Raw genomic sequence first — 286778 nt, forward strand, 5'->3', positions numbered from 1 at the left:
CTCTGCTCCCCTGGAGCCCACCTCTAAGCTGATGGGTGGGGACTGTTAGGGTCCAGAGTGGCAGGGAGCCGGGAGAGGGGGCAACCTATCTTTGGCTGGGAGAGTCTTTTTACCCACCCACTACCCACTCGGGGATCCAAGAATAATTGTTATCGTGGTGACCATTTACGGAGAACTTGCTCTGTGCTGACCCCTAGATGCATCTCGGCTGCGTGAATCCTGCAGCAGTCCGGGAGGAGGGTGGCGTTGTCAACATCTCCCCCTGAACACCAAGGGGGTCCTGGTGGAATCGGGTTAGAGCGAATGCCCAGAGCAGCCTCGAAAGGGAAAGACCTGGGAGGACACCTGACCCGAGGAGCTTTCGGAGGACTGTCACTCTGCAGAGTCCCAGGGCCCCCCGTGGCCGTGAGTCTCTGATCTTTGAGCACCAGCTGTTGAAGCCCCCGGGGGTCACTGCCCAGCAGAGCAAAGTGGGGTCCCCAAAGCCAGAATCCACTCCCCAAAACGCCCGACACTGCCCTGCTGCCCCGAAAGGCAGCTCTGACATCACCGCTCTCCTTCTGTCTCCACGAGCGGCCGAGCGGAGGCAGGAAGAGCCCACTTTGGGGTCAGTAGGACCCGAGTTCTAATAGCTGCTTCCCCACCAATTAACTGGGTGACCTGGAGCAAGCCACTTTGCCTTTCAGAGCCTCTGCTTTCCCCTCTGTAAGACGGGAAGAAGAAAAGGAATCATCTCTTACGATTTTGATGATGATTCAATGAGACATACGGCACCTATAAAATGCTTGGCTAAATGATAAGTGCTCAGTACAAGAGAGCCGTTATTCTTTCTACTGCTACAGCCTACAATCCTATTGTTACTAGTCCCTTAACCCCACGGAAACAACCAGAGGATGGAAAGGAGAGTCTCCCTCTGTCTCTGCCTCTCTTTCTCTCTTCTCCCTCTCTCCCTCTCTCTCTGCCGATCTCTCTCTCTCTCTGCTGATCTCTCTCTGTCTCTCATCTTTCCTTCTTTCTCTCTCTCTGCCTCTCTCTCCCTCTCTCTTTCTCTGCCTTTCGCTGCTTCTTTCTTTCTTCCCCTCTCTCTCTCCCCTCCTCCTTCCCTCCCTCTTTCCCTCTCTCTCTCTGTCTCTCTCATACAGACACCCACACACACGCAGGACCCCTCGTAGTGACAGGCTCCTACTCTGCGCTCAGGGGCCCTGTCTTCTCACACCTCTGTCTCCAGAGCATTCCCGTGCTTTGCCTTCAATTGCACCAGGACACCTGGTGGCGAAGACAGAAGTGGAGGAGTGGGGTTTCTCTCCCCCTCTCTGCAAACCCAGGCCAACTCTGCCTTCGGCAGGCACAGCCCAGCCTTGGCCCCGACCCCACCATCTCGTGGCCCACTCCCTACCAACCACCTTCTCCCCTGATCAGAACAGCGAGGGCTCCAGGAGAGGAGGGGCCCCACCGTGGGCCTCTTCTGGCCCCGACCTGCACAGGTGCATCTCTGCTTGGAGCAGGTGAATCGCCAGCCCAGTGGAGAAGCAGCTTCCCTTCCCCTGGTTTCCTGATTTTTCCCCAGTTGCCATGGTAATTGAGGGGAGCAGTGTTCTGAGTCTGACACCACTGAAGCCCAGCGCTCAACTTTGAAATGGTTCAGGCAGGGAAGCAGGGCCCAGGACAGAAGGACTCAGCTGCAGCCCCAACTCCCTGGGATGCCTCATCCAGCCTTTACGTCACTGTTCTTATCCTCATCATCCTTTTCACTATTTTTGGCTACTGTTTACTGAGCATTTACTATATGCCAGACACTATGCCAAGAGCTTCGCCAGCACCGTCTCATTGTATGCATCTTCACATCCGCTTCAGGCCCATTGCACTGCTGGGGAAACCGAGGCTCTGAAACTTACCCCATGTGGCACAGTCAGGAAGCGGCAGAGCCCTGGGGCCGAGAGGGAATTTCTCATGTCTTCCTTCCAGCCTGTTGAAGACAACACAGACCTCCACACACCCCCGCCAGCTTATTCTTTATTCCTTCCTCTCCTCATCCCCCATACCCCTCTTCCTGCCCCCGGAGTCACACCCCCTTCTCCCGTGCTTGATGTGCAAGACGGTCTGAAAAGCATTTATTAGTGACAAAGGGGGTGGTGGTTTTCCTCTTCGCCTCTTCTCTGCACAACTCCGAGCCTGAGTGGCTGGGAGGAGGGAAGATCAAGCCACCCAGAGCCAGGTGCTGAGTGTGTGTGTGTGTGTGTGTGTGTGTCTGAATTCTCTCTTTCCTTGATTTTCCCCGTTTCCCCCAAGAGTATGTGAGCAGCACTAACAGTGAAATGCAAAATCCTTTGCAATCTGCCCAGGAAAAGACAGCTTTGGAGACGGGTTTATATGGTTACCCATATGTTAGGGCCCCTAAGAAAGGAAGGACAGCTTGGTTCTCTGCGTCCTCCCCTCCCCGCCACCCAGCCCTTGGCCTCTCCCCACCTGCAGGTTTACCAGGCCACAGGTGAGCCTGTCGCCTGGGCCCTTCCTTCCTCCTCCCCAGCTGCCAGGCCTAAGCGCTACTCCGGGGAAGACCAGAACAAGGCAACATTTCTAGAACTGGCTGCCTCTCTCCCTGTCTGCCCACTCAAGAGCCAAGGCCAGAATTCAGTCTGCAACCTCCTGAGGGCTCCTGGGGGCTTCCAGCCCTGCTCACGCCTTAGGCTGTATGGCCCACTGTCCCGTTAAGGAATGTTGTCCCCACACTGATGTAGAGACAGAAATAACCATCCCTGCCTCCCATGGGGCCCTCTCTGCCCTAAGAGAGCTGCTCTGTGGCTACTCCATTCAGCCCCCTCCAGGCTCCCAGAAATTGTCATGGTGTGTGTGTGTGTTTCCTGATAGAAAAAAAATGGAAATTAGGTTATATAAAAGATGTATGCTTTGGAGCCCAGAGCGGCTCTTTTAATGAGGGTTGCGACGTCTCCCTCCCCACACCCATAAACCAGCCCGGGTTGGACGTCACCGCTAATTCGTTTCAGCGATGATAGGATAAAGGAGGGACATTAAGAAATAAATTCCCCCTCACGACCCTCGCTGAGCTCACTGCTCAGTCCCTACATATTTATGCGGCGTTTCCAGCCGCTGGGCGAGGAGGTACTTAGCGCCGCGGCTCCTCCGAGGGGCGGCCAGGCGGCGAGCGGCGGCCGGGCGGACCGGGTGAGCCAGGGGTGCGCGCGGGGCGCCTGGCACTGCGCGAGGGAAGCCCGCAGCCTCCGTCCCGAACTTGGGTTCGCTGGGGCGGAGGGAGGGGAGGGGACAAGGGAGGGGTGGGGGCTCGGCGAGAGGGGGCGGGGAGGATCAGAGAGGCACAAAGCAGAGGGGAAGGGGGAGGGACGCGCGCGGCTCCTACCGGGAGGTGAGTGGGTGCCACTGGCGCCCTCCAGCCGCACGCGCGGGGCGGCGGACCCGGAGGATTCGGAGCCGAGAGCGCGGCGGCCGCGGGCGCCCGGGAGGAGGAGCAGGAGGAGAAGGAGGAGTAGGAGGCGGGCAGGCGAGCGGACCAGCGGGCGGGCGGGTGCGCAGCGCGAAGAGGCAGCCTCGGCGCTGCCCGGCTCGGCGGCAGGTGAGTTGGCCCAGGCGTCCCGCGGCCCCTCTCTGTCCTCTAGGGCTACCCGCTCCCGTGCGAGCCCCCAGTGCGCGCAGGCGGCTCAGGGTTTGCCGCGCGTCCCAACTTGGTTCGGGCGGCCCCGTTCTCCTCCCAGCGGGCGGCCCCAGGCCCGGGGCTCCGGTCCCGGGGGTCGACGCGTGCGCCCGGCTCCAACTTTGCAGGGACCCTGTCCCTCTTGAGCCGCGCGCTCGGCTGCGAGCTGCGCGCCTGCGGTAATGGCGGACCCTTTGGCACCGCTCGCAACCCCCAACGGGCAGCCTGAGGCTGGGGGACGCCAGTCGCTGGGGATCGTTGCACCTGTCCAACCTCAACTTTAGGCTCCCCTCCGTGCCCGGCTCTCCCGAGGGATGGCAGCTGCGAGCCCGCGGTAATGGCGGACTCTTTGGCATTGCTAGCCGCCCTCGGCGGGGGGCCCGAGGCTGGGAGGGCTCTGCTCCTGGGGAATGTTGCTCCTGCCTGGCTTCCAACTTTGCGAGGATCTTCATTGCGCTCCTGCGGTAGTGGCGGGGCCGCCTGCACCTCTTACTTTTTCAGTCCGGGCGGGATTGGGGTGCAAGAGCGCCGGCTCCCAGAATCTAGGAAAGTTATGCCTTCCGCTCGAAAGATGCTCTAGGGCTCCCGGCGTGTCCCCTGGACGGGCAAGGGGCGCGCTCCACTGGGATTCGGAGCCCGCAGGGCACCGCGCGCAATAGGTTTGTTTCCAGGGCCACGCGAGGGCCCTGGGGTCCGAGGATCCGGACGGGGCTCTCCGGACTGCGCCCTAGAGACCACGGGACTCTCGCCCTCACCCCTGGGGCATTGTGGCCGGAGCGCCTGCTGCTCTCCGCGGGCTCGGGACCGTGCTGTCTGGGGCAGGCACCTGGAGAGGCAGGCGCGCCGAGAAGGCAGTAGAGCGAGGGCAGAAAGCTTTCGAGTGACACCCCTGGTTCTAATACTAGATTTACCCTTTACTTGCTGTGTGGCCTTAGGTAAGTCCCTTCACCTCTCGAAGCTTAAGTTCTCTTGTCTGTAAAATGGGGAAAACAATACCTTTTTCGTGGGGCTGTCGTAAAGCCTGGGGCAAGCGCTCAATACGCGGGAAATATTGCTAGTATTTTATTATCATAACGCCCCGGGAGACTGGACCCAGGAGACTCCAGGGTCGGGGGTTTCCTGCCAATACGAACTGGAGGTCCGCCCCTCAGTGTCCCCAGGCTACGGTAGGTTGGCGCGCCTCCAGTGGAACCCAAGTAGCCCGTGGGAAGACGCGTAGGGTTCTCTGCAGATGAGATCCCCGCTAATCCCACAGGCCAGCTCACACCCGCGCTCAGGCCTCAGAAGAGCACGAAGCGGCCACGCAGGGAGCGCCCCCAGGGGCGGCTCTGGGCGGAGGCGCAGTGCTTCGGCCTCCGGCCTCCGGTGGCCTGGGACCCTGGAAGAGAGGAGGAAGGAGCTGACCCCTCAGGCCAGTCCCCCAGAGGAATAAGGGGAAAACTTCACCCTTTCTTCCGCTGTTTCTTTAATTGGGGGTGAGGTAAATACTGCGGGTTCACAAAGACACAGGGGAGCGTTGATTTTCGCCATTGTTATTTGGAACTTCAGATAAAACAGGGAAGGAGCCTTTGGTGCCCCAGCCCTCAGAGGTGGAGTCCATTCTCCTCTGCCCTCCCGCGTCTCAGCAGACAGATTTGAGAAGCCTTGGCAGGTCTCTGGAGGGAGGCATTCTGCCCCACTGCTTCCACCACCACCACCACCCCGGTCTTTTCCACCAGCCCGGTTTCCAGAAGCCCTCAAAAAGGCGCACAGCATTGTGCTGTCTCCAAGGCACTCTCACACACAGGGTATTCCTAGAATATCCTTGGGAATACTCCCCAAACTCCCCAGGTCTCCTGCACAATGATCTGAATCCCATTTTGCAGATCTGGAAACTGAGGCAGGGCAAGCCAAGCGACCTGCCTATAGTTACCTAGCTGGTAAGTGGCATAATCAGAGACTTCATTCCTGATTTTTGGCTTCTTAATTTGGGTCTTTTTGCACATGTCTGGGCACATGAGCAGTCTGACATGTGCTCCTGCCTAGCACCCACAGCCTCATTTCCTGATACATCTGCTCACCCGGAGGCTACCCCAGCAGTCAGGGGCATGACTACGTCTCCAAAAATTGTGACTTCCCCAAAGTCCCAGACCATGTAGGGAAAGAGCCAACAGCATAGTAGAGAGACATGGCGAGGACCTCTGCTTGAGGCCAAGCTTAGCTCATGCCATGGCTGTGTGACCTCTGGCTGGTCACTTAACCTCTCTGAGTTGCAGTTCCATTATCTGCACAATGAGAACAATAGCTCCCATAAGGGATTGTTTTGAAGATTTTGTCATAGTGCATGTGAAACGTGTTCTGGGAACAATAGTTATGCCAAGATTGGTGATTGTGGAAGAAAGGAAACCCCATAGGGAAGTCTCCTGCAGCACCATTTGGGGCCAATAGTGGGTATGTGGTTTCCAGACCAGCCTGCCCCTTGTTTTGTTTTCCTGCCTCTTCTTTATTTTCCACAAGTGGCCAAAGCCAACCGCCCGGGAGGCTGTCTTTCACAGGGAAAGGTGAAAGGCTGGGAGTGGTATTGTAGGGTAGGCTGCTCCCAGAGGGTCTCTGCAGCTGAGCCACGGGGAGCTGTCCAAGGTACCACTCAGACAGTTGTCCAAAAGCTTCCTCACTGGTGGAGGTGCCAATTTCCCAGGATGCCGGATGACTTGGGGGTCAGTTCACCCGGATATTGTAAGTACACACAGGTTTAGCTGTGCTGCCTTCTTGGGTGTATGTTTTGGGGTGTCTTATGACAAGACTCGGTATGTTGCCTGTCACTCAGATTCTGTGGGTCTCTGCACGGCTTGGAAGCCTTGGAATGTGGTTGAGAGCCACAGGCAGCAGTCTGTGCCCGCCAGAACTGGGGCTTTTTCCTCTTAGATGGCAGAATGCACAGAAGTTGAATTTGGCCTTCCAGGACCAATTTTCATCAGGCCTGTTTGAGCACAAGGGCATGCTTCCCACCATGGGTCAGGGTAGGAACACATGTGTGGTTAACAACACAACAACGGTAGACGTGATCATTCTCATCCTTCTGATGTACGGTAACATTGAGACATCATCTAATCCAGCAATGCCAAACGTCAGTCTGGTGGACCATCAGCATCAGAATCCACCAAAAAGCAGAGACGCCAGCTCCCATCCCAGATCTAACAAATTGGTGTCACCAGGGGAGACTTGAAGTTTCCGTATTTTTAACAAGACTTCGGGAGATTCCAGTGCCCTCAGCTCTTGTCTGTCATCTTCATTTGACAGATGGAGAAACCGAGGCCCAGAAAAGGTATGTGCAAGTTGCACAACACAATGCTGGGCTAGAACCTCAGTGTCTTGACTCTTTGCCCACAGCTCATTTATGAGAACTACATGTTTACTTCAGTACTGAGAAGCCTCAGATTCTGAACCGAACGGAAATTTAATTCTCTCTCTCTCGGTTGTTGTCATAGATTGGACCAACCGTTCAGGGGAGACTGAGCATGATTCCTCCCACCTTGACCTTGGTGCACGTCAGCCCTGGCTCCCCATCTAACGTCGGGCATTAGCCCCGTTTGTTGATCCATCTGTCTTTTCAGAAAGGAGATTCATTTTAAAAGGGACCCTATTAGGTTTAACTTTAGGAACCAAGTCATCACAGGAGCTGTAAACCCAGTCTAACTACCATTGATTTCACCAAAGCTATTGGTTTGAGCTCATTTTGCAGCCGTCAGCCCCCCATCCAACCTTTGCAAGTCCCATGTATGTTTATGTCACTCGCATGCCTGTTCCTATGGAAGGAGAGTTATGAGCAGCACCCTGAAATGCTGGAAAATTGAGTTTACTTGAATCTATTAGATGAAAATGATCTATCAACAGAAAATGCCCCAAAGTCCCCAATAAAAGTGTAGCTAACAGGGTGCAGCAGGCGTGGATCTTGGCATCGTCGTGTTTAGTGATGATTTTGTGGTATCGTGTTTAGTGCTCGAAGACGAGCAGCGGTTATATGTGGTTCTGCAGCAGGTGGCAGCACATTTGTCAAACATGTAGTGATGAGTGTTCGATGGCAGGCCCAGTGCCAGGCCCCAAGGGCAGGTGCCCAGATTAAGGTGGTGTGAGCCCTGCTCTGGCGAAGCGTGCAGTCTGGTTGGGCAATGGGCACCAAACAAGCCTTGTACCAGGTATGAAGATTCTGCAAGAGAAATAGAGGCGAAATGTTGCTGCAGCACCCAGGATGGGTGACTGGGGGTATCAGGGAAGACTTGCTCAGAAGAGGGGGCATCAAAGCTGATAGCCTTCTGATTTGTAGTACCCTCTCAGTGACAGGGTCTCCGGCGCTGAACCAGGTCAAGTGCAGCCAGGTTGAAAGGCAGAGGGCCACACTGAGAATCAAAAGAAGACATCATCTGGGGAAGCATCTGATGCCAGGCTCGGGCACTTGTGGAGTCTGTGACTCGGGGTGAGTGAATTAACCTCTCTGAACCTCAGGCATGTCATCCGTGAAATGGGGATTATAGCTACTGCATGGGTTGTTAGGAGGATTCAGTGAGATAGCGTATGTGTAACTCTGGAAAGGGGGCAGCATCAGGCCCATCTCATTGGTCAGAACGCAGGAAAGAAATGCAACAAAGAGAGACCTTTTCAGTTAGCCGGCTGATGTGGGCCATGCCCCTTCCCCTCACTCAGCCCCAATTCTCTCTCCTCTGTGAGATGAAGGAGCTGGAACTCAAGGGCAGTTCCATTCAGAAGCCTGCAGTTACGTTCTATTTGGCTGGTCCAGGGTTTGTGTTTTGGTTTGATTTGGTTTGGTTGTTTTTCTTGCCTTTAGGCCACAAACCCCATCATTAAAGATTGTTTATGTCACTTGCCTGGTTCTTCAAGACTTTTCAGTTTACAACCCCCGGACTGACTCTCTCGAAGACCTTTTCCACCATAACATTCCCTGCCTCTCCCAAGATAAACATTTGCCTAGTTCTCGTCCATGGGTCGCAATGGTGTTTTCTGCTGACAATTCCTAAAAGAAAGGCTGTTCTGTTAGGATGGAAAACACAGAGGCCCTTTGCAGGGGCGAAATTCCCATTTCCAGCCTGGGCAATGTTTTCCTTTTCCCTGCCTCTGATTTGCATATTCTGTCCCCTACCATCATAAGATCACCTCTTCTCAATTGATATTCCCCAGAAAACATGGGCTTCCTTTCTGGCCATCCAAGATGCTTCAGGAGTCTTGGACTAAAGGCACCTGAAAGAGATTCCACAGATTTCCAGGGGTCTCCTGAAAAGCGCCTCAGCTTCTGGTGGGAACCTCTGCCCACTAACATTCTATAATACCCAGGAATCTCTTCTTTATGCAAAACCTGACAGCTCTCAAGCGCTACCCTGGGGACTAAAAAGGTGGGACTTTCTGGTAGAAATGAAGAAGGGAGCTTGTGAACTCAAGAAGCTTGCCCAACTACGGATGGTATCGATGAGCAGCTAGCGTTTCTCAGCTAAAGGATTTCTTGTCATGAACAAGAGTTAGGACAGACCCTTCTTCATCTAACAAGCAAACCCTGACTCCCAGCTCTGTGCCAGACACCATAAGGGAGGCTGGGCCATAAAGAAGAGGAAGACCCTTTCCTTACCCTCAAGTCGCTCCCAGTGTCCAAGAAAGGGATCAACTTGCCAAGGACTAGAATGCAGTAGGGCAAATGATGTGAGCAGTCCATCCTCTCTGATCGTGAAAATAGCCGTGTGGATCACGTTGTGCTGTATTTCATTCCAGGAATTTTAAACATAAAAATGGAACCTACAGGGATAAATCAGAATAGTACTCGAGAGCAACTGACATATTTTGGGCATGTTTTTCTCTTTGATTTTTGAAGCAGTTTCTTAGCTCTGAAAGATTCAGTCAGGAAAATGAAAACCAATTATGTTCGTGTACCAGAATTCAGGTAATGAAAAGAGTCAATAACATCTATGTGCTAGTTCATTAAGATAAGTCTTAGCTGGAAAGACCTTCACTTGTCCCCTGATAGCATCGTAGTCACTGAAATGAAGTCCCTTTATTTCTTGCAAAACGTGATATAAAATAATGAGACCAGATGGATTTTTTGGCTTGATATTTTTATTGTTTTTGATTATTTTTTAACAAACACGCAAAACTCCTATGTGTAGATAAATGTTGTTTCCTTAACTGCTGCCTTCAATGCCTAGGATTTCTTGGGGGTACCTCCTTCAAGACTTGCCCTCAGGATTTATATTTCTTCTGGAATCTCCCTACTAGTGATATCTTGATGGGCTTTTAAGGGTTTCTGGATGCATTTGCATTTCAGAAACAGCAAGAAGTCATTGGGAGCCACATATTGCAGTAAAAACGGGTGATTACATTGGAGGAAATTGTGTGGCGATTTCGTTTTGAGGAGGGCTCTTTTTCGAAACAATATGGTATAATCAGATTAGGTTTCTTGTCTGGTTCCAAACAGGTGTCTAAGTCAAGCATCATGCCCTGTGCACCTCATCTTGAGACTCTCCTGACAGGAACCAGCCCCCATGAAGCCAAAAATCTTCCCACTCAAGAACCCCTTGACAGCCTATTTCTGTGCAGCAGACTGACTTCTCTCTCCTAAGCAGTGGGGATTAAACTTACTACTGCAGTTGCCATTGTTTAAAAAACAGCCTCTACTGAATATGTGGTGAAATTTTGCAAGTAGAGTTCATTTTCTTAGGTGTAATAATGGTGCTGTGGGTTTTGTGGGAGTCTTTATTCTCAGGTTATGTGTGCTTAAGAATTTAGGGCTGAAGCATCATGACGTCTGCAACTTATTTTCAAATGGTTCAGTGTAAAGAGACAGAGAGAGAAAGAGTCAGAGAGAGAGATGATAGGTAAGTAGGTAGGTAGATAGAGTCAGAGAGAGGTGACAGATGGATGGATGGATGGATGGATGGATGGATGGATGGTTGGATGGATGGATGGATAGATGGATGGATGGATGGATGGATGGATGGATGGATGGCTAGATAGATAGATAGATAGATAGATAGATAGATAGATAGATAGATAGATAATACATAGAGTTAGAGAGAGAGATGATAGGTAGGTAGGTAAAGTTAGAGAGAGATTGAGAGAGAGATTGATAGATGGATGGATAGATAGATGAGTCAGAGAGAGAGATGATGGATGGATGGTTGGATGGATGGATGGATGGATGGATGGATGGATGGATGGATAGATGGATGGAAAGAGAGAGCGAGACAAAGAGACAGACAGACAGACAGACACGGCAAATATGGCAAATGCTAATAATTGTTAAATCTAATTGGAAGTTTATAGGTATTATTGTACTATTCTTTTACATTTTCTGTGTTTAAATATTTCATAGTAGTAAAAAGTTGGGCGACAGGAATAGCTTTAGACAGACTTTCCTCTGTGTTAAAAATCCCACGTTTTTTAGTAGAATAATAGTCAGCCTCTCCATCTCTATCCTCCTCCCCCAGCACATATACACACATGCTCACACACACACTCATGAGCACCTCTTTCCCTGGAAGAAATAACCCTGCAGTTTAGCAGAGTGTCACTGTTTTCCATGGCAGCCTTTCTTTACATTTTCCCTCAGCATTTTAATTAGGGCTGTGAGTCACTGTGCTTTATGAAGGCTGGTGACAATGTCATTTACGGCTGTTTAGCATCTCAATTGAGCCCTCTTCTGCGGAGCTCATTACATCAGGGGCACTGAGCAGTGAGCAGGTGACAGTTCCCTCCGTCAGCAGCAGAACAGGCTCCAGGCCTCTTGAGGAACTGAGAAATGAGCTTGAAGTTCGTCCCTGGAATATCTTCCCAAGTTGCGTTTTCCACCGCTGGGTTTATAGCCTGGGTGTGGCTGGATGTGTTTGAGTTACGAAGGGTGATTCAAAACTGCGGCTTTGACATCTTTCTTGGTGTCAGCAAGCTTTTCTTCCAAGCACAGGGGTCTGATTTGCCATGACATCGGCTCTTGAATGCATTAGACCCCTCTGGATGTGAGGTGACGGGGAGGAGGCAACATTCTGGAGCCCATCCACGCTGGATTTGAATCCAGCCACTGCCACTTAGTCACCTTGGGCAAGTTTAACCTCTCTTTAAACCTCATTTTCCTCTTCTGTAAACAGGGGGATGATTCCACTTTGCTGGGCTATTGGGACCATTGAATGCTTGGCGCATATTGGGTGCTCCATCAGTTTCTTAGGAAGGATGAGGATATCCATTAGGATAATTCGACTTCGACATGCTATGCCCTTGACCATTAGCATTGCTTCCGATATTCCTCGTCCTTAGACCCAAGGTCAATGAGAATGAAGATTTGTCAGTCAGGGTCTAACTAGGAAACAGAAGGCACCTGCAGCTAGGATTTCTAAGATAATTTAATGAAAGTATTGTTTAAGGACACAATTTAAGGTACCAAAAAGGGAAGGTGAAGTATCCAGGGACTAGCAACAGGGGGAGTGATGACCACCCCAGGCCTGATGAAACAGGATGGGGGAACAGTGTTACTGAAGCCCTTTGGGCCATGGAATAGAGTCGGGGGAGCTCCCAGCAGAAGCGGTGCTCAGAGGGGAGTGCAGAAGTCTCCAGGCACAGCACTAAGACAGGAGGGAGCAGAGGCAAAGAGAGCAGCCTCCCGCCTCCCTCTCTCTCAACTCCTTTGTGCCTCCCATTGGCCAAACCCAATCAGAAGCCACAAGGCAAGGAGCCTATTGATATCCATAGAGGTCAGCCTCCTCCTGGGGCCCAGATAAGTTTGGAGAACAGTGGAGAATGGATCTGGGGGCAGGAGATGGGGAACAACCAGCACAGATGGGGGAAAAGAGGAAGAGCTTGCTGATAATCATCAATAAAACCAACCCCAATCCATCAGCTCTGAGCAGAAAGATGCTGCCCTGATCTGGGCGGTGCTGGAGTGTGTCCAGTCTTCTGTAGGATGCTCATGAAATCCTCAAGACCAGTCAGGCATTTGCTTTCATCTCAAACACCGAAATGCACCCCAAGGTACTTTGAGGAAATGGGAGTGGGCATTATAAAATCAAATGAATGGTGTCAGGGCATTGCAACCTAAGCAGCTAACTGTAGGGGAGAGTCCTGGGTAAATGAAGCATCTGGTCAATTGCAGAGGTAAGGCTTGTGGGAGAAGCTGCTGAAATAGGTTTGGTGTTCAGTCAACAAGTAACTGGTTTCGTGTCTGTTGAATGTCCATTCTGTGTCGTTCTGAGCACATCTAGAGGCGACGGCCAGTGTCGTACCAGCCAGGTGTGCACCTTGGGAAATGAGAAAAGTTCTTGGATGCCAAAGCAAGGAATTGTGGAGGTAGTTTGCTGGGGAGCCTGGGATTTTATTGCTGACCTTCGAGGGGAGTAGTAGGTTACAGTTGGAGGAACTTTCTTGGTGAAAGCAGCGTGACATTGTAAAAAGAACTCTGGGGTGGGAGCTAGGAGTCTTGTGTGGCTCCGGCAAGGGTGATAACACCGGCCAACGTTCTTCACGCACTTGCTAGGGGCCACCTACTGTGTTAAGTTCCAGGCTCGCATAAACACAGGTTTTCTAAAACGTGGTTCATACTCCACTGGTGGTACCCATTTTTTTTTATTGAGGTAAAATTCACATACATAAAATTCATCATTTTAAAGTGTACAATTTAGGGGCTGGCCCGGTGGCGCAAGTGGTTAAGTGCACGCACTCTACTGCGGCGGCCCGGGGTTCGCCGATTCAGATCCCAGGCGCACACTGACGCAGCACTTGTTAAGCCATGCTGTGGCGGTGTCCCATGTAAAGTAGAGGAAGATGGGCATGGATGTTAGCCCAGGGCCAGTCTTCCAATCTTCCTCAGCAAAAAACAGGAGGATTGGCAGATGTTAGCTCAGGGCCGATCTTCCTCACAAAAGTATAAATAAATAAAGTGTACAATTTAGTGGCACTTAGTACATCCGCAGTATTTTACAACCATCACCTCTATCTAGTTCCAAAACATTTTCATCACCCCAACAGGAAACCCCATACCCAGTAAGAATTGAAAACAAGTGTTCAAACAAAAACTTGTACAGGAATGTTCATAGCAGCACTACTCACAAGAGTCAAAGGTGGAAGCAACCCAAATGTCCATCAGCAGGTAAATGGATAAACAAAATGTGGTCCATCCATACAGTGGAATATTATTCAGCCATATAAAGGAATGAAGTACTGACACATGCTACAACATGGATGAACCTTGAAAACGTTGTGCTAAGTGGAAGAAGCCAGACAAAAAAGGTCACATATTGTAGGATTCCATTTATATGAAATGCCCAGAACAGGCAAATCCATAGAGACAAAAAAGATTAGTGGTTGCCAGGTGCTGAAATGAAGGGGCAAAAGAGAAACTGCTTAATTGGTACCCATTTTTTTAAGCTTTTTATTTTGAAGTAATTTTAGATTTACCGAAAAGTTGCAAAATAATGCAGTGAGTTTCCTTACACCCCTATCCAGCATCCCCTAATATTAACATCATACATAGCCATAGTACAATTGTCAAGAACAGGAAATTGACAATGGCATAATATTAACTAAACTACAGGCCTTATTTGAATTTAGTCACTTTTTCCACTAGTGACATTTTTCTGTTCCAGGATCTTACCTAGGATCCCACACCACTTTTAGTGCTTATTTCTCCTTAGTCTCTGCTGATCTGTGACAGTCTGTGAGTCTCTTCTTGCCTCTCACGCAAGACACTTTTGAAGATTACTCGACCATTACTTGGTAGAATGACCCTCAATTTGAGTTCGTCTAATGTTTTCTCATGATTGAAGTGAGATGGTAGCCATTTTTTAAAAATTTACTCATTAAATATTTGTTTTGATAGATGATAGAAAAATGTGGCTGGTACCTTCATACCTTGATTTCATGGATATTATTATTTGAGATGAGGTTATAGTAAGCACATAAGATAAAAAGTGAGTCAGCTTTAAGGAAAAATAGTAAATAAATAATTGCAGAGGTGAGACACAGGTGTGGCACAAAGTTGTGAAGGTGGTAAAACAGTTTGGGAAACGTGACATTATTTCACGTAATCCTCACAAGAGCCCTGCAAAGTAGATACCATTATTATTTGCCACTTTGCAGATAAGGAAACAGAGGCACAGAGATGCTAAATGTCTTGCCCAAAGCCACACAGTCAGTAAATAGCCGAGTCAGGATTTGAACCCAGGACCTAAATCTTAACCATGACATCCCCTGCAAGCCTTCCTTCCCACCTCTGTGACATCAGTTTAGATGCTGCTCACGGTGACATCTTTCTCCTTTTTCTGTGATTTTATTTCAGGGGGAAATTTGCAGAACTCTCTACGGTAAGGCTGAATCGGGTGGGAATGTGTCACTCAGTGCTGAGGAAGGGGTGTCTTCTAGGGGCTTGCCAGGTGCACTGGTACAGCAGGAGATAAAGACCCAGCCAGCTCAGGTAACCCCAGGTGAAGTCACTAAGGAAAACATATGGGACCTGGGACTGTGTGTTTGTACAAAGGGAGAAAAGAGGCTGGACTCCATTCAGCTCTTGTTGGGATGAGGGCAGGTGAGCATTAGCCACTGGGCACAAGCTGGGACAGATGCAGAGAGCTCTCAGGAAGGTGGGGACCTGGATCAACTGGGGGCACCTATGACAGGACCCAAATCACTGAGCACATCCGTCCCTTCATTGAGCAGCTTCTAAAGGTGACCTTCCTTGTTTCCCTGTACGCAGCAGGGGTCCCACAGTCAGTTAAATACCTACAGGATCCGGCAAGAAACAAATGAGTGAAGGGGGCTACCTGGGGGCCAGGGGGCACTGGAGAGTTCATGTTCTCTCTGAAAGGGGCACCACCACCCACCCCAGCTATTTGCTGACATTTAGGGTGAACGCACCTTCCAATGTTCCAAGAAAGCCAGAAATTTGTATTTCATTTGAAAGTTCCACTGTTTAAATGGTGGTAACCAATTTGAAAAAAAAAATTTTTCTTTAACTGTGTTAACCAAATGAAATTCATCTGTGTGCCTATGGGCTGTTGTTTGTGGAATCTGACCAGAGCCTTTTCGAACCAAGCACTATCCTGGGTGTGAAGCACTTTTGTGCAGAACAGCTTATAGTTTGGGTTGAAAGTGAAATTTCACTTGAAATTGCCATTTTTGTAGGTCACAAAATAGTTGAATGTCTGCAATTTTAGACAGTTCAACGTAATATTATCACACTCCCTAGACTTAAGTGTTCTGCTTGAAGCGTTGTGGGACTCCAAAAAAGTAACACAGGCTTTTAGAAGCAAGCTGGATCAGCGTTTCTCAAGCTATAATGTGCACACCAATCACTTGGGGGTCTTCTTAAAATGCAGAGGTCTGGGGTGGGGCCTGAGACTCTGCATTTCTAATCAGCTCTCAGGTGATGCAGATGCTGCTGGTCCGTGGACCGTATTTTGTGTAGCAAGCTATTAGACCATGTCCATCATTGGCGATTTTACAAACTCCGTTGAGACCCCACCTTTGGTTCTTTTCCTGAATCCAAGTATGCGAAGTCTCATTTATTTGTTCTTTCATTTGTCATGGGCCACGTTATCACTTCCCTGCAGCTGCTTGGCAGGAGGTGAACTGATACCAGCCCTGCCTTCCTGTATGGCAACCACCAGCTGGAACGGCCCTCTGGACATAGCATGGGCTCTCCAGCTCTCTGCAGTCTCCACCGCTCCCTCTCACCTCCCACCTGGGCTACTTCATTCAATAGCTGTAGACTTGGAGATGGAGACCCTGATTTATTGAGTACCTACGATGTGCCAAGCACCTTGCTGTGCACTGAGGGTGCAACAGCACACCAGGGAACCATGATCTCTGTCTCCAAGGAGTGTATGATCTCTTAGTTCATTAGGATGATCCATTTTTGGAACACAGTAGTTACTTGATAAAAGCCAAGTAAATGAAGGAGTTGTAGCAGGGGTCTCTGAGACTATGGTCCTTATTTTAATTTTATTTTTTATTTTAAAAACTATATTATCATGTATAGCTCCCTTAACCAACTCTAAATAAGTATAATTAGCCTTTTATCCTAATTATGAAATTGATCTTCTAAATATTTACCTGGACAAGCAACTAGTATGGGGGTCTGTGGACCGCTACAGGGCTCCAGGATACGTGCAAATCCTGGAATTGTGTGCACAACTTTGTGACAGTTTGACCCTTACCCCCACCTGTCATGGTATCCTCAGACCCCCTGTTATCAATCCTGGAGAGGCAAATAATAGTTGGAGGTGGCTCACCAGGAGGGAGGGGGCGGAGGAGATGCTTGGCTGTTTGGGCTGCTTTTGCATAGCCAAGAACAGTGTAACTAGATAGAAAGGGCATCTACCAAGAAGGCTGCAGCTCACATCTGTGATGAGCATTACTGTTGAATATGGGACTGTGAGTAAATTTCTCAATTTCATGGGGGAGGCAAGGAAAATGAGCATGTAACCTGAGTTTGAGAAGAAATCATGCAAGAAATGTGAATCCTGGTTCTGACTCTGTCTCTAAGAACCTTAGGCAAGTCCTTCCCCATCTATGAGCCTCAAACTCCTCATCTGTAAAATGCAGGTTTAATTCAGAGACTTCCATTCTTATTGCTTATTGGGTGATAGAATGCTTAGAAAGTCATATTAATGCTATGGACCCTCTCCCCATATAAATATACATATGCATGTAGTCACAAAAGTTGTGCACATAATTCCAGGATTTTCGAGGTTCCCTGAGCCCTGTATGGGGCCCATATACTCCATGTTATGAACCATTGGAATAGAAAATCTCTAGAGTCTCTTTCAACTTCCAATTACTAATCATAGGTGGTGATCAGGTCAACTGAAATAAAAATACACAGTAGTTTTTGGAAGGTGATAAAAACAAAGACTTTGAAGTGTCATTATTTGTAGGTGGCATGATTATCTGCTTAGAAAATCTGAAACTGAAAATTATTGGAGCTAATGAAACAGTTTAGTAAGTAAAAATATTAATATATAAAAAGAACAAAGACTTTGAGTTCAGACAAACTTGGTTTGACACCCCATCATTGACACTAGCTGGATAGACTTCTGTGACTTAATTAACACCTTTGAGCCTCAGTTTCAGCATCTATAAAATGGGAATAATAGTATCATGTCTTTCATATGGTTGTTGCAAGAGTGAAATTAGGTAATTCAATAAAGTGCTTCCATATAAAAATGTTCAAAATATTAGGTTGAACTATATGACACTGGTGAATTTGATCATTTGCAAAACTGCTAATTTCATATATTTCAATCTAATTAATAAAATTTCAATAAAAGATATTTCTGTGGATAGCTGATCATCCATTCAGTAAATATTTATTTTGTGCTTACTATGTGCTAACATATTCTAAGAAGAGAGTCAATTATATCTTTCGAATCAAGGCAGACCTATGCTGCCTTAGAGTCAAGTGACCAGCAAATGTACGCCAGACACATACCTGCCCTGGTGAGCTATTTTCCCTCCTGTCCTTGGTCCTTGTCCCCACATCCGTGCTAATATAGGGCAACTGCAAATGCATTTAGCAATCTGAGAGTCTTGATCTTTTACTGGAGTTTAACCCATTTACATTTATTGTTATTGCTGACGTATCTGACATATGTGGAGCTATTCCTGCCATTGTAGTTTTTTAATGTGTTCTCCTTTTGCTGAAATTCATTTGTAACTGATTCAGGCCTAGGTGGATGCTGTGATCTATTTATACGGAACTTTCAAGTTAAGGGAGCAGATATTATCACTGCTCCCTTATAATAATCATTCTTACTTCTTTTTCCTTCCATGAGCTGGGTCCTCTTGACACAGCTTCCCTGTACCAGGGGCACCCAAGGATGCCAGGCATCAAGGGAGAAACCTGATTGAGTCTCAGGTTAACACTGAGCTGCAATTTAGAGGATACTGTTCTTGATGTCCTCCTAAAAATAATGACTCAACATTGCCCTTTACAGTTTACAAAGTGCTCTCTACAGCGTCCGTCTTATGTAGTCTTCACAAAAACCTTGAGAAGTAGTTGTTATTACCTTTTCAATTTCACAAAAAGACATTCAGATTCAAAATGTTAAATGACTTGTCCAAGATCAAATGACCAGTAAATGGCACAGCTGGGGAATGAGCCAAATCAAGTCTATTTTCTGTAATCCCCCTGAGTTCTCAGATTGTGGAAATAATGACAGCAGGAAAGGTTGACTCTTTCAATAGACTAGACCGCAGTTAAATTATTTATTACTACTCAGGAAGGGCAATTCTATCAAATGGGTTTTATTCATTCTTGTCCTTTCTTTCACCCATTTTTTACCCCACCCCCGCAATGTTCCCTCTCCCAAGAAATGGCATCACGTTCCATCTGCTTGTGGAATCCAGAAGCTGGGAAGTCACCATGGACCCCTCCCTGTTACCCCCTCCATCCAATCAGTCATGAAATCTTGTTGTAATCAGTCTCCTGAATGTCTCTTAAATCTCCCCACTTCCCTCCTTCCTCCCTTTCACTACCCTAATCCTAACCACCATCATCTCTCATCTCTGGCCTGCATCTCTCATCTCCTACCTGGGCTCCGCATAGCCAGCCTTGCTTCTCCCACCCATTTTCCACCCAGCAACGAGAGTGATCCTTATAAAATCTCAATCTAACCACGGAACTTCTCTTCTCAAAACCCTCCAGTGCTTGTTATTGCTCTAAGAATAAAGTCCAAAATCTTTAACTTGGCTCTCAAGAGACCTGCATGATTCAGCTCCTGAAGGCTTCTCTGGCTTTATAAGATATTGGCTTTCCTCTTCTGCCACAGTGAACTTTGTCCGGTGTACCTCAGTGCCTTCTCATGTGCTTCTAGTGCCTTCTCTCCTCCACCCCTCAGTCCACTCCTTCATATGGCCAACTCTGTATCCTGACTCTTCCTCCAGGAAGCCTTCCCTGACCACCATCACCCAGACTATGTTGGGTGTCCTGTCATGCTCCTGTTAGCACCCTGTATTTCTACTTTGTTCTACTCACTATACTTCCCGCTAGTATCTCTCTCCCCCACAACCCCTCCACCACCGAGTTGTGAGCTCTGAGGACAGGGATGCTGTCTGTCTCCTCCATCCCTGCATTCCCCGTGCTCAGCTCCTTGGTGACCATGGCGGGAACTATGTAAGAGTTAATGAATGAATGGATGACGTGAATGAATGAAAAGGAAGGAAGAGAGGAAGGGAAGAAGAGAAAAGAAGGAGAAGAGAAAAAGAAAGTAAAGGAGGAGATGATTTATTGGCAGTAAAAAGTATGTGCCATCTTTTTTTAATGATTCTTAAGAAACATTGCAGAGACCACGGATAATATGTTTCTTTTTTATAGTAATGAGGCCATCCTCTTGTCCATGATTTTGTTTATATATCTGGTCTGAAATAGTTTATTTTCCTGGAGGTGTAATCTAAGAGAGACTCTAAAAATAATAGTTAACAGTGCCACACACTTTACATGGATTATCACATTAAATGTTTGCCCACTGAATTATCCCATATAATTAACTTCATGTTAGACACCATCATTGTTCCCATTTTACAGACGAGAAATCTGAGGCTAATAGGTAGTAGAGATGGGTCACAAACCCTTGTCCTTCTGGCTCCAAGGCCCATGCCTTTGACCACTACATGACACTTCCAGGGATGGAGCATGTGTGGCAAGCATGGGGGGAGAGGTACATTTGTGAGGCTTTTTGTGCCACTGAAGGATCCATGGAGGGAAGGAATTTAAGAACCTTAGCCCCAAACTGTGGAATTTTCTGTCTACATGATGGATATAGTACTCTACACCCGGCTGAACTAGCTCATAAAAACAAGGTTTACAAAATGAACATGAAATGAAGGCTCCGTAATTCCCCAGACCTATTCCAACATGGGGACGACAGCCCTGTAGCTCTCTCCTGAGGATGGACTGGACCAATGACACCCCCACCCTGCCCCAGTGATGTTGACTCACCACCAGGTTCCAGAGCCTGAGTTCTGGCTGCCTCTCTTGAGTTCCACGTCCCAATACACCAAATCTTGCTCTTTTGGTGTTCCGAGGAGGAGCCGGTGACAGCGCCCACTCCACTGGAAAGCAGGACCAATCTGTGTGTCCACAGCATTTACCTGGTCCTTCAGCCCAAAGCATTTAAGCGACACTTGTCCATTTGGCACCACAGACCCCCACTAGAGGGATGGATGCTTGCATGATGATTATTAGCAATAGTAGTGGGAAAAGGATCCATTTATGGGGCACTGACCATAGTATATGGCACAGTGTAAGAACTCAGAAGTTATTAACTATTATCTAATTCCATCCTCACAGACACCCTCAATAGATGCTATTATCATCCCCATTTTATAGATGCAGAAACTGTGACTCAGAGAAGTTAAGTAGCTTGCCCACCATCACAAAGCCAAGTAAAGGAGCTAGGGTTCAAATCCAAGATACTCTGACTTCAAAGAACTTGCTCTTTTTTTTTAAAGATGATACAAAAACATAGTAAAAATAAATAAATAATACAAAAGAATATACAATAAAAAGTAAGCTTTCCTCCCACCCTACCCCTAGCCTCCCAGTCTTCTTTCCCAGAAGCAACCACTGGTAGCAATATCTTGGGTGTTTTTCCAGAGGTATTCAGTGCATCTCCAAGCTTATATGGAAGTATGGATGAATACATAGGATGGATATATAAATAGATTTATATACAGTGTTCTCCCTCTTGCTTCTTAAGTTTAAGATCGTTCCCCATCAGTCCTTTTAGATCCAATCCCACTTATTTAATGCCCGTACAGGATTCTATCGAATGGATGTGCCATAGGTTATGTAATAATCCCCTACTGATGGATACCAGAATTTCCCAATCTCTTGATATTCTGAACAACCCTGCAAGGAAGAGTGTGTGTGTGTGTGTGTGTGTGTGTGTGTGTGTGTTTAAGGATGCTCCTTCCAGTTTATCTGCAGGAGAAAGTCCCAAAAATTGAATCGCCAGGCCAAAGATCTGTATATTTTAAATTTGGGTGTAGATATTGTCAAACTGCCATTCAAAGAGGTTGTAGGAAGCAAGGATGTAAGAGAGCGTGGGTTTCCCAAGGCCTCAGGCCAGGATATACTATTAAACTTCAGACAATCCTTAATCCTCGTGCTCCTGACTCTAAACGATGCTCATTCCTGCCCTGAGGTGTGGGCATTGGATCTGGGAAGATCCAAGTCCTCACCGGCTAGCTGTAGCCATGAAACTGGGGGAATTAGGTGGCTGGGGAGACCCCATGGGACCAAGGTGCCCGTGCCTCTGGGATCCCCAAGACACACCACGCCAACTCACCCTTCTGATTTGCAGAGGTTGGCGGGTTTGTAGCTGTGACTTGCCAGCGTGGGAGAAAGCACGTCAGCTTGATTCCTGGGTGGTGTTCTCTCTGGGGAAAGACTGCAAATTAGCAGTTCAGGAGATGAAGGAAGTTGGTTGTTTTGCTGGTTTTTTTGAAGAGCACAGTTGGGTTGTGGTTTCGGTCTTTTGTTTATGTTGGGGGTGGCGGTATTTTGTTTTGTTTTTAAGACATGGAGGACTTGGAATTTGTTTTTAAATGAGATGGGAAGGAGATGGGAAACAGGGCTGTAACTCCATCAGAGATTTTTTGGGTGTGTGAACTGAAAACACCCAGGAGTTCACAGTCTTCTTTAATATTGTTCATTTAAAAGGTAATACACATGTGATTTAAAAAATTTAAATGACATTCAAATAGAAATAAAGGTATTCGAGTGCCAAGTATGTCTCCCTCCTACTTCTGACTTCCACTATTCCTCATAAGATGCAACCATTGATACCTGTTCCTTCCAGAATATTCTCTGCATTTATGTGTGCAGAATTTACGCATTTGCACCATTCTTTTTTACACCTAATGGTATATCTTGGAGCTCATTTCCTACTGTAAATAGAGATCTGCCTCGTTCTTTTTAATGAAACATTCTTTGTACAGATGGGTTAGATTTCAAATGACATTGGATGGCAGGATGTTGGATCCTGGACTAGTCCAGGTGACCCCTTTATAGTACCTCTCTCTTCACGTGGTTCTAGGTGGACGTTCTCTCTCCTCCCTCTTAACCCTCTCAGGTCTACTTCCAGTGGCCAACCTCAAAAGGTGGCGAGATGTTTGCTAAACTTCTGTGTCATTTTTCTAGCTTCTTTAGAAAGAAGAAGTGTCTTCTGTCTGGCTGAGTTATCAGTAGATTCTTGAGGGGGCCTGAGGACAGGGGGATACGAGGAGGAGCTCTGGTCCAGAAGGATCAGACTCTAGACCTGCACTGCCCAATGGCTATGTAATGTGAGCCCCATGTATGATTTTTAACTTCATAGCAGTCGCATTAAAAAGAGTGAAAAGCAACAGGTGAAATTAATTTTCCTGACAATGGTGCTTAACCCAATGTATCCAAAATATTATCATTTCAACATGTAATCAGTATTGGAAAATTATTGCGATATTTCACGTTCTTTTATTCATGCGAGTCTTTGAGACCCAAGGTGTGTTTTACTCTTATAGCACATCTCAGTGGAACCATCCCCAGTTCAGCAGTTCAGTGGCCACATGTCCTATGGGACAGCCCAGCTCTAGACTCCCCAGCTGTCGCTGTTTCATGGTGAATGAACCCCTCGCTTCTCCAGACCTCTGTTTTCCTCATTTTTGAGCAGGGGAGCTGGACTAGGTGTTCTCAATGGCTCCTCTTCATCCTAACTTTATCTTAACCCCTCCGACTTTCACTGCTAAAAGTAGAAAGCCATGGACAAGCCAGGACAAGAGGTCTCTCTATTGCAGCTTAATTTCCCCATCTGCAAAATAGGAACGGTCGAATGTGACCTTGGTCAGGGTGAGGATGAGAAATACGGCAGTAGATGAGGATGTGCTTTGGGGAGGACAAGGAGGGAGGTGTGGTGTTGTGGGATTGTTGTTAGGAGTAAGATTGACCCTGGCGATGCTCAGAGTCCACTCACTGAGACCCAGGGCAACCTCCTCGGTTTACTTCTCTGAACCGCAGTCACCTCGTCCGTCTGTCAGGTGGGGATAAAAACAGCACTGACCCTACACAGTCGCTGTCAGGATTAAATAAGACGTCCATGCAGAGGGCTTGGCGCCACCCTTAGCACACAGCAAACTCTCAATCATTCAAAAATTCTGCTGTTACCATTCCTCTAGCTGCAGAAACGCTGCCCAGGATGGGGAGTGGCTTGCCCAAGGTCACACAGTGAGATGGTAGTAGGAGACGCTGGCCTATTTTGCCTCCTTCCTTCTCACTGGCAGTCGTCCCCGAAAGTCAGCCACTGATTTCCTCACAGCCAGGTAAATGAAATAAATACACCCAAAACCACTGAACTACTTGAATGAGGCCCGGGTCCAAGTGTCGTTTCCATGGCATGTACTCCGGAGTGCGCACGTGATTTGTTTAAAATCGCAGCTCCAGAGGGCAGAGGCTGGGTTGGCAGGATATGCTACCCACACCGTCTCCCTGTATTCAATGCCCGATACTGTGACCACTCGAGATTCTTTGATGTGATTTCAAGCAAAGGGCCCCCTTCTGGGTGGCGCATGAAGTACCTTTGGCGAGACTGTGACGGAGTAGAAAGTGCACTGAATTAAAAGCCAGGAAGCCCGAATCATTAGATATTATATGACAATAACAGGAAGCCGTTTCTTCTGAACATTCACTCTGTGACATTGCTGAGTACTCTGCATCCACTGTTTGATTTACTCCTCCCGGTCCCCCAAGGAGGCAGTCATTCCTTAGCGACACCATTTATAGATAAGGAAACTGAGGTTCAGAGAAAATAAAGAACTCACCCAGAAATGCAAAGGTAGAGCCAGAAAGGGCTTTAAAAGTCTTCCTTGGGGCAGAAGAGTGGCCGGCGGCCTGGTTGGCCCAGGACTGAGGGAGCTCCTGGATGCTGGACATTCACAAGCTGGGACAAGTGCATCTCCAGCTTATATGGCAGCTTAATTGATTCATCTGTAAAATGGGGATCATTGAACCTGACCCTGGTCAGGATGAGGATAAAAATACAGCAGTAGATGAGGATGTGCTTTGGGAGGGAAAAGGAGGGAGGCTTGGTGTTGTGGGGTTGTTATTAGGTTTATGATTGACCCTGGCGATGCTCAGAGTCCACTTACTTCAACACAGAACTGTTTTCTCTCTCTCTCTCCCCCCCTCCCTCCCCGCCTCTCTCCCTCCCTCCCTCTCGGCAGACACTGAATATCCCAGCGTCTCCCAAGCCCAGCCTCTTTCCAATTCCTTCCAAAGATCAAGTTGCCTTTCTAAGGCCAAAGTCTGAGAAACAGAACCCCAATTCCCCAAGCACCAGCCAACAGCCATCTCTGATTTAGAAAGCAGCTGAGAAGGAGAGAGGAACAGCTGAGAGTGGCTGAGGAGGTTTCTGGATTGCTTTATTTCTTTTTTCCTTTTTTCTTAAGCCAAGTCTAGCCTCTGTCCTTGGATGAGGCCTGGCCCAAGCCAGCGTTTGGAAGAAGTGAGCTGGCGGGCCTCGCCCTCCAAGAGCTCACCCTCAGGTCTCGTCTTTAATTAAAGAATGGAGCCCAGTGCCAGACTTGGACCCTCGAGAGCGAACTGGAGGTCCCAGCTGTCTCTGCCTCCAACTTAACAATGAGCATCCTGGGTTTGGTACCCGGAAGACACAGGGTTCGAGGACAGTTAAGGAGGCAAGATAGGGAGGTGGACCAATTTCCCCAGTGAGGAAGGACACAGTGGTTCTGGATGGTTTTCTCTGCAAACCAGGACCACAGCAACAAGGTGCTGAATGACACTTAGCCGGTCGACACACGGGCCGCACACACTCACACACGCAGCAGAGAAATGACACAGCACGAGGGCGATGCATGAATACACAGAGAGAAACACACACACACAGCGACGCCAGATGGAGAACACAGCCTGGGCTGGGCCCGGGTATTCATTATTCCCTCACCCACACAGAGGGGCTGGCGGAGTTACGTAATGCAAGCCGCCAAAGGGGGAGGCTGAACTTGCTAACCACCCCGCCTTGAGGGGATCCAGCAGGTGGCACCTCCTTCTCAGGGGGAATGTCTGCACCCACCTCCTGCGCTCAGAGGCAGCAGGAACTTGTCAGCTGCCTCAGCCCTGGGGTGACCCCGGGAATTCACTAAAAGGGAAGCGAAGGAGTGAGTGTCACTTTGCTAGCAGTGACAGATGGGGGCTCCCTCCTTGCACTGAGTGTGGTGAGGATGCTGGTAGGAAAGGGTGCTGGGGCAGAGATGGAACTGGAACTTAGCTGGGGGTAGGGAAAGAGAGGGAGGGGTTCTCTGCTGTCCCACACCTGCCCCCACTCCACCCACAACCCGCAGATCACCTGCCCCAGCCCAGATACAGAAGGTGCACACACCTCACCTGGGCCACAGCATCTCCACTTGGGTCTCCTGTGGGCCATTGGTACCCCAGCCATACGCCATTTCCCAGAGCCTGGGGGAGCCAGTGGGAGCTGTGACAATAACTAGAATATAAATTTTTAAAAACTAGAGTGTAAGTTTAAAAGCTCAGGCTCAAGGGGCCGGCCCAGTGGCATAGTGGTTAAGTTCACGTGCTCTGTTTTGGCAGCCCGGGTTCGTGGGTTCGGATCCTGGGCATGGACCTACACATCGCTCATCAAGCCATGCTGAGGCGGCATCCCACATACAAAATAGAGGAAGATGGGCACAGATGTTAGCTCAGGGACAACCTTCCTCAAGCAGAAAGAGGAAGACTGGCAACAGATGTTAGCTCGGGGCCTGTCTTCCTCACACACACACAAAAAAACGCTGAGGCTCAAGAGCGGGGCCAACCTGAGTTCAAATCCTCCATCTACCATCATTCTCTATGTGACCTTGGGTAAGTCACTGAACTTTCCCAAGGGTCAGTCTTCTTGTCTATTACTGTGTGGATCAAAGGAGAAAAAAATATACATGAAGAGCGTTACGTGCTCAGTAAGTGTCTGCTATGTTTAGTCTTTGGGGATTTTTCTTCTTCATTCGATAAATACTCATTGAGCTCCTGCTATGCGCTTACGCTGGGGGCACATAGTCCGCTCTTCCTCATGTTTCTCCATTAGGGTTTCAGACGATCTGTAGAGTACAAATGTTCTCCAACATTTTGTGTGGACCCATGTCTTTAGTAATTATTATAACAAATTTGGTTTATGATGGTTTGTAATGTGGCCAGGTCTGTCCTTTTGAACCTAGAACAAGTCAAATCACAAAAATGGTCATAAAGGCCATTGACATCACCCATCAGTGGTTCCGTGGAAAGTGACATCATTTCCTTTCCAGTGGGTTTGTTGTGAGGGCTTTGGGAGTGGCCAAAATAGAAAGCCAAAGATCTGTGGCAGCTGAGCTCCTGATCTGTGAATGGAAAATGTTTGTGAAACACAGAGAGCCAAAGGTCACATGACAAGTTGGAGTGGGGACTTCTTGCAGTGGAAAAGAGATGAGACAGGTCTTAGGGTTCTTGCCATCTGATTTCTGGGGCTGTCAGTGGTTTCCCCAGAGAGACCCTTGGTCTTGGAGGGCTTTGATTATGGAGATGAAACCAGGCAATTTGCAGCTAACTGGGAAGGTGTCCCCATTGAGGAAGAAGGATTTTGTTTCTAGGTTGGCTTCAAAACTCCAGAGCATCTTATGGCTACACTTCTCAGTTGGCTACGTTTTCCATCTTAGTTTTGAAGGTGGTGTTGGGCACTCCACACAATGTCTCTTTTTTAATTCTCTTCATCCCCTCCCTGTTCCTTCTCTTCAGCTCAGGAAGCCTCGCATCAGATCTGAGTCTAACGGGCTGGCAATGCCCAGAGAAGAGTCCACACTAGCATGTGTCACCCCTAGACACATCTAGACACATCCACCAGACACTTCTCCTCCCCAGTCTGCCTGGCCTGTTGCTTAGGGACACGTCCCACTGCTTCTCCTGACATCTGCCTGATCAACCATCGCTTCCTTAGAGAACAGGGAGGGAGGCAGACGCATGAAATCATGCCACCGACGACCGAACAGCAATGAGTGGATGACGCCAAGTTGACGTCAAAGACAGAGAAGACCAAAGCCCAAGAGCAGCTCGCTCTCGAGACTTTCTGCAGCCCCTGCAGCGCCAGCCCCCCAGCTCCTTCTCTCCGCACAGCCTGAAGCCTGGCTCCTTCTGGTGAAATCATCTTGGCTTGACATATTTTGAGGTCTTCAGACCTTTGGACACTAGGCACCATGGAGAATCATATGTTCAGTGTTCAGCAAATCCAACCCAACGTCATTTCTGTCCGCCTCTTCAAGCGCAAAGTGGGGGGCCTGGGATTCCTGGTGAAGGAGCGGGTGAGCAAGCCCCCCGTGATCATCTCCGACCTGATTCGGGGCGGTGCCGCGGAGCAGAGCGGCCTCATCCAGGCTGGAGACATCATCCTTGCTGTCAATGGCCAGCCCTTGGTGGACCTGAGCTATGACAACGCCCTGGAGGTCCTCAGGGGCATTGCCTCCGAGACCCACGTGGTCCTCATTTTGAGGGGCCCCGAGGGCTTCACCACGCACCTGGAGACCACCTTCACTGGGGATGGGACCCCCAAGACCATCCGGGTGACACGGCCCCTGGGTCCCCCCACTGCAGCTGTTGATCTGTCCCACCAGCCGTCGGCCAGCAAAGAGCAGCCACTGGCAGTCGACAGAGCCCAAGGTCCTGGCAATGGGCCGCAGCATGCCCAAGACAATAGGCAGGAAGCTGGCCCGCTCTCCCACACCAACGGCCTGGCTCCCAGGCCCTCGAGCCAGGACCCTGCCAAGAAAAGTGTCGGGGTCGCCCTCCAGGGCAGCGGGAAGAACAACGAACTGCTCAAAGAGATAGAGCCTGTGCTGAGCCTTCTCACCGGTGCGGGAAAAGGGATCAATGGCGGGGGACCTGCCAAGGTGGAGACTAAAGATGCAGAAGTCCAAGTGGACAGGTAAGCTCCACAGGTATGTGTGTGTCTGTGCGTGTGTATGTGTGTGTGTTGCGCATAACCATATACTGCGACTCAGTCTCACAGCCCAGAAGCCACCCTGAGCTGTCCCAGACGCGTGCACAGGCACGGCCGCTGAACCACCTTGCCTCTTTCCCTTAAAATTGCAATTGCAAGAGTGGAGTGGGCATAGCTTCTAGAATGTACCTCTTGCCGTGCATCCCAGAGCTAATCATCATGGCAGCTGACGTCATGTCTTCCGATCTTTTTCCCATCTAATCCCCCAGCAACCCCTCAGGTGGACATTTTTGCAATCCACATTTCACAGATGACAACACTGAGGTTCGGGGAGGAAGGGCCTTTCCTGAGGTCACCCGGTGAGCGAGAGGCGTGTGTGCATGGCAGACTCGGGGGTGGGGTGGACGCTAAGGCTCTGGGAAGGGAGAAAGGAAGAGCTGAGCGCTGGGCAACGCGCAGCCTAAACCAGCTCTCTCCCTGTGACAGCTGGTCAAGGGCAAGGCAGATTCTAAAGGAGGGGGATGGACTCAGAGTAGAGGATTGGCCCCAGCTCCCCAAAAGAGTGATCTTGATTAGATTATGTGGGATCTGAGATTAGAACTTGAAGAACTGGGTACCAGTCCCTCTGTGTTTGCCGGATTGGCATTTTCTGATTCTATGGGGGAGGAGAACTGGCAGAATAGTGGGTGATTCTAGCTCCTTCTCTTGGGAGGACTCAGCAGCTGGGCCAGGGGGTCGGAGACGTAGTGGATCAGGAGATAGAGAGAGAGAAGATTCTCTCTGTCCCCTGCCACTGTCATCTTAGGTCTAGTACTGACCCTACGGCCCCCTGTGCTGCCAGGGAGGGTCTAGGCAGACCCTTCTTATCCACCTCTGACTACAGAGGGAGGCCCAGGTCTGGGGCCACCCAGAAATCCAGGCCAAGATTTCCCAACCTCTCCCCAAGGACCCCTGAGCATTTAGAGCATGAGTGATGTGTGCTGAGGAGATACCCAGAGCGGGGATCGGGTAGGCAATGTTAGGCAGGGTGGAATTTTAGATAGGGAGGCTGGGCGGGTCTCACTAGGAAGGCGACGTTGGAAGACCCTAGGGGAAGGGAGAGAGGGAGCCTTGCAGCTTTGTGGAAGAGGAGCGTTCCAGGCAGAGGGAATGGCAGGTGCCAAGGTCCTGGAGTGCAAGAGCACCTGGCATGTTTGGGGAACCGCATGGGATCCGGTCCTCCTTCCTGATGGGGCAGCCCCCAAACTGCCCTTTGGTGGGCCCCTCAGTCCGTGGCAGCCCACCTCGGCCACCATTGCATCCTAGGCTTTCCCAATTTCCCACACCCGGGCAAAAACGAAGCCAATTCCAGCAAGACCCAAGAGCCCCCCAGGCAGGAAGATGAGGCTCCATTGGAAGCCCCTGAGCAGAGGGGAAGCAAGGGCCACTTGGGCCTTTGGTCCCATCTCCACGAGTCGGCAGACAGAGAGTCTTGGCCCCAGTGCACAGGACATGGTGGGACCCTCTTGGTGGGGCAGATGGGCAGGGTCCCTGTTGCCCTGATATCCGTTTCCAGAGCTGGGGGCCAGGATCAGGCCTCGGGGTTCTTCCAGCTGGCAGAGGTCTGGCACCTAGTTCACCCACAACCAGCACGGGAGGCCCCCCAGGCTAGACCCCAGCCCTTAGGAGAACTGCCACCTCCCAGGGTCCCTACAGCAGCACAGGGGCATGTTTAGTCTCAGCGTAGCTGCTGGGCAGCCAGCGGCCCCTCGGGTCTCATTCCGTGGATTTAAATTCTAGAGCTGCTGTAGAATCCAGCACCCATCATTGGTCTTGTTTTCCAGGGGGCATTGGGAGTGCCCTCCTCAAAGGCTCCTGGACACTCCCAGTCCTATACGTGCCTCCCTCATCCTAACACCGCCTCTCCCAAGAGGAGCAGTGAGGCCCTGAACGGGGCTCTGTCACCTTGTGTGGGCAGTCTCCTCCCTGCGGGCAGCTGAACCCCGACTGTATCCAATGTACCACACACTTGGTTCTGATTCTCAGCTGGGCATGGGGTGGGCGAGGGCTGGTTAGCGTCAGAATTCCCAGGGGCTCTACAGTCACACCCCACCTGCCCAGGAGTCTGAATCTCCGTGTGTGATATGGAGAAGTCCCTCCCATCACTGGGAGCTGGGCCCTCCCCTCCGAGGAGCCAATAACACCCTCTCTCCCCGCCGAGAGTCTGGGACACAGAGGCCAGGTTCAGGACACCAGGCTTGGATGGGATCGTCCAGCGTGAAGGGCTTTAATGGGAGCCCTCTTGGCAGCCAGACCCCGAGGGGCCTCTCCAAACACCATCTGAGGTCAGCAGCCTCTGTTTCCCCGAGAATGAAGGAGAGACAGGCCAGTCCGACGTGGGGTCCTGCTCCGGCAGACCTGTTTTCCCAACTTGAGAGGCTGCATCTGAGCTCTCAGCCTGCCTTCATCCATCACGACCCTCCCTCCAGTGACCCCATGTCAGCCTTGCACGCAGGGCGGTTGTCTGACCACAAGGAGCAGAAAATACTGCTTCGGAGGGGGTCAGGTTTGGGAGAAAGTGACCCAGGGCGAGTACAGGGCTCCATGAAACCCACTAAGGTGAGTGGTTCTAAGGACGAGTAATATTTAGTAATAGCACATGTTCCTCTAGCTCAGTGGCTCACACCGTGCTGGGCTCAAAACCCCCCATTTCTAACAAATATTTTAAAAATATTTTACCCTTTACTAACTAGAAGCTAATTCATGGATCATATAACCTACCCACACTGTACATTTTTTAATCAATATACTGCCCTAACTGTGAAATAAAGGAGACGGAGCATAAACGTAATTTATACTAACAGAACCTATAATTTAATGTATCAGTGCTCAGGCCTGACTCCGCTGAAATGGTCGGATGTTTGCACCTAAGCGTAGAATTGCTGCAGACACGACAGCATCGAATGCAGATTGACACAGGTGTGTTGTTTTGGCAACTCAGATGCCACCAGCAGCGTCGCCTTGGTGATATGACTTTCTGAAATGGTGAACGACTCTTGATAAAACGATGTCCTGTGTGTCTTTGATTTACCCAATAGTTGCATGCATGGAAAAGTCAGTCTGTTTTAAAGCCATGTCTGTACGTAAGCCAGCGTTGGGACCTTGGCTCAGGAATTTGAGTCTGTTTTTTATCTACGTGGATATTCAGAGGCTGTGTGGCAGTCAGGACCCTTCTTCCTTGTGTGGGTTTGTCGCTGGCGTAGCAGGATCTCCACCACCCCTGAGGCCGCCTCCCTCCCAGCGTCATGCCAGGAGCACTCTCGCCATCATCGTAACAACCAAACGTGCCCCCACAAATTGCCACACTGCCTCCTAGCGGCTGCAATAAGCGCCTCGTTAAGAATCAGTGTCCCAAGTCAGGACATGGAAACCCGGAGACAGAATGTTCTTCAGCGTCATTCTTGACACTGGCAGGTCCGGGAGGGTGCAAGCCCCTTGAAGCGCGCGGCTGCCTGGAAATTACTCATCCTCCCAGGGGCTCTCCATCCAGGCTGCATTTTGGGGTGGGGGTCAGAACTGGGGTCCTGGATGCTGGATGGATGGGTGACCAGGAGACCAGCTGCCCCCCAGGCCGGGAGCCCCACATCCAGGTCACCCCCACCTTCTGGGGCCCAAGCAGAGGCTGGGGCCATCACTGGTCCTGACTCTCCTGTTCTCTTGGCCTCATTTGCTTCCTTCCGTCCCCCTTTGCTGTTGGACGCAGACTTACTCTCCTGCTCCATCTCGCCCCTTTCCCTCGTGAGGCATCCCTAGTCCTGTTGTTCAGGATGCTGGCCCTTATGTGAGGGGAAGTGATGTTTTCTCTGGACATGGCCTCACCCTTCATCCCAAGCAGAGGTGGCCCTGGCAGCTGGTGGCAGCGTGTGAGGGAGCGTAAGGAAGAGAAATCTGGGAGCTTCCAGGACCTTCTGCATTTGGGAGCGGTGCCTTTAAAAGGCTGCGTCTCAGAGGATATCCAGGTTGTTCAGCTTGCTGCCCTGAAGGAGGGTTTTAAAGAGGCCAAGGTCCCCAGTCCAAGCATCCATCTGGACCAGCCGGTCCGCCTCGCCCTGCGCTCTGATAACTGCTCCTGCATGCGCAGGGCACTCGGTTTCTTAGATTACCTTCACAACAGTCCCCTCCTCAGAGCTTGCATGAATTCGGCTCCCTAAGTAGGATGTGTGGTTTTAGCCTCCTTTTATGGACGAGGGAACCAAAGCTCGGAGAGGTAAAGCAACTTGCCCAGGGTCACACAGCACTGGTCACAGGGTGCTGTCCTGGTTCTACCTAGAAATGTCACTCCGAGTGTGTAAAATTAAAGAGAAACCAGACCAGAGAACGTGGCTGGTGGAACAGAAGTCAATTTGGACCCTAGAGAGTCAGCTTAGTTGCGGGGAGGAGGCCTCCTTCTGTGACAAGCCGGAGTTTTAAAATCATTATGCTAGTCAACCTCTGCTGAGCACTCCAGGTGGGCCTGGCCCCACGCTGAGGGCTTTACATCAAGGACTTCATTTGCTCCTCATAGCACCCCATTTTCCTGATAAGGAAACTAAGGCTCAGAGAGGTCCAGTCACTTGTTCCAGCTCACACGGCTGGCAAGTGACGAAGCCAGAACTTGACCCCAAGCCCATGCTCTTGACCTCTGCTGACTTTGTAGATTGCACTGTTGGCCACAGTGCCCTTGACCACTAGCCGTCAGGTTTCTGAAGACATCGGAATGTTTTCTCGGTCTGAAAGGGAAACTGAGGCCCTGAGGTGCCGTCTACGAAAGACAGCATCCATGGAGAACTGACCTCAGAGCGACCAGTGACAGCATTGCTTCCGGGACTGTCTGCGTTGGACCGTCTCCTCCCCATCTGCACTTGACGTTCCTCATAGCTCTGAGTCACTCTGGTGGCACTTCTCCACTAAGGCATTGAGTCCATGAACGTTCCTCACGCTGAATCTCAGCGTAGCTCTTCATTCTCTCCTCGACCGTTTGGACGTGAGTGGCACCCCGATCCATCCTTCCCTGGGGAGGGCAGAGAGGTCCTGTTTGTAGTTGTGACTCTTGTGTTGCACCTCTTTCCATCTGTGTCCCTGCCCATCTTGTCAGGTGGGCACCCAGCCCCCATTCTAGGAAGAGCTATGGACTAAACCCACCCACCCCAAATTGTGTGTAACCAGGGGTCTTCTCACCATCTTTCCTTCAACAAATCTTTATTGAGCTTCTCTTCTGCCCCAGATACTCTCCTCAGAACTGGGGATCCATTGATGAACTTTTGCCATTTGAAATCAGATCATAGATTAGAAATGAACAACAAACAAATAGACACATGCAATCATTTTGGATAGTGTTGCACTCTGGGAAGGAAATAAAACAGTGATTTGAAGGAACATGGCTTGCAGTTGGGTAGAACATTAGATTAGATCAGAGAAGGCCTCCCTGAAGAGGCAACTTTTACACGGAGGCCAGAAGGTACAAACCATGTGCAATCTAGGGAAGGCATTCCTGATGGAGGATACAGCAGGAGCAAAGGCCCTGAGGCAGGAATGAGGTTAGGATGTTCAAAGAACTGGAAGGAGGCCTGTGGGGCTTGAGTGTAGTGAGTAGGGGAGACTGGTAGCGGGTGAGGTCAGACACGTGGGCAAGAGTCATCAACCCTCCCACCACCATGCCATCACTGTCCCCTGCCACCATCCACTCACCGTATCAGTTTCCCATGGCTGCTGTAACAAATGACCACAAACTTGGTGGCTTAAAACGACACACATCTATTCCCTTACGGTTCTGGAGGATGGAATCAGAAATTGCCTTCTCAAAGGAAGGTGTGATTCTTTCTGAAGGCCCAAAATGGGAATCTGTGCCAAAACTTGTTTAGGTATTATGTGATCCTTACTAGCTGGAAGGAAGGGAGATGGGGCATGAAGTTATTTCCAGGAATGGGTGCTATACATGGTTTGGGTCAGCTCCACTCTGGATTGCCAGTCCTATACAAACGTGTTGCCAGACCTGCCCTGAGAAGCCGGGATCAGAACACTGCCTTCTGAAAGGCATGTGAGATTCCTTCTCAAAGGCCATAAATGGCATCATGTTCTAAACCTGGTTTAGGTGTGTGATCCTTACGAGATGGAAGGGAGAGAGATCATGCAGAAAGTTATTTCCAGGAATGGGTGTCATACCCAGTTTAGCTCGGCTCTAGGTATGATTCCCAGTCCTATAGAAACTTCTTTCTCGACACCGACTTGGAACTTGGAATCAGAAAGTGCATTATCAAAGGAACATGAGATTCCTTGTGAACGTCCAAAACGGGAATCTGTGCCAAATATTGTTTAGGTATTATGAGATCATAACTAGCTGGAAGGAAGGGAGATGGGGCATAAAGTTATTTCCAGGAATGGGTGCTATACATGGTTTGGCTCAGCTCCACTCTGGATTGCCAGTCCTATACAAACCTAGTCCCAGACATGCACTGACAAGCCGGCATCAGAACACTGCCTTCTGAATGGCATGAGATCTTAAATCTGGAGTGGATCTCACTGGGCTAAAATCCAATCAAGGTGTCAGCAGGGCTGCGTTCCTTCTGGAGACTCTAGAGGGGAATCCGTTTCCTTGCCTTTTCGGTCTTCTAGAGCTGAGTTCCTTGCCTTTCTTGGCTTGTGTCCCCTCCTCCATCTTAAAGCCAGCTGTGCATATCTTGCATCAATCATCAGTGGCCTTCCTCTTCTGTAGTCACATCTCCCTCTGCTTTCTTCTTATGAGGACACTTGTGATTGTACTTAGGGCCCCTCCAGAGAATCCAGAATAATCTCCCCATTTTCAAGATCCTTAACTTAATCATCCTGCAAAGACCCTTTTTTCATGGGACCGTATATGGGTTCCAGAGATTAGGACCTGATATCGTTGGGGCCATCATTCAGCCTACCACACTCATCCAGCAAGCCCCACTGAGCAATACCATGGCCAGGCCCTCCACTGACCAATAGCTGTTCCCGTCACCATCACCATCACCATGAGGTCTCAGTGGCCTGGAGTCAGTGACCTGGCTCCCAGTCTTCCCCTTTGCCGCTCACTTTCCTACATATTTTAGAAAAGCCCCTTGACCTCTCTGAGCCTTAGTCTCCCCATCTGTAAAAATGGCATGTGGACCAAATGAGCCCCAAGATTCCTTCCAGAACAACCATTCAGGTTCCTCCTGAAGGTCAGTGGTGGGCGTGCTCATTGCGGGCAGGCAACTGACCAGTTCACCTCCTGTTGAGCCACACCCAGGTTTACCGCTCCCTTGGAGCTCTCCAGAACATCACTCCAGGAGGAGGAGCTCCAACATCCCTTAAGGTCAGAGGTCACACACTGGAGCTTGAAGGTCACATCCAGTTCTCCCATGAGTTTTATGTATTTATTCAGAGTTTTCTGAAAAAGTGAACGTGTGGCAATCAAGCGATTTCCATGTTAAAACTGGAGGAGAAGTCTAGGAGAAAAGCTCTGTAGAGACCCCAGACCAGGTTTCCACAGCCCCCAAGTCTTCCTGCTTGAAGTCAGCTCCCAGCATCCACGACCAGGTGGAGGCAGACACCAAAGGCTGTTGGTGCGCGGAGGGCGAGAAGGGGAGTCAGAGTGTGGTGTCGGCTGAGAGAGCGGCCAGGGCTTCCTGCCAGGAGCAGCTGCTCCTCAGTGGCCCCCCCGCCTGGTTGAGCAGGCGGCCCCCACCCACAGGCTGTGCCCTGCACACAGGCCTGGCCCACCTGCTCCCCATCCTGGGTCCTCGGGGCTGGCTAGTGGTCAGCGCGGGGCCCACCCTCACTGTGCAAACTTCCTGTGGAGTCAGGCCCAGGACCCCCGTCCCCGCTTTGTGAGAGATCAGGGGTCCCTGGCTCCCACGAAGCCTCAGTTGGAAGGATCCAGCAAAGGTTCTCAGAAGATTTGAGATGCTAGACAGACTCTTGGCTTGAGTAGGATCGTCCAGCTAGTGAAGTGGAAGAAAACGGGCTTTCGCTGAGTCCTTGCTGGAAAGCATAGAAAATGCTCGCCAGGTGGGAGGTGGAGCTCCAGACCTGGTCTGAGGGGGAAAGCAGAGGGGCAGCAGGAGAGCTGGGGGGACGGTGACATTCCTAACCAGGAGAGAGCCTTGCTGTTCACTGCTAGAGTCGGGCCCAGAGCTCTCCCAGGGAGATGGGTCTTCAAGGGTATCCATGCCCCGTGTGGGGTGCCTTTGACAATGCAGATTGCAGGGTTCCCACCTGCACCCACTACTTCAGACTCCCCAGAGGGTGGGCTCAGGCATTTTTAACAAGCCCCTCAGTTGACTCTGATGCACCCTGAAGCTTGAGAACCACCAAACGTGACCACATAATGGCTCCGGGGACACTGGTCCCCCTAGAATGCCAAGGCCACGGGAAGATAGCCTTTCCAGAGGGGTAAGGATACCAGAGTGGAGGTGGGAACCACTTAGTGAAGGCAGGTTCCTTAATCCCATCTGGGAGCAAGGGACTAGTAAATAAACCCCGGTAGAGTCTTGGGTGGGCACAGAGCAAGGATGGGAGGTGCTGGGAGCATGAGATTGGGGTCCTCAGCCACGTCTAAGCCAGTACTTCCCAACAGGGTGGAGTCCATGTTGTTTCCTCCCCAAAGGGACATTGGGCAGTGTCTGGAGACATTTTTGGTTGTCACAGCTGGGGCACTGGGGCAGGGTGGAGGGGTGTTACTGGCATCTAATGGGTAGAGAGCAGGGATGCTGCTAAACATCCTATAGCCCCCCCCCCACAACAAAGAATAATCTGGCCTAAAATATCAATAGTTCCAGATTGAGAAACCCTGGTCTAAACTGAGACCACTCCAGGCAGCTGGGCGGGACCAAGACCTAGGAGTGCTGGGAAAGGAGAGTCACCATCCACCTTCTCAGAAGTCAAAACAGACCCATCCGTCTCCATCTGTGGGCTCCGGGATATTTATTTAAATGAAGAAATATACATCAGAGTTAACAAAATTGCATTTAACAGATAAATACATTCAACATCTCTACCTCGCTTGGAGGGACTCTCCGATATCTAAATGTGAGGTTCTTTGTAAGTATGAGGTCCCACCAAATAGCTCCCCCGCCCCCAAAAGCCCTATTCTCAGTGATTCTCAGCTAGTAGAACAGCGAGAAGGAGACACCTGACTTTCAAGCTTTCCTCACTGCTCGCTGGCGGTGTGACCTTTGACAAGTTACCTAACCTCTCTGAGCTTCAGTTTCCTTCGCCGTCAGTGAAGATAAACATAGCTCTTGTTTAGTTAGTGCCAACTGTGTATTAGGCATTTTACTTGCATGGCCTTATTTAACCCCTGGGAGAGGTGGGCTGGGAAGTGGGCCTTGAAGGATGAGTGGGAGTTGGCTCCCAGCAGAGGGAAGATGAAAGGGCCTCCTGGGAGGGCAAGTATAAATGTCGGAGTGGACACAGTGTGCTCTTCAGGAAGACGGGAGAGTGGAGGTCAAGGCTGAGAATGATGGGAGGTAGGAATCTAGAAGGGAAGCAGAGAATTCCCAAATTCCTGGGTTCTGTGAATAAGACATGACAGATCAGAAAGGGTCTGAGTACAGACATCCATACCTGTGCCCCCCTAACCCCCAGGGAAGACGCCCCTTTCTCAACTAGAAGCCATGTATCCCTCCATTTCCCAGTCTTGAGAGACATTAAGGCTTCGAACAGCACTGCCCAATACTGTAGCCACCAGCCACATATGGCTATTTAAATTTAATTACAGTCAAATACAATTAAACATTCAGTTCCTCAGTGACAATAGCTAATTTCAAGTACTCAATTGCCACGTGTGCCTAGCAGCTATAATACTGGACAGCGCAGATGTAGAATGTTTCCATCGTTGCAGAAAGTTCTACTAGACCATGCTGGCTTAGAGGAATCTTGACTGTTTTCTAGCATTTTCCATTCTGTTTCTGTCTGATCAGCCCATAAGCAAATGAGTAGTAAGGGCTATAGCTACACAGGAGCCACACAGCTAAGGGCTGTGAGTTCTGCCTCGTTAACCACTGCAGCAACTCCGTGAACTGGGTATTATTTTTAACCCTATTTTAGAGATGAATAAACTGAGAATTAGAAAACTTAAGTATTCAAAATTTCCAAAGTTGCACAGCTTGTAACCAGCAAAGCAGAGAATTGAACCCGGTTCCACCGAATCCACAGCCCGATGCACACAGCCCGTGTGAACCCGTGCAGCAGCTGGATTCCAGGGTGGTCAAATTCGTGGCAATAAGGCAGACATTTCCCTCAGCCCTGGTTATCGCTGCCGGACTGGGGGCTGGGAATCTGCCTAAATCTCCCGATATCGCTCCTGGATAAAGAGAAGCAAAATAGCTCAACCTGGATGTTCCACGTGGCCCCATATTAAAAATATTCTTCCCCTGCTCATCACACAGGACTCTTAAATAAGTTCGTGTTGACAAAACACTTCAAACGCGTTATTTAACCGAAGGTGTTAAAGGCTTTAAAAAAAAAAAAAAAGGATGACAGTAAAAGGAACTCTCTCTGCTTGCAGATTCACAGGAGATGAGCCACGAGCCCTGTCAGAGTTGCCTAGATAATTGTACCCTGGAAATTTTGTAAACTGGCCTCATTCAGTAAAAGATGTTGGATAAAGTACTCTTTAGCCTCTGGCTTGGCGTGACTAGGTTTTCCTGTCTCTATTTAAATAAGCGAAGGATCTGGGCCGAGCATCCATCAGACCTAGTTTCAAATCCCAGCTCTGCTGTGTGCTTACTGCAGGGTTTTGGGAAACTTACATAACCTCTCGGGGCTCAGTTTTTGCATCTGTAAAATAGGGCTTTTCCTGTCTGTTGTGATTAAATGAAATAACTTCTGTGCGAGTGCCTGGTACATTACAGATGCTCAAACAATACTCACCTCCTCCCTTCTCTGCTGAATCCCCGTTTGTGGTCATGCGATATCATAGAATCAGGAGTTTCAGAGCCAAGAGGGAACTGAGTGACATTTAGAGTAGCCCTCTCAACTGACAATTCATCTGTTTATCACCAGGTAGGTAAACCACTGACTTGGAAAATATTTGTAATCAAGAACTACTCCCGGTGTGTTTTGGTGACATTTTAAAGAGGGTAAAACAGAATGTTCTCTGTGACAATTGTAGACCTCTCCAAGCAGAAAAGGGGAAGTAGCTTTGACACGGGCCACCAGGACTTGGTGAAACACAGCAAGGGGAGGGGTCTGGCTGGTCCCAAGAGAGCAGCTGGGCTGGCCACTCGGGGCCATGCACTCATTTGGGCTCTGGCTTCTGATTTATCCCAAACGACTGTCAGCACCAGATTGGGGGTTGGGGCAGACTATGGATCCAGGACCAGGAGTCCCCAAAGCTGAGAACATAGAAAAGAGGGCAAGACCAGGGCCAGCCTTGATGCCTGGGACCGAAACCAAGATGGGCCACAGAGCAAGCCACATTGCCCAAAGTTGGGGAACGGACAGATGCCATAGAGTAAAACTGGATGGGAGGGTTAAAAAGAGGCAGATTGTCGGGAAGCAGGAGGGTAGCTCTCAGAAGGTGGGGGAACAGAGGTGAGGCGGGGCTGGTCGGGAGATCTGGATTTTGACGCGATCAGTCCCATCTCAGCCACGACTTCTCTCCATCGCAGAGGATGGCCTGTGTGTGAGACCTGGCTGAGAGAACCTCCTCCTGAACCTGTTAGAGTTCAAGAGCAGGGAGCCAGATAGGCTTTGTGGTTAAGAAGTCAGCCTCTAGAGTCAGGAACAAGCCTGGGTTTGAATCCCAACTCCACCATCACTAGCTGTGTGACTTAGGCCAGTGATTTCACCTCTCTGAGCCTCAGTTTCCTCATCTGATGATGATTGTGAGGATGACGATGGTGGTAATGGAGGAGGAGGATGATGATAATAAAGACTGATGTGATGAAGGTGATGATGATGAGGAGGGTGATTATGGCGATGGTGAGGATGAGGATGAGGATAACACTGGTGATGATGGTTATAGTGATGATGGTTATGCTGATGAGAAGGAGACGTTGGACGATGATGATTATGATGGTGATGGTGATGATCATAAGAATGGTGGTGATGTGGTGGTGGTGGTGATGATGATGAATGGTGATAACAGTGAGAGCCTCCACTTCGCAATGGGTGTGAAGAGTATGCTGGAATACTGTGACCCTGAGCCACTTAGCTTCTGTCTCATGCCATCTGTAAAATGGTGATTAATGTTCATACCCACCTCACAGGGTTGTCACAGGATTAAATTAACTAAAACATAGGTAAAATGTTTGACATATAGTAAGTGCTTAATAAACACTAGCTATCATTATTAATTGTATTATTTTTGTTGCTCTGTTCCTCTTATTTTTTTTGTGTGTGAGGAAGATTAGCCCTGAGCTAACATCAGATGCCAATCCTCCTCTTTGTGCCGAGGAAGCTTGGCCCTTGGCTAACATCCGTGCCCATCTTCCTCTACTTTATATGGGACGCCGCCACAGGAGCGTCAGTGTGTGCCCGGGATCTGAACCTGCGAATCCCCGGCCACTGAAGCAAAATGCGCGCACTTACCCACTACACCACTGGGCTGGCCCCTCTGTTCCCCTTATTTTCAGAATCATTCCTGTTTATCCTGGGCTGGTATCATTAGTCTTAGTATCAATGCCTCAGTCAGCAATGGAATGACTTACCACCCTGGCCCACAGGACTGGTTTCCTTCCCTACCTCTTCTGCCTCCCGCATTTTCCACCATTAAGTCTCATAGGCGTTAAGTTGTCCAGGGTTCGGCATGGGGTTCTGGTAGGAGATGGGCCCCCTGTGTTTCTAGATCTGTGAAATGGGGGAGGAGGGAGCAAAATCCACATCACGGCCATTCTAAATGATGTCCACAAAGATGGGTGTGTGTCAGCCATCGGTGCCAACTTGGATGAGCTCACGTTCATGCCTAACAGCAGGGCTGCCTTCCCACCTGTCGCTGGTGATGCTACGAAGCAGCAGGCTGGGCACCCAAAGCACGCTGGCTCCCTGTAGGGTGATGTGGGTGAATGGTGGAGGTTCTGTGCTGACTCAGGACGTCCAGACGGGGGCAACTGGCCAGTCGCTCTTGACATCACACCTTCCTCACCTCCCCCACCTTGCCTTGCAGAGACCTGGACGGCAAGTCACACAAACCACGGCCCCTCGGCGTGGAGAATGACCGAGTCTTCAATGACCTGTGGGGGAAGGGCAACGTGCCCGTTGTCCTCAACAACCCATATTCAGAGAAGGAGCAGGTAAGCGGGCGGTGCCAGCCTGGCACCCACAGTCCACAGCTCCCCGAAGCCTCTCGGATGTGAAGATGAGGGTTGAACCGTGTTGGGGTGGAAATCAGCCACCAGGGCTGGAGATCTCAGGGCTGAGGCCAGGAGTGCTTCTCCTGGGCTGTGGATTTGGGCTTTGGTTTTGTTTGTTTTCTTTGTGAGCTTGCCATTTTGCAAATTTCAATCGTTTCTACCAGGAGAGGCATTCCCATGGTTCCATAATTAAAAGATATAAAAGATGCATGGTGAAAAGTTTTTTTCTCCTCTAATCCCAGATACACAGTTTCCCTCCACAGAGGCGAGCAATATTCATCATTTTTGTGGTCCTTTTACCAATATTTTATGCACAGATACACAAACATTATTTTCATCTATTTCTTACAGAAATGAGAGCACATTATACATATAGTTTTGTACCTTGCTTTTATACTTATCAACATATCTTGGTGATTAGTCCCAATTAGTAGATAAAAAGAGTCCTGGGTCTTTTTCACGGCTGCATAATATTCCATTGAATGGCTCTGCCATAATTTATTGAGCCAGACATAAAGGACACTTAGGTCTTTGCCAATATTTTGCTATGACATTGCTGTAATGAGTGGCATTGTATAAATACCTTGTTTGGCACATGGGCAGGCTTCTCAATAGAATAAATTCCTACAAGTGGAATTGTTGGGTCAGAGATCATGTACCTTTGTGACTGGGGCAGAAATTGCCAAATTGCTCACCATAGAGGTTGTACCAATCCTACTGGCTAAGTAGGAGAGTGACTGTTTCCCCATAGCCTCCCCAGCTCGGTGTTATCAAACTTTTCAGTCTTGGCCAATTTGCTGAGATGATTTTGACAGCTGAGTCAATATTGTTTCCCGAGAGTGGCGATTTGGCTGGAGATCAGCTATCAGACCAAGCCAGAGCATCCTTAGGGAAGCATGTGGACTTCCCACCCCTCCTCTGCATTGCAGCCAGTCTGGGTAGACTGACCAGCAGGAGGTCAGGATGGGGGGATGGCTCAGATCACTCAGCAGGTCATCTTATTCCTTCCTGCCCCCAGCCCTGGAGGCACAGGCCAGGTTGCCAAGCTCTTTCTTCTGATGCGTGATCTACTGGCACCTTTCATCACCACCCCATCTAAGCAATGACTCAGAGCCTCTCACATAGCTTCACGTAGGAGGATGGGACATTCCAGAGCCTCAGTGGGGATTGCTTTCTTAGCTGCTGGTGGCTGGCCAGGAAGATAAGGAGGTGAGAGATTCTGCAGTGCTCAGATTCATGCTCTGCTGGCCAATTACTCTCCCCCTCGCAGTGACCTCTGGGAGTGTTTGGAAGATGAGCACAATTGTAGGTTCCTATTATGCTGTCCTCAAAAATCATGGCCAGCTGTGAGCGTGAGAGGACTATTATCCATTAATGATTAAATGAACAAATAATGTTAAAATTTTTCTTTATATTTTATTTCTTAACTGAAAATAAAAGGATGTTGCCATAATTCCAACCCTCCCAAGACAAAGGACAGAAAGAGGCAGCCTCAGGCCAGATCCAGGCTGTAGACATGATTTGTTAGGGCTTCCCTGTATCGTCCTAAGAGACAATTTATATTTAGACTTCGAATTTATTGCGAATGTTTCAAAATTTTATATAAATATCATATTTACAGCTTCTCTTAAAAATGGGATGATCTGACCGCATTGAGCTTATCTTCTTGTGGGGCAATAATCTGCCTGGACTGAGTAGCAGCTGCTCCTCTAGACAGAAGATGAGCTCTCCAGTTTGCCACAATCCCCACCACTCCCTATTGTCTCCCCCTCATTAGGGCCAGTGTCTATTATCATTTGTTATAACATTAGTGCTATTGATTTTCTTATAGTAGTTAGGATGAAAGTTCAATCTTTTTGTATTCATATCTTTATTATAAGTGGCAAGTAGAGACAGACCAAGAGGTTCGTATGTTTTGGGAAGATGAGACAGATTTCATGTTTTATGAAAATGAAGAATATTCTTATGGGTTTAATATGCAACCAAGTGTTCTGTCTTGAAATGACCTCCCTCTCACACGCACACTTTACTGATTTACCTTACCTACCTGTCCCCTCTAGGTATCAGAGATTGTCACTGCTGGTCTCCAGTAACCCCTGAGATCTGGGTTATAGAGGAGAAGCAGAGGAGGCCCTGACCCCACTAGAAAGACCCTTAAAGTCATTGCTGAAGTCTGAGCAATGGCAGGACTACGGCCATTTCCTCTCATGCTGTCCACCCCGGTTAGACAGTGATGGCCTGAAAAACATAACCTTGAACTTCAAGCCTGAGGAGTGGGGCTCAGTGTTGGGAACAGGGCAGGCATGATTAATAGGACCACTGGCCTTCTTTGCGGGGCATCATGATGCAATGATCAGGCCTCAGTCACGCGGGCTGCTGTAATAGAACATCACAGACAGGGTGGCTTATAAACAGCAGAAATTTACTTCTCACAGTTCTGGAGGCCAGAAGTCCAAGATCAAGGCACCGGCAGGTTTGGTGTCTGATGAGAGCCCACTTCCTGGTTCATAGAAGGCATCTTTTCTCTTTGTCCTCACATGGCAAAAGGAGCAAGGGATCTCTCTGGGGCCTTTTTTATGAGGGCACTAATCCTATTCATGAGGGCTCCACCCTCATGACCTAATCACCTCCCCAAGGCCCCACCTCCTAACACCATCACACTGGGGGTTAGGTTTCAACATATGAATTTTGGGGGACACACATTCAGTCTCTAGCAATCAGGGAGAGGTATTGAGAACTTGCCTTAGGGCCCCCTAAAATGGCAGTTCCATTTCCTTGGAATTCCATGCCCTTGGGAAGACTGAGTCTTCCTGAGGTTAACTGCCAAATGTCTCTATACTGGGAGCTCCCAGAAGCACGACATAAAGACCGGCAGTGCAGGATTACATCACTCCTTTATCATCATCAAATCCTCCATCACCCAAAGAAAGATTCAAAACCACCGGCCTGCGAGATCATCCTGGCTCTGCTGTCTGAGACTCAGTTTTCCAAATGCCTCTCAGAAATAGACCTGAAAGGAGGCAGAGACCCAGCGCTCGGTTATCTTTGAGTCCCAGGGCTGAGGAAACAGGCCTGTTACCTCCTGCAAGACATCTCCAGAGCCACAGGGCTCAGATATGTTTCCCAGGCTGTGCAAATGAGTAGAAAACGCAATGTTCTTTCCGACCTGAAAAACCGGCCCCTGTGCTTGGCTTCTTCTCTTCCTGCTCAAAGCCGCTTCACCTGGAGCTCCTGGAATCACCTGCCTTCCTCCCAGTTGTCACCCACATTGGCTGCTGCTTTAGGAATCTATGGGGGGTTAGCATTGTTAATAACACAAAGAGAGACCCAGCCACTGCCTGCTTCCTTGACTCAGGAAGACAGCTGGTCTGCATTCTTCCTCTGTCGGAAAAGGCAACAGAGCCCAAGTGAATCAGGGCAGATGCAGGCTAGACATGAGAAAGAACTTCCTGACTCAGAAAACTATTAGCTCCCTGAAGGAAGAGTGAGGTCTGGCCCATCTTCCTTGATGCTTTCATTTGTCCAAACTCCAGGAAAATCAGCCATAGAGGCACCTTCTCCTAAATCAGTCTCAGAGGCTGAGACATTAATCTTTATCTAGCAGTCATCTCTCTTGCCAATAGTCTGGGTCAGCCGTGGGTGGGGCCAGTGAGACTCAAGTCCCTGGTCCTTAGAACACAGCTTGTGATGCTCGTCTTTAACATCCCCTTGCAAATTGTTTCTGGCCTGGGCTGGTAGACAGAAGGAATCAGTTTACCCATTACCCAGCATTCACCCAATATATGCCATGTGCATAGCTCTGGGGTGGAAGCAAACATATGCAAACATCATCCTCCCTGCCCTTTGAGACCCCCACACGTGAATGTGGGGAGACAGACGCGTATACAGCACAGTGAATCCTAAAATAGAGAGGGACACAAAATGCTGTGGAAACATAAATACCTTAGCAGGTATCAGGAAGGGTTTACCAGAAGAGGTGACATTTGACTTGGGTTTTGAAGATCATGTAGGAGTTTGCCTAGAAGAAAGTGGGAAAAGGTTTTACACTAAAAGGAACAGCTGTGGCTGATAGATTGCCTTTTTTTTCTTGCTGAAGATCATTGTCTTTAGTGCTAATACGGCCTGAGACAGGTATTGAGTTTTGACACCATTCCAAAGGCCCTTTTCATAATAATCCCTTTAGGTGAAAATGCTACCCTAGGTAAACGACGTGAGAAACTGCTGGTTGTCCATTCTCCCTGCGAAACCTTAGGATTTGAATCAAGCGCTTCTCACCTTCCCTCCTTATTAAGCATCTATTTCCCTTACCTGCCTAATTTGCTTTCCTAAGGAGTAATAGGTGGAACCATGCTCGGCTTGAGGGCAGAATGTCTATTTCCAGATATTAACTAAGCATCAGTCCCATCCTTAGCAGGTGCAAGAGGGGGGTCTTGGGCCCGGGGAAGTAGGATTTCCATTTGAGGTTCTCCCCTCTTAGCCCACTGCCCCTCCAGCCTCCTGCTGACAAAGGGGATCAGGTAATCAGACGACTGTTATATTGAAATCCCCCTTCCCACCCAAACCTCTCCATCAGGAGCCTGGCCGTTCCTCACCCCTGGGGACTCAGGGCTTGCTGGCTGCTTTCAAAATGTCAAAATCTGTTGAGAAGCCTTTTTCTGCTTCCGGGTGAGTGTCAGCATCAGCCCAGCCTCTCTGGGGAGCTCTAAATTATGAGGCGAGAGGGGAGTGCTTGTGGGTCCCCAATCTTCAGAGGATCAAAGGTCTCCGGGGCCCCTCTCCGTTTGAGCACACACCCCAACTGGCCAGCTGCTGCTGGCTTTGCTGGAAAGGAAGCCACTCAGCTGGGCTGCGTCTGAATGAAGGGAACCCAGCAAAACGCTCTCTGCCTCGCAGCGACAAGCGTGTGCCTCGGGGAACCCTTCTCAGCCAGCCCCGACTCACTTCCCACGAATGATGTGAGGAGAAAAATAACAATAACCCTGATAACAATACCTCCTGGTGGGGGTGTGGCCATTCTCACCCTTGGCCTCACTCCCTCTGGGGTCAGCCCACGTTCAGCCTCCTCCTACCGGTGACCTTGGTCAGACAACTAATTAGCATCTGCCCTCAGCCTCCATTGCTCAGCAGGGGCTAATGGGCTCTGGAGTTGTGGGGAGATGAAATGAGATAGTGTGTGAAATGACAGCATCAGCTGTAACAAGAACAGTGAATCTTTGTTGAGCAGTGTCGGGCACTGTGCTGAGCATTTTAGGTCCACAGTCTCAATTAATCCCCAGTCCAACCCAATGAGTACTATTATTGTCCCCATTTTACAGATGAGTAAACTGAGGCGCAGAGGGTTTAGTAGCTTGATGAAGGTCACATGACTAGTAAGTGGGGGAGATGGGACTTGAACCCAGGCCACAGAGCCCCAGAGCCCACTCTTAACTCTCTAGAGCCAGGCACAGAATAAAGGCTCCAAAAATGTATTATTATTATTATTATTATTATTATTATTTGGCTAATTATTTTATTGCTAAATAGGTATACATATGTTGCTAATTTTTTTTTTTTACTGAGGAAGATTTGCCCTGAGCTAACATCTGTTGCCAATCATCCTCTTTTTGCTTGAGGAAGATTAGCCCTGAGCAAACATCTGTGCCAGTCTTCCTCTATTTTCTATGTGGGCCGCCACCACAGCATGGCCTCCGACAAGTGGTGTAGGTCCGTGCCCAGGAACTGAACCCAGGCCACCGAAGTGGAGCATGCCAAACTTAACCACTAGGCCACACGGCTGGCCCCACCTTGCTAATTATTATATTGCTAATATGAGGCAGACAGGGCAAGAAGCACTATCCCCATTTTACAGATGACACCCACTGAGCCTTGGCGACCAAGCTGTGCCTCTTTTCCTGTGTGGCTACATCATCATCCTTGTCGATCATTCACATCAATGGAGTGTATGTGGTTTATGCCTCCTGGGGGCCAGGCTCTAGGAATACACAGAGGGAGAGCAGGCAGGAACTGAGAGAGCCTGGGTTCCAAGCTCAGCTCTGCTGCCTACTATTTGTTCATTGGGGGATGGTCACCTCGCTTCTCAGAGCCTCTGTTTCCTCATCTGAAAAATGGGTTCCCATAAGGATTCAGTGAACCAGCGGATGTGCAATGGCCTAGCCCAGGTCAGGTACAAAATAGGCATTACCTAAATGTTACTGAAAATGAAAGGAGATCGAACGTGATCACTGCCCTGGAAGAGTTCACAGCCAAGGCATCATCTTTTCATCATCTGATATCTGCCTCAACCTCTAGAAACTTCCACTTCCCAGACCAGCTACATAGACCTGCACCCAGCACTTACCACACCGTGATATTCAGGGTTTCGTAGAATCGTGCACCCATGTTCCCGCAGAGCCCACCTGGCTGGCTTTAGCACATTCCACTGGCTCCATTCAGGTTGACATCTTGGGGCGCCTGTTGAATTACTCCCTTCCCCGAGCCTCTCTCTAAGCATTTGAGAAACTTCCTGTGTTTTGAGATTAATTTCTCTCTGTGGGAGGGTATCCCCAATCCCTAGTATAAGCTGCTATTAGACTCATTTTTGCCCCCAACTCCATCAAGCCATCTATCGTCTGCCTTGGTCTGGCTCACGACCAGAGTTAGACACCACATTGGATTTTCCCAAAAGCATCTTCAGTGCCCCCACTTCTGGGTTACCCAGCGTTCCCTAGGTGCCCTCAAACAGCGGACAAAGGCCCCTCAACAATGATGCTTCCCAGGAATACATATTGAACAGAGTCTCCCTCAGTCTCCACTGGCAGCAGAATCCGAATCTTGTTGACATTTCACACCCCTCTGCCCCACCATCACCTGCTCAGTGACCGCCAGGGTCTCTATAGGTCACTTAGCTGAGAGACCAGCCTTCCATGTCTGGCTCCCCTAAGTGGTCAGAGCCAGCATGGAGCCAGGAAGCGGGGCCCAGATTGACGCTGTTGGGTTTAACCCTGCTGGAATTTCCACATATTTTGCTGGCTGTTTGTTTTAACAGTGGATATATTCAATGCAAGCTGTCCCAACTGTGGTCTGAGCGGGACAACGACATTCTGGTTCTGAAATCAGTGACACCACTCTTCATGCCCATTCATCGCATCAAACCGTATCCAAATTCCTTTCCCAATTAGGCCAAGTTGGGTCAAAGTCACTTTTTCCTCCTCTCTTTGCAAATTGATATCAGTTGCCAAAACCCCTCCAAATAGAGAGTCTCAGAGGTTGATAGAGCCCCACCCGCTTCTGTTTTCTGAGAGTCCCAGGATATTTTAAAAGGTAGAAAGGCCAAAACATAGTCATAAAGTTTCTTGTGCATTTTAAATATTCACATCTAGCAAGTTAATGCTTTCAATAAACACACACACACAGTACAATGCAATGTAATGGGGGTAGGCCACAAGATAATTACAGGATTTCTTTTAAAATTAATTCATAGTGCACATAGACATTCTGGTCTGGTAATGGAACCAAGTTTAAGGTTGTCTAATCACATCTGGTTATCTTGTGAGGTCATTGCAACTATAAGCATAAACTCATTTGGAGAAAGCATCAATGATGTATCTTCAAGACCCCTCATCTCCAGAGGCCCTCGTCTGTGGACCCAGGAGATGGGTCTGACTCCAAGCACCCCCTTCCTTCATCATCCTCCACAGACTAGAGAACATGGACTTTTGTATCAGAGGGAGAAAGAGAGAGGGAGAATAAGTGATTTCAAGCTTCTGTGGAGTTATTATAAAGAATGAATCACTCTAGAGATAATGCTTTGAATACATTATGAGGAAATTGTACTCTGAGGTACTAAACACAGTTGGTTACGTTTTATAAGTAGCAATTTTTTAATTGCATAGATGGGTGTGTACCTGCAGGTTTGTGGTCCTGGACCCTGAGCTGCCACAGCTCATAACCGGGTTATGCTTGCTGCCCTGAAAAGGTGGTACCCACGGGTTGGAGCGATGCTGCCTGGGGCTGCAGAAGGGCATGGTGTGTGGCATATGGCCCCTGGTATGGGTGGCCTGCTCCCCAGTAAGCTACATTCATTTTAGGACAAGCCAAGCGGGGCAGGTTGCTGCAGGCCTATGATGGAGGAGGTGTCGCTGGCACCAACTGCGAAAGAAGAAGAAGCCGCTCACTTTGTACAGGTTTGGGCCTTGGCTCCTGGATGAGTTTCCTAGGGCTGTCGTAACAAAGCCCCACAAACTGGGCAGCTGAAACAGCAGAAATTGACTCTCTCACGGTGCTGGAGGCCAGAAGCCTGAAATCAAGGTGTCAGCGAGGGTGGTTCCTGCTGAGGGCTGTGAGGGAGAATCTGCCCCAGGCCTCTCTCCTGGGCCTGTAGAAGGCTGTCTTCATGTTCACATGGCCTTCTCCCTGTGTGCGTGTCTGTCTCCAAATTTCCCCTTTTTATAAGGACACCAGTCATATTGGATTAGGGCCACCCTAATGACCTCATTTTAACTTAATTACCACGTTAAAGACTCCAAATTAGGTCATATTCTGAGCTACTGGGGGTTAGGACACCAAGATATGAATCTGGGAGGGACACAATCCAGCCCATAACAGTTCCTGAGATGATCTGTGTCTAACAGGTACCTCCCTCCGTGCTGTCAGGCTCTCGTCCCCGTTTCACTGTGAGGCTCCTCATGGTCATAGCCCAGGATGGGGAGGGGCAGGGTGCTTGGCCTCTGTGTCTAGATCTTCCAGATTCTGATGTCTAGTGTCCATCTTCCTGCCTTAAAATCCGCCCTCCCTCCCTCCACCTTCCTGTCGCTCCTGCTCCTCACTTCCCAACTTCTGCTCACAGGCTCACCATCCTCCACTTACTCAGACCGGAAGCCTCTGAGTGTGTTGACTCTGCCCTTTTCCCTCTCATCCTCACACACCCTGAGGCTCTCATCCTGCTTCCAGCACCCCAATCTCCATCTCCTCCTACAGCTGCATTTTCCACCCTCACGGCCTCTTGCCTCCATTGGTGCAGCAGCCCCCTCAGGGGTCTCTCAGCCTTCGCCCTCTCCCCCCTGCACCCCTTGAAGCCACATTTCCTAAAACTCAGCTTTGATAAGGTCACCCCTTCAGTCGGGCAGTTTCAGGGGTTTTCCATTCTCTACTAAATCAAGACCAAAGTCTTTGGCTTAGCATTTAAGAGACTCCACAGTTTTTAAATGCATTTAGACCTTTTATTCGTCAGCTCAGGCTGCCATGATAAAATCCCAGACTGGGCGGCTTAAACAACAGAAAGTTATTTATCCCAGTTCTGGAGACTGGAAGTCTGAGATCAAGGTGCCAGCCTGGTCGGGTTCTGGTGAGGCCTCTCTTCCTGGCTTGCACACAGCCACCTTCTTGCTGTGTCCTTAAATGTCCTTTCTTTTGTGCCTGTGCAGGGAGATAGAGAGAAAGAGATGTCTCTTCCTCTTCTTATAAGGGCACCAATCCTATCAGATTAGGGGCCCACCCCTATGAGCTCATTTAACCTTAATTATCTCTTAAAGGCCGTATCTCCAAACACAGTCGCATTGTGGGTTAGGGCTTCAACATATGAATTCAGGACAGACACAATTCAGTTCACAGCCGACCTCAAATGTTTGTTGAACACATGCTAAGTGCTGGTCTAGCGGCTGGAGATAGAGCAAAATGAACAGTGGGTAGGCAGACAACTATATGTCTAAATATCCATAGCGATATATAAATCTATATCTACAAGATACAGAGATATAGATATATGCATTCACATGCAAATGCGTATACACTCCCAACAATTGTAGGTGGTGATAAGTGAGATGATGAGAAATAAAGCATAGTAGGTGTGGTAAGGGAGCAGAGAGTAACGAGTGGGGCGCTGTTTTAAAGAATAATCAGGAAAGATCTCTAACGCAGCGATGTTTAAGCAGAGGGAGACGTAAGTAAAATAACTTAGAGTTCAGTCACTAGAATTCAATCCTTTAGGTCAGGAGCCCACATACTTTTCTGTAAAGGGCAAGATTGGAAATATTTTTGGCTTCGCGGGCCATATCATCTCAGTCTCCAGCACAACCACCCACTCAGCCATTGTATCACAAAAGCAGCCATAGACGATATAGAAACAAATGGGTGTGGTTGTGTGCCAATAAAACTTTATTTATGGACACTGAAATTTGAACTTCATATAACTTGCGTGTGTCATGAAACAGTATTCTTCTTTTGATTTTTTTATTCAACAAGCTAAAAATGGAAAGACCGTTCTTAGTTTGTGGGCTGTACCAAAATGGGCAGTGGACCAGATTGGCCCGCGGGCCACAGTTTGCAGACCCCTGCTTTAGAGCATGCAGCTGCAAGATGCTTCTCCCAGTAGTGGGATGAGAGTGGGGACCACTGTAGGGCCTGGAACACAAGTCCCTGGCACACAGTAGGTACTCAATATGTATTTGTTGAAGGAGAGAAAGAAGGGAAAGAAGGAGAGGCGGGAAGGAATCAGGGAGTCAGGGATCCTGCAAAACTGAATTCCTGACTCAGGGCCCCAGGCTGACACGACCTCACCTCGCCATCTCCTCTTGGGCTGCAAGACCATTTCCTTCCATTTCCTCAGGGCCTCTGCAGGCTTCCGAAGCAAGAGGTGTTGACACAGCCTTTGAAATGCCCACCAGCTCAGAGCCTCCTTTCCAAATTTAGGAGCAGGCATCCCAGACAGCCCTCCCAGGGAACCCACTGAGATGGAGTCAGTGTCCCTGCCACCTGAGAAGCTTCCATTGTCCACCCCGGACACAAATCCAGAAAAGGACACGTGTAGCCACAGCCCTGTCCCCAGCATAATAACCACAAGTACCACTAATCTGCATTTCTAGCGGGAGCACTTCAGTCCTCACTCGGAAAAGTCATTTGCACCCCCCATGCAGGGCCCCTGACTGCTATATTAATCTCCCCGTTTGTCCCCTCCTGAGTCACCTAATATTACTGCTGGCTAATTAAAACATCAAAGGCCCAAGTACAACAGCCCTGCCAGAGGCCGCCTAATGCCTGGTTTCAAGTGTGCAGTTCAACGCAGCCCAGGGTGGAGAGTGGCACAGCCCGTGCTCAGGCCCCCAATTACTTGGCTCGTAATGACCATCCCTCGCACATCTGGAACCTCAACAGATGGCCTCTTTTATTAGGCCTGTTGTCTCGCTCCCTCTGCTGCCTGCCAACAAGGCTGCCGGCTGCCCACCCACCGGCCACACCCCACACCTCTTCCTCCTGCCCCACCGCGCTCCCCACCCGGCTGCCCTCCCACCCTGTCCACAGCTCCTGGGTCCAACCCCAACGCCAACACCGTGTCTGTTACCAACCCCTGGGATTCTAGCTGCCCCTCAGCCTCCAGGGCGTTAATGTGCACGGTTGAGAGAGTTGCTAAACTGGCTGAGCGACGCCCAGTATTTGGGGAGGCTGGCTGGGGTGCCTCCCACATGGGCAAGGTAAGATTTTTTTTTCTCAAGGGTGCGCATTGTCAGCACGATCAGAGGAACTGGTTATGACAAAGGCCTGCCCAGATGTGACTTCCATCGCCTGCACGTCTGCTGGAAGAGACAGGAGTGGAGACAGAATCCTCAGGAAGCGTTTAGGATGTCTGGCCAGACCTTGGAAGGAAGTGAGGCTGTCTGTATGTGGCTTCGCATGGGGACATAAGCAAAATGACTTAGAGCTTAGCGGGGTGGAAAGTGCAAATGAATGAAGGGAATGAAGGGAAGAATTCATCCTGATCCTCCTCCTCCGGCTCCCAGGATGGTACTGTAGTAATAATACTTGCAGCCCTACTAGTAGTGACAATAGGACTAGATGTTCTACTGTGGTAGCAGAATAATAACACTGGTAGTCATTAACTACTGGCTAACATTCAGGAGGCGATTGCAGTCATCCAAGTGAGAGATGGTGGTGGCTTGGACAGAGGGGTGGATGGATTCTAGAGCTATTTAGAAGGCTAATGTGGTGGGGGTCAGGGATGCATTAGGTGTGGGGGATAAAGAGGATGACATCCGGGACAGCTCCCACCTGTGGCTTGTACAGCTGGATGGATGGTGCCCAGCACTGACACAGGAACCACTGGGTACGACTGGGTCTGGCCAGGGCGGGGAGATGTGGAGGATCATGAGTCACAGCACCTTCCATTTGCTCCTGGCTATCGCTCCCTGCACTGTTCTGGAGCAATCTTTAACAGTGGCATGCTGTTCACCTGCCTCCTGTTCCGCAAACTCCAACATGGCGGCATGGACGCTTTAGCACAGAGCTCCTATCCACTGGCCAGAAGGGTGGCTATGATATGTCTCTCATCTCAGGACCTTTGCATAAGCTGTTCTCTCTGCCTGCAAGACCCTGCTCCCCCTTCTTTGCCTGATTAACACCCACTTGTCCTTCTGGTCTTGACTTAGAATTCAAATGCTCTGGGTTAGACATCTTTTCTGTGTGCTTCCAGAGTCCCCCACACACTGCCAGTGGCCGATGTTATGGCACCCACTGCACACGATTATAACGGCTCATTCAATTATCAGCACCCCCATTGGACTGTGACCTCCATGAGGGCAGAGATCACGTCTGTCTAGTTTGTCACTGTAGCTCGGGCCCTTGCTGCCTTGCCTGGCACTTGGGGGATACTCAATAAACATGTGTTGAATGAATGAATGAAATTTGCATAATGGCTAAGAGGCAGGATAGTCAAGCAGTTAAGGGCATGGTTTGAGAGCCACAGTGCCTGGATTTCACTCCTGGCTCCAGCTTACGAGCTCTGTGGTCTTGGACAACTTAGTTAACCTCTCTGTGCCTCAGTTTTCTCATCTGTAAAAGGGGGATGGTAAGGTTGTTGCTCGGCACGTAGTAAGTGTTCCCTGAATGCTGGTTTTCAGTATTAGTCCTTCATCATTCTCTGTCATTTCTGTCCTAGACTTAACCCATTTCTTCATAATTCACAGCTCCCTCACCGACCCGAGCTCCTCCAAGCTGATGAGATGTGGCCCCTGCCTCCTTCCTGACCTCATCTACTTGCACTTGTCCGCACTCAGACACTCCAGCCACACTTGCCTCTTTGCTGGTCCTTTGAACTTAGCCAGCCCCTCCCTACCTCAGGGCCTTTGCATTGCCTTTCTCCCCTCCACTTAGTCACCATCACCTCCCTCTCTTTTATATTCTCATCACCACCTGAATCTATATCGTTCCTGTTTTAGTTTGCTTATTATTTATCTCCACTTCTCCCACAACGATATTCCAGAAGGTCAAGGACCGTGTCTGTCTTGTCCACCACAGTGTCCTCAGTGCCTAACGGTGGCTAGTGCAGAGTAGGGGCTCAGTAAATACAAGTTGAGTGTGTGAATGCCCTGCCTCAAGGTCACGGCCCACTGCTCTGCTTTTTGGCGTGAGCATCACTCAACATCGGCTCGTCTTCTCCCCTCCCCTGCTCAGCTAGCACATCGGGGTGTGCCTGCTGCCTCTCCCTCACAGTTGCTGACTGCCCGACACTTGTCTGATCCACAAGTTCATCTCTGCCCAGGCAAGTAGACAATGACTCAGAAACACCCAAGACAGAATGTGATCTTTATGCGTGAGGTCTAAAACGGATGGCCCAGCATTGGTCAGCCCAGGACTTATCCCCCACCACCTACTGCCAATTTGTTTACAGAGGTGAAGACAAAGAGGGAAGGAAGGTGTTCAAGACAGAGGGAACAGTAAGTGCAAAGGCCCTGAGGCAGGGACGCGCTTGGCATTTTTGAGAGGCAGAGACCTGAAATTTGGGAAAATGTTCCATCTTCAAACCTTTTTAATTTAAACCTGCTGTTTTCCCAGTACTTGCCAGAAATGGTGAGTTTGGGCTGTAGCAGGAAGCCCCAGAAATCCAAGTAATTTGACCCAGCCTCAGGTTTGATTCCTCAGCCCCGAGGGCTGTTATCATTCAGAGAGCTCTATAGTGTCCTTTCAGTCGTTTATTCATTCAGCAAACTTCATTGAGTCTCTGTTATGTGCAGGACCCTGTGCTAGCACCAGAGGGACCACCTTTGGGTTCCTGACCCCTCTCTCCAGAACAGAAACCAAAAGGCTTCCACGGGGCTTCCTTCTGCATAGGTGGAGGGACCGGGTCCCTAGCCACCTTGCTCGAGTCAACCAGGGAGAGTCGGATCCTTCTCTCTGTGCAAAACAGTTGGTACTCAGAGCAGACTCCAGGAAGAATAACGCCTCTCCCCGTCCCAGTGAAGACGGCTTTCCAGTGCCCCTAAGACCTCCCTAACGTCCCATCTTCACTCTCTCCTCCAGCCCCCTGCCTCGGGAGAACAGTCCCCCACAAAGAACGGCAGCCCCTCCAAGTGCCCCCGCTTCCTCAAGGTCAAGAACTGGGAGACGGACGTGGTTCTCACCGACACCCTTCACCTCAAGAGCACGTTGGTGAGTGTCCCAGAGGGTGTGGACCAGGGCTTCTCACCCCCAGCACTGTCCATGTTTAGGGATGGATAAACCTTTGTTGTGGGGACCGTCCTGTGCATCGTAGGATATTTAGCATCACCCCTGGCCTGTACCCAGATGTCAGTCACCCCCTGACTTTGTGACAACCAAGAATGTCTCCAGATATTGCCAGATGTCCCCTGGGTGGGAGATTCGCCCTCGTTAGAGAACCACAGTTGGACACTCACTCATGTAAATACTTTTTATGTGTGTGCCTTGTACCCAAAATAATCTAAGAGGAGTGGCTGGTTCCTAATGCATTCTCTCTCTCTCTCACAGTCTGCCCACTGATGGAATATTGACCAAATCCTTCTTTGCTTTCACTATGTGCCCTCTGAATTTTTATATCATATTTTTAACAGCCAACAAATCAACACATTGCTTTCAATGTTTGTTGAAAATGGGCCTCTTGGAGGAAGGTTGTATCAGTTAGCTATTGCAGAATAACAAGCTTCCCCAAAACTTAGTGGCTTAAAACAATAACCACTTATTATTTTTCAAAAGTCTATGGATTGGCTGGGTGGTTCTGCTGATCTCAGCTGATCTCTTGCATCTGTGGTCATCTGAGCGGTCAGCTAGGGGCAGGCTGGTCTAGGACAGCCGTGGCTGGGATGACCCGACTCTGTTCCATGTGGTCTCTAGTCTTCCAGCAGGCTAGCTTGGCCTCGTTCACAGGGTGGTTGCGGGCTTCTGAGAAAATGAGCAGAAGCACGCAAGAGCTCTTGAGGCCTTCTTGATAAACTTGGGATCAAAAATATTTTGGGCTTCAGTACCAATGGTTCTGATTACTGGAAATGCCACTCACAAAGCTCCTCTTCCCCCGGTTGATGAGAGAACTTTCAGAACCTTAAAATGCTGCTTCTCATTCCTCACCTTGGCTGATGACCACATCCAATGAGAATTTGAAGCTGGTACTTGAGAAATCCCCTTTGGGAATTAAAGGCCAGGTAACCTCCACCAGGAATGTCAGAGCCAGGTCCGCCACGTGCCACACTTGGGAGAAACCAAGCCGTAACCCAGATCTCTCTTCCAGGAAACGGGATGCACCGAGCACATCTGTATGGGCTCCATCATGATCCCTGCTCATGAAATACGAAGGCCTGAAGACGTCCGCACAAAAGAACAGCTCTTCCCTCTTGCCAAAGAGTTTATTGATCAGTACTACTCATCAATTAAAAGGCAAGTTGATGTCGACTCTGGGCAACCCAGGATAAGTTAGCACATCCTGCGGACAAAGACTTCAGCTCCAACTTTGCAGACAGTTGAACCAAAGCCTGAGCACAGGGCCTCTGCTCACCATACACCGAGGTCAAAAACTAGTGAGCCAAGGGCCAAATCTGGCCCCAGACGTGTTTCTATTTGGCCTGCAAAGCATTGCTTAAATTTGAAACATTTCAAACAATTCCACGCCTGCATGTATACCCTAAAGAAACTCTCACGCTAGTTCACAAAAAGGCATGCAGAAAAGTGTTCACTGAAACATTGTTATAATAGGAGAGTCATTAAAATTAAAGAACCAACTGGAAACCATCTCAACTCCATCAACAGGAAAAAGTGTAAATAAGTTGTGGTATTTTCCAAGTGATGAAATACTATACAGCTGTAAAAAATGAATGGGTTAGAGCTCTGTGTGTTCATGGGAATGAAGCTCACAAATCACTTTGAGCAAAAGAAAGAAGAATATATTCAGGACAGCACCATTCATATAAACTTTTAAATATGCAGAATAATATTGTATGTGATTTAGGGGATGTATACACATGTGGCAAAAATGTAAACAAAAGCATAAGAATGGTAAATGCCACGTTCAAAATAGCGGTCACTTCTGGGAAGAAAGTGGGATATGATGGGGAAGTAGTCCCCAAGGAACTGTAATATTATTTCTTATTTATTTCTTATTTCCTAGGCTCAGATGTTCATAATATTATTCTCTATACCTTTTTGTACGCCTGAAATTTTTCATAAGAATTTTTGTAACTTTCTAAAATTGAATTCATTGCCAGCATTTAAAAATTAGAAGAGTTCTCTTTAAAAATAAGATTTCTAGTTTCTCTTGAAAAATCTGGCAGGCCTGGGCCCCCATTCCTATCAGGCAACAACTGGCCTGAGCAGAGTTGTGGCTCCCTCCTTTGGACCAGGCACGGGCTGGCCTGTTTGCCTCAGTCCCCACCCAGCCAGTTTGGTCACTACCGGGCCTTTGTGGCCATTTGAGTTTGCAGTCTCTGCTTTATGCTTAAACTATCGTGTCCAGATGTCAACTCAGACTTGCTGTGGCTTCTGGCTCGTGTAATAGCTCACTCTTTCCACTAACCTCTAGTTCAGGAGAGAAGGTGATGCTCCTGTGTCCCTTCCCTCCTCACTCAGATCTGGCTCGAAAGCCCACATGGAGCGGCTGGAAGAGGTGAACAAAGAGATTGAAACCAGCAGCACCTACCAGCTCAAAGACACAGAGCTCATCTACGGGGCAAAGCACGCCTGGAGGAACGCCTCCCGCTGTGTCGGCAGGATCCAGTGGTCCAAGCTGCAGGTAGGCGGCGAGGCTCCGATTCCTTGAAGATGCCTTTGGTGGATGGGGAGGGATGAGCCTAAAAAGGGTCGGCTCCTACCGAGGGCCCCTGGAGGCCATGGTGAACTATCAGATGACGGTCATGGGGTCCCAGGTTCTCAGATTACGATCAAATCTGGCTTATGGTTATGTCTTATTTAGCCAACACTGTGTTTTTTTTAAAATGATTTTGCATGTCTCTTGGTAGGGCTTGTACTCTCCAGTTTACTGCAGACCCCACCTTTTGTCTTCCACCTACTCTCTTTGCTTATTTATATTATCTGCCTACTCCCTGAAAGCATTAGATTCTGCATCCCCTGATATGATTTTTTTTTCTGGGGAATAGTTTGGAGTGGGAATTAGGTTATTGAGTCCAGGGGTTTTTTGTTTGATTTTTGTTTTGTTTTTAAATCTATAATCCCTAGGAATCTAATAGGAAATATAACCAGCCCATTAAAAGTCTCTCCTTTACTCACCATTCCTTTCCCACACTCACTTACACTCCATGCCTACTTTTAGGGGATTTTTCTTGGTTTGATTGACCATGGTTATTAGGATAGAAAAAGGAAAATACAAAACGCAGCCCGGGACTCGCTAGCGAGACACTCACTGTGCCAATGCGGCAGCAGCTGGGGGGGGCTCTGGGCTCTCCTCCAAAGGGAAGGCGGCCTGGGGGAACTGGGGAGGAAAGGACGAGGCACTCAGTCCCAGAATGCACCCCTTCCAGGTGTTCGATGCCCGCGACTGCACCACGGCTCATGGAATGTTCAACTACATCTGTAACCATATCAAGTATGCCACCAACAAAGGGAACCTCAGGTGAGCTGACCAGCTTAGGGGCGGGAAGGCCAATGTCCCCACAGTGCCGACCCTTGGGTCCGAAGTTGGCTCTCCAGCCGGGAAAATGCTCCCCCTCTCTTCTCGGGGAGAGGGGCCAAGCTGGGAGAGGGGGCCTGGCGTCCTTGTTCCACCCGCCATGCCCCTTCTCTTCTGGGCGAAACAAACACCCATGTGGCTTGCAAAGCTGCAGCAACCAAAATCACCTTCGACCCCCAGTTCACTATCACCCATGGAGGGGGCAGGAAGGAACGTTTCCCATGCCCGGGAATCAGAAAATCGCGTTGCCAGGGGTGACCTGCTCTAACCGGCTCCTGCGCTGTTGCCTGGAGCTCCCTCGGTTTCAAAGGCAGCTCCTCTTCCCGCTGCCGTGGGGACCACTCCTTTCCGATTCCCACCAAGCCAAGGCACGCCTTGGACTCCTCTTGCCCCATACAAAGAACAAAGCCCCAGGGAGCAGGCCAAGGCAGGAAGGCGCCGGTGTGGGCTGGTGGAGTCCACAAGCGGGGGAGAGGAGCAGCTGGAAGAGAACAGCTGGGCCCCGAAGACACGCGTTTACACTTGTTAATCCTGCTGACTCAGTCCTGCCCCAGCATCTGTTCCCAGCTGCCGAGGACCAGCCCCATCTTGGGGCCATGTGGGGCTATTCCCACAAGGCCCTGGGCTACACTGAGCTCATCCCCAAAGTGGCTTGTTGGAATTAAGCATGGGTTTTCTTGGATGTGTCTCTTCCTTGAGAAGGAAACAGTGTTTGCCAGCTGAGCCCACCACTAGGAAAAGGGCCTGTATTGTAAGCCCAGGGCCTGCTTGGGGCATTGGTATCTAGATCTTTTTCCCAAAGACCTCACCCCTCTGAGAACATCCAAGAACCCTCCTGCAGATCCTGAGCATTAAAGGAGGGCCCAGTCAAGGCCTTAGCCCTCAAGGAGTTTATGGGCCATTCTGGTAGCTTCCAAACGGTGCTGTGACAAGGCAATTTGGGGGAGTCGCCACAGGCCAGGCACTGCACCTCCATTTTTTTCAGTTATCTATTGGAGGTCTTCATGAGATCTTCCGTTGAAGAAAATATTCAGCTGATTCTTTCTTCACAAGTTTTAAACCTCACTTGTGGACACGATGAGAAGGCCATAAGAGAATGTATACCATGTTTAGAAATAATCTAAACATAAGAGAGGAAGGCAGGCAAGAGAGAAGAAGGGGTGGAGAGAGGTGTAATTTAAACAGTGCGGAGCATTCAACCTGCCATTCGGTGAGATGATGCTTAGGAGACATGGGAGATGGGAGGCGTGTGTTATGTTTCTTCTGTTGGTCTTGGTTCCTGCACATAGAATAAGCATTCCACGCTGCTGTGTGCCATTCTGGTGTTACTGCACGTGCTTTTTAAATATATATACTACACAGACACCCCTTATCTGGTGCTCAACCAAAGGAACAGCCGTGTGTTTTACTGCTGGAGGGGAAACTGATGGTTTGACTTATTCTGTGGTCATCTCCAAGATGGCGCCTTTGCTAAGAGATTTTTGAGAGCACCTCTGTTCTCTGTGACTTTCACCTTCAGCCCCCATTCCAGACTCACCTCCCAGTGTGACATACCACTCTGCAGTATTAAATGTGATGTTGTCTTGTGCAGACAGTAAGACCTAAATGTGCTCCGAAAGAAGGCCTTGGGGACTAGACAAGACAAGGGATGCTATGTGGAGAAAGCGACTTTGAGTTGGGCCTTGAATTTGGATGCATGACAGCAGAGAGGGATTCCAACCAAGGCGGGCACCAGGGCAAAGTTCCAGGGGCAGGATGTGTTTGGGGGAAGATCTGGGAGCAACGGGTTGGACCTACAGTGTCATCTCCATGTTGACACAAGCCAGGATGGTGTTTCCATAGCCTGGGATTTGGTCACTAATGGGACTGATAAGTCCAAGTGACAGGAGCTCCTGGCATGAGGTGACAGTGAACCACATCCTGAAAAGTTATTCTCCTTTCAGTTTTTTTGAATTCTTCTGATGACGCCAAGGAGAGTCTCCATTTGGTGCTAAGACGTCATTAACACCTCTCTAACACTGCTGATCTCCCTCTTAACAAGAAAGGAGCAGGGCTCCAGCTAGGCACCTTCAGCAGGCAACAACGTCTTTCCACAATTTAATAAAACAGTACACGGTCTCATAGTTGCCTGGTTAGTAGGCGAGGCCACTGGTGATCTATAGTTTTCTTTTAAAGTAAATAAATGTGAAAACAAATGGAAGTTGATTTCTCTTTGGTGGTAAGTCTATAGACTTTGGTATGGCATGGGGGGTGGGCAAATTGGGTGAGAATTAATGATGGTGGTAGGAGAAAGATTGGAACTGGGAATTGATGGTGCGTTCCTAAAGGGAAAGAGGGTCCAATATCTTTCCCTAGAGATGAACTCTCTGGAAAACTGGCCCCAGTCAAGATTGTGTGCAAGTCTCCAGTTAGAGAAGCATTCTCCCTCCTTGAGTGAGCTGGCGTGGGGCCTCCCATCCTCCACCCTTCCTCAGACCAGGGGTCCAGTGGAGGGACAGAGCAAGCTCCCTCCCTTCCAACAGCTGCTCCATGGGCCCTGGGGACCTTGGCATAAACGTAATCTATAATGAGCCTCAGGCAGTTGTTGACCTGGGCGACCTCTTTTCCAATATGTCCCCAAAACGCAAGCCCCGCCCTGACACCAGATGTCCCCCTCTCTCCCTGACAGGTCTGCCATCACCATATTTCCCCAGAGGACCGATGGCAAGCATGACTTCCGAGTCTGGAACTCCCAGCTCATCCGCTACGCCGGCTACAAGCAGCCCGACGGCTCCATCCTGGGGGATCCAGCCAATGTGGAGTTCACAGAGGTGCGTGGCCCCCACCCGAGCTCTCATCCCCCCAAACTGTCTTTATCCACAGACACTTCTTAGTTTCGTGTTAACACCGCAGGGAGAGCAGCCAGTGGGGTACAGTGTACTCTACTCCAGACCTCCTGCTCCATTTGGTTCTTTTACAGCTGGTCATTGGGTCATTTTCATGCACTTATCTCGCCCGACCCTCTTGGTGGGAACTATTGTCCCATTTCACAGATGAGTAGACTGAGTCTCACCATGGCCAAATGAGTTATCCAAGGCTACTGAATGAGCAGAGGGAAAGCTGGAACTATAGTCCAAATCTCCTGCCTCCCACTGAGAGGAGAGGAGAGGAGCTGACATATGGCAGCTGTGTCTAGCATCCAGCTTTTCCAAGTTGGGTAATATGCCAGACTCATATCATTCATTCATCTCATTTGTTTATGCGACAGTTCTATCTACCCAACCCCTCTTTGGGTGGGCTTGACTCTCCGTGTTACCAGTGCTGCCACAATTGCTGGCAGCCCAAGTCAATCCATAAGAGCCGCCAGGAAGACGAACACCACTGTCCCCCCATCCAGGGGTGGTTCAGGTGGTCACGCAGACAGGTAGCACAGGTAGGGCACAGTGGCTCACAGGAGCGCCACAGGCAGACAGAGCCTGGAATGGTCTGGGGCACACAGGCCTGGCGCCCCTTTGATTGATGACCCTCTCATCCCTAGCTGAACTTCATCTTTGTTCTTTCCTCAGACGGCCCCCCACACGCCACCCCAGCACCTCCCCCAGATGGAGCCGGCACGGCCCCCTACTCCTCATTGCTGCCACTCCATTTGCATGTGGCTTTTCTTGTTAAAATGTTATTGCTGTGAGGAGGGGGCCGTAACCAGGGCGACCAGGAGCCGCACCTGTGCCGGTTTAGGCTCAGCCAGACTCTCCGCTGCACTTGGCTGAGCGCTAACTGTATACTTGGCTGACCTTGTCCTCGTGGCCATCAGGACATAAGCGCCACGGCCTCTTCCTATCCCTCTGTCTCCCGAAACCTCGCAGACAGGGCGCGTTCTCCTACGCCCGTGATCTCGTGCCTCCTCTTTCTACCAACACAGCAGAAAGGGTCACCCCAAACGTGACCGCGTAATTGTATCTCCTGAAACCCTCTGTCCCTGCACTGTCCCGTATGCCAGCCATTGGCCACTGTGGCTACTGAGCACTTGACATGTGGTGGGTCCACACTGAAATGTGCCATAAACGTAAAGTACACACCAGATCTTGAAGACAGAGAACAAAAGAGATTGGAAAATATCTCATTAAGAATTTTCATCTTGATTACATATTGAACTAATAATATTGTGAATAATATTGGGCTAATCTATTCATTATATTTATTAATAAATTAATACATTTATTGGGTTAATAAACATATTTAATTATGTTAAATATCTTTAAGTGTATTAATATTAATAATTTATTTAATAATTTATCATTAGTAACTTAAATGATGATATTTAATACATTTAATTATGTTATATAGTATTTGATATATTTATTGGATTAATAAATATATTACATATTTAATGTTAATGTCAATTATATTATTAAAATATATTGATATTAATACTGTAATGTAGTATTAATAACTTAATATAAATATAATTGATGTATTATAGTGAGTAATTAATAATTAAAAAGTATTGAAATTAAAATATATTATTTAAAATTAATATATTATTTTGTTATATTAACTAATATAATTAATTAATCTGAATATCTTTTGCCTAGTTTTGTTTGGATTTACTTTGTTGCTTTTGCTTTTTTAAATGTGGCTACTAGAAAATTTTAAATTACTTCTGTGGCTTGCTTTATATGTCGATTGGACAGCTGCGCTAATGGATGCATTGTATGCACTGGTTCTAATAGATCTGCCCTCATCAAATTTGGTAGATTTTCTTCGTATCTCAGGGCACCCAGTGCAAACACTTCTGGAGCGAGCGCCTGTGATGCTCCAGGCCCTGTGCTCGAGGGTGCTGTAGGTGCAACAACCAGTTTCAGCCCTAGCCCCCCGGAGTCCCCAGTGGGCAGGGAAGACCTGGTAAACATAACAGAGTGTGGTGCAGGAGGACAGGTCTGCCCTCTGTCTGTGGGACCATGAGAAGTTATACCAGACACGTGTGATGGCAGGGAGGACTTCCTGGAGGAGGTGGCCTGGCCCAGAGCCTCCAGAGGAAGGGCTGCTGGCAGCTCATGCTGGGATCCCTGCCCTGCCCCCTACTGTGGTCGTATCTGGAGGGTCTAGGGCACCTTGGCATGACTTGGTGGGTCTGGTTGCAGATCTGCACACAACAGGGCTGGAAACCCCCGAGAGGCCGCTTCGATGTCCTGCCACTCCTGCTCCAGGCCAATGGCAATGACCCTGAGCTCTTCCAGATCCCTCCAGAGCTGGTGCTGGAAGTGCCCATCAGGCACCCCAAGTAAGAGGGACTGGCGTGGGGTGGGGGAAGGTGGGTGGACTGCCCAGTGCCCCTCTGCCCGTTCCTGTATCCCCTGGCTCTCTCTCCAGCCCAGACAGAGGCTGAAAGGGGGTCTTGATTCCTACCCTCACCGGGGGCCTGGGCAGACTGGGCTCCCTCGAGAATCAGTAATTCCTCCTTGACCAGCCCGGGGCCCGCCATGTTCTCTGAATCGTAATCTCCCTCCTCACCCCACTCCTAAGCAATCAACGCGGACCTGCCCTTTTTCCAGCCTGGGCTGGGAGAGCAGAAGCACCCACTGTCCTGTTGTGTGCACAAATTTTAAAGGGGGGGAGCCCTTTAAAACTCTGCGTGACCTGGCGTGGGCCGAGTCCAAGAGGAATTTGGAGCCAGGATGGCCAGCAGCACAGCAGAATTTGCACTTTGAGAGTGAAGGAAATCCACAGAGAGACACTGGCCCTGGGGGCAAAATTGACGGGGCACCAGAAAACTCAATAATCAAAATAAATAATATTTTAATGCAATTTTTTTAAACCAAAATTATTATTTTTTTTAATTCATGATGCACGGTATTTCAAAATTTAAAATAAAGACAGGATCCAGCTCAGGGTTGAGATGAAGGTGAATCATGCAAGCCCAAGGTGGGATCCTGTCTTTATTTACAGTTTTGATAATTTGTTCAGCATGGATTTTTTTTTGCATCAATTTTGATGTTTTTTGTTTTTTTTTTTTTTTATAATTTTATTTATTTATTTATTTCCCCAAAGCCCCAGTAGATAGTCATATGTCATAGTTGCACATCCTTCCAGCCGCTGCACGTGGGACGCAGCCCCAGCACGGCCAGAGAAGCGGTGCGTTGGTGCGCACCCGGGATCCGAACCCGGGCCGCCAGCAGCAGAGCGCACGCACTTAACCGCTAAGCCATGGGGCCGCCCCAATTTTGATGTTTTTTAAACGTTGAATTAATTTAGAATATTGGTAAGTAAATAAATAATAGTATTGATCTTGATGACTGGGTTCATTGGTGCCCCCTTAAATTTTGCATCCAAGGCTAGTGAGTGCCTTAGTCCTAGTCCTGGACACGGAGCCAGTGTCCCGAGGCTCCTTCTGCCTGATATCTGGGAACTCACCCAGTCTCCGTGATGACACTTGGCCTACATTCATTCATTCATTCATTTGCTCATTCAACACAGTTGATTATTCCCACTCTGGACCGGGCATTGTGCTAGCTTTAGGGGCTGATTTGGTCCCTGCCTCTATGGTGCTTTCCATCTCACAGAGGAGAAGATCTTACACATACAATTACCCAAATAACCACTTAATTCCAGTGAAGTCCTGCAAAAGAAATGTTATCGTGCTGCAGGCATGAGGTCACCTGACCCCACCCAGACTGGGCATCAGGGAAGGCTTCCCAGAGTAAGCAGCATTTTAGCTGAGAACTAAAGTGTGGCTAAGAGCTGGACAGGCACAGAAGGAAGGGAAAAGATCCCAAAAGGAAGGAACTGCCGTGCAAAGGCCCTGAGGCAGGAAGGAACTCAGTGAAACTCACTTTCTCCTGGACTACCTTTCAGACTGGATTTGGGAGATAAACAGCAGCCAAGGCAGTGATTCCCGGGCCTGGGTGTCCATCCAGATCACCTGGGAAATGTGTTAAAAATGCATATTCTCAGGCCCCAGCTGTGGAACCTGCCATTCCACAGGTTATAAGCGGAGCCCAGGAATCAGGTTCTGACATGATAAGTCACAGTCAGTCGCTGGCGTTACAGCGTCCCCGGATTAAGGAGATCCCGCCCACGGGCCTGCCTAGGAGGCTCCTGCCCCCTGGCGAGCTGGGCTGTGTTGCTCTCCACAGGTTTGAGTGGTTCAAGGACCTGGGACTGAAGTGGTACGGCCTACCCGCTGTGTCCAACATGCTCCTGGAGATTGGCGGCCTGGAGTTCACTGCCTGTCCCTTCAGTGGCTGGTACATGGGCACGGAGATTGGCGTCCGTGACTACTGTGACAACTCGAGATACAACATTCTAGAGGTGAGGTCCCTCCCTGGTCACATGATGGGAAAGCACAGGCAGAGGGGGTGGGCTCAGCGGTCCTTCCCCACAGCCGAGCTCTGGAGCTTGGAAACTGGAAGGGGTTAAAACGGAACCTGCCATCCTGGCGAAGCCCCTGGCAGTTCCAGAGGCATCTGTGGTGTTAATAGCGCATGTGCTGTGCTAGGCACTGTGCAAAGTACTTTGCATGTGTTATGTGCTCGTTCATCCTCACCACAACCTTCGGGTGTGATAACCCCCCTTCACAGATGAGGAAACAGGCCTCTTGGAAGGATAAAGTGATGAGTCCAGGGTCACACAGCTAGCCAGTGGCAGAGCTGGGATGCGAACCCAGTCTGGCTTTATGGTCCAAGTTCATAACCACTCTGCTACACTGCCTCTCAGCATCAAACCTTGTTAGAGGAGTTTGAGAATGACCCATGAACTTGGGACATTTTTGTCTCTTTTCTGGAAAAGAAGGGAGGAGGGTTGCCAGTGGTTCCCCACCATATACATTTCTTGGTGGAGGATCTGATTCCCTCCCTGGCTGAGTCATCCTCATGTCCTGAAGAGTGCTGGGGCAGAGTGCTCCCTGGAGCTCAGCTTTGGTGAAAGCATCAGGATTGCTGTGGTTTTGTCAGCAAATGTTGTTCCTACAACAGTAGGCTGTGATTCGCCTTATTTCAAAGAGGGTACCGAGGAACAGAGAAGTTAAGTGCTGTCACCCAGTAATAAGGCACAGAGCCAAAATTAGAACGAGAACCCAGCATTAGGTTTCAGTTGTTAAAATCCATGGATGTTCACATGGATGGACCTTGAGGGCATTATGCTAAATGAGATAAGTCAGACAGAGAAAGACAAATACTGTATGATCTCACTCATATGTGTAATCTAAAAAAAGCCAATCTCATAAAAACAGAGAGTGGAATGCTGGCTACCAGTGGCAGGAGTGGAGGAATTAGGGAGGAGATGTTTAAGGGTACAAACTTGCAACCAAAAGATAAATAAGTTCTGGAGATGTAATGCACGGCGTAAAGATTATAATCAACAATACTGTGTTATAAACTTCCAAGTTGCTAAGAGACTGGATCTTAATTGTTCTCACCACAAAAAAGAAATGATAAGTATGCGACATGATAGAGACGTTAACTAATATTATGGTGGTAATCGTATTGCAATACATAAACGTATCAAACAAACCCCTTAAACTTGTATGCCTTAAATTTACACAATGTTATATGTCAGTTACATCTCAATTAAAAAAACTTCCATGGGTGTTAGCCTGGAAAACAGAAGCCAGGGGTCCTCAGCCTTGCCACACGTTAGATGGAATTATCTAGGGTGCTTTATTATGCCTGGATTCCACTCCCCAGGATTCAGATATACTTGGTCTAGGGCAGGGCCTGGGCATCAGCATTTTTCAAAGCTCCCCAGAAGATTCTACAGGGCAGCCACTGATCTGTACAAACTTCTGGCAGGAAAGGAAAAGACATTTCAGGCAATTTCCATCGATCTGGCTCAAGTCACATTTGGGGATATTTTTAAGTCATGTAGTCTTTTTTCTCCTGCAACTAGTTTCTATTCTTTTAACCAAAATAATGCTGTAGAAGTAACAATAGCAGCATGTCTGACTATACACACTTTTCTCTCTCATAAAGTAAAACTCAGGTTTTATATATATTTATGTAAAACAGCAAATTTCTTATTTTCTGCATTATGTGTCACTGCTAACAGACCCCCAAGCAGAACCTAATGCTTCAGGCTCAAAGAGTGAATTAATAGGTCTGCTTTCATGATCTCTGCTTACATTTCGATTGCAAAGACTAGTCACTGGGTAACTTAAATGAGCCTCCCTCCCACCGCAGCCCTCCAATGCCAGCTGCCATCATGTGCAAATGTTGACAGTTGGGGCTGGGAAGCGATCTCCCCAAACCTGAGACATTGTCGCATTCTCGCCCCGTAATGAGACCTGGGTTTCCACAGTGACTAGAATTGACAGAGGAAGGGAAAAGCGAGGCTCTAATTAATGAATTTTCTACTGGGTCTTCCCCACTCCTGACAGCAGCTCCTGCTTCCACTCGAGCTGTAAGATAAACGTCAGGGGTTGTTTTTTCCAGGCAGTTTTGCGAAAGGAGTCGGCTGGCTGGGGAGCCGCTCCTGGGTCTTGGACATTATGCCTCTGCCTGGGCTCCAGCTCCAAGGGCAGCTGGCTCTGCGGACACTGAGCAAGTCCCTGCACCTCTCTGAGCCTCAGTTTCCTCTCCGCCAGATGGAGTCAAGCAGGTGTCCCCATGAGCTCAAACCACCCAGGATCTAGATTCCAAAGAGTGGCCACTCCAGGTGGAGCAGGATGGGTGGGGAGCTTTTCCTGCTAGAAAGCAGATGATGTCACTCCCAGACCCACACCTCTGCTTAAAACCCTCCAAAGACACCCCATCACATATGGAATAAAATCCTGACTCCTGGCACATCCTTCAAGATCCTGCATGATCCAGTCCTGCCCCTCTCTCTCCTGTCTCTTCCCCCTGGCTCGCTATCCTCCAGATACACTGGCCTTCCTTCTGTATCTCAGATGGCGCAAGCCTGATCCCACCTCAGGGTCTTTGCACGTGCTGTTCTTTCTGCCTAGAACCTTCCCTCCCATGATCTGCAGGTGTCTTACTTCTCATCATTTTGGCCTCACCTGGTATCTACCTCCGCAAGGGGCCTTCTTTGACTATCCTGGCCCAATTAATCCTGCCCCCATATCCCTCTTCATCCCATTTCCTTGACTTATTTTCTTCCTAGGAATTACACTCATCACAATATTAACCAGGGCCGGCCCCATGGCTTAGCGGTTAAGTGCGCGCCCTCCGCTGCTGGCGGCCTGGGTTCACATCCCGGGCGCGCACTGACGCACCGCTTCTCCGGCCGTGCTGAGGCCGCGTCCCACATACAGCAACTAGAAGGATGTGCAACTATGACATACAACTATCTGCTGGGGCTTTGGGGTAAAAATAAATAAATAAAATTATTAAAAAAAAAAAAAAAACAATATTAACCATCTCTCTCCCCCACTAGAAGGTTAAACTCAATAATAAAAGGGCCAACCACGTCTCTCTAGTTTCCTGCTACCAGTAGAATCTCAATAAAAAATCTTTTGAGTGAGTGAGTGAATCAGTCTGCCAATGGGTTGATTAATTGCTTAAGAAATTCATTAGTGACACGAGCTGGCGCCATCCCTCTTTAGTCTGAAATCCAGAGGCGCCCCAGCCTGTGAGTCTGTGTGTCCTTCCCCTTTCAGGAAGTGGCCAAGAAGATGAACTTGGACCTGAGGAAGACGTCCTCCCTGTGGAAGGACCAGGCGCTGGTGGAGATCAACATCGCTGTTCTCTACAGCTTCCAGGTAGCGCCAGGCCATGCATCCCGGCTGTCAGCCCTCAAAGGGGAACGAAAACCTTTCAGAGCCTTGGAGCAGAAGGTCAGGAGACCTAGCTACCAGGAGGGATCTGTCGCCCTGCGAGGTCTCCTTCCCATCATGCGTGCCTTCCTCTCCACTGTGGATCTTGGGTGGGGACCATTTGAGGAAGAGATGAATAGATAGGGGAGTTGGTGACTTGCTGCTTATGATTTTTTAGAATTGAGATGGCGGGCATCCTCTGTGTCTTGCCACCTCTTGGGGATTCAGACAATCGCATAACAGAGACAAATACTCATCATTGTTCTCAGAAGCACATAGGCTCCTCAGTGCATGTGGCTCCGTGGTAAATGGTATTATAGTAGGATGACTGGAAAATGTATCATCTAAACCATGACACCTTTGAGAGCAAAAAAGGGACACCACTAATTGTGCCAGGACAACGGTCATAAGCTGGGATTCTTCTGGGCAAACCAGGTGACTTATGGAATAGAGGTCCATAAGTCCAGCTCTGTGCTCTGGGGGCTGACAGTCTGGGGAGCTAGACCCTCTTAGACATACATGGAAGGCACATACAGACAGTAGAGTGACCATAGCAAGTCATGGGTAGAAGTGAATATAGACTATAGTTCCCACGTCAGGAGTAGGGAGAACAGGTACACTGAGGAATATCCCAGAGAAGAGACAAGTTGAGATGGGGCGAGGGGGAAGGAAGTGCCCTCCCTTCTCTCTCAACCACGAAGGAGCGAGGTTTCAGGAGTTGTTGAAATGTTGGAGCGTGGTTTGGTGGACTGGTAGACTGGTATGAAGACCGGCGAGCCAGGGACAGCAGAGATGAGAGGGAGATGAGTGACTGAAGAAGAAAAGGGCAGGAAGGAAGCAAGGTTTTGTGGGCAGAGAGGGACAGCACTGCTTGAATAAGGTATGAATCCAAACCAGCCAATCACAGGGGGCCCCAACGTCGGGTATGCAGACATTCAGTCCACCCGTCTCTGCTGGGTTTTACTCGTTTTCATTTTAATAAACTCATCCTTATGACTTAAAAATTTCTATTTTAAGAGGATGTTGTATCACCACCATAAGTGGAGAGCCAATACCAGTTGCCACAATAGGAAGAGAATTGTAAATGTAAATAAATATATAACACAAGAAAAACAAAACAAGGTTGTTAAATTCAAGCTAGATAAGAGAGGTTCCTCTCTCTTACTAAAAAAAAAGGAGGTAAGGAGGAGGAAAGAGGAAGATTGGCAAAAGAGGCGTTAAAGATGCGTTAGCACCAAACAGAGACTTTCTCCTGGGTATAATCAGGATTGAAAAAGCAATGTGGAGGATCACTCTGTACTGCCTGAAATCAGCGCCAGGACCACCCTGTGGGAAATGCTGCTCTATGGGGGAGGGATTCCCGAAATACCCCAGCTTCTCTTACCTCCTCACTCCTTGTCCCCTCTCCTCCTACAGAGTGACAAAGTGACCATCGTTGACCACCACTCTGCCACCGAGTCCTTCATTAAGCACATGGAGAATGAGTACCGCTGCCGGGGGGGCTGCCCCGCCGACTGGGTGTGGATTGTGCCCCCCATGTCTGGCAGCATCACCCCCGTCTTCCACCAGGAGATGCTCAACTACCGGCTCACCCCCTCCTTCGAATACCAGGTCCTGCCCCCTCCCTGCTCCCTTTTGGGCTAACTCTTCAAGATCCCATGTGTGTGTCATGCTTAGAGCACGTCTCAGTTCAGACCCGTGCTTTGGACCAAGTGCTCAAAAGCCAACGTGGCTAGTGGCTGCCATATTGGACAGCACAGCTCTAGCTGAAAGACTAGTGGAGATGAAATGAGTAGTCTGGGGTCACAGGAGAGTGTTTGAGAGGGACTGAGGGTGAGTGGGAAGGTCTAACAGGACAATGCAGGGAGGCTGGACCAGCCACTCTGTGCAAGGACCCTTGTGGTCACCACCAGCAGAATCACTCCCTTCAGGGGCTGAGGACTGGGCATGGCTGGGCAGCCACAAGCCCCCAGGAAGTCCTGAGCCTCTCCCAAGAGGAGCCACATTCGCCCACTGCTGACTGTAGTCCTCTCTTCCCAGCCTGACCCTTGGAACACCCACGTCTGGAAAGGCACCAATGGGACCCCCACAAAGCGGCGGGCCATCGGCTTCAAGAAGCTAGCAGAGTAAGTCTCCTGGAATAGGTCAGGGGAGGGGAATGGACGTGCCCCAAAACTCCGAGAGCCCCCAGAAAGGAGGCTGCGCACATGCTTGTGCCTCTGACCTCTTGTGTGATATGATTTCTGCATTTTCTCCGACCCCCTTGTGCCTTCTTTGCCTCAGAGTCTGGGATGTGAATGTTGCCACAACTCTTCTCCTTCCCAACCTCACTTTCCTTGCCCCATTTTCCTAAATTCTTGTCCTGGAGGCAGTGGTGTGTTAGTAAACCAGCTCTCCTGGTAATAATAATGGTCATAGTAATAATAATAATAATAATAATAGATTTGTAATGTTTGCCAATTTCCGTGGTGTAGATACTCCCACTCTGGCCAATTTCAAGATACCAACAAGAAGTCACTGAACCCAGAGTAGGGAGGAGCTGGGATGAGCCGGCTCCCGCACACCACTGCCTAGAGAGGGCTCCCGTCCAGGGCTGACCTCTGATTTCACTCACTCACTCATTCATTGATTCATTCAGCCAACAAATGAATACTGAGTGCGTACTCTGTGCCAGGCACTGTGCTAGGCTCCAGGGATGCCACGATGAGCCAGATAAATGTGGTCCCTGCCCTCATGAAGCTGACAGCCATTCATTTGTCGAAGAATCACACAAATGCAGTAAATGTTGCGAGTGCCATTGGGGAATGATTCCTGGTGCCATAAAATAGGCTTAACCAAGTTTGAGAGGGCAGAGAGGGCTTCCTTCGGGAGATGACAACTGAGCTGAAGAATGAGATGAATAAGGCTTAACTGAGCAAAGAAAGGAGGGAAGGGGGTCATGGACCAAGGCCACTGAAGAGTAACTGACCTGAAGAACACATGGGCAGCCAAGGGACCAGCTGACAAGTGGGATGAGACCAACTGAGATGATCCAATGGGGATGCCAGCCTTCTCCTAAAGAAAGAGAACTCCGCTGATCCATTCAGCACAGACCCCCTGGTTGGGGCTTTCTGGCAGAGGAGCTAGGTATGCACCAAACTCCTTATTCTCTTTCCTCAGCCCTCTTGCATCCAGAACTCTCTACGTGTGGTACCTAGTTGTGCAAAAGGTGCCCTCCATGCCATGGATCCCTGAAACAAGACACTGGTGGGTCTTGCAGGGACTCAAACCTAGGTCCTGGCTCCGTTAATATGGCCCATGCACCTCTCTCCCTCTCTCCCCATCCTCTCTCTCCTGCCACCTAACCTCATCTTCCAGCCAAGTAAGAACACATCAGCAGCCATTCTTTCCCTAACGAGAGAATCACAAATATTCTCAGGGAGGGCAGCCTTTGGCTTCAGTTCAGTTCAACTGTCTCCGGGGGAAGAAGGGAGGGAGAAATCTAAAACGTTAATTGCACTATTAAGTTTGGGGTAGAAACAATGGGAGTTAATTATAGATGCCTTTTTCTGCTCTGATCATTCAAAGGGAACCCTCCAGGCACCTTTTATTCTTTTATGTTTCTCCTCTTAGCTAGAGTGCTCCTGCAGCGTGGGTGGTTTCCCTAATTCTAAAAAATGATGAATTTACCACCAATAATCCCCAGGTGGAGGTAATTAGCAATTCTTCTACACCGAGGTTCCTGGTTAGAACAGGCATGCTTGCACGGAAGGTGAGCCCGGGCATTCCTGAGCCTCTGGCCTGTCTGCCGCCCCCACGCCCTTATAGACGGGGAGGACAGAACACTGGTTCTGAATTCTCCAGTCAACTAGAAAGAGCCTAGACTTGACATTTAAACTCCCCAAGGCTTCGGTGCAGCAACATCTTTAAAATTCATTCTTTCCTTTGATAGATAAGTATTTAGGGCCTATTGGGTGTCAAGTTCTGTGCAAGATCCTGGATATGTGTGGCTGCCTAAACCAGCCCTGGTCCTTCCTTTGTGGATCCGTAAACCTCTAAAATTCCTTTTAACTCAATGCCTGGTGATTTATTAGTGGTTCGCTCTCTCTCCCTCTCTCTCTCTCTCTCTCTCTGTCTCTGTCTCACACACACACACACACATGAATGTAAGCCCCATGGCAGCTGCTTATCCATAGCTATGTTATCTATGTTCTTCAGCTCCTATAACAATGCCTGGCACAGAGTTAAACACTCAACAAACATTTGATGAATGAGTGAATGAGTGAATGAATGAATGATCATCTTGGGGGCAATGCTTGGCAAACCAAGGTCTCAACACTGGACTCAATCAATCAAGTAACAAACTAACAAAACTAAGCAGCCATTTTAGCTCATGACTAATTGCTCCGGAGGGATTTAATAATGGGGTCAACATGGTGCCTAAACTCAGGCTTCGAGTGTCTCTGCAGCTGTCAAAGATCCGGAGGGTAAGTTCTCTCCTATTATATGCCATGGATCGTGGCTCTTCCCCAAAGTCCCAGCCTGGCATTTCCCACTTTCCTCTCCATCCTCTCCCCCCAGAGCCGTCAAGTTCTCGGCCAAGCTGATGGGGCAGGCAATGGCCAAGAGGGTCAAGGCGACCATCCTTTATGCCACAGAGACGGGCAAATCACAAGCCTACGCCAAAACCTTGTGTGAGATCTTCAAACACGCCTTTGATGCCAAGGTGGGTGGGGACAGCGCCAGCTCTCTGGCCCCTCCTGGTAAATAAAGTCAGGAAGGGGAGAGAGGGAAGTCAACAGAGAGGAACCCTTTGAAAATGGATGAAAGCACATTCAGAGATGCCGGTCAGCATGCACCCACACATTTGCATAAATTTGAGGGGACTGTGTTGCCCCTCTCCCTATGAGCCTTCCAGGAGTCCAGGAGTCACAAAATGAAACCCCCATCTCTAGAGCAAAATGTTAGAAAGTTTATGAAAAACAATTCTGGAGTCAGTTTGGGAAGCTCTACATTAAATACAATTTAATGGGTTTTTTTGCTGCAGGTCTTCTCAGAGCCTTTCATCTGCAAGTATGTGTTATAATCTCCAAAAGATGAGGGGAGAGAATGTAAATGTTTCTCAAACATGTTTCACGGCTCACTTATTTTCAAGGAGCATCTCAGGAGACTGGGCTTCCTAAGAATCTACTTTGAGAAATGTTGCTCAAATGATGCTAAGGTATAGGCCAACAATTCTTCCCTAAAGCAGGTGTCTCAGACTTGTTTGGCCCAGGTCCTCCACACTGCTGGAGGGAGGATTAGAAAGGAGGCTGAGCAGATAGGTCATTCCCAGCCTAAATGTGGTCAAGAAGATTCCAGGATCAGTTGATTATAAGAAGCTCAAGGGTCTCCATCAAGATCTGTCTCTACTGGCAGCCGACCCCTTGCACCATTGCCCCGGATTCTCTATGGTCCTTCAAGCCACAGTGACCCTAGAAAGGTCCCACACTAACAAAAAGCTTTTAGTTCTACCCAGTTGAACCCACTGAAGTAGTGACGCCCAGAACTTTGGTTCGCCTTCTGAAGGGCATGGCTCAAGATGACTCATCTTTTTCTTCTCTCTCTCCTTCTCCTTCCCCCATCCCTTTTTGTTCTTTCTCCTCACCTCCCTCCTTCCTCTCCCTCCACCATTCCTTCGCCCTCTCCCACCTAGGTGATGTCCATGGAAGAATATGACATTGTGCACCTGGAACACGAAGCTCTGGTCCTGGTGGTTACCAGCACCTTTGGCAATGGAGACCCCCCTGAGAACGGAGAGGTGAGATGAGCTTCACCTGTTCTGGCGTGTGTTTCCATCAGCGGGGAGGAGGGGCAGCAGTTATACCTGCAATTCAGTAGCAAATCCTCCCAGAGCCTCAAAGCCAGTGACTTCAATTTGGATCCAGGTTCTACAAAGACTGGATAATTCCAAGTCCTCAGTCCTTTGGTGTCCACCAACTAGCCAGTCCCTAGTGAAAATATTGTCACCCACGTGAGCTACTTCTTTGGAATGGATGCTCCAATCAAGAGCTTGATGTCCCTTGCTCCAGATGAGAGAAGTGGGGACGATATTTTTACAGAGAGAAAGCCACAGGGGATTTGTGTGCTGAGGGTGGGGGAGTCCACACCTGTAGTCCTTTAAACAGCTGGCCCTTCCACATGTGTCTGCAACTCAAGCATTGCTGCCCAGCCGAGCCCCTGGCCATCTCTGGCATCCTGGCCCACAGGCATCAGGCTCCTCTTTTACCGGCTAGGACCCCAGGTCCTCAGTGCCCGACCCTAATCCAGATTTAATAATACTTGCTTCACATTCCACTCATCTCTTTTGCCTCCAGAAATTCGGCTGTGCTTTGATGGAAATGAGGCACCCCAACTCGGTGCATGAGGAAAGGAAGTAAGTGAATGACCCTCCAGTGTCACAGGGCATCCCAGAGGGGTAACTGAAAATTGTCTCTTAGCACCTGGTGTTCACATTTGAGGTCTGGGTGGTGGTTGTGATCTAAGGTCCATCTGTGACTGATTTTAGCTGGTGGGTGTCTGTGGCCCACTGGAGCTGATATTTGATGACTAGGAGGTCTTGGTTTGGTCACCTCACAGCCATGTGCCTCAGTTTCTTTTTCCATCAAATAGGGCTTATTCGACCTGCCTGAACTTTCTAGTTTCTAAGAATCAAATTAGAAAATAGATGTAAGCGTCCTGTGAAAAGCGAAGAGCGCTGTGTCATATCAGTTCATATTATCTTCCCACCTTTGGAAACCTACATTCAAAATCAGTGAAATGAGCTTCTTTGCCTAGAACTTTTCCATCTGATGCTTACAGTGGAGTTGCAGCTAATGTGGAGTTGAGTCCAAAAGACCTCATAAGGCCAAAAACGCCTGTAGTCCAAAGATGGTCGAGGTGAAATTACATCTAACATGGGGTTGGGTTCTAAAGATATTTTGCAAGATGACAAACACCTGTAATCAAAATTACCCTTGAAAAGCCCTTAAATCTCCCGTAAAGGAGGGAACATATGGCGTGTGCACACTGAGCTGCCTTTCACGGAGGCCAGCGCAGCGTCTCCTCCAGCATGGAGCAGATCCCCGTGTTGTAAGTTGAGCATCCAGTGCCAGAGCTGGCTGGTGTTTAGAGCTGTGTTGTGCAGACAGTCTCTCTTGGTTTTCTTTTAGCCAAGCACATGTTGCCAAACTCACTTGCATTCCATATCCAGGGGATGGGCCATAGCCGAGTCCCTTGTGGGCAGCCCTCGTTCTGTGGCCAGCGCCAGCATCTTAGACCTCACTCTCCCTGCCCCTCTCCTTCCCACCTCGTCCTGGTGGCCTCCAGCTGGTTCCCCTCACCCCTCCTTCAGGGAGAGATAGGGCACCATCCATTCTCCCCTCTAGGTACCCAGGACCCTTGCGTTTCTTTCCCCGTAAAGGGCTTCCCCTCCCCCGAGGTGACACAGAACTCCGTGGTCTGGCTGCAGCCCGTGACAGCCAGCACAGGTAGAGCGTGTGTGTGCATGCGTGTGTATTCGCTGTGTTTGCGTGTGTGTGCATATGTGTGCATGCATGCCCAATGCCCAAGCATCCAAAGCCACATCTGGGTCTCAAAGAGACCTGAGTTCTAATCCAGGCGTGCTGCTAACTCACAAAGCAACCTTGAGCAAGTCAATTGACCTCTCTGGGCCTCAGTGTTTCTCATCTGCCAAAGGGGGAGAAACTATCTCCACCCTGACCACCTCTGGGAGCTGCTATGAGGATCAAAGGATAACAACGAAGCATTTGGGAAAACCTCAAACCTCATACAAATACATGTGCTGGTATTTTTATCCCACAACCAGCAACCATCCCCCCCACACTAACAACACAGCCACCCCCTGATATGTTGCATGACTTGTTTGGAGAAGTGACTCAATGTGAGACTATTTCAGGGCAGAAAATACACTTACGTATATTTAGAACTTTCCTGATGCTGGAGCGAAAACTTTGAAGAACATCCAGCTTAGAAACCCTGCTGCCAGAATGCGCAATTTCTTTTTTTGTCTTTTGCACTCAGATTTGTGTGTTGAGTTTTTGTGTTTTGTTTGGGAGTGAGGGGTGGGTGTCTTTTTGGTTTGGGGTTTTTGGGGGTTTTTTTGGTCTTGTGGATTTTGGTTTTGTTTTGTTTTCCCTTGTCTGAGAACAAAACTTACCACTTTTAGAGGAAAACTGGTAAACTGGGTTTTTTTTTTAATCTCAAGCCTCCTGAGCCTCTGATGCTGAGGTCTGAGCCCCAATGACATCTTCCTTCCCCTTCAAAACAACTTAATAAGAAATCCAATCTCTTTTCATGCCACGTGTCAGCGCTGAACGTTTTTTATGTTTACTTGAAATGTGAAATGTCGCAGACCCTTGAAACATCTAAGGACCATAACTTTATGGAAAGAGAGAGGTGAATGGGGTTGTCTGACACCATCCAATAAGACCTTCTATGGTCATGTAAACGTTCTGTATCTGTGCCATCCGATACGACAGCCACTAGCCACACATGACTATTGAGCACTTGACATATGGGCAGTGCAAGTGAGGAAGAGAATTTTTAATTGTATTTAATTTGAATTAATTTAGCTTTAAATTTAAATAGCCACATGTAGCCAATGGCTACCATACTAGACAGCACAAGTCTAGTTCCTGGCTACTCAAAGTGGGGTCTGGGGACCAGCAACATTGGCATCTCCTGGGAGTTTGTTAGAAATGCAGAATCTCACGCCCTGCCCCGGACCTGCTAAACGAGAATCTGCATTTTAATGAGATCAGGGGCTGATTCTTGTGCACATTAACATTTGAGAAGCAAGGAAGCATGGTCTGGTAGTTAGGGGTGCTCTGTTCTATTCCTGACTTCTTGCTGATTAAATCATTTTGACTGGTTCTCAAGTTTCCTGAGTCGAGTGTGGTCAGAACCCTTTTAAATACAGGCAGGGCCAAGTGCAGGTGGCTAGCTATCACTGTGGTGGGTAAGGTAAGTTGATACATGCTAGAAGAGGCCATAGGATTTCACTCAACACACAAGAGAAGGTGCTAGACTGGAAATTTGAAGATCTGTCGGGGTGTTGACCTCAGGAGGGGGCTCCAAGCCAGAGCTCACAGACTCTCTTTCATTTTGGCAGGAGCTACAAGGTCCGATTCAATAGTGTCTCCTCATATTCCGACTCCCGCAAATCATCGGGTGATGGGCCGGACCTCAGAGACAACTTTGAGAGTGCGGGGCCCCTGGCAAATGTGAGGTAAGCAAGGCACCCAGGGCATCAGGGAAGATGAAGGATCTTGGGGAACTGGACGTAGCTGCAAAGTGGGCTCTTTGTTGGGGGTCTCCCATCCATTCCCATTCATCCCTCGAACAACCAGCTGCACCCTGGCTGTACCTGGCTCCTCTTCCTACACACACTTTCTCAGAGCCCCCAGCACCCAAGTTTCACCCCATCATCGGCACATCATTTGTGCTGAAGAATGTTAATCCCTAGAAATTACTCAATGAGCTTCCCTTCCCAAGTGATATGTTTTACACTTAATAGAAGCTTCTGGAAACACCTTGCCATGACCTAGTAGTTCTCAACCCTGGATGCTCATCAAAATCGCCTGGAGATATTTGCAATATACTAATAACCAAGCCCCATCTCCAGAGATTCTGCTGCAATTGCCCAAGCATTGGTTTTTTTCTTACTCTCCCCAATTGATTCCAATGTGCAGTCAAATTTGAGAAACACTGGCCTAACCCCATGTTTCCCAAAGTGTAGTCACATACCAAGAGATTTTAGGTAGTACATGGACAGATATTTTGTATTTCAACCGTTGTGTGTTCAGTTTAATGGGTATTCGGAGAGAAATAAGACTAGATGTCAAACGCTTGGTTTCACGGACATTGGTCAAGACGAATCTGATGTAGGCAGAGTGTCCAGGCCTGGGCACAAATCTCTCAGACTTTCACCAACTGAACCTTCTCCACACCTGCTCAGGGCAATGCTTAATAGATGATACAGATCACGGGGTTCCTATATATTGAAGTATTATGTCCATCAGTATACTTTCTAATAGACATTTTTTTAAAGCAGTTTTAGGTTCACAGCAAAATTGAGGAGAAAGTACAGAGATTTCCCATATACCCCCCACCCTCCCCACACACACACAAACAGCCCCCTCCACTATCAACATCCCCCACCAGAGGGGTACATTTGTGCAGTTGATGAACCTACACTGACATGTCATTGTCACCCAGAGTCCATAGTTTACATTAGGATTCATCCTTCATGTCCTTGGTCCATTCTATGGGTTTTAACATTAGTTCTTTTGGCTCAACATTGAAACATCAGTTCTGTGGTTTGACAGTGTTGGGGAAGAGAGAGAATCCCCCTCCACCCTTTCCCTTAAGGTTCTTATGGCTGGCCAAATAATTAAAAGACAGGTTAGCAGGAGAAAATAATACCAAGTTTAATAACATGTATACATGGGAGAGACCAGGGAAACTGAGTTTCTCAACAAAATGGCAGAGATTTTCACTTTAAATACTATCTTCAGCTAAAGACAAAGGAGGATGTTGGGGGTGGGGGGAGTCAGTTATGGGGGATCACCAGAAAGCACAGCGATCAAGGGTGTGTAGATTTAAGTCCTCTCCTTCCGTCCTGATAAGAGTTTCCAGAGATAAGGTCATCCTCCCCTCTTCCCAGTACGTGGAGGGAGATACCTTTACAAATGTAAATGTTTGGTAAACAGAACTTTGATAAGAATGGGCTTAGTGAGGACCCTGCCAGTCTGTCCATACCCAGAGTTAAATTCCTTCAGCCAGTTAGTGGGGAGGGGTCAAATGTCCTCAGAGGAAATAATCACGGTAAAGAGACGTATTTCAGGGTGGCCAATTTTGATCTCCCACAACAGTAGACCCATTTTTCCCTTACTAAATCTATCATGGCTTAGAACAGGGGCTGGCAAACCACAGCCATGGGCCAAATCCAGCCTGACCACTGTATACTTTTGTACAACCCGTGAGCTAAGAATGGTTTCTACAGATGAACATTTGCAATTCATTTGATGATAGAAAACATAACCTTTGAACCCCAATTAAGCAAAATGTTATCCTCCCCAAAAAAGAATTCCATTCTTCTCATTAGTAGACATATATTACTAAAAAATTGTACTCAATAATTATGATATTTTAATTTTGTCAATAAATAAAGTGCAGAAATATGTTTTCTTTCTTGTTATGTAGATATCTATGTAGCAGCTTTGATTTTGCTTCTTGGCCTACAAGCCAAAAAATATTTAAGCCCCGTAAATAATAAGTTTGCCAACTCCTGGTTTGGAGGGTTAAATTAGGAATTTTGAAATTGTGAGGTGAAGATTGTGATGGAAACATGCGTCTAGGAGGCGACTGTGATGCGGGCCTTCCGGTGCATTGGGAAGCATATTAATGAGTTAACCACCTGAACCATCTGTTAGTGAACACAAATGGGTTCTATGCACCAGTGAGTACAAATTAATAGCAAGTTAAACAGCACTAATAAGTAACTAACAGTATTGGTGGGATTCAAGTATGGCGGACATCGTGAACATAAATATTGGAGGTTTGGGGAACGAGGCCTTAACCACAAGGCCTGACTAGTGCTGGGAGCTGCCAAATCGGTGTTCGGCTAAGGCTGAGGGGGATGGCTTGGGGCAGAAGTGCTCCTTCCTACCACCAGCTCTCTCTACCTGTCAGGCCACCACCTGCAAGGAAAGGTGAGGTATCCAGCTCCAGGAAGATCATGGGTGAAGGAGTGATGGGAAAATGCTGCCGAATCCCACATCCTTTCCTTGGAAAGGCTCTGGAACCCCAGGGAAAGGAGGGCAGGAAAGGAGGAGAGTGAGCTGAGAAAGCATGAATGTGGATTTGAAAGGAGTGCATATTGACCCATGTTAACCTTCATTTGATCTGTGAGACACCTGGACCCGTCTCAAATTCATTCTCCAGTGATGGAGAGTCCCTTTCCAACTTCCCCCATCTCCTCCCCTCATCCGCCATCTCAATCTTTCACCATCTTGGCCCCATCATCCTAAAAAAGAGATTCAGGGGCAGAGCCAGACCCTGTGTGGAACAGATTAAGCAGCTCCACGCCTTGGCTTGTCTGAGATGACAGTCCACAGAAGAACATTCCAACCTGGCAAAGAAGTGGGGTGGGGTGTTCTTGTCGCCCTTATGAACCCATCATTCCAGTTCCAGTGAAGTCAAAGCCTACAGCCGGGACCAAGCCTTAGAAGTGTGACATCATAAAACATCTGTAGTACCGTGAACTAGCAAGAGGTCCATCTGGGACACAGCCCTCCATTTCCCATACTTCAGTCAACGCAGCCCCACCTCAACACAGAGAAAAATCTTATAAACTTGACCCCCCACCACCCGCCAACATTTTCTTGGTGGTATCTATGCAAAGAGGGTTTGTGAAGCAAATTAATTTCACAGACTTTGTAAGGGGTGGAGCCAGTGTCTTTATAAATCTTGCATTCCCTTTTAGAAGAGCCTGTTTACATACCAACATTTGATGTGTTAATGACAAGTCCTCCCCATCTCCTCATTAATACAGGTCCCTGAGGACCTCTATGTTACCATTTTCATTATCTTTGTACTTAAAACTAATCTAGTTTTGTAGAATTACAAAACTTGTAGAATACAAGGCTTTTGATAATGTAGACTAATCTCCCCAATGAGTTCAGCTTAGGAAGGGACACACAAGGAACAGCCAATGGTTCTAGGTCATCGCCCTCCCTAACTTGTCCTCCTTAGGACCAATGGGGAGTTGTCTCCTGAGGACAGTAAAACCTAGCAGAGACCAGAAGGAAAGGAGAGGAGGCCTCGGGGGCTCCCAGGTTTAAAGACGGCTTCCCCTGATGGCTTGGAGTTGACTGACTGACCATCGTGGGCTAACCTCAGACCCTCTGGAGCTACCAGATGTATTAGTCTGCTCAGGCGGCCATAACAAAATACCACAGACTGAGTGGCTTCAACAACAGAAATTTATTTCTCACAGTTCTAGAGGCTGGAAGTCCAAGATCAAGGTGCCAGAAGGATTGGTTTCTGGTGAGACCTCTCTTCCTGGCTTGCAGACGACTGCCTTCTCATGTGTCCTCACCTGGCCTTTCCTCTGTGCGCTTGCAGAGAGGGAAAGAGAGAGAGTCCCTGGTGTCTGTCACTCTTCTTATAAGGACATCAGTCCTACGGTATCAGGGCCCCACCCTTATGACCTCCTTCAACTTCAATTGCCACCTTAAAGGCTCCATCTCTAAATACAGCCACACTGGGGATTGGGGCTTCAACATAAGAATTTTGGGGGGACATAGTTCCATGCATAACACCAGACACCCCCACACCCTCACAGGCCCCTAGCATGAACTTCTGTTGTCTCCTTGGCAGGTTCTCAGTGTTTGGCCTTGGCTCGAGGGCATACCCTCACTTCTGCGCCTTTGGACACGCCGTGGACACCCTCCTGGAAGAGCTGGGAGGAGAGAGGATCCTGAAGATGAGGGAGGGGGACGAGCTCTGTGGGCAGGAAGAGGCTTTCAGGACCTGGGCCAAGAAGGTCTTCAAGGTAACCGTCTGCCCAGATCTCAGAGACTCAGGAGGAGAAGTCATGCCCCCCATGACCCCCAAAGACAGAGTACCTAAACCATCAGACATAGAAGAAACTTGAGAGAATTCCTGGTACTTCCCCCATGCATCCAGCCAGGATACAGCTTTAAACAACTCAGATGAGTTTAGGTGGTCTTAAAACATGCATTTTTCACCCAGAATCCAACCTCCTGCATTATGGGTAAGGAGTTGATCTATAAAGAATTATAAGGTCTTGGAATTTCAGGGCTGGAAGGAACCCATCCTTCACTCACATTTGGCAGACAAGCAGACAAAAAACATAGAGTTGGTTAACCAAACCAGGGGGCCATGCCTCAACCTGGAACCTAGATCTCACCAATTTGTCTACTTCAACAAGCTTATTCCTCTTGTGCTAGATCTTCGCTGACCGATACAGTAGCCACTAACCCCATGTGGCTATTTAAATTTAAATTTAAACTAATTAACATTAAATATCATTAATGGGTCAATAAATGTAGTGTGTCCATACAATGGAATATTATTCAGCCGTTAAAAAGGAATGAAGTACCAATACATACTACAACATGGATGAACCTTGAAGACATGATGCTAAGTGAAAGAAGCCAGACTCAAAAGACCGCATAGTGTATGATTCCATTTATATGAAATGTCCAGAATAGGCAAATACATAGAGACAGACAGCAGATTAGTGGTTGCCAGGGACTCAGGGGAGTGGAAAATGGGAGTGACTGCTAGTGGGTACAGAGTTTCTTTGGGGCGATGAAAATGTTCTGAAACTGGATAGTGGTGATGGTTGCACGACCTTGTCAATATACTAAAAACCACTGAATTGTACGTTTTTAAATGGTGTATTTTATGTTATATAAATTCTCTCTCTCTCTCTCTCTCTCTATATATATATATATAAGACAATATATATAAAACAATATATAGGGAGAAAGGTAATATAAATATGTTAATTTATATATTATGTATTAATTTAATATATTATTTATTAATTTTTATATATAAATTAACTAGAATGAAAAATTCCATTCCTTGTCTGTACTAGCCACATTTCATATGCTCAGTAGCCACAAGTAGCTAGTAGTTACTATAAATTAGACAGCACAGAGCATTTCCGTCGTGATAGAATATCCTCTCCAACAGCACTATTCTAAATATGAGGTCACAGGAGAATAAATGAATAATGGCCTTCTGTATGCACGTGGGGCATGATTTAATTGGCGATCCTGGGAAAAACAAAAAAAGCAATGAATGTGGACCTACCACCTTTACCTGTTCCTTCCTCGGCCCTGGAATGTATTCTCATCAGCAGCCCCAGGAGAAAGGAGACTATGCAACCTCCTGTCACTCAATTGACACTTTTCACCCTGCCAGAAAATGCAGGTAAAGAGCAAAAGGGGAAACTGAGGCCCCTGACTATGAGGATATCTGTGCGGGGAGGTTGTGTCAATAAGCCTGTTCCTACAATTCTTCTAGACAAGGAGAGTCAAGGTAACTTGGCTTTTTTCACACCTCAAGATAATTGTATGGTTCTTCACTTCAGTAAGCCAACTTTGACCACCCCAGAAACAGAGCCTGTTACAAGCCACTGTACCCTTTAGCTATCACCCCCCATCCTCTCACCCCACCCTCAGTCCTGGCAAACACTAATCTACTTTCTGTCTCTACCGATTTGCCTATTCTGGACATTTCATATGAATGGGATCATATAATATGTGGTCTTCTGAACTGGCTTTTTTCACTTTAGCATAATGTTTTCAAGGTTCACCCACATTGTAGTATATATCAGTACTTCGTTACTTTTTATGGCCAAATAATATTCAATTGTATGTATATACTATATTTCGTTTATCCATTCATCAGTTGATGGACATTTGGATTGTCTGAAAATCAACACGAGGCCAAAAAATGGTAAAAGCTACCCTTGAAAACCTTTTGAATTATCTATCCATGGCTTTTATCTCAAAAAACCTGAATTCCAAACAGTAATTCTTAGGGTCAATAAAGTTGGAGAACTTATGAACTTGTCAAAAAAAGAAAAGAAAAGAAAATTTATATATGCAGCTATCCAAACATTCAATATATTCTGCTTTTAGTATAATTTTTTAAATCTTTAGAGGAAGATGGATAGGAAATGCTAAGATGTTTACTTTCTTGTTTAATGTTTGGCCTCTACACACATTGGCTTTAGGAATAAATGATAAAAGTTACATATTAAATAGAGGTTAGGTCCTAAAGTCAATAGTAAATGTGCTATGTCCAGCACATCAAAGACACTCTATATATAGCATGGATTTGTGGATGGATTGATGGATGAACAGGTGGTAGGGAGGTAGGTGGATGGGTGGATGGATGGATGGATGGAAGGATGGAAGGAAGGATGGAAGGAAGGGTGGATGGATGAGTAGGTAGGGGGAGGGATGGAAGGAAGGAAGGAAGGAAGGAAGGAAGGAAGGAAGGAAGGAAGGAAGGAAGGGTAGGTAGAGGGATGGAGGGATGGATGGAAGGATGGTTGGATGGGTGGATGGATGGATGGGTGGGTGGATAGATGGATGGATGGTTGGATGGGTGGATGGATGGGTGGATGGATGGATGGATGGGTGGATGGGTGGATGGATGGATGGATGGGTGGATGGATGGATGGATGGATGGGTGGATGGATGGATGGGTGGGTGGATAGATGGATGGATGGTTGGATGGATGGATGGGTGGGTGGCTGAATGGAGAGATACATGCCATGACTTGGAGTAGTTTAGGAAGAGTCCCTCTTGGCTGAAGGAGGTCACTGAAAGCCGTGTGTGTGCCACAGGCAGCCTGTGATGTGTTCTGCGTGGGAGATGACGTCAACATCGAGAAGGCAAACAACTCCCTCATCAGCAATGACCGCAGCTGGAAGAGGAACAAGTTCCGCCTCACCTATGTGGCCGAAGCTCCGGAACTTACTCAAGGTACCTCTCACCACCCTCCTGGGGGTGCATTCGTGATCATGGGGGAAAAGGCAGGCGCTCTCGCCTCTGACGGGCACTCTGAGAAGGTGGGTTTCATTGCTTTGGTCCCCCTTTAGTGCCGTCCTCGCCAAATGAATACGCTGCGACTGCCCCCCACTCAGTAAAACGTGTGCTTAAAGTCTCTCTCTCCACCAGTGTGGCGTGTTACCCTGAACCGTCCTCTTCTCAACGCCGTTCAGATTTGCTTTCTGTGCTGCGTTATCCACAATCACCCCACCCTCCCCATCCAATGCCTGCCCGACCTCTTTTCTTTCATTGCTTCACTTCACTTCAGAGGACAGTGGGAGTGTGCGTAGATGGTCAGTGGAAGCTGGAGACGTCTTATTAACAACTGTTTAGCCCATCTCAGGAAGACTGTCATTTTCTCCCCGTAGGTCTATCCAATGTCCACAAAAAGCGGGTCTCAGCCGCTCGACTCCTCAGCCGCCAAAACCTTCAGAGCCCTAAATCCAGGTAGGAACACCTTGGTTCACTTGGGGTTGCCCACCTCTGCTCGAGCTGCCCCCCACAATGAGGGAGGAGCCCTTGTTGACTCTGAGGACTGGCTTCCTAATTCCTACCCATTCCAAGAGCCATCTAGACCCCCTTGCTGCTTTGTAGCATCTGGGTTGCCTGCTTTCTCTTTGCCGAGCTTCGACCCGGAGAGATGGGAAAAGGAGATGGTGATGGTCATTGTGGAAAGAGGAAGGAGAAAGGTTTTGCGAAGAATTTTTAATGTAGACCACACCCTTGTTGAGCTGCTAATGTTCATTGTACCGTAGCATCTTAGTCAGAAATCACTTAGTCCAGGCGTTTCCTCGTTGTGGATAGTTCTTCTATGGGGTGCTGCAAAATGGCTAGCCAGACTCTGCTTAAGTTCCTTTGTTTGACAAGAGGCTCATTACCTCACAAACAGCCCACTCTGTGTTTTGAAGTCTTAATTGTTAGAAATTATCTTACTGTTGCTTATGAGCAAAGCATCTCTTCCTAGCACCGCATTTTGATCCCAGTTACGCTCTCGAGTGACACCCAGAAGAAATGCAGTTCCTCCAAATGGGAGACCTGCAAATAGCCAAGGACCTTGACTTTCTTCCTGAGACCAGGTTTCCCAAGCCTTTTGCTTTAGTAAAAGGACATGCTCTGTCCTGCTGGAGCCGTCCTTCTCAGACCTGGTCACAGCGCAGTGGAGGTCCTGTGATCACTGCCGAGCGCTCTGAGGCTATTATTACCATCCACGATCTGAACAGCACATGCTGATGCTGCCCGATTGCAGGCATTGTTCTAACAGGCAGGCTGCTCTCCCATTAAGCTCTGCTGCTCCTATACATCGAGTCTTTTCAGAATGATCGAGCCAGGTCTGTCCATCCCCCTACTTGGATAGTAAATATTTTAGCATTAATGAAGCTTTTTGCATTGATCCCTGTTGAAAGGAATCTTTTCACTCTGCCGTTACACGTCATGAAGATCTTTTGAAATCTTGATTCTTTACATGGCTTGGTACAAAGAGTGGGCTCACGAGCTGGACAGCCCTGGGTTCTGATGCCAGCTCTGCCACACACCAGCTGTGTGACCTTGGGCAAGCCACTCAGGTCCTCTGAGCCCCTGTCTCCTTATCTAAAATGAGAATAGTGGCTATAAAGGTTGTTGACATTTATCTAGTACTTTCCGTATTCCAAGCACTGTTTTGAGTCCTCTCTGTGCAGGATCTCCCATAATTCTGACCAGTCCAGGAAGTAGGTACCATTATCATCCACTTTTTAAATGTGAGAAATGACCATTAGAAAATGCAAGTGACTTTTTCAAGGTCACACTGACCTGACTCTGACTCCAAAGTTAATATGCTGAATGGCTATACAGGTGGCTTCAATAGCACTGCAAGGCTGCTGTAAGTATCAAAGATGACGTACGCAAAGCAACTAGCATGTCATAGTCCCCATCATTATTCCTTATCCATCCCAGCTTCATACACCTGCAGAATTGGTATGCATGCTTTCCACGTGGACTTCAAACCTTTGATAAACTGATCAACAGCATGGAGCCCCAGAGCTCTCGTGTTCTCTCCTAAATCCTCAAACGTTAAAGAAATGGACTGGGAAATTAATCCCTTTGAATAATTACATGCAATATTCAGAGCATAACAATCTCTGATACAGAGAGGGACAGTGTATTTGAAATACGCATCTTACTTCCCATTTCTGTCCTGTGGAAAGATACAACTTAAGTAGCATTGGAAGAGGAAGGACTAAGAATCCACTGGAAATTTCTTTCAGCAACAAACTGTGAAAGACCAGATCACAAAAATTACTCCTTAAACCGTAGTGCGTAAGAAGCAAGGTAATTTGCAAATGTTTTAATGCTAGGTGGGACCAAAGTCCCAGAATAACCCCCCACTCACTTCTGGAAAGGAAAGCTGGCTTTATGCTGAGTGACTTACAAGAGAACATTTCAGCAAGGTTAGGATCTGGAAGATAGTATTAAAATCAGTTATGATTAATGCAAAAGGGTCAAATTGTGTCTGAGTGTTGATCTCTTTAAAAGCATGCCCCGTAGCACTACCTATTTTCAGGCTTACTACCATTTCCAGCTTTATAAGGTTTATTTAAAAACAAACAAGAATTGGGTGAAAAACACTTGACTCCCTCTCCCGTTTTCCCCTGCCCAAGGCCAAAATCAGGCAAGAAGGCCATAAGCCAGGTATCACAAATCGACGCTCCCAAGTGCCCCAGAGACCCTTAATTGCACGCAAAGTGCTCAGGAGGAAGTAAACAGCCTTTTGAGGGTGATCCTGGCAAATCTAAAGAGAAAAGTGACCGCAGTTACTGCCTGGCCAGGAAATATATTTTCTCTGTACACCAATTAGCCAACAACACAGAGGAGAGTATAATGGAGCCTCATGGGTGGAGCGTGGATGGTGAGTCCTAGAAGTCCGAAGGAGGAGGGAAATGCAGGGTAGGCTTTAGGTAGGCAGTGAGACAGAGCAGGACTTCCAGGAAGAGAGACTGGCAGGAGCGAAGATGCAGAAGGCGGCTGCAGCACTAGGGTGTCTTGGAGAGTGGCAGGACCTTACAAGGGAGTGAGGTCTCCCCTCGGATAAAATCGCTTCTCTCCAGCCTTCGCCATCTCAACAGAGGACATCGACATTCGGCTTAACCCAGAAACTCAAGCGTCCTCCTCGCCTCCTCTGTCTCCCTCTCACTGGTCATCCAGCTCTCAGCTGGCTCAGTCTTTGTCTTTCAGCCACATCTCAGATCTACAACTGCCGCCTTGAGCAAAGCCAGGAGCATCTCGGGTCTGCATGGCTGCAGTAGATGCCTAGCTTCTCTCCCTGTTTCTTGGCTTTTCTCTCAAAGATCCATTTTCCAAACAGCAGCCAGTGTAATCTTTTACAAACGTAAATTGAAGCCTATCACTCTGCAGCTTGACACCATCCAATGGCTTCCCCGGACTTAGGGAAATCTCCAAATCCTTGCCATGGCGGGTCATGACAAGCAAGGCCCTCATGATCTGGCCCCTGTGCAGCTCTCTGACCTCCTCTTCCCACCACCCACCCCTGCGCTGACCACTCTCCAGACACTCCAGGCTTCTTTCCCTTCCTCGAACCTACCACGCTTTTTCTCACCTCAGGGCCTTTGCACATGCTGCCCCCCTTTTGGGAACACTCTTCCCCCAGATCTTTGCATGTCCACTCCTTCTCATTGTTCAGGTCTGCTCAAATGTCAAATCAGCAGAGAGGCCTCCCTGACCATCCTATCTAATGGTCACTGAGCCCACTGCCCCCAGCCCATCACCACCCACCCATCTGCTTCACCAACCCCATCTGAGATCTTTTAAGTTACTTCTCAATGAGAATAGAGCACTTCGTTGTCTTTATCCATCACTCTCTCCCAGTGCCTAGAGCAGTGCCTGACACTCAATAGAAATTTGTTGAATGTGTGAACCTTATTGACTCAAAGCACTCACAGGGGACAATGTTTACTCTTTTCATTGACAAATGAACATTAGCTATTTTTTTTTCCGTTTAATGCTGGACACCAGCAGACTTTTCTTTAGTCTGTGAACCTGTCGTTGAACCACTGCCAAGTGCGTGTGCACACACGTCTGTGTGTGAAACATACTCCTGTATGTGGATATAAACACATCACATGCAGGGGATACTCTGGGGGGGTGTGGGGAGAGGGCCCAGTTGGCTGCTCCTTCCTGATTCTGCCCTTTCTCCCTCCCTGATTCTTCTCAATGGCCTATATGTGTCCCAAGTTTAAAAAAAAAGTAGAAAATCCTATAATTAGAAACCCCCAGCAGAACTGAAATTTAAGATGATTGGTCTCCAGCTGGCACTGCTCACCAGGGATCAGCCTCCTGCGAAGCTTCAACGAGCAGCCCATCAAGGTGTTGTGGGTCCACGTGGCCATTCAGTGCCAGGTTCTCAGCAGGCCATGCCTGGTCAGTGGCTTGCAAAGTCTCCTTGGTTAAATTCCCAGCACAGGCAGAGCCTGGGCCCACCTTCCAGCTACCTGCCAGCTCATCCGTGCCTGCCCCTTATCTGCCTGAGCACCTTCCTCCAGGTTCAAGAGAACCTGGAGGAAGTGGCTGCGAGCGTGAGCCGGCTCAGCAAGTTTGGGTCCTCCGCGTTTCTGTTTTGTACCCGCCAAAAGGAGGGAGGCAAATATACTTCCGAAAGAAATCGTGATGATCCGGGAGAAAGTGGGAATTGATTGGCGGGGCCTATCAAGCCTTCCTGTGGTTGGCTCCGCAGGCCCAAATTAGCAACCCCACAGCGCCCCCTGCTGGCTCTCGGCCTCTGCTGTCCCTGACTCTCCAGGAACCAAAAGATGGGTGTGAGCTCAGAGCAGAATCAGTCGTGCAAGTCCATATGGTTGACAAGATCGGTGCCCCAGAGAGGGCAAAATCTGCCCAGAGAAGGAGAGTGGGACCCCAGACCCTAACACCACCATTCACAATTTCAGTCTCCGAGTTCCCCACCATACTCAGGACAGGGGTGGCTTGCTTCAAGAAAATACTTGACACCCAAAAAAGTAAATGTGCCAGCACAACTCCTGTTAATAATGGTGGCTATTTGCAGCACAAAAGGGCTCTTAGTCGTGCCAAAAACTCCTTTAAATAGCGAGTCCCATTGGTCTATTCAAGTGTTGCTTTACATACCACGGAGAATGTGGAAACTTCATGTTGAATAGCAAGTGTCTAAATGAACGGAAAACCACTTGGCAATGAAGGAAAGGCAGATCTGAAGTGCAAACATAACTCAAAAAGTACAAAGGATTTGATTTACCAAAGTGTAATCCATCCCCGAGTTTGCGGGTATTGTGTAAAATGCAGTGTATCTATACAAAAACTTTTAAAAGCACCAGAATAATCAGAGTCTGGGAAGTCATTCTTTTTTTTTTTTTTTTTTTTTTTTTGGTGAGGAAGATCAGCCCTGAGCTAACATCCATGCTAATCCTCCTCTTTTTGCTGAGGAAGACCTGCTCTGAGCTAACATCTATTGCCAATCCTCCTCCTTTTTTTTTCCCCAAAGCCCCAGTAGATAGTTGTATGTCATAGTTGCACATCCTTCTGGTTGCTGTATGTGGGACACGGCCTCAGCATGGCCAGAGAAGTGGTGCGTCGGGATCCGAACCCGGACCGCCAGTAGCGGAGCGCGTGCACTTAACCGCTAAGCCATGGGGCCGGCCCTGGGAAGTCATTCTTGAGGCCATTCCTTAGCATAGGTCTCCTGCACCTGAAATACAAAAATCAGTGTGGAAGGGCATGGCCCGGCAGGCATAAACCACTTTCTCTCTGGGTTTTCTCCCTAGATCTCTCAATTTTATAATATCAGTGGATTTGTGTTTAACGAGAGCCTGCGCTTAAGCCCCAGTCCGTTGCCCTTTTCCGTGAGAATATAAGGACCTCCGGTTGCAAAGGGGGTGTAGCTTGGGATTCCTAGAAGAGATGGAATTTCACAGACTGGGGACACCACTGCCTGTGGCTCCAGTGGGGTCGTGGTTCCTGAGAGCCCCCCAGTTGGTACTGGGAACAGAGCCTGTTCTGGCAGCTGGTTAATCCCGGGAGTCTGAGATTCTTTCAGTCAACAAATATTTCTTGAGCACCTTCTAGGTGCCATGCACCGTCCTGGGTCCAGGAAGAGACAGTGGACAAAACAGATAAATTCCCTGCCCTCTAGAGTTTATGTTGTCCTGGGGGCTAAGGGGCGGGTGGGGGGGACAGACCCCAAACCAGACAATGAAGTAAACTCTACAGGAGGTCAGATGATGGTAAGTGCTATGGAGAAAGGAAAAGCAGGAGCAGGAAGATGGAAAAGCAAAGAGTTCTGAGGACTAGAACCCTGGGGTGCTCCAGTATCCAGAGTTAAGGGAGCTGAGAAGGAACTAGCAAAGGAGACTGAGCAGGAACAGCCAGAGAGAGGACCAGGGGAGCCTGGGAGGCTAGAATCCAAGAGAAGGGAGTTGAGAAGGAGGCAGTGAGCAGCCATGTCCAGTGCTGCTTCGATGACCAAGAAGAGCTCTGGGAACTGGCCGTTGGATCAGCCATGAGGCGCTCATGGGTGACCTTGCTGAAAGCCGTGGGGTGGAATGATGGGGGCAGAAGTCTGGTTGGCATGGGCCCCAACGAGAATGGAAGGAGGGAAATTGCAGCCACAGGGACAGACAAAGGAGTGACGGAAGGGGGGAAGGGGAAGGTGGCTGGTGGCCCTTATCTGATTGTTGCCCCGCCCTTCCCTCCAGCCGATCGACCATCTTCGTGCGTCTCCACACCAATGGGAATCAGGAGCTGCAGTACCAGCCTGGGGACCACCTGGGCGTCTTCCCCGGCAACCACGAGGACCTCGTGAACGCCCTGATCGAGCGGCTGGAGGACGCGCCACCCGTCAACCAGCTGGTGACAGTGGAGCTCCTGGAGGAGCGGAACACGGCTCTGGGTAACTATGGCTGGGCCGGGCACCCCCCAGGGCCGCTCCCAAGGGCCCTTCCCGTCTCCAGGGAGTCCAGGGGCAGTGGGAGTCTGGGGAAGAGGAGACCTGTTCTTCCTCCCTGTCACCAACCCAGGTAGGAGAGTGGGTCTCTGTCGCCTCCAGCTTGTGAGACTGAAGACTCCCCCTTTCTCATGATTGAACAGCGTTGGTCCAACTGGCTGAGCAAATGTTGGACTAGTTTGCTCACTTGATTTTGGATATGCTCCGTGTACCCGGGGTGTGTCACATGGTCCCCAGGACCCTGGGTGTAGATGTGGGACATGGAAGGGGGACAGCCGAAGGGTTACTTGGCTCATCCGGCCCCATCCTCTGCCCCAGAAGCAGAGCTGGCCTCCCCGACTTGGACCCAAGCCTCAGAGCTCAGACTCTCCTTCCCCCACCACCTCTCACCCCCGTTGTGCCTCCACAGGAGTGATCAGTAACTGGAGGGATGAGCATCGCCTCCCGCCCTGCACCATCTTCCAGGCCTTCAAGTACTACCTGGACATCACCACGCCGCCGACGCCGCTGCAGCTGCAGCAGTTTGCCTCCCTGGCCACCAGCGAGAAAGAGAAGCAGCGTCTGCTGGTCCTCAGCAAGGTGGGTCCCTGGTCTCATACAACCCAGGGGGCACGTTTCATGTCCTGGTGGTTGGAGCGAGTTGCATATTTATTACCACAGATTTCCAGCAGAGGGCAGTCTTGAGCAAGGGCGGCCATATTCTGGTTTGCAGAAGGTCGCCATATTGGCTAGTCCATCTTGGCTGGTCCTGACCATCTCCCCTCATTCCAGCTAAGGTCTAACAGAACGAGAGTGACCCCACTGGATCTCAAAGTTCTCTGGCACAATAGAAATTGCTGTTCTAACTCTTTTTCATCCTTCCTTTGGAACCCTTGAGTTTCCATTAGTTCCATCCAAGCCCATGGTTAGAAGAAAAAGAAACTGGGAGAATCCCACAGTGCCCTGTTTTCAAAATAAGCCTTTTTCAGTGCTGAGGAGCTGTAGGTAGGACTTCAAGATATAGGAGGTGTAGGATCCCAAAAAGGGAACCCCAACTCCAGCCTCGGGAAGGCGCGGACCCACAGACACAGAAGACCGAGCTTGATGCAAACGCAAGAGGTAAGAGGTTTATTAAGCGGAGCTCCGGGCCGACACGTATCTCTCGCAGGAGACAGAGGAGTCGACCCCGAACCTTAAAGGGCAAATTCTTATATAGGGTTTGGAAGCACAAAGCGGGAAAAGGTTGGCGCGGTCTTACATGATTGGCTAATTTAAAACATTTAAACAGTTACATTTTATGGCGCGAATTGCTATGGCGCGAAGCAATTATCAGGTTACACACACGCGTCCCCATCTGGACCCCCTCCACCCTGACCCTCCCAAACTTATCCCTCTGGAGCACTCTCTTGTTCTCAATTTTCCCCGAACAGTTTAGGGCGAGTCTTCCATGAATAGAGTCAGTCAGGATCGATAAACGTTCCCTCCTATACCAGGAATCCTTAGGGCGTGGAGGTGCCTGTCTCTAAGGTAGTAACTTTTAAATTTTTAATACAATTTACTTCCTTCATTCCCCACTTCTTCTTTTGTCCCTAGTTCTAATCTTAGAACTTAGTTTTCGGTGTCTACTATCAGTGGCTCATTGCGTGGGAGAGCTTGGTAATGGCGTTGGAGCATCATAGCATGCACTGCATTGACCCTTTTTCTTATGAAAGCAGTAATTTTATTGAAAACACACGGTCCAAAGACCAAAAGTAGACAAAGAATCAGCAAGGGTCCTGCTAGGGAGGACAGTAAGGTCGTCATCCAGGGGACTTAGTGAACCAGGATTCAAACCAGCTCTGTTGCGCCTCCCTACTTTGCTGCCTCATGTCTAATCTTTTTTTTTAATCTTTGCATTGAATCTCGGATTACCCCTGTGTGATCTGCATAGAAACAGCAGTCTTTTTTAAGGGCCGCACAAAGTTTTTTCTCTCTCCTGTGACTAAGGCCGTAGTGCCAGTCCCTACGCCCGCGGCAACTCCCAGTCCCAGGAGTACAGCCAGGGTGAGGGATACTGGTTTTCTTTTCCATAATCTGGATCTCTGATCAAATTTATCCTAGAAACTATTGGCAGTATGATAATAAATTCTAGGCACCAACTGCACAAGCACGCGAAAATCTTGTGACGAATTGAATGCGCCAGTTGAGATGCAGGGGGTCAGGCTTGTGGAGCAAGCCCACCACCTATTGGGCCCTGGTATCAAAAAATAACCAGGAGTGGTCGGAAGGCTGACTTCAGTCTTATTACATAGAGCCTGGTAGCCCGGGGGAATTTTTCCTAAGCATAGTCCTGAACCGGTCCCCGACACATCCGTTAGGGTTAGCCGCCCTTCTCTGCCCCAAAGACAAGTCGTGTGGTCCGTGGTGTTATTATAGACCCCCATGGTGGCAATTTTTTTATAATGGGGGGGTGCTGACCGCTAGGCATAGCCAGCATGCTTCAGTCATTTCAGGGTTGGAGCCATTTAAGGTGTAGTAAGCTCCCCGTACTAAGTTAAACAGTCTGTGCCATCTTTGCCCAATAGGTACTGCGGGAGGTCAAATGTCCTTCAGAGAAAACAATCAAGGTAAAGAGATATATTTCAGGGTGGCCAAATCTTGATCTCTCACAGTCCCGCTTTTGAAACTAAAAGTTTCACAGTCCTCTTGAAACTTAAAGAAGTTTCATAGTCCAGAAGCTGAGTTGGTAGATTGTTTCATCTCACTGATCACATTTCATAGTCCTGATGATAGATCAGTTCAATTGAGTTCCTTTTGGAAGGTGGTGATGCAGGTGGGCTCTCAAGGTTACGCCTATATTATGGTATCAAGTCCATCAGCTTCAGTTTGTAAGGCTTCAGGAAAAAGGGCAGGTTCAGTTCTCAGTGATTCCAAATGAAAATGATGGAAAAATCAAAACGTTAGTTTGGAGATCTGTAGCCAGATATTTCAGGAGACTGGAAGAAATCAGGATCCAGTCTAGTCAACAGATATAAAATAAAAACCTCAAAAGACAATTAACAAAACTAGGATCTAATATCTGCAAATGTATACTATAGTTTTTACTGAAATATAATTTTTTTCTCTAAAATCACCCTCATTTTTATTAAGATAGCAAAATTAAAACTAACTAGTTTGCAAAATAAGTCTAGTTCCAATAGAGTTGGCCCAATTATTAACATAAGTACAGCAAGAATAGCAATTGATCACATAGGCTCTTTTAAATCTGCTTTGCTGGAACTTTTTATAAGGAATCTCACATTGAACTTTAAAGGCCTCTCGAGGCCAGGAAAGCCAAGCCAAGGATTTTGTCACCAGACTTTGCCTGCAATACCTATAAATTTGGGTGAATTCCTCTATTCCGAGGTTTCCCCAAAATATTTCAAGGTTCCTTGTACCTGCCAGATAAGTGACATTCTTTACTTATCCTGGTAAGTGCTGCTTGGAACACAAGGTACCAGGCCAATATTTCCACGTGGCTTTATTCCATAAAGTCCAATCTTCATTCCTCAAAAGCTGTATGGTTATATCGCAAATATGATGTTCCAGTCATAACCTTGGTAATATAACCAGTGTTTCCAATTGTGTCCTGTTACAAGGAGAACAGATTCTTATTGAACTTATGCAAATAACTATATTGCCATGAAAACAACAATACTCATTAAGAGTTTCCAAATTCGAGGGATCAGATAGAGAGAAAAAGATAAATATTTCAATTTTACTTACAAAAGTATTATTTACCAAATTGCTATAAGTCATAGCTAGCTCAGGAGAAAAGAGAAAAAGTTTTCCTTAAAACAAAACATTAAAAATTCAGCAATACTTCAAATGAAAAATCACAAAAATTATAATCAGTTCATTCAGTCCTGTGTAATCCATTCTTGATCCCAATCTTTTTGTTAGCAGCTTCATGAAGTTATCAGTCTCTCCAACAGATTTCTGTAATTTCTTATCAAGTTCAGTTTTATGATCAGAAAGTTTATCAGAAGCCTGTACTTCAGTGTAAATGTCAGAGTCCTTTCTATGAATTTTTCTGAAGTTGAAACATTTTGCAAAAGCATTAGAGCAAAGAAATAAGTCTGTAAAGAACAAGACCTCAAAATGGCAATTGACAGAGAAATTTGGCTAATTTTGTGACATACAACACTTTAAAATAATAATAACCAGAATTATGACTGATAATCAGGACAGATCAGCATTTCAGTAATGTTGTACAATTTTAAAACACCTATGTCAATAACATTTACCCACATAATAGCATCTAAGCAGACTTATCATCACTTGTCTGACAATCTTTTCCATGTAATTTAACATACTGAATCAGCCTAATAAGTTTAGTATCTTTCCCCTTATAGGAAGAGAGCAAATTTCTTTGAGAAGTTCCAGGGCCCTTTGAAAATTCTCAAAGAAAAAAGTAAAAAAAGACTTTAAGATATGAATTTTGGGGGAGCTTATCAAAAATATAAACAGTCAAAGCAAACATAGCATTAACAGTCTAAAAAGCCTTAATAGAGACCTCAGTCTTTTGAACACAGGAAATTATTTTAACAAAACATAGATTTTTTTGTCCTTTAGGTAGACTTACTCAAAGGTAAAGAAAAATCTTTTGTAACCTCTTTATCAAGTTTAAGAAAATTATCCTTTTAAGAGAAATAAGACCAAATTATAATTTTGTACCAGCTTACTTTTGATATTAAAACTCATTTATTTAATTAAATTTATTTTAATCTTAGCCAACTTGACCATGTAAAAACTCTTTTTTTAGAATTCTTCTTTTACAAACTTATAACTTTTTTTTTACATTCAGAATTTGTCCCATGTCTTTCTTTTCCCTTCTAGTACTTGAGGACAAATTTATTTTTCTTAATCGACCAAACAAAACATTTCCATTTTTTTGTTCTTTCTTTATATATCTTACTTTTCTTGTACACAGACATATTTTTCTTAATTTTTTAGTAGCTTCAATCACATATAGTACAATCTTTTAATAAAACACATGTTTACCAATAGACCTAAAACACCTTTTAGTTTTCCTGTAATGAAAAGCCAAAAGTAGACAAATGTACATTTAGCAATCAATGTCTAATATCTTATCTTATTTGGAAATGATGATACTCAGAGAATTTCCATCATAAAATTTAGCAAAACTCTAAAGTTTTAAGTTACCAGAAAGAGTTTGGAAGCTGTAACCACCATAACACATAATTATTGTGTAAAGTTCATCCAACGTTCATCTTTTTCATAACTATTTACTTATTCCCAATAATTATTTAGATTGCCTACAAGACTTCATAAGACTTCAGATAAAATTAGCCATCATTTAAATTACTATTTTTGTTAACCAGTTCTGTAATAGAAATAACATCAGTTTTTTCCTATAAAATTTCATGCAGTTTTTATCACTTCTTATACCTTTAAACATAGTTATCACTAAGATTTTTATCAATAGGTCTTGGTCTTATAATCTTGGACCAGGGGAGCATTCCCAGTCAGATACTTTAAAACATACTCAGGCAAGGCTGATGCAACCTCTCTATACAAATTCAGCTCAAACATTCCAACTTTATAATCTTATCAACACTTATACTTTTACATGTTCTCAATTCAATTGTAACCTGAGTCAAGGTCTTAAGACTAGTCAAATCTTTCCCTTCCTTTTTCTAGCCTTAATTCTTAGGTACCAATTAAGCAATTATGTGAGAGCTCTCAAAACATTTTTTTTTTCCCCAATTTAGAAGTTTTTCCAATTCAAAGGATCCGTCGTCTGGCCATTGACGAGTAGGATCTTCACTTGTATATTTATTCTAATAGTGACTCGAACCAATAAGCCTTTTTAAGGAAAGACCCGGAGGTAACTTTTCACGCTTAGAATAAATCTTTCCCATGGACGCAAGAGGCGTCCCTGGTGAGGGCGCAGATGATGTAGCCCCCATGATCCACAGAATTCACTCCCAAAGATATTCAGACTCCCCTGAGAGCTTGGCCCAGCCGGACAGAGACAGTTCGGAACCCCAGTGTACTCGACTGGCCACCAAGGTGCACCCCGGTAAATGCACCTTCCGTATGGTGGAGACCAAGGAGAATATTCTCACTGGTCACAAAGCCAAGTTTTCTCAGGACACAGAACAAGACAGAAGGAAAAACCTCATCTGGTTTTTTTTTTTTTTTCTTATGTGCACAATGACAGCTTTAGCCATGCCACGCCTTAGGTCTCTTGGAGCCAGAATAATACCTAGCGGGGGAGGTGCCGCAGGGTTGGGGACTGTGTGCTTTTACAGAGTACCTCGTTGTTGCACGGACATTTTCTTGCAGTTGGCGGGGGACCTGTGTCATCTACCCCGTTCCGTGACCCAACTTATCCTGTCACGGGAGTCTTCTGAAAGTGGCGAGCGCCCTAATGGCTCTTAACTGCTCGACCCGCGCCCACTTAAATTTGCGGCCTTTTTGGCTTCCAAGATGCCCTCGGCAATGACCTTCACTTCATGTGTATAATAACACACAGCAAAGTTTGTAGACGCCAGTCTGGTGAGACCCGCAAACTCACCAGTCTGTGGGGCCAGCCCGGACAGCAGGCTAATAGGGCCTATGCCTGCGTCCTACCCTATGGTATTTTCTTTTTTTATGACAAAAGACACAGACAAAAGAGAAAAACAGAGACTACCTTTGGGAGGAAAAGGGATCAAGATCAAAAACCAAGAGTACTCTACCAAATTTAAACCAAGAGTCACTAAAAGCCCAAGAAACTAGTTTCCCAAATATTCTCTCCTGCCAATCTAAATTTAGAAAGAGAAAAAATTCTCACCATTTCCTTCCGCTGGACTCCGCAGATAGAGATTCCGGGAGGCTGACGTGGTAAGAAATCTTACCTTTTTGCTGGCTTTTGTCAGGCGTTCCCGTATCTCATCATCTGCAGTAGTCCAGGGAGAAGGCAGGTCTTCCAGCTGTAGGATCCCATCCCGTCAAATGAGGTCCACGTGACGAACAAAAACAGAACAACGAACATCAAAGACACACCAAAACATTCCTGACTCCCCTTGTCCCTTGGGGCGTCCCCCAGGGTTGCAGCCTGCAGCTCCCAGCACGTCTGCCACTGCAGCCGCTCGGTCTTTACGGCCGAAGCGGCGGCTGCCCAGATACCGAATCAAAACAATGCTTCGCGGCACCGCACACACTCACACACCCAGTCACTCAGGCTTACCTCCAAGGGGTCTTCGGAGTCTGGGGTGACCGCACAGATCCCGGACGAGCCCCCAAATGTAGGATCCCAAAAAGGGAACCCCAACTCCAGCCTCGGGAAGGCGCGGACCCACAGACACAGAAGACCGAGCTTGATGCAAACGCAAGAGGTAAGAGGTTTATTAAGCGGAGCTCCGGGCCGACATGTATCTCTCGCAGGAGACAGAGGAGTCGACCCCGAACCTTAAAGGGCAAGCTCTTTTATAGGATTCGGAAGCATAAAGCGGGAAAGGTTGGCGCGGTCTTACATGATTGGCTAATTTAAAACATTTAAACAGTTACATTTTATGGCGCGAATTGCTATGGCGCGAAGCGATTATCAGGTTACACACACGCGTCCCCATCTGGACCCCCTCCACCCCGACCCTCCCAAACTTATCCCTCTGGAGCACTCTCTTGTTCTCAATTCTTCCCCGAACAGTTTAGGGTGGGTCTTTCATGAATAGAGTCAGTCAGGATCGATAAACGTTCCCTCCTATACCAGGAATCCTTAGGGCGTGGAGGTGCCTGTCTCTAAGGTAGTAACTTTTAAATTTTTAATACAATTTACTTCCTTCAGAGGCCTCTGATGGTAAGGTGAACCAAAAAAACAGCTTCCACCACCCTTGCTTAGAGACCGAGGACTCGCCTGCCCCAAGCTGCTACAAAGCCTTGCTCAGTCAGAATCCTACCTGGGAAGACCACCCAGGCTTCTCCCAGGGGGCCCCTCCCCAGTAAGCAAGCCACTAGCGAAAGATAGATTCACTTTCTTCTGCTGTGCAAGAGAGGGGACTGAATGATGGGCAGTGAAGAAGAGGCTAATTCAGGGAGTGCATATTCTTTAGAAATATGAAAATAAACACCAGAAGAAACACTCAAAGAGTGGTTACCTCTGGGGAGTTGGAAACAGATTGGAGAGATGGAACAAGAGAGCATTATTTTTCATCATAAGCTTTGCAGAATTATTTAACTTTTAAAGTATGTACATGTATAACTTTGATTCAAAATTTTAAATTAATGATGGGGACGCTAATATGAAGAGGGACCAGAGATCGCACTGCTTGCATGGGATTATTTAAAGGAGAATTTGATATAACTGTATGTATTAGTCTTCCGAAAAGTGCAACTCCAAGATGGGATTAAACGAGTGAGGATTTTTATTGGGGGAAACACTTGTGTGAGAGAAGATGGGAGTCAGATAAGGCTGGGAGAACCATCAGACCTCAAACAAGTCTGACCCCCCAAGTGAAGGAGAGGGAAGGGGGTTTGAATGGAAGCGGCCGGGACTGCAGATGCGTCTGAGAAGGACCAACACAGGTGATCAGTGTCAGTTTCAGGTGGATGTCAGCTTCAGAGAGCAGCTGCTGGGGCTCTTTTCAATTGCGCCCCTGCAGGTGGAGGTCAATGAGGCTGGAGGGCTGGGAGGCGCGTTCTCAAGGATGCCACAACCTATCAATAAAGCAAGGATGGTCTTCAGGAACATGGGAAAAAGCTTTGTTATACAATGCACTTAAAATAGGCTTTACCCCTCCTCAGAATCTGAGCCTCCTATAAGCAATAAGGGACTGCCCAGGGCAGCTTCTGAGATGTAGGGAAATAACTCCAGAGCCCCAGAGGGTTCCTCTGTTCCCCGGTAACAGCTGGGCTTTGCTGTAAACACGCCCCTGAATGTGGTCCTCAGGGCTGTCATTTACCATCTTGAACATGAACCTTGCTCCCCTAGGATGCATCTCCAGCCGTGCAAACCACAAACCACAAGTCTGCATTCTATACCTGCAATTCATGATTCCCTCCACAGTGCGTCTCTCTTGACCCTCACATACGGCGGGAAGTGTAACAGTCAGGAGCATAGATTCTGGAGCCAGACTGCCTAGGGCAGGGGTCAGCACTTTCTCCACAAAGGGCCAGTAGTAAATATTTTAGGCTCGTGGTCCACTTGGTCTCTGTCTCAACCATTGAACTCTGCCATTGTAGCACAACAGCATATTTAAATGAGTGGGCGTGACTAGCTTCCAGTCAAACGTTATTTACGGACACAGACGTGTGAATTTCACATCATATTCTTGTGTCATGAAATAGTATTCTTCTTTTGATTCCCCCCCAAACCATTTAAACATGTAAAAACAACTCTTAGCTTGCAAGCCATACAAAGCAGGTGGTGAGCCAGATTTGCGGGCTCAAGTTGGCCGCCCCTTGACCTAGATTCAAAACCCAGTATCACCACCTCATAGCCGTGGGACCCCTAGATCCCTCAGTTTCCTCATCTATAAAATAGGGATAACAATCATACTTATTTCATAAGGTCCTTGTGAGAATTAAACCCTGGCACAGAATAATTACTGTGTGTTAACTGTTCTTATTTTCATTTGCCGTCTTCACCGGACCTCCTGAAGTGCTCGCTGGAAGTGTGTACCAGGAGCTGGTGCCAGCTCTCCTCTCTCCCTCTCCTTGGCACAGGGTTTGCAGGAGTACGAGGAATGGAAATGGGGCAAGAACCCCACCATCGTGGAGGTGCTGGAGGAGTTCCCGTCCATCCAGATGCCCGCCACCCTGCTTCTGACACAGCTGTCCCTCCTGCAGCCTCGTTACTACTCCATCAGCTCCTCCCCGGACATGTACCCCGATGAGGTGCACCTCACCGTGGCCATTGTCTCCTACCGCACCGGAGGTGGGCAGAGGCTCCAGGAGCCTCCACGTCTGCTTTTTTCCCCCAGGGGCCTCCACAGGTCTGCCAAACTACTGCCAGATCCCAAATCCTTGGCAGAGACCTGCCCCCAAGACCAAGAGACTGAGGGACGAAGCAGAGGGGGCAAAATGCCCCCTTAGGCAAAGCCAACCCCGTGCAGAACCAGGAAGAAAGGGAGATGTGTATGTGGGAGCATCCTCTACTCCCAAAGCCTGAACCCCCTTTTACTCCCTTCATCCCCTCGTCCCCCCAAGGCAGCAGCTAGGACAAGCGCCCACCACCCATTCCCTCCGAGGGGGAGCTCTCTGCTGCATGATGTCCAGCTGGTTGTAGGTCAGTCAGATAACCAGACTCTGCTCCCATATTTTTATTTTCCCTCTTTGATGAAGCAATTAAAATGCAGGGTGCCTGAGAGAACGCTGAGACCAGGATCCCAGCAGGCCCCTGAGAGCACATTGACCACGCCCTCTCAGCGGGCAGGATTTGAATCCGACTCCACCCCATCCAACAGAATCCTGGGTAGTGTCACAGCCACAAGCTCACCCCAGCTATGCCATTTCCTCTTCCACTTCAGAGTAAGGGATCCAGACAAGGAACTCTGAGGCAGAACCTTGGCAATGGGGCTGTGAGCCTTCTGCGCTGGAGGGAGCCGGGAGGCCAGTGATGGGGAAGCTTGGGACGGTAGGTGAGTGACACCACATTGGTTATTCCGCTAGATGGAGAAGGACCAATTCACCACGGCGTGTGCTCCTCCTGGCTCAACCGGATACAGGCTGACGAAGTGGTCCCCTGTTTCGTGAGAGGGTGAGTTGCAAATGGAGAGAAATGAGCGGCCATCCCAAACCTCCATACTGATGTCCTGAGTTGGGGTGGGTGGGCCAGCCTGAAGGGTTCTGGAGAGATGGCTGAGTCAGACCGAGTCGAGATCAACATTACTACATCACTTCAATTGTGAAGGAAACAGGATCATGGAACAGAGCAATATGGCAGAAGCTAAGAGCTAAGCAAGTCCTCTGGTCAAAGTCAGGTCAATGCGAGAAATATTTATCAAGGGCATGTGTTGGGCTAAGCTGGGGCTACCATAGAGAACTGGGAAAATGCAGTCTCAGCCTGCGTGGAATTGGCAGACTGTGGAAATTCTGTCCAAATTCTACTGGACACACTATTTCTCCCCAGTTTCTTAGAGATGGGGCAGATCCAACACCCCCCCCATCAATCAAAGCTTTTCCTCCCAAACTTACTGTTAAAGGATATTCCTGCCTATGGTTAATGACACTGTATTGTGCACTTAAAAATTTATTAAAAGGGTAGATTTCATGTTGTGTTCTTATCGCAATCAATCAAATATAAAATATAACTTTAAAAAAATAAAAATAAAGAAACAAAGGCTATGCCTGAGCTTAGGCCCACTGGAGGTACCTGCTTTGTCAACCGATAACTTCTCTGCCTGAACAGTGGCCACCATCCTTCTCAACCACTGAGGGTAGAATGTTCATGGTATGGTCCACAGACCATCAGCATCAGAATCCCCTGGGTCCTTCAAAAATACAGAGTCCTGAGCCCAGACGAACTGCATTGCCCAGGAATCTGCACCCCTTTTGACACCCCTGGGTGATTCTTTTGCACACTGAGGTCTGCGACTCCCTGATTTTAGGAGATCTCGTGAGTGTTTACATCAGTGGTTCTCAACCAGGGCTGATGTTGCCCCCAGGGGCATTTGGCAATGTCTGGAGACAGTTTTGGTTTTCACAGCTGGAGGGTGCTGTAGGTAGAGGCCAGGGGTGCTGCTCGGTGTCCTACTATGCACAAAGCACCCCCACAACAGAGAAGTTCGCACCCCCAAATGTCAATAGTGCCAAGGCAGGGAAACCCTGAGTTAAGTCACTCCACTGCCCTTTGTGGCTTAGCTCAGCAATGGGGAGAATTGGGACGTGGAGTGATAGCCAGACCCTGAGTACCTCCTGTTTTTGGAATTCCCCAAATCTGTGGGCCCTTCCACCCTGATAAGGGGCACTTGCAAGTTCTTCTGTATTTCCACCCAAGATGGCCACCGGGTCTACCTAAGACCCAACTGTTCTTGATCGGATTTGCCTCAGCGAGCCTTCTAACTCTCCCTTCCTCATCCAGAGCGCCTAGCTTCCACCTGCCCCGAAATCCCCTAGTGCCCTGCATCCTGGTGGGCCCAGGCACCGGCATTGCCCCCTTCCGAAGCTTCTGGCAGCAGCGGCAATTTGACATCCAGCACAAAGGTGGGTCATGGTCCAGCAGCCACGTGATTTCCACCCCCTGGACCTGGGGAGGCCCCCTGTGTCTCAGCAGCCTGGAGGGGGCGTGATGGAGCTCTCTCTCCATCGCATCCCTGCCTGCAGAGGGGCAGGGGAACATGTCCTGACATGGCCCATAGGCGAAGTTCGTGGTGTAATTCGAAGGACCTGTCCAAACGCATCTTCCACACAGCTTATCCCGGGGCCTGAAATTCCATCCCCGGAAGACATTTCTTTGACTGTTAAGATAGAGCCCCATCTTAAAATCCAAGCAGCCCCAGAAGGGGCAAGTGTTACGCCTTATCAAATGGCTGCAGTGATGCAATTGTCCCAAAGGCTGTTATTCAAGAGCAGGCTTTGCTGTGTGAGAGACACAAAGGATCAGCTTTGGGAGGAGAGAGAGAAAGAAACCCACAGCTGCACCATGCATCACACAGGGATTTATTGAGCATCAGATAAGTGCCACACACAATTGCAGACACTGGAGGCAGAGCAATGAACGAGACAGAGAAACGACTTTAAAAACCTGCTCCTACGGACCTATCCTTCTGGGGGACTAGCTACGTTTATAGAGTATTCACTGTGTACCAGGCACGGTTGTAATGTTTTGCATTTATTTCTCACAATAACCCTATGAGGTAGATGCTCTCATTATTTCCATTTTGTACATGGGGAAACAGAGTCACAGAAAGTTAAGTAAGTGGCTCGTCCTCACACAGAGCTGGGATTCAAACCCAGGACATCAGGCTCCAGAGCCTGGGGTGTTAGCGCCACCCAGTGGTGGGGGCTGCTTAAGTAGTGGGGGGCGGAAGGGAAAGGTTGAGACCCAGAGAAGAGGGGTCTGCCGGAGTCTGAACATACTTTACCTGCTTCCCTCAGTGTGTGCATGTGTGTGTACATGTGTGTGAGTGGGTACACCTGGGTCCATGTGCCTATATCTGCGTGGTACACGCTAAGGTGCCAGCACCCCACCCCTGGCACCACCAGCCACCCCCGCAATCAGGCGGCAGAGCTGTCGGTGACACGAGATCTTCCTGGTCCCCAGGAATGAGTCCCTGCCCCATGGTCCTGGTCTTTGGGTGCCGGCAGTCCAAGATAGACCACATCTACAGGGAGGAGGCCCTCCAGGCCAAGAAGACGGGGGTCTTCAGAGAACTGTACACGGCCTACTCCCGGGAGCCAGACAAACCAAAGGTAACCCCCAGCCCGTTCACGGTCTCCCACCAGCCCAACACACATGTGCTCGTAGACACATGCACATCCCACTCCCAGAAAGCCCCTCACCCTTTCTGAATTCTCTTCCGTGAAATTGCTCTGTACTTTGGGAAGTATGGAGGGTGAAAATATCTATTTAAAATATTTAACAGTCCATATTATATGCTGCCACTTACATGATATATCCAGAACAGCCCAACCCATAGAGACAGAAGACAGATTAGTGGGTGCCAGCAGCTTGGGGGAGGGGGGAATGGGGAGTGACTCCCGATGGGCACAGGTTTCTGTTTGGGGTGATGAAAAAGTTCTGGAACCAGGGGGCCGGCCCTGTGGCCCAGTGGTTAACTTCAGCATGCTCTGCTTTGGCAGCCCGGCTTTGGTTCCCGGGTGTGGACCTACACCACTCGTCGGCAGCCATGCTGTGGTGGCGTCCCACATACAAAATAGAGGAAGATTGGCACAGATGTTAGCTTAGGGTGAATCTTCCTCAACAAAACAAAAGTTCCAAAACTAGATAGTGGTGATGGCTGCAAAACATTGTAAGTGTACCTAATGCCACTGAATTATACATTTTAAAATGGTTAGATGGTACATTTTATGTGGTGTATATTTTATCACAATAAAAATGTTTAAAAATATGAATTAAAAAATATATTTAACAGCCCATAAGAGGCACTACCAATCAGAACAGACACAGGACTAGAGCACACTCCTACTGGATCTTGGAGGGGGTTCGGGGGGTTCCCAGGAAAGGGGCCAGGACAGCTGGAGGTGGGGGACATTCAGGGCGTCTGGGCAGTGGCTACGTGACAGCTGGTGCAGAAGAACCTCAATGTTTTAACAACGGGACAGCCAGGCCGGGACGTACCGGCTGAACGTCAGCCTCGCCTGGGGGCAGCTTCCTGGCCAAGGTAGAGACATCCTGAGCAAACAGGACAATTCCCTGGAGGCTGTGTTGGACACCCCTGTGCCGCCCCGTTCTCTTAGCCCACCTTTTACTGTAGCTGTTGCTGTGGCAGCTGGCTTTGCCCAGGCAGCCTCACAGCCCCTCCCCTCGCCGGCCCTCGCTGTCCGCCCTGGGCTTCTCTGGCGCCCCAGTGTAGGAGGCCCGCAGTAACCAGCCCCGCACCTAGACGTGCACGGCTGTTAACACCCCATGGGTGACCGACCACTGGCCATTGGAGAGAGGAGCAGGTAGATAACGCCCCCCTCTTGTGCCCCTCCAGGGGGTGGTTCTGGGTGTGTTCTACATGGCTCCCTGGAGGGTCCTCAGCACAGCTGAGCTCCAGAGTGGGGAGCAGCTCATTCACACACCCTCGGTTGGCAGTCCCTGCTCCCCCTCCCCTATTTCACTCTTCCCAGCCCCCTGGGATCCCCTCACAGAATACACCACCTGCCCACAAGCCCCTGTGCAGAGTCTCCTCCCTGGGGGGAAGTGAGCTATGCGAGAGCATCTCGCGGCCCGGCTCCTTCTCACGGGTCCCCCTGCTCCCCGCAGAAGTACGTGCAGGACATCCTGCAGGAGCAGCTGGCGGAGGCCGTGTACCGAGCCCTGAAGGAGCAAGGAGGCCACATTTACGTCTGTGGAGACGTCACCATGGCCGCCGATGTCCTCAAAGCCATCCAGCGCATCATGACCCAGCAGGGGAAGCTGTCGGTGGAGGACGCCGGCGTGTTCATCAGCAGGCTGAGGGTGAGCGACGGGCTGGCTTCTTGGGTCCCTTTGCCAGCATCCGGTTCCCTGTCTCCTCTTTCTCACCCCACCACCTCTTTCTCATCCCACCTTTAGGGGAGCCGTGATGGTATCTCTGCTCCCATTTTTCCATTTATGACTGAGGGTAGAGGATACAGGTAGTCCAAACCATAGTTGAGAGAGAAGGAAGGATGGCTAGCTAGCCGTGCAGGTGCATGTATTAAATATGGTTGGGGGCTGTGGTGTGTGCAGATAATAAGTGGGTGGGCCACTGGGTAGCTAGACAGAAGCCATGCTACCCTAACTTTTCCTGCCCCCAGAACCAAGCAGTAGCACTGCCCTGTGCAGTTGTGCAGGTTGAGCACTGCACAAAAAGTTCTGTCCAAGGGGGGCCAGTTAGGACTGAAAGCCACACCATGCTTGGCTCTCCAAGCTGTGCACCTGGGTGTGGGGCTGTGCCCACCCCAGAAGGAGGGATGCCATTTCCTGATTTGCACAAAGGCTAGCAGCAGCTCAGCAAGCAAAGAGAAAAAAACTGAGTCCAGGCCTCCACAAAGCTCCAGGGGTGATCCCATCTTTCCCCCTGCTTCCCTAAAAGAGCAGGAATCACACATTTTTGCAGGAGAAGTCTTGCTCTAAACCTGGTGCTAAACCCCAGTGGGTTAAAAAAAAAAAGAAACAAACTTCCTGGTAGAAATGTCAGAGATCCAAGGAGAGCCGCAGAGCCCCCATCACTCAGTCTCTTTGGTATGAGCCTCAGGAGACACTCACAGATTCCGCGGAACTCTGCAGAATAAGGTTGAAAATCCACCTCAACTAAAAATGAACCTATTCTACCAATGGGCAACTTTCTTCAAAACCTTCAGGACCAAAGGATGCCGGAACTTAACTCCGTGCATCGATGTGCTTTGCCATGCTTGCCAATCGCGTGTGCCCCAACCAGTGCCCCTCCTCAGCAGAGAGGTGCATTCCCCCGCCTCATCCTCGAAGACCCGCCTCTGAGGGTGCTCTTGATCCCTGCCCCTCAGTTCTGCCGGAGGAGCCGTCACAGCTCCCGGAAGTCTTAGACACCGCAAGTTCATCATCACTTGTGCTGTTTCTTGCGTCCCCAGAGGAGCTTCTTCTTTTTGGTTGGTTGTTTCTCAGCCAAGATGCTCATCTTGTGATAAACTCATGTGTGGCCCAGAAGTCTCCACTGGGGGCAGCTTTGGGGGTGTTCCCTGAGTGCAAAGCAGGCACTGTTTCTTTTCTCCCATCTCTGCTGGTCTCCATGGGCTATGATGCTTCATGCAAAACCCAGCTGTGCCCAGATGGGAACTTGTAGGAACAAGGAGGATGGAGGGAAGGGGAGAATGGCGAGGTCTACGTTTGACCTCCTCACCTCTTCTGTCCTCGGAATTGACAAAGTAGCAGCACCGTTTCTGGAGGGGAGCATAAGTGTTCTTTGCCAACTGGGCTAGAGCGGCCCCAGGCCCTGGAGGGCAGAGGGTCTCGCTGAAACAGAGTCTTGGAGACATAAGCTACTCCAGGATGCACGGGGTTACGCCTCGTGTCTTGAGGAACCATCTTTTCTACAGATATTCCATTCCAGAGTTTCAGTGTGTCTGCCTCTCTCCGTGCCTTTGGCTGGCATTTGAAGGCTGTTTCCTGGCATTTTCTGTCCCCTAGGATGACAACCGGTACCATGAGGATATTTTCGGGGTCACCCTGCGAACGTACGAAGTGACCAACCGCCTTAGATCTGAATCCATTGCCTTCATTGAGGAGAGCAAAAGAGACACGGATGAGTAAGCTGGCTCCATCCCAGGGGTGCAGGGTGGGCAGAGCCCTCTCCTCCGGGGCCTGATGGGCGGGGACGTCTGACTTCATTTGCCATGGCTTCCCACAGTGGGCTCCCCAGAGCAGCAGCATCAGCACCACCTGTTAGAAATGCAGATTCCCAGGCTGGCCCGGACCCGCTGAATCTGAAACTCTGGGGTTAGGGTGCAGCAGTGGGTGTGTGTTAACGAGCCCTCCAGGGGATTCTGAGGCCCCATCAAGTGTGCGAACCCCAGCTTTGGATGCCAGCTTCCACCTGGGGTCACCCCTAGAGGAATGATGACTCTCGCCTCTGAGAAGTTGTATTCCTAGCATTTATATCACCTCCCTAACCCCCCAAATTGCTGGGAGCTTTCTCACTGATGCAGATTCCAAGTGGTATTATTTGGACAATTTCACTTGTTGTCTAGAAATTGCTAGAGACAGTCTGAGGCACCGCGGGAGTATTTAAACCTTACTATAACGCCATGACACATCAACCTTGCTTGTCATCTCACTGCCACGTTTCCTGCCACAGAACCACCACCGTGTGCCCTTTACATTAAATTAGTAGGAATTCAGCTGTCCCGTTCTCAGCAGCACAAGGCACACTCGCCATTTCTTAAGCATCCTCATTTTTTTCCCCTTATGACAACACCACAGTCTCAAAACTATACTTTTGTGTCCAGTAGGCTCATGTTTTTGGCCTTTACGGTCACAATTCCTTTGGTGTCACAAAGTCTCTTTAAATGTCCCTCTTCCTGGCCAGGTGTGTTGGTGAGCAAGCATTCATTCATTCAAGCATTCATTCCTTTATTCAAGCATTCATTCCTTTGTTCATTCGTTCAAGCATTCATTCATCATTTGTTCAAGCATTCATTCATTTATTCATTCAAGCAGTCATTCATTTGTGCAAGCATTCATTCTCTCATTCAAGCATTCATTCTTTGTGTATTCATTCATTCATTCATTCAAGATGAGCCCCAACTAGGTGCCGGGTCCTGTCCCAGACACTGGGGCTACAGAGGAAATGAAAGAGACAAAGCCCTGCGCCCAGAGCCTAGTGGTTTTCTCTGGGTCTCTAAGGACGCCCCATCTCTCTCACCCCTGGGGCGCTGACTCCTCCCCCTTCTCCCCCCACAGGGTTTTCAGCTCCTAACTGGATCCTCTCGCCCAGAGGATGGCAGGGGCCGGCCCATGCACTGGGCGGGGCGGCTGCGGGTTTTGCCTGCGTGGACGCCGCTGAACCTTTCCTCCGGGCCGTGTGGCCCTGCTCTGCCTCTCGTCCTGTCCCGTGTCCTTTCTCCTCTTCTGGGCCTGCGGCCTTTCTCCTTGCGTTTCCCCGCTGCAGTGCAAGGCCTTTATAATCCGCAGTGGCTCTTACACGCCCTTTCCCCCTCTCTCGTCCTGACACGGGCAACTCACCGGTGCATGAAACCACTGTCACACGGCCATCGCTTGTGTCAGGGCTTGTTTCCTGGGGCCCCCTGGACAGGCTGCAGGGACCGGACAGAAGAGTTTTGTGAGCCAGTCCCTCGGCCGCTGAAGTCCCCCCGTATCCTTTTTTATGGTGACATTTTGGTCATGTGTGTGTGCGTGTGACGGGCCCAGGTCTCCGTCTGTCCTCCTGCCTGTGTGAGGGTGTGGCCTGCAGACCCTCGGTGCCAAGAAACGTGCCCCAGCCATCACATGTGCATAATTAAGGGTCCGTGCTAGTGTCCCTGACACACTGGGAAGCACCCTCATTGTCCCAGTTATAAAGGGCTGGGGCATGGAGAGGGGGGTGTGATGATTAACGGAGAAATCTCCAACCAAAGGGGGAATCACAGAATGAGGTGCATTTGGATTCTGGCACCTGTTCGCAGAGCCCTTGGTGGGAAGTCAACCCATCTAATGGACCGGACAAACCCCCTCCCCAGCCCCACCCACCCGGGCCAGGACCACCTGACTACACCCTCCCCCGGCTATCCCACTCATGAGACCGGAAGTGATGTCCAAGCGAGTGTGCTGGAAATAAGAATCTCCCCATCTTCACCACCGGGTGACTCTGGACCGGTCACTTGTCCCCAGTTTCCCCCAGTCTCGATGCTATGAAGCTAAAAAGTGTGAATGGAGCAAACTTGAAAGTTGTGGAGCCTGGAAACAGTACCAAGGCAGAATCATTGCTATGTTTTTATTCCTCCATATGGGGCTTCCTGTTTCACCCTTGAGGATAGAATAATGGAAGCCAGTTAAAGCAGATCAGGCAGGGCGGGGAAGCCGTAATGAGGCACTGCACGGCTACTTCTACAGGACACACCCCAGGACGGGAAGAACCCGGCCCTCATGCTTTTGGCCTTCTGAAAGTGGTCCTCCCAATGTTTAACGTGATAAGGTAATTTTGACAAATAAATTATCCTTGACTCAGATCACAAATGGGCAGCAGAGTCTTTAGCAGGAATCAGGGCCTGGCAGGCAACCTGCTGAGTTTACCCTCTTGGAGTAAATGAGGTGGGAGGGTGCCTTTCTGCACTTAGTGGCAGACTGTGCCCAGAAAGAGCCGAGAAATTCCATGACCCCCAGGGACTGCCTCGAGGGGTCTGCCCTGGGCCCCGGGGTTGGAAGGGAAGCATTCGGGCGGTTCTATTCTCTGTTTTGTTGTATTATGTAGAAAGACAGCATTTCCTTTATATACTGCACTATGGGCGTTTCTTTCTTGATGCTCAGTTTTTGGGGGTCTGCCAAAGAGAAGGTGCCCTGGCCCTCTTTGGAAGGGCCTTAGAATGGGGGTGCCAAAGAGGTGTCCCCAGGAGGGGACAACTTCTTCAAGTCAAAGGGCAAACCGTATCTCGCCGTTCCCCACCCTCCCTGGCGGCCCCCACTGCTGTCTCATCCCTGGCACGGGGACTTCGTCTTCACGCCAGTTGTGACCTCCCTGCCTTCCTCTAATCCTGTTTCCTCCTGCTCGGGCTCCCATGGCTTAGAGACCAAACCCTGGGCGTGCTCCACCACCCCACTCTAACCTGGAGGGAAGCCCCTTGTAAACCCTCTCTTTCCTGCAAACACAATTCCGGCTCCTAGTAACCTTCCTCCAGGGGCTTTCTCTCCAACTCTTTGAGCCTTTTGGAGATGCCTCCTAAGATGTCACTAACTCCCCAGGGACTGAACTGCTGTGTCCAACCTCCGTCAAAGAGGAATTGATCAGTGCTTCCCCCTCCAAATCAAGCTGTACACATGAATGCTTTTCCATCGCCAAATAAATACCTGTGAGCCCTTACTGTGTGCCAGGCCCCTTCTTCGTATATCCCTGCCCTTCTAGTAGCAGGCAGACAGATGGAAACATCGTCTCGTTTTATCAGGGAGGCCAAAGAAATGATCATATAACCAGGATTCATCTTTCTTTCCAGGAAAGATTTTTATCTAAGTAAACACCTTTCAACCCCCAACACAAGCTGCTTCATAACTCCCGTCTAGAAGACAGCAGACTGGTCGCATGTGTTTCTCTCATTTGCCAGAATTCCTGATACCGAAAGCCGGCTCCACTGAGCCCATCAAGAGGCAGAGAGCAGAGTCCTGATTTCGCGTTTAGCTCTGATGCAGAGTGGGTAAATGCTGCCCTCTCGTGGTGGTTTTTAGTTCAGTCCCAATGGCCAAAAAACAGGTGCAAAATTTGGTTTAACAATAGATGAGCAAAAATAGGGTTGACTGGGCATTTGGAGATTACCCAGGTTACAGGCGTTTTATTTCCCTCTCCCCCTTGAATTGGCCTGCAGAGTTCCAACCCCATTTAGCAAAAGTGTGTTTCGCCAGGAGGAATGAGACAACAGGAGAGCTGGAATCTAGTGCTTTCCTGTTGCCACTATGAATCCAATTCTCGAACCTTGTGTTGCGAAAGAAGCGGAACTAGTTAATTAGACTCCCTGAGAGGAGAAAGGTTTTCCCTTAATTTCTACAAGGTGAGACAGCCAGGTATCTTTCTTTGGGGGGAATGCTTCAGACCCACCAAAATGGAGTTTGGGAAGCAGACCTGGGTCCATGTGCTAATTATGCCCCTGTTTCCGCAATCAAGTCACCATTCTGAGTCTACGTAGCCACAAAGGAGATAATGCCCCTACGATGCCCAGTGACATTTTATTTTTTCACTTAATTTATAACATTTCCTGCTTCTCTAGTACGCAGAAGGCACCGTGGAACAGTCAGAGGAAAATACGGTTCCTCTCTTATAGAAGGTTAGAATCTGGTATGTAGAGACACAATTCTTAGAATTGACATAAATGTCTGGGTTTTGAGAAATGAGTGGGCTTCCACCAGTGGGTTTGGGGAGAGAAGATTGCCAGGAAGTGGGAAGAGCGAGAGGAAAGGCATGGACGGGGAGCACGTAGGGTAAATCAGGGCTGGCTTCAGATGTAGCCCAGCTTTGGAAAGCTGTGGATGGTGGGGGTGGGGAGAGAGACGCTGGGAAGACGGGCAGGCACCAGATGGTGGGGAGAGGTGGAGGACACATCAGGGAATTTTGACTTTATTTGGTAGGCAACAGGGAGTCCTTAAGAGTGTTCTTTAAAGGGGGAAAATAAGGTGATTGGAGTTATGCTTGGAAAAGAATGTTCTGGCTGCAGCACAGAGCGAGGATGGATGGCCTACTGAACTATGGGTAGGTTATTGCAGTAACCAAGGCTTGAACGAGGGAAGAGGCAGAGGTAGTGATAAAGAGATTCTAGGGGTTGAGTCAAGAAGACCTGGAGACCCATCTGTTGTGGAGGATGAGAACCAACGAGAAAATCAAGAGTCTTGCCTCTAAGCTGAGAAACAGGTCTTGTGAGAAAAAACAGGCTCAAGGGAAAGATGAGTTTGCAGTGCTGACATGATAGTCAGCTTCTCCCCGAGTCAACAGGGTGAGTCCTTCCAAGGTCCAGCCATGCCTAGATGCACAGAAAGAGAACTGACTCCAGGCCAATTGACATTGGCCTGAGAACACAGGATTTTCTTGCCAAACACGCTCTCAGCAGCCACCTGCGTTGGGCTCCCAAAAGAAGGTCAGATTTTGCCCTAAGTCCAAAACAAGTGAGATTCTCTGACCTAGATCACAGGGTAGATGGTTCCTGCCAGGATGGGCAAGCTGGATGCCTGGGCCCCTTCACCCCTGCAGCATCGGCCCCCAGTACCGCCTTTTAATTCATGCCCTTAGGGAAACCATGGACTTAAGACTTTAAGCCAGCCATGTTTACTTGTATATTTCCATCTCCACTGCCCCCGATCTCCAGCATGTCACTCTGCCCACCTTATCCTCAAAGCCTTCTGTCTGAATCGGCAAGTTAATTTGAGACTGCCTGCAGGTGACAAAGAGCAAGAACTATTCATCTGGGCTGCCTACGTGACCTGTCCATATTCCCTGTCTTCTCCCAACCCTCATAAAGTCTCCTGCATCCAAATGTGCTGTTTGACTCAAGAATTAAAGGCTAGGAGCCAGGATGGAGGAAAACAGATTTGAGAGGCTGAGGGAGGGGCCCTGCCCCCAGGGACTCAGCACAAATGGTCCCCACCAACCTGACTTGGCCTGTGGGAGCTGACACCAGCATCCCCTCTTTCTCTCACGCCTACCCTGTCCTCGGTCTACTGCCAGCCCCTGCCTCTGCCCAACAATGACATGTGTCAGATGTGAGGACCTAGGCAAACGTTCACCCTGGAAAGCAGGTCTGTTTGGGGTCTGTTCTCTATTGGGTCTGTCGTGGAATATCTGAACAGTTCTAAATGAGCAGAGCATGTCTGCCTGGTCCAGGACAGAGCCCATTCTTTATGGGGTGGTCCTGGCAGACAGGAACTAATATGCCTTAAGATGCTGCTTTCCATAGTCTTCTAGAAAATGACTCCAGGACATCCAAGTGCCCAGCCTTGGCTCCTAAGCTCTAGGAGACTCTGGTCCAGGGATCTCTCAGTCTCAGCACTATTGGCATTTGGGACTGGATCATTCTTTGTGGTGGGGGCTGTCTTGTGCATTGTAGGATATTGAGCAACATCCCTGGCCTCCACACACTAGATGCCAGTAGCAGCCTCCCACCAATTGTGACAACGAAATATATCTTTGGACATTGCCAGATGTCCTCTGAGGGCAACAGAATCTCTACTGGCTGCCCCAGGCCTTCTCATCACGGACCTTCTGGAGTAAGCAGAGCATTCCTCAGCCCCATGGTTTTGTTTCCGTTATCTGTTGCCCAACTGAGACCCGAAGGCTTTTGAGGGAGAATAAAAAAGCGTGGTTTCACAAACTCCCCCTCAAGACAGAAGGATGACAGTTCCATGTCTGTAAGATGCTGTGCCCTTGGTTCTGATGAAGACCCGTGGGGGCCCACTGCTCTCCGTGCCCCTCGCCCTGCCTCCACCCTGTTTCCTTGTTGTGTGTTGTCACTGTGATTGTAAGACCCTCTCCGGGCTCAGCAGTGGTTTTCCGGAAGGCGCGGTCGGTCGCTCCTCGTTGCTGTCCCCGTGGGTTTCCGTGCCGGGGTTGGGGAATTGGTGGGCAGAGCGGGTGTCGCCTCTCACCACACACACACGCTGTCAGAAACGCGGACTTCCCCTACCTCTGAGCTCTCGATGCTGCTAACCTCCGCCAAGTGTCCCGTGTGCTCCGGCACCGCCCTCTGAGGACTGACGCCCGCCCCACGCTCGCTGCGAGGTTGTCCAGGCTGTGTTCACCGCATGCTCTTCTTCTGTATAGTTCTCATCTTCTAATTTGATGGAATTCAACAAAAGTCTACTTATGCCTGTTTGCATTATGGTTAAAACATTAAAAAGTGGACTCAACTCGACTGACTGCTGTCTTTTTTTGATTTGCTTGGAATTTCTCATGCCTTGTCCACTGTCACAGGCCGGGTGACCCCAGGAAGCCCACTCTGAGACAGAGGTGGCAGAGGCGGATGGGGGAGTGCTTTGGGGAAAGGGAGGGGAGGGGAAGTGAGGAAAGCAGTCCGACTGGTCAGAGGGGAAGCCTGAGCTGCAAATTGTCCCAACAGAAAGTTCAGGCAACCCTGCAGGGAATTCTGAAGATGATCTTCCAGAGCTGTCCCGATTTGGGACAGGAAAGCAGGTTTCATACCCCTCCATCAGTCAGTCTCGGACCAGGCAGATCTCTGCAGTGGAATTCACGCCCCCAGGGACTGACCCGCAGAGGGCACTCCCAGCAGGTGGAGGGAGATTTCTTGACTCCTGACACGGACCTGGGTGGCGCATCTCAGCATCCTCCCCACCCTCCTCCCCATCACAGCTGCATCCATAGAAAGGGCCCCAAAGAAACTGTACCACCTTCCCCCTCAGCCCTTGCCCCCTGTATATACAACCCTGAGGACCCTAATACCTGAGTCCTAGCTGGCTTCAGACCCAGTGTCAAAAGGAAGAGATCTCGAAGCCCGAGAAGGACAGATAAAGAGGAGCTGACCCCAAATGCCCTGACAAGGTGGTTACTATAAGAGGAGAAACGGAGGGTGGGGGCCCTAAGGCTTCGTCATGCCCTTCCGGACATGGCCATTTGGATGCTGAGGCTGTTTTGACCTTCATACCTATTTCCTGGTCATAAAGCACAAGACACTAGATATTCAGCCTTTTAAATGACAAAGTAATTTGCCCAACATCAAATATTCCCCACACACCATTCCTGACTCCTCCGTCCCACCCCTGATCCTCAGGCCCAAGTTCAAGTGTGAGATGCAGGTCAGAGAAGGAACAAGAGTCAGGGAACTCCTCAGCACCCAGCTCCACACTACCCTACAGAAATTTGTTACTTAATGAAAATAATGACTAACGGTTATTAAGTGCCAGTCTTCACAAAAATACTTTGACATGTTATCACTGCTCTCTCCAGTTTAATACTTGGGAAATGGAGGCACAAGGAGATCAGACAGCTTGTGCAAGGTCAACATAGCCAGCAAATAAATGTTAGAGGTGGAGTTTGAACCCAGACCATCAGGTTCTAGAATCCGCGTTCTTAACCACCACCTAGGGCTGCTGCTAAGAGACTCAGACTGTCGCTCACAGTTCAAATCCCGGCTCCTTCACTTCCTAGCTGTGCAACTTAGGATAAGTTACCTGACCTCTCTGTACCATTTGTTCACTGTAAAATAGGCGGTGGTTGTTTCAACTGCATTGCATTCTCAGCCCTCCGCAGACCACCTGCCATCCTAGGCAACGCTCATTTTAAAAGCCAACTCCTGGCCTCTCCCCCCACCTGCCCATTAGCACTCATGGGGGATAAGGTCTGATGCAGAATTTTTAACCAGCTCCCCCCAGGTGATTCATACACGCACTGGAGTTCTGTCGAAGTTCTGTCGGGCCCAGTCTCAGAGATGGCTGGGGAAACTTAACATTTCTATGCATCCCGACTGCGGCGGCTTCTGTTGCCTGGCAACCAGGTGACAACTCCAAGTTTACCCCAAAACAGGACCTTCCCACCCACAAATGGAAAGGAGCAGGGGGAAGGAAAAAAGTGGAGGGGGCGGGGGGAAGGATTTTTGAGTCACTGCAGATCAATATAGAATATGGCCTTCACAGTCAGTTAAATAGTAAAAATGTACTTATTTTTTCATCATACCCTTGGCTGAATCACCAAGAGAGCAAAAACAGGGAAAGTATTTACAATCGGGGGGACCAATCTAGAGCTTAACCTACATCATTGAAAGGAAATCGCATTAGCCGTGGGCTCTGGAGGAAAATAAGATTAAGTTAATCAAATAGCAGAAGATTAAAACCCAAGTAATTAGTAAAGTGATTTTTTAAAAAACTCAAATCTTTTGTATTATTAGACTTGGGGGTGGAGGGGACAGTGCTGTGGGGTCTCCTGGCTTCTCTGTGTCTGTTTTCTCCGCTGGAGCTCAGAGCTGAGGTTGGAAGTTGATATGGGAAAACTTAATCTCTCAGTTCTTCCCTAATTTACTGTTTCCAAGAATTTTAGATCTTCAAGGGTGACGAGGTCCACTTTCCTCTCTGCTCCCATTTCTGGTCTCGTAGGTAAAGAAACCGAGTGCAAGAAAGCTTCTGAGACATACTGTACACTCAAGGTGTAGTATCCACGGCATTAATTCAACCCTATGCAGTGACTAATTGAATCAGTTTGTTTTGAAGCCTTTGAAAAGAGTCACTAATGGAAGTGCAGTTATTAGCAGAAAAGCTGCCGGCAAAATCTGTGGGGAGACAGACATCTAGTCCTTTTTCTTCCAAGCTGGTGGCATCGTCTTCCTTGAAAAGCACACACTGCCCCCAGATTGCCCTTCCAGATACGTCTCCTTCATCCCGTCATGCCTGTGCTCAAAGGCATTTGGTGCCACCAGGGACCAGAGGAGGACCAACCCCTCCGGCCAACATTCAGCGCTTGCGCTGGCCACAAGCAGCCTTCTCAGCGTCTGCTTCCTCCACTGCTCCACACCAAGCTGCTCGTCTGTGGATTTGCTGCAGTGGTTCTAAACACAGCTCTTCTTTTCCCTCCTCCCGACCTTTGTTTCTGCTGCTCCCTCCATCCTCCAACCATACTTCCTGTCTGTACCAATCACTTGGCACATTGAAGGTATTGCTTTGCAATTGTTGTGTATGTGTTTTATCTGCCTCTGTGTATTCGTTACCTATTGCCACAAGGATGCTGAGTAACAACCACGAAACCTCCCTGGCATACTGCCTTATTGCTGCAGAGGTTGGAGTCACGCAGCTATGAGCCAAGGAATGCGGGTGGCCTCTGCAAGCTGGAAAAGGCCCAGAACTGTTCACTTAGAGCCTCCAGAAGGAACACTGCTCTGCTGACACCTTTATTTCAGCTTCCTAAGACCCATTGGAGACTTCTGACATCCAGAGCAGTAAGATAATAAATACGTGTTGTTTTAAGCCACTAAGTTGTGGTAATTTGTTAGGGCAACAGTAGAAAACTAAAATCTATATTAAATCTGTATTCGTTTCTTATTGCTAATGCTCAAGGGAAGAATCCATTTTCACGTGTTTTCCAGCTTCTAGAAGCTGCCCACATTTCTTGGCTTGTGGCCCAGCATCACTCGAACCTCTGCTTCCATCGTCACATCTCCTGTCTCTGACTCTGTCCCTCCTGTCCCCTGCTTATAAAGACTCTGGTGATTACATTGGGCTTACCCAGATTATCCAGGATATCTCTCCATCTCAAGATTCCTAACTAAATTACATCTGCAAAGTCCCTTTTGCCATGTAAGGAGACTGTGATATTGTGATTTATAATAAGAAGTACATATTTGGTCTTCCTCCTTGTTTCTGTCATAGAGCTCCTAAAACCCTTGGAATTTCCTAACTGATGAGAGCAATAAAGATGTCTTGTTTGGGGCCGGCCCCGTGGCTTAGCTGTTAAGCGCGCACTCCGCTACTGGCGGCCCGGGTTCGGATCCTGGGCGTGCACCGACGCACCGCTTCTCTGGCCATGCTGAGGCCACGTCCCACATACAGCAACCAGAAGGCTGTGCAACTATGACATACAACTATCTACTGCGGCTTTAGGGGGAAAAAAAATGGAGGAGGATTGGCAATAGATATTAGCTCAGAGCCGGTCTTCCTCAGCAAAAAAGATGTCTTGTTATTCTTAACAAACTCCTTTCAACCACACCTGAGTTTATGTTAATGCGCTGACTTTTGGAAAGCATCTGAGGATGGGGGCTGGTTGCCAGGGGAACCAACCACGTGATTAGAGGGGTGATACTTTCAGTCCTACCCCCTCACCTCCAGAGAGGGGAAAGGAGCTGGAGGTTGAATAAGTCACCAATGGTCAATGATTTAATGAATCACGCCTATGTAAGGAAGCCTCCATAAAAACGGAGAGGTCGGGGTTCGGAGAGCTTCCAGGTTGCTGAACACGTGAAGATTCGGGGAGAATGGCGTGCTCAGAAAAGTGTGGAAGCTCTGCGTCCTTTCCACATGCCTTGCCCTGTGCCTCTCTTCCATCTGGCTGTTCTAAATTATATCCTTTCATAATAAACTGGTAATCCAGTAAGTCAAATGTTTCTCTGAGTTCTGGGAGCTGCTCTAGCAAACTAATCAAACACAAGGAGGGGGTCGTGGGAACCCTGACCTGTAGCCCGTTGGTCTGAAGCACAGGTGGCAACACGGACTTGCAAAGGGCAGTTTTGTAGGACCGAAACCTTAACCTGTGGGATCTGTCCCCAGGTCGATAGTAGATAGTGCCTCTCAGGTAGGTAGTGTCAGAATTGAGTTGAATTGTAGGCCACTCAGCTGATGTTGGAGAACTGCTTGGTGGTGTGGGGAAAAAAATCCCACACATCATAGTAATATATTCACAGGTTCTAGAGATTAGAATGTGAATGTGTTTGGAGGCCATTATTCAGCCTATCGTAGTCTGCCCTCTGGTCCCCCAAGATTCATGTCCACCCACATGCAAAATACATTCAACTCAATTGAGTTGCATTTATAGGATTAATTCACTCATTCAATAGAAATATAATGAGGACCTATTATGTGTCAGGTCCTTTTGTAGGGCCTGGAGATCAAGTGTAGAGCTCACATTCTATCAGAAAGAGAGAGACAGCAAGTGAGTGCGTTTTTTTAAGAAATGGGGAGTAGTAGATGGTGATAAGTAAGTAATTTTGGAGAAAAACAAAGCAGGCAGAGTGACGGAGAGTTTACATAGGGTGGTCCATTAATAAGGTGACTGACGAGACTTCAGGAAGGTGAGGGCACAAGCCACACACGTACAGCGACGGTGGGAGTTAGTTGGTCTGAAGAAGTATCTCTGTAGGAGAGTGTGAGATCCTTTCACATACCCCAGCAGTACATTCAATAAGTATTTGAGCAAAACTGGACAGAGGCCCTGCTTTCATGGAGGTTACCATTCTATAGGAAGAGACGTGTTTACTATGGAGCTAATGAAGCTTAACTTCGGGACCCCTCACTTGGAAAGACCCCACCCAAGGCCCCTTCATTTCTCATTCTACATACATGCTCTCCTGTTTACTTATGAATTCATCCCTGTGTATTCCTTTTCTAAAATAAGGCCTCTGGACACTGGCCCAGTGGCGTAGTGGTTAAGTTTGCGTGCTCTGCTTTTGTGGCCCGGTGTCCAAGGGTTTAGATCCCGGGCATGGACCTACACACCGCTCATCAAGCCATGCTGTGGCGGCATCCCACATACGTAATAGAGGAATATTGGCACAGATGTTAGCTCAGAGCCAATCTTCCTCACAAAAAAATAAAAATAAAAATAAATTAAGGCCTCTAAACAGTATAAGCTTCAGGCCCCACGAAACCTGGATCTGCCTGTGCTGGTGGGTGAATCCAATAATCATGCCAAGGTGTGCGTTATGACAGTCTGGGAGTGTGCACCGAATGAAAGGGAGGGGATTCTGTGGGGGCACAAGACAAAAGAAGCTCACCTAGTCTGTGGTCAGCAGATGTGTGTTTCTGCAGACAAGTGCTTAAGTTGAAATCTAATGGATGAGTTAGGAGCTGGAAGCCAGCACTCCAGGAAAATGAAACTGTATTAACAAAGGCTCTCTGGTGGGAGGGAGAGTCTGGGGAGATGGACCAGAAGAGAAAGGATGTGTATATTTATTTTGAGAACAAGGAAAGCCATTGAAGATGCTGAAGGGGGTTGAACTGGTCTCTCTCAAAGACTGTGAATATCTCATGGGAGAGCGATGTTGAAGTCCTCTAGCCAAAGATAAACAGAAATACACCTTTAGTCCACAAAGAGGTTTATTGGCTTGCAGCAGGGATAGGGCACCCCGGAGGAACTCAGGGGGGCCAGGCAGGATGGGCTGGGAGGGGGTTACTCTAGGATTTGGGCTTGTGCTGGGTGACTTGAAGCAGGAACTTAGGTAGTGGGGACCAGCTCTCAGCTGAATACAGGCGGCAGTCCAGCAAGAGGGTATTGTAGGGTAAGTTTAAAAACTCATTATTTTCCCTGTTGCCAAAAGGAAGAGAAACCCATTCCCTCCTTCCTTTCTTAAAGCATTTCTTTGAGAAATTGTGTGTGTGTAAAGCTTTCCTGTCTCTTTGAGATGTATGCAAATCTGTTTTGTGCGTGCTATTTTTTAAAATTATGGTAAAATATACATAACAGAAAATTTACCATGTAACTATGTTTATGTATACAATTCAATGACATTAAGGACATTCACAGTGTTGTGGAACCATCACCACTGTCTCTTTCCAGAACTTTTTCATCACCCTAAACAGAAACTCTGTACCCATTAGGCAATAACTCCCCACTCCCTCCTCCCTCCCAGCCCCTGGTAACCTCTCATCTCCATTCTGTCTCTATGAATTTGCCTATTCTAGATGTTTCACGTAAGTGGGATCATACAATATTCGTCCTTTCGTGTCTGGTTTCTTTCACTTAGTGTAATGTTCCCAAGGTTTGTCCATGTTGCAGCGTGTATCAGTGCTCCATTTTTTTTTTTATGGCTGAAGAACGTTCCGTTGTGCACGCATACTACATTTTACAAATCTTTTTAAAGGCTAAGTACGCCTCTTGCCACTATTACAACCCAGGAATGTTTTTCTTAGGGACCTGGGAACTATCTCTTTGAAATGTAAATATCAGGGAAGATAGTGTCCCTATCTCCCTGTGACCATGGGAGTTTAACATGAGCACCTTGTTCCCAGCTGTAAGCACCTGCTTGTCGTAAAGATGAGAAGTTTTATTATTCTTTGAGATGAGGGCAGTTAGCTAGCACAATAGGTACCCCAATTACCGGGTGAGCTTAGGATGAACTAGGAAAGAATGTATGAACTAGGACAGGTGTGGTCAGGTCCTCTTACCTGAGGACAAGTTAACACTAATCTCGAGAACACGTACGTGAGGCAGTGACTGGCGTATATAAAAAGGATGGGATTTCTTTCTGTCTTTGTAATCTCATCAGCGGATTACCTGTGATGTGCATCACAGTCTGGTTTAACGCTTGTTCAATAATAAAACTGTTCTCCATCTTTTCTAGAGTCACAGAGAGGATTTTCTGGATTGGCAAGCGATTCTAGTATCTTAGTCATCTTTGATCAGAAGACAGGAAGCAAGAAGGAGGGCCGGGATGTCACTGATAAGAAAGCAAGAGTTGTTCATAAGAACGACTTACCAATTGTCTGTGCAGTTGAGGGGGTCTACCTTCTGCCCTACTGGGTGGAAACTTGGTTTATCAAGGTCTGAGCATCATCAGGGCTGATTTTCACATTCTTATGGCCAGGATGGAAGCCAGGGGAACAGTTAGGAGCTACAGAGGGGGCATGGACTAGGGCAGTGGCTGAGGAGACTGAGAGAAAGACACAGATTTGAGAAATATTAGGAATGATCTTTTAGAAAAGAAAATGGCTTCCCTGTTCCAAGGAAAAAAAAAAAAAGTTTCCCTGAAGAAACTGAGACACAGAGAACTTAACCTCTGTTGGGCATTTGAATATGGAGACTGCTTCCGAGCGCACTTAAGACAAAATCTCAGCCCTTTCTGAGATCCTGTGGGGTCTGACAACAGTGAGGACATGCAGTGTTTGAAAGCACGGAATCTGGAGACGCCACCTGATTCCAGTTCGGAGCTGCCCAGCTGAGCCCTTCTCCATTTCCTGGCCCACAAAACCAAGAGGAGAAAAACAAGGTTGTTTTAAGCCACGAAGTTTTGGGTTTATTTGTTATGCTGCAAGAGTAACTGATATATGTGTATTGTTTCATTTAATAGGAAGATCTATCATTATCCCCATTTTATAGATGAGGAAACCGAGGCACAGAGAAGTCAAGATCTATTGCGCATTTGGATATGGATGGTGAGGGAGAGAGGTGCCAAGGATGGCGACAAGTTCCGGTTTTGCAGGAATGGATGGATGGGCAGCCTTTCCCAAGGCAGGAACCATCGGGAGAGGACAGGGTAAGTGGGGGTGGGGGTGTGAGTTCACTCTCGGATAAGTTGAGTTTCAGGGCCCCAAAGGGAATGTCAGGGGAGCAGCTGGCTGACTGAGTCTAGATCTCAGAGGAACAGGCTGGGCCAAAGAGGGAAACGTGGACATTTAAACTGGGTTTGGATCGTCATTCCGGCTGTAGACAGGGGTGAGAAAGTGAAAGAAGGGGGCCTGTGGCTGAGCCCCAAGGTACCCCAACATGCACCATCTGGGGGAGGTGGCAAAGGAGACTGAGAAGGACCTGCCCTAGGGGTAGGAGGAGAACCAGGAGAGGGTGGGGCCACAGAGGCCAAGGGGAACCAGCATTTCGAGGAGAAGCAAGTGGTAAACAGTGTCTGCAGGGGGAAGACAAGAACAAGGCCAGGAAAATTCCACTGAATTTAGAAGCGTGGCGGTGCAGACTCTCTCCTAGATCTGCCAGACTCCAGCGGCTGCTCTAAACCTCTCTGTTTTAATGACTAGGAGCAGCAGCGGTAGCTCTGTCCCCGCCCCCCCTTCATATGTTGAAACCCTATCCCCCAGGACCTCAGAATGTGACCAGATTTGGAGACAGGGTCTTTAAAGAGGCCATTAAAGTAAAATGAGGTCGAGTGAGCCCCCAATGCAATATGACTGGTGTCCTTATAAGAATAGATTAGGTCACAGACACACACACAGAAGGAAGACCACGTGAACACACACGAAGAAAGCCATCTACAAGCCAAGGAGAGAGCCTGCAGAAGAAACCAACCCTGCCAACACCTTGCTCTTGACTTATAGCCTCCAGAACTATGAAAAAATAAATTTCTGTTGTTTAAGCCACACAGTCTGTGGCATTTTGTTATGGCAGCCCTCGCAAACTAACATATGCAGTAACACACAAAAAAACTATTGAGGTGAAATTCACATAACATAAAATTAAACCATTTAAAGTGATTCAGAGGCATTTAGTACATTCACAATGTTGTGCAACCACCACCTCTATCTAGTTCCAGACATTTCCATCACGCCAAAATAAAACCTGTTCCCTTTAAGCAGTTTCTCCCCATTTCTCCATAACACTGTTTTATTGAGTACTTTCTCTGTGCCAGGTACAGTTCTGTACACTTTACACAAATGTACTAATTCTAACAACAGCCCAGGAGCCCAGCATTATTATTATTTTCTCCATTTTACTGATGAGAAACTGGACCTCAGAAAGGCCTGCAATCAACAGATAATCATTGAGAATCTGCTACGTGCCAGGCCTGGGCCAAGTAACTGGGCCTCTGGAGGTGAATCAAACGCAGCCCTGATCCTGAAGTTGCTTCTGATGTAGTGGGAAAGACACAGGTTGAACAAATAGTTATAAATTAAGCAAATAGTTACAAGATTGCAAAATGTTGGGAAGGAGCCATATCTGGTGCTGGGGCTGGGGTGAGGGAAGGGAGGGCATCTGGGGAGGTTAAGCTAAGGCCTGGAGGAAGAGGAGGAGCAGCTGGAAGGAGGGCATGTTGGCACAAAGCACATTCCAGGCAGTGGGAATAGTATACATGTGAGGGACAGAAGCACGAGGAAAGAGACCAGCCTGGCTGGGGCGTGGCTAGTGAGGGAGAAAATGGCCTCAAAGAGGCAAGGAGAGGCAGACAGGAGTCTTTCCCTTTGCAACAATGTTAGAGATTTCAGATTTATTTCTAAGGGCCATAGGGATCCATGGATGGCTTAACACCATCCATTGACAATAACTTTACTTGTTCAACTCTTTCAGGGCATTCTGATTTCCAAAGGAACACTTGATTGCACCTCCATGTACTGACAACAGATTGTTCTATAACTGTGTGTCCCCCTAATTGGACTTTGAGCTCCTGGGAGGCAAGGGCACCATCTCACTCACCTCTGTCTCCCCAGGGCAGACAGCACAGGGCTTGGCACTGAACTGGGCTTAAATATGTATATATAGAAGAGGCCCCACTCACACCTGAGTGGTAACTCCTGCTTTGAGGGTTCAGATCCAGGCTCTACCACTTGTTGTCTCTGTGACTTTGAACCAGTGACTTCCACCTTTATGAGCCTTGTTTTCCTTATCTGTAGAATGGTATAATTGTGGTACCTATCCTAGAGGACTCAAATCAGGAGTCCCTGAAGAACGTATGTAAAGTGCTTCGCACCGCACCCACTCAAGAATATTGTGTGTTGTTATTACAGTCAAGCAGAAGTCAAGCGGATCTGGATTAGAATCTAAGACAAGGGACTCTGAGCAAGTCTGTTCATCTTCCTGAGCCTCAGTTTCTCCATCTGTAACCTGGGGAGAGGAACAGTGCACCGGGTTCTTGGGAAGGTCCGAGGAGCTCATGCACAGGAAGCGCTCAGCCCACACGAGAAAGATGGATGCTACCCCGGCTCCCGGCCCACAGCGCAGTTCTTTTCCAAAACGCATTTCCTTCCCTTGGCGGCGGCGCAGTCCTGGAGCGCGGCCCGCGAGGAGGGGGGGCGTGGCCACGGACGTGGGCGGGGCGATGTCGCGCCCGCCCCTCGAGCCGGTGGGCGGGGCGAAGCGGGGCGCCCCGGCGTGTGCGTGCGCGCGCGGCGGCCCAGGTACGCGGACAAGATGGCGGCGGCAGGGGGCGAGAGCGCGATGGACGTGGTGCCGGCGCTGGCGGAGGAGGCCGCGCCGGAGGCGGCGGGCCTCAGCTGCCTCGTCAGCCTGCCGGGCGAGGTGCTGGAGTACATCCTGTGCAGCGGCTCGCTGACGGCCGCCGACATCGGCCGCGTCTCCAGCACCTGCCGGCGGCTGCGCGAGCTGTGCCAGAGTAGCGGGAAGGTGTGGAAGGAGCAGTTCCGGGTGAGGTGAGCCAGCGCCCCGCCGCCCGCGCCCCCGCTCTGCGCCCCCCGGGCCCGGGCCCGGCCGGCCGGCGCCGCTGCCCCTCCCCGCGCGCGGACCCCACCCCCGTCGCCCACCCCGGACCGCTTCCCGCGGACCGACAGACAAAGGCCTCCAGGCCGCCAGCCCCTCGGGTCCACGCCGCGCGGACCCTCCGGTGCCCAAATTGCGCATCGGGGGGCGCCCAGCCGCCGGGCCCTCCCTGAGGGATGACCACGGTAGTGCCACGGCTCACCCAGCCCGCGCGCTTCTTTTGTGCCCGACTCTGTGCTGAGATGTTTACATGGATCCGGTGATGCGCTGAGCCTCAGCCCTGGAGGCAGCGGGCGCAGCATCCCCGGGTTGTTGGCCGAGAGCACAGATTTCCGTGGGGGACCCGGCATAAAATCTGGCCCTGGCACACTCGCCGTATGACCTTGTGGGTAGCGGCTTCCCTTTTTTGAGCCTCGTTCGTCGACTTGGAACGGTGATCCTGAGACCCACCTTTGTGGTTATTAAACCAGAAGATGTGTAGGGAGCATTTGCACAGGGCCCGGCTCTTGGGAGGCGCGCAGTAAATGTTAACTGTCATTGTCATCGCTATTACTGTTGCTACGACTGTCCCCATTTTATAGATGGGGAGTGGAGACGCAGCATTCCTTTTGCGACGCCAAGGTCACACCGTGAGCGAGTGCGTGCGTGCCGGATGGAGAGCTGAACTAGGTCCACCGCCGGGGGCCCTCTGACCACTAAACCGTACCGCTTTCCCTGTTTTCCAAGGCTGCCTTTGATTCGTGTCTGTCTGCCCGCCTGCCTTTGAGTCTCTCTGAAGCTGAGGGGGTGTTTCTCTCCTTGTAGGTGGCCTTCCCTTATGAAACACTACAGCCCCACCGACTACGTCAATTGGTTGGAGGAGTATAAAGTTCGGCAAAAAGCTGGGTTAGAAGCCCGGAAGATTGTAGCCTCCTTCTCAAAGAGGTTCTTTTCAGAGCACGTAAGGATCTGTTGATGTAGCTCTACGGTTCTGCCTGGTAGTGGTGTCTGCGTCTTAGCTCATCCAGCGCTTTTTGGTATCTCCCTTTTCAGTGCTCTCACAATCCCTTACTCACTTAGACGGCTGCAAGAGTCATTGTGTCCTTTTCCTCCTCTCCGACAACATGAAGCCATTTGTCCCTGCCAGCTTGACTTTACTAAAGCCAGAGAGAGAAGGGGGGTGGAGAGGGAGGGAGGGACCTGTAACACAATGTGAAGGGAATTCAGATCAGCGTTATTTCTCTGCAAGTGGGTTAAACGTATTTTTTGCAATCTCCACGTGATTTGGGGGATCATCAGTGATTGAACACTACAGATTTCACCCCATTGTTTTCCCAGAACGTTTGACAAAATTAATATGGTTCTTCTCTCTGGCTTTGCAAGTTTTAACCAGTAGTAAACTGCGTTGTTTGTTAAGGTAACAGGATTAAAAGCTATCTGTAAATCAGAAGTATTACTCCCTCAATTAAATTGTTTTGCATTCATTATCCTAAGTTTGTTTTTTTAATATTGCTGAAATGCATGGGGGTTTTTTTGGTTTTTTTCCTTCCACAGAGTCTCTCACAGAAGTTTCTGTATCAGATCCTGATTCTCAACTTTTTGTAACTCTGGAAAATAGAAAAAATGTTTTAAATTTGTTTCGCATTAGGGATCTAGAAATAGAGCCAATCTGATGTATTTTACTATCCTGGTTTACTGAAGATAAATCTCTGTTTTCTAATTTTAATTACTATTACTTAATGGAATTCATACATTTGAAGTATTTTCCAGGCTTTTCAAGTTTTGAAAGGGAAAATTTGAACTTGGGACAAATTTGACCTTATTCCCCTATGGAGAATAAAACTAGATATTTCCTAGAGTGGTTCATTTCTATAAATAAATGTTTGTTAATGTTAGAAGGGACAAAATTACGTTCAACTTTGGATAAGCTGGCTAAAGCATTCATAATCACAGATTTTAAATACTGGTTAAATGTGTTTGTACCCACATATATTTGGGTGCTAAATATGTTTGATGCCCTTGGTCATGGGCTACTGGTTTGCAGCCTCTACTTCTAGTCCAGCTGGTTTTATGTGCATTTTTAACAGCCTGTGCCTTTGTCTAATAATGATGAATTGTTGTGTTTTTTCCTTAGCTCCCTCTTTCCCTGTACCACTGCCTAATTAGAAGTATGTCAAGGACTTTGAACGTAGCAGGAGTATACTTAAGATTGATCTGTGGGCGGGTGATTACTTTGCCTCAGGACCCTTGTATTCCTGTGTTCTCTGCGTGCACATAGGTTGATGTGAAATTTCCTGGCTACTTTCAAAAAGAAAAGTGGGAGAAGTAATAGAATTTTAAACCAAGGGGACCTAAAAGCCAATTGGTACCACCACCTCAATTTACAGAGGAGAAAACATGTCCAGTGGGTTGAGTTGCCAAAAGCACTAGACTTCTCTCTCTGCCCTCCTCTCCTAGTGGAGTGCAGTGTAGACTGCACAAGATAGTTATTGTGAATTAGGAGATTTTGTATTTCTAGTTATTTTTTCAGAGCTATTTTTCTTCACATTAGAACTCTTGAGTTACCAGTTTCAGAAATTCCAGTCTATGAAAATATAACTCATTAGCAACTAGCAAGATCTGAACAAATTGTTACTTTGCATGTTACTTTCTACCCATCCTGGGTGGTGCAAGATAGTGCACTTATTTCATTCCATGAAAATAAGCATCTTTGTTTGCAACTCAGTTTTGTGTAAGAGAGTGGCAATGACATTATTACTTTTTATTGAGGCCTGTTTGTATATGTCTTCTTCATAGGTCCCTTGTAACGGTTTTAGTGACATTGAGAATCTTGAGGGACCAGAGATATTTTTTGAAGATGAACTGGTGTGTATCCTAAATATGGAAGGAAGGTAAGCCATAGTTTTAGCAGAGATTTTGTTTGTTTGTTTGTTTTAGTAATAACCCCAGAATGAATTGCTATAATTTGTATGTGGCTGAACCATAGGACTTGCGTTTCCAAATGTTTCATGTGTTATTGTAGTTATATTTTTGAAAAAGTCTGTGTAAATTAGATAAGTACACTGAGACAGTGGATATTTAAAGAAACTGTGCAGAAATTCTTTTGGAAAGAACAGAGAATTAGTATTTAGTCCTACTGTGGGTTAAATACCCTGCTCCGGGCACATGTGTCTATTACATTGTTTGGGTAATATAAACCATCCCTCCACCTACCACCACCAAATTTGCCTGTCGTGAATTGAATCTTTTTTTTTTTTTAAAATAATTTTATAGGCATGTCTTAATTTGATGGATGATTTTTTACTATTTCTGAATTTTGGTAAGAAGTAATCTTACTTTGGCCGAGAACAGTATGGATACTTGGTTGAGCCTTTCTTTTATCTTTCCTAATCAAGAAGAATCTATTATCTCTTGGTTGTTGCTTAAAATTTTTTATTCTTTATATTTTCTGCTGTGAAGGTTAATTTCCAGTTTAACTGAAAAATGACTTGGCTTCCAGACTAACTTACCTAGGGAAAAGATTTTCTGATCTAAAAGTTCTGGAAACGTTTACTAGTGATGGAAGATAAGAATGCTAGTTTAGCATCTTCCTTAAGAGAGATCATTGTGAAATATCTCACAAACAAGGTGTAAGATATTTTGCTTGTTGTTTTTAAGGGGGTTTAGGAGAGAAATATCTATCAGTGGAACAACCGTAGGGGAGAGGTAAGATGTGTCACTATTCTAGGCCTTGGATAAGTTCAGTACACAGGTCATTTTTCCGTTTCTATTTTGGTTTATCTATAAATGATTTGAAGTATGATCTAATAGTCAGTATTGTGCAGCCTTAAAAATAAAAGCTGACCTGTCTTTTTTGCATATATACACATATACTTTTAAGTACATAAATGTAATATCATACATACAGAGTTTATTGGTTGTTTTAGTTTTGATTTGATGTTTAGTGCAGACTGTTTTTTTCTTGTTTATGCTATTTTTGCCTTCCTCTCTACTCCATTTGTATTGGCTTTCCCTGCCCCCACCCCTGTAATTCATGGTGACAACCTAGGTTGTAGTCTTGCATACTAATATACACTGATATATGTGAGGATGGTGGGGATCATTATTTCACGAAATTGTGATCATAAAATAGGTACTTTTCTATGTCTTTTTTTCTCATTCAAATTTACCTTATGAAAATCTATCCTAATCAAGGGGTAAAAAATCCAGTTCACTTTTTTTGATGGCTGCGTACTGTTTTGTAGTATATCCCATAATTTATTTAATCATCCCTCTATTGGTGGGTAACCACTTTCTTCTCCATTTTGTGTTACTGTGGAAGGTGATGTTTCTAGTGGTTTCATTTCTAAATGGATTCCTGGGAATAGGTTTCCTAGGTCAGAGTGTAGAACGTTATTGAAAAACCTAAAATAAGATAGAGCATGTTCTTGTATGGGAAGACTTACCATCACAAAAATGTCAGTTCTTCTGAAATTAATACGTAGACCTAGTGCCATTCCAGTTAGGATCGAAAAAGAGTTATGGGACAAGAAAGCTTTTTGGTGTTTTATTGGATAATGTTGTCATAAAATATATACAGAAGAATAAATTCACAAGAAGAGCCAGAAAAAACAATTTGTTAATGATTGCAATGGGAAACTTACGTCACTAGATAATAGAACATATAAAGCTACCTGTAATGAAAACAATACAATGTTTAAATAAAAGTAGATAGCCACATCAGTGGCAAAGAGTAATTCAGAAATGTGTCCCAGCTATAAAAGATAATTGAATACATTTAAACTTGGAGGGGAAAAGGTGGTACATCAATTATTTAATGAGTGGTCCTGGGCATAACTGAATTTCCATCTAGGAGAAAGTAAAACTTACGTCATATCCAGCAATTAAGTTCCAAAAGAGTAAAGAACCTAAATTTAAAAATGATCACCATGAAAATCCCTCGAGGAAATAGGAGACTTCATGTACAGTCTAGGGAGACCTCCTTAACCAAGGCTGATAATACAAAAGCAATAAAAGAATATAGACAAGTGACTTTGCAATAGAAAAATAAACTTCTGTATGACCAAAGAAACCATAAACAAAGTCAGTAGGGTTCTTAAAATTTCTAAGAAGAAATCAAAAAATGTACAAAGAATAGGAGGATGACACTCAGAGAAGAGCAAATCCAAGTGTCTGGCAATCATGTAAAAAGACCTTTAAATCCACTCTCAAAGAAATGTTAAATAACAATGAAATATTGCTTTTGTACTTACCAGATTAGCGAAAAAGACTGATCATGTACAACCAGTAAAAATATATATTGTTATAGTCTTTTTAGAAGTAATGATCATAAATGTTACCCCTTGACCTGATGTGTGTATTTTGAGCCTAAAATAGGGTTGATTTTAAATGACAGGGAATACTCTCACATTTGTAAATATTTTGGAATACCAATTTCCATGAAGGACCCTATTCGTATTCATTCGTGGCAATGCTTGTTGTTTGGATGTGGAAAGCATAGGAAGGAAGAAGGGTAGTTTCTGCAAACACTAAAGCTCCAGCCCCTGGATATTTGAAAACAATTTGCGTTTATGTTGTTCTGTGCAGTCTTTATTAAAAAGACTACATTCCACAATAAAGATTTGAAACAACATAGTACAAGAGTATACACTGTACCTGAGAAAATTCGCCCAGAATGACCAACACTGACACATATTTCACTAAAACTGTTGGATTTTAGAAAAGTCCTTTGGGCATCCAAGCAAAAAAGATGAAGTCACTTATAAGGGAAAGAAAATCAGAATATCATCAGACTTTTCAACAGCAATGCTCTATGCCAGAGAGAAAAAGAGTAACATATATAAGATACTCAAGGATTGAAAATGTCAGCCAAGGATTTTTATATCCAGCCAAAGTGACTTCCAAGTAAAAAGGCTGCAGACAAACTTATCTTACAAGAACTCGGGGACTTTCAAGCCCTTCCCAAGAAATGAGCTAGAAAATGAGCTTCAAACAACCAAAATAATCAGAGAGACTGACGTAAGGACTAGTGTGAACATTAAATATGCATTTACTTATAGAGTTAAATCCAGATGCCAGTTCATAGGATAGAAGGTAGTGTATGTAATAGCCATAAGCCCTGACAATGTAGGTACACTACAACTGTTTAAAAAAAGGAGCAGAGAATGGAGGAGAACATAAGCAAAATATTTAGCTGTTTTCGAGTAATCATCAAGATGATAAGAATATTGGTCTTGTTATCCTGAGGCTGAGGGGGGTGGGGGGGTTGTGTGAGAGAGAGAGAATGAGATGTACAATAAAGCAAATGAGTAATTATGTTACTGGAGAAGCAGGATTCTTCTGGAAGAAAAAAGATGTAGATTTAAAATAGAATAAGGTAAAAATTATCGTTCTGAATTTGAATTAGAAGTGTCAGTATGAACTCATGAGATAGCTTATATTTAAATATATGTAGAGGTGTGTGTGTATGTGTGTGTGCACACATATATACACTAGACTTACTATCTCTGTCCACCGAAAAGTCTAGAAACAATAACAACTTAGTAGGAATGATCATCCCTAGTACCCAGATTGTGGTCTTGGTATACCATTACCTCTCAGAAGAAGCCAGGGTTTTTGGAGAAATGGCTGATTCTAGGTCCAATACAGGAGCTGTAAAAGATGAGCCTGGAGCGTCTTGGAAGCCTGGAACCAGATAGCAAGAACAGTAACAACACTTCATGTCAGAAGCATTCAGGGGCCAACATGAAGAGGCTTCCATTGACCAAATGTGACGATTGGAGCATCAGTGTGGATAATAAATAGAATGGATTGAAACACATCAAATATATTTAGCTCCGTGAGTTCATAATAATATTTAACAACAACTAATAGGTCACCTTTGGAGGATAATAAGAACCCAAATTATTATTTTGAAAAATAATAAAGGAGAGAAATGAGCATTTACCCTGCTTTTATAATATACTATGCCATTGGGGGACCAAATAGTAGATATGGGCAAATTATTCTTTATAGGAGTATTCCAGCTAATAAATGAAGAACAGATGGTTGAATTAGATTATCACTACTTTGTAACCTCTAATGAATTAACAGACCTGGGCATTGTGTAGCAGTGGCTGCTAACATCACAAAAAGAAACAATCAAGGTATGGTTGCCTCCTGATGGAAGAACTTGTTACCACCTGTGAAGTAGTCTTGTCAAATAAATGGAATCCAAATCTGATCAAGCCTCTACATCCAATTTACAGGAAACTCAGAAGACAGAAGAACATGTTAAACTACACCATATGGATGCAATCAACAAATTCCAGACTGTGGGAAACTACAGGTCAAACAACCAGGTTTCTTCAACAAAAAAAATGCAAGGGGAAAAAAGATGGCGGGCGATCCTGTAGGTTAAGAAACTTAAAAGACATTGAAACAGACTAGAGTGTTTAGGGATACACATTTGGCAAAAACTATAGAGAAAAGCAAGGTGATGACCATAGAGGCATGGATTTGATTATTGAGAGGGGAGGAGAGGGCCCATGGAGGGCTTCTGGGGTGTCTGCAAAGTTCTGTTTCTTGGCCTGAGTGGTGGATATAAGGGTGTTTGCCTTATAATAGTTCATTAAGCTACTCATTTGTTTCATGTGATTTTCTAGATTGATATATGTTTTACAGCTCAAAGGTTAAAAAGTGGTAAAACCTAGCTCTGATGATTTTCATTTACTATCTGGAGAGTGAGAGTCCTTTGTTTCTTTATGAAGTCAGACAGATAAGTTGATCACTCTCCTGCTTCCCTTGACCCCTGTGTGTATTTGGGAGATCTGGTGAAGAATTTCATTCACTCAACAAGTATCTGTTGAGCATCTACCATGTGCCCCACACTATTCTAGGCAGTGGGGATACAGCAGTGAACAAGACAGAAAGCTCTGCCTTCACGGAGCTTACACTCTAGTGGGGAAATAGACATTAAACAAAGTAAGATATTGATTACATTAGACAATGAGAAACGCTATAGAGAAATGTGTGTCAGGGAAGAGGGTGAGGGAGTGGTGGTGGTGGGGTACGGTTTTAAATAGGGTGGTGGGAGAAAGCCATACTCAAAGGAACATATGAATCAAAACCTGAAAGGAGATGAGGGCACAGATTGCAGATCTCCAGGGAAAGAACGTTCCGGGCAGAAGGAACTGTGAGTACTAAGGCCTAAGGGGAGCACTGGCCAGGCGATGAAGGAACAACAGGGGAGCCAGCATGGCTGGGGACTGGCCTGAGGAGGGAAATAGTAGGAATTGAGGTCAGAGAGGTAATGGGGTGAGAGTTTAAAGGCCTTTTCAGGTTGTCATTAGGACTTGGGCTTTTACTTCGAGCAAGGTGGAAAACCATCGGAGAATTTGGAGCGGAGAATTGTTGTGCTGTGATGTAACGTGTTAGCTAGAGCACTCTGGCTGCTCCACTGAGCATAGACTATGAGGGGCGAGTTTCAAAGCGGGAAGCTTAGTGAGGAGGATGCCGCTATGGTACAGACAAAAGACGGTGGTGGCTTAGATGAGTTAGTGAGAAGCGTTCGCATTTCTGATATATTTTGAAGATAAAACTGACAGCATTGGCAGATGGATTGAATGTGGCTCATGAGAGAAAGCAGGGAGTCAAGGATGCCTCCAGGGTTTCTGGCCTGACTGGAATGATGCGGTTGCCATTATCTGAGAGGGGATGACTCTGCGAGGGGAAGAATGTTGAGGTGCTCACCAGGTACCCAAGTGGGGAGGAGGAGTCGCAGTTGGATATGTAGGTCTGGAGTTTAGGCACGGCATCTGTTCTGGAAAATAGATTGGGAGTTGTCAGTATGGGTGCTGTTGGAAACCAGGAGACTGGATGAGGTCACATGGCAGTGAGGGGAGCAAGAAGCAGCCCATGCCGAGGGTTCCAGACGCCTCAGCCATGTCTCCGGAGACTCATCCAGGTCCCCTAACTTTTCAGGTTTCTTTTCTATTTCCTTTTAGTCAATCTGAAGCCAAACAGATAACTGTTTCTTGAATTTCAGCGCGACTAATTGAGTGTTAGATTACAAGTGCAAAGTCCTAAATTGTGCTGTCTGCTCCATGATAATAAGTTCTCTATGATCGTGAGCCAATCATATTTTTCTTGTGAAGTAGACTCTTTACATGGTATGATTAGTGTGAAGTGAAAAATAGATAACTGGAAGTTTTAGTATCTTAATTATTATTGACTTATTGTTTGTTTGTTTTTTCCAGAAAAGCTTTAACCTGGAAATACTACGCAAAAAAAATTCTTTACTACCTACGACAACAGAAAATTTTAAATAATCTTAAGGCTTTTCTTCAGCAGCCTGATGACTATGAATCATATCTTGAAGGTGAGACTTGAACAACATTTCAATATGCAGCTAAGCTGTCTTTCAGAGCCGTAGTGGAAACTGTCCCTGATGAGAAAGCAGTGGAAAAGTAAACTGTGCTGCCTGGGCTTCTGAAGGTTGGGCTAAAGGGTCTGATCAATTAGGTAGGCAAAACTATTAAATTTAGAGCTGAGATTTTGTCAGAATCTTTAGCCGTCAGCTGAAGAGACAGTGTTTTCTAAAGATGCACCATCAGTTCAAAGCATGGAGGCTGATATTTTAACTAATGAGGTTAGTTCCCTGTTTTTCTAAGCTTTACAGCATCATTTCAAATCAGAAATAGATTTGTCTAGTTTTGTCTTCCTATGACCCCAAGCAAATCCCTTGACCTCTGGTTGAAGTTTAATGAGGACGCAATGTTCTTACAGATCAGTGAGTGCTCGTCCATAGTGAGAAGTGAGTAGAAGGAAATCAAGTGGACGGGCAAGATGAAGGGAATAACTTTCTGTTCCGACTAAGTTGAACAAGAACAAAATGTGACTTTATTTTTTTTTTAACTATTTTAAATTCCTAGCATATTACACAGACACTCCCATAGTTTATGGTTGTGAAATACAGATAGGACCGTTCACTTTCATTCCCTGCTCTCAGTGATTTACGCAAGTCATTTTTTTTTTTTCCTTTCCAATGTTTCTCGTTGTCTTGTCTCCATTCTGTTACTGTTCTTGTGTGGGCTGTCACCACCTCTCCCAACAATAGCTTTCTAAGTAATACTTGCTTCCTGAGCATCACCCCCTCCTGCCCTCAAGTCAACCAACGTACCAGTGCCAGTCCAGTCTGAAACCCCACCTGTTTTCTGCACTCTATGTAAGCCTGCAAAGTGGCCAGCTGATTGCCTCTTTTGTTAAATCTCTGCCTGCTGCTCAATGCCCTCCATAATTCAGCCCTCTCCCTAAATCCAAGCCTTTCCTCGTTACTCTCCAAAATGTTCCACTTGCTCTAGCTGGGCTGTTGTCCTCACTGGCACCCTACAGATACCCTACTTCACATCCTCGTTCATGGTATCCCTTTTCCTTAGAATTCCTTCTTAAATCCTACTCACCCTCCGAGGTTCAGTTCAGGTTTCATTTCCGTTAAGTTTCTCTGACTATTGCAACACTTGCAGGTTTTACTCCCCTCAGAACTAAGACAGTAGCGCTGACTGTATTGCGTTGTTTCTGTTTCATGTGTGTACAAGTTGTTTCTCCAACTAGTCACTCAGTTTGCTGTGTTCCTCGTCCTTATGTTGCCATCATTCCACAATGCCTAGTGCAGATTCTTGTTGATTGTGTGAAAGTGTTATCCAAAAGAAAATGAAAAATCTGTTTCCGTTCACGAAAATAAAATATCCTCGCCACCCTGGAATCATCTCACATGCATACTGGAGTTGAAAGTCATCCTCCTGTTTGTTCCACAGTCGAGAATAATTTGACAAGCTTTATATTCTGTAGCTTTTTTATGAAAACAAGTACTTCTTTTTCATTTTGTAAATATGAAGTAATATTATAATTTTCAAATAACCCTTCCAAATCAGCACTGTAGGCGTTGGGAAGCCTTTGAGGTTTTTAAGTAGTTGAGTGAGTGGAATTTGGCTCTGGATTTTGGTACTTGGTGACTGAGTAGAATAATCTGATGCCGTTGATGAAGTCTAGGAATCATAGCAATAGGGTGGAACAGAATTCCTTCAGCTGCAGGTGGAGAAGCTGGGTTCCCAGGAGGCCCAGGAGCCAGTTGACCCCCATGTTGACCCCCATGCAGCTGCTTTCGGCTCCTTAGGGTATGGGTAGGGCATCAAGATCCTGAACTGGTTTGAGATTCTTGAATTTAAAATGACTCTATGGCTTCCCAAGTGAAAATGTCCTGTAACCACATAATGAGGTTAGCCCTTCCGTCTTTGGTTAAAGAATTCCCTAAGGCCGTGAAGAGTGGTGATCTTTAAGAGACAGTGTCTCCAGTGTGCTTTGTACAGGCTTTTAGCTGCAGGCTCCCTGAGGGTAACTGTTTCTCTAGTTTGAAAGTACAGTTACCTCCAAAGTCCACTGACTGGTTCTCCTTTGAGAGGTACATTCGTGGAAAGGCATATCTGTCAGTGAGGGCTTTCAACTGTTTTTTTTTTAAGTAAAGGAACTGTCTTATACCATTAAGTGTTTGGAGTTGTTGGATTTTGAACTACAAGAGAATTAGAGAGGGTGAGAGAAGTAGCTTGAGAAGATCTCCTTGAGAGCATTTATTTCTCTTTGCAGTAGACTATGGGAATATGCCATGTGTCATGCAGTTTGCAGTTTTTTGAGTCCATGATCTCTGAGAGAGGTTTGGTTTATTTAAAAAAAAAAAATAGTGAAATCTGTGCTCCTTTGTTGTAAGGATGTTTGTTGCTCCTTCTCAGTGTTTTGGCAGCAAGGCCTGGCATCCAGGATACAAAGCTTATCTGGTGGGATGGTGGAAAGAGCTATGGCCCAGGTGTCTGGGGTAAATGACAAACTGATAAGAAAAGGGTAAACATAGGGCTTTATTGAATAATTGGTGTTTGTTTTCAGGTGCCGTGTATATTGACCAGTACTGCAACCCACTCTCCGACATCAGCCTCAGAGACATCCAGGCCCAGATCGACAGCATCGTAGAGCTGGTTTGCAAAACCCTCCGTGGCATAAACAGCCGACACCCTAGCTTGGCCTTCAAGGCAGGTGTGGAATTGCTTTGGATCCAGCTGTATTTGTGCAGGAACCTAGAGTAATTGGTTAATTTGGGAAATCCTGCAGTGTGTTCCCATTATGTCACGAAGAAGTGACTAAGGACTCAATCATGTGTTCACCTGGATAATGTAAAAGACTTTGAATACATATTCTTTTCTCCACATGGATTGGCAACACCTGATGAATATTGTTAGGCCTTGCCAGTGTCTGCGTGTTATGAGTTATTCGGGACCCTGGTCACAACCTTATCTGTGCTTGTGTCCTCAGAGTAGATCTCTGTGTTTCAGGCGAATCCTCCATGATAATGGAAATAGAACTCCAGAGCCAGGTGCTGGATGCCATGAACTATGTCCTTTATGACCAGCTGAAGTTCAAGGGGAACCGAATGGATTACTATAATGCCCTAAACTTATATATGCACCAGGTAAATGTGGATATCTTAAAAAATAATAACGTGTGTTTAAGCTCATCTCTGATAAACCGTACATTTTTTGAAAGCAAATACTGTGTTCTTTTCATCTCTCAATGCCCGGTGAAACTCATTTTTGCCTCTACCATAAGGATATTGCTGTGGGTTTTATGTGTTTTATCACGAAGTATCCTCTGTATGAAAACCCTTGAGAGAAATTCCTGACTAGAAATAGGTCTTTGTCTGACTCTGTTTGGTCAGTTTGTATCTTATGAACACTAACTGTGAAACTGAACGGGTCTTTCTTTTTGCACTGACCTCCTGGAATGTTGGAGGCAATCGGGCCAGCCGTGTCATTGATCCTTAGTTTTTTGTTTGTTTGTTTGTTTTTGAGGAAGATTAGCCCTGAGCTAACGTCTGTTGCCAATCCTCCTCTTTTTTGCTGAGGAAGACTGGCCCTGGGCTAACATCCGTGCCCATCTTCCTCTACTTTATATGGGACACTGCAATAGCATGGCTTGATAAGCGGTGCATAGGTGTGCACCTGCGATCTGAACCCATGAACCCTGGGCCACCAAAGCAGAGCACACAGACTGTACTGCTATGCCACATCAGGCTGGCCCCGATCCTTAGTTTTCATTTTCTTCCCTCTTGGCCCATTTTCATATCTGTGTTTTTGCTCTATATGCTACTTGTATTTTCTTTTGTCATACGTTACATACTTTCCTTGAAATGGCCTTCAGTTCTTTCTGGAAGAAGGAGGGCCTAAAAATCACAGGTCTGCATACTTTTTCTATAAAAGGCCAGAGAGTAAATTATTTTGGCTTTGTAGGCCATATGCTCTCTGTCCTGACTGCTCAGTTCTGCTGCTGTAATGTGAAAAGAGGCACAGACAGTTCAAAACAAATGAATGTGGCTGTGTTCCAATAAAACTATATATATGGACGTGGAAATTTGAATTTAATATAATTTTCATGTGTCACAAAATAGTATTTTTTTTACTGTGTTTTTAAACATTAAAAAAATGTTGAAACTCTTTTTATGCATGCCATACAAAAACAAGTGGTGGCTCAGCTTTGGCCCGTGAACTGTGGTTTGCAGCCCCCAGATGTAAATGCAGACAAGCCTGGCATCATGCCTGGCACAGCAGGAGCCTCATAAGGCGTGCTGAGGGAGTGAGAAGGCACGGTCATCTCTGTGAAGCTGAAGCATTCTTCTCTTGTAGGTTTTGATCCGCAGAACAGGCATCCCGATCAGCATGTCTCTGCTCTACTTGACAGTTGCCCGGCAGCTGGGGGTCCCACTGGAGCCTGTCAACTTCCCAAGTCACTTCTTATTGAGGTGGTGCCAGGGTGCAGAAGGGTGAGCCATCTGTGACTCGTGCTGATTTCCACTGTGCTGAGAGGGGGGTAACGAAACTGAGGTCAAGAAGACTAGGGTGGTGATGGAACTGCGTGTTTCTCAACTGTATCAGTGTCAGTATTCTGGTTGTGGAACAAGGGCACTCTGGATCTTTCTGTATTATATCTCACAACTGCATGTGAATCTACAGTTATCTCAAAGTAAGAAGTTTAATTTTGAAGACTAGGACTAAGGAGTTCAAGGTCTTATGTGGATCTCAAAGTCTCTTTGTTCCAAAGCAGATCAGATCAAAGAGTTCTTAAAGAAACTCTTAGTTTCCAGTCTTCCATGAAATCTCCCTCTCCCTCCCTCCTCACACAAGAGGAGGGGAGAAAGGGGGAGAGAGAACAGGGCAACCAATTTCTTCATTCGTGTGCAAAGCAAATATTCGAGTTCTCACCATCAATGGCGCTTCTTATAGGCCACGTTGGTGACTGATGTGCATTTTGTAAAGCGGGTTGATGAGTTCTATTTTGTTCTCTTTTTTAAACCTGGTGTCCTAGTGGGCATAAAGCTCCTTTTCAGCTGTAGCCTAGCTTTTCTGAAAGAAATGGTTCATCAAATAGGTAGAAATATCTTCTCGTTGAATGTGCCATTTAGAGGAAAAAGAGACAAAATTATTTAATTATATCCTGTTCTTTGAAACCCATTCCTGATGGCTAACTGTGATACCCTTGGGTGATGTGATGAGCAGTCTAAAAAAAGTCCCTGAGCTTTGAAGTCAGACTGGCTTTAAACCTCGGGTTCCTCTGAGCCTCAGTTTTTTCCTCTGCAAAATGGGGCTGATGTTTTTCATAAAGTGGTTTGGAGGATTAAATGACATCAGTGCTTTACACACCTAGTAGAGTTTCTGATGCATAGGTAGAAAAAAAGTATGGCTGGTCTCTGTATTTCTACCTCCTGGTATAGGAAATAAAACATACGTAGAGTTGGAGCCTCCTGGGCATTCTTCCTTATCCTTTTTTTTTTTTTTTTTTTTTTTTTTTTTTTATTTTTTATATTTTATTTTTATTGCAGTAACATTGGTTTATAACAATCCAAAAATTTCAGGTGTACATCATTGTACTTCTATTTCTGCATGGACTACATCATGTTCACCACCAAAATACTAATTACAACCCATCACCACACACATGTAACGAATTATCCCTTTCACCCTCCACCCTCTCCCCTTCCCCTCTGGTAACCACCAATCCAATCTCTGTCCCTATGTGTTTGTTTATTGTTGTTATTATCTACTACTTAATGAAGGGAATCATACGGTATTTGGCCTTCTCCCTCTGACTTATTTCACTTTGCATTATACCCTCAATGTCCATCCATGTTGTCACAAACTTCCTTATCCTTTTATCTCTCCTCTCCTCTCCAGAGGTAACCACCAGTTAATTTGAAAGTATTTATTATTTCCATGCAAATTTTTACAGTTCATTACATATATGTGTTTCTTTAAATAATGTGTCCAGGCTTCCCTTGTTTTCCAAATATAATCTATTCCTAAAAATGTATTGGATGGTTTCTTTTTTGGATAGCAGGCACCGATTTTCCATTATTTTAAATGGGAAAAATGTTTTTTCAGCTCATTCCCTTTCCCTAAGTTTTTTATGTGCCATCAAGTCGGCTTCGACCCTGTGGATGAGCGATGTCCACAATGTTCTGTCCTCAGCAGCCTTACTCAACTTCTGTGGACTCGTGTCTCTGGCTTCCTTTGTGGAGTCAATCCATCTCATATTTGGTCTTCCTCTTTCCCCAAATATCTCTGAAATATTCTTAAATGCCCATATAATGATCCGCCAAGGATTTCTGCATGATATAAAGCATTTAAAACACCAATTACCATATTATTTACCACAGTAACCCCTTGTTGAGTACATTTCTGTGTGGTAACAGTGTCATTTTTCCTTTTTAGGCTACAATGAACATACAGTACAGGGCAAACAAACAATGAAATCATTTGTTAGCACCCCAGGCACTTGGCAGAAACAAACACTGAGACCTATAAAGGGCTCTGCCCTCAGGGACAGGCAGGGAAGATGTGGGCGAGTGCACACTCGTGACCCAGCAGCTGAGCTGCGGGCCTTCACGTCCTCGCTTGTATGTGCCCGCACCGGGATCGTGTTGTCTTCATTACTGTAGCTTTACCGTTTGTCCTCATGTCTGGTACGGTGAGACCCCCATGGGGTTCTTCAAAACGGCCTTGGCTGTTCTTGGCCTTTGGCTCTTCTGTAGATTGAGCATCGGTTTATCAGTTTCCTTCAAAACTCCGTATGGATATTGACGGGCACCAGAGCTTACTTTAGAATGGACTCATAGATTAATAGGAGGAATGTTGCCAGTGTTTCACTGCTGACTCTTTCTGTCTGTGAACATGATATCTCCCTACACATGTAAATCTTCTTTAATGTCCTTAAAAAGATTTTATCGTCTTCTTCATCGGGCTCTTTGACGTCGTTAGATTTATTCCTTAGGTACCTTAAATTTTTGTTTCTATTGTAAATAGTAATTTTTAAAATTATGTTTTCTAAGTACTGATAGTGTACAGGGACATGGGTAGATCTTTAGATATAGGTCTGATAATCTGATAATTGCTGAATAAATTATTAGTGCTAATAATTTGTCAACTCTTGCCTTTTCTATGTAGATAGTCATATTGCCTATGAATCGTGACAGTTGTGTTTCTTTATTTCTTTCTAGCCCTTAGATGTTTTTCTCTCTTTTACTTACGTTACTCTGCTGGCTAGGTCCTCCTGTACAAAGTTGGGTAGAAACAATGATAGCAGGCATCTTTGCCTTGGGTGTGACTTCAAATGGAAGGCTTTTAAGATTTCACCATCAAGCATGATGTTTGGGGGCAGTACCTTATATTGGGATTATCAAAGCTGCCTTCTAAATTCCTAGTTTGCTAAGAGTTTATTAAGAAATAGGCATTGGATTTTTTTTTTCCAAAATCTCTTTTCTGTGTCTACTAATAGGATCATATGGTTTTTCTCTTTTAGTCTGTATGTGCTGAAATAGATTTTTAAATGTCCAACTCTCCTTTCATTCTTGGGGTACATCTAACTTAATCATGTGGATTTTTTAAAATACATTGCTATATTTGATTTGCTTATGTTTTATTTAGGATTTTTGCCTGCAGATTTGTGTGTATATGTGTGGTTCTCCTAGACTCATAAAAAGAATTGAAGAGCATTCCTTGTTTCTGGAACATTTGTATATGTCTTGCTAAAGGTGGGCTATTAATATGACTAGAGGAAGTAATCTGACTGGGCTTTTTAGCACCTAAGAGAAAATCTCTTAGGTGATTTGCGGTGGGCATACGATCAAAGTGAAACAGTTGCTCAAGAAAAAAAAAAAACTACCACTGAAACAAAGACTCTCCTAAACCCCTCAGGAGTCCTCCTAGAGTGTACTGGGTAATGCCGTGAGAGCTTGTTTCATGTACTGCCTCCCACCGCTCTGCTTACTCGAGAGCATGGTTCACAGACAACAGTTCCGTGGGAGGAGTGACATGCTATAGTCCAGGGACACAGCTCTCTTTGGTCTGGGGCAGGGTCCCAGCCTGAGGCCATGGTGGGCTCAGCAGATCTGTGACCACCTGAATGTGTCTGCAGAACCCAGGGCAGAATACCTGTGGTTCAAGGTGCCATGACTTTCATCATAGCCTCAAGGGGCCCAGGATCCACAGACATTAACTACTGCTAATCTGTGGAATTAATCTGTGGAATGCCTCGGGCATTCCGTAAATATTTTCTCAACCAAACTTCTGATGGATGTCCCTGGCAATGAGTTTTAAGATTAATCTCCCAAAAAAACTGTATTAGATGGTACATTTCAGCGCTGTTCCTTAAATATCAGTGTATTGCAGTCTCAACACAGTAGAGCATGTACAAAGCGTCCGAGTTTAAACTTGAGACAAGACCTTGATATTTTAAGTAGAAATGCTACTGTGTTAACATTTAGTCTCTGATTTGAGCTACTTATCGGGGGTTTTAAAGATTGACTTGTTCGGCTCTAATCTGAGATTTGGCTGACTACACGTGCTCTTTGGCTAGGGCGACTCTGGACATCTTTGACTACATCTACATAGATGCCTTTGGGAAAGGCAAGCAGCTGACAGTGAAAGAATGTGAATACTTGATCGGCCAGCATGTGACCGCAGCGCTATATGGGGTGGTCAACGTAAAGAAGGTGTTACAGCGAATGGTGGGAAACCTTTTAAGCCTGGGAAAGCGGTAAGGTTTCCTTGGTTTTCCAGTACTTGTGCGAGGGCATGTCTTGGGAGGCTCAGATGGCCTTACAGAGCCTTGTATGTAATGAGCCTCCCTGGGATACAGCAGAGCACTGGATGCTATGTGGCACAGGTGGGGTGTCTACACTGTCTGCCCACCACGGAGGAAAATGGTTCCCATGACACAGTGCTATCCAGATTTAAGATGTGCTGAGTGACTTTTCTGTGATATCTTTGCAGTGGACGTGGACAAGTCCTGCTTATAAATACTGAAAGCATTCTTCTGTAACAAGAATATCTGAGTCTGGCACAGATTATTTTTCGGGGGCAGGCTAGTCTCATGTCCAAGTGCTTAGTCATCTTTTAATTTTTACCTTTCTATCACTTCGATAAGAAAACATGTAAAAGTATGAAACTCTTGCTTCTGAGTCCAAGGAAATTTGTCTTACAGGGAAAATAGAAAGTTGTACATTGTTAATAGTTTTCTGCCTAGTAGCAGAATTCTTTTTGTTTAATAGACTTTATTTTTTAGAATAGTTTTAGGTTCACAGCAAAACTGAGCAGAAAGTACAGAGTTGCCATTTACCCCTGCCCCCCAACACCTGCACAGCCTTCCCCATCATCACCATCCCCCACCAAAGGGTACATGTGTTACGGTTGGAGAACCTACATTCACATGTCATTGTCACTCAGAGTCCACGGTGCACGTTCGGGTTCACTCTTGGTGTTGTACATTCTTTGGGCTTTGACAAATATATAATGACATGTATCCACCATTACAGTAACACATAGAACAGCTTCCCTGCCCGAAAAGTCCTCTGTGCTCCACCTATTCAGAATTCATTTTTAATTATGTCCAGTGTTATTGAGGTGACTACATAATGAATACACTTAGGATTTTAATTTAGTGCCCATCACCAAAGTGGGGTACAAAATTTATATTTCCTGTGTATTTTTTTTTTTATTAAGAGCATTGTAGGGGTCTAGCCTGGTGGCATAGTGGTCAGATTCGCGCACTCTGCTCCGGTGGCCCAGGGTTCGTGGGTTCAGATCCCTGGCGTGGACCTACATACCACTCATCAAGCCACGCTCTGGCGGCATCCCACATACGAAAAATAGAGGAAGATTGGCATAGATGTTAGCTCAGGGACAATCTTCCTCACCAAAAAAAAGAGAGCGTTGTAACTATTAGCTGAACAGAGAGGAAGTATCAGAATCAGAAAACGTATGGGATTTGTCTCAGTTACTTTTAAAACCTGGGCCTTGAACAAGAGGGTCTTAGCTCAGAAACAGGCAGGGTAAGACACAGATTTCTCACCCCTCCTAGGGAAGGCATCGACCAGTCGTACCAGCTCCTGAGGGACTCGTTGGACCTGTACCTGGCAATGTACCCGGACCAGGTGCAGCTTCTCCTCCTTCAAGCCCGGCTCTACTTCCACCTGGGAATCTGGCCAGAGAAGGTAATTATTTTACTTTGATGCTTTGCACTTGCCTTAGAGAGGGAAATCCCAGCTTGAAAGGCGGCTCTTACAAGTTTATCCTTGTATTAACATGGGGGATAAACACAAATTTATTCGGAGTCTCCCTATCTCGACCCATCAATGATATTTTTTTGTCTCCTTTATTCTAATAAAAAATGGGTTATATTGCCGAAGAGTTCTCTTTGTGGTCAGCGCCTTAAACTCCCAGAACAAGAAGGCCTATGCCACCACTCACCCACTGGTGCCCCAAGGGTGTGCTTTCCCCACGTCACCCTGACTCAGCAGGGGGAAGCAGAACTTTAAATGGTCACCCTGCAGCTATGCTGTTAGTGACTCCGTTGACCATACCTAAATACCTCTGCTTGACATGGGAAAGTTAAGTCTTAGGGGTGTTCGGGTCCAGCTGCTGGACCAGTTAAGGACTGGTTACGTCTCTGAGAACTGTTGGATTTGGTGCTGTTCCACTTGCATTCCTCAGCGCCCCTGTGGCCTGCAGCAGGCACGTTCAGAAGGCTGCCGTGTTTGAGGTCAGAGCTGCTCCTCAGCGAGCCGTGGGTGCGGCAGGTGTGCAAGTCCAGTGCTGTGTCACGTGCAGGAGCAGTGGCGCGGTTCCGTCATGCACTTACTTTTCCATGGGAAGATGTTAATAACCATTTTGTGTGTTTAGAACAGCCTGGTGAGAGAATTGAATTCTGAGGTCTCACAGCGACATCACCGTGAAATCAACCGCCTGTATTGTGAGAGTGATAACATCTTCCCTGATAAAGTAAATAGTGTAAATGACATTGCTTAGATGTAAACAGTCTCATTGATTCACAACCTCAAAGATCCACAATAGTTCTGAGAAAGGACACATCAGCAAGAAAATCCCCAGGCTCCTATCTTAGGGTGTCACCTGTAGCCCAGGTAACAGATGTCCTCCCAGAACATCTGTGTGATCTGGTAGAAGAGTTGCTGGAAAACTAGACTCTCTGCTGAAGTTACCACTGCTTCCCAGGACCCTGTTGTCCAGAATTTAATAGTTTATTTTTATTCTTTCACTGTGTTTTTAATACTATGATATACATAACTAATTCTTGTCACTTTTTACTTTAGATTAGTTAAGGAATGTTGTGATAACTTGTAAAATGCAGAGATCCTTTCAAAGCACAGTACTTTATAAGTAAATTCTATACTTACATTACACGCCAGCCTTAGAAGGGGGGAGGCTAACATCCCCTTGGGGGGAAGGTCTGCAGGCGCTCTGGTGTCCTTGCCTTCGAGGACTTAACTTGGTCTAGTGCCCACACTTTAACCCTGCCTCCTGTGGAATTACCTTTGTATCCTCCTTAGATGGTCAAGTTTGCCTTTCTGCCCAGCAAATGTCACTGAAACAAGTTCCAGGATTGTTACATGCAGGACATTATTCCTCACGACAGCTATTCATTTGCTGCTGGGGTCGAGCACCTCGACCCACCCCTCACTCGGAGATCAGGAATGAAAAGTGGCTCACCCTCAGTGCTTCGGGCACTCCCCTCAACAAACATAGACTCCATCTAGGGAGACGACACCCAAGACGGTGAAGGAAAACTGGGGCCTCCCACTGGGGATGAATCCAGGGGGTGCTGCAGCAAGTGGAAAAGGTTCCTCTCCCAAGGAAGGATTCAAAGGGGACCTCGAAGGATGGGAAACACCTTGAGAGGGCAGAAAAGTAGGTCACTGCAGTTATAGCCTGCGCATGGCACAAGGGTGGCAGAGCTTGGTGTCTGCAGAGGAGGTCAGCCTAACAAGGGTTTCTATACATGTACACATGCATAGGTACAAGTGGGTGCGTGTATACACTTTTTTCGAGCGTGAGATCAGTGTGGAGGGCTTGGAATCTGTTTGACTTGATTAGGTAAAGGGAAGCATTCCCAAACTGGGAAGACCGGAAGGTTACCTTGTTTTCAATAGAATTAAATCAGGAAAAGCTGAGAAATACAAGTCCACTTGGTCACTGTTGCAGTAATCCAGGGTTGTTGTGGCTGTGACGGAAAGAGTGTAGGATAGGCAAATTTTAAAAAGTTGCTAACACTTACTGAACACCTCATTCCAGCCTTGTGGGGTGGATGCTGTTTTGTTGCCATTTTACAAACAGTGAAACTGAGGCAGCACCAAGAAGTTAAGTGATTTGCCGAGGTCACCCGCACAGGAGTTTGGTGTCCAAGCCCACTCACGTGCCTTACCCGCGTGGGACAGTGGGCTAAGGCAGGATTGCTTCAGAGAAAGCCAGCGGACGAGCACTTTCTCCTTCCTGCGGCCAGACCTCCGTCCTTTTGAGCATAGTTATCCCTTCCCTCTTTGTCTGCATTTCAGTGGAGAAGATGTCCCTCCAGTTTTCCAAGGCAGAAACCCCGCTGTGCTCGGATCCCACTCTCCTGCCTTTCCTTGGACCACTGCTTTCCTTTATTTCTCCTCCTCCATCTTCAGCTTCCTCTTGCTGCCTGCCGTCAGCATTCAACATTCTCAGCTCTCTCCTATCTTGGGGGAAAAAAAACAACAAGCACTCCCAGGACAGCCCTGCTGGCATTTTCCCGCGGCTGCCTCCTTATCTCTCCTCCCCTGCACGGCTAAGATCCTTGCTCGCTGGCCATGCGTGTGACCGCACTGTGTGACGGCCACCTGCCTCGCCTCCCACACACTCCTCAGAACACAGGGACCCGTTCCCTCCCCTCCTCCACGGAGCTGCTCTTGCCTAGGAAGCCAATGACCCCGTTTTGCTAAATCATCCTCCGTGTTCCAAATCCCGTAGATACTTGTCTTCCTTATCTTGATCGCTGGGGCCACTCCCCACCCAGTACACTCCGGTCCTTTGGCTCGGTGGCCCCTGGTTCCCAGGCTCTTGCTAGTTGCTGCCCTCTGTCTCTCCCTTAAAGGCTCCACACTGTGTAGTACTTTCTGGACTTCTTTTTACTCTGCACCTTCCCCCCGGGTGATCTCACGCAGTCTCCTTGCTTCAGTTACCATCTGTAGCTGACAACTCCTGAATCTTTGGTCTCCTGCCTGGACTCTGGGCTCCAGACCACCCTGTCCAGATGCAGTGCACGTCTGTGCATGGCTGACTCCTAGATGATTGCAGAGGCCTCTTGCGTGCTCTCCTTCCCTCTGCTCTTTGAACCCGTCTTACACACTGTAGCCAGAGTAATAGAAGGTCAATTGTGTCCCTTCACTGCTCAGAACCCTCTTGAGTGGCTCCCCCATTGCCTTGAAGATCAGCCTCATTCTCTCCAGTGTGAACACCAGGTTCTTGGTGGCCTGGCCCTGCCGGCCTGAGCCTCCTTGTACTCTGCGCCGCCGCGGCCACGTCCCCCTTCACCCCTGCTCTCTCGCGTCAGTCCTCTGCACGTGCTGCGTCTCTGCCTAGAACCCCTCTCCCTGTCCCTCGACTCCATCTGCCCGCTAACTTCTGCCGAGCCTCAGCTCCAACGTTGCCTCTGAAACCCTTTCTCTGGCCCCCGGCCTGAGGTCAGGCTCTCCCCTCGTGCCAGCCCTGTGCTCGCCCTTTCACAGAACTCAGTCTGAGTGTGCTGTAGCTGTGCGTTCCCTCGTCCTCTCCGCTGGACCGTGCTCTTTAAGGACAGGGCCACGTCTCTTTCATTCTTCACTGTGGCTGGTCCCCCTACTCTCAGCACAGTTCCTGCCACAGTAGCTGCTTAAAAGTTTTTTTGAATGAATGATTAAGAAACGACAGAACTTCATTAGATATGAGTGAAGGAGAAGGTTCAAAGAGGGTATCCAGATTTCCCAACAAAGGTGACTGTGTGGCCACTTACAGAGGGGGTATTTGAAGAACAGACCTGTCTTGGGGGTGGAGCAAGTGTTCGGTTTGGGGTGTGTTGACTTTGATAGGACCTGGAGCCGTCGAGTGCCGCTGTCCTGGAGCACCGGGCAGGGGCTGCCAGCACTAGCACCTGGTAGCCAAAGCCCCAAAAGTAGCAGAGCCCACAGACAAGCAGACCCTGAGGATGGAGCCACGAACTGAGAGAGATCCTCAGGGGAAACCTGCACTTAGTGGGCAGAGCAGGGCTAGCAAATGACGGCCCGTGGGCCCAAAGCTGCCTGGTTTTGTGCATAAGCTTTATGGGCACACAGCCGTGCTCATTTGTCTGCTTGTTCTCCCTGGCTGCTTCCAGCTGCAGCGGCAGAGGTGAGCAGTTGAGTCCCCAAAGCCTAAAATATTCACGCTGGCCCTTTACAGGAAACATTTGCCAGTTGTAAGTGATAGACCCCCTGTTCAAAGATCTTTACCCCAAGAGTTGTGGACTCTGGGATTCTAGGCCTAGACGTTGGTGGAGACATGGTGCCAGCTGTCGGCACTGCTCCAGGAACACACCAGACCCCATATCGCTGTATCTTATCCGTTTCTGCCCTCTCTCTTCACCTGTCACCCACACATCAAGGGAAGGAGGGGGTAATTATCCCTGAACCACATCTCCTCCTCTGCTACTCTGAGTTCAAGACTTCCTTTGAGCTTTGAAGATTCCAGGTTATGTCTGTTTCACTTCCCTGCTGGGGAGGGGCTGCTAGGAAAGGAGGGGAAGCTGTGTCTGTAGAATGTAGTGGAAGTGTGGTAAAAAGTAGCTAATTGGAGCTACAGAGGGGAACACAAGGAAAGCCATTACACAAGCATAGTAAGTGGAAGCTTACTGTTAAATCTGATGCTGTTACCTACAGAGAATAAATGCTGTTAGTGTCCCCCAAACTACAGTTACACTCCTGGAGGTGGGAAGTGGATGGGGCCTGGCTCTCAGCTGATATTGATTGAAGCTGGGTTTGGGGCACTTGGGGTTATACCATTCTGTCCATTTTTATGTGTTTGACATTTTTCATAACAGTTAATTAAAATACTCCTCCTCTTGGTTTGGTGTGACGGTGAGTGACACCTGGGGTTTAGAGTTGGCCCCAGGTCCACATCTTCTCTCCACATCTTCATAACCCTGTGACCTCAGGCAAGTGACTTACCTTCACCAAGCCGGCTTCCTTCTCTGGAGATTGGCAGTGACTGTACTGCTGGCCTTCAAGTTGGGAGGATTAAATGAAATTTAAAAATGTGACAGGCTTGCCACAGTGACCAGTGGAGAATAAGTGCTCAGTAAATATTGAGATCCTGCAGATCTCAGCCTGGAAGACAAGATTGGGTTTGGGAATAATAATATCTTACATTGCATAAAACTAGTTTTCACAACACTTTTACTGGGTCAAAATATATCAGGAAGTAGGGCAGTTATTAATCATCATTTGATAATTGAATAAACTAATCCGAAGGTAAAAACAGCTAGTTTGATAGATCTGGGACTAGAATCCAGGTTGCTCTGTCTTAGGAGTCAGTAAATAGGAGGCGATCCTGTTTCCAAAGGAGAAGCCTGTCAGAATGCTGCTAAACGCTGTAATGTAAGGGGTGCCAGAGAATGTTGTATGTGTGTTTTAACTTTATTTGAATTTGTATTTTCCCGCAGAGGCACCAGGTACAGTAGAAAGAATGTAACCCTGGAGTCGGGAGTCAGGCAGTTCTGCTGCTACCACCTGGTCATTTAAATTCCACAGAGGTGTGGTTTCTGCCTGCCCAGTGGATTACTGAATTCCACTGTGAGTTAAAATTGTTGAAACGACCAGTGGGATTTCAGAACCCTGATGCACACGTCTTGGTTCTTCAAGTATAACGTCGTACCTGAGCTAATTTGCATCGCTTCAGTGGCCTGTCTGTGACCCCTTCCATCTTAGGCAGCACTGAGGCAGCTTTCTCAGACATCCTCTTGGTGTTTTTTTTTTTTTTTAAGATTTTATTTATTTATTTTCCCCCCAAAGCCCCAGTAGATAGTTGTATGTCATAGTTGCACATCCTTCTAGTTGCCGGTGGGACGCGGCCTCAACATGGCCAGAGAAGCAGTGCGTCGGTGCGCGCCCGGGATCCGAACCCGGGCCGCCAGCAGCGGAGCGTGCACACTTAACCGCTAAGTCACGGGGCCGGTCCTATCCTCTTGGTCTTGATTGAAGCAGCTTAGCATTTATTTTTCCTCCAATTCATGAGTGGCAGGTTAAACTTCTTTCCTTTCTTTCTTTTTTTTTTTTTTTAATTGTGAAATTTTTGTTGTACATTATTGTTTATCAGTCACCATGTAAGTGTATCCCTCCACGCCTTGTGCCCACCCGCCACCCCCCTAGCCCCTGGTAACCACCAAACAGTTCTGTCTGTCCGTGTGTTGGTTTATCTTCCACATATGAGTGAAATCATGCACTGTTTGTCTTTCTCTTTCTGGCTTATTTCACTTAACATAATACCCTCCAGGTCCATCCATGTTGTTGCAAATGGGACTATTTTGTCTTTTTTATGGCTGAGTAGTATTCCATGGTATATATATACCACATCTTCTTTATCCATTCATCAGGCGAGGGACGCTTGGGTTACTTCCACTTCTTGGCTATAGTGAATAATGCTGCGATGAACATAGGGGAGCATAAGCCTCTTTGGATTGTTGATTTCAGGTTCATTGGGTAGATACCCAGTAGTGGGATAGCTGGATCATAAGGTATTTCTATTTTTAATTTTTTGAGGAATCTCCATACTGTTTTCCATAGAGGCTACACCAGTTTGCATTCCCAAAATTCTTTTCTTTCTCTGTATAAAAAATTGAACCCCCACACTGACCAAGAATGTTGGAACCTTTTAGAGTTCACCTAATCCAAACGTGCCCGCAGAAGGCAGACCCTTGCCTCCTGACCTCATGCTTCTTCCAGTCCACCGTGTTTCTGAGTAATGCCTCACGTTCACGCTGGCTGCATTTGGGTGTCTGGGGCCTGTTCCCAGTATTAGAAGTGAGTACGCCAACCAACTCTGGGCGTCATACGTAGCGCTGACTGGGTGAGAGAGCCAATCGGTCACAGGGACCTGGGCCATCAGCACGCCCCGCCTTGCCACCCTTTTCAGGTTATGTAGGTCTAAATCCCGCGCCGTGAAAAAGAAAAGGCCTAAATGAAAATATTATCTCCTAGTCTTTCTGTCTTGTCTTGAAGGTGCTTGACATCCTCCAGCACATCCAGACCCTCGACCCCGGGCAGCACGGGGCGGTGGGCTATCTGGTGCAGCATACGTTAGAGCACATTGAGCGCAAGAAGGAGGAGGTGGGCGTGGAGGTGAAGCTCCGGTCCCACGAGAAGCACAGAGACGTCTGCTACTCCATTGGGCTCATTATGAAGCATAAGAGGTGAGTGCCCACGGCGTCCGCCCCCCTGGGGCTGCAGAGGACACACGAGCACCTGTGAGACGCCTGGAAGGGGACCTGCCTGGAAGCAGCGGCTGGTGCCCCCGAAGGAAGGACCGGAAGCCGAACCGTATCTTTAACCTTCTTGTTTTCTGAGAAGGAACTCACTTTCCTAGCTGGGAGAGCTTCTGATGTTTTTAGTGACCTTTAGATGTCTGACCCTTCTCTTTGTGGGAAGATGGAAGCAACTGTAAGCAAAGAGTTTTTTCTCTCATTTCTTCTGTCAGCCTGCAAAAACAGAAACCAGTTTAAGAGGCAAAGCGTTTATTTGGGATCAAAGAATTGCAGTTCCGGGGAGCACAGATTCAGGTAGAAACCCAAATAGTGTCCCACTGGGGAGTAAAAGTCAGGCCTTTAAAGGCAAAGGAGTGAGGTTGTATGACAAAGAATGTTAATTGGAGGCAGAGAGCTAGTCTTGACCAAACATTGACCATTGATTCTATCTTCAGAAAGTCCATGTCCTCAGTCTTTGTGACCAGGACGTCCATTCTCCTGCTGACTTCACCAACAATTGCATGTAAAACAGTTGTTGTTGTGGCCCAGGCCAAAGGTTTGGCCCAGTCCAGGGTTCCAAACAGCAGGTGGTTTCTCTGGAAAAGCAGCTCTGACTCCATTTAAAACAGCTCCACTGTAGTCAGTTTGACACTTTGTTGTCCTCCCGTCTTTTAATCTCGCCCTCCTTGAGTGTGAGTTGTGGGTAGGGGTCTGCTGGGTCGTGGAATATGCTCATGGTCGGTTTACTAGGCGAAACTAAACTGTATCCAGGGCGACTGTACTGACTTACATCCCACCAGCAGGCTCGGAGCCGAGAGTTCCTACTCCTGCCAACTTGTGTTACTGGCAGACCTTTAAAAATGCACTTATGCAGTAAATGGCAAATGGGATTTTATTGTGGTTTTAATTTGCATGTCCCTGATTACTACGCAGATTGAGTTCACTGGCCATTCAAGTTTTCTTTTACTAAGCGCCTCTTCATGTGTTTTGCTTATTTTTCAGTTGAGTTATTAGTCTTTCTTATTGATTTGTAGTTGTTCTTTATTTTTTTTTTTTTTTTTAAAGATTTTATTTATTTTATTTTTTTCCCCCCAAAGCCCCAGTAGATAGTTGTATGTCATAGCTGCACATCCTTCTAGTTGCTGTATGTGGGACTCGGCCTCAGGATGGACGGAGAAGAGGTGCCTCGATGCGCACCCGGGATCCGAACCCGGGCCACCAGCATCGCAGCGCGCGCACTTAACCACCAAGCCACAGGGCCGGCCCTGTAGTTGTTCTTTATTCCATATACTAGTCTCTATGTGCAGATAAGTTGCAACTCTTTTCCCAGTTTTGGGCTAGTGTTCTTCATTCTTTTATTGCATGCTTTTTTTTTTTTTAACTGTATTATGGAAATTTCAAACATATATGAGAGCAGAGAGAACAAGTATAACGAGCAGGTGATGTTCCCGTGTCCAGCACCAGCAGTTATCCTAACAGGGTCTGTCCTCCTTGTGTCGTCTCCTCCCCCGCACCTCTTCCTCCTCCCCGGAATGCCATTTCATCGACAGCTATTTCTGTAGGTCTCGCTGAAAGGTACGGGCTCTCTCTTTTTTAAAAAATACATTTATCATCCTGTGGTCATATCTGAGATAAAATAAACAATTCCTTAACCTCATCAGATATCTGGTCGGAGTTTGCATTTCCCTAGTTGTCCTGTATTTTTAATAGTCTGTTTGAATCAGGGTCCTTTAATGCTGTCAGATTGATCAATCTCTTCCTTTATGGATTGTATTTTTAGTACCTTGTTTAAGAAATCTTTCCCTGTGCCGAGTCATGAAGATATTTGTAAAGTTCTGCATTTTACATCTAGGTCTTTGTTCTACTAAGAACTGACTTGGTGGATTATCAGGCCTGGGTCCTGATAGCTTTTTCCATTTGGTTAGCCATTGTTGTCCCATCACTCTTTGTTGAAAGTTTATACTTTTCCAAATGAAGTGCCATACTGATAATAAGAGGAGTTTATAAAGAGGGGCAGGAGTGTCCTGAAAAATGATTCAACATGGAGTAAAAGCAGGTAAATTTAAAGGAACGTAAGCTTAAGAGAAGCCAAGCTGTTGCCTATACCTTTCATAGTTGTCATGACTGGGTCCCGGGAATTGATTTGCCATTGTTCTTATGTTGATTAGGTATGGCTATAACTGTGTGATCTATGGTTGGGACCCCACCTGCATGATGGGACACGAATGGATTCGAAACATGAACGTCCACAGCCTGCCTCATGGCCATCATCAGCCTTTCTATAATGTCCTGGTGGAGGATGGTTCCTGTAGATATGCAGCCCAAGGTGAGTGGCTGGTTCTGTCTGTACTGGAATGACGCCCAGGCTTGTTTTAAGCACTCCATTGAGCACTCAGATACTGTGGGCACAAGTCATCAGTTTCTTCAGAGGGGGCGGTTGTCCCACAGCTCACCTCATCGGGGCCCATAGCCAGCTAAACATGGTGGGTGTGCACTGGTGTGGCCGTACCACAGGTTAAATAGTCACCGCCACAGCATCTCCACCTCGGTCACCACCACAGCCAGGACCCTATTCCAGTGCTGTTGCCGCCCTCTGTGCTCATTGGGCATTGCCTGTGCCAATCAAATTCCTGTAAGTTCTGCTTCCCAGGCACTGCCATTGGCTCCCTCCAGGCAAGGCGTGTCAGCTTGTGCCCTGTCCGTACTGCCTGCCTGGACTGGAGGGCACTGAATGGACACTGTTGGGGGAGCCACCCTAGCACCCTCTGGGCTCCTGAGCCTGGCAGCCAGCTGTGCTCCCCCAGAGACGCCCTCAAGTGGCGACTGTAGTCCACAGCACTGGCTCCAAGAGCACCTGGGAGAGTCAGCAGTGTTGGGTAGGCGTTTGGGCCCACTGCCAGCCTAGCAGGGGCTAGCCCAAGGTACTCCTGGGGTGGGGATGGATGGGGCCTGCGGGGCAGGTTAGACAGAGATGCCCTCGGGTGGCTCTCCCTTTTCTCTGTCCCTCCATCCAGTGGGATGCCTACCTGTCTGTCAGGGCTTTCACAACGTGTGTTGTATTAATAAAAACGATCACGAATGCTGAATGCTCGGCCACTGGCAGTGTTCTGATGTGTGTGAACTCCGTTTGGGAACTACAGTTACCATCGTCTCCGCATCCTCATTTCATACATGAGCGATCTGAAGCACGTGGGGTCGTTTCACTTCTAACGTACAGGGTATGAGTTTGAACCCAGGCAGCTTGGCAGAGAGCCATATCCTTAACCATCATGCTGCACCATTCTGTATCTCACTTGAGACCTCAGGTTTGACCTAACTCAGTGTTATATTCTAGGAAATGCAATCATAGAAATGTTGGATGTATAAAAATCTCAGAGGATCAAAAAGACTAGAAAAAGTTTCTTATTAACTATTGTTAGTTCATCAGAAGCTGAGAGAGGATCATGCACATCAAGAGACTACAGGTCACTTAATCTCTGTCTGTATGATGGGAAGTGACAGGAGGGGGTGGCCTGCGCCCCATGTCCGAGGAAGGTGCTGGCGATTTGATTTAACTTTTGAAGCCGTGTCAAACGAAAAATTGTACTAACAGTTTCTAAAAATCAACAAATGGTTAGGAAATTACGGAATGATTCATGGACTGTTTGCACCCCCACTAATCACTCGGTAAGCATCTCACAGTCTACGTGGTAGAGTGTATCACAAGGATAAAGGGGATTGTCACCAACACTGCGGGCCAGTATCTGTGGCTTCACATGTGCATTATTGCCCATTGTATATGGTTGATAGTAAGACTTTCTACATTTGATATTTGAGTTTCTAGAAACATTTATGTTAACTTAAAAATGGGCTTTTTAGAGTAGGTAAAGCTAGGCATTTGACTTTAGGTGTTGTGAACTTGTCCAGTGTCCATGGTGAAGATTCAGGCTTCATCTCTAGCTGTATCTTAAGTGAACATGCAGTGTAAGGTGTCGAGTCATAATATTGTAATGACTTCGTAAAAAAAATTTATTATTTGGTTGTCAGTTTTACACTCTTAAAGTTGAGATTGAACTAAACGATTATGGGTAATGTTAGCAAATTGCCTTTTTTAATTTTAAATTCTGAGACTTGTGGAAAATTCTTAGAACTGAGGAGCCTGCATTACCCTATGATAGTTGTCCACTTTTTCTGCTCCTGGGTATGTGGGCTTCGGTGTTTGCTGGGCATCTGTCGCCTGCCAGCCCGGTGCTCAGCTGTGCAGGTACAGAGATGAAGAGGAGCTGCATCGTGGGCTCCCCCGAGAAGGGCCTCACATGACGTGTAGGGCCCCCCCGGGGCCATCTCCTTTCTCTTGTGGCCTCGTTAAGTGTTTACATGCTGGTGACTCTCGAAGCCTTGTTTCAACCCCAGCTCTTCTTTGGGACCATGCCCACCTCTCCAGCAGCCCCCTGGGCGTCTGCACTTGGAGGCACTCAGCAGTGTTCTTAACTGAGCTCATTGTGCCGCTGCCTCGTCCCCACCCCAACCTGCTTCTGCTTTTCTCATCGAACGCTGCCACGTGGGCACCATCTCTCACTTCTCGGTCCCTCCCCCTGGTCGTACATCCAGTTAGTCAGCAGATCGCACCGATTCTGTCTTCTGAATGTCTCTCATGTTTCCATCTACTTATCTCCATCCCTGTCGCCCTCCTGCTCTCCGTGCCACAAATATTTCTTGCCTGTGTTGCACCACCCTCCTAACCGGCATCTGCGTCCAGGCTAACCCCCATAGGGCTTTTCCTCACAACAGCTAAAGGATCTTCCCAGCGTGCACCTCGAACCAGGCCACCTGCTATTTAAACTACTTGTCAGGTGTGTCTTCTTGGCAGACCAGACTCCTTTGCGTGGCCCAGAGGTAATATAGACCCTCTCTCACAACCTCCTCTCTGTTCCTACCCCGTCATACTCCAGCCGGATCAGACTTGGATGTTCCTTGAGATCGTCCTTCTCAGAGACAGGTCTTCCCACAGCTGTTGTCAACCCTTATAGACAGGCTCTTTCCTCCCCCCTCACATGCTTCAGGTCATGCTTCGTGTTTAATGTCACTCCCTTCAAGAAGCTGTTCACCCCTCCCCTTCCCCCACGGCCCTCACATTGGGTCCTCTGCCCCTGCTCTGCGCTCCCTGAGCACATTGCCACCCAGAGTCCTTGGACCTCCACGCCAGGTTTCCTGTTTGACGATCTGGCTCCTGTGCTCCATCCTAAGCTCCGTGAGTGTGGACCTGAGGCTACCCTGTTCACTGATGGGGCCCTAGCTCCGTGGGTCATTCCAGACAACACCTAAGTGCTCACATTCGGCTGGAGGGAGGGATGCCTGTCTGAGAGAGAGAGAGAAGCTTTAAACAGACGTTCAGAACAGTGAAGTGAGTGCATGCAGTGGGTGATTAATGTGAGGCTAACTTTTTTTTTACAGTTTTGGATTAAGAGCATTTTCAAACATGAAACAGTTAATACAGTGAATACCCCATACACCCGCCACTGGATTCAGCCTTGAGCAGTTACCATATCTGTTTCATCTGTGGATAGAGATTTTAGTTTTTTGGTGAACCATTTGAAACAATATTGCAGACATCATGACCTAAATGCTTAATCATGTGTCTTCTAAGAATAAGGACATGTTCTCTTCATTACCACGGTTGCATCATCACACCTAACAAATAAGAATTATTTCATAGTATCTAATAGTCACTATTCAGATTTCTCGGTTGTCACAAGAATAACTTTTTTAGCTGTTTGTTTGCTTTTGAATCATGATCCAGCCAGGATTCACATCCTGCATTTGGTTGTTATGGCTGTTTAATCTCTCTTATTAAAGAACAGTTGCTCATTCTTCATCTCATTTTTTCTCTTTTTCATATGACTGATTTTTGAAGAGTCTAGGCCAGTTGTCTTATAAATTGTCTGACATTCTGGATTTGTCTCACTGTTTCCTTATCTGTGTGTTGTGTGTTACCTGGAAGTTAAGCCTGCAGCTTGATTGGATCAGGCTAATATTTTTGACCAGAGCACTTACTGTCAGATGCTGTGTGCCTCGCCTTGCATCTTGTCCAGAGGCCCATGGTGTTGGATGTCTCCTGTTAGGCCAAGTTTGGTCACTTGGCTAAGATGGTGACTCACTCTAAGGGACACTTTTCTCTTTGCAATTAACAAGAGATCCATGGGGTCGTACTGTGCCATCCTGTTAATATCCTGTCCCCGGTAATCTTGAACCTTATGGTTTGTTTTACCACCTGTTGAATCTCCTTGCCTAAATTATTAGGTGAGAATTGGAAAATGGTGGTTTTCTACTCCTGTTATTCCCTCTACTTCTGCAAATAAGAGCATTCCTACCCCAACCCCCCACTCTCTTCTCCCTGTCTTGCTCTCTTCCCCTCTCTCTCTCTCTCCTTCCCCCCTTTCCATAGATTCTTGTATTTTTACTTAGTCAGTGTGTTATAATCATTTGGGACAATTTTATGCTCACATTAGCTCATATTTAGCCAGTGGGAGACCTTGAGAGGCTAAATTTTAAAAACACTTATTTAAATATATTTTTTAACATTTCTGGGTTAATTTATTTGCATTAAGTTATTTGTTTTTAAACTTTTTCTTGATCTAAACTTTTGACTTTTGGCTCCAGTGATCCTAGTAACGTGGGTAGAATCCATTAATGAATGGTTTTCTAATTATTAGCTCTCCACAGAGAGTTCAAGAGTAAATTATAAACCACATACATTCATGACATCTTCACATAATTTTACTCTGCATAATTAAGAGAATTTTCCCCTCAATATGTTAGATTTCACCTAAATCCTAATGGAGGGATATACAGTGTCTTGCATATTTATAATTTTTGTTCCCACTAGGGGGCATGCTTTAATACTTTGCTGACACGGGTAGGAGAACAGCAACTCCTGTCTCCCCTTCCGTACCTGCTTCTCAGATACTGCGGAAAATGAATTTCACAGATGCTCTGAATTCAAGTCAGCTGCTCATGTTGGAGGGCCGGGAATTCAGCTGCGATGTGAACATCTCCTTCTCACATGTGCTCTGTATGTAATGAGGAAGCATCTCGTAGCACGCTCGGTGCCTGGTCTGCCCTCACCAAATGTCAGTTTCCTCTTCCAGAATTTATCGTCCACTTCCAGACTGAAGTTCCACCACACTGCCACACGCACAGTCCATGGCAGTCTGCACATGCTGGCACAAGTGTGAGGAGGATTCCCTGCAGCAGGGGTGGAGTGTAAACCTTCAGCCAATTCAGAGGCCGGTTTGGCTCTGTCTTTTAAATTGTAGAATTCTCAAGTGTTCCTTCTCTGATGTGGTGGTTCCAAGCCTTGGTCCCTCCACCAGAGACGCACTCACCCAAAGCGCCTGTGGTCCCCTTGGTTATGGTAGCCACACCGTGTCCTTCATAAGGACTGGTAGATTGGGGTATATATCCCAACTGTGGAGTACTAAGCTGCAATGAAATAAACCAGTTGCAGGTAAATGCTTATGGTATGTTTTGTACAAATAAACATGCATAGAACAATGCCGACCTTTTAAGTGTATATAGTTGTGTTTAGCTACTTATGTGTACGTTCACAGAAGGACTGGAAGGGTCCACTCACGCTAGCAGTGGTTTCCTCTCGGAGGGGAGGCGGGGCGGGGACCAGGACAGGACAGATGCCCACGGAGGACTCTTGGTGGTGTTTCCATAGTTTACAGGAGTGTGGTCATATATTTGGGGTCACTGAAATTTTAAAATAAGCAGACACATCTCTCTGAAAATTTCAAGGGAATGGGAAAGATTCCTCAAGATTTTCCAGGACTTTTAAGTAGTCCTGTTTAATATTTTGCTCAATTTTGTATCACTTAGATTTTTCACTCTTCTGCAAGTAATTTTTTAGGCCTGGTTTAGCAGATTGGTATTTCTTTTCCCCTCCTAATACATGTATTGCCAACTTCGTTATCTTGTTTTCACCTCAAAAAAATTTTTTATTAGTACCTTCTTTCCTGTTTCACTAGGAGCCCAGGCAGGTCAATGCACTGATCCCAGTCCGTGTTGATCTTGAACAGCCAGGAGTGGGGCTGTGAGCACCTTCTGGACCATCGCTTATTACCCCTTACATGTTTCCCCAGTGCTCTGCACACCTGCATTCTGCACACCTTACTCTCCATGCCTCTTGTTTGGGGTCCACGTTCGGAATTCTGTGCAGCAGCTGCGAGTCACATTGTCCTTCCAGATCCGTGATGATAACCTGACTTCCACCTTTCTGCCCTCCTCCCAACACTCAGAAGCTAAGTATTAACCCACACCAGGCTTCTGTTTAATAATACATGGAGAGGAGGAGAGAGAAACAATGCTAAAACACATCTGAGTTTCTGTAGAGCAGGCGCTAGTGGCATTCTGGTCCAGACAGTTCTTTGTGGTGAGGGCTGTCCTGGGCGTTTGTGTAACAGCACCTCTGGCTTCTGCCCACTCCATGCCAGTAGCAGCCCCTGCTTGTGACAACCAGAAATGTCTTCAGACATTGCCGAAGGTCCCAACAGGGGCAAAATGGCCCCCAGGGGAGAACCACTGCTCTAGACAAACTGGCAGCAAAGCAGTTGTTCTCACTCGCCCCCTGGAATTTTACCTGAACTGTCTCTATCCTGCCTGCCGGGGGTAGAGCGGTCACAGCAAAGGGACTTTGATCTCCTGGTGGTACTCCCAGAGTCTGTACCCTCCCTCCACTGTTTCTGCATAGCTCTGCAGGAAAAGCCAAGCATGAGGCCCTCAGCAGTGACCTGGGTAAGGCGCAGGCCGTGGTTACGTCCCCCTCAGCCCCCCAAGGAAGATCACCTCTGACGCTTCACTCCACGGGGCACGGGGCGGCAGGGGCAGGTGGGCAGGAAGGGCATTTCCTCAGGCACTGGCATTTTGGAACATTCAAGTTTTATTTTACGTTCATTGATGTTTCTGATTACAGCATTAGAAAATGTAAAACATGAAGAAAGAAGTGAAGTCACCTACAGAGGTCTAGTGGTAACAGTAGAGAGACATCCAGGTTAGCAGACTGCCCAGTTTCCTTTTTGAAAAACTCGGCCCCTGTTTCTGCAGAGCACCTTGGGCCAGAGCCTGCCCTTTCGAGGCGGTGGTGGCGCTCCCCGGAGTCTGTCCCAGCCCTGCCCTCCCTGCTCTCTCCTGATATGGCAGCTCCTCGCCCTTGCGCGGTCTGTGTCTCTTCCGTCAATTCCCTCCGGCTCCGGCAGTGGCCCGTCTGGGATTAGTCCTGGACGGCTCCTTGGGCCAGGCCTTCACTCTGTCTGCAGTTGATTCGCTGCAGAGGGGGTCGTGACCAGAGCTCCTGTGGAGTGACGTGAGTGTCACCTGAGCTGGAGCCTGGACAGCCACCACGGTGCTCGGTGCATCGTCAGTGCCCAGTGTCAAAGCACCAGCAAGAGGGTGTGGCTGCACCGTGTGACGCAGCCACGGGATACGTGGCCTTCAGGCCTTTTGTGGGTAATGGATACTTGTTACCCCCACTGCCCCATAGGACCGGGAACGCAGGTTGCCGGCTTTTCTGGCCACCTGGTGTTTTGCTGAGTTAACGCCTCCATTTATTTACACGGTGACCTGCAGCTGGATGTTGAGACTGTTTCTACATTTTTGCTATTATAAGTGATGCTAAGGTAGTCTTTGAACATTCGTCTTCACACGTGATTTGTATGTGAGTTCCTCAGCAGTATTGATTCTCGAATTGATGTATCCCGTAACCGCAATCTGAAGAAACAGCCTAAAACAACAATTAGCACAAAATGTCTTTAAATCTTCCTGTCTTGTGGTAAAAAAAAAAGTTACAGATTAAATTATACAACTCTTTCTCTCTCTTGAAAGACAAATACCAGTTAAAAAGATAAGCTGTTCAGAAAGATGCTCACGTTTATCCTGTGTACTCTGGGGATGCAGGGCCTCTGGGTGGAGGGCACCGAATGTTCTGTATTTTAGGATGCTTAACCAAGCCGTTTAAGAGATACCCTCCTGCGCTGTTGGTGTTAGTTGGCCTGCTGGCCAGGCTTGCACGGGCTCACTTGAATTGATTGAAGTGGTAGGCTGTGCCAAGTATGGCTTCATGTGGACGGGAACCGAGCCTGCACTGGGACACAGTCAGAGTGGGGAGCGTGTGCCTGCCCTGCTCCTTTCTGGTGCCAGCTCACGGGTATAGCTTGGCTTCTGCTGGATCGAGGGCCCACACCCAGTCTAGGGCCTGGCCTCTGTGGCCAGTGAGGAAGGGCACACAAGACGTCATCCATTCGTTGGGCCCATGGAGGAGCCATTTTTCAAATAGTTTTTTGGAGAGAAGCCATCTGAAAGGATTTCAGCCTTTAAAATACCTCACATGTATTGTCATCTTTTTTTTATCATTCCACTTTAAAAGAATCTTCTATTTATTTCCCTAGTGGCAAAATAGAGGCAAGGAGAGGATGTAATGTGGTTTTCCTAAGAGTTGATACAAATGTCATAACCCATATCCATATAGAGTCTAGAGGTGCAAGCCACTTTTCCATTCCTCCCACTGGATCCCACGACTGCCCTGTGAACTGGCTGGCTCGCATTTGGAAGTACACAGCCATATTGAAAGGAACTCGGGTGGAGAAATGATCTGTGTGGGAGGGACTCACGTTAGTAGACAAGAAGGATGGCAGATATGAGACTCGTAACCAGATATGTGGAGGCTTCAGAAGCTTAACCACAGGTGACAAATGATACCCTAGTCCCATACATCTCTATGTGCTAGATCAAGTCACAGGAACACGGCGAGTCTCCAGTTTGCCAATCCCCAGGAGACTGCTGGTGTTTTGCTGGAACCAAAACTGCTTGCTCAGAGAATAGGAAAATACTTCTGTTCAGTGTGGAGCTGTTGGGGACCTCATGCCACCATCCCTCCATCCCCTGATTGCTGCTCGCTGCCTTTTTCCTGTTACCTCCTCCAAATTCCATAAACATCCTGTCTTTCCTTTTGCCCTACCTCACAAATGCCACTCAAAGGGGTAATTGGAAGTTCTCTGGATAATGCTGCAGAAATGTCGATTTTAACAAGAATGTCCATGTGCCTCTTTATCAACAGAAAACTTGGAATATAACGTGGAGCCTCAAGAAATCTCACACCCCGATGTTGGACGCTATTTCTCAGAGTTTACTGGCACTCACTACATCCCGAACGCAGAGCTAGAAATTCGATATCCAGAGGATCTGGAGTCTGTCTATGAAACAGTGCAGAACATTTACAGTGCAAAGAAGGAGAACGTGGAGTGAAGACTAGTAGGGGACATTGGACCTTTGCTGCTGCTGCTATCTTCCCAGAGAACAGGATTCCGGAAGAAGACGTCTCCACGGGTCCCTCTGGATTCACACCACCGGGAAAGCCACTGAACCAGTAGTGCTGTCTGCCTCCTTCCAAGCTGAAATGACGTGTGCTCCCCTTCAGCTGCAAAGACAGTGTTGCTCTCCGCCTACACTAGTGAATTCATTTGAAAGGCACTGTGTTCAGTGGCATGGCTTGTATGCTTGTCCTGTGGTGACAGTTCGTGACATTCTGTCTTCATGAGGTCTCACTGTCGACACTCTTAGAATCATTCTTTTTGTTCCCTTTCCATTATGTCTGTTTGCATTTGTCTCAGAACGTTTCATTTGCTGGACAGATGGGGTTATGTGTTTGCACTCATTTCTTCCTGATTTCTCTGTGGAACGTGTGCAGTCCTAAGTCAGGATTGTTTCTTTTTACCCCGAATTGAGTTGCTTATTCAACGGTAACGCTGTAAGTGATGTGGTAGCCTCTTGGGAATAGAGACATTAACAAACTAATGGTAATCAGAATCATGTGAATTTATTTTTTTTCTAATTTTTAAAGCAGATTTCAGGTGTTTTTTTTGGTTATTTGAATTGGGAGAATGACATGGTTTCCCTTCCATATTCCTCTCGGGATTTATGCTTATATCTCAATGAATCCTTAGTTTTCTATTTTATTATATAACATTATTTGAGAAAATGCATAATAATGATTTTTGTGAATGAATTTTTCCACATTCATCTACTATTCTTCCCTTTAAAATAAGTATTTTTTTAAATCCAGTATCATGTGTAGATCTTAAATTAGTGATGGGTTCTCTTTATAGTAGGAAGTACAATCTAATGTTAAAATGTTTGCCTTTAGAAACCATGCTCTATGGTCTCCAAAGACCTAAAAATGAGGTTTCAGGGAAAAAAAAGAAATAATGAACCTTAAAAATTAAAATGCCCCCATCATCCCTTAGAGTCACTTCAGAATTCTTGAATATGGCAGGTAGAAAGAAAGAAAGCATCTTGAATGTCAAGAGTGTTGGATCAGTGGGGAAGGAGACGTGAGTGTCATCTGCCCTCCGGTCACCATTGCCATGAAGGCGTCGGGATGCAGCGCTTCTCCAGTCCCGTGGGGGTCTCACCTCGTATTCTGATGCCACTGGCTTCTTTTCCGTGTTCTGAGTGACTGAGCATGAAGGTAACCGTTCTTTCCGCAGCTCTGGAGCTCCCGCCATTCTCGACCTGCCAGCTCTCCAGCGAGCTGATATTGTAGTTAGCCAGTAGGAGCTAACTTCTGGAGGTAGGACCTAGTCACTTTACTCTCTAAGATTCAAAGAATCCAGTTGCTCTAGTGAGTGAGGCTTCAGGGGGCTGTGGCCCAGGCACGCCTCGCCACCTGTCTTCATTTGCATGCAGTGTTTTCACACCACGTTTGATGACTGCCTCTTGTTTACCCTTCAGAAACCCTGGGATGTCCAAGGTTTGAGGAAGCCACTTGAGACCACTTAGTAGCAAGTGACAGTTATTAAGCAGTTACTAGAAAGAGATGGGGATTTGGCCAGCTGGCTCCTTCCAGCCTGAGTTAGCTGTCGTCCAGGGTGCATGTTGCTGGGTCAGTCAAATCCACAGGCAGGTGATCTGGACTTGCTTTTGGAATTGTGACCACTCCCAGTGCCCAGCCTGCCTGAGGTGGGTGACTTTACACTACTCTCACGTAAAGGGGAAAATTAGGTAATATGGAGTTAATACTAATGAGATGCATTATTCAGAAACTCGGGAGCATGCTGAGAGTTATAACTGTTGGTTTTCTGGTTTGATTTCCTTTTTTCTTAGAATAACATCACAGTCAAGAAAGATGGTTGACCTTTGCTGACCCCATGTAAATATGTATCTAGACTGTTTTTAAATGTGTTTCTTCATGAATGCTTCATTTGGCTCCAGGAAGCCTATGTCACCTGTGTAAGTTGGTATTTGGGCACTTTATATTTTTCTAAAAACGTGTTTTGGATCCTGTACTCTAATAAATCATGTTTCTTTTTAAAATTTTTCCAAAAATTTTCTCCATTTTAAAAGCCCTGTTATAAAAGTAGAACTTTCACAATGTTAAAATACTAAATATTTGGATATAGTAACTTCTTTTCTCTTCAAATGAATGCCAAGACTTTTTTGTACAATGATTAATAAATAGAACTTACCCAGAGAAACCGTACAAATGGCCTGCCCAATTTCCTTCCAGAACACAAAGCCCAGCCGTGACAACAGCAGAATGTCTCTCACTTCCCTTCTCCTCAAAATGTGCAAAAATTTGCTCTACTGAATTTTTCTTAACGTGGGTGAGTGAACGGGACGTTTATACTGTGATTTCCCCGCCAACTGTTAATTTTGGAAGCTCCCTGGTAATCTTGAGAGTATCTGGGTGTAACGCAAAGAGTGCAGTTCTTTAATTCTGTTCAAGTACATGCTGTGAAACAGGGACTGCAGATGCTGTGAGGGAAGCCCAGGGTCTCAGTGTGCTGTTAATGGTGACCTGATGGCCGCACGGCATGTGCCATGTCCTCGATCCTGCAGAGCGCCGTTTCTCCACGATGTTGCTGCAGACTTGATGGAAGGAAGTCCTGGGCTAAACAGTCACCAGTTTCCCACACTGCGGCGTTTCTCAAAACCTTTCATATGCGGTTGTGCGTTGTGACCTTCCAAGAGGAGAGTATAGTGTGCCGTGTCTTCCTAACTTATCAGGCCCTAGGACTTCCCTCCCCCTGCACGCACGCACGCACACACACACACACACACACACAGCATCCCTGCAGTCCAGTGTTTGCAGACAAACTCTGGGAAACACTGTCTCAGTGTGTCCAAAACTGGTCTACCTAACTTATCATCAGACCAGTTTGGCCACACGACTTCTTTGAGAACATATGCATCTAATCAGATTTTGAAAGGTCGGCTTTATGTTGTCTCTGCTTGAGCCTCATAATAGATCTCTGTTATAAGTGCATTTACACAGCAAAGTTTTTTTATTGCAAATACCAGCATTAATACTGTTGCTAAATCAATTTTGTGTTTTATAATATCTACTTAAAGTCTTGTTCTAATTTTAAGATGTCTCGGTCTCTCTTAACATATTAAACTGAGTCAAGCTTTCATGTTCTAGGCTCCTCTGCCACCATCAGGTCCCTTTACAGGAAAAATATTTCTTCTCCTCGGTCCACATTCCAAGTAAGGGAAATTGGACTACCAGCAACTTTCTAATTCAAAAGTATTGTGGCCATAATAACCAAGATGTTGCTCTTCATGTTTTTCTTTTGTTTTTTGGAGGGAAGGGGAGAATGTTCACCTAGACGAAATGCAGAATTTGGCTATGTGACAGTTTATTTTGGGGGACATTAATAGCTGTATTGCATGTATTACTTTGCATCGTGTGCTTACCTTGAGCCAGGCACTGGCCTCAACTGTCAATCCTCACAGCAACCCTATGAGGCAGGGCCAGGTAGTGAATATTTTTGCAGGCCGCATGTTTTTGTGGTCTCTGTCACATATTCTTTGTTTTTAAAAATGTACGAAACATCTTAGCTCGCGGGCTGTACACAAACAGGCCACAGGCTGGATTTGGCCCAGGGGCCCTAGTTTGCTGAGCCCTGCTGCGGGATCGGCCCGCCCAGCATTCCGCTGTGCAGATGGGGAGTCGAGAGCATGCTGCTTGGGGGCGGGAGGCCCGGCCCTGCACCAGGTGTCTGACCTCCGAGCCCCAGCTCTTGACAACCGACAACTCGAGCAACTACCTCGCCATGTTTTTCTCCTTTGCCTTGGCAGCAACTTTAACTTCTAATGTCTCAGTTCTGGAAATTTAGAATCTTAAGAGAAAAGGACATTCCTTCGGTGAATAAAATTATGTGCAATTACAGAATAAATGTATTATGGCCATTTAGCAATGATTGTATTAGGGTAATGCTAGTTCTGTAATAAATAGACCCAAAAATATATGATGGCTTGAACACAAAAGAACTCTTTTGCTCACGTAATACCGGGCAGGGGAATGGGGTGGCGGGGTGGCCCTCGTGCAGCGGGGTGACCCAGGCTCAACTGTTCTCGGCGTGTGGCTTCCAAGAGCACCCTGGGGCCATCTCCCTTCACCCAGCCTGGAGGGGAGTGAGCCTGGAGGGCCACGTCTGGGAGGGTTCCATGAGCCGAGACTGGGAGACACTCACCACTTCCACTCACATTCCTCGAGGGAGGCTGGGAATGAAGAGGGAACAAATGTGGCTGTCAGCTACGGTCCACTGTCTCAGTCTGCTCGGGGGTGCTCTTCTCGTGGCAGGACATGCCCCGCTTCCCAGGGAGACAGCCTGTATGTCAGTGGCTCAGTCCAGAAATGGACTGCTCACTCCTGCCACAGCATGACCACCAGGCAGTGGGGGTTACTCCTTACAGGTCACGCTGCTGTCTCACATCCATAGTCTCTGCAACAGATGCTATGGGAGGGGAGGAGAGGAGACCTCACAGGGCAAGCCACAATCTGTTACTTCTGCCTCAGTAGCTAGATCTCAAGTCACAGACTCACAGCCTAACTCCAAAGGAGGCTGGAAAATGGCCTCCTGGGTGCCCACGAAGAAGAAAGGTTTGGGGGCCCTGCCTTGTCTGTGCCCTGAGCGTCTCCTCCCCACTCTCCGCGTCGTGCCCAGACCTCAGTTCTCTGCAGGCCATGCTGTCCCCTCCCTCAATCCAATGTGGCTCCTCGGGGGCCGGCCCCCATGAACTAAAAGAAGTTGTCTGACCCCCCACCTTTATCACATCTCCCCAGTTCCCATTCACTGGTGAAGCAGGGACATCACAACCGCAATAAAAACTCCCACCTGGAAAAAGAAAGAATGAGACATGGAGAAGCCCCTGGGCTCTCACAGGGACGAGATACTGCTGGGTGGGCGTCATGAAGACCCCGTGCCCTGGGGTGGGGGTGATTCCCCTCTCTGGGAGGAACTCATCCATTGTTCCCCCATCCTGCCCTCTGGGTCGAATTCCCCCCTGGTCAGTCACAAGAGTGTGTTGGGGGCGCACCCTCCCTGGGAGCTGTGCGGCTTTCAAGTTCCCTTCCTGCCTGGTGCAGGCTGGGGGGCCCATCCAAGACTATTTTACAAGCCTGTGAGTCCTCTGCCCATGACTCCTCAAAAACTTAGCAGGCCACTAGCCTATCTGTGCCAGTAATCGTACCCAAAGTTCTTTTCCAGAACTTTACAGCCTGCTTTACCTCCTTGCTTCTCCGCCACGTGCCTGTCTCTTTCCCCCAACTGAGTGAGGGCTGCCGTAGTCTGATACTAGTCAATGCTGAGTCTCGCTGTTTAATGGGCTCAAAGTGATTTCCTACGCATCTTTTGCTGTGGGTGCACAGACCCGTTGCCCTTTCAACACAGAAAGCCTGGGATTCCTGACTCTTCCATTTTAGTTCTCAAACCAGCACATTTTTGCCTGAGCGTCTCTTCTTGTCATGCCTTGCTGTCAGCAGCAAAGAGCAACCCACACACACACTACCTTCTGTCTCTTTTCAACTCCTTCCCTATTCTAGCTACAGCTTCGGTGGCTCCACCCACAAATTATAAGTGACAATTTAACCAAGTGTAACCCCCAAACAAAGCCCTCCAACCTCACAGCCTGCCCTGGGGGTTTCCTTGCCACCTGACTGCTAAGCTGACACCATATAGTTTAGGTTTTCGTCACAGCCATTCTCCTTTCAAGGATTCTTTGTTTTATTTTTAAGTTGAACGTGGGCTCGTGTTTCCATAGGAAGTTCTGCTTCCTGTTTGGCTGTGCAAAAAAAACTGAGGACAAGGATGTCAAGTTTCTGGGGAGTGGAAAGAGCTAAAGCCAGTTGTTTAGTGAACTTAGGAAAAGAGGTTGTACAGAGAAAGAAAAATTGGAGGGAGAACCAGTTGGACAGTCTGCATTATAGAATTCTTGCATGTTAGAATTTCCGTCTACTTCTGGTGAAATAACAGAATTCTTAATGGAAATTTTCATATCAAGGTGTTGAATTAGGGGACAGTAGAGAAAACCTTGAATGAGAGTTCATTGTTTTTCCCATCTCCAAACGCTATCATGTCAAGGTTTTAGAATTCTTTCACAAACTGCCATTTGTGATATGGTGATGTTCTCAGTCATGGCTGTTACTGTGCAGAGTGCTTTTCCCTGTGTCTCTTACCATCCTCCACCTGAATCTTTCTCAACCTTTTTTCCAGTAACCTCCCCCTCCAGGAGCCTTTTTAGATTTTTTTTTTCTAATCGTCCTCCCCGCATGAAATTGTTTGGACCTTTTTTTTTTTAGTGAGGTGAAATTAATAGAACATAAAATTAACCATTTAAAAATGTACAGGAGCCAGCCCAGTGGCGCAAGTGGTTAGGTGCGCGCGCTCCGCTGCGGCGGCCCGGGGTTCGCTGGTTCTGATCCCGGGCGCGCACCAACGCACCACTTCGCAAGCCATGCTGTGGTGGCGTCCCATATAAAGTGGAGGAAGATGGGCACGGATGTTAGGCCAGGGCCGGTCTTCCTCAGCAAAAAGAGGATGATTGGCAGATGTTAGCAAGGGCTCACCTTCCTCACAAAAAGAAATAATAGAAAAATAAAATAAAATGTACAAATCAGTGGCATTCAGCACATTCACAATGTTGTGCAACCATCACCTCTGTCTAGAAAACATTTTCATCACCTGCAAAATGAAGCTCTGTACCCATTAAGCAGTCACTCCCCCTTTCTCCCTCTCAAAGCCCCAGTCTGCTTTCTGTCTCCATACGTTTGCCTGTTCTGGACACTTCATATAAATGGAGCCATGCAATGTGTGGCCTTTTGCGTCTGGCTTCTTTCACTTAGCGTCATGTTTTCAAGGTTCATCCATGTTGTAGCATGCATCAGTGCTTCATTCCTTTTCATGGCCAAATCATATTCTATGTGTGGATAGCCTCCATTTGTTTATCCATTCGGCTGTTGATGGATGTTTGGGCTGTTTCCACCTTTTAGCTATTGGGAATAGAGCTCCTGTGAACCCTCATGAAATTTTAATACGACAGATAACTGTATGTCTGCTTAGGTATTGTACGTATATCTGTGCTTTATACATTAAAAGAGGAATGGTTTTTTTCACTCCCTCCAAGAGCCTGTTTTGCCCTTTGGGGGCAATATCGCCCCACTGAGAATTCGAGCCCCACCCGGGAGGAGGCATTGGGAAGAGCAGCTGTCTGTCCGTTCTCACTGGTTGACCACTGCTGTCTTATCTTTGGGTGTCTTTTTTTTTTTTTTTTTGTGAGGAAGATCAGCCCTGAGCTAACATCCATGCCAATCCTCCTCTTTTTGCTGAGGAAGACCGGCTCTGAGCTAACATCTATTGCCAATCCTCCTCCTTTTTCTCCCCAAAGCCCCAGTAAGTAGTTGTATGTCATAGTTGCACATCCTTCTAGTTGCTGTATGTGGGACGCGGCCTCAGCGTGGCTGGAGAAGCGGTGCATCGATGCGCGCCCGGGATCCGAACCCGGGCCGCCAGTAGCCGAGCACGCGCGCTTAACCGCTAAGCCACGGGACGGCTTTGGGTGTCTTTTAATGTGCCCACCTTTGTGCCTGGAGCTATAGTGATCCAGGAGAAGTACATTTCTGTCACCTATAAATGCTAAAATATATATATTCTAACGGCCTATTTGGATATGGATTGCATAATCTTCTTTGCTTAGTATATTGACTTGACCCCAGGATCTTCTAGAATCTATTCCTTAAAAAAAAAAAAAAGCCTGATTAGTTTGAGAGTGATTTGCCTCTTATAAAAGTGGGACGAAAGAAGTACAGTTGTAAGACTTTCTGAGTAATGGCTACCTTTGGACAAAACTGTTTCCTAAGTTGTCTCCATGGGATTAGAGAATTTGAAAGCTAGAGGGCCCCTTAATCATCAGCTGCTAGACCCTTGTGCCTGCTTTTTACAAAGAGAAGGAATGAGGCCCAGAGAGGTTAAGTGCCTTGATCTGGCTTGTCTCAGAGCCGGACTCAAGCCTGGGCCTTTGGACTTGACAGCAGTGGTGTTTCTTCCTCTGTGGGGTTTTCTTGCCCTATAGAAAGTGTCTTGCTAATAATATCATCATTATTATTTGGGATTCAAAACTTAGTTATTTCTTCATCACTAACTGTGCTGAGACAACCTCCTGGCCCGCTTCAGCCACTCTGTTCTTTTACTCACATTGACTTTGTTGAGGGAAAATGAGAAGGGGTTATGCCTCACCATCTCAGCAATGGCGCTCTTGAAGTTTGGGGAAACCCTATTCCAAGCCTAGGAAGACTTTTTAAAGGAAGTTGCTTTTTCTTCCCCAGCTTTATTGAGGTGTAATTGGTATACAAAACACTGCACATAATTCATGTATACAATTTGGTGAGTTTGGACACATGTATATACTCATATTACCATCGCCACAATCCAGGTAAGAAACATATCCATCACCTCTAGGAGTTTCCTTGTGTCCCTTTGGGATTTTTGGTTTTTCGTGGTAATAACATTTAACATGAGACTTCTCCCTAAATGCTTCAGCATGTATCTCCCAAGAATAAGGACACTTTCCTACATAACCACAATACCAGTCATTCCTAAAAAAATTAACAATAATGATGCAAAAAGTGCCTCTTAAATATGATGGAATTGTATGTTTAGGAATGACCAGTTTTATCCTAGAATCTTATACCACTTCAATTTTCTCCATCCACCCTGGCCCACAGCTTGAATCATTAGGGTAGAAGTTGTCAAAGAAAGACAGTTAAAAATCATTCAACTCGAAATCTATTTGTCCAAGGTGAACCCTGTAGCTGTTATAACTAACAAAATAACTACTGTTTCAGCTAAGCTTAGGTTCTGAAGTGTTCTTTTACTACAGCTATAAAATTCAGTGGAAACAAATTTTTTCTTAAGCATTTGCTAATTTAGCAGGGGCACGTGCCATCCTCAAAGGAACGGGTTGCTTACATTTTCCAATCAAAATGTAGTGGGAGCCCACAGACTTAGCACTGTGTCCCTGTCGCCTGAGAGCCAGTGCACTGGTCCCTTAGCCTGTATCTTACAAAGCTGTGCAGATGGGGGGGGTGGCAGAGTTCACTTGCAATGGCCCACGCACAATCTTGTGGCTCCCTTATTTTTTTAATTAGTTGTATCTAAGACCCTAATTCAATCTACTGCATTGGCTAAGAAAATGATTTGGGCTGAGGAACAAGAAGAAGCCATCTGAGCTCGGTCTGGGGCCGTGCTTTATCTCTGTGGGACGCATGCTTAGCAATTCCATTTGCATCTGCCGAGAACGTAACAGTCTCAGTCTTCTGAGCCTGCCTCGTCCTATGAATGAGCCAGTGACATACTGAAGCGTTGAAATTTTCGTGCGCTCGCCTCTTACCCCTCCTGTACCTTAAGCTTCTACCCTTCTCTGCCCACTAAGGATGCATAGCCAGCGGTCTGGCTATGCTGATGGCTGTTTCTTTCTAATAAGCAAGCCAGCCAGTTCCATCTTCCATAATCCCCTGTCTTCAATGCTATTTACCACAACTCTCCACTTCTCCCCTTCCAGACTCACGGGGCTTTTGTTTTTCTGAGCACTGGATAGTAGAAATGTTCTTATATACGTGTCAGTCTCATCAAAGCTTTGTTTTAAGAGACTTCAAAGCATTCGTCTGGAGAGGCCCAGGCCGAAGTCTTCTAAGCCTGGCGATACTGCGTGCTGGGGCTCAGCCCAGTCCCCTGGCCTTGGCTGATATTGTTCCCAAAAACTTCAGCTCTGCACATGTGCATGTGAATCCAGCTGGGCCAGTAGTCTGTTAGCACTTGGCGTGGGTGCTGGGCACAGGGCCGCGGTTCTTCTCCGTTGTGGCGAGTCTGTTCATCCTCTGCTTTCAGGACCTGGACCTCCTAAAGTGGAAAACACCATCAGCAGAGCTTTAGAACCGAATGGGACTGTCCTCTCAGGCCTGGAATAACCGGGTTCAGTGCGTGGGTGATTTACACACCAGGTGGCCACAGGTGTCATGTCGTGGCTGTTTAGACCTCGCCTGGCTCTGGGGAGCAGGAGCCCGTCCACCCCAGGCTGGTTGGCATCTTTCATTCCGTTTCCCTCTGCGTTGGGGGAGACCTTGTTTTTCTTTCCTGTAGACCTCAGTGGGAATGTGGAGTGTGAGGTCCCGAGGTCAGCCTCCACACTTAACTCCTGACTCTGTCCACAGTGGCTGACATACAAGAGGCAGCCGAATGCTTCCAGAATGTTAGATGAAGTCACTTTGCCTTGCTGTGACAGGACACTCTTTGCCAAAAAGCACAGACAGTCCACACTGTGCCAAAGCTCACACTCTCCTGAGCCTTTATTCTGGGCCAGCCCTGGGTGGACTTGGAACGATCCCGAGGAAACTAGGGCTCAGAGAAGTTGAGTGCCTTGCCCAAGATGACACAGCCACTGAGTGACAGGGCCCAGATCCCAACCCAGCTCTGCCTGACTCCAAAACCCTGGCTGGTCTTTACAACTGCTATAGACTGAGTGATTGTGTCCCCCTGAACTTCATCTGTTGAAACCTACCCTCCAAGGTGATGGTGTTAGGAGGTGGGGCCTTTGGCAGATAACTAGGTCATGGCGGTGGAGCTTCACGAATGGGATTACTGTCCTTATGAAGGGGAGCCCAGAGAGCTCCCTCCCCCACTTCTGTGATGTGAGGACAGCAAGAAGGTGGCCGTCTATGAACCAAGAAGCAGGCCTCACCAGACACCGAATCTGCCGGCACCTTGATCTTGGACTTCGCCGCCTCCAGAACCGTGAGAAATAAACATCTGTTGTTTAAGCCACCCCAGTCTGTGTATTTTTGCTGTAGCAGCCCGAACAGACTAAGATTACAACTCTCCTGGTGGAGTTTAACTCCTTATCCTGGAAACACATAGAGTTTGGCAGCCCTCCCTGAAAGATGTCTGCAGCTTTCTGTGATCTTACTTGTGACAGGGTTTCAGTGATCACAGTTTGGTTGAATTAGTGAAACTCAAAAGGGTAGACCCAGGACACACACTTTACGACCTTATGCCAAAGCATGATTCATTTGTGTGCTCATCCTCATCTTGCCTTTCCAGGGATTAGAAGCTGCCAGCCAAAGATGTTCAGAGGACCACCTGCCGATTTCTTGGTAGCTCAAGATGGTGACTCAGTCACATATTTATATGAACTTGTTATTTATCCACAGCTAAGATCTCCTACTCTCCTCTTCTCTTAATTAGAAGTCATCCCAGCACCATTTACCATTTGTTACTCACTTTAGTTTGGTTTCACCCTGCACTTGGAGCTGGGGGTGGACACGCCACTGCTGAACAGAAGGGCTGGTTCCGGGTCTGAGATGCGCAGGTGTCTGATGCGTGGAGCGGCAATCCCGAGGGAGCAGAAGTCTCCCTGCCGGCAGCATTGTGCACGCGGTGATAGAGACAAACAGACGGTTCTGGAGCAAATGTTCTGTCGTTTCATCTGATAGTGATAGATGCTGCTAAGTGTCACGGTCTAGGCAAGGTCCATGCAGCATGAGTCACCCTGGCGCGGCTGCACAGTAGCCCAGAGCAAACCCCGCCACTAACCATAATAGCTCATTAAGCTCCAGCACGCTGCGACCTGCCAAGAGAAGACTCTGCGGAATGGGGGGCACCAAGAGAGCCAGGAAGGAGCCAGCCGCCGCACAGGATGGCCCGGGTATCCTGCCAGCCGGTCGCACACCCCAGGCTGCGCTATTCCCTCCTAGGAACCCGTGTTCCCATTTGGGAAGGAGAGAGAGAGGGAGGGCGGTAATCTTCCACTTTCCTTCCCTGGGTGACTCAGAAGAAAGCGAAATCTGTGCCCACCTTGTTTTACTACTTGTATCATTTCTCTTGCTGAGCCGCGCAGATTGATGCTGGGAGAGATCCGTCTACCCCCGCTCCGCCTCCCGATCGTGAATCCTTTCCACGACCTGCTTCCCTCTTCCCCTTCAGAAGCCTTGCGTCTGCCGGGGGCCTGCCTGCCCGTTTGCCTGAGATGCTGTCTCTCTGTTGTCCCTTTATTTTAAATGAAAATGCCGCTGCCCCTTGGTGGCCCAGTGACGTGTGGGGTTCGGAGGCTTAGATGTGAGGTTTTGGTCATGCATCACTGCTTCTGTGGCACGTGCCACAGATCCACAAGAACACACCGGGCTGGGAGAAGTCACACGAGAGACGCCGTGCCTTCCGAAATACTGTCTTTGGGACATGTTTGCAGACCAGACCTGGACTTCCTCAGCTCCACCGAGTGACTCGGAGAGAAGGGACACAGTTCTTGTCCTCCATGTCTCCCGCGGACCAGGACCGGCTATTTCTCACTGAGGCCTAGAACCATCCGGGTATTGGAAGAACTTGCCATTTCCCCATCAGTGGCTGTCAGGCATGTGGAGACTGCTGACTCACTGAGTAAATCAGAGGGGTCTTGGAGGGAAGCTGGTTATGTGGCCCCACACCCTCTGTTGAGAGGCGCTACGCAGGGAAATGGGGACCCTCCCTCTCGGGGGGGGTCTGCTGAGTCCCAAATGAATGAGGGGCTCACCGCCCCTCCTCTCACTGCTCACGTTTCATCCATCGCCAGGTCCTGCCGAGGGGACCATATGGACCTGGGTACATCCCCGCTGCCAACACCCTGGTCCAGGCCACCATTTTCTCCTGTCTTGGAAGTTCAACTGCGTCCAACCTGGTCTTTCTAAAATATGTATTTCCTCCAGTTACCCCCTTGCTTGATGGCTTCCCCATTGCCCTCAGGATAAAATCCAAACTCCTGAGGGCAGCTTACTACCCTCCAGTGCACAGACTCTGCATCAGCCGTGAAGTACAGGCTCCCTGACTTCCCTACTCGCACTTACCTCTGGGCCACTGCATAGGCTGTTCCCTTTGCAGGGAACAGCTTACCTCCAACACCGCTGTCCTGTACCCAGTGCAGCTTCAACCTCGCTTTCTCCCGCTGGCTCCTCTCCACGTTACTACCCCATCTTCCCCCTGGCTGGGCGGGGCATTTCTGCCCTCCCTTAGCATCCCGTGCTTAACCCTATCTGAGCGCTTGCCACTCTGAATTTTCACTTCCTGCCTGTGTCCCCAAAACGCTTGGAGCTCTTTAAGGGCAGGCACACAGGCTGGATCACCATTATATATGTACTTCCTGCACCTAGTGTGGTGCCTGGCATTTGCTAAACTGACTGGAGATGATGTTTCATGATATTCTGAAAGCAACGGGCATCAGGTAGAAGAAATAATTTTAGAAGGAAAAGGGAAGTAACCATCCATCTCAAGAGCTGCCCAAAAACTGTTCCAGACATATAGACTCTGGTGATGGGGTGTGTCTACTGTTTTTTCTTTCTGTGTGTGTCATCTTCCCAGCCAGAGTTTTGCCAATCCAAGGGCAGGCACAGCTCTGTCTTTTAAATGCTTATCACAATAAGGCAGAGGTTGACAAAGTTTTTCTATAAAGAGCCAGACAGTAAATATTTTAGGCTTTGCAGGCCAGTCTCTGTTGCAACTACTCAGCTCTGAAGATGGAATACTATCAAGAGAGGATGTGATGCCTGGTGCTGCTGCAACCACATTACAGCCATGAGGGGAAGGCCCAAGAATTACAGAATGCCAGCCCAGAGCCCCAACTTTGCTGAGCTTCTGTACCAACGCTGGAAATGCCCATCTCCAACTTCTTGCTAAGAGGGATAATATCGATCTGTGATGTTTACACCAAGTATTCTTCACTCGCAATCTAACAGGTCCTAAATAACCTAAATAATGCTGTATTATTATATTATAATATAAATAAATGCTCATTAGTACAAAGAGCAGGCAGCTGAATACATTTCCTCCCACTGTGGCTTCCCAATCTTGAATCTTTCTCTGTTCACTTTCCAACCAAATGTGCAGAATCCTTGAGGGGAAGTTTTGTGGTGAAAACCTAGATACCAGGGAACCAGGGGCCTGAGGAGCCCCAGCTGGGAGAGCCATCTGTTTCCTCATGTCAGTCTTAGAGAAGCCCGACTCGGGCACTGCCTCTGCACGTTAGATCCAAGAACCAGCTGAACAGAGTGTGGCACGGGCGATGGGTGGGATGACAGAATGTTCTCACGCAGGAACAGTCAGGGGAGGAAACTGCTGTTCTCTCTTCCAAGTGACCTGGAGCAGGCGTGGGGACCCACCAGGGCCTCATCAGAGTGGCAGCCACACCCCAAGAACAGGAGAACCTGATCTGACAGCCTGCATTTGAAAAGTCGCCAGGCTGTCCTCAAAGGGACTCTTCCCCAGATGATGAGCTGGTTGTTACTTCGTGTCGTGTTCTCTGTGGCGGGCACTGGCGTGTCACCCTGCGTGCGGGGCACCTCTCCTTGACTCCTCCCAGCCACCTGCGTGGTGGGTCTGATGTCCCTGTTCTGCAGCCGGGCTGGTGCTCTGAACCCGGCCAACCGCTCCGCTCTGCCTTAGGTTCCCTCAACACTCAGTGGAAAGTGATCCCACGTCTCCACAAGCCACAGCCGGGACCAGCACAGCCTCACCGTCTCCTCCCATTGGGCATCTTCAGTTCTCCCCCTTCATGGAGAAAGCAGCCCCTAAGACCCAGGTGCTCTTAGTGAGGCCGCCTGGAGTAACACGTAAGTATTGCCCCCATAGCCAGCCCTCCACTATTCATGGTAAATGGGGAAGGGGCAGTAAGCAGCCTTGACATCAGTGTTTCTTGATCACCTACTGTGTGCACAGCACTATGCTGGGTACATGGAGGACATAAGAGGCACCCAGGCTCTGAGGCCAGGGTGGGCGTCTACCAGCATCATAGGGTCGTCTCTACCATACACTGCACGCCCACTGCGGGCCTGCCCTGCACGCAGCTCTCTCTGACCCTCAGAGCAACCCTGCAGGGTCAGTACTGTTGTGTTATTCTAGTGCTAGAGCCAGGAGAATGAAGGCCCCCAAAATAGTGGTAACTAACGAGGGCCACACAGCTGACAATGGTGACGCCTGGCCTCTGTGGGTCCATGTGGATCTAGGGCAGAGGGTCTCAAAGTCTGGTCCCCAGACATGCCGCATCAGTGTCACCTGGGAACTTGTTAGAAAGGCAGAGTCTTGGGCCCCAGACCTGCTGAATCTGGAACTCTGGGGTGCAGCCCACAATCTGTATTTGAGCAAGCCCTCCAAGGGCTTCTGAGGCACACTCAAGTTTGGGAACCGCCGAGTAGTGAGGTATTTTATGCACAAATGGTTTGTCAACAAGGGTTTTTTGGTGTCTGTCCTTAAAGGCTTTTGTGAAAGATTATTCAGATTATTCAGGGACAACTTTGTTTTGTTTTAAAATTAATATTCTATTTATTACAAATACAAATTCGAAACATCAGTTCTTCCCTAAGATTTTGTGTTGAATTTATGAATCTCACTATTTTGCTTATAAATTAACTATATTTTACAATCACTTTTAAGTTTTTTTTAAAAAAACACTTAATTCCTTTAAATACTTTAAGTGCATCAGTGAATTTAATAGATTTTATTTCTTCTTAAGCACTTTTCAAAGCCTTCCCAAGTACTTCATGAATTCTTATACATCTACTAAGCTGAACTTTTAAACATGGTTAATGTTAAGTTCTGTTAAACAGTAGCATACCGTTTGCAAACTTAGTAAAAATCTTATAACTTTCAAGTTAAAAATCTGTCCAATACAATGATGTGAATGTACTTAGCACTACCAAACTGTACACTTAAAAATGGTTAAGATGGTGAATTTTATGTTATGTGTATTTTACCACAATTAGAAAAAAGATCTGGCTGTAATTGATTACACAATTCATTTAAAATTGGAATCACAAGGGTTTTCTGTTAGATGATGCCAAATTCTCTTAAATGTTTCAAACACCTAAAATACGAAATATACATAGATTACTTTCCAATATAATACAAAGCAAAGAAACAAAAACTATGGCTTTGCTTTACTTTGTCATCTCTGTACTAAATACTAACTCTTCTGGAGATTAAAGACCCAACTAAGAAAGTGCTGTGCCGTCCCAAGCAGGTCAATGCTCCCCACCAAGTGCAGAAGGCTGCAAAGTGCTCTTTGGCCAGGAAGGAGGAATTGATTTTTCCAAGGACCTCGGCTGAACCCTAATTATAGTCACTATGCTGATGGAAGATTCCAGGTCCCCTTCACCCTCCACGTGAGGTAGTGGTCTCAAAGCTCGATTCCTTGGGTCCAAGGACAGATCTAATTCACCCCCAATTTGAATCTCCAGCCCCCCTTTCCCTCAGATCCGCACACTGAGCTGTCATCTGTCCATACTGCTTCCTTCTATACTGAGTTCATCTCACCTGCCAGAGAACTTTCAATGCACCCCGCTGATTCTGCACCCCCTGTTCCTCGTTACTCTGGAGCATTCCAGAGAGGGAAGAGGGTGGTATGATTTGAGGACAGCAGAGAAGGATTTTCCAGAAAGGAGAGCTTAAAACTGGTCTTTGGAGGATGAGCCGAAAGGAGAGAAAACTTGTGAGATGAGGGGAATTCATTCCAGTCCGATAAAAGACACATTCGCTGGGTGCACTGTTTCCTCTCCCTCCAGCTTCTGAGCAAGCTTCGCCCCCCATTCAGTGCATCACTTTTGCACGCCTCTTCCGTCATAGGGTGGAGGCCATGGTGAGGCCAGACGTGGGTGAGCAGCCTTGGATAACTGAGAGCCGCCAGAGAGGAGGGGCCAGGGAAGAGGCTATGTCCTGAGGGTCGTATCACTAAGCCCTATTCCTGACTCCCTGCTGGAGCTGTGAGTTCAGACAAGTGTGGTTCCATTGCACATGTGAAAAATTGTGGAAAGCACCGGGATAAAGTCACCAGGTGGTGACTGAATTGCTCCATAATGCCCAAGGGTGGGGGGTGAGGGGGACCAGGGAGAGCAGCAGCATCATTCTGATTCCCCTGGGCACCTGCTCCCTGCGAGGCGGTCAGCAGAGCCTCACTGTCCATGGAGAGAGGCGTTCACACACACAACCAGCGCGAGTCCCCAGAGGATCTGCGCCAAAGACGAAGTTCTGAAAGGTCTGTGGGGACATCTGGAGGAAGACGTGTACCTTCTCTGCCTTGACACCTCTTGAAGATCATTGGCCTTGGAGGAGGGCAGCCTTATCTTGGAGGCTGAAGATGGCGCCCACCCTGACGGGGCTAGTAGAAGAAGAGAGGGGCAGTGCCTTGAAAAACCTTATGTCATTTAATCCTCGTGCTACTCTGCCGAGTGGACGCTATTATTATAAACCCATTTTAGAGATGAAGAAACTGAGGCTCAGCGAGGGGGCACTGAGTTGCCCAAGGTCTCCAGGAGAAGGAAACAGGTGGCAGAGGAGGATGGCTCCCCCGCGGCGCGCAGTGGGGCTGATTTCCCCTTGGTCCTAGGTTCACAGAGGTGGGAAGTCCCGCTTGTCTTGATCGTGTCTGACTCCCCCCCGTCCCTAGGGGGCAGCAGAGCTTTATAATTGACCGTGAGCTTGTCACTGAAACAGACTCGGGTTCAAATCCGGCTTGTGCTACTGATGGAGCCAGTGTGGGCAAGTCATTGACCCTGGAGGCGGGGTCTCCGTTTCCTGTGGGTGGGTGGAGACAGCGGTCCCTCCTCAGTGGCTGCTTCCTCGTTCATTCCATCGGGAGCAACGCAGAGCCTCAGAGGCCTGACTGTGCTGTCCCGGTTTCACAGACGCAGACATGGAGGCAAAGAAGCCAATGGCTTCCCCAAGTCACGTGACCAGTAAGCAGCAGAGCCAGGATTCGAACCCAGGTCGTCCAGCCGTACCTACCGCACAGTGACTGCCTCTGAAATCGCTCGGTGCTTACCGAGCGCACAGCTCGACACACACAACGCAGGCTCTGTTAGCTGTTCTTCCTGAAGGGGCCTCTGAGTTCAATTGATGGAAGTGACCATCCTGACTTCATGACAGTATTTACAGAGCTTGCCGGGGAGGGAGGGTGTGCCCATCGCCCAGTCTCTTTGAACATCTTGCATAAAAGAAATCAGTACTCCACCAGCGGCCTGGCACACCACAAGTTTCTAAGTTATTTATAAAAAGCCTGCTGAAGTCTAGAGACTTCTAACAGGCGGAGGTGTGTGCGCGAGGCTAAGAATAGCTGCTGAGGGCTGACAGGAGACACTTTCTGGTGACATCGTGGCGGAGCAGCCCCCTCCCTCCCAGCAGCGGCTCAGGGGATGTGAGTTTTCTCCCAGCTAAGCAACAGCTGCTGTGCGGGCTCACCCATCTTCCAGAGAGGGCTGCCCTGAGCCTCGGGGCCTGGACGAAGGTGTCAGAAAGGGGCCAGGTGGTCCCCAAGGTGAGTGGGCTTTTCCTTGAGTCTGGAGGTGTCTAATCTGTCACCTCTCCCCTTCCTCACCATCCCACTGTTTGCTGATGGGTAGCATGGGGACAAAGCAGCTGCCAGCAGGGGAGGGGACGGGGCAGGATTGAGATCCTTCACCCAGCAGTGAGGGGCAGAGACGCCTCCATCAGGCTCACCCCGCCTCACCATCACCTGGGGGCTTCTGCAAGTGCAGACCCCAGGCCCAGCCCCCTGCCCACTGCACCAGACACTCTGGGGGATTCTTAGGCACACTCGAGTTGCAGAACTCCTGCGATCCGAGGGGAGACCTTCAGTCCGGAACTTGCTCAAATCCCCAGTGGGTGACCGCTGACTTTTTCTGAAGTTAAAATAAATTCTGGGGATAGAGTACAAAGATGAAGTCAAACCGAGGTTAAATTGTGGTTCCCCACCAGGAGCTGTGAGCTTTTAGCAGAGGTTTGAGGGGGATGGAGGGGAGGGGAGGAGAGGGAACAGGGAAAGAGAACAGTGTAAACAGGATAAATTAAAGTTCTGTTTCAAATTATGCCTTGCCATTTGGAGGGGCTCACGCACGGTATGTTACTGGTCATTTGCATGTATGTATCATACATGTTTACTGCCCAGGCTGTGTGCATAAAGCGATGAGTACCTAGTGGATGGTCACCAGGGGATTTGAGGGTCATTGTGTCTGCACGGGATGTTGACCTTGCACCCTGGCTCCACCAAACTTAGCCCCCTGAGCCTCAGTTTCCCCCTTTCTACAGCCTGGTGTTGCCTTCTGACATCCAGCAAGAGCTTGACAGATCATCTTTTAAAAACTCATCACACCTGACTTCAGAAAGCCCGAAGCATGCACCGACACGCTTTGTCTTCAAGGAAGGACAAAGGGAGAGCCAAGGAAACACCGGTGCCGGAGAAGCGACTTGCCCAAGGTCACGCTGACATTCTCCCCAAATTCTTAACGCTTCCTTTACCAGGACTGTCCCTACAGAGAGGGGCTCTCCGCATGAGGCCCCAAATGCCCCCTGAGTCGAAAGAGGCGGAGGGGAGGTGATGGACAGCTGTTCCCAGGTGCGCTGGCAAGGCTGTGTGCCCCTCTTGTGTCTGGGATACGGGGTTAATGAGCTACGTCTTCCAGCACAGCTGCCAAGCGACTGGTCTCAGCCCAAGGTCACACTCCTGGAACTCGCCAAGAAAACACGATAGCGTGCACACACCCATACACCCAGGATACCAGCGGCAGAGGAATCACCACCAGGTTGATGGTTTTTGTGATTCCCCACCCTGGAGGCACCTTTTCGAAAACACCAACACCTGCCCCCCGCAACCGATTCTGATTCCATGCACCTGGGATGAACCCACTCATCTTTCAGAGCTCCCCAGGTGGGTCTAACTTGCAGCCAGGGTGGGGACAGGGACTCTCAAACTTGACAGTGCACTGGAATCACCTGGGGGTTTAAACTATCGATGCCCGCCCCCCAGCCTGACTTAACTGGGGTCTAGGGTGCCGGCTGAGCACTAGGCGTTTTAAACCTTCCCAGGTGGTTCAAATGTGTGGCCAGGTTTAAAGTTGCTCTGGTTCATTTTGCACCTGGACTCATGGTGCCACCCCCGCCCCTCAGCAGACAAGGCTGCCCTGCCCTTCCCAAGTCGTCCCAAAAGAGACTTTAGCCCTACGTTGCTGCTTCTAAATATATATACATATCTGTGCATTTCAAGAACACTCTGTTCCTGACTTCTGAATGTCAAAAAGCAATGGGATGGGTCGTCTGTCCGCATCTTCTGGAATAGGAAATAAGCGCTCAGCGTGAATGGCGGGGAGGCAAGCCCCGTCTGCCGTGCTCTATGGATAGATAGAGGGAAGGGCCTTTGTTGTAATCCAGCCCCCAGGTCCTCATCTCTGGAGGGTCCTGGCTAGCCCGCCCCCCCTGCACACTGCAGGATCTGAGCCCACAAAGTCCCCCAGGTATTTCGGGGTGCTGTCTCATTTGCCCTCATGTTCTTCCCTGGCCTTCCTGGTGACCGAGGTCCCCAGGGAGGGATGCCTCCCTCTAGACACTCCTGCTCCTGGGCTGTCCGCAGCATGCACTCTCCTGTTCGTGCTGATCTGTAAGCCCACAGGGGCCCACAGTGCTGAGTTCACTCCTGTCTACATGCGCCTGCCTCTCCCCAGAAACCCACTGGCCCTCCCTTCACCCTGGGACATCTGGTGGCTGCCTTCCCTTCACCCTGGGACATCTGGTGGCTGGGCTTCAGGCCTCTCTGGCCCTGTCTATGCCCCTTCCCTCCGTAGGGCTTAGACCTCCCCTGGGGACAGCCGAGGGGCAGGCCCCAATGTGTCTTCCTCATCACCAGCTGAGCACAGCTGCCCACCGCAGACTCTCCCCCACGCGTCAGCTGGTGCAGGAGATTGCCCCCCACCCAGTCCCCACCAAGACACGGCCAGGACTAGCAACTGGCCTTGAAGTGGCCAGGTGACCAGAGTTATACCCGCCAGCTACCGAGCACCCTCCGTGCGCCAGCACTGTGTAAGCCCATCACATAAAGTCGCATGTACCCATTTTACAGTTGGAGACCAAGGATTCGAGGGATAAAGTCGTTGCCAAAGGCTGAAGACAGGATCTGAACCCAGATCTCCACCCCACCCCCGACCTCTGCAACAGAGGCTCTCAAATGTGAGAGTCCATAAAATTCACCCCAGTGATTCTCTCCGAGTAGGTCCCAGAAACCCTGACATATGGCCCAGGGACCAGCCTTGGAGAGTCACTGCCCTCCCCACACCCTGCTCTGACTTCAGGCCCTGTTCTAGGCCCAGCCAGCTCGTCCTTGCTGCGTGACCTTGACCTCCCTGAGCTTCCTCCCCTGTGAAAATGAAAGGGTTGAGCGGGCCAACTCCGAGGGGCTCTTCAATCTTGCCTGGAGCCCCCAACTCAGCTCCCACCCAATGCCGGGAGGGAGGGAGGTTTCCTCCCTCCAGCGGGCCCCTCCGCCAGGTCAAAACACTGAACCCTGTCCAGGATTTTCACCTGGCTCTACACGCAGTCGGGCACCCAGCAGCCCGCAAACCATCTTCCCCCCATCCTCCCGCCCTGGAGTCTCTGCCAGGGGGACGTTTCCTCTGCTTAAGGGCCTCGAAAGAGCAGTGGGAAGCCTTTCCTTCATATCCACTTTTTTCTTTCTTCACAGAGGGGCAGAGCTGGATGTGGTTCCCATCTCTGCGCTCAGCAGCCAGCCCCAGGAGAGTTCTAGGAGACAGCTGAGAGTGGACATCTGGGAAGAACGCCCAGTCAGCGGAGCGGGCTCTGAGCTCTGCCGAGTCAGCACGGCCTGGGGGACCTGGGGGCGGTGGGGCTCGGGGCCCACCTCTCACCTCCACTGCCCCCTGGGCCTGCCTGTGCCCTCCGCCGCCGTCTGCCCGAGCTGGCCCAAATGGTAGGTGCCTGCTGCCTCCCCTCCCGAGTAAGCCCCAAATTACTGACTGCGCCAACTCTGATCCCCAGCAGGTATTTATCATCCTGTCTCCCAGGCTCTTAGCCGGGGTCTCGCTTATACTTGCAGCCACCCCGGGAGTGGAGGGAGGAAGGCGGGGGGAGGTGGCTGTGCTTGCCCCCCACCCCCATCCTTTGGCTGGGGAGGCGCTGAGATGAAGCAGGCGGCGGGATCGCAGCCAGTGGTACTGCCCCGTCAGCTCGGCGGAGCAGCTCGTGGTCCCCAAGGCAGCTGGCTCAGCGTCCCGTCCCAGCCCTATCGCCTCCCAGCACACTGGAGGCGGCCAGGCATCCAAGGGGACAGTCAGTAATAGTGGAGAATGTGCCAGCACCTGGTTTTCCTCATGGTCTGTGAATATTTGTGGCCCTTTGGGAAGGCTCTCCCTCCCTGCACCAGGAGTGCGGAGTCTGTTCCCACAGGTGCCCGGGGACAGTGAGGCCACGAGAAGCCAGCGACTCCTCCAAAGGGCCTCTGACCCCCCCGCCCTGCACAGTCCTGGACACCAGCCTGCCACACCTTTCATGAGACGCCTTTGGGGAGCTCCTGAAGGGGTCTCATGAGCATACCCGGCCCCCTGTTTTCTGCCCCAGACGTTTGGGGTGGTGCAGGATTTCTTCACGTGTGGTCCTCAGATGCATCAGACACAGCTGGGGCCCTTGTTAAAAAGCAGATACCTGGGCCCACCTTTTACACAAGGAACCTTGAGCCACAAAACCGTTTGAGAACCACCCGTGTGGCAGCCAAGATGTTGTGACCCTGGTGTCGCTTCTCCAGGCCCTCAGTTCCTTGTGCTTAAAATGGGGAGTGAAGACTGCACCTCCCACGGTGTGGTCTTAGGAGTCAGTGAGGTCACATACTACAGAAAGTGTTCAGCCCTCAGCTAAGGACCCTCAGCTCCTGGCTCATTACTCAGTAGCAGAGCGAAATTGTGGCAAACCGATGGAGCAGATGGGAGAAGTAGATTTTCCATTTCTCCCTTTACTGCCAGGCCAGCCGTGTCACCTTCAGTGGAGACAGACACCTGCAAGAGGTATCCCTGGTTTGTGGGTTGGGGGCTCGGACCCTCCAGGGCTCTGTCCCTTACTAACCATGTCAACTTGAGCATGTGATCTGAGCCCCTATGTACCTCAGTTTCCACATCTGCAGCATGGGAATGCTCAAGTGCCCAGTCACCTATCATTTGGCTGCAATGGCTCAATGAGATACTTTAAGGAAAGCCATGTAGTTACCCAAGTGGCCATCAACAGATGAATGGATACCCCAAATGTGGTCTATCCACACAATGCAATGTTATTCAGCCATAAAGAGGAATGAAGGATTCATGCTACAACATGGATAAACTGAAAACGTCATACTAGGTGAAAGAATCCAGACACAAAAAGTCACAGATGGTATGACTCCACTTATATGAAATATCCAGAATAGGCAAATCTCTAGAGACAGAAAGCTGATTAGCGGTTGTCAGAGGCTGGAGATAATGGGGGGATTAAGGGCAAATAGGTAAAGGGTATGGGGTTTCTTTTGGAGATGATGAAAATGTTCTAAAATGGTAGTGATGGGTGCACAACTCTGTGAAGGTACTAAAACCACTGAATTGCACACTATAAATTGGGGAGTTTTATGGTATGTGAATTATATCTCAACATAGCCATTAGCAAAAAAAAGACCATCTACATTAGAATCATCTGGAGTTCTCATTTCACATGCATTCCTGGGCCCCCTGAGTCAGAACCTCTGGAGAGAGGCCCAGGAACCAGAATTTAAAGAACGACCCAGGTGATCTGCATGCACATAAAACTTAGAGAACCGTCCCTCTAGGAAGACAGTTTGGTCAATGCCGTTTCCTTGGCACTGGGGTCTTGCAAGTGCAAACCCAGTCTGTGTCAGTTTCTTATGGCTGCTGTAACAACTGACCACAAACTTGCTGGCTTAAAACAACACAAATGGGGCTGGCCCCGTGGCTTAGAAGTTAAGTGAGCGCGCTCCGCTACTGGCGGCCCGGGGTCGGATGCCGGGCGTGCACCGATGCACAGCTTCTCCGGCCATGCTGAGGCCGCGTCCCATATACAGCAACTAGAAGGATGTGCAACTATGACATACAACTATCTCCTGGGGCTTTGGGGAAGAAAAAGGAGGAGGATTGGCAATAGATGTTAGCTCAGAGCCGGTCTTCCTCAGCAAAAAGAGGAGGATTAGCGCGGATGTTAGCTCAGGGCTGATCTTCCTCACACACAAAAAAAACCAACACAAATGTATTATCTGACAGTTCTGGGAGTTAGAAGTCTGAAGTGGGTCTCCCTGGGCTAAAATCAAGGTGTCAGCAGGGCTGCATTCCTTCTGGAGGCTCTAGGAGGGAACCCATTCCCTTGCATTTTTCAGCTTTTAGAGGCTGCCGGCATTCCTTGGCTTGTAGCCCCATCCTCCAATTCAAAGCCAGCAATGGCCCGTAGAGTCTTTCTCACATCGCGTCACATCGCTCTTCACTCTAACCCTTCTGCCTTCGTCTTTCACGGATAAGGACCCTTGTGGATTACATTGGACTCACCCAGATAATCCAGGGTAATCTCCCCATCTCAAGGTCAGCTGATTTTCAACCTCAATTCTCTCTTACCATGAAACATAACATAACCTCAGCTTTCGGGGATTAGGACACGGACCTCTTTGGGGAATGTTATTCTGCCTTCCATACAGTCCTGCTGTTCAATGGTATAGGATGCTTCTCCCCACATCACAGACACTGAATAAATAAAAGTGACCCTACCAGGAACCCCATCCCCGGGCTGCTGCATTTGTGTCTGAGAAAAGCTTCCAGCAGACCCTTCCACACGCTGATTATCGCTATCTCCTTCCACAGCCGCCCCCCCCACCCTACTCTGCAAAGCCTGCATGTAAAATAGATTTTGGGCCCCTGCCACCTCTTTCTGCTTCTCTGGTGAGCTTGTTTCTCAGACAACAAGGCAGAGTTTGAAGCCCATCCAGGGACAAGCTTCCATCTGCCCCCTGCAAGTTCCAGTAATAGGTCACTATTTGTAATTATATAAATAATAGAAAAACATGCTCGAGTCGCCTTCCCCAAAGAGCCCCTGGCTCCTATTTTTAGCCGGTCAGCCTTCCCTCCCATGGAGCTGCATCCCTCTGCGGGCTGGGCTGTGACGTAGATGCTGGCGCAGGGCAGCCGGGGAGGGCGGGAGGCACTTCACTGGGAGCTGAAGGGTCTGGGAAGCTGGACACCCAGAAGGACCCTCATCCCAGGCAGTCGAGAGGACACGATTTTCCAACTCAGGGGTGAGTTGAAACCTCTCAGAAAATGAAGAGAAGAAACAACTATTCTAAAATCCCCTTGCAGAGATCACTTTCCCAGGACCGGAAATGATTTAATAAGAAGTGGGGGCTGGACAGAGGTTCAAGTGTGAATTCTGTTCATTCGTCTCCCTAAGAATCGTGGGGAAGAGAGGAATGCAGAGCTAGCAGAAAGAGGAGAGCCAGGCGAGCTATACAGTCCTGGATATTTGCCCCCAAGGGAGGGAATGAACAGTTGTGGAGGGTGTGCTGCATGCCAGCCGTTTCACCCTTGCTGAATCCTCTTGATAAAGATGGGATTGTGGACCCATTATACAGATGAGGACGCCACGGTTCAGAGTGGCAAAGGAACGAACGCAAGGGCACACACCAGGAATGGCAGAGCAGGGATCCAACTCAGATCTGAATCTATCTCCTACAGCACGCTGTTGCCCAAGGTTAGCTTAAAAGATCGGGGTGCCTTGGGTGAAAAAGGATTGTTTAAAAAATGACCCAAAGGACAACTTTAATTCAAAGTACAACCCGGGGATGATTCATCTCTGATTCCATTGACATTAAAACCAAGAGACCAAGACATATGAAACCAGCAGAAGGAGGCTGAATGAGCTTAAAACTGTGTGTGTCAGAGCCAAAACACTGGCATAAGGCACCTGTGGGTCTCCCCATCCAGCCACCACCCCGCCATGCCCAGATACATTTTACAAAAGCATCACTAATCCTTACTTGTTTGAAGTGGTTTAGGTGTGGTCTTCTCTAAGTCAGAGGCCAACGGAGATGGCACTTGGATTCCCCATAAATTTCTTGGGGTCAGTGGCCCAAAGATTAAGAAAAGTGTCTTGTTGCTCCCAGAACATTGCCAAGCCTTGGGGGTACCCCCAAGCTAAGTGATCAGAGGGACAGGAGAGTGAGACGGGTACATTACAGGAACTGCCATTACACAACTTCCTCACTGCTCTCTGATTCTGGTTTACCGCCCATTCTGAGCACCTTGGTTTTCCCATCAATGAAATGTGCCTGTGTCGGGTGCCTCTCCTCCAGGCTCCCACAGCATCCAGTATCCACTAGTGTACTACCCATTAGTGATGGTCTGCTTCTCTCTGTCCTTCCAGACTCTGGGATCCCTGAGGGTAGGGACTGACTCCTTCACTGTAGTGTCCCAATTTCTGGCCCTCAATAGTGAGTACATGAATGAATGAAGGAACATATGAATAATAATAACAGTCTACTGTGTAGTGGTGTGCTGACTTGTCTCGGACCAGCTTGCAAGAGCGAATTGTTAAACATTCAGGAGTTTTGCAAGCCAGCTATTAAATTATTGGTAGCTTGAAATTGACCACAGTGGGAGTATTTACACCACAGAAATTGGCAAAGGCTACACATCAGGGCTTCCTCTCTCCCTTTCAGAGCCTGGCTACCTACACGCTCTTTGAAGCACTTTACAAATATCCACATTTCACCCCCATAAGCACCCTGAGGAAGGCAGCATTATTATTGCCATTTTACAGATGGAGAAACTGAGGCCCAGGGAGGTGAAGTCACTTGCCCAAGTTTGGTTCGGGAGTCTTCTTCCCAGACAGGAATGTGGGAGAGCCGAATGAGGACCATCCTTTCCATGTCTGGGCTCAGCTGCCCTTCCGGGCCTCACAGGTACCAGCCCTTCTAATTGCGGCCACTGTTTTTAATCAGCTCCTCCAGGAGAAGAGAGACAGTTGCCTGGTGACTGAAGTGTTTGCCAGCCCTCAGAAGGTCACGCTGTGTGATGGGAGGATAAAGATCACCACACGGGGTGCCTCTGTGCCATGGCTCCAGACAACAGATCCAATCAGCCGGGCCAGACCCCATGCAGAGCGCCAGACCTCCTTCGTGCTCTGACGCGGACAGAGCCACTGGGAGGATTGAATTAACGCCGTGATGTCCTGGAACTGGCGGCAGCAGGCCTTGTGTGGACGGAGCCCTGCGGCGTCTGTGCATCATTGCCAGAGGAGGGGGCAACCCCCAGGTAGAGGAGGGTGGGTGCCACTGCGGGGCCCCCAAATCTCACGGATTCGTCTCTCCACCCAGTATTTGCCTTTGGTGTGTGGCTTTGGGACCACAGTTGGGGACAAGCATGGACTCCCCGAAGCTCAGCTTAAGGGATAGCAGACTCTCTCCAGGGGCCATTCTGGCTCGAACACTCCAGATCTCCGCGGCCCTGCGAGAGCCCAAGTCAGCCCGTGTTTACCCCTGCCTTGTCACCTCCTGTGTCTCTGTCTCCGCACTCCTCCAAGAGTCCTTAGGAGTGAAAGTGTGGCTGCTGGTTATCCCCGGTTGTGGCTCCAGGACCAGCCAGGGCTCTAAACACAGCAGGGCCTCAATATATGTGCAATGAATAAATGAACGCGCAAACCCCCAAATTGTGCCTTGTTGTCCCCACTTTCCTGCTGCCACAAGGTGTTCCTGATTATTTCTCCAAGCCCTGCAATGAGGAAAAAAATTCTCCGTGGTCAGAACACCCCAGCCTTCCTCTCTTCCAGCTCCCCGCAGGCTGGCGAAGGCGGCTTGTTTGGCAGGAGACCCAGGAGAGCGGATGGGGGCCCTGCGGAGGCCTCTGGGAGGAGGTGATCACGCTGCGATCTGAAGAGGAAGCCCGGCCTGGGGAAGGGGGAGGGGAGGGAGCTCCAGGCCGAAGAAACAAGTGTATGCGTTCATCTAGGAGCTGAGGGCGGCCAGTGGGGAGACAAGGTTGACGGTCTAGACAGGTGATGAAGTAAAGACGGGCTCCCTTCACCCCACACACTGGGGGCCTCTCCGTGATCCCCCGAGCGGCAGAGTGAAGCCATGTGCCCCCTCCCTGCCCCAGAGCACTGTCGCAGGGCTTCCTCCCCACCCACCTGCCCTGTCTCTAGCTCTGGGAGCCACCATGCCAAGGGGGAGGAGACACAGTCAGGAGAGCACCATTTTCTGTCTCCCCAGCAGAAAGCCCCATCATTTAATCCTGGGATCATTTAATATAATACAATTCCGGGAACCGATATTGTAAGCCAGAATAAAATCATTCCCAGCAGTTGTGGGTAGTGGGCTGGCTCAGGGGCCCACATCTCCCAAGGGGACCCCTTTCCTGACCCCGGAGGCCAGTCTGGGTTTCTAGAATCCTGACCCGAAAGGCAGTCTCTGGGTCAGCTTTCCGGTTCACTCAGACCAGCCGATGCCCCACAGCCAACATTTCCCCAGCTTGGCTAGGCCTCAGCTCCGCCCAAGGGAGTTTTTATAATGCAGCTTCCAGGCACTGCCCAGCTCTGTGAATGCCAACAGAGTGGAACGGGCAGATACCGCTGCTCTGGCAGGTTTCAGGAGCCCCCTGGTGGCTCTGAAAGGCACCCTGCCCCGGAAAGGGCTGTGACCCTCGGCTTGGGCCTGTGGTCTACAGGTATGGACACCTCCTCCCCAGTGCCCTGGGAAGCTGATGTGGGTGGGCCCATCCAAGTCTCCACCTGGGAGCCCCGAAGGACCCGCGCCTGCACCCCAGCCCTATCAGAGCCTGGCGCCCAGGACAGGCACTGTATGCATGCCAATCATTGATGGCCAAGTCACCAAGCACGATGAAGCCCGAAGGCCTGGCCTTGAGAACCAGAAAGTGTGGACTCTGAATTTCTACCCTGTGAAGTGGACATGACTCCACAGAGACGACTTTGTGCTGTGTCCCATGGCAGGCCCTTCTCATAGACATCTCATTAACTATATTATCCCCATTTTAGGAGAAGGAATCATAGTCAGACAGGTGGCCGGACTGGCGCTGGCCACCCAGCCTGGCTACTGAACCCGAGCAATCTTAACGCAGAACTTCGCCCAGTAGGCTCGAGGTCCACCTGCATCGCAAGCTCTTGGGCAGTTTGGCTGAAATGCAACCCTCCCCCCCGGGGGCCCCGCCTGAGTCAGAATCTGGGGGCGGACCTCCCTGCTCCTAAAATTTGACAACACCGCCACCCCGAGCTCCTGGGCTGGGCCTCCAGGATGGGCCGGTCTGGCACGTGGGTGTGTCCACTTCAGCAGGGTGCTGGGGAGGCGGAGGGGACTTGGTGGAACGAGCCCCCAACGCGCATTCAAGTTGGAGTCCTATTTTTATATTCCCTTGATTGCTGTTCAGCACAGAACGAATTAATGCTCCCGTCTTCCTTCACTGTCCCAGGGGAGTTTCCCTCCTGAGGTCTAGGAGGATGTGTGCTGGAACCGGGGTGGAGGTGGGCAGGGAAACCTCCCGGGCTCCCACTTTGCCGGAGCCCTCCTACCTACACCCCAACTCTGCTCACACCTGCTTCTCTCCAGAGCCGGCAAGGGTGCGGAAGGGCGAGGCGCGACGAGCACGGCCGCTGCTTTGGGGACCGAGGAACCTTGGCGGTGGGCTGCTGGGTCCCCCTCCCCGCCGTTTCCGGCCCCGGGCGGGCCGCTCCCCCTGCCCGCAGTGCGCGAAGCCGGCGCGCGCTAGGACCGCGGCGCGCCGCCCGCCGCCGCTATAAGAGGCCGCGCGGGGGCCCCACGCGGAACCGCGGCTGAGACCGGTGCCCGCGTCCCGGCCCGCGCTGGACCCGAGGTCGGACCGGCCGCTGCGCAGGCGACGCCAGCCCGGGGCCTGCGAGGGACGCGCGCCCCCGGGCCCCCGCTGCGGACACCATGGGCGCTGCCCACTCCGCGTCCGAGGAGGTGCGGGAGCTCGTGGGCAAGACCGGCTGTGAGTACCCCGCGTGGCACGGGCGCGGGGACCGGAGCGGGGACCGCCGGCCGGCTGGCTGGCCCGGGGGCTCCCAGCCCGCCGCCGCCGCGCTGTGTGACCTTGGGCGAGTAGCTGGCCCTCTCTGCGCCTCAGTCTCCCCCTCCTTCAAATGGGTCCCCGCCGGCCGCTTGGCAGGCTGCGGCCGGGAGCCCCGCGGCGATGCTGAGTAAGTGCCGCGCCGCTCAGCTTCGGTGCTCTCGGAGTTGGCTGGGAAGCCCCGGGCCTGGGGACTGCGGACCGGAGAGGGAGCGGGGCCGCGCTCCCCCAGCGCAGGGCGGGCGCCCCGGCCCGGGAGAGCGGGCGTCCGTGGATGCCCGCTGGTGCGCGCGCCCCGCACCTGAGAGGCGTTTGGCTCCACGGCGCGCAGGGGCCGGGAAGTTTTGAAGTCGGCGGGACCCGCGTGGGAGCCGGGCTCTGGCGCTCCCGGCCGTGTGACCTTAGGCGGGTGAGCCGGGCTCTCTGCGCCTCCCTTCGTCCTCCGTCTGTAAAATGGGTTCAGGCGCCCCCCTCGCCCCGGGTGGCTGGGAGGTTTAAGCGAGGCAGCGCCCGCGACATTCCTCCAGCTCCCCGGTCCCCGGCCCCGGCAGAGGCTGCGCGCCCCGGGGCGGGGCGCACGGGGAGGCCGGACCTCCGGGCGAGCCGACCGCAGGCAGGTGACAGCGGAAGCGCCTGTCTGCCCGAGTCCAGCCGGGCTGCGCGCTTGACTGGCTTTGGTGATGGACAGACCGGGTGTGAGCCCTGCCGGCACCACTTCCTGACGGTGTCACCTTGGGCTAGTCACTCTGCCTCTCTGAGCCTCGGTTTCCTTCTCTCTGGAAGGGGAGTTCTGCTCGTACCTGGGAGATGCTCAAGAAATGGGAGCTGCAGATACTGTTTCCAGGAGGGAGCTGGCTCCTGGCGCCTGCTCTGAGTGTAGTGCAGCGTCCGCAGTTGATCACCGGAGGCGTGGCCCAGCCTTTGTGTGTGGGCTGAAAGACGACCCCTCCTGACCCCCAATCTAAACACCTCTTTCCAGGAGAATTGGGTGAAAATTACAGAAAGCCGTTAATAACTGGTGTGTGTGTGTGTGTGTGTGTGTATGTATATATACATACACATACGTATATGTGTGTATCTTTCTAGGTACAGATATAAAACTCTGCAACTGGAGAAAAAAGGGTGTGGTGCAGTATATAAATATGGAACCCTTTTTGTTTAAAAAAAGGAGTTAAGAGTATATATTGGGAACTGCTTTATTGGCATCAAGGGCTCTGGAAGGAGCCACAAGGAAGTACGAATAATGAATACTTATTGGGGGATTTGGTGGAGGGGATGAAGGGAGAGTGAGCTTTTCACTGTGAACTTTGTAATATTTTCGTTGTGAACCATGTGTCAATATTTTACTTCTTCAAAAAGTTTCGTCAAGTCCGATGCGACCCCAAGGTTTCATGTGAGCCAGGAGGTAGGATTTCTCTTTCCTGGGCTTTCTTGGGTTTCCCCTGCTTTTGTTATTTCCTGAGTGTCCTCTGGCTGCCTGGTGTCTGCAGGGTGGAGGCGGGGGTTCTCTGTAGCTGGGATCTGCCAGGAAGGGGCGGCTGGCCACCAGCCCCATCTCTCAGGCAGCGCCCACAGCAGGCAGTAGGGGGAATTCCACCCCATTGTGGGTTTGACAGGTGATGAGGCGCAGAGCATGCTGGGAATCTTGTCAGTTTCCTGGGTCCGGTCTCCGCGGGGAAGGCAGATACTGAGCGTTCCTGCTCCGTAGCTTTCCTAGAAGGGGCTGATGTGGCTTCCCGTTTTGCTGCCCAGAACTCAAATTTCACACCCTAAAGAGGGAAGGGAGACTGCAGGGGTCAGGGAAGGGCTTCTGAGGTCAGACTGGGGGAGATGAACACCTTCAGTCCTCCGAATTCTAAGTAGGTAGAAGGTGCCCCGTAGTCTTCTGAAAGGGTGGCACAGTCTGGACACTTTTACCCATTCAGCAAGTGTTTATCGACCAGGAGCTGGGGATTTAGAGGTGACCCAGAGAGGCTGATGTTCCTGAGGGCAGGCACACAGCATAAACAAATCACCCCATAGGTGTCAAGCTCTGTGAACAAGATACAATACAGTGGCATGAGAGCTGGGGGAGAGATGGTGAAACAAGTCTTTAGGGTGGACCAGGGGGGCCTCTCTGAGGAGGTGATAATGGAGCAGAAATCCAAATAAGGAGACAGCTACGTGAAAATCAGTGGAAAGTGCATTTCGGGCAGAGGGCACAGCACGTGCAAAGGCCCTGGGCAGGAAAGAGTTGAGGACAACAAATGAGAATTGTATGCGATGAGGACACAGCCATAATCAGGGCTCAGGTAGTGGCAGGACCCCGATTTAAGGGGTCTTGTTAGGTACGTGGACTTGGGCAAGTCATTTATGCTCTGTGTGCCCCAATTTCATCCACTGTAAAATGGGGATAGTAGCCATACCTTCCTCCCAATTGTTGGGAAGGAGTAAATGAGAGAATGTATGTAAAGTGTTGAGTATTATTGGCCATGCTTTAAACACATTTGTATGGCCTGGTCACTCTAAGCCACAGCTAAGAGTTAAAGCTTTGTGTCACTCTTACCAGCTTCATGAGCATAAGCAAGTCTCGACCTCTCTGAGCATCAGTGCCCCCATCAATAAGATGATGTATGTATGTATCTATATGTGAAGTACTCGGCTTGGCATGGGAACATCGGCTCCCAGGATCCTGAGGGCTGGGCAGAACCCTTGGGAAGCATCCCTGAGATGGGGGAAGAGCCTAGGGCCAGGGCAGCCAGAGAGCAGGCTGTGCCCACAGGGTTGCTGGGCTCCCCTCGCCTCTCTGAGCATCAAGGTGGTCCCTGATTTGAAGAATCAGCCTGGTGCCTTCCTGAGGACTCCATCCAGAAACGATGAGCAGGGCGAGCGTAGGATGGTGATGGTTGACATCATTCCTTGAGCACTAGGCTCTGTGCCGATCACTTTGCATGCACTCTCCTGGAATCTTCTAATAACCCTCCAGGGAAGGTGATAATATGGCCATTTTACAGATAAGGGAAACTGAGGCTCGGAGGGGTAAAGCAACTTGCCTGCAGTGCCACGGCTCATAAGTGGAGGAGTAGGAGATCCCCAGATCCCCAAGGCCACTATCCTGCCACCTCTCTGTTTTCACTGTGTGTAGTTGCCTCCGATTTCTAGGAACCCAGAGGGGGTAGGAACAGCCTGCCCATATATTTCTCTCACCTGGAGGCCCTTGCACAAGCTGTTCCCTCTGCCTGGAGCACTCTTCATTTGACTGTGGACAGTTCGGTGTTTGCATATGGGAATACTTCTCTAACCACCACCCAGGTTAAGGTTGTAAACATTTCCTCTTAACACTGTCTCTTTATGAAGCCAAGGCTCCTCATCGGTCAGGGCTCAGCTTAGCTCTTGTGGCTCCCTTCCAGAAAGCCATCCCTGGCTACACTCCGTCCAGCCTTTGTGGGTTAAATGTCCGTCCCCGGGCCTCCCGCAGGCCCTGCATTCCCTCCCGTAATAGCACACATCGCACCATGTTATCATTGGCTTTGTCATCTGCCGCCCTCTCGAAACTTGGAGCTCCCTGCGAGCGGGGAGAATGTGTCTTGTTCACCTTTGTATGTAGCGTGTGGTACTCAGAACACAAGAGGTTCATGAGCCTGGGGACTTGATAACCCGTGGAGTACTGCCCAGGAGCGCGTGTCCAGTAGGAAACCTAGTGCCACCCCATCAGCCGGCCTTGGCCTGGCCAGCCCTCCTGGCATCTCTGGTTCCCTCCCCATGCCATGCACCCCCTTGGCTTCAGCACTGAGCCAGCCCCCCAAAAATAGGCCTGAGCACAGACTCGCCCACGCAGGTCATCCTCAGGTCTGTACACCCACCTCCCCCTGCCTGTGAGAGTCTCACTGATTGATTTAAAACAGAAACAGGTATTTCCAATCATCTTTTCTAAGCAAGAAAGCTGGCTACCTAGATTGTTAAAATTTGTATTAAAAACCCAAGCGAGGGCCGGCCCCGTGGCTTAGCGGTTAAGTGCACGTGCTCCGCTGCTGGCGGCCCAGGTTCGGATCCCAGGGGCGCACCGACGCACCGCTTCTCCGGCCATGCTGAGGCCGCGTCCCACATACAGCAACTAGAAGGATGTGCAGCTATGACATACAACTATCTACTGGGGCTTTGGGGGAAAAAAATAAAAAAACCCAAGCGAAGGCACCCTGGTTGTGTGTGTGAGTGGTGAGCTGGCCCTTCTGACGCTCCCTCCATGGCAGGAATGGAGCCAGGCCCAGTGTGCGTCCCGAGGTGTGAAATGGGCCCTGGGCAGGAAGAAAGGCTGCTTAGGAATCACTTAGCAGAGCCCGTTCCCCTTCACTACCTTGCGCTGGCCTGGAGGTGGCCACTTCCTGCCCCCCCGATCCGTGCCTGCTCCTGGAGTTGGAAAGGAAGTAAGAGGAGGATTCTGGGAAAGGTCGAGGGTCTATTTTTTCCTTCAGGCTCCAAAACAGCTCCACAGGCATGTCTGTGTAGATGCCAAGAAGCTGCCAGAAGGGAGGCGAGAAAACAATCTCCCAGATCTACAGTTCAGACCTCATAATGGTAATAACTAATGTTTGTCAAGAGCTTGTCATCTGCCGAATGCTGATCCATGCAGTTCCCGGGAATACTGGGGATTTCTCATTTTATGGATGAGGAAATTGAGGCTCAAGAGATGGTGTGACTTGCCCAAGGCCACAGGCCGCTGAGAAGTAGAGTGGGGTATCAGTTCCTGGTCTGACCCCTAGACCTTACTCACCATTTGGGGAGGGAGCCAGAGATGCGGGGAAGCCTGTGTGGGCCAGGCCGGCTGGTGGGGGTGGCACTGCGTGTTCCGCTGGATTCTCGCCCTGGGCAATACCGTTGGGTTATAGTCTTCAAGCGGCCCCGGACCACGGCCTCGGCACATTCGCCATGTCCACCGTGTTCCAGGCACTGGATACCCAGGTGGGCCAGACACCTTCCCTGCCCTCCAGAAGCTCAGAAGCTCAGGGGCGAGGGCGGGCCGGCCAGGGCCGCTGTGGTCTTCCTGTCGGCCGCCGGGACATATTAAGCTAAACAGACATCAAACCCTACCCGGCCCCTCTCCACTTCCTCTGGGGTGGACTGTGGCTTTTAATCTGGGATGCTTGGGGAGTCTCTAAACCCCACGAAATAGGATGCAGAATTGTGTCTGTGTGGCTCTGGGGGAAGTAGACCCCCAGCACTCATCAGGTCTCAAAACAGTGAAAATGTATCCACTGTATGTAAATCATACTTCAATAAGAAAATAATAAAAGCACTTACATCTTTTTAGGAAAATGAAAAACTGGCTGGGGAGGAAGGAACATGTCTGTGAGGCCCACGGAGGCCCGGTGCCCGCAGGCTGAGCACTCGGGGCAGGCCCTGGGGGCGCTGGTCTGGCGTCCTGGGCACAGTGGCCGAGACCATGGGAGGAAGGCCCAAGTGGACCCTTTCCACCTTGGACCTGCTCTTTCTGGGGCACTTGGTGTCAGTCATCTTCCCATCCTCGTAAGAGCCCAATGGGACTTTTGTGACTAGTTTACAGATGAGGAAACTGAGGCTCAGATATGCCAAGTGACTGTTCAAGGTCACTTCGGTGCTGAGCGTGGAACCCAAACTCAAAACCAGGCCTTTTAGTGGTTGCCTCTTTTTCAAGTGCAAGCAGAAACTACTTCTCCTGTGTCACGTAGACCCACGTGATGGAGACTGCGACTCGAAGAGCCTGTATATGTGGGAGAGGCGACACTGTTACCCCATGACCTCGTTAATTGTGTTCCACCCACTCGTTTACTAAGTTGGCAAGAGGAGAATCGGGCCTCAAGGCTGATAGGATTGGCTCTGGGTGATGTGGAAGGTTCTAGAATTGTGAGCTACCCTTGGGTGGGGGAGGCTCCATGATGGGCAGTGCGAGGGGGCTGGGAAGTTCTGGGAGGGAGAGGTAGGGATGTGCCACCTCCTCCATTTCCTGGGGTCTTACAGGGTGGCTCCCGTCTGTTTCAGAAGAAGAAATTGTGTGTTCTCTGTGTGAAAGCAATTGGCAATCCCCCCCAAGTCTTCCTAGCTCCACGGAGTAGTAGTAATTAGATCTCTCACACATCTTTCTTTCTTGCCTCCCCCCTACCCCCCCACCCTGGCAGGTCATTTTTTTGTGAGTTAGTGGCCCCCAGAATGCAGCACAGAATTTAATCAACACTCAGATACGCCATACTGCCCAATCAGACAGACAAAATACCTCGCCTGTTGATAAGATGCCTTTCCTTTTGCAAAGCACTTCAGTGTCTATTATCTCAAGCCGAGGGAACGCGGTGTTTTCGGCTCACAAGTGCCCGCTGCTCTGGGAAGATAAGGCGGGCCTCTGCTTGCCCGTGCTGGTGAGAGTGGGCAAGGTGACCGGGAGGACGCATCACCAAGGTCCTGCCGTGCATCCTGTCGCTGGCTCCAACTTTATTATTAATTCATAATGCCAGAAGGTCGAGAGGGTGATTTCTGCTGGTGGTGGCAGCCACCTTAAGCACTAGGACAAAAAGGCCTTTGTTGTCCCAGTGGTGTGACCTTTGTGGACGGGCAGGCTGTCAGAAGTGGGTCTTCCGTTCTCGGCACAGCTCCCTAGGAGGCGAGAAAGAGCGGTCAGGTCTCAGGGCCCAGGTGCCTCTGGGAGGGAGGGCAGGTGGCCAGCAGGAGACACCAGCACTGTTGGCGTGGCTGAGTCCTAGACAGTGATGGAAAGAGAAGGCGGCTACAGTGAACGACTTTCCCGGGGTGCTGAGGTTGTGAGGCGGTTCATGCCAGAGTCCCAGTGATCAAAGAACCCCGAGGGAGCACCCAGTTGGTAGTTCTCAGGGGTTCTCTTGTCCTCACCTGCATCCCCCGAGACCTTAGCCAGAGTCCCACTTGGGTGCACAGTGGCCTCCCACCTCCTTGGCCTTGACCAGCAGAGAGATGTGGGTTTGAATCACATTGCTGCCTTGTACTGTCTAGGCAAGTAACTTTGCCTCCCTGAAACTCAGTTCCCTCATCTGTAAAATGGGAGTAAAGCTCTTGACACATTGTAAGTGTTCAATAGTTGTTGGCAGGTACTAATCATTTTGATTATAAACCTTTCAGAAGCTGGTTACATTTCTCCTTTTTAAGGGCATTCTGTAACTTTCTTCAGTAATCCATTCCATTTTTAACATGTCTGCCATCTTTGATATGCCTAAAGTTAATTATCTTACCCTTGTGCTCAAGGGACCTTAAAATACTTTAATTTGTATCACTCTAGTATTTTTTTCTTTACTTTTAAAACCTACCTATTGGTTGTTATTATTGTTTTATGCAGATACTATTAATTCTTGCAACTGTTCTTCCTCATATATTTAGTTTTCTTCTTCTTTTTTTTTTTGGTGAGCAAGATTGGCCCTGAGCTAACGTCTGTTGCCAATCTTCTTCTTTTTGCTGAGGAAGACTGGCCCTGAGCTAAGATGTGCCCATCTTCCTCTATTTTGTATATGGGACACTGCCACAGCATGGCTTGATGAGCGGTGCGTAGGTACATGCTTGGGATCTGAACCTGCGAACCCCAGGCTGCCAAAGTGGAGTGCACAAGCTTAACCTCTATGCCACTGGGCCAGCCCCTAGTTTTCTTCTTAATAATACACCTTTCCCTAGATTTTTCAGTGAGACTCTGAGTTGTCACCTTTATCTGAAAATGTCTTTATTTTGCCAGCACACACAGATGATGATTTGGCTGGGTATAAAATTTGAGGTTGCTGCATATTTTCTCTTTGTTTTTGGTCTCTTGTTGCTGTTGAGAAGTCAGCTCTTTTGTCTAATTGATATTTCTTTGTAGAAATCTGCTTTTTTTCCTCTGTTTTTAAATTTTTGTTGTTCGTGTTTTTGTACTATGCTGTGTCTTGGTGTGGATTTATTTTATTTATCCTGCCTGCGAATGTGTTATGCTGTTTTATTCTACAGACAACTCATGTCTTTCATCATGGAAATATTATCTTTTTCCTTTCTCTTTATCTTCTTCCTCAGTAATTCCTATTAGAAATATGTTGGACCATATGTCTGTCCTGAATGCCTCTTTACCTTTCTTTCATATTTTCTATCTTTTTATTGCTCGGTGCTGTAGTCCGAATCATTTCCTTAGGTCTGTCTTCCAGTTCACTAATTCTCTCTTTAGCTGTTACGTCTTTGCTGCCTTAACCTGACTATTAAGTTTTTTAATTCCAATGACTTTTAAAAAACATCGTATGAGTTCTATAGAGTTTTCAAATTTATTGCTTTTGTCATAGAGCACTGTTCTTTCATTATTTGTAATAATTTAAAGCTTACTATGTAGTCTCTTCTGTTCCACCTTGCTGGGGTACCACTGCTCTTGTTAATTGTCTGCTGATTCTCCCATATTGGGGATCATTTGCTTGTGTGCTTTGGTGTTTGATTATGAGCTCATCTTTGGGCTGTCTCCCCCTGGTTTTCACATTGTTCCAGAACAATCTTCAGCTCCAGATTTATGCTGAGGCAAAACCAACTGGAGATGGGCTTACCTAAAGTACCCCACCCCCCTTGAGAGCCCTGGGTTATAGAAGGGGCTCACACAGTGCTCTGCATTTATCGTGCTGGTTACCTTAAGGCTTTCTCTGGTCTAGAACCACTTTTTACTTAATTCTCAATTTGGCTTTCCTGCACAACGGAGGTTTGGGTTTTTCAGCTGTGCATGGCACAGGCTTAGAGTTTTGATTCATCATGGAGGCCTACCCCTCTTCTCTGTGCCCTGACACCTCCTTGGCAGAGTCAGCTTCCCTGTTGATTCTCCGGGCCGGTGGGGAACACTTTTTCTGGCCCACCTTACATGGAGAAGCAGCCCTTTGTGCTCCACGTTTTGATAGGAGTCTCAGTTCTAGCTCACACCTAAGGCCACTTCTGTCACTCAGTGGGCTGGAAGCCCCCCGCCCTCAGCTGTCTGAGCCTGTAACCCCTCTGATAGCCCTGAGCCACCCCAGCAGCACCTGACACTCTCACCCTGCAGGGTCTGAGTTCCCTCCTCACTTGGGTATTTCCCTTTCTTTCAAGCTGAGTGGTCTATTTAATTTTTTCTTATTTTATCCAGTGCTTTATGTATTTGTAGTGGAATGGAGAGTCTGTGTTAGCTCCATATAAATGAACTAGAGTTCTTTATCTAAATGTCCTACCATAATAAGCCCCGGTACTTTCGGTAAGCCCATCTCCACTTGGTTTGGCCTCAGCATAAATCAGGAGCTGAAGATAGGTTCTGGAAGGATGTGAAAAGAAGTTCCTTAGATGCTCTGAAAGACGCCCACTCTCCAGATCTTTCCTGATTGACTTTGTTTTTTCCTTTCCTCCTCTTTAGTCTTTTTATTAAAATGGAGACCTCTTTGTCTCTTGAGTTACATAAATGATATGTATTCATTGTCCCAATCACGTCTCAGTTTTGGCATACAGCATAGCAACCGGTGATTAGAACAGATTCTGGAGTCACAGCCCCGGGTTCAAATCCCAGTTCTGCCACTCATGTGTGACCTTCAGCAAGTAACTTGGCCTCTCTGAGACTCAGCTTCCTCATCTGTAAAATGGGTATGATAACCACCCTAAGAGGCGGGCACTGTTATGGGACTAAATAAGATAAGGTATGCCAAGCATTTGGCGTAGTTCCTGCCTCTGAGTGAACGTTCCACGTGGCGGTTATCATTACTGCTGTAAGGCAAGTGGAAAGACCCGAGCATAGCTGGGGGGAGGTGAGTGTGGATGTGCAGAGTACAGACTGTGTGATTTTGAGAGTCATGCTCGCCCACTCTGACAGCTTTCCAAGTTGTCTCATTGCTCATGAGAGGAGGAGATTTTCTCAAGTCAAGTCACTTCACTCTGTCCCTGCTTCCCTTCCAATCTTGAGAATCAGAAGCTTCATTCTGCGTAGAAAAAACCCACAGCGATCCTAAGGACACCCTCTGTACCTGAGATTAAGATAAATGCCATCCCCATGCTGGTGTGGGCCTGGGGCAGCTCCTACCAGGAATTCCTCTGCTTTCGCATTTGCAAAGTGGGTTGAAGTTTGCATGAAAAGCCTTTAGAGGTGCTGGATAAAAGCCAGCAATTCATCTTCTTGTTGCTGCTTCAGAGAATAGAATTGGGTTGATAACTTCCTTCTCAAGGCCAGGTGCACCCAGGTACATCTTTGGTTTATTTTATCTTAAAGTTCCGGCAGTGAGGCGTGGTCTGTAATGCATACACAATGGGCAGGTCAAAGAGAGAAGCAAGACCCAGCACCGTGGAGCATTTTGCTTGCACCAGGCGTGCGAGGGTGGGTCCCTTCCAGGCTGCGGAGGCCCGGCCCTCTGCTCTCCCTCCCGAGGCCCAGGATTAGTCATTGCTTTGGCTGTAGCCCCAGGTGGCACACAACAAGTTGCCTCTTCCCTCCCCAGCCTGGAGCCGGCTCAAGAGCCGAGGCGGTACCACGGGATTATTGCTTTAGGGGCATCGTGACACTCATGGCAACTCCAGTGTCTCCTGCTCCTCCGCCAGGTCCAGTGCCAAAGGAGTATGTGATTTTTTTTTAATCAGGGCAAAATGCACATAGCATTAAATTTACCATCTTAACCATTTTAAGGCATACAATTCGGTGGCATTAAATGCATTCACAGTGTTGTACACACATTACCAGTATATTTCCAGAACATCTTCATCACCCCCAAAAGAAACTTCATGCCCACTAGCAGTCACTCTTATCTCCCAGCCCGCAGCCCCTGGCAACCATTAATCTCCTTTCTGTCTCTATGGATTTGCCTCTTCATATAAATGGAAGCGTACGATAGTGGCCTTGTGTGTCTGGCTTCTTTCACCGAGCATCATGTTCTCAAGGTTCATCCGTGCTGTAGCAGGTGTCAGTGCTTCGTTCCTGTTTGTGGTGGATAATGTTCCATTGTGTGGATATTCCGCATTTTGTTCCTCCATTCACCAGCTCACGGACATCTGGGTGTTCCCACCTTTTGGTGATTGTGCACAGTGTGTCTGTGATTTTGATTGTTTTCCTCATGTGAACAGCCTCGTGAGGGTGGTGCTATTATTATCTCTGCATCACCAGGGAGGAGGAGGAGGAGGAGGCGGCAGCAGCCTCAGGGAGACAGTTTAGGAGGAGGTGACGCTGGGGCTGAACTGGCGATGTTCTTAGCTCGCCTTTCTGCCCGCCTGGCCTGGCTCACCTCTGTGTTCCGGGACTTCAGCTGATGCTTGGGGTGAGTCTTGGCCATTCTGTTGGGACATGGTGAGCGGGAGAGCTTTGGGGGCCCTGGAAGCCATTGAGACCTTCCCAGTGATGCCACTTGGTGTCCTGGGGCCTGCATCCAGGCTGGCACCACTGGGGGAGACAGGGTGGGCCCTGGGGAGCCCCTGCAGAGAGCAACGAGCATGCTTGCAGCTGCTCTTGCTTCTTCCACCTGGGTCTTGAGCCCCTACCCGGCTCCTGCCTCCCCCCAATCCCCCTGGGCTGCTACACCTGCAGCCTCTCAGCAGGTTATCAGCCCCATCATCCACATCCACCCTCCATTCCGTCTCGAGGCACACGGGATCTTGTTCCCTGCCTTAGCATCCTACCTAAGCTCAGGGTGCAGTCTAAATGCCGACATGTGCGACCACCCCCACCCACCCCGTGCTCCCCTGTTCCTCGTCTGCCTTCCACCCTGCTCCAGAACTTGGGTCTCCCTAAGCTCTTTCCACTCTGCCAGCCATGCCCTCCCCAGCCCGGCCCTCAGCCTCCAAGGTCCCATCGGGCATCACCTCCCACCCCATCCCCATGGACTGGAAGCCCCACTCCAAACTCAGTGTCGCTTGGCAAGCTGACACCACATTTATTACCCTGGATCCCAGCGAGGTGACATGCGTTTCCAGTAGATGAGGGCTCTGCCCTTTGCATCTGCATCCCCAGCATCTAGCAAGTGCCTAGCAAGCCAGAGGTGCCCAGTAAGTGTCTCTTCATGAATGGTGGGCGCATCTGTCAGAGGGTTGAGTGGACACAGGTGGGCCATGGGGAAGTCCATCGGGCCCCCATACCTCTGAGAGCCAGCATGGATGCTGAAGGAGCAAGTGATAGTTTGCGTGTCCCTCGCCACCAGGCTTGGGCCCCTGGGAATAGAGGCTTGAGTAGTCCCGACCACTCCGTAATGGACGTGAGCCCCTGCTGGTGCTCCATTTCCTCCCGAGTCAGGCGACGGAGGCTGGACCTCAAGGGGGATTCCAGGCCCATTTCTCTGCCCCCAGTGTCTTCCTGCCTCCTCCTTCTTGAGGGTTGTCTCTGACCCCCTGGTCCATGTGACTCTCTTCCCGCAGGCCACCCCTTCTTAGCCATGGCGCGGCTGCAAGCTCGCCCCGCAGCCTGACGGGTGAGGCCAGGGCCAGACAGAGTCCCCATATCCGTTAGCAACCACTCCACCCCACCCCAGCCCCTAGATCTACTTCCGTGCTTGTAGATTTGCCTTCTCTGGACATCTCATGTAAATACAATCATACGCTATGTGCCCTTTCGTGTCTGGCTTCTTTCACTTTTCATCACGTGTTCAAGGTTCATCCATGTTGTAGCATGGATCAATACTTATTCTTTTTTATGGTTAAATATTCCATTGTACAGATAGACCACCTTTTGTTTATCCATTCATCTGTTGATGGACATTTGGGGTGTTTCCACTTTTGGCTATGAATAATTTAAGTAATGCTGCTAGGAACATTTGTTTACAGGTTTTTGTGTGGACGCACGTTTTCATTTATCTTGGGTATATACCTAGGAGTGGAATTTCTGGATTGTTTGCTAAATCTATGTTTAATTTATTGAGGAACCACCAAACTGTTTTCCAAGTGGCTGTATCTTTTACATTCCCACTGGCGATGCAGGAGACTTCCACTTTCTCCATGGCCTCACCAAAACTTGTCATTTTCTGTTTTAGTTTTCATTATAGCCATCACGGTTAAAATTTTTAAATTTTACATATGATTACACAAGTATCCCTGTTAATTGCAGAAAAGTTAAAAGGACAGATAAGCACAAAAGAGAGAGGAGAGGGGAGAGGAGAGACATGTCCTGTAATTCTGTCATCTGGAAACAATTTACAAAAGGTTTTAAATCCTTTCCTGTCAATCAGTATGTGTATGTGTATATCAGTATGAACTTTCATATAAATGAAATCTTGTAGTCTGCTGGTTTTTCCATGTAGATATGCCATGAACATTTTTCTGTGTTCTAAATATTTTGAAAATATTTTTTAAGGCTGTGTAGTATTCTGTCTGCAGGAGGTACCAGGATTTCTTTATCCAGTTTCCTGTGGCTCAGCATCTCCCCCATTTTTTACTGTTCTAAACGGGCAACAGTGATTATTTTTATCTGTGTATCTCTGTATACTTGTCTCAATTCCTCGGATCTGTTCCTAGGGATCAGGTGACTGGTTCAAAGCACATATACCAGCACTGCCCAGTACAAATGTAATAATTCTAAATTTTCTAGGAGCTATATATGTAATTCTAAATCTCCTAGTAGCCACATTAAAAAAATGAAACAGGTGAAATTAATTTTAATAATATATTTTATGTAACCCATTTTATCTAAAATATTATTTCAACATATAGTCAATATAGAAATTATTGAGACAGTTTACAGAGACAGATTCTTTTCTGTACTAAGTCTTTGGAAGCTGGTGTGTATTATACGTCAGCACATCTCAGCTTTCAAGGGCTTAGTAGCTACATGTGGCTGGTCCTGTTGGGCAGCACAGGTGTACAGTTTTTTTTAAAGCTTTTGATACAAAGGGACAAGTCAGCCCCCTAAAGGCTGGGCCATTTAAACTCCCACCAGTCGAGTGGAAGGGTGTGCATTTCCCTCAGGTTGAAATCTAAAACCAAAGACTTTGAACGAGGTCCAGATGCCAGGCACCAAGGCAGCCTGTCGGCCCCTCGTCCCCATGGCAACTGTGACCTCACGGGGGCCTGGAGAAAGGGCTCAGAGTGGGGAGCAGGGAATGTGGGAAAGCTTCCATCCCAGGGACCAGAGACAGGGCCTGGCACAGTCCTGGGTGTGTGACACAGCCACACGTGTTATCAGCTGCCCAGGGTCAGCCCGGGGGCCGGAGCTGAGGGTGGGTGAGGTGTTTTGAAAGTCAGTTCCTGAGGCCTCAGACATTCTTTCCTCCAGTTACTGAGGCTGAGGAGCCCGACCTAAGCTGAGCACTGAGCTCCTGGCTCTGGGGATTTGGGTGTGAAAAGAGGGGACCAGAGGTGGGAGGTTGTCTCCCTAATCCCTCTGCTTTAATCAGGCATGACGGAAGGGGTGTGCACGTGTGTGTGTGCATGCACGTGTGTGAGTGTGTGTGCACTTTGGATGCAATTAGCTGGAAACGCCTCCTTAGAGAAACCGGGACGCTGATGGTTTCTAATTTATGCTCCTCTTTCTGTCTGCGCGCCCTTGGGCAAGTCTCCGTGTCCCCATCTCTAGAATGGGGATAAAACTGTGCCGACCTGATGGGGTTGACGAGAGGGTTATAGCAGCCAGGGCTTAGCAAGAGTAGAGCTGAGTGCCAGTCCTGACGGCCTCGTGGTTAAAGTTCAGCGTGCTCCGCTTAAGCGGCCTGGGTTCGCTTCCCGAGCGCAGAACCACACCACTTGTCTGTCAGTAGCCATGCTGTGGCAGCAGCTCACATAGAAGAACTAGAAGGACCTACAACTAGAATATACAACTATGTACTGGAGCTTTGGGGAGGGGAAAAAAAAAAAAAGAGCTGAGCATAGTGCCCGGGACACAGTAAATGCTGAATTAATGTTGACTATGGTGGTTGTCATGATTATGCATGTAATTTATTCTTTTAATGGCTTTATTGAGATGTAACTCACATACCATATGTTTCACCCATTTGAAGTGTACTGTACTGAGTAGTTTTTAGTATAATCACAGGGTTGTGCAACCATCACCGCTATCTAATTTTAGAACATCTTCATCCCCCCCCCAAAAAACTCGGTACCTCTTAGCAGAGACTCCCCATTCTCCTCCCTCAGCCCCAGGCGACCACTCTCTACCTTCCGTCTCTGTGGCTGTGCCTCTCTGAGCATTTTATACAAATGGAATCATACAATGTGTGGCCCTTGTGACTGGCCTCCTTCGCTTCGCACGGTGTTTTCAAGGTAACTCATCTCCGATAGACGTGGTTTAGGAGCACCATGTGTTTGGCTGTAATTTCTGATCATTATTTCTCATCAGATCAGTGTATTTTTTTAATCGGCAGGTTAGAGCTGGGAACCGCCTGTGATCACCCAAAGGGAGGCAGTGTGGGGGGTCAGTAAAAAAAAAAAAAACCAACCCAGCAAACAAACAGAAAACCAAACAAAACCCCACACATGTTCTGCCAGACAAATTGGGTTTAAATCCTGGGTCTGCCTCTTTCAAGTTTAGGGACCTTGAGCAAGTTACCTAGCTCCTCAGAGCCTCAGTTTGTTCTTCTGTAAGATGGGAATAACCTGTCCCTCATAGGGTCATGGAAAGGATTCAATAAAACACGTGTGCCCGGGACATGGCACTTAGCCAATGAATGATTCACCAGTAACAATGTTTTTGAGATCCCTTGACAATCCCAAATGGACCATATTGTGTGCTTAAAATATTCATTACATGACTAATAAATATACTTTGTGTATTAGAGAAAATTTGGAAAATATAGATATATCAAAGCAAAACAAAAAAAGTCCTTAATCCCTTTATGAGAGAGAATTGCTATTATTTTGGGGAAAATCAAGTCCAAATTTTCTTTCATTACTTATATACATTTGTCTATATTTATATATTTTCCCTAACATGCGGTCATGCTGTTTTTCTAGAAAGCTGTTTGTGGACAACATTATGTGTAGAATGCATTTCCAGGTCAGATATACAGTGTCACTTTTAAAGGTAGCATACTTCTTTTCAACTGGCTAAACATACCATAAAGTGACCCATCTGTCATTGGTGAGCACTTAGGTTAAGTCCAGCTTTTAAGCTGTTATAAAGAATGCAGAGGTAAACACATGTATGTATTCATCTCTTTGTACCTGCTGGATTTATTTTTTTCAACATAAATTCTTGCCAAGTAGAATTACTGAATTTTTTAAGTAAACTTTTTATTGCAATAGCACATACAGAAAAGTAGATCTGTCTTTTCTGATCCATATGGTTCTGTGAAGGTTCTGAGGACACATCTGTGTAATTTGCTCCTGGATCAAGAAAGAACATTCCCAGTACCCAGAAGCCGGCCCCTCTTGCCCCCTTGTGCTGCATTCAAATTACCCCCTCATCAAGGATTACCACTATCCTGACTTTTTTTTTTAATTAAGACTTTATTATTATTAGAGCAGTTTTAGGTTCACAGCAAAATTCAGGGGAAGGTACAGGGTTCTCATATACCCTCTACCCCCACACATACACAGCCTCCCCTGCTATCAACATCCCGCACGAGAGTGGGACATTTGTTACAATCAATGAGCCTACATTGATACATCATATCACCCAGAGTCCCTGGTTTACGCTAGGGTTCACTCTGGGTGTTGTCCATTCTACAGGTTTGGAGAAATGTACAATGACATGTATCCACCATGATAGTATCATACAGAATAATTTCACTGCCCTAAAAATCTGTACTCTGCCTGCTCATCCCTTGCCCCTCAACACCTGGCAACCACTGATCTTGTAACTGTCTCCATAGTGTTACCTTTTCCAGAATGTCATAGAGTTGAAATCATACAATACATAGTCTTTTTATCCTGACTTTTAACACTGTAGGTGAGTTGTGCCTGTTTTTGAACATGATGTAAATGGAAATATAAAGTATGTGCTCTTTCAGGTCTGGTTTCTTTTGCTTGTTATTATATTTTTGAAACCCAGCCAAGTTATTGCACATATTGTCTGTTCCTTTTCATTGCTGTATACTATTCCATTGTTTAAATATACCACACTTGAACAATTTATTGTGCCATGGCTTGGCATTTGGGTAGCTTCCAGTTTGGGGCTATTAAAATCGCACTGACATGCACATCCTTCTACATATCTTCTAGTGAGCATGAGCCTCCGTTTCTGTTGGATACGTACCTAGGAGTGGAATTGCTGGGCCAGCGAGTATGTGAATGTCCTTGCTGACATACATGTAATATAAATGGCCATGTTTTCCTCCAGAAAGGTGGTAATTTCCCGCAGTGGTTATCCAAACTTTCTGAGTGTCAGTTTCTACATCTGTAACATGGGGATACAGCCCCCTCCCAGGGTGGTGAGAAAGAGATGAGCTAATGCGTGGAGATGTGCACCTGACACATAGCGAGCCCTCAGTACCGGTCGGCGGTCATAATGAGTATTTTCTAGCCAACAACAGCTTCTAGGGAGGCTCGAGAATTCTGAGCTGCAGATTCTTGAAGGGTTCACAGCTTTGGGCCTGAGGCCCCCCAAATGAACATGAAGTAAGGTGACAAGTTGGCCCCAGAAATGAGTTGCCTCTGGAACAAGAGGAGAAAAGGTGTTAAGGGGTGAGAAATGCTGAGAGGGTTGTGGGGGAGACAGCTATTCCCCAGCCCAACCACTGTTTTGAAAGGTTTTGCCTGAACAGTATGTAGTCCACAGGAACCAGACCTCAGGCCTTGAACACCAGGAGAATCTGGACGAACAGGACATACTGTGTAGCGGATGAGGGCGGGCTTTGGAGTTGGGCAGACTTGGGACTGAATCCCAGCTCTGCCACTTATGGTTGTGTGATCGTCACCACTCTGAGCTGCAGTTTTCAAATTATAAGACAAAGACAAGACGACTCCGTCATAGGGTTGTTTTGAGGATGAAGTGAGAAGGTGCCTACGAGCATTAATACTGTGTGTTTCATAAAATCAGCACTCACGTGAGGGTGGAACCCTTATAAAACCTGGAGCCCAGAAGGTCCAGTCTTGGCTGTGGAGGAAACATGGCCCACCAGCCAAAAATGATCATTAAAAAAAACTCCTCTACTTAGGTTTTCTAAAACTGTTGGGGGAATCTAAATGCATCGTCCACAGAGGCAGTTCTCAAAATTCTATCTTTCCCTTCCACTTCTCTTGCTGCAGCAGATTCCCCGTACATTTCTCACTAGGCTCCCAAGTCACTTCCAGCACCAGCCTCATCATTTCTCCCCTTCCCTACTCCTCTGCCTCTCACTATATGACTGCACAAAGCTCCTTTCTCAGCTAGGAAAACAGCCATCTTCAGGAATGGAGGGCAGAAAGTCAGACAAGCAGATATGATCTCTTTAGTGAGCTGGGGAAGGAGAAAATAAACTGGTTCACGTCTGTCCTGTCCCAGGAGCTGTTGAATCTAGGAATAGTTGTATTACTGCTAAGGGAGGCAGCACGAATGACCCCAGAGCTGCATTACCAGGAAGAACGGGAGACCCTTTGCTTCTTCCTCCCGTGCTCGGTTTTGCCACGGGGGGAGACGGCATGAGAACAAACGGAACAGGATGGGGGATGAGGCAGAAGGATGTCTCCAGCCTCCCTGTGGGAGTGAGTTCAGTGGTCAATGATGTCCTTCTCTCTCTTGTTTTCTTTCTTTCTCCTCCTCCTCAGTCTCATCAGACCAGATCGAGCAGCTCCACCGGAGGTTTAAGCAGCTGAGTGGAGACCAGCCCACCATTCGGTAAGATCTGCAGCTGGGTTTGGCGTTGGGCCGGTCGTAGCCCTTGGGGATGTCTCTGTCCATTTGTCTCTTTCCCTGAGGGCACGGTGGTCCCTGGGTTGCCCCATTGCCTGAGGCAAACCTGTAGTTGTTTTAATTCTGGTCCCTTCTAGACAAGATGTTCTCACCTCAGAGGGCAAGAGCCACATCTGTTTCTATTAGGACCAGAAAATTATAATTAGAGTGAAGACAAGGGGCAGGATGAAGAGCCAGGCAGCCGCCCCTACGTTGCTCTGACTTCTCAAATGGAACATGCTTCTGGCCTCTGTGCTTGGAATCTCAGACACATATTGAGGACCTGTTACATGCCAGGATCATGCCCACTGCTGGGCACCCAAAGATGAGTCAGTGTGGGGCAGTCCAGTTCAGGGGCTCCTATGTTGTCATGAGGCCCCATCTCTTGACTCTGCTTCCTCTGCGATGCTAGTTCCAGGCTTAGACAAGAGGGTGGGCGGAAGCCTCAGATTTCTGTCAAGAAAGATCCCACATTGCGTTTTTAACGTTAATCTTTTAGAAGCTGTGTAGGTTACTTTTTTATGAGCAGGAATGCCTTGAACTGTGTCCCTTTTTCTAGGGGAGTGTGTTCAGTCTTAGATGTGATTGAGTTATTTAGAACAAGGTGAGTGCGATGTCCTGGTCAGCCAGCTGATCATCACAAAGTTGGTGAGGAAGCTTCCAGTTGAATTATGGAAGTTTCCAACCCAAAGTGGACAGTGCTCTACTGCAAACTTTCTAACAGATGTAGTTTCCTAAAATAAACATTCAGAGTCTCAAGGTTACGGTCTTGGAACTTTAAAACAAACCTTCTAATAGTGCGGGAAAACCTCCTTCTTTTTAGTAAACAGATTTAAGTTTCACCCTAGTTTTATGGAAACTGACATGTAAATAGCCACTTTCTCTTGTCTAAACAAAGGCACGTTGTTAATCCAGTGCCTGGTATTCTCAAAGCATCCACTTCCAGAGCTCAGATCCTGGTGGTCTCAAGGTTCTTGTGGTCTCTGGTCTCAGTTGGATTGTGTCCAAGGCAGAAATAGAGACAATCAGGATTTACACCTTTAATTCCATGCATCTGGCTCACCAAGCCCCACGAAGGAGAGAGAGCCCAGCCCCGCAAAAAGTCACCTGCTTCTCATTGGCTCTCATGCGGGTCATGTGACCAGGTCTGAGCCAATCACCATGGCCAGGGGCCAGAAATGCAAATTGTTTTGTCCCAGAGCTGTGAGGGAGTGGGCTGGGTCACCAGCTAGGGGCGGGGCTGGAGGGTGGAGTGGTTCCCAGGGCAAGGTGGGCCTCCTGGGGCCGTGGGCTGAGGAAGGGGTGCAAGGTGGGAACACCTCAGCTGAGCACCTCGAGGTGCAACAGGAGGTGACACCTGTGCACGCTGGATATTGGAATGTGGACGTGTCAAGGGCATCCTTCCTTCCTTCCTGCAGCAGTTCAGGGGCACGTGCTCTGTGCCAGGTGCTCAGAACCTGCACCAGTGGACACGACCACCAGGCAGCTCAGGGTGGGGCGTGTGTGAAGGCGGAGCCCCCTTTCTCAAGATAATTTTCCAGCAAGCTGCACCCCCAACCCCTTAATAAGCCGCCTTGGGCTTCTCGTTGTTATGGGTCTGGGGTCTGTGGGTCTCGGCTGGGGAGAGGCTTTAGGTTCAAATTCCACGTGCGTTTAATTTTCAGACTTGAGGAAGCAGAGGCAAAAACCCAGACTTGGGAAACCACTTGTATTTGAATCCTCTGTATCACTGGCTGTGTGGCTTTGGACTAGCTGCTTTGTTTCTCTGAGCCTGTCCCCTCATCTGTAGAGTGAGCACGGTCATTTGGGATTTGCTTTGCTTTAAAAATGAGCAGATGCCTGCAGGACGATTCTGCTCTGAGTTGGGTTCCTTGGCATTTGGCAGACGGGACTGCCCTCATTCCACTTGTTTGTGAGGTTGTGAGGACCCTCCTTGAGATGCCCAAGTGGTGCCCTCTGTTCCTGGGTGGGAGTGGAGGTGGGGAGCGCAGGCGCTGAGTGAGGCAGTGGCTGCAGTGCCATAGGAGGCCCCTCCCACTCTGAGCTTCCAGCATCTGAGCCCCTCGTGGGCCCCTCATGGGCCTTTGCAAGGATGTACTGAAATGATGGGTCCTACACCAGTTCCTTCCATCTTGAGTGTGTGCTCGAATCACCTGAGAATCTTGCTAAAATGCAGGTTTGGCTTCAGCGGGGCTGGGGTGGGGCCTGAGACGCTGCATTTCTGACCCGCAGCGATGCTGCGGGTCCCTGGACCGCACCCTGAGTCTCGCGGTCCTGGGTTGGCGAGCACGGTGCCTGGATCATAGTTAGAGCCCAGCAGATGCTGCTAGTTTCTGTCCCCCACCAACAGCCTGAGCCCCCCGGTCCCCCGCCACCTGGCCTGGGAGGTCCGTCAGAGAGCTCAGACCTCCTCGTTCTCCTCAGGCCTGTAGCCCCCATCTTTCCCCACATCTCTCTCTGACCAAATCCAGCACATCTGTTAGGTCTCCACAGAAATGGCACTTCTTCGGGAAAGTCTGTATGGCCCCTCCCCCCAGACCAGATGGGCGCCCTGCCAGGCTCTCAAGGCCCCATTACTTCTTCCCTGTGGTGCTCAGGTGTCTTAAGCATCTGTTTCTGCCTCCCCCGCAGATGGTGGGTGCGAGTGTGGGTGTGAGTCACCTGGGAACCTGGTTAAAATGCACGTTTTGGCTCACAGGTTTGGAGCAGGGACTGGGACTCTGCATTTCTAACAAGCGGGGTGGTCGCGGTCAGGTGGGCCTTACCCAGCACCGAGGACAGCACCCACTGGGCCCTCCAGGGTTGGGTGGGGGGGCTGCACCCCTGTGGGCGCTGAGCGGCCCACGTGCGGCTCAGAGGCCAGGCCGGGGCTGAGGAAGGTGAGCCGCTGGCTCTGCCGCCCTCCCTGGACCCCGTCCGCCCCTCTCCTGCACGCCCACCCCAGGACCACCATATACATCGCCCTTCCACACCTGCCCTCGCAAGAGCCCTGAGCATGTCTGCCTAGACCCAGTGAGCGGCCCCTGCTCCCCAGCCCTCGGGGGCTCCCCAATGCCCTCCAGGTCATGTCCATGCTCTAGCTGGAGCCCACCCAGGTCTTCAGATGCTGGCCCCTGAAGATGCTTTGCTGAGGTCTCAATGTGGACACCACTTCCTCCAAGATACCCCTCCTGCCCCTGCACCCCCATACCCTCCTCCTGGGTGCCCCATCCCAACATTCACAGCACAGAATTATAACTGTCCCCCCAACCCCCTCCCCTAACAGACTGTTGGCCCCTTGGGAGACAGGAACCGGGCCTCTCTTTTTCTCTGGCCCTAGTGCTGAGTCTGGGGCTTGTAACAGCAAATGTTCTGGGAATGGTTGATTGAATGAATGAATGAATGAATGAGCAATGAAGTGAGGAACAAGTGAGTGAGTATAATGACTAGAAAGGTTCTTTATAACCCATAACGCATGGTGTACATGAGACCCATTGTTAGTAATAGTACTTCCCTCATAGGGTTTACATAGTCCTAGTAAAAGAATTTATAAGAACTGTTCACAAATATAAGCTATTATAATTCGAGCATGTTTTGTGTGCTGCACAGCTGGTGTGTGTTACTTCAGTCTCATAAAACCCATGGGAAATAGTGGTAGGAACACCTGTTCTCCCCATTTTACAGATGGGAAAGTAAGGCTCAGAGAGGCCATGTACCTGGCTCTGGGTCACACAGCTCAGAAGTGGAGGAGCTGGGATTTGAACCCAGTGCTGAGATCTCTCTGTAAGGAAGTGGGGGCATTGCCCTGACTTGCGAATGACCTCCAAGGACCTGTCTCCCCACTCTGCCATCTGAGGACCCTCTGCCCTTAACGTCCTGGGATGTTGGTGTATAATTCCCCTCATCACAGCCCCTGTTCCAGTGTCTTGCAGTCTCTGCTGGGATGTTAGTGTCAGCTTCACACGGTGACAGCCAGGCGCAGCCTGCAGGAAGGAGGTGACAAACTGCAGCAGCAGCACCTTATGCAAACAGGCCCACAGGAAAGCTTCCTCCCAGGCTCCGGGAACTGCTTTGCCTAATCCTAATCCCCCCTCCGGGGCCTGGAGAAGGGCGGTGGGGAAGCTTTCCAGGCCCCTTTGTTTTCCTGCCTCCCAGGCCGAGGGATGAAGGCCCTGGGCTGTGATCTGGTCCCCAGTGCCGTCCCCACTCTGCTAAGGGTTTCCCGAGAGACCCCAGGCTGGGCCTTCAACCTCCCTGATCCCTGGGGCTGTCCACGGGGCCCTGGGCTGTGCTGGGGTTTCACATCATGGAAAGGATTCGTTTCTTTAGCATTTAGAGGCCTGTTGGTGAAAGCTGGCTGGATTGTGGGGACATGCTCCCCCATGAGAAAGGTGTTGCCAGGGGTTCCCTGAGCAAGACCCTCAGCACCCCAGTCTGTGTGGGGTGTGGGGTGCACGTCCCTTCGCCCCCCCCCCGCCCCGAGAGCCAAGGTGGCGGGAGCTTATTAGGATCCCACAGAGGGCTTTAGAATACCTTGAGTGCAAAAGGCCCCTTTTCCAAAGTGACTATTCAAACCTGCGGGCTTTATACATAGACTGGTAAGATTTGTAAGTTGCATTTAAAAGCTTGACAAAGAATTGGGTTTCTGAATTTGTCACTTTGATAAATTGAATGTAGCTTAAAAAAATAATCCCACAAGGTAAAACCTGCCCAAATTGATTTTAATCTTAACCCACTATTTCTTGCCCGTGTTCGGTCAGGTTCCCTCTCTTTCTGAAAATCATCTAAGGATGTCTGGGGGTGGGGGTTACCCTGAGGCCTTTAAAGCCACTGCGTCGGGGCCCCTCTCTGTGGGGGTTCCTTACGAGGCCTGGCACCTGATTTTTAAAAAAATTCATAATGCTGCATCCTTTTTCTTTAAGAGGCCCCCCCAATTATATATGTTTCAAGACCCCCAAAGCCTGAATCCACCCTGACCACAGAGTTCTGAGGCCTCTTGGCAAAATGCTTGCCTAGGAAATCTTTATCCGACACATTTATTGAACGTCTACCCTGCAGAGACTTCTCTCCTGTCCTCAAAAGCTTTTCTTCCGGCAGGGAAGACCCTCCATAAGGAAACCATTAAAAGATACTAATTTAGACGGTGAAGAAAATACAGTAATGGCTTCGTGCACTTGTGTTTCTTTAGTTGGGTCACTTAACTGGTGAATGTCACAAACCGCGACTTTTTACTTCCTGACAGCGCTCTCGCGGGCTCACCTACGCCCAGAAGTAGATGCTATGGGATCCTTCAATCATAGCGGTGCAGGCCCGCAGGAGGCCTGATCAGACAGAGCCACGTTACGAAAATATTTTTAGATTCATCAAGCCACTGAATGTTGGAGTGATGCCTGGGATAAATGCAACCACAGATGTACGTGGGGAAGAGAAAGGACGCACGGTTCATTGTTGAATGCCAAGGTGTTCCAAGGTGCAGAACAGCATTCTGATCAGCCAGACACCAGGGCACCCACAGAAGTGCTAGCTCGAGGTCCTGTCTTGTAACCCTCGGCAGGGTTTCCCACAGCTTTATCGAGTTAGAGGTTAGCTCAGGGTCATGTGTGTCAACGGGAGCCCCAGCGGCCGTGAGCCGAATGCTAACGTGTGACAGGCCCTGGCTGAATGCTCACTTGTGTGGTCTCAAGGGTCTCAGGAACCCTCTGAAGGTCACCCCATTACCCCATTTCACAGGTTAAGAAACTGAGGCTAAAGAGGTTAAAGTTTACCCCAGCAGCACTGGGGTTCCAAAGCAGAGCTGGCTGATGAAAGAGCTGGAGCCCTGAACCTCTGTGATCACATTGCTTTTCTGCATCTTAAGTCACTTCTTAATCCAGTCACTTTGCTTTTAGCCTGTCAGGTAGCTAAAAATTTACAGTTTTTTTTTAAAAGTTCTCACGATAGTGAGAGTCACAGCCCTGCATGGGGCGTCAGGCTGCTTCGCAGTCAGTATTTAATGTATCCCAAGCCTTGACAAGGGCCCCCTTGCAAGCCTCAGCTAGGCGGATGCAGGCTTGTGTAAAAAGGAAGACCCGCAGCGGCTTGTGAAACTACCCGGGAAGCAGTCAGCGGGCAGTCGGGGCTCTCACGTCTGCTCCGGTGAGTGTGTGAGGGCAGGTGTGAGAAGGAGAGCCGGGAGGGAGCCGTTTGGTGTGAAAGGACGCCAAGCTGTCCCCCGAAGCGGGGAGGAGCTTTCTAGATGGTCCTAGATTCATTAGCGGGTGCTCACATCAAACTTTTCAGAGATTCGTTTCCCGGGATGTTTAAGACCGGCTCGGTCCTTGCTTTCAGACGCAGGTGTTAAGGGTCTTCTGTGGCCGGTTCTGGTGCCGAGGATGCTGAATGAGAAGTGAGGCTCCCTCCGCCTCGGGGGGCTTCTGTTCCGGGGTGCATGCATATGTGTGTGTGTGTGTGTGTGTGAGAGTGAGCGAGTGCCAGAGAGGTCACTAACATATCGGCAAATGATGAAGGAGGGAAGCGGGGCAGGGAGGGCGACCCTGGGATAGGTGGTCAGCGAAGGTGCCTCTGCGGTGGGCGCGATGGGGCTGGGAGCGGAGTGGAGAGAAGGAGCCGGTGTGTGAAGAGAAGAGGGAAGGGAGCTTAGGCCGAGGGGACCGCCAGCGCAAAGGCGGGGAGACGGCCCGAGCTTCGTCAGCCTGCGTGCTGAGTGGTGAGAGGAGAGCTGGGGTTGGGCGCAGACCCCCGAGGGTCATCTTGGCCTTCCCCTTGTCCTTGAAATAAAATACACATTCACGGCTCGAGACACCGCCTGGAGGCTAACTCCCGAGTCTGTATCTCTGGCCAGGACATCTCTGAACGCCAGACTCACATAGCCACTCGATGTCCAGAAGGCACCTCACACTTAACACGTCCCCAGGCAAGCTGCTCCTCGTCCTCCCAGATGTCCCGTCCAGGCCGTGTCATGTCTCAGCTGGATTATCGCAGCAGCCTCCTCCCTGGCCCTCCTGCTTCTGTTCTCGCCCCCCCAAGCCCCTCCATGGTATAGACCCACAGTAACGTACGGGGGAGCCCATTAAAATGGCACTTCTCTGCTTAAAACGTTCCAGCTCGCCGAGTGAAATGTAGTCAGAGCCCCCGAGGCCGCTCTGTGTCCTGCAGATCCCGGACGATCGGCCCACTGCCCCTCCGACCTCCTGACCCTCTGGCCCGTTCTGCTCCAGCCGCGTGGCCGTTCTCGCTGTTCCCCGCTCAGAGCTCCTGCACACACTGTTCCTTCTTTCTAGAATGCTTTTCCCTGGAGCAGGGTTTCTGTTGGCTCTTGGGGCTGGAGAATTCTTTGGGGGGGGGGGGGCGCTGTCCTGTAGGATGTTGAGCAGCATCCCTGGCCTCGACCCACTAGATGCCAGTGACTCACCCTCCCAGTGTGACAGCCACAAATGTCTCCAGACGTCGCCACACGTTCCCTGGAGTTGAGAACTCGCCGCCTTCAGGTCTCGGCTCGTGTGTCTCCTTTGCCATGGCCTTTGCTGACCACCCCAGTGAGATTTCACCAGCTCCGAGCAGTCTCTGTCCTGTCCCTGCTTGGTCTGTCTGCAAAGTGCTTGTTGCTGCCTGAGAGACTCTTTTCCGTCTCTGTTCCACTAGAATCCCAGGAGGGATCATGTCAGTCCCGTTCATTGCTGCAGCCAGCACCTAGCACAGTGCCTGCACATGGAAGGTGCTGGAATACTGGTTGCTACCCTGTGATAAGTCAAGGACAGGTGTTGGGAGGGCAGCAGGCCCCGTGGAGTGGTTACAGGGGCGGGGAGAAAGCCTGTGTGATGAGGAGGAATGTGGTGGTGGTGCTGCCCCAGCTTTCGAATGAGGCATCTGCCTGGGGACAAGGGGACCTGGCCTTTCTTACCAGAGTCGTTTATGCAAAGGCACGTGGATGGGAGAACCACCCAGTGCATTTAGGGAATTCCTAGTGCTTCTCAAACTTTAACTTAGACACGAATCCGCTGGGGATCATATTAAGATGCAGGTCCTGATTCAGCAGCTCTGGAGCGGCCGAGACTGCATTTCTCACAAGCTCCCAGGTGATGCTGCTGGTCCGGGGACCGCACTTTGAGTAGCTCAGCTCTGCCTGGGAAGACGCATGCTGAATGAGATGTGGTCCCTCCTTGGTGAGTCCCCGTGGGGCCCCAGGTTCCCCAGTGTCTACTGTCTCGTGGCCACCGCGTGGGAAACTTCAGATGCTAAGCAACGAGCGCAGGGAGTGGGGTGGGGAGAGTGGGGCAGGCGCCCCACGGAGGAAAGACCCCAGTGGCCTCCCTCGATGCTGCAGGGAGCCGTGGACCAGCAGAGAGCAGGGAGGCCGGCGTTCTGGGCTGAGCATCTGGGGCCTTGCTGCCTCCTCAGCTCGGAGGTCAGTGAGCCTGGTGTGGTTGAGGGCGGCCCAAGCCCAGAACCCGCAGAGAGAGCTCTGCCGTTGAGCTGAACTTCAAACACAACCGGAAACCACCCCACACCACGAGCCGGAGGACGAGCCCGCCCGCCCTCGGTGCTTTTTCCGTCTTCTCCTTCCCTTGTGGGCCAGACGCTTGTCTTGCGCTTGTTCTGGGTGCTGGATGGGGCCTCTCTGGGCTGGGTGGGAACAGATGCCCAACGAAGATCTTGCTCATTCTCTTGCCTTAAAGTAAAAACGTGCAACTCAAAGGAAGTAGCCAGTGTGAGGAAGTGCATGGGGCGATTAGAACCGGATTCGAAGCTCCTCTCCTTGCTGTGTGACTGTGGCTTAGTCACTTCCCCTCTCTGGGCCTCATTTTCTTGCCTGTAAAAGGCAAGAAAAGTGGTGCGTGGGGGTGATTAAATGTGGCGGTGCTCACAAAGCGTTGAGCACAGCCTGTACAGTGAAAGCCCTCAGGACCCGAGGGGGAAATTTAAAAACCCTTGGAGGAGGGAGGAAGTCGTGTGCCCCTGGGGCCCTCGTGGGGCGTACCACCCCCCGCTGGTCACGGAGCAGTTGGACCACTCACTGGCCACCTTACATCAGCTCTGGCCCGAGAGCAGTGACCTGTCCCCAACCCTGGGCTTGGGCGAGTCAAGCCTGTTCCCACGGCTAGACACATCCGCTGAGCCGGTTTGACCAGCCCAGTGGGCACCTGGGGGCAGGTCGGGGAGAAGGAAAATAAGACTGAAACCAGCATTGATGGGGCATTAAGCTGCGATTAAGCTCTGGTTCGCTTGCCTCAGGCTCTGGGCTAGAGGACCAACTCAACTTGTTGAATTGGGAAGTGGGCAGGTACCTGGGAGTGTCCCCAGGAACAGCCAGCCGGACCTGACTGTCGTGAGCAGCTGCTCTCGGGCTTCCCTGTGCTGCCTGGGTCAGTCGGTACCAATCTTCACAATAAGAAGCTTCTTCACCTCTCTGCCTTGGTTTTCTCATCTTTAAGATGGAGATAAGGGCCGGCCTGGTGGCTTAGCGGTTAAGTGCGCATGCTCCGATACTGGTGGCCCGGGTTCGGATCCCGGGCACACACCAACGCACCGCGTCTCCGGCCATGCTCAGGCCGCGTCCCACATACAGCAACTGGAAGGATGTGCAGCTATGACAGACAACTATCTACTGGGGCTTTGGGGAAGAACAAAAGGAGGAGGATTGGCAATAGATGTTAGCTCAGAGCCGGTCTTCCTCAGCAAAAAGAGGAGGATTAGCATGGATGTTAGCTCAGTGCTGATCTCCCTCACGGAAAAAAAAAAAAAAAGATGGAGATAAGCTCCTACCTTATAACATAATAATGTAAAGCTCTTACAAGAGTCCCTGACACTTTGGAAGTACATAGAAGGCGAGCTGCTATTATTATTATCATCATTTTAGAATTAAGAGCTCACGGTGTGTCAGGCAGCATGCTGCACACCTTACATGCGTTCATCTCATTAATCCCATGATACTACCCAGCTAGTCCCATGATCCCCATTTTACAGATGAGAAGTCCAAGGCTCCGGGACGTGCAGTGGCTCACCCAGGATCATGTGCCCAGTCAGGGGCAGAGCCTGGATCGGCCCCTGGGTGTGCCAGACTTCACATCCCTGTGATATGGAAGGTGCTGGGTCTGTACCCACTTCACAGATGAGGAAACTGAGGCTTGGAGAGTCAGTACAGTGCCCGCGGGGAGGGAGAGGAGAGATTCTAGTGTGGGCCTAGCAGGTGCCTAGGAGAGATGGAGCAAAGACAACTGGGCTTCAAAGACATCTGCACAGACCTGCCAGGGCTGTGAGGCCGGGACCTGGGGACACCTGCCCCCAGCTCGATCCTAGCATCTGCCTCACCTCCTCTGCTCTCAGTGGGAAATCAGGCCTCTGTGTTGTTAATTTTCTCCTCCAGGCTCCTGGTCAGGCTCTACGAGGTGAGGTCGTTCCTACCTCCACCCCCTCCGTCCCAGGGCGTTGCTGCCTGCTCTCCCTCGCGGTCAGCCCTAGAGTCCCTCTGGCCCTTTCTGGGATCTCAGGGTGGCCGGGGGTGCTCGTGGGTCCCTTGCCACCTTCACAAGCATGGGGACTCCACCCCCGGAACCTGCAGCTACCTTGTTTTGGGCCTCTGTTTCCTCCTGGGAGTTAACCAGACTCACTTCCACTCCCGCGAATGTGTCCCCGAATCGGATCCTTCCAGCAGTCCTGGGAGACGGCTCCTCTGAGAGCCCGTTCCGAGCCGAGCAAGGCACAGCAGGCCCCTGATGCTCTCCAAGGATCCGCAGACGGAGAACTCCTGGGGGGCGGCTGAAGGGTCTGGACACCTGGGGCAGGAGCCAAGCCGGGCGCAGGCCGGGTGCTCAGGGCAGACCGGACGAGGAGACAAGCCCTGCCCGCACCCGCCATCCTTTTGCTCAACTGTTCGTTCACCTGTGCGCCCCGCTTGTGCACGGCATTGAGGAGATGATGCTGTGGAAATCGTGGGGTCCTGCCCCACGAGCTAGGGTGCCGTGGCTGAAGCTTCCATCTGTGGAGCACTCCCTCCTCACCGGGCGTGGTGCTAAGCGTGTTCCAGACTTCATCTCACGTTAGCACATGACAACCCTCTGAGGTTCCTGTTTCCAGAGGAGCACACGGAGGCTCAGAGAGGCTAGCTCACTTGTCCCAGGTGGCAGAGCCAGGTAGAACCCAAATCTGACTCCAGAGGCTGTGCCCACTTCACAGATGAGGAAACTGAGGCTGAGGAAGGGTTAGCAGGAGCCAAGACTCCCTGGCCAGTGAAAGCCGGAGGGGGCTCAGCGTCTCAAGTACTAACTGGGCACGTAGCAGCTGGTTGCTTCCTTTCTGTCTCTCAAAATCCCCTCTCAAGCTCCCTGTGACCCCTTCGACCTGACTTGTTCCCGTCCAGGGCACTCTGGGCTTTCTCTGTGTTTCCTCCTGTGGTCGCCTCCCACAGTTGAGGAGAAAGGGGAGGACAGCTGGGCATGCTGGTGCAGTGGGGACTGTAACATGCACAGAGGAAAGTGACTGGTCATCTCAAGATGAACTTTCACAGACTGAACACACCCAGGACCCCACACCCAGATTAAGACAAAACATTCTCAGCCTCCAAAAGCCCCCTCGTGCTCCCTCCTAGTCACCATCCCGAAGATGGTTGACTGTTATCCTGACTTCAGCCGCATGGGTCAGTGTGGGCACTTTCTGTTCTTTATATAAACAGAGTCATAGTGCAGGCGTCCTTTGCTTTTTGGCTCTTAAAAATATTTTAGGGGAATTTTAAAACAGCTTAACAGATATAATTGACATGTTGTACAATTCACCCATTTACAGTGTACAGTCAGTTTTAGAACATTTTCATCACCCCCAAAAGAAACCCTGTACTTATCAGCGATTGCCCCCATCACCCTGGCAACCACCAGTGTACCTTCTGTCCCTATGGATTGGCCTATTCTGGGCATTGCACATAAATGGAGTCACACGATATGAGGCCTTTCACGTCTGGCTTCTTTCACTCGGCGTCGTGGTTTCGAGCTTCATCAACATTGTAGCATGAATCAGTGCTGCATCCCTTTTAATGACAGAATAATATTCCATCACTCCAGGCCAGCTGTTGGGAGTGCCCTCCTTCTCAGAACTGGGCTGTCACGAGTCTAAAATGTTGGTGTCCGCTGACGCTGGCTCCTGAGTTTGGCCAGAGGCCTCCAGGAGTGCTGGGAGAGAGAAAAAGGAAGCAGCACAGCGAGGAGAGAACACGGGGGGATCCGGGCCCCGGGGCCAGGTCCTGCTTCTCCTGTCTGAGCCCCAGCCTCCCCTTCTGTCAGGTGGAGGCAGGACAGGGGCCAGCGTGTGTTTCTGGAACCTTCCAACACAGACAGAGCTTGATTCTCTGTGTCCGTGGCGCTTCCTCCTCTCCCAGCACGGGTCTGCTCTAGTTTTGAGTCCCAAATCCGATGAAGATCCCACCCCTGGACGTTCTCCTTTTAAGTAGCTGATATCCTTCCACCCGGGTGTGCCTCCTTGTGCCCCGGGATTAGTGTCCTGTGTCCCTGGGGCCCTTCCAACGCCGTTGCCTGTTGAAGTCCACGGAGCAGAAGAAAAAGGTGAGCAGGGAGCAGATTCCGAGAACAAAGGATGCGGGAGGTCAGGCAGCTGAGGGACTGCCGCCTCCACGCTGCAGACCCGCCGCCTCCGGGACCCAGCGCTGTGTTGGGAGTTCACCCTCTCCTGCCCGCAGCCGGCATCTTTTTCTTTTGAAAACAATTTTACTGAAATACAATGCACATACCCCACAGCTCACCCATTAAAATGCACTATTCGGTGGCTTTTACTAATTAGAGTTGGGCGGATAGCACCACAGTCAATTTTAGAACATTTTCATCACCCCAAAAAGAAACGCTGTACCCTTAGCTGTCACTCTCCATTGCTCCCAGTCCCCCAGCCCCTGGCAACCACTAATCTCCTTTCTGTCTCTATGGATTTACCTATTCTAGACATTTCATACAAATGGAATCATATGCTGTGTGGACTTGTGTGTCTGGCTTCTTTCGCTTAGTGTAATGTTTTCAAGTTTCGTCTGTGTTGTAGAGTGTGTTCATCTTCCATCCTTTTTATGGCTGAATAATATTCCATTGTATGGAGAGACCACATTTTATTTACCTAATTATCAATCGAAAGGCATTTGGGGTGTTTCTACTTTATGGCTATTGTGAATAATGCTGCTGTGAACATTCATGTACAAGTTTTTATGCGGACGTCTGTTTTCATTTCTCTGGGGTATATGCCTAAGAGTGGAATCGCTGGGTCATGTGCTAATTCTGCATTTAACCAGTTGAGAGCCTGTCAGACTGTTTCCCAAATCTCCAAGTCAGCATCTTGCTGCTTTGATTCCAGAACGGCCACAGCAGGGGTCTGCGCTGGGCCTACCTGGGGGTCTGCGCTGGGCCTCAGGCGGTCTCTGACCCCTCAGAATGGGGTGCAGATCGTGTGTCCCTGCATTTTTCTGGAGGTGAATGTCCAGGACATTTGTTGGATTCACAAAAGCATCTCTGAGCCTCCAAATCTTCCCTGCTCCTGCCAGTCCAGAGGCTGGAGGAGGAGGCGGATCCGTGCTGTGCATTCCAGTCCCGTCTCTGAACTATTCCCGTGGGGCCTGCTCGGGATGAAAAACACAGCCCGATGAGTGATGAGCGATGAGCGTTCCATGACATCCACTTTCTTCTCTCTTCCTGGCGCTGCTCCTCCTGGAACCCAGCAAGGAGAACTTCAACAACGTCCCTGATCTGGAGCTCAACCCGATCCGATCCAAAATCGTCCGTGCCTTCTTCGACAACAGGTGGGCTCCTTTCCCAGCACCAGCCAATGGCAGGGGACTTTGTCCTCTGGGGGTAACTCCTCGCAGTTAAACTGGGGCAGAGAAGACGGGCTGTGTTGGGTGGGCGCTGTGAGCACAGGTTTGGGGTCAGACAGTCTGGATTCAGAGCTGGTGACTTTGAGAAGCTCATCAATCTCTCTTGCCTCTGTATTTAGTTAGTTATGGCCGCGTAACAAATTACCCTAGAACTTAGCAGTTTGAGACAATGAGTGTTTATTATCTCACCATTTCCGGGGATGAGGGATCTGGGTACGGACGAGCTGGGTTCTTGGGCTCAGGGTCAGCTGGGGCTGCAGCCATCTGAAGGCTCGACTAGGGGAGGCTCTGCTTCGAGCTCACTGACGTGGCTGTCTGCAGGCCTCAGGTCCTCACTGGCTTTGGGCCGAGGCATCTCATGGGCTAATCCACAGGGCCACTCACACATGGTAGCTGCTGGCTTCCGCCAGGGTGAGACATCAGAATGAGAGAGAGGGAGACGGAAGCCACTATCTTTTGGTAACCTAATCTCACATCCCATCACTTCTGCTGTATTCTCTTCATTAGAAGTGAGTCACTGGGTCACCCCACACCTGGAGAGGGGCCTACACAGGGGTGTGAAAACCAGGAGGCAGGGCTCATTGGGGACCATCTTGGAGGCTGCTCAGTGTCCTCATCTGTGAAGTAGAGGTGGTAATAGCCTCCGCCTCGCGGGTTGCTGTGGGTGTGCGCTGAGACGAGGCGGGCGCAGTGCTGGGTTAGCTATTGGTATGCTCATCACCCTGGCTTACAGACGCAGAAACTGAGGCACAGAGAGCGGGCGCACCTTGGCCAGCGTCCCGGAGCTCGTGCCCCCACGTATCCAGTGTTGTTGGGTTGAAAGACTCACCTGACCGGATGGAGATTCACTGTGTCTGAGGCTCCGTGCAGGAGGTAGGGTGGCCACGCCCTCCCCAGGCTGCCGGGGCCTGGGGACAAGCACACCGGGGCCCTGGGCCTGACACCCTGTGTCTGCAGAGATGGCTGAGGAACGGGAACCAGCAGAAAGAGGAAGGAAGGGAATGGGCATGTCGCAGCCAGAAGGTGGGTGGGGACTTCCCTGTGCGTCTCAAGTTCTACGAGGCTGAACCGCTCAGCTCTGGTTCTGCCAGGACTGTGGGGCCCTGAGTGAGACCCTGAGCTGCCCTGAGCCTCACCTGTTCATGGGATGGGGGTTAGGGGTCCTCAGGATGCCCCAGAAGATGCAGAGGCCTCCTCCAGGGCCTGTGGGGCGAGGCCTGAGGAGAGAGTGACCAAGAGTTAACCAGGCCAAGCAGGGAGAGAAGGTGCTCTGGGAGAATGGAGCTGCATGTGCAAAGGCCCAGTGGCACAGGGAGTCCAGGAGCGTGAGTGGCAGAGAGGAGGCCTGGCTGGAGCGCAGAGAGGCCGAGCATGGTGAGAGGTGGTGAGCTGCATCATGCAGCCCCTAGACCAGCAGGAGGGGTCTTGACGTCAACCTAGGAGCAGCGGTGGGGGGCACTGATGGGTTTTAAGGTGGAGCGTGAACCAGGTTTGCATTTTGTAGAGCTCACTCTGGCTGCCCGTGGATTGTAGGGGACAGAGGCCAGGGAGGGGGGTATATTGCGGTCCCCAGGCTTGAGCCAGGGCTGCTGAATAGAGACGGAGAGCAGTGGGCGGCTTTGAGGCACCTGGGAGGGGATGAGAGAGGGAAGGTTAGATCTGGGGGTGGAGGTGAGGGAACCGGGACCAGAGGAGTCTCCACAGCACATGGTCACATTGGATAAAGTCACACAGTCCGTGGTGAAGATGGGAGTGCGAGTCAGCGCCCCACCTCCTTTTTAACCCTGGTTCCGCCTGAGGCGTCTCAGAGGGATGTGCCGGGAAGCCGGGGCCGAGTGAGCCAGGGCAGGGTCGGGGGGAGGGAGGTGCCGGCGGGGGGGAGATGCAGGCCCTGACGTGGAGTCGACACAGGCCGTTGGGTCTAGAGTCGGAGGCGTCACAGGATGATGGTAGAGTGAGCAGAGCGTAGTGGGTGCCTGACGTGACAAAGGTGTAAGTGCACACGTGGGGTGTGTCTGTGTGTGCACATCCCTGCCTGTGTGTGTGTGTCTGTGAGGCTTGTTTCCAAAGCCTCGATGGAGACCCGACCAGTTGTGCAGTTGGCCGGGCATGAGGGACCCGGCCTCCAGGTCAGAGGCTGGAGGGGCCCATGTCTCCATGGTTCGAGGTGAGAACAGGGTGACAGCCCTGAACCAGCGAACCTGTTGCCGCAGAGCCCGTGGCAGCCGGTCTGGCTCCTCGGTCCCCACCAGCACCCTGGGGGAGTGTGGCTAGCCTGGAGAGCGACGCAAGGGAGCCTCTGGGGTGGATGCGAAGTGGTCTGTATCCTGCCTGGGGGGTGGGCTTCACAGGTGCGTCCCTCTGTCCAAACGCAAGATCTGTGCCTTTTGCTAAATGTAATTATTCCTTAAAACAAATGTGACCCGAGGTCACCTGGCTCTCAGCTTCACCTGCGGGAACCGGGGACAGACCCAGGAGTTGTGTTTCCAGCTCTGGGGTGGAATTGAGGTGTCTGCGGGGCTGTTCCCCGTGAGTGGCTGCCTGTGCCAAGGGGACAGGGCCTGGACGAGGTCCGTAGCCGAGACCTCCCTCCGGCTGGAAGACAGGAAGGCGGCCCTGAGTAGGCAGCCGCTGGACTTGGGACGGTGAGTCAGAGGCCGGAGAGGGAGGACTTGAGGGTCCGAAGGTAGGCCGGCCGTCAGAGGGCTGGTGCAGGCGCAGGGCTACCTGAAGGCTGAGGGACATCAGTCCATGAGGGGATGTTGAGCATCCAGAAGGCAGACATTGAAACAAGCCTGTGGGGACCCTGGGAGGGGAGTGTGGCAGGGAGGGGCGGTGAGGGGTGGGGTGGATGGCAGAGACGGAACCTCCCGGGGCCTGGGAGACCAAGTGGGGGCACTGGGGGTTCCCCGAGAGCTGGGCGAGCAGGAGAGCCGCAGGGGCCAACTTGCGTTTTGCAAAGCTCGTTCTGGCTGCCTGTGGAGGGCAGGGCTGGAGGATCCCCCGGGATGGTGGAGGCTGGCCTGGGGGCCGGGGGAGGAGGGGGAGGGCCCCAGAGAGATCGGGCGAGTGAAACTGATGATTGACTGGACGTGTAGTTGTGGGGGGTGGGGGGGGAATCGAGGGATCTCACGATGCCGCGCCTGCTCTAGGGAATTGCTCTGGGACGATGACGCAGGACGATGAGCAGGAGCGAAGGGCTGTGCCCGGGGAGGGGGTGGCTCTCGCCTTGGCCTAGGCAGTGCTTAGAAAACTGGGTGTTGGAGAGAGGGTGGCAGCCGGGAAGTCACCGAGGAGGGGATAAAGAAAGGCTCCCCTGGCCTGCACCCAGGACAACTTGGGGCCCGCAGCCAAGCCCCTGCATGTCCTGTGCATCCTTCACATCTCACCCTGAGAAGGAGGCAAGTGAGGACTTCGGAGGGCGTGCTGGAGACAGATTTTCTTTTCTTGAAATACCAGTGTCAGCCTTGCTTCCTAAGACCCTTTGGGAACAGGACAGAGAACAGAGAAGCCAGTCTTGCAGGCAGTTTGGGTGGGGTCCATCCCCACCTCCAGGGGCTCCATTCCTTACGGGATCATCAGAAAGATAAGGAGGCGAAAATATTGCTCTAAATCAGGCGTCTTTGCAAAAAGAGCGTTCTTGCACTGGGTTGCCGATTTGGCTGCAGCCCCCATTCTTCCATCCACCGGCTTTGACCTTGCGTTCCCCATTTTGGAAATGGAGTGGAGAGCAGGTGGGGCTGGCTCCAGGTGCCGTGTCTGGGGTTTCGTGGCCTCTGTACTCTCGTTGCTTTTAGAGCCCATGATGTTGGCCCATGTGGACCTCCCAGGGACACTAGGAGGGGAAGGGACCCCTTCCTCTCAAATTGGGACCTGATGCCAAAGCAGCCTGGGTCTCGACCTTCTCCGAGAAAGGCACATGGCCTGCCCTCCTGGGGCCTATCATATTTTCCCAGGCGCTAATCTTAGTCCCTCTTGCTGCAGCCTAAACCACTTGGGAAGGACGGGTGACCAACTGCAGTGAGAGGTGCTTCTGAGGAGTCTGATAAATCCAGGGACTCTTTTTATGCCCTATACATTTGGCCTCTGTCTCTGACAGCAAGAACTTTGAGATGATCAAAAATCTGTCAGGAGGAGCAGGGGGAAACTTTATAAGATAGAAGATTTAAGGGGAGACTGTGAAAAACACCCAAAGCCGGGGCTTCAAGAGGGTGGGAAAGATTGCCTCGTCTCATCTCTCGGATTTGTAGTTTCACGATCCACCTTCCCTATTCCAGGCTTGGGATCCACCTGTTTCTGGAAGATCTCCTGGAATGGGAAACTGGGAATAGCGAGAACTGCAAACTGTGAAGTGTAGTGCACACTTGTGGGGCAGTCGGTTTCTGAAAGGGAGTAGATGGGCCCCTCAAGAGAGAACTGAAAACATATCCCTTTAAATCAAGGTACAGTCATGACCCTAGCAGGGGGGACCCAGGTAAATTTACAAGCACCAGCCCTTAACTGCTGGTCGTCTGGAGCCAGCTGGGCAACTGTTCTTTTGCAAGACGCACAGTGAGGGTGGGGGACCCCTCACCTATCAGCTCAATGGCAGTGTGCCCCAGCCGCCATCAGACTGTTGTGACACAAGTCGGTTAGTGATGGGGGTTTGGCAGCAGTGGCTTGGGAGCCGGTCGTCTCTGTTTTCCCAACAACCATTCTTCGTGCCAGGACCCGCGCTGGTGGCTTTCCGATGTGCTTGCACACACTGGCTGAGGACCTACTGTGCACCAGGCGCTGTGCAGGGCACAGCACATTCCCTGAGCCCCGCCCGGAACACGAGCCCTTTCTTGTCTCTCCAGAAAAGCACATCGATAGGGACAACCTCGACCTGCCCTCATTTATTAAAAACCCTGAAATCCTTGGCGAAATTTGCACTTGGGTAGTAAACAGCTTCCTCAGCGCTGCCTGCGGCTGATCACGGTACTAGAGTTTCAGACAGCTGAGAGGGGGCGGGAGTCAGCACGCTTTTTCTGCAAAAGGCTGGAGAGCAAACATTTCATGCTTTGTGGCCACATGGTCTCTGTCACAACTGCTCAGCCCTGCCGTTGTCACCCGCCAGCAGCCGCAGCCAGAAAGCAAATGAAGAGGTGTGGCTGTGTGCCAATAAAACCTTATTTATGGACGGTGAAATTTGAATTTCATGTAAGTTTCACTTGTCATGAAATGCTGTTCTTCTTTGGGGTATTTTTCCAAAGCATTTTGCAGTCATTTAAAAACATATAAAACCCTTCTGAGTTGATGGGCCCTACGAAAATAGGCGGCAGGCGGAATGTGGCCCGTGGGCTGCAGTTTGCCGACCTCTGGTCTCAGGAAAGGGTCAGGAGGTGCACCCTGGGTGGGTTACCGGATTGCTCGGTGCCTCGGTTTCCCCGTGAATGAGCAGCACGCCCAGGCAGCCCTCCGTCCTGGCAACAGCTGTGCGCTTGTCTGACTCCCCCAGCCCCAGGATGCTGGGCTCTGGGAGGGCGGTGCAGGGGCTGGGAGAAACCTCGTGGGGCCCCTGGCGCCCCCCCCCCGAGCAGGTTGTTGGGAAAGAGAACCCGAGGCCAGACAGCCCTCTGGGCACAGTGTGTGCCCTGAAGGGCCGAGTCCTCGGGAGCTGTTGGTGGTTAAAGGACAGGGCCCAGGTTTTAATCCGTTTCCAACCCGCCGTAGGAACCTGCGCAAGGGGCCCAGCGGCCTGGCCGACGAGATCAACTTCGAGGACTTTCTGACCATCATGTCCTACTTCCGGCCCATCGACATCGCCATGGATGAGGAGCAGGTGCAGCTGTGCCGGAAAGAGAAGCTGAGATGTGCGTGCCTCGGGTCCCCCTCCCCGCCACACCGGGCCGGGCCGTGTCTCCCGGGGTCCTGCCGCGCCCCGAGCAGGAGGTGCGCCCTGAAAGTTGGTTTCCTCCACGAGCCGCTGCAGCTGCAGAGTTCGCAGACCCGCCTCCCTGGGCCGCGGGCGGGTCTGTCCTGGAGGAGCCTCGCTGGGCCCTGGGCTCCGGAGCGTGACTGGTTGTGAGCTGGGCGGGCCAGCGGCGCAGGGTCCCCGGTGGCCTGTGTCATGTCTCCCTTCCCGGGGACTTTCCCATGACCCCTGACGCCCCCCTGTCCCGCCGAGGCGGCCTCATCTGCAGGAGACTGTAGCCATGGAGGCCGGGCCCGTATTTAGTTCTGGAATGTGTACGGGAGGGCTGCGGGAACTGCCCGGCTGGGGTCCCGTGCCCTCCTGTGGCGCCCGGACCAGGGGGCACCTGGTGTTGGCCCAGCTTCCCATTTGCTCCAAGGGCCAGGTTGGGGGTCGTGGGGGATGTGGAATCGGATGGAGGTGGGTTGAAACCCCTGGTTTCCCCTCCCTCAACAGGGTGGCTGTGGGCAAATGCCTTAACTTGTGTGAACTTCAGAGCCCAGTCTGTGCAGGGGCCCCGGGCAGCCCAGGAAAGATGAAAGATGTCTTTGAAGTGCTTTGCACAGCACCGGGCGTCTGGTCAGGGCTGGATAACGCCCATGCGGGGGGCTACGTGAGCCGAGGCCCCCTGAGGCTGAGCCGGGAGGGGGGTCTCCTCCCCTCTGCTCCTGTCCTCTCTCGGGCTGCGGGATGCTGAGTGATGTCAGTGAAGGAACAAAGTGGCCGTCACTAAGGGAGGAATAACCAGAGGAGGTGCTAGTGTCCCTCGTGCCGTCCTGGCTGGCTCAGATCAGCCAGGGGGCAGGATGCAGGCAGCGGGGCCGTGACCTGCCACGAGGCCGTGATGACGGAATGATCACTCAGGAATGATACTTTGAAATAACAGTGACGTGGCCGCACGTTAATGATCCTGTCACATCATCCGCGCTCACAGTGTGCCAGGCGGTCGCTGGCCCTGATCCACCATTGTAGCTCACCAACCCTCACACCACCATGAGGGAGACATGTTGCTATTCCCATTTTACAGATGGGGAAACTGAGACTCAGAGAAGTTAGGTCACTTGCCCATGGTCACCCACCAGGAAGGGGTCAGTCTGGCCCCCTGGGCTTTGCCTTTGAGCCCTAAGGCTTTGGCATTTAGGTTTCATTATTGGTGTCTTTTGCTTAGTTTGAGGTGGGTTTCGGAGCGGGGAAGGTTGGGGAAGCAGGGGACTGGGGCCCCTCCGTCCTGCCTGACTGAGCCCCCTCTCTCCCCCGACCCGCAGTTCTCTTCCACATGTATGACTCGGACAGCGACGGCCGCATCACCCTGGAAGAATATCGAAATGTAAAGTATGCTCCCCGCCCGCCAGGGCTCCTGGCGCCTCCCGCCCTGTGGTCTGGATGGAGGCCCCAGGTCATGGTTGTCTCTGCCACGCCCGGCAGGTGGTCGAGGAACTGCTCTCAGGAAACCCCCACATCGAGAAGGAGTCCGCTCGCTCCATCGCCGACGGGGCCATGATGGAGGCCGCCAGCGTCTGCGTGGGGCAGATGGTGAGCTCCCCGGGTGGAGGGAGAGAGGGGCGGGAACCCCACCCTCCCCCCTGCCCCCTCTGCCCGCTGACTCCCACCACCTTGCCCTGGTTATAGTCTGTTTCTGAAGGGCCTGAGAGGGCAGACCATGCCTGTCCTGCTCGCCACTCTAACCGGGCCTGGCACAGAGCAGTGCTCAGAAAACTTGCTGCTTTCCTGTCCCCCAGGAGACTGACTGGGGGTCCCAACCCCAGGAGAGCCATGCCAGGCAGGGAAGCCCAGCTTTGGGGTCCCATAGACCCAGCTGTGTAGCCTCCCCAGGCCCAGGGGGAGCCCTTGTTCAAGTGGCCGGGTGGGGATGTGTGGCCTCGAGGCAGGGGTCAGCAGGGAGCTCTCTTTTGGGCCACATGGTCTGGGGTCAGGTGAGCTGGGAATGGGGGTGTGTAGATGGAGCAGAGGAGAGGGGCTTGTGTGCTGTGGAGGGTGGGAGGCCCCCCCGCCGGCCCCAGAAGAGACGTGAGAGGATTAGACCGGGGCATTTCGGAGGCTGCCACCGCTGCTCCAGGCAGCACCACGGGTGGAGCTGTGATGGGGAGGAAGGCCGGCAGGGCCTCCAGGGGACCATGAGCACGAGTGCTGGACACATCCTGAGGCTCGTCAGGGTCACGCTGGTGTAGAAATGGCCAGGTCGTTTCTCAGAACTGAGCTGGTCAGGCCTGTGATGAACTCGGGCAAGGCAGAGCGGTGTTTTCACCTGGCACTGTGGACACGGGGGGCTGATAGCTCTCCGTGGTGGGGCCGTCCTGGGCCTCGTGGGGTGTCGAGCAGCATCCCCAACCTCTACCCACTGGATGCCAGCCACACCCTCCAGGCTGTGACAACCAAAAATGCCTCCAGACGTCGCCACGTGTCCTGGGGAGCAGCAGGTTGCGGGGTGGGGGCAAAATTGTCCCCAGGGAAGAACAGTTGAACTAGAGGGGCCCAGCAGCAGGCAGACCTCGGAGATACTGCGGGTTCCGTTCCAGACCATTGCAATGAAGCGAATATCACAATCAAGTGAGTCACACAAATTTTTTGGTTTCCCAGTGCATAAAAGTTGTTTATTCTGTAGACTAAGTGTGCAATCTCTCTAAAAAACAATGTACATACCTTAATTTAAAAATACTTTATTGCTAAAAAATGCTAACCATCATCCGAGCCTTCAGTGAGTTGTAATCTTTTTGCTGGTGGAAGGTCTTGTGAACAATGCAGTATCTGCCAAGTGCGGTAAAATGAGGTCTGCTGGTAAGTGGTAAGTGCAGGGGTAACTGGCACTTTGCCCGTGTGAGCAGAGGGCGTGTGGAGGCTCCTGCAGGGCCTCCTGGGGGGCTCCAGGCAGGCCAGGCGCCCCCAAACACTCCTCCCCCATAGGGGGACCACACAGCATGTGCAGGTACCCCACTAGGTACTTCACATGCATCGTTTCATAGATTTTAGCCTCTTTTTACTGGTGGGGAAACCAAGGCTCAGGGACATAAAGAATTTTCTGGAGTTCAGGGGCAGCAATCTTACTGTGCTCGGTAGACTCACTCTTGTAGGGCCGGTCCAGCCTGGTCAGCCCCTGACACAGTGGCCCTGAGCCCGCAGGGACCATCTCAGCGTTTCCTGAGGGCTTTGGGTGGTCCCACATGACCGCCCCTCTTCACTCCTGTGTATGTAAAGTGGCTGCAGGTCCAGACCCCTTTATGGCTTTGGGTTCACGACCACCCGAGCGGAGGGATGTTTTCCTGCTGGAACCTGCCGTGTGCGCCCCAGCCTGTCATCAGGGGCTACAGCGGGCCCGGGGGCTGTGATCATTGTATTGGCCTTTTATCTGTCTGCTTCTGGGGCCCAGGGGGATGCTTCTGGCTTTGGTGAAACCACCCCACTCAGCAAATGAACATCCGCAGAAAGGGCTGGTGACCTCGGTGGGGAGTGCAGGGATCCCCTGCCGGGTTGTGGAGCCAAATTCCCATTTGATTTAATTACACTCTTTCTTTAAATTGCTCCCCGTCCCACTCCAGTTTCAATTGGCGACGGTTTTCTTAATTTGCTGTAGTAAAATTGTTGGCAGCTGGCAGCTGCTGATCTGCATAAAACCTGCACAGCCTCAGAAGCTGAGGCATTTCGTTGCCGCGGCTGGCTTCCCAGTGTGCGTCCCAGGCGTCTGTCTTTACTTAGGATCCTCTGTGTGATCTTAAAGTATCTTCTCATGTGATTGTCGGCCAGATAAACACAGACGAGCTGTGTGCTCCCGGGAGCGAGGGGCAGCCGTGTCGGTTCAATACCATCTGGCCTCGGAGGACCTTACCGTTTCTGCCCGCGCCGCCTGCCAAAGACACGCGATCCATCACCCCCACTTTAGTGGACTTCCCAAGTTGGTTATTGACTGGGGCAACGATTTCTTTCCAGAGTGCTTTCTCTGCGGTTTCCTACAGCTGGAGGGTGGGGCTGCTTCGCTGGGGTCTCATCCCCTCCCCGTCTACCCTCCCCTCCGTCGGGTGCCCACCCTCCAGCCCTGGTCTCGGGCTAGTGCAGCCTTATCTATAATTAGCTCTCCTCGGCTGCCCTGGGAACCTGGGGTGCCCACAGGGAGAGGGCGGCCACTTCTCCCTGTGTCCGTGGCGGGAAGAGCAGGGAGCCCCAGGATCTGGGCTGGCCCAGGCATCTGAGCACTGGTGGCTTTGATAACCTTAAAATATACATATTGATTTGTTTTCTGTATTACAAAAGTATAAAGAAGATACCACAGAGGACGAAGAATCCTATCACAGGCTTGGAGGCGGCTCTGCTACTCCCAGCTGGCCAGGCAGCCTCGCCTCTGTGCCCTCAGTGGCCTTACCTGTAAAATGGGAGTAAGAACAGAGCCCACCTCGGGGGCTGTCCTGAGTCAATATTAATGCTAATAACACTTGTAAAGCACTCGGGACGGTGCCTGGCACGTAGCTGACGGAGAGTGCCTATTGTTGTTCTTAAATACACGCAGGAACAAATTTCCGAGAGGGGCAAAAAGAGAAGGGTCTCCTCCTGTCCTTCTCCCTAAGGGGAACGGCCTTGCTGGGCTTTTCCTACCAATGTATACGTGCGTGTCTTTCATTTTTGACTTACACAACGTGGAATTGAACGTCCTGACCCCACATCCACACGGCAGATGGGGGTGGTCTGGTTAGTGGTGTAGGAAACATCTGCATGCACGGGCTCTGCAAACATCTTTCTGCTCCTTGCTTGTTTTGGTTTTTCCCACTATGTACATATCTCGGAGGCTTCTCTGTATCGGCACGTGTAGATCGCCCCCTTCTTGGTGGCTGCATGGTAATCAGTAGCGTGGATGACCGAGAGTTAGTCCGCTGGTCTCCTGATGGGCACTGGGGCGTCACCGGGCTTCCACTGTCACAAAGGCTGCTGCAGGCAGGTTCCTGGAGACTTGGTGTGGCAGAGCCTGAGATAACAGCAAAAGGGGCAGGAGCCCCACTATCGTCCCTGTGGTCCCTGTGTGCCCAGAGCAGGAAAGACGCAGACAGACTGGCGCTGCCCGTGACTGGGCAGTGAGAGGCCCCATGGCCGGCTTATCACAGTGACTCACTGGGTGCCAGGCGTGGGCCGCACAGGCCAGCCCTTCATCCCCTCACCCCTTTCCCCTGTGCTCTGGGAGCTCAGATTAGCCTGGAACTGGTTCTTATCGAGGCTGGTGTGAGGCTGCACGAGGAAACAGCAGGAAGGGTCTCCTGGTGGCGGTGCTGCTGGGAAGGGTGGAGAGGCGGCTGTGTGGGAAGGAGAGCCAGTGCCTCTGTGCCCACTCCCTCCATTTCTACCCTCGTCTACCTGGTCCTCCCTTGTGGGGCCGCACCCTCCTCCCAACCCGCCTCTAGCCAGTGAAGGGGACTTGGAGTTCAGTGTGACTGGCCTCGAGCTGGAGGCGAACAACCCAGAATGATCCCCTCTTCTCGCGACTCTGCCTAAACAGGCCCAACCATGTGTGTTCTGGGGTGGGGTGGGGTGCAGAGGCTCCTGGCAGAACCGCTCACTATGCTGTGTGCTCTGTCCCCAGGAGCCTGACCAGGTATACGAGGGGATCACCTTTGACGACTTCCTGAAGGTGGGTGTTGGGAGGAGGGGGAGGGCTGCGGGCCAGGGTTGGGGCTTGAGGGGGGCCCACTGGTCAGGAGGAGATGGGCGTCTCTGTGGAAAGAGGTTAAGCCTGGGCATGGCCTGTAAAACAGTGTAAACTGGTTTTACTTTTTATTGAAAAGGTAATATTCACACATGGTCAAAACAATTTAAGCAGTACAGAAGGGCATACAAGGAAAACTCCATTTCTCTCCTGCATGAGACCCTGGTCCCCCTCCTCAGAAGCATCCTTGTTCACAGCTGGTACTGGGGTTCTGGAATGTTCTAGAAGAGTACCAGCTTTTTTCAGAAGCACACACTGGAGCCAAGTGTGGTTCTGCCCCTCACTTTTCTCTTACTGTGCCTTGTAGATGGCACTTGTTACTGGCTGCCCACTCTTCCAGCCTTGGGGTGTACTCTCCAGCCCCCGCTAGTGGACTTTCAGGCCTCGCCGGGCCTTCACTGTTACAGACCGGCTCCCAGGTTGGGAACTGGGACCTCTCGCCACTCTGACTGGCAGATACCCCGTGGCAGGAAGACAAGCCCACCCTGCTCTGAGCACTTCGGCCTGAGCACCTCAACAGCGGTGCCCCAAGCCCCTTCCGGGAGTTGAAGAAGACAGGAAGTCAGGGGAACAGGACCCAGAGGCTCCAGGTCCAGCCATGCTGTGCCAGCCTCCGACCTAGGGTGGCACCCAGCAGCTTGACGGGCCTGTGCCTGGAGCCAGGCCAGGGACTCGGGTGCCCACAGCCCCACAGAGCCAAGGGCAGCTGGGCTGGGCGTCTCCTCCGAGCCTGCACTGCTAACCTGGCCAGTCATCAGCAAATGCGAGGGAGGCAGACGTGGCAGGAGAGTGGGGCCACGATGGAAAGACTGGAGGGGGGCTGCTGGGCCGGAGGGCAGCAAGCTCCTTCGTCCCGCGCGCATGCCCTGTGCCAGGGCTGGGCATGGTGAAGAAGGATGAATTTTTTTTTTCACCTGAGAAACCAACTTCTTCCCCGAATGGCTGCCCCCCGCCCCCACCTCCCGCCATGCCTCCAGTGCTCCCCCCACAGCACGTCCCTGCACCGTGGGGGCCTGTCCTGCCCAGCGGCCCCTCCCCTCCCTGAGCCCCACCAGCGACCCTATCCCACCTGGCATTCAGCAGAAACTCCCCCGGTGTCCAGGTATCTTTCCCTGGAGACATCTTGTCCACTCAACAAGGGTCGGAGCACTCACCCGGAACCGGGTACGTTTTCTCGGCATCCTCGCCACACCCAGAACAGGTGCAGAAATGATTTCTCCCTGTTTCCAGCCTTATGGCTGTCCCTGGAGATGCTGAGGGGACAGCTTGAGAGTCTGAAGTTCTTACATAAGCAGAGAGCCAGTGAGAAGTCACCGCCCACCACATCCCTCCGTTGGTGTTTGCATCCTTCCCACCCTCTCTCTCTCTCAGGCCCTCTTGGGCCCCGAGTGGCCAAGGAGCTGGCGAGGGTACAGTCCTGGGAGTGGTGGGGGTCTGTCGGGTGGCAGGGTCTGGTAGCCCAGATGTCCCCTAGGGACCCGGCCAGGACGGTGACAACAGTACCAGTACCAGGTATGTGGCAATGGGCGTGGTCTTCGAGTAGCAATTACCTTTCCTGGGCGTGAGCTGGTCTGCAAAGAACAAGGTGACCTCCTATCCCAGGGGGGTTATAGGGGGCAAACTGTTGTGACTTTTTAATTAACAACGATGGCTTTGTAAAACCTTACAATTGCACAGCCCTTAACAGTTTACAGAACGCTTCTGTGGATGCTTCCATTGGAGACCCCCAGTGTTGTGGGATGTGGGCAGCACAGGTGGTGGTCCTGGCATTTTACTGATGAAAAGGAGGTTTAACAGGGTTAAGAAATTTGCATGAAAATCACAGAGCTTGAAGTGGTGGGTGGGATTCAAATGACTTGGAGCTACGAGCCTGGATTCCGTACTTAATAACAACTTGCTGTGACAATCTCAGAGAGAATCCAAATGTCAGAGCCAAATTAACCAGCAAAAAGGCAGATGGAAGTTTTGCTTCCTCGCTTAGCTCATCGTCCTGAAACACAGCCCTCTGCTTTTCACCTGCCTGGAACATCGCAGTGGGTGGCAGAGGAGGTGGGTGTGGAGATGGTGAGGAACTGGGCTGGTCCATGCGAGGCAGCCTCGGGGACTTTCTCTCACGCTGCTCCATCCTTTCCAGATCTGGCAGGGGATTGACATCGAGACCAAGATGCACGTCCGCTTCCTTAATGTGGAAACCATGGCCCTTTGCCACTGATGGCCGTCGCCCCCACGGAGACACTGCACTCCGCACGGGTGGCCTCCCCGCGGGGCCTGGAGCGGCGAGGCTCCTCGCGGGGTCCTTTTGCTACAGCTCTTGTAAATAGTCAACACTCCTCTGCCCGTCTCGTTTTCCCTATAGGGTATGGTATGGGGGACTTGGCTGTTTTTATCTCTAATAAAAAGGGTTTGTTAATGAAGGTGGCTCCCGTCTGTTCCTCACGTCCACTCAGGTAGCCTGGCCATTTGGTGGCGGGGGCTGAAGGTGAGGAGCAAGCAGCCGCTAGCTAATTTTCAAAGGCTGGTTTGGAAGAAGGCTTTTCTTTTTCCTTTTTTGGCTTATTTTGGGTAAAGCGTTTGCTATTTTCCCTGCACAAGTGCTGGGAACTCGCCTGCCTTCTCAATCCTAGGCAGTAGAGTAAGGAAGAGCAGCCCCTTGCTCCACAGGGGCTGGGACTTGGCTGGAGGGCCTCCTCAGTGTCCTGACCGCATACTGAGGCTGTCAGGAAAAGGGCCGGAGCCCTCAGCCTGTGCCGGCGAGGCCCCGGTGCTGCTGGGGGCGCTGGATCTCAAGGCTTGGCTGGTGACTCTGGACATGGCTCCTGACCACAGCTGGTCAGACTGGCTGTGCCCGTGGTCCCTGCTGGCAGGATGGGGCCAGCTGCAGGGGCCAGCACTCTGCAGCTCCCACGTCAGTGGCATCGGTGGAGACTGGGCACAGTGGGGAGGTGACTCCCCAGGTAAGCATCTCCCACAACTCTAGATGTCACCTTCCAGTTTGGGGATGGGCTGTGGTGGGAGCAAGAAAACAAAAGGTGTCCATCTCAGTTGGTGGCCGTGGCTGTGAGTCAGCAGAGGGCTGACAGCACTGGGCACAGTGCTCCCATTGCTGTGGACAACTTGTCACTGTTTACGTCCCAGGCCGCCTCCTGGTAGTCACGTTTACCACATGCTCAGTTTCTGTCGTTGACACTCACCGGAAGGAGACTTGCTGGCCTTCCAAGAAAGTCCTCCTGATAACTGGCAACTCCGATTATTTGCATTCTCAAATTTCCAATTCATAGTTTTTTGTGTGTGTGTGAGGAGGATCTGCCCTGAGCTAACATCTGCCAATCCTCCTCTTTTTGCTGAGGAAGACTGGCCCTGGGCTAACATCCGTGCCCATCTTCCTCCACTTTATATGGGACGCCGCCACAGCATGGCTTGCCAAGCCGTGCGTCGGTGCACGCCCGGGATCCAAACCGGCGAACCCCGGGCCGCGCAGAGGAGCACGCGCACTTAACTGCTTGCGCCACCGGGTTGGCCCTCCAATTCATAGTTTTGATATCAAGCGTGCTTTATCTTACTTATACCCATGCGTTGAGTTTGGAATTTAGAAGGTACAGAAAGGCACGCATGGAGTCTATCCTACACTGGACTGGCCCCCCAATTTTCCCTTCCCCGAGGCAGCCCGCCAGCCCTTCTTTGCCATCCTTCCAGAGCTGTTTCATGCACATGTAAGCAAATACGTCGCTTAGGATGACGTTAACGTGGGTACTTAAATTTAAAAACCAAAGCAGAGCAGCTAGGCGAGTTAAAGGGAGGTGTGGACACGTAGCACGGAGGACCATGTGGATGGCAGAGGTCCCGAGGGTGGCACTCCTTGGCGGAAGTGGAGCTCGGGAAGCCCTCACGGTTTGGTTCACACGCACGACCTCAGAGGTGAGGGGGCTGCGTCCTGTCGTTAGTAAGCACGTGGGAGACGGGCCGGGCCTCTGAACCCCGCGTGCTGTAGGAGGCTGGCCGGGAACTGCCCCGCAGGCTCAGGGCGGACTGCGGCCTCGCTCTCCCGATGCTGCAGACGGGGCCCTTAGAGGCAGCGTGGCTGACGTCACTTTCGGAGCTCTGCTCCTTAGGCTGGGTTTGAACTCAACAAATGTTTTGGCATTCAAATCGGTAGCTAGGGCTGCCCTCAAGGCGCCGGCAAGCCAGTGGGAGAGCAGCCCTGAAAACTGGGAAGCAGACACCCGGCAGTTTCCTGGGCGAGGGGATGTGAACTCCCTCCCCGCTCCCCTGCCTTCCCTGTAGCTGGGCATCGTCCTGCTCTGCCTTCGGTTTCCTGGCTGCCAGCAGGAGGATTCTAGAAAGTCCCAGGACAGCCTGGTGTGGGGATGTGGTGCTAGTCAGCTGTTGTCTGGGAAGCGTCCCCAGTGACCCCTGTGGCGTTGCAGAGGCGTGCACTCCCACCTCCCCACACGCTTGTCCTTCCTGCCCCAAGCAACTGAGACGGATCCACGGTGTCACTGAGCAGCAGGACGGCTGGCACGGCCACCGAAGGCCTGGATTTTCTGGGACTCTCCCAATTTGCTTCGATTTTGTTTTTTTTCTCAACAAAGGCAGTTCATTAACAAAGTGTTTTTATAAATGATAAATTTTCCATCAGCCCCAGTGCCCCGAGTTTTAATCTGGAGATGTGGCTACTGGGGGCACACATCAAACGTTTTCCCTTGGCCAGACCGCCGAGGGGCCAGCCTGATGGCTTTGAAGCTTTGAGCCAGGGCTTACTTAAACAGCTCATTCATTAACATGAGATTTATTCGCTGTGAACCCAGTCCATGCTGCTCAGGAGAAAGGCAGTTTGTTCACAGTCACTGAGGGTGCCATCTAATAATTGTGGGGTTAGGGCTCCTTCCCACCAGAGCGTGGGCTTCTTCACCCAGAGCTCGCCCGCCCGGCTCAAGGGGGCCATGTACACGAGACTTTCTGCTCAGTCATCCAGGGAGTGATCGGGTTGCCTACTGGTGCCAACCTGCTTCTAGACAGGGTAGGTCAGTTCCCCATCGTCTACGGGGCTGATGGCCTTTGATTAACAAAGGCCGAGGGTTGCTGCTCGGGGCCAGGTCTCGGGATGGCCGTCTGTGCCGAGGACAGAGGCGTGGCTCAGAAATGGCTCCTGTTGGCTGATGAACTAGTGGGCGTGCCCAGGAGGGGCTTTCTGGCTGCACAGACCCCGAGCAAGTGCAGCACCCCCTGGTCCCTGGATGAGACAGCTCATCTGAACCAGCCCAAGACAGGTGATGTACTGAAATTTGTTCTAAAACAGGAAAGTTGAGGAATCAATAAATGTGCCTGTTTAACAGCTTTCCTTGTATCAGGAATTATTATACCAGGGACTAAAAGGAAACAGGCAGAGATCAATGCTAAGTCAGATACTTGAAGGAAGGTAAGTCAGTGCGTTGAGGTCCTCAGGCTGTGGGTGGAGAAGCCAGCAGGGACGTGTCCTCAGCCTTCGGGATAGTGGGGTGAGGTCACCATGTTCTTCACCTATTTGCCAGCAATCGAAGAAGTGGCATCTAGTCCTATATTGCCTTATTACCAAGGAGAAAAGGTAGCAGAACTCAGCTTTTGGATGTTAAAAGAATACAGCAATTTGACACAAACACATCAATTTGGTAGGTTTACAAAAGGGCTATGTGATGGGAATCTAATCTGAGAAGCTCAGGGGAGACACGCTGCAGCTACGCTGAACATGAATTATGGATGAGGGGACAGAGCAAGACGACAACGGCTTCCAATTTTGGCCAAGCACCCTCTTAGGGAACGAATTATTGCTAGACTTTAACAAGACAACGCCATTATTTTCTGGTCCAAGGGGCTGGAAAGTTCTTTTTGTGCTTTGCTAGTAGGAGGCAGGTCATGTATGGTCTGGTCCTTGTCACTGAGCAGTAGCCCCCGTCCCTACCTACTTGCAGTTAAGGCTGAAGCTCAACTCTGTGGCACTGCAAAAGGGAGAGTGACACGTGGGCTGATGGAGTTAGTTAAAAATATAAGTTGCCTTGGCAGGCGTTCTGCAAACACCTGCTTTGCAAGCTGTCCTCCCACACAGTGACCTTGGGAAGGCCTTGGAGAGTTGAGTGGGAGGAGCCAGGGTTTTAACCACAACTTCCCAGGCATCAGTGTTGCCTTTGTCTCCGGGCTCTTCCAGACCCAGTGATCAAGTGCCAGCAGGGGTTCAGTGATGGACGAACTTGGCTCCAGGCGGACTGAAGACTCTGATGGCAACGTGGTGGCTGCTCATCCTTCTAATCCGCTTGTTGACCAGCTCAGCAAGGGACTGGGTTCTGGTCTCTACCCCAAGAGTGGTTCATCGGGCAGCAGTAAGGTCAAGGGCTGTGCTGAGAAGCAGTTGGCAGCCACCTCCATCTTAGAGAAGTGACAGGCAGTGTTTGTCCTAGCACTGGGCAGGGGAAGAAAAGATGTGACGCGACGGGTTCAGCTCGCAGGGGCAGGGGGAGCGTTCCCTCCCTTCCCAGGAAAAGGTCCCCGGTGTAGCCGTCGAAAGCCTGCTGATGGAAGCCTGCGTTCAACACCAGAGGCTGACAGCGGGCCGGGCACTCACACAGCACCCACTGGAGCCCAGTGAGGGGAATCTGCCATCGCACATCAGAGGTGGCCTCGGCCCAATCGCTGCAGGCCCCTGCAGCAGCAGCCAGGTAACCATCTGGCCTGGCCACACAGGGTGAGGTGGGCAGGTCTGTGTGCTGTGGCCGGGCTGGCCGGCACCATAAGCTCCCGGCTGCCGCAGCTGCTGCTCAAAGCAGAGGCCCCGGTCAGAGAGGAGGAGACGGCTCCCACTGAAGCCCATTGTCAGACCTGCCCGCAGTGGCAGGCCACCGGATGGTCTTCACTAGAAGGCTGTGCCCACACTAGGGGAAGCCATTTCTTGACAAGGATAAGCAGTGGGTTTGCAGTGGCTGGTGTTCGTCATTTAAATGCAGAGTGGGCAGCACTACCCCCTTAAAAGTGGGGCCTCTTGTCCTGTAGAGAAGTGCAGGGGCTGAGACTTCATCTTGGGGGTTGTCAGCTTTCCCTTTCAGAAAGGACCGAAACACCACCCTCAGGGAAATTCAGTGTTTCCTCTGATCAGCCGAAATCGTCAGCCAGGGCGAGGTTCCTACTTGGAAGGGGAAATGAGGCCATCCCCGGAATCTTTCCAACAGGCGTTCTTGCCTGGGCAACGGCAGCACACGGCCTGGACTGAACAGCACAATCCAGTGGCAGAGATGAAATTCTCAAGGGGGCTGCAGTCCCCTTTGAGAATCTGGTGCAAGAGCCACACTTCTTCCCAGAAAATGCCCTTATGCACAATTTCCTATATAATTTTGTGACTTGCTTAGATCCTAGGCTAAGAGCCCCTGTAGAGGTGGTTCTGGGAGAAACGACTCAGCTGTGGACTGGAAAACAAGCCACATGAAGGTGGTGAGACCAGCAGGGGAGGGGGGGAACACTGGTGAAGAGCTACGCCAAGGGCGAGCATGCACACCTTGCCCAGGCGACGAGTCATCTGAGCAATGAATACATTGGAAAAAATTTAATATCATATCCAACAGACACATAAAGCACAAAGCAAGTCATAGAACGTTTTAAGACAAGACATGAGAGCTGTGGTGTCTGGCCCTCCGGCTCCCCCAGCAGCATGAGTCTCTTCTGTCTTTAGGGGAGACGGGGGTGGGGGTGGGGAGAGTTGGAGAAGCAGAGGAGCCACAGAAGGAGACGATAACTCCACTAAACACTTGGAACTTGCAAAGAAACTCCCTCAAAACAGACAGTGGGGACAGAGGTAAGACAGGCTGAGCAGAATGGGTGGACATGGGCCAAGATTTTTTTCAAGTCGCTGGGTAAGTGTTGGTTTATAAAGGCACTCGGATCCTTTCCCCATGAGGCCGATTTCTTCCAGGATGTAAAGTTTACAGCAGAAAACACTGACTGAGGTGGGTGTACCTGGAGATTACAGTGTGGGTCTGATATACTCTCTTTCACAAAACCCAGGCAATTTTCATGAATGGGAGATGTTATCAACAGGCTGGGGAACAAAACCCAAACCAACCCCGTGCTTGTAACATTTTATACTGGGTCAGCTGTTAGCAGCGAATAACAATAGTTTAAAACTCTTTTTAACATGAGTAAAATTTTCTGGGTCTAATTTCTTTTGAACTCTTCTATTTAATTCCTACAAAGTTAGGGAGAAGGATCCTGCAAAATGACTGTAAAGTCAGCCTGGGTTAGGGGGTGGGTGGGACCGCTACTTATTTTACCCAGCGGTCCAGCTGCATTAAGACTATGAGAGGAGGGCCGGCCCCGTGGCTTAGTGGTTAAGTGCGTGCGCTCTGCTGCTGGCGGCCCGGGTTCGGATCCCGGCTGCGCACCGACACACCGCTTCTCTGGTCATGCTGAGGCCGCGTCCCACATACAGCAACTAGAAGAATGTGCAGCTATGACATACAACTATCTACTGGGCTTTGGGGGGAAAAAATAAATAAATAAAATCTTTAAAAAAAAAAAAAAGACTATGAGAGGGGCCGGGCCGGTGGTGCAGCGGTTAAGTGCGTGCTAAGTGCGTGCGCTCCGCTAATGCGGCCCAAGGGTTCACAGGTCCGGATCCCAGGTGCGCACCGAAGCACCGATTGTCTAGCCATGCTGTGGCGGCGTCCCATATAAAGTGGAGGAAGACGGTCATGGATGTTGGCCCAGGGCCAATCTTCCTCAGCAAAAAGAGGGTTGGCAACGGATGTGAGCTCAGGGCTGATCTTCCTCACCAAAAAGAAAGAAAGAAAAAAAAAAAGACGAAAACCTTATAAAGCGAGGTCACTAGAGGGTCAGACCACCACAAGACAATGAGAGTAAATAAAAGACTCCATTTGCTAACTGCAGACTGGCTTCATTTACGGACTAATTGTGTTGAAAGGAAGCAGTGCTCCTTTCAACCTTTCCCTTCAACCTCCTGACAGAGCTGCCTCCTAGAAGGCGGCCTGAAGGAAAGCAGCGCTCTCCCTTCGAGAAGCGAGGCTTCCCAGCCACAGCTCCTCATCTGGCCCCGCTGTCCTCTGCCGGATGTAGATTTGTAATGAACAAATATCTTACGCAATCTGAGGAACCCTCCAAAACCTTCACAACTCAAAAGTTCTAGGATGCTGAGCAATGGCATGCATTTCCCAACTTCATACGCTTGTGGTTCAGCAGAAGAGCTCCCCTTTTCTCTACTGTGGGCAAACTGTCCTCACAATAAGAATACTGTGCCCACAGTTATCTCTGGTTCTGTTTCTGATGGTCCCTTATGCCTTCTTTTTTTTGATCAGGATTGTCTACTTCATCTTTTCAAAAAACTGCTTTTGGCTTTATGATAAACTCTACTATTGGTTGGTTTTCTGTTCACTGAAGTCAATGTATATTTTTACCCTTATTTCACTCTTTCCTACTTTCTTTGGGGTCACTGTCACCTTTTTTAAGCTCTCTGAGGTGACAGTGGAGCTCATTTATTTTCAGTTTGAGCTTCTGTTACCAAGTCACAGCTTCTCTGTTCCCTTCTGGCTGCATGGGGTTTTGATGTTCAGTGCTTTCACTGTCACTCGGGCCTAGAGAGCTCGTTGTTCATTTTTATTTCGCTCTTTAAAACCAGGTTAATTCAGGAGTATTAGGAATTTCCAGGGGTATGTTCATGTTTTATTATTTTGCTTTTTGCTGATTTCTCAGTTTACTGCATTGGGGACTGTGGTCGCTGAATTTGGCCGGTATGCTATCAATCAATCACAATCTGAGATTTTTCTTTGTGGTCTCATACATGGTCATTTTCTTGTGCATGGTCTATGGGTATTTGAAAAGTTCAAAATTCTGGACACATCTATTGGATCAAGCTTATAAATTACGTAATTCCTCTGAATCCTTAAATATTTTTATGATTTGATCTGTTGATCACCCACTGAGCGTGGATGTTGTTTCCCTTCGTAATTCTATCAGTCTTTGCTTTGATATGCTGATGGTCTATTAGGTGGCTGCTGCTGCTGAGAACAACCCGAATCAAGAGTGATCAATGGTTTGCCCTCCTAATCCTTTGGAAATGGAAGCTACTGATCAAACACAACAGTTCTCTCGTGTTGCCCTGTTTTATCTCAGTGATTTAAGATCCCGGTTCATTCTCTACCCTAGAATCACCTTCCATCCCACATGGAGGATGGCTGTTTATTCAAGGAATATGTAGAAAATATCTACCTTGTATCACACATTGTAGACACAATAGTAAGCAAAATAGTCATTAATGAAATAGTTGTATAAATATATAATTATAAACGGTGGTAAGAGCCATGAGGAAGAAGTACTGCTGGCCCAGGTTATAGAGGGTGGTGGTGGTCAGGGTGTGTCAGAAAAGACCACCCTGAGTGAACACTGGATCTCAGATCCAAAGGATGGGTGAGTGTTGGGGCCGTGTAGGCTAGGAGACCAGCACTTCCGAAGGCCCCCAAAGAGGAAAGGTCTGGAGACTGGAAAGTTGGCCAGCAGGCAGGAGCAGGGCACTGAAGGACCTTGTTAAGCAGTGATAAGTCCAGGCCCGATGTGGAGAGCTGCAGCAAGGCCCTGTGCCGAGTGTACACAATGATACGGGGGACCCACGAGGCGGCCAGGAGAGAGGGCATCTCGGCTTGGGGCGGGGGGCCACTCCTGAGACGGCGGGAGCAGCCACAGGGCTGAGCTGGAGGTGTATGAGGGGGAAGGAGGTATAAATTTGAGTCGTCAGTGTATGGCTCTCAAAGCCGTAAGACAGAGGGAACATAGTAAGATGAAACAAGCCCTGACAAATTCCAGTTTTCCACAGGAGGAAAACGAGCAGGCAAAGGAGAAAAGCAAAGGCAGTTCAGGAATGTGTGGTGTCACACAAGTGGACCCTGGGGTTCCGTTCTTCCCCCAAACGTTTAAAACCTGGGGCAGAGCTCTGCTGTAGCTTTAAAATTCATAACATTGGTTCCTCCCATTTTCATCCCTGCTCCCAAGTGAGGCTATTCTCTAAATATTGTCATAGGGAAATGCAAGCGCAAGGTCGTAGTTGTAACCTGCCGTGGTGTCACAGGACGACCGGCAGATGGGAAGAGCACTCTGAAAGGCCAACTGGTCCACTGCGAACTCGTAGGCATGGATCAGCCCCCGGTGTCTAAAGGAAGCACAAAGAGGGCGACAGGGTCAGCACTGTGTGACCGGCCCTCACCCCTACAGCTTCTGTTTTGGCAGCAGGTATTCGCTTGAGACAGGATGGTGATTCAATTGAACAGATCTGGCCTTTGGGCCCACAGTGTGTGGGACACTCAAGATCCCTGGACTAGAGGTAAAGAGGTGAGTGGACAAGTTTGATGATGGGAATTAAGAGCTTGGAGGGAGGGACTGGCACCACCTGCCTGCGGGTCGCTCCTGTCTGGCAACTGAGCCACCCAGCAGACCGAGCACGGGACTCCACTCAGAGGACTGAGCTTTGCCACTGTCACTCGGATTCTAACCACAACAGGTCCCTAAGCACTGTGTCTCGGGCTTTCGGCACACATGGCCGGGCCCCCCTGTATCCCCGCCCCACGCAGCCGCCCTGCAGAAGCAGTGAACTACCGTTGGGGAAGCACTTAAAACAGGCACTCAGCACATCTTTTCGGCTAATTCACTCTACTGCACCTACACGTAAGCTCCCAATTTCTATGGAAAGAAGGCTGTGCCCAAGGGTACACACGGAGCAGTGTGGCATGGGGGAGGGGGTTCTATGATAAAATCAAACTAAGATGGTCTTTTCTGAACACCCACAAAGCCGGCCCAGCCCACTGACCTCCTGTGAGTGGTGAAGTTGTCCAGGTCGGCGTTGCGCACCACCCTCTCGTAGGGCACATTGGCCGTGATGAGGCTGTGGCTGTTGAAGGAGATGTGACGAACGGGGTGTCTGGAACACAGAGGGAGAGAGAACTCCTATAAGGCCAGTCCCGTGGAAACTGAGCACATCCTACATTTTTGTACCATGGTCTCAGGAGCTTACAGCTGCAAGGGCCTCGAGAACCCTCTGAGCCAAGCTTTTCTTTTAAGGAGGAGGAGACCGTGTCTGCCTCAGTTTCCAAAGCTGGTTTGAGCAAGGCCACACTCTGGGCCCTACTCTGAAAACAAGTCTGAATGCCCTCACACATCCTGGTTGACGGCCCCAAAAGCTGGGCGTGTTTACACATGAGGGACACACTCAACCTGAGCGGGTTCAGCATGCTGTGGACAACAGCCCCGTTTCTGCGCCCCCTGGCCAGGGGCCTGAGACAAGTCACTCAAGCTCTCCAAGCCAGGCTCCCTATTTGCAGTGCCTGGGGGTGACCCCTAAGGCCCCCTCTCCTGAGTCAGAGGACTACAAATGACACATGTACTCTGCGTTGTGAAAGCATATTCAGAAAACCTTGGAAGGAAATGGCTTGAAATCTATGCAGTAAAGGCTTTTGTTCATTCTGAAAACTTTTACCCAGTGCCTACTATGGGCACAGGCAGCTGCTTGCATCAGACGTCCTTTTTAACGCTAACTAGTTAAGAAGGTAAGATACATTGCCACAAAATGTAGCCAATGTTTCTGGAGCATGAGAGATGTTTATAAGCCACAGAGATGGGACACAGACTTCAGCCCTTGGGAGGAGGAACAGGAGACATCACCACGGGCTGAAAGGGTCCGCCAGGCCCCAGGAGATGCTGGCCCATCAGCCAGGCCCTTTCAGAAGGGCAGAGGGTAGCAGAGAAGGGGACGAGGGAGAGGCCCATTCAGGCTGAGCCAGGGCTGCTCCTAGGATGGCCAGGGACAGGGACAGGCTTCTTTGCTAGAGTAGAGGAGTCTCTCAACAGCAATGAACGTTAAGGAGGAGTCTGAGCCCGGCCCTGTCAGTCCAGGGTTTGGGGCACCAACTGGAGGAAAGTGGTATTATTAGAGGACTTCACGAAGGGCCCAGTGAGGCAGGACAGGACACTGACCACGTGACAGCTGGACCAGAACTCAGAAGAGAATCAAGATCGGCAGTGAGCACAGGCAGCAAGGACCTGAGTGAGACATGAGTTCTGGGCAACAGACTGAAGGGTGAGGCATCAGCCTTATTCTGGTGAAAACGGTGACCTCGTGAGGGACAAGCCATTAACCGTGGTGAGAACTGTGTGTGCGTTTACCAACGAGTTAGGAAGGCAGATGCTGGGCCAGGACAGCAATCCTGGGGAAGACCTTACTTACCCTGGCTTCACCTGAATGACCCATCCAAGGGAGTGCAGCTTTTCAGGGAAAGAACAAGAGATCTGCTGGAGTGGGGCCTAGGGAACTAAGTGGAGCCACTGATGGGAACCGGGAGAGGGGCTGGTGGCAGTCCCTGGGGGCCTGGCTGCAGTGAGAATGGCCCTAGAGGCCAGGTTGAGCCCGCTCTTTAAAACAAACAAAAGGGTTTCCTTAAAGACAAATCTCTCTACGATGCTATGTGTGGGAGTTTTAGTTGCCTGTTGGCACCACCTGGTGGCAACTCAGTGCATCTCCACAGAAATCAGAAAAAGGGCCAATGCCCACAGAGCCAGAGCTGGGCGTGCAGACACGCCCCCCGGGGCTCAAGTCTGCTGGCAGACGGACGCACTCGCTACCACTGCCCTCCAAGGGAGAAACCAATTCTTCTTTTAACCTTGCCGCCTCTGTTACTTACAATGAAGACTGTCCTGCCTTTTCATGGGTCTGGTTTATCAGGACTAGCAGTTAGAGGGAACACATCTCCATTCGCAGCTGCAGGCCTTGGCATCTGTGTCTGCTCTCCTCTGTCCTCACGGTCACTTGCCTCCAAATGTCTCCTTACAACAGTACTGAGGGATAGCTGGGAGAAGGCTTGCTGCCTTTCTTCCCAGCTGCCTCAAAAGCAGGGTCTCCCACTGGCGGCATGCAGGGCTGGGTCATGTCGGGGAGGGGGACGGCCTCCGGGCAGCTCCAGCTGACCCTGCTCCAGGTTAGGCTGCCTCTGCTTTAAGGGTCAGGAGAAGCTCCAACATGTTGAACCAGTTAGGCCCCCTCCATTAGTATAAATGTACCCACATCCGTGAAGCCATAGGCCTCTGCTTGGGATAGTATCTATTTCTCTCCACTATTCGAGTTAAAAGTTGAAATTACAAATTCCTCCTTAGCTGAAGCCCAAATACTTTCAATCCTAAGCGTCCTTCAAAACAGTGTCTTAGAAAGTCCAAGAAATCACCGTCATGCATGTGGAGTGGAGGACGGTGGCGTGCTGTCTTGCCTGCACCTGAGCTGGAGCGTCACATCATGGTCTCTACCTGAGCCGGGCATGAACTGTGGCAATTTTAATGATGCAAGAGAGAGGAACTGCCTCTCCAATGACCAGCTCCATCTCTGAGCCTCAGTTTCCTCCTCTGAAAAATGGAGATAATAAGAGCAGCTAGCTCACAGGGTACGGTGAGGCCTGCACAGTAACACATGGACGGCTCTTAGCACAGTGCCTGCTTGGCTCAGAGGGTGACTACTATTATCATTACTGTGACTGTTATTACTAAAATCACCAGAGGAACCACTTACCTAGAATGCACCTCCCACAGCTTCTGGTTCATCCGATAATCCCACACAGAGACCAGGCCTTCCTCGCCTCCACTGACAATTTTCCAGTCATCCATCTGGACTGCAGAGACTCCAAGTTGGTGGGCAGAGAGTGACAGGGCGATTTTGTCAGTGCGGAGATCATGGATCCTCACCCTGGAAGGCCCAAGATGAGCAGAGAGAAGGGAAATGGGATTTAAGCCCAGAATGACAAATTCCTCCTCGGTTGTGCACAAGGATCCTATGAAAACAGCATATAAAACCCTTTCAGTTGCAAACATCTAAATACTGATCTAAAACGTTTCTGTCCTTATTAGTATACTATCATAGGACGCCAAGATGCAATAGAAATAAACTAGTTCAGAGTACCCACAACTATTTAATCAGAATGATGTAAAAGCACACAGAACAAGACAGACTCAGGACCAATCTATCAGCTGCCCTGTCACTCATGTTATCTGCTCAACAGGGAAGACACCTGCCCTGGGTGCAGGTCCAGGTGGAGGGAAGTGAGATTTGACGGACATTGTGCCTCCACATGGGCATTGGCCTGCAAAGGCTATCCAAAGGGTAAGCTGACAGCCCAGCATGGTAATTTTGCTGGTGGAACACTATTCTGTTAGGGACAAGAGGTAAGTTGGCTACACTTGTCTGCAACCCAAACCCTCACCTGGTTGGGAAAACGACACTTTTTCGGTATTTAACTCTGATAATTTTGTAAGCTCATCACCACCTTGCTGAAATTTGGAGAGAGAATGTGTCTATACTGACAGTCCCTGACGTATGACAGTTCGACTTAATGATTTTTTGAGTTTACGATGGTGGGTTCCAGCATGGAGTTCAATCTACTGTTGAATCACACAACTCTGGGATGAGGTCAGCTTTGGGATTCCTCTTACTTCAAACATTTACTGAAGGATGAATATGTCTACACTGTAATAGACTGGTTTTTTTTTTACTTTTAAAATATACATACAATTAAATAAATTATCTTGTGAAACGACACTGCATGTGTGTAAAGTTTTCTACTGCTTTAAAAAAGTCATTGAAAACTGTTGATCTTTTTCAACTTCTTACTCTAACAATTTTCGACTTACAATATTTTCAATTTATGATGGGTTTATCGGGACGTAACCCCATCCTAAACTGAGGAAGATCTGTGGTGGACTGAGCAAGACGGAATCGTGATAAGAGTGTGTGGACACTTGGCAGTCACTTATCTAAAGTCTTGAAATAATTACCAGCTTTGTAATAATCTGAATTTCTTTAAGATTCTCTTTAAAAACTACTTTTTATACAAGTATATGCTGAATTTCCACACACAGATACATTAGATAATGAGACGGAAATCTCCTACCCACTAAAAACACTAACATACTTAGTTCCTGAAATACGCCACAAATGCTAAAGGTGAATGTGGCAAAATTTCAGTGCAAGTGAGTTTAACAACCCTCTGCTGTGAGTCAAAAAGGAAAAGACACCACCCTGAAAAGACCTCGCCATCTAGCCAGGGAGCTGGACAGACGGGATGCTGAGATGCAACGTGTGACCACAGACGTGCTTGACACAAATACGAGGTGAGAAAGGATTATCTGAAACACGTTCTCTGTCCTAAACTCTTAGTTATATAAGTGTGTGCGTGTGTGCACACACAAATTATTTTCAGAGTTCCGAGAGAAAATTATTTTGAACTGAAAATTCTATACCTAGCTTACCTATCACGGTTGAAGGCATAATTAAGACCTTTTCTTTTTAAAACAGAAAACGACTCAAAGTGAGTTACCTGTGGATTCTCTGAAAGAAAGTGATGTAGCAAAATGCCAGAAGGGCTGTGAGGAGCCAGCACGGGCCATGCAGCGACGTATAAAACAAACACTGAAAGGCAGCCCGAGGAGATGGATGCTTACATTAGGTCCTGACTCATCTGCTGGGTCAGCAGACGCACGCGGGGCAAACCCACCTCAACAAGAAGTACCACACACGGGCCACCAAGTAAAACAACACATCTACACACAAAAGACACGTGCAAATGACAAGCAAGAGAGGTGACAATTTTAATACCAGAAAAGGTAGATTTCAGGGCAAAAAAAGCATTAGATGAGAGTACTTTATAATGATGAAGGGTACAGTTTATTAAATGGTGGTAAAACTTGCCTGGAAAAAACAAAAAAACTACATGGACCTAATTTTTTTTGTAGATAGTTTTTTTTTTCTTTTTTTTTAGTAATTCAGGTTCTTAAGTCATTATCATCTACTCAGATTTTCTATTTATTGAGTTAATTTTTTAAATCTCCAAATTTGAAAACCTAGATGAATAAATGAATAAATTTCCCAGGAAAATAAGAATTACCAACACTGACCCCCATGAGATGGAAAATCCAAATAGATAAAGTAACAAAGAGCAAACTGGGAGAGCTGTCCAGGAGCAACAGTCCTCCCAAAAAAAGCACAAGTGACACTGGCCCGACCTGGAAGGAACAGCCATCCCAGGGCTCTGTGCACTGCTGCACAGCACAGGAGGAGGAAAGCATCCCAGCTCTCTACATGAAGCCAGCATTCTACTACCAAAATCCCGACAATGAGAGCTCAATGAAAGACAACGCTAAAATACGAACTAACAGAATCCAAGGCAATGTGCTACGAACAGGTGGAGTCCATCCAGGAGCTCTATTAGTATAGTTCACCATGTTACTCTAACAGATAAGAACCACATGGTCATTACTATGGGTGCTAAAAAGAAATTTGATGAAATATAACACTTATTCCTAATATAAAATCTTAAAAGAAATAGTGATCCACTTTTACCACTATTATTTCACATTGTTTTAAAAAAATTACATAAAAGAAGAAAATGAGAGGTAGACAAATTTATCATTAGAGATGACAATCCAAGATAATTCAGTAACTCAGGATCAAATGTAAATTAATATGTCAAAATCAAGAACTCTCTTATATATAACCATTAGTTTTAAAAATGTAATCAAAGAAAATATCCCATTTATAATAGCAATTAAAGGCAAAATACCCTATAATAACTTTCTCAACTTGGAGTTCTACCATCTACATTACACCAAAATAAGTTATAGAGGGCTCAAAGAGTTAAACATAATTAAACTATAAAAGTATTCAGAATAGAGAAGGCCTTTCTAAACATAAAAAAACAAACCAGAAGTCAAAAAGGAAAATACGACTGTATATAAAAGTGTTTAAGTTTTTCCCACATGGGGGGAAAAATAAAGTCAAGGCAAATGATAAAGTGGAAGAAATGTCTGGAACAGAGAGGAGTGGCTAATTTCTTGGGGGGGCCGGGGGGGAATCAGGCCAGCACTGTGGCCTAGTGGTTGTTTGGCACACTGCACTTTGGCAGCCTGGGTTCAGTTCCCAGGCGCAGACCCACACCACTTGCCTGTCAGTGGCCATGCTGTGGGGGTGGCTCACATACAAAACGAGGAAGACTGGCCGCTGATGCTAGCTTAGAGCGAAACTTACTCAGCAAAAAAAAATCCTTCAAATTGATAGTTAAGAATGACAACCCAATATTAAAATGAGAGAAAAGAAAAAACAGTTCACAGAAAAAGAAATACCAATGGCTTTTAAACATGTGTAAGATGTTCAAGTTCACTGGCAATGAGAGAAATTACAAAATAAAACTACTTTGCAATACCACTTGTCAGCTATCTACTCAGCCAGCCAAGATCAAGCGTGGTAATGTACTCTGTGGGACCCTCCATGCTGATGAGACCTGGAGAGAGAGGTACTCACATACAGCTAACGTAAGCACAGAGCTCTCCTTGGGGAGTGATTTGGCAATATCCAACAAAATAAAAAATATACTTCACTTTTGACCTAGCAATTCCACTTTTACGAATTTATCTCAGATTTGTGTAATACATGTGTACAAATACACACACCCACACAAGGCCATTAACCCACAGCAATACTTTTTAGTAGCAAAAGATGGGGTTTCTGTTTCAGACAACTTGTTGACCCTCCCATTGAAAATCACTTAATATTGCTGGATAAAATATAACTAACAACCTGTTTGGTGGTCTAGAGGTTAAGACTTGGTGCTCTCACCGCTGTGGCCCAGGTTCATTTCCTGGTCAGGGAACCACACTACTGTCTGTTGGGTGTCATACTGTGGTGACTGTACGTTGCTATGATGTTGAAAACTATGCCACCGGTATTTCAAATACCAGCAAGGTCGCCCATGGTGGAGAGGTTTCAATGGAGCTTCCAGACTAAGACAGAGGAAGAAGTACCTGGGCACCCACTTTTGAAAAAATTGGCCATGAAAACCCTGTGAATAGCAATGGAGCACTGACGGATATTACACAGGAAGGTGAGAGGACGGCATAAAAAGACCAGGCAGGGTTCTGCTCTGCTGTCCACAGGTGCGCTAGGAGTCAGACTCGACTCGATGGCGCTAACAGTAAACATTCTGTTAAATGGACTTCTGAGCTCACACAGTAAGCGACTTCCCCAGGCCCCAGGCTGAAAACCACCCTGGAGAGCTTGAGATGCAATTTCGGTTGCCTATATGTATCTGTGGTGGGCGTGAGGCTGTTGGCAGGTGCCAATCTCAGGAACCAATGGGTTTGGATCTTACTGCAACTCAGGGGCGAGATGATAAGACTTTGGCCCACCCAAAGGTGGGGGCATGGGGGTGCTGGGACTCTTGCTTTATAAAAAAGCCATATAAAACTTCTACAAGTGAAAACATAGTCCCTGAAATTAAATTCATTAGACTAGAAGAGTTTGTGAATTAGATGATAAATCTGAAAAATGACCTAGAATGGAGCACAAAGAGATACACAGATGAAAAATGTGAAAGAGAAGTTAAGAGACATGACAGATAGAAGGGGACAATTCAGCATACGTCCAAAAGAAGGTCCAAAAAGAGAAAACAGAATGTATGACAAAGAAGCAACATTCAAATAGTTAATGACTGATATTTTTCCAGAATTAATGAATGACATACATACTCATACTCAATGAGCACTAATCAGAATAAATATATACATATCTAAGAGTATCATAATAACGTGGGAAAATGCAAAAAACAAAAGAGGCCTTAAAAGCAACCTAAGGAAAAAAGACATTACCTATTAAGGAACAATAATTAAACTGACAGGAAAAATTAGAAACATTTAAGTTGTCACGAATTTGAATGACTCGATGTGGATGGCACAATTAACTGGCTCCATCAACTGAGTGCTAGTTAAAGCAATTATGGTACATCCATACAGTGGAAGCCTGTGCAGTCGTTAGAGAATGAGGCAGATCCATACATACGATAGGCATCTGTAGCCCTGTGAGGAGCACCAGGCCCAGCAGGGTGACAGGTGGGGGTCTGGGGGTGGAGATACAGGCGCCCACGCTGTGTGGGTGCAGACGCCTCTGGAGAACACTGACGGTTACGCAGTCACAGCTGAGGAGGCTGACCAGGCTGCTCCGGAAGAGAAGTTCCCAGAGGCCAACTTCTCCCTATATATGTCTTTGTGCTTCTGAATTCAATTCCAAATAAGCAAGTTACCTGTATAAGTAATACCGAAAATTTTAAAGATAAAATTCTGGAAGGACATACCTGAATTGGCAACAGCAGTACCTTGGAGAAGAGTGGTAATGGAAGAATGAGGGGAATAAGGCGGCTTTTGCTTTTTACTCTAGACGCTGCCATGTTGTTTAAGAAACAAGAACTGGTTCATGGCTGGGAGGGGCAAGCAGAGGCCTTCAGGCTCTGTGTCTTAAGCAGGGTGGTGGGTGCACAGGCGATCTGTTATTCTTCAAATTGTACACTATCTCATATGCACTCCCATACGTATGCTTTGTTTTATCATTTCTAAAATAATATAAGCATCTATTACTTAGGCAATGTCACATAAAACAGGATTTTAAAAACATGTCATCTCAGAACACAGAGGAGAGATCCATTATTCCTCCTGACGAGAACAGGGAACCAAGCAGATGCCGCAGACTAAGAAAAAGCTCTATCCCTCCAGCATGCACTCAATCCCCACTTTCCAGCAAGGGGTCGGGGAGGGAGACGTGGAGGGGCATGAAACACAGGTCTCCCTCTGTCAGCATTTAGAGACACCTATCTGTAGGCATTTGTGGGCAGGAGAGCTAAGGATGTTTGGGCAGAGAAGAAAGAAGAGGTCTCAATGCTGTGAAAGGAACCTGCCTCTGGGCTACAGCTGCACCGCTTACTGAGGGCAACTTGGAAAGGATGGGGGGAGAAATTTCTAGCCCAAGTAGTTTCCAGTGCATATTTGGTTAATAATGGTCTATTCTGCTGTGGTGATTTTCATAAAGAGCTCCTCTGTTGAATATTTATCCTCCATAATTTACAGTTTGGCTGTTAAGGAGACAAAGGCAAACACAAATTTGGTCCAGAAGTTCAAAGTTTGCCATCTGTTTTCCTATTGTATTTAGATACCAGCATGGATGGCTCCAAACAAAATAAACAAATACACCAAAAGATACAATGCTCGTAAATTTCACGTCACTAAGGAAAACAAAGTGGGCCAAAGCAGCCTTGACCTTCTCCCCACAGGAGAAAAAGAAAAGCACTTATATGACATCTCCTTTGAGAGGCGTCACTCTGGTGTCTTGTCGACAGACATAAGAGCAGACACCACAGCGTGCAAAGTCCACGCGAGCCATTCAGACTCACGTTAAGAAACCGGTGTCTGCCGGGAACAGCGGACAGTGTGGGCACCAACGGAACCGCGGAGGACCTTGGCAGAGCCACCATCTTCTGTACTCAAATCAAATACTCAGCGCTGGGAACAGGTAGCACAGCAAATGGGCACAAAAATATGCCAAGACAACTGATTCCAGGACAAAAAGAAGCCAATGGTAGACACTGTGAATCCCTATCTAGCGAGTATTTCATCAACTTTGCCTGCTGAAAAGAAAAATAATTGGTCCGAAAGCTGTAATTGTATTATGTTTAATATTCATGGTTGGCTTTGGAGGGCTGCTCCAACACTCCCTCTCTCCAGTCCCTCTCTAATGAAAATCACACCACAGGAGTCAGCTCTAGCCCGCCAATTAAAACAAAAGACACCAGAACCTTCCAAAGACTCCAACAGAGGAGCATCCATCTGATGGGCAGGAAAACGTGCTGGAACTGAGATGGAGGCACGCTCTGGTTGGTCCTGGGCTAAGAGCTTTGAATAACTTATTATACACTTGCAGATGGAGCGAACACCACATTTACACCCCACTCACTCTCTCTCTAACAGCAGGCAGCAGTACCAGGAGCACATCACAACTTTGTATTTGTATTTGTCAGGGCAAGAAGTAAGCTCCGAGACTCCTTAATTGGGGGTCACAACTCAGGGCTCGCTTCCCATTGGTCTGGATTAAACAGTCCCATATAATATAGCAAACTGTACTTGATGGCAAAAATGAAGCCTACTCAGACTCTGGCTTGGCAGTTTCATTAAGAAGGACCTGACCTTCAGCTATATTTCTATCCACAAAATAAAGGGAACAAGCAAGAAGGCATTAAAATGTAGGCTTTTTTTTTTTAATGACCAAATTAATCAAGTAAACTAGTATTTTTTTTTTTAAATCAATACATGATTCTGTTTTGTCTCATCGAACCTGGGCTATTAAAGAGGATTTTAAATATAACTTTATGGGCCAAAATCAATAGCTTTATCTATACAGCACTGATGATGGCCTTTGGTGAATGATTCATTTTAAACAGCAACTAGAAAAATATATTTTCAAGGTAGGACTGCCCAGTTTAATCCAAGTAGGCTCTGCTCAGAGCTCTCCATATTTTAAAGCTCTCTCTGAAGTTGAGAGTTCTCTGTATGTTGCCCAAAAAGAGTAATAAGCCCTTCGGACTGATCACTTAACCTTTCTGGATCTGTTTCCTCAGCTGAGCCAGCATTAGATGGTCTTGAGGGGCTCTACTAGACTGAATATTCTGCGATCCATAACAAGCCAGCCCATGATACCACCTGTAGACAATAATGATGATGTATATAACACCAAATAATAAGGCACATGATCCCAAATTGGAAACACAGAAACATTCAGCATTAATATCCTTTTAAATTTTAATCAGATGAGTATACCTAGAATAACCTCTCTATTTTATGGTCCAATTGATTTTCAACAATGGTGCCAAGAAAATTCAATAGGGAAAGAATAGTCTTTCAACAGATGATGCTAAGACAATTAGATATCCACACGCAAAAGAACGAGGCTGGACTCCCACCTCACACCATATACAAAAATTAACTCCAAATGCATCATAGACCTCAAGGTAAGAGCCAAAACTATAAAAATTCTTGGAAGAAAACATAAGAGTAAATCTTTGTGACCTTGGACTAGAAAATGGCTTCTTCAATATAATACCAACAACACAAGTAACAAAGAAAAAATAGATAAATTGCACTGTATCAAAATTAAAACCTTTTCTGCTTCAAAGGACACCATTAAGAGAGAGCAAATACAACACACAGAATGGGAGAAAATATTTATATATCTTGTTTGATAAAGGATTGGTATTTGGAATACATAAAGAACTCTTACAACTCAAATAAAAAGACAATCCAGTTAAAAAATGGGTGAAGGATCTGAATAAACATTTATCCAAAGAGGCCAAAAAGCACATGAAAGGATGTTCAACATCATTAGCCATCAGGGGAATGAAAATCAAAACTACAATTAGATACCACTTCATACCCACTAGGACAGCTGTAATCAGAGACAACAGCTAGTGCTGGTGAGGATGTGGAGAATTTAGAACCCTCATACACTGCTGGTGGGAATGTAAGATGGTACAGCCACTTTGGAAAAGAGTCTGGCAGTTCCTCAAATAGTTGAACATAGAGTTACCACATAAGCCAGCAATTCCACTCCTAAGTATATATCCAAGAGAGCTGAAAATATACATCTATACAAAAAATCATACTTGAATGATAGCAGCAGCATTATTCCTAACAGTCAAAAAGTAGAAACAACCCAAGTGTTCATTAACTGATAAATGAATCAATAAATGTAGTATATTCATACAATGGAATATTATTTGGCCATGAAAAAGAATGAGACGTTATTCTAAGTGGAAGAAGCCAGTCACTAAAGGTCACATGTTAAATGATTCCATTTATACGAACTGTCCAAAAAGATCCACAGGGACAGGAAGTAGATTAGTGACTGCCTAGAGCTGCAGGGGTTGGGCGCAATGGAGAATGACTGCTAATGGGTACAGGTTTCTTATTTAGGGTGATGAAAATGTTCTAAAATTGACTTGGTGATGCTTGTACAACTTTGTGAACTTTACACTGAATTGTACAAATTAAACTGGTGAATTGTAGACATGTGAATTTTATCTCAATAAAGCTGCTAACATTTTTAAAAATAAACTTGAAATGACAGGGAGAAAAAAGCAGTGGGATCTGCTGGTGTGGTGAACGTGCAGTGGCAACCCACGAGCCACTGGACACAAGCCCTGACCACCCACTGTCATGCTGATGCCTCCCAGCAGAGCACTGATAAGCTTCTCCCTTCTAGATCCCTGACTTCACGGGAAAGGAATGAGCAGATCACAGATGAGAGGACTGAGAACAACAGAACGGGAAGGGACCTCATCTAATTCAGCCCTCTACTGCCTACTATCGTGTTTATTTAAATCATTTAAAAGAAAGTGGGAGTTCTGATTCCGACCAAGATGGAGACAGTCCACTACTGCCTCTGTCTTCTGCTGCCAACAACCAAAACCTCTGGGCAAAACACAAACAGCGAATACCTGAGGACTGGGGAGCGTCCACTCAAGATGGTGGCCTGTGGGGGGAGAGGCCATGGGGAAAGGGTTCCCATTTCCCCCCTTTCTCTCACAGCCTTGCCCTGAGTGTGAGCTCCAGCAGCAGAGCTCTGTGGTGGTGCAGGGGCTAAACCTCTAGTAGAAACTCCGTCTTCCTGAAGGACCAAGGAAAGGGGCCCCTGCAGTCCAAAGAATGAGTGTGTGGGGGGTCTCTGTGGGTTTTTCCCCCTCTTTTCTCTGTAGCTTTGCCCCAAAGGTAGTCCCTAAGTCACCGAGCCGCATGGTGGTAGCAATGCAGGCAGGTAACACTCTGAGAGAAAGCCATCTTCTGGTCAGAGGCCCAGGGAAAGGAGCCTCTGAAGGCTGGATAATGCAGGGATGAGAGGAGGAAACTGGAGAAGGGGAGCCATAATCCTGCGTACAACCCCACACAAATCCCAGACAGATCCCAGCAGTACAGCAAAGGCTCTGAGAACTCAACCGAGAGTTATTAAACCACGGCCACCTCACACTGCCCCGTGAGCAGCCCAGGGGCAGGCCAGAGCCCGAGAAAAAGGAAAGGCTCTGGAAGGTGAACTGACCCTGGAATCACCACCCACAGAAGGCAAGACAGCACGGCAGTCTAAACCTGACGAGGTGACTGCCGGCTTAAAAGATCTCAACATTCTCCAGAGGGCTGTGTACAGGATCCAAAGTGCACACAATAAAACATTCAAAATGTGCAAGATACAACCCCAAATTACTTGACATTACCACCCGCCCCCAAAATAGCCAGGAAAATACGACCCATTCTCAAGGGAAAAAACAACAAGCAGATGTCAACCCTAAAATAACCCAGATTTTGGGAATTATCAGTGACTTTGAAGCAGTGATTGTAACTATATTTCAAGAGGCAAAGGCAAAATGATAAAAAAGAATGACATTCCGAGCAGAGAAACAGAAACTATGAAAAAGAATTGAATGGAAATTTTGAACCAAAAAATACAAAATCTGAAATAAAAAATTCACTGGATGGGCTCAATAGAAATTATGCAATCTGAAGAACAGAAACAAAATTTAGGAAAGAAAATGATCAGGGCTTCAGTGACCTGTGGGACAATATCAAAAGGTCTGACACTGACATCACCGGAGCTGCAGAAGAGGAGGAGACAGGGATTAGTGCAGAAAAAATATTTGAAGAAATAAAGGCTAAAAACTTCCTAAATTTGGTGGAAAAGATAAATTTACAGATTCTAAATGCTCAGTGAACCCCAAACAGAGGTTAAACTAAAGAACAACCAAAGTGGTCTATTTCCTGCAGACTTTCTCTTGCTAACCCATTCAAGCTTCTCCTAAATGTTCTAATTCCTAAGCTATTCATTTTTGCCTTCACTGAACAAATACGTACTTTCATTTAATTGAAAACACCACTGATGGTAAGAAGAATCATTACTTTACCTAACATTTAAAAATGCTGCCAATTAATTTTAAGATGCTGTTGTAAAGGACACATCCTGATTTCACAGATGTGAAAATGTAAAAAAAAGAACAAAAGAAACTTGCATCTTAGAATAAATACAGAGCATAGTGTTAAGCACTCACTGAGCACTAGGCAGGTACTGTGGCGAGTAGAACAGACGCCAGCACCCAGTCCTAACACCTAACGTACACCACGCCTCTTCTAACATCACTCACTGCTTGCTCTTCTTGGTTTAACAGGAAAGACAAAATATGCATTTAGAAAAACTCACTGACCTATAGTATTAAAACTCTTGCACAGAGCCTCCCCCTCCTCCACCCCCCGCTCTCTCCCCACTGTACAGCCCTTCCCTCTCAGCAAGGGAAAGCATAAATCAACAATAACTCAGTTTCCACCCTAATCATTCTCTTAATCTTCATCAGACTCTATTATCCTCATTTTTTCTGGAAACGGTGATAGGCTAGGTGAGTAATTTTTTCATTTTTAATTTCAGCCTATTCTAACCCCCCCCAAAAAAAAAACTCCTTGCGAAATTCCACCCTTGTTTGCAAACTAACTCAAGCTGATTTCCTTACTTCAATGAAAAATTGCTTTATTTTTGTCTTAACCTTGGACAGTTTTATGTATCTTTAGAGTCCATTTAATTCTCAAGTTATTTATAAAGTACTAAGAGAATGCAGTGGAAATCCAGGCTTTTAAATAAAAAAAGGAGGTTCCAGAGTTTTCTTAATTGCATCAGCCATTAAGTGACAGCCAGGGACATAGTTCCCTTCATAATATTTGACCCCTTACTCCCATTTTTGAAATAAAACATAAGCTGTACAAGCCCGGGTGTACATCTCTAACAAGATCCTACTCATAGCTATTAAGCCTTTGGGGGAAAAAAAGACTCCCCTCTGCTACATTTAAAAGTCTAGATTCCTTATTCTTCCCTTTTTCCAGATGTACAATTTAACCCCTGTGTTTCAAATTCATATTGCTAACACTGCTATTCTGACTCATAAGGGACAATCTTATATACGATGGCGAGCCCCTGATGTACTGGCAGTGGTCAGACAGCTGGCACAAAGATCTAGGACTGTCTGAATTAAATGCCACTTTGGACAGCCCTAGCCCCCCCTTCAAGTCATAGTCTGTTCTTTTCATCCATTGAGACAGAGGGTTTTATAAAACATACTAGTTTACTAATAAAATGCACTTCACATGGTCAAATCCAGCCTTCAAAATGACCAGAGAGCCCTTTTACACTGAGAATTTAGCTCCTCTTCTGGCAATGGGGATGTGATTATGCAGCCCGGCTCCAGAGGAGAGAGTCAGCTTTACTAGGTATACAGGTCTCCTAACTGACAGTACAATGCACAGCTGACAGTGGTCATGACAATCTGGCTTTAACCGTTCTTCTGGAGCTAACTGAGCTAAGTTATGCAGAAAACAGAGGTCTCTTCTCTGGAACACCACAGTTTCCTGTGAGCCGAGCTGTAGCTGAACACGTAAAAGCTATGCTGTAAACAAACTCCGAAGCATCACCTACAATCCCAAACTCTTCCATTTGGATGCCCCAAAAAGCCCTCTGCATTTGCTCTCCTGGAAAGCGAGTGGCTGCTAGGTCCCTGTGGGGAGATCCTGTCTGATAAGCTTGGAGCCTTTGTACAGCTCAGTCTGGAAACTAAAACGTGAAAGTAAAACTACAAACTGATTTGTTTCATTTGCTGTGCCACATGTGGGGTCACTTATCAGGCCTAGTTCTTTTAAGAGAAAAACTGCCTGGACATACACCGGGGAGTTCAATTCTCAAACACTGGAAATACCAGCCATTTTAGAAGACCTTGAGAAAAAATGATGGAGTGTTTTCCTTCAATAAAGCATACTTACTAAGGGAAGGGGGTAGTAAAGGGGTGAAGGTCAGGAGTTGAAAATATTATTTGACAAAAGCATTATTTTTGCAAGCTGCTGCACTGGTGCCGCAGAGATCTGGGATTTGGCACGAAGGAGCAGCCGCCTCACGATCTGATCCCCCCAGTGAGCAGCCCACCACCTGCAGCCTGGGGCCGGGCCCAAGGGAGGGGGTGCCGGCAGACCCTGGCCTCCAGCCACGCTACCTCTCTTCAGGGCACTGGATCAGACATGGCAGATAACCAGCCAGAAAGAAAAGGAAAAGAAAAGACAAGAGGGAGAGGGGGCAGGGAGGGAAAAAACCTAAAATTTGGACTCAGAGGGTCTTTTCAAACACTCTAATCCTTTCTCGCTGATGGTTCCTGGAGCGTCCATGGCTGGCACCGGACCCTGTACCGGGAAAATCCGCCTCCCTAAGCCAATGCGTTAAAGAGAAGGCTGCTAATCAGCTAAATAGAAACTGGAATCTGTTCACATGAAGTCTCTTTTTTTCCCCATCACCAGAGGGACACCACAGTGTTCTGAAATACACTCTTGACATCATTTGGCAGGCAACCCTATTTTGTTGAACATGATTCATCCCTTAGGTTATTGTTTTTAATATTAGAAAGTGAGCTTTTAAATGCCAAACAAATTTTGCAGCAGGGGGACAAAAGATATTCCAAGTGGTCTCCCTGGACCTTCCACCAACTGAGTCCACCAAATGGCTTAAAAAACAACCTTGCCATGGTGTTTCAGAAACGAGGTAGAGACATGGCTCTATCCAACTATTACCTAATACCAGACTTTGTTCTCCAAGTTCACAGAGACGGTACTGATGGGATCAGGGCTGAACTCAGGTGGGCAAGGCTGTGGAGTGAGAACCGAGGGGGGCGAGTCGCAGGGGAAATGAGCGAGCACAGCAGAGGCTGAGGGGCAAGGCCTCAGTGGAAGCTGCTGTGGCCCCAAAATGCTGCTTTTTACTCAGACATACCTCCTGTCCATGTTGCCACTGACCATGAGATTGGGAGGGCTGTCTCTGAGGTTGACGCAAGTGAAGTCACCAAGCGCGTTACCCAGCTTCGAAAGGCAGCGTTCTGCTTCCAGGCTATACACCAGGATCTGGGGGGCGGAGAAAAACATGTGGGTGCGCAGTTACATGCAGCAGACCTAATCAAACACTTTTCACTTCAGCATCATCCAGGGCGTGGTCACTACCACTCAGCTCCTGTTCAAGATGTTCTGCTGCTTAATATCCTGACCTTTTCCAGGTAACGTCAGTAAAGGGATATGGCTATTAGAATGACAAACGGAAATGCAAAAGAACATAAAGGAAAATCCAAAGAGTTCCTCAGGTCAAGGTGCAAACAAACTCACAATGCACAAAGGAAAATGCCAAATGGGGAAATTAGGTATCCCAATTTCCTAACAGAAAAGAGGCACAGAAACTACCAGAGGGTCACTGACTGCTTCTGCTCTGGAATTAATGGGGACGCTCACGAGAGATCAGGAACTAGCAGAGGAGCCGACAGCGGTTCTCTTTCTTTTTCCCCCTCTGTATTTATACCACAGAAGGTAAAAGAAAGAACACTAAGTACCCAGGAAGAGGACGCTTGCATAGTTAGCCACTAGACGATTCCTTCAGACTAAACTATAAACCAAAACACCAAGCCTTATTCCCAAACCGTTCCCTCCTCAGTCCTCTCCGCTAGCTAGCCGTAGAAAGCTCTGTCCTATAAGCTACAGAGGCAAACAAGGTGTCCCTGATCTCCAGACAGTGTACTCACTATATTTGAACACGTCCGTACCTTCTCTCCAGCCAAAAGAAAAACAAGGATGATTCATAAGAGATCTTTCTAAAGATTATTTAAGTCTTCTACTAAAAAAAATCTTAGTAATTAAATTTGACTTAATTCAATTAAAATTAAATGCTTGCTATGGCTCAGTAACTGTTGTAGGTACTGAGGACACAGTCCTTGCCCCAAAATTCACAGTTCAAAAGCCTCCTCATTAACACACACACACTTCTGAGCATGCATTCTATTCTGTTAATCATGTGGTTAAAATTAATCACGGAACTCAAAAGTTTTAATATCAGTATTTTGCAGAGGAACTCTCTTAGCACATGCATGAAAATGATGTGCTTTCTTTTTCTTGTTAACCTATACGTTTATCAATTATCAGCATACAGATTCTTATTTTAGTACTGAGAAGTTAATAAATTGTCTCCACCTTGAAAACCATCAATCTCATTGTCAACACACATTTCTAACAAGTGACTCTTTGGAAATTCCTAACAGTCAAAACAACACTATAATATTAATTAACTATTGCCAACAGCATCTGAAAGGAAAGAGGGCAATTTCAAAATTTAAAATGCAATCTTAATCCATAAAGACTACAGAGAACAAGCTGAATTTTATTTTCATGAAGTTAAAAATAAAAGTTTCTGACTGAGAAAATTTCAACCATTCTAAAATATCCAAAATAAGATTATTCTTCCAAGTAAGAACATAGAAATAATCAAATCTTCTATCTACAGTGAATAACCTAAAAATTGCATAAAATCAGCTCCTGGAAAGAGAAAATTAAAAACAGTAACCTCATGGTCTCCTATAAAAGTAATATTCTGCACTTCTATATCATTATAGAGCTTTCAATAGGGTTCTTTGACTCAGTATCTTCTTGTTTTTAAAATACTTCAACTTCTATAGCAGGAAGGCAGGCCTTTAACATGTAACATGTCCATAGGTAAATATAAGAATTAAAATCTGACACTGAGTCAGTTCGTATGTCTTTACTTTTTCTAGAAGTTCTTTTTGACAAGTGGATGGATCATCTCTGAGTGATATAGTGAGAGCTAATCCCTCTCTAAGAAGACTCTGCAAATTCAGCATAAAGACATCTAGTTAGTAGTTAAGATCAAGTATTTTCTAAAATGTTCAATAATTCAATGAATCAGAACTATCTGAAGAGTACCTTTAACATTACGTTTAGTTAAAGACCACAGAGATTAGAAAACACATTACCCATCTCAAAGGCGGGTCTTTCCATGTTACAAGTCCCTGAACGACCTTTACCATTTCTCTCTCCCCCCTGCACTCTCTCTCTTTTAATAAGGTTGAGCAAATGGGACTTCATTTTATCTGATTGCCACAGACTAGTGAGATTAATTATTCATGCTCACACTCTCCCTCTTGTTAAGACCATGCATTAGACTAATTTTTCTCTTTATTGCCCTAGTTGGGTGAGTCTCAACCCACGGCCACTCAACTCACTCTCAGAGGTGTATGGATATGCTGGAAAGAAGGAAAAAACTACCCATAGCTAAAATCTTGGAGAAAATGTTCTGCACTAATGTGGCCGCCAAATCAATACATGTCGCCGTGATTTTTCCTTTTAAGTACCAAGTGTATATTACAAAAGAGCTTAAATAGTGATTTCAGGGAAAATTTTTATAGGAGTTAGATGTTTCTTTAAGAATCATCTAAAATGGCTAACCCATGTTAAGACCGGCGTATATTTTGCAAAGAGAACTACAAGAGATGCAGTGTGCAATCGCAGGACACTGGGTGGCTGTCCTTTCTCTTTGGCTTCCAGGTAGATCTAGAGGACAGTAGGTGGAAGCAAGCACTGTCTTTAATAAGAACTTGAGCAAAGATCTGTCGTTTTTTTCTTCTGAGATCTTAAAGTATTTTTATAAATCCTAGTCTTAGAACTTTAACTTTCAATTTTGTCGATTATTCAGATTTCTCTGAAATCTACTTCTAAAAAAATCTTTTTTCTGATTTCAAACATACATCTTGTAACAAATTCTAACATAATATAATTACATAACAAAAAGTGGTAGCTTTCTGTGTAACCGTCTCTCAGAAACAAACACTTTACCTGTTTGGTGTATATACTGCTAGACTTTTTCTATACACGTCTGTCTTGTCTGTTTCTCTCTGTGTGTGTGTGTGTATGTGTGTGTATAAAATTTTTCTTTTCTCTGAATGGGATTATTGTTCTACAACTTGTTTTTCCCATTAAATAACATGAGAGTTCTTCCTTGTCAGTAACTATAGATAGATCTTGTTTTCTTAATGGCTACACAGAATTTCTCCATGAATATATAATTCCATATTGATATTTGGATTTTTGTGGATTTTTGTGTCGTTTCTAATTTTTTAGACAAAATAAATAATGGTGTAATGCATTCAACACCCAGTCAAGAAATACGTATTAATCATCTTGTATGCAGTAGGCACTGGAATGAACAGGGACGGCAGATGACGTGCAGAAGCCGCAGCCTGCTGCCAGCTGAAACAATCCACCTCTTCGCCAGCTGGTGCATGGCCACCAGCTGTCCTGCTCCTCCGTACATGGTACGTGCCTCTCCGAGGAGACCCACCTTACAGCCATGTCCTAGTAGCTGCCGTTGTAATGGCAGGGGCAGCAGTGCAGAGTCAGGAAGGAGGCAGTGGCCACAGGCCCAACATCTGGGAAGCATCAGCAGCTGCCCTGGTGCAGGCAGGCCCTGCATCTTCCAGGTGTGACCCGACAATTTAGTGTGTCCAGGACTGGCTTTCCAACCAAACCACGAGGGAAAGAGCTGAGAAATGGCTACTGTCCCTGTAATGGGGGGCGCTCAAGGCAGGCCAACTTCCTCCTTCACACAGTAAGGCCTGGATTTAGCACTGCAAACGTTTTCTCAATCTAGGACTGATATTACCCTCATAACTGAATGAGAACCACTTGCATACAAAACGCTCTATGAAGAGATTACAGAGCTCTGCAGCCCCAGACTTTTGGTCATATATTGACGAATAACGCAAGGAACTCCATTTGTGTTTTCTTTGATTAAGTTCACCGAAACAGTGAGTATTCTTCATACTCCTATATCTGCCAAAGGCAGTACACCAACAATAATGTCAACCTGAGCAGCCAGCTCACCCTGAGAACCCCAGCACTACCTCTCCAAAGGGGTGAGGAGTGGTCAGCAGGCTTCCTTACAAGACTATAGGATTTAAAAGGGCTTTGTGAATTACAGACGATTTGTCTGTCTACCATTTTAAAAAGAGAAGTGACAGGGGTCGGCCTGGTGGTATAGTGGTTAAGTTCACGTGCTCTGCTTCAGCGGCCCAGGGTTCGCAGGTCTGGATCCCGGGCAGAGACCTACGCCCGGCTTGTCAGGTCATGCTGTGGCGGCGTCCCATATACAAAATAGAGGAAGATGGGCACAGATGTTAGCTCAGGGCCAGTCTTCCTCAGCAAAAAGAGGAGGATTGGCAATGGATGCTAGCTCAGAGCCAGTCTTCCTCCCAAAAAAAACAAAAAGAGAAGTGACAAAGAGAGCAAAAGTCAGGAGATACTGTGGTGGACTGAAGTGGAGGGAAAGATAAAAGGCATGGGAGGAAGATCTGACTGACATTCTTGGTGATGACAAAGTCTACCTACTTTCTTTTCTGATCCCTAATAACCCACCTCCATCACTACCACATATATTTTGCCCTTCTAAGTGGGGGAAGTCATAAGAGGCCGAATCATAGAGAGTAAAGCAAATAACCCTTATGCTCTCTCCTCTTCCATCCCACTCAAGCCTGTTTTGTGCTCTCTTTGTGCCCTCAACACACATAGTTCATTCCCTCTTGTCAGGGCTGGAGGTGTTGACTGTCTGCACACTGCAGCTGGTGTTCCCAAGATGCCATCTTGAACTGTGCATTAGCTTCCTCCAACTTCTTCCCAGCCCTGCGGTTCTCAAACACTGAGGGTAGGCGAGTCACCAAGCATATGATTTTAGCAGGTCAGCTGAGGCTCTGTTACCAAGTGCCACTCCACGTGTTATAAAACACTGTCCTAGACTTAGACTATAAGTTCCTTGGGGCAGAAATCCTATCATTCATTCTTGCAGCACTGATTAAGGGCCCAGCGTGTGCCGGGTGCTCAGTAACTGCTGGTAGACTGAATGACTGGTGCACAATATCAGGCAAACCCAGAGCTTACCACAGTCTGGCACACAGCAAATACTCAGATATCCCTTTTGTGGCTTAACACACTCCCCCTTTCTGGAGGTCTAATTTTACTGCTGGCTTGTATAAAGGAACAACTTCATCCTACTCAAAATAGAAGGAGGTTCCACAGATCTCTCTCCATAATATCCAGATTCTAGGACCCTCAAACTGTATCCAGGCCTAAGGTTCCACCTCTGACAACACAGCAGACCAGAACATCTGGAAAACCCTCCTGTTCACAAACACTGAAAATTCTGGAAAAGATTCAGTCTATTAACAAACATTCCTTCAAACATTCTGTTTAACTCCTAAGAAAATAGAGAAATTTGGAGAAGCCAAAAACAAAGAGAGCACTAAAACCAGGAAGGGAAGTGGCTCTCAGGCCAGGGGCTGTCTGGGGACACTGCTCTGCCAGGGTCAGGGGCCCAGAGAACTGTGGAAACAGGAGGCAAAGTTTCCAGCCAGCACCAAGTGGAACATCAGAACTGAGACCTCCACATAAAGCTGGGGCCCTCATACAGCTATATTCACTCAGTAAAAAGCAAGCTAGGAAAAAAATCTATCCATTGGCAAAGAGAGTCTACCCAGAAACTTGTCTGCCTCAGGCTCAGCTCAGGATGGAAAACGTCTGCCCTAGGGTCTGCAACCACTCATCTGCCCTCACACAGGTTCAGAGTTTGAATTTAGACTACCTGCGAGGCCAAAAAACCCCATGCCTAGTAATTAGTTTGAAATATTTTCAGGTTGGTAACATGCCTCCCAGTACCTGGCAGAATCTTCTCAGTAGGAGACCCTCTCAATCCAGGCCCTTTAGGAGATCTACAAATCAAGATCAGCCAAATATGAGCTCACACACACACAAAAAATCCAAATGCAGAAGGAAACAACTCATCATACATGAGAGGCAGAAAACAAACAGAAGAATTAGACTTCAAAGGATATCAGGTATTTATCAGATAAAGAATATAAAATACTCATGCTGAAAATGCTTACAGAAATAAAAGAGTTACGGTAAGGGGTCAAAAGCAGCAAAACTGATTAAGCAGCTTTGAAAAACAAAGATAATTTCTAGAAATTAAAAAAAAATCAATGGATGAGTTAAAGTAATTAGAGTCCAAGAGAGAATTTTGTGAACTGGAAGACAGATTTTAAGAAATTATTCAGAATGCAACACAGAGAGAAAGAGATGGAAAATACGAATGAGCTGTGAACAACACAGAGGAGAGAAAAGTTGGTCCAACACACATCTAACCTGAGTTCCAGACAGAAAGAATAGAGAGAATGAGAGAGAGGAAAATTTGACAATGGTTGAGAATTTTCTACAACTGAAAGGAAGTAAGCACAAGAAATCCCACACAGGAAATAAAACTAAATCCAAACCTAGTGACATCAGAGCGAAACCACAGAAAATTAAAGGCAAGGAAAAGATCTTAAAGGCAGCCAAAAGAAGAGAGAGTCATAGAAGGGACTGATAGCCAATTCTCAGCGGCATCGACGGAAGTCAAAACCAATCATCTCTCCAAGGGGCTGAGAGAAAGTCAACCTAGAAACATAATGGACTAGTAAAACTACCTTAGAATGAGGGGGAAATAAAGATGGTTTTTGGATAAAAACACAGTGAACACTTGTGGCTAAGAGACCCTCACTAACAGAACTTCTAAAACATATACTTTTACAAGATGGAAAATTATTCCAGAAAAAAGGTCTGGGGTGCTGGAAGGAACAGTGAGCAAGATTCAGGTAAATGTGCACAAAGTATACAAATGTGGACCATATACAGCAACAACGCTGATTTGGGGTTAAATACGTAGAGCTAACTGTATCTAGTCCTTAGTGTTCCACACAGTCAAGTGCCCTGAATCAGGGCAATGTACCACGCCCACTGAGACGCCAGATGCATAGGGGACCGCCTAGCATTGGTCTGGAGTGAACAGAGGCTTCCTTGATTATCTGTACCCAGTTTGGCACACAGGAAGGACTCAGTATATATTTGATGAAAGAATGAATAAATGCTACACATTTCTGCCTGTATCTATCGATTACAGGTGAACGACACACCAGCCTTACAGTAAAGACATGCTCCACGCATACAAATGAACACATTAAGTCAATTTGCATTCCACCAACAGCAACGTATCTAGCTGTTTCATTGGTGGGAGGTACAGTTTCCCTCAGTACAGATCTTGAAGTACAAGACTAGTCATGCTTATTTTTTAAAAATAAAAGACACACAAAAGAAAGACCTCTCAGTCTTTGGGGTAGAATTTACCCATGAAACGGCACAAGTAGCTGTTCTGACCAACATAAATGTGACCCATGAAAATGTGGACTAAAATTTCACTACAAAAAATGCAGGGTCTGCATATCGATGTTCACATACAAAGCTAAGCGAACAGCCTCTATAAATTCACAGATGAGCTAAGATTTTAAAAAACGATGAGAAAGACAGACAATTGGGGAGGGAGGGGGTGCTAGCAAGAAAAGAGTAAATCATACACAAAATAGCCAATAAAAAAATAAAAAAGCAGTTAATATACATGAATAATGGATGTCTGATTTAAAAGCAGTTTACTCCGATATGATGTAATTTTTGACAATCAGCCAGAGAGACTATTTTGTAAGTCCTTGCCAGAGATAAGTCAGAGCGTGAGGCTTGGTAACAGGCGTATCTGTGAACATGTGGAAAATGACTTTCACCACCATCCCAAAGGTGACTTTCTGTTGGCAAACAAAAACCTCCCTCTCAGGTGCACTTAGCAGCAGCAACCAGCAAGATGCAAAGCTTGAAGAAATGGACCCCTGACACAAGCACAGATCCCTGCAACAGAGCAGCCCCTCAACAGTTTCCATGACAGGCTTCTGGCACAGTCCACACTCCAGTACAGAACAAAGGGAGAAGCAGCCTGGGCTGCTTTCACGTTTAAGTTCTAATTGGAGTGACAAGCCCACGAGGCCCAGATATTTCAGGGACGGGATGGTGCTGCTGAGCGTCGCCAGGCACCGGGTAGGCAAGGCCTGTGTGCGCTCCCCACCACCACGTGCCAATGCACCTGCAACCCCTGCGGTTCCAGGACTGGACTCTGCCTGGGGAGGCACTGCCAATCACCGCAGACTGTGCCAAACGTGGGGCTTTGTGATGTGGGCAGATGTCTACAAAGGACCAGAGCGAGGCCAAACCAATACCTATTGTGACCTAAGCCTGAAAAGAACCCAGAGAGCAAGAGTACGCTTGGGTGAAAATGCAGGCCATCATCATCCAAGTCTCTCTCTCCCCCCACATCCACGGGTGCTGGAAGGAATAGGGGGGGCAGGTCTACTTCTTGGAGTAAGCAGAACATGCTCTCCATTTTGCATCGGGGATCTCTTTGGACAATCTCTGTCCTAGAGCTAGAATGAGGAAAAGAGATGCGATTACAAGGAACTGGTTAAGGGGACATAAAACGAACAGGAAATGTTCATGATCAGAGCATTTACTCCAACAAAGAGATTATAATTATTATGCAAATATATAACTGAAAGCTGAAAATCCTCACATCCTCCTTTTATGCTCCCAATAGGCCTCATCATAATGAAGAGTACGGACAGTTTCAAAGCACTTCACAAATATTAACCACATGTAACTAATCACGGTCCCGATGAGAAAGAAAGTTATTATTAAATCTATTTTATATAGGGAGGAAAACAGGCTGCAAACTATGAAATGAATTCTTTAAAATTAAAGGTGACTTGGACATTATTTTTCAAATGGGAAGATTACAGGTGAGATGATGGTAATGTAAAGATATCTGTAAGCCCACAGACTTCACTAACATTGTACATGTTAAGTCAGGATTTTACAATGGCTTGGTTGTCAATTTTCACTTGACTAGCCTGGCAACTTCTAGTCTGGTCCCAAGTCATACTGGACAAGGCAGAATGTTGCTAAAATCAGATGAGTGAAACAAATGACGGAGAGTGCTAAAATCAGGAGAGTGAAACAAACTGTCCTCAGGAGAGTGGAAAATCGCAGCAAACCGTCCACTCCACGTGCTCCTCTCACACCCCTGAGGGCACAATGACCTTGAACAACACTATGCGTACACAACTGTATTAGCACAGACATGCTTAGCACTGTTTGCACATAAAGAACACTATAAATATTAGCTGTTGTTAATAATCATGATACGCCTTTCACACAAATCCTCTCAGAATATCATTCCATTTGATTCTCAGAAGCACTAAGAAGATAGACAAATTCTACTGTCTACACTTTATGCGTAAAGAAACTAGGGCTTAAATAATTTTAAGTGACTTGCCCCAAATTACAGCAGCAGCTGAGGATGCACTAGGCAGAGCCTGGCTACTCTTATTCCAGTGTCAATGTCTGCTACCACAGCACAATGCCTTTTCCGGTTCCTGGCAAAAATGGTTATCAATAATGGCTAATATTTATGGTGTTCTCTTATGTCCAAAACACTGCTATGACGCATTCTCTCACCTGATCCCCATGATTCCATAAGGCAGGGATCATGATTTTATTCACTTTACATATGAGGACACAGAGGCATAGAGGTCGATCCACTGACACGGTTACAAAGTTCTAGAACTGGGACTCAAACCCGGGTGGGTGGACTTCCAAGCCCACGCTCTTTAAACCTCTACCCCAGCGTGCTCAAAGCGAGGCCCCAGGACTGCAGCTTCAGCAGCGCTGGACACTCATAAGACATGCAGATCCTTAGGCCCTACCCTAGACTCACCGAATCAAAAGCTTTGGGCTGGGGTCCAGAGATCCATTTTTTCTGGCATTTGAGAACCCTGCACCACACCCTACACTGCCTCCCAAGACAAAAAAGAATTTCAACATTAAATAAGTGTTACTCAGCTATAAATGCTCATTTCCTGCCTTCCAACTGATGCCAATCTGGTTAAGAATAGTGCTGGGCAGTAACAGTACCAAAATGTAAGATGCAGACCCTGTGTACTGTAGGGAGGATGAAGTCAGAGAAGGAGGATGTTCACTGAGAGCCAGAACAGCTGGGAAGGCTCCTTCTGATAAGTGGGACTCTGGAAGGACCTTTCCTGAAAGGACAGGGAGAGACAAGAGGGGAAGAGGGAATGCTATATTGCTAGTCAGGAATACACGTGCCATATTTGAGGCTGCACCAGCCGGCTGGAGCAAGGGGCTCATGTTGGAGGTGTGGAATGGAGAGCAGGAGCCTGTCTCCCCCGGTCTTGAAGGCCAGGCAGAAGGCCGGCACCAGGGCCTCACCCATAGTCCTCAGCACGCAGCCATCGCTCTGACAAAACCTGAAAGAGACCACGAGGAGGGGCGCCGACAGGTGGAACAAGAGCACACAGGTGGGGAAAAGGCGGGGGCAAGTGAGGGTGGGGCGCTGGGGAGGAACTATTTTCATGTCATTTTCAACATATATTTTAAAACTTATTATGAACATGAGATAAGAGATCACATCCTAAGGAAACACCACAGCGCAAAGAGGCCACCCAAGGGCATAGGTGGAGCCTAGGCCAGAGGTCCTAACCTAGACAGATCCAAAGAAATCTGGGTATGAATTCGGTCTGGGTCCAGTCAGTCGGTTCCGTATCAATGGACCGTTCCAGGGCAGGAGAGGTGAGCCGGGGCTGGAACCCTGGTCACAGTAGAGCTGCTTTCTGCCTGTGGCACAGGTCAGAGGACTCCTGGCCTCACTTGGACACACTGTAAACCTCATCACTCCCCCCGAGTCCCTTAATTTGGAATGTGCTCGTTCAGATGTGGAAATGAGATGGAGTTTTCCTTTGCCAATCTACAAAACCGGACCTACCCTGTAAATTAATAACACACTGAGAGAATGCTTAAAAGAGTAACTTTGCATCCATTAGAAGAACTCATCTGCAACTCAATAATTGATAAGTTAATCATAAACCCACTCTCTAACACAGTGCCTTACAGAAGACTGAAATGCTGAGTAAACTAATAAATCATATTCATCTACGTACTGAGTAAAAAGGAAAAGTTCTCTACTTGGTAATATTTTGTTAGTCTAGTTGAAGCTGCTATGTGTATTTGAAAACAGTAAAATATCTTAAATATTCTGAAATCCAAACTCACACAGACCATTTTCCATGTGCCCTCTTTCTCCTACCCTCCCCCAAACCAACACCATCAGTCTCCACCGTATGGATATGTGTGGACATATATGGAAAGCACACAGCCTAGTCTATAGTGTTACTGTTTTCACCTGCAGAGCAAAGGCAAACATTTCCAACACGCCCCCGCAATCCTCATTAACTGAAAAAAACAAACTGATTTTTAACACTAACAAAACTAGTTGCTGCTTGGGCCGAATTTATTCGGAAACTCATCTGACACAAAGGAACCAAAGCCAGACCTATCCACAAGGTGAAATAAATGCAAATATCAACTCAAGGCTCACACTCTCCCATCAATATGGAATGGTAAACCAGGTTGGAAATTCCACAGAAATAATCAGGAAAGCCATTAGAAAAATTAGGCCCTAAATAAAATTCTAAGCTTAATTCAAAAGATAAATGAGAAAAAAGGCAATGATCATTACATACCAATGTAATGGTCTTGTAAACTTGCTCAGAGATTCAAAAATACTGATCAATGTTTTTGAAAATTAGAAAATGATACAAATGTCACTGGCATACCAAAAACTATAGTATGAGTGAAGACAAAAGATATTTAAGACACAGCGCCAGCCCTCTCCAACAAGGCTTTACATCCCAAAGGCTTTTATACAAAGTGACTCAGCATTCACATTAATTTCCTGCATTAGTTCCGCAAGAAGCTAAATTGACCTGTCCCTTTCTATTCTAAATGCACTCTTTCAAAACAATTCTCGGGAAAATGAATCTTGTGAAGAACCACAGACTACTATCACTACAAGCATGGCTTTAGTACAACTCCCACACTAGCCCACGGCACCTGTGCTCCAGCCAGCCTGGATCACCCCCTGGGCCAGCTTTCTGGCCCCCCTGGAAACCCCCTCCTCCAGGCCTGTTGCCTCTGCCTGGACTGCCCTTTGCTCAGGCTTTCCTGATGAACTCCAGCCTGACCCCAAAGCTGGTGGGATGGAGAAGGGAAGGAGGAACCCGAGAACTACTGAGCACCAGCCACAGTCAAAGCACATGACCTGCCCTTCCCAGGTGCTGTCCCCTTTCCAAATGCGACATCTGCGGCATATGAGTAGCTCGTCTAAGGTTTATCTGACCCCCAACCCTGCGCTCAGTCCCCAGTGGTTATACCCCCACCTTGACTTTTCCCTATACTTACTTCCTATAACTTCTTCACTCCCTCCCAGGAATAGCTCAGGATCGCTAGAGACCCTAAAGCACTCACAGCCTCTGTAAGAAGCAGCAGCATTCCAAAAACTACTTTTCGTCGAAATCACCCACCATGGCTGTAGAGAACATCAGAGGTGGTTGGGTCCTCAAAAGTCTCTCAGTCAGAGGTGTTTTGCTCTATCTTGAGAAACCCTAGGACTCTATGGGGGTGCTTCAGGGTTTTTACAACATGTGAGGAGAATTTATTATTATTAATTACTAACAATACACTAACATATCAATTACTGTTATCATCTTAATACTAAAATATGTACAAAACACATTTGAATGTTCAATCCTCACCTATTTATCTGCATAATGTTTCATTACTCGGGGATTCATTGTGAAGGTCTCCCTATGACTTTGTGTCCATCTCAACATGGAGAAAACCACCTTCATATCACCAAGTTGTTGTTAAGGACCACAGGCTGTGAGCCCCGAGGCAGATGTCATGTCTGGTTCATCTCTGTTTCCAGTGCCATCAGAAATCTAGTATATAGTATTGTGTTCAATGCATAGCCATTAACAATGACAGAACCTTAGCAACAAAAACAGATCCTTTTGGTAGTAACATCACTCAATAACCCAGAAAACTGGTCTCCAAGGGCTATTTTCCTCAATTACTCCAAGAAGAAAGTAAAAATAAAAAATGTTAAAGGTTTAAGGTGAAAGTAAAAAGGAAATGAAATATTTACTTGGGGAACTTTCAATTTTAAATTGTTCATCTTGCTTGTAAAATACTAAGTTTTTGATTCTCCTCTGGAACGGAACCTTGAACAAGCGAAAAGATGGATTTCCTATTCTGGTGTAGGTATGGGCGAATGTGGCCAGAATCCATGAGCACTACCTTTCTGATTCCAAAGGCTCTCCCAGACAGATATTTCAACTCGTGACGAGTGCAAGCAACCAATCCAGAGTCTTTTCACGTCCATGTACAGGGAATGATTACCATAAGAGACGTTAGCAATCATTTTCCAGTGTGATGTGAGCTGAGGCAGCAGCGCCAGGCAAGCGTCCTTGTCACACACATTCCAGCCTTCTGGATTACTTCACTCACATCTCCCTGATTAGGATGCACGCCGCGTGCTGCCTAATACAATCTGCCATAGAATGCCAAGTACTTCAGAACTAAATTAGGAAATATGTCCAAATACATAGAATGATGCTGAGAGCCCTAAGCGGGTCTCTTTTCCTTTATGAGGCGTGAGACTCATCGTCAACATAATGCTCTTAAATGAGGCAATTTTATCTTCTAACCCTCCACCTCTGAGAGCAAAATTAATTCAGGCAGCAAAAGAATTAATAAAGATGATATGGTATCATAAATACATTTTCATGGATGGAAGTATTTTTGACAGATTCAGGAAATACGAGACAAAAGAACAAATTTTAAAGGGATGTTTGGACACAGAGGGCTACATTAGCAGAGCTGACACTGATATTTACACTGCAGCATGATGAAGAGATGAGGCCAGAGTAACTGTGTCACATTTGTTTCCTTTCACAATCCTATGCAACTTAGCAATGGCGACTTTTAAGGTCATTTAGCCATAAAAGAAGTCTGAGAACCCAAGAATGCAATACCAAAACTTAAGAACCCATGTTCATCTAAAAGTAAAGGACTTTCAAGCAGCCCTTCTGAACACATACCCCTTGCCCAGCAAGACACAGGGATCGATGAAAAAGGACTAAACAAGTTCCTGCCCAAGCATTCCTGCCAGCAATCAGCAGGGCCCTTAGGAGATCCTGTTAAAGAAGTAACAGCAGAGCAATGGATTCTTCAACCCATCTCAGAAGCCCTCAGCTACCCAGCAGCCTCCAACGGTGGATTAGCTCCACGCGACGCCACAGGCAAAGGAAAGAGTTTAAACTACCTAACCACGTAATCAAAGAATCGAGGAGCGTGGGTGCTGGACAGGAGCCCAAAAGTCATACGTCCAACCCTTGGCAGTTTACAGAGAAGAGGCAGGTCGGCTCACTGTCTTAAAAGAACCCCGGATTCCCCCTCAAAGGTACCAAATAAGCCGAGAAGGGCACATATCACTGAGTGTAGCAGCGCCTTCCACCCTAACGGTGGTCTGACAGGGCTCTCAGTCCTGCTGCACTGATTCTAGGTGAAGCCACGTGATTCTAGATGAAGTCATTTATCCTAAAAGCAGAAAGTTACAAAATAATTAAAATGAAGGAACCAGATAGATCTCAATTTATTCCTTCCGGCCTCATTTTGTTGTCATATTTCTGTAAGGCTCCTGAGAGAAAAGATGTTAGGGAGCTGCTAGGAGAATGGGATGCAGTGCCATCCACCACTTTCCAAGGAACACCTTCTACAGAGGGCAAAACCCATCAACATGATAAAGGCACAGACCCCTCTGACCCAGCACATTACTCTGAGGAACTAATCCTATAAAACACATCTATGCGGACCAAGTGTCATCCGATATAGCAAAAGACTGAGAGCAATCTAACTTCCATCAGCAGGGGGCTAGCCCCATTAACTAAGGTACATCCACAAGGTGCAATCTCAAAGCTGCACGCACAAAACACACCAGGAAGTTCTTTATTACGTTAAAAGAAATGACGAAATGATCTCCAAGAGACTTTGTTGCAGGAAAAAACAAGGTGCAGAATAATATAGCATTTTACCATTTATATTTTTTAAAAAGAGGGGATTGAGCGCACGTATGGGTAATTTGCCTATATATACATAAAACATCTCCGGAAGGATGCACAAGAAACTGGCAACACTGATTTGGCTCCAGGAAAAGAAACTGGGTGGTAGGTTGAAAAGAGTGGGAAGGAGTCATCCCTCTGCACACTCTCCCTTTCGTGTCTTTGGTTTCTGAATCAGGTGAATACATTACCTAGTCAAAAAATACTTTTTTTTCCTAAGATGTTTAAAGATCTGATCTTTTAAGAAGGAGTGAAAATAGATAATAGCCATTTTTTCTCTGACTTTACTTGGCCAAAGAAAATGCTGGCAAACCCAACTGTGGCCCCTAATTCGGGCCTCTGAAACCCCAAGGTCTGGGAAGCCCTGTGCCATAGGCAAACCCAGATGTACCAGAGCATTGACTCTCTCTGATCCTGCCTGCCTGAGCTAGAATGATTCAACCAGCTGTATTCACAAACCTTTTTTAAGATTAAACAGATAAATTTTCGCTAAGTTACTTGGCTTCACTTCCTTAGAAAATTATGCTTATTAACAGAGATAGGTTACTTGACAAGTACCAGTGTGTTGAAACCTGTGCATCTTGCTATTTTAACACTCCAGTGCCAGGAACACAACTGGTGCTCCGTAACTATCTGTGATGAATACACGACGGGCTGGCTAGTAGATATGTGAAGGGAGGAATCGGAACCATTATTACTCCATGCTCAGACAGCTGTGATGCCTATAAAATGCTAATGTGATCATCATATGGTACAAGGATATTCTCTAGCTAAACAAAAATAACCCCTCTGGAATATGTCTACCGATTAGGGACTAAAATTCTATATCAACATTTGGACTTCACTGTCTGTTTTTACCACAGTTAATCAATAATGGACTATAGCTAAACTCCAGTTCTGTATCAGGTACAAACGAAAATAAACCAAACTCTCTGTTCTCTCAAAGCCTTCACCTGAATCCTAGATATACTGGCCAGAGACACAGACACTAACCCCCCATGGGTACACAGCTCCAGGCAAACTGGACTGCTAATAGTCTCACACCAACCTAATAAATGTGCTGGACACATGCTGCCAGGCTGAGCACAGATACAACCAAAATATGGTATTTACAAGCACAGTGACACCGAGCCTGCACATGAGACCATTTGAGAATTATGACAGTCCATTATAGGATAGCAGGATGAGACTAAAATCTCACAGAGCCACCCATGACATGGCTCAGTTCACACAAATGTAACTTGACAATTACAGTCCTTAAAAATACATGTTTTTCTGAGGAAGCAGAAAACCCATTAAACACAATCAGATGGAAAGTTCTGTCTCTGCAAAATAAAATAAGGAAAGTTTCATAGATAAAGCTTGGCTTCCCTCACGTTCGAGTGGGTGGCATTCCTGTTGGAGAAACATCTCAATGCAAAGTTATTATAACCCAGCACTACTAACAGCAACCACCCGCCCACCCACACAAGTGTGTGAGGGTTGGTGGAGTACTCACAAAATATTTGGATGACTAAATGCTTCTGTCAGATTCCAAAGAGATATTTAAACACATTCATATAGCAAATTTACTTCCACTCTTAATTGTAAAATACCAATGAAGAATACCGGGTAACAAGTTATTTGAGGGACTATAAATTTTAAAAATCAATTTTCAGAAAATTAATGTATAATAATATATTAATATAATAAAAGTCATGTATAATAATGTATTAATTATTCTTATAACTAATGCTTTTAATTGCGTTGGAAATTTTGAGAGGCATCCAAAAAAGTGCCTACTTACATCAATATCTAAAGGATGCTCCCAGTCTAATTTTGTGCTGAACTATCCCTTCAACTGGTTTCTCAAATATATCCACCATGATTGTATCACCATAGAAATAAATCCACTCAGGTAAGTCAAAGAGAAATAGGGCCTGCCAAATGAAAAATTTATTAAAAATATGAAAAATTTAAACCAGGCTAGTACTAAACATAATTATAACCTCACTACACTGACAACTCGAGAAATAAATGAGATAACCAAACTTTGAAAGCATGATGGATGAAAAATTAGAAAGCAAATAGTCTCTCTCCTCTCAACAAATGAGCTCACCAGGGACCGGAAAAGAAAGTGTTTTCAAAGCCAGAG

The 286778-nt window shown here is 48.6% G+C and overlaps 4 protein-coding genes across 8 annotated transcripts in view; 3 read left to right on the forward strand and 1 right to left on the reverse strand.

The window, feature by feature from the left end:
• The first annotated feature begins 3468 nt into the window (after positions 1–3468).
• Positions 3469–115402, forward strand: NOS1 (nitric oxide synthase 1). Its single transcript, XM_014787077.2, has 29 exons — positions 3469–3589; positions 27441–28620; positions 41765–41891; positions 56217–56345; positions 57436–57581; positions 58767–58929; positions 59675–59766; positions 62492–62633; positions 64944–65083; positions 66936–67110; positions 70394–70495; positions 71966–72160; positions 72590–72675; positions 75110–75254; positions 76224–76328; positions 76885–76943; positions 79680–79796; positions 83951–84125; positions 86964–87102; positions 87537–87615; positions 93885–94078; positions 94542–94711; positions 103802–104012; positions 104747–104834; positions 106158–106279; positions 107340–107488; positions 109008–109202; positions 110871–110989; positions 112143–115402. The coding sequence occupies exons 2-29, from the start codon at positions 27896–27898 to the stop codon at positions 112156–112158; spliced, it is 4305 nt and encodes a 1434-aa protein (XP_014642563.1). The 5' UTR covers positions 3469–3589; positions 27441–27895; the 3' UTR covers positions 112159–115402.
• A 13025-nt stretch (positions 115403–128427) lies between these two features.
• Positions 128428–170886, forward strand: FBXO21 (F-box protein 21). Of its 3 annotated transcripts, XM_087424143.1 has the most exons (13): positions 128428–128669; positions 129541–129676; positions 131512–131606; positions 137952–138073; positions 140629–140775; positions 141072–141208; positions 142419–142555; positions 146644–146823; positions 148147–148279; positions 155309–155522; positions 156967–157051; positions 157740–157897; positions 166664–170886. In XM_087424143.1, the coding sequence occupies exons 1-13, from the start codon at positions 128431–128433 to the stop codon at positions 166849–166851; spliced, it is 1971 nt and encodes a 656-aa protein (XP_087280269.1). In that variant the 5' UTR covers positions 128428–128430; the 3' UTR covers positions 166852–170886. The 3 variants fall into 3 exon arrangements, with proteins under 3 accessions (XP_087280269.1, XP_004429995.1, XP_004429996.1); XM_004429938.3 differs by lacking the exon at positions 156967–157051 and having other exon boundaries at positions 155309–155520; XM_004429939.3 differs by lacking the exon at positions 156967–157051 and having other exon boundaries at positions 155330–155520.
• Positions 170887–196555: 25669 nt separating this feature from the next.
• Positions 196556–243364, forward strand: TESC (tescalcin). 2 transcript variants are annotated; one of them, XM_004429940.3, is made up of 8 exons: positions 196556–196708; positions 215357–215426; positions 229159–229239; positions 235009–235148; positions 236515–236576; positions 236675–236782; positions 240828–240875; positions 243085–243364. In XM_004429940.3, exons 1-8 carry the CDS (start codon positions 196651–196653, stop codon positions 243160–243162), a joined length of 645 nt encoding a protein of 214 aa, XP_004429997.1. In that variant the 5' UTR covers positions 196556–196650; the 3' UTR covers positions 243163–243364. The 2 variants fall into 2 exon arrangements, with proteins under 2 accessions (XP_004429997.1, XP_087280273.1); XM_087424147.1 differs by lacking the exon at positions 229159–229239.
• A 5135-nt stretch (positions 243365–248499) lies between these two features.
• The window catches only part of FBXW8 (F-box and WD repeat domain containing 8), a 117114-nt gene continuing 78835 nt past the window's right edge, over positions 248500–286778 (reverse strand). For both annotated transcript variants that reach the window (XM_087424144.1, XM_087424145.1), the window contains exons 8-11: positions 269650–269777; positions 255520–255693; positions 252778–252888; positions 248500–252123 (exon numbers count right to left, since the gene is read on the reverse strand). In XM_087424144.1, coding sequence (XP_087280270.1) covers positions 251979–252123; positions 252778–252888; positions 255520–255693; positions 269650–269777 — 558 coding nt within the window. In that variant the 3' untranslated portion in view covers positions 248500–251978. The remainder of the gene's footprint in view (positions 252124–252777; positions 252889–255519; positions 255694–269649; positions 269778–286778) is intronic.

The sequence above is a fragment of the Ceratotherium simum genome, chromosome 35 (assembly GCF_057802395.1).
Source record: "Ceratotherium simum simum isolate JZ-2026a chromosome 35, ASM5780239v1, whole genome shotgun sequence".
Classification (NCBI taxonomy): Eukaryota; Metazoa; Chordata; class Mammalia; order Perissodactyla; family Rhinocerotidae; genus Ceratotherium; species Ceratotherium simum.

What these genes read in the sequence shown, in the direction of transcription:
- NOS1 (XM_014787077.2), top strand. Translation starts at nt 27,896, where the DNA reads ATGGAGAATCATATGTTCAGTGTTCAGCAAATCCAACCCAACGTCATT. An exon ending in CTGTTCTCTACAGCTTCCAG is followed by an intron (nt 70,496 to 71,965) that starts GTAGCGCCAGGC and finishes CTCCTCCTACAG; the next exon opens with AGTGACAAAGTGACCATCGT. An exon ending in GGGCCCCTGGCAAATGTGAG is followed by an intron (nt 79,797 to 83,950) that starts GTAAGCAAGGCA and finishes TCTCCTTGGCAG; the next exon opens with GTTCTCAGTGTTTGGCCTTG.
- FBXO21 (XM_087424143.1), top strand. Translation starts at nt 128,431, where the DNA reads ATGGCGGCGGCAGGGGGCGAGAGCGCGATGGACGTGGTGCCGGCGCTG. An exon ending in TGGTGCCAGGGTGCAGAAGG is followed by an intron (nt 142,556 to 146,643) that starts GTGAGCCATCTG and finishes CTCTTTGGCTAG; the next exon opens with GGCGACTCTGGACATCTTTG. An exon ending in TGGGAATCTGGCCAGAGAAG is followed by an intron (nt 148,280 to 155,308) that starts GTAATTATTTTA and finishes ATTATCTCCTAG; the next exon opens with TCTTTCTGTCTTGTCTTGAA.
- TESC (XM_004429940.3), top strand. Translation starts at nt 196,651, where the DNA reads ATGGGCGCTGCCCACTCCGCGTCCGAGGAGGTGCGGGAGCTCGTGGGC. An exon ending in CCGGAAAGAGAAGCTGAGAT is followed by an intron (nt 235,149 to 236,514) that starts GTGCGTGCCTCG and finishes CCCGACCCGCAG; the next exon opens with TTCTCTTCCACATGTATGAC. An exon ending in CCTTTGACGACTTCCTGAAG is followed by an intron (nt 240,876 to 243,084) that starts GTGGGTGTTGGG and finishes CATCCTTTCCAG; the next exon opens with ATCTGGCAGGGGATTGACAT.